The sequence below is a fragment of the Colias eurytheme genome, chromosome 6, assembly GCF_061535395.1.
Source record: "Colias eurytheme isolate Ceu_HAF_F1 chromosome 6, ilColEury1 Martin Lab GWU primary, whole genome shotgun sequence".
NCBI classification, from domain to species: Eukaryota; Metazoa; Arthropoda; class Insecta; order Lepidoptera; family Pieridae; genus Colias; species Colias eurytheme.
This window is the reverse complement of record NC_142985.1, coordinates 8,457,404-8,660,273: the sequence shown is the minus strand read 5'-3', so window position 1 is coordinate 8,660,273 and position 202,870 is coordinate 8,457,404. Positions and strand designations below refer to the sequence as shown.

Below are 202,870 nucleotides of genomic sequence, written 5' to 3'. Positions count from 1 at the left end.
TACACCTGGAAAAGTTCTAGAAGACATAGTAAATACTAAACTTTTGGCCCACATTAAATGTAAAATTGATCAAAACCAGCACGGGTTTCTACCCCGTAAATCAACAAACACAAATCTTGTAGGTTATGTATCTGATATAGCTGAAGCACTTGATAAGAATCTCGAGGTGCATGCCGTGTACACCGATTTCAGAAAGGCGTTCGACTTAGTAAATCATGATCTTCTATTACATAAGCTCTCAAATATGGGGATACACGGATCCTTATTAAGATGGTGCGAGTCATATTTACGCAACCGCTCCCAGCTTGTCTCAATCCGAGGTTTTAAATCTACCCCCTATACTATTCCATCGGGAATACCGCAGGGCTCCCATCTCGGTCCTCTCTTCTTTTTAATATTTATCAACGACCTCCCCCGTGTAATACAATCAAACTATAGAATGTACGCTGATGATTTAAAAGTTTATAGAACGATTAAGGATAAAACAGATGTTAATATACTTCAATCAGACTTAAATAATATACAAAAATGGTGTACAAATAATCAGATGTGCTTAAATATTAACAACGAACACCGAACAACGAACAACACCGAACAACGAACAACGAACAACGAACAACGAACAACGAACAACGAACAACGAACAACGAACAACGAACAACGAACAACGAACAACGAACAACGAACAACGAACAACGAACAACGAACAACGAACAACGAACAACGATCAACGAACACCGAACACCGAACACCGAACACCGAACACCGAACACCGAACACCGAACACCGAACACCGAACACCGAACACCGAACACCGAACACCGAACAACGAACACCGAACAACGAACACCGAACACCGAACACCGAACACCGAACACCGAACACCGAACACCGAACACCGAACAACGAACAACGAACAACGAACAACGAACAACGATCAACGAACACCGAACACCGAACACCGAACACCGAACACCGAACAACGAACAACGAACAACGAACAACGAACAACGAACAACGAACAACGAACAACGAACAACGAACAACGAACAACGAACAACGAACAACGAACAACGAACAACGATCAACGAACACCGAACACCGAACACCGAACACCGAACACCGAACACCGAACACCGAACACCGAACACCGAACACCGAACACCGAACACCGAACACCGAACACCGAACACCGAACACCGAACACCGAACACCGAACACCGAACACCGAACACCGAACACCGAACACCGAACACCGAACAACGAACAACGAACAACGAACAACGATCAACGAACACCGAACACCGAACACCGAACACCGAACACCGAACACCGAACACCGAACACCGAACACCGAACACCGAACACCGAACACCGAACAACGAACAACGAACAACGAACAACGATCAACGAACACCGAACACCGAACACCGAACAACGAACAACACCGAACAACGAACAACGAACAACGAACAACGAACAACGAACAACGAACAACGAACAACGAACAACGAACAACGAACAACGAACAACGAACAACGAACAACGATCAACGAACACCGAACACCGAACACCGAACACCGAACACCGAACACCGAACACCGAACACCGAACACCGAACACCGAACACCGAACACCGAACACCGAACACCGAACACCGAACAACGAACAACGAACAACGAACAACGAACAACGAACAACGAACAACGAACAACGAACAACGAACAACGAACAACGAACAACGAACAACGAACAACGAACAACGAACAACGAACAACGAACAACGAACAACGAACAACGAACAACGAACAACGAACAACGAACAACGAACAACGAACAACGAACAACGAACAACGAACAACGAACAACGAACAACGAACAACGAACAACGAACAACGATCAACGAACACCGAACACCGAACACCGAACACCGAACACCGAACACCGAACACCGAACACCGAACACCGAACACCGAACACCGAACACCGAACACCGAACACCGAACACCGAACACCGAACACCGAACACCGAACACCGAACACCGAACACCGAACACCGAACACCGAACACCGAACACCGAACACCGAACACCGAACACCGAACAACGAACAACGAACAACGAACAACGAACAACGAACAACGAACAACGAACAACGAACAACGAACAACGAACAACGAACAACGAACAACGAACAACGAACAACGAACAACGAACAACGAACAACGAACAACGAACAACGAACAACGAACAACGAACAACGAACAACGAACACCGAACAACGAACACCGAACAACGAACAACGAGCAACGAGCAACGAACAATGAACAACAAATCGATATCTGCGGTTTTGTAACGATAACATTCAAATCAAATGCAATAGGAAATACCATTGCAAGATAGTACATGAAGTAAGGCAACTAGAAAATGTGCGTCACAGACTATCAAAAGAACCCTTACCCCTCTTTTATGTAGACCTGGAACCAAAACCAAACAATAAGGATATATTCAAACTGAAATTCTTAAACCACATGAAAATATCTTTTGAACCACCATATAAAAAAAGAGAAATCCTGCAGTGCAAAGATTTGGACACTCAAAATATCATTGTTATCGACCAATGACCATGAGAAATAAAGCGTGTTCTATTATTATTAGGGATAAACGGATAACGGGAAATGACTTTGTTTAATACTATGTAGTGATAATGTTAAAATGTACTATGTAGTGATAATGTAAACACTGACTTGCCTTTCATATTTTTATTTTTTATGCTTTACCTCTATATTGATCATAATTTTCAGCGTAGTCGTATTTCCACCTAAGCATATCCTTTTCAAGATATGTATAGAATATGTATTGTGATTTGTGAATAATAGGATTTAAGTATACTCTAAAAATAAAGTTATTAAGTCTGGTAAAGTAACATTGAATCTACTATTCGTCAAGCTGAAGAGTTGGCTGGTTTGTTTGGTTGACCACGCTCGCGCTAGTCTCAGTGCACTACGGGCTCGATTGGAAAAAATCTTCTAGTATTAGATAGCCCATATATCGAAGAAGGCTGGACTATACAGGGTTACTTGTAAAACACCAGCAACCTCGCAGGACAAAATAGCTAACATCATTTTGTTCTACGACTTTTGGCATAACACAATAAATTATTTTTAAATGATTTTTTAAGCTTTTATTGTACCTACTCTCTTAACATTTGTAAGTCTATGTTCTAATAAGTAACCCTGTATATTTATGTATAATAGGAGCGGAGCAATGCGGGTAAAACCGCGGGTATAGCTAGTTTTAAAAATGTCAGCATGACGGCAGTTCTACGAATGACTTTATTATCTAGGTGGATATTTCGATAGGTAGGTAGTTGTTTGTGTCTCTAGGTGTAAAGGTAAAGTGTATATATGCATATTAGATGCAAATATTTGTAAGAGATAATAAAATCAAACAGATTAACAAAATGTTGATTGCAGATTATCGAGAATTTTCGTCCTAGCATGCTTTTATTGCATTCGCAAAGTTGCTCAATCTTGCGGTATGCGTTTAATTTAATGTCGTGAATTGTTTGGAAGTTGGAGGTTTGTCGAATCTTGAATGCATACAGAGTACACAGGCTTCACAGTTGTATGTGAGAGGAGGACGCAGAGTTGTGGTTCCGCTAGTGTTCAGCAAAACTTAGGCAGACGCACGCGCCGAGACCGTATAATACACGCTACCGAGTACACCGTGTAATTGCGTTCCGTTTTATAATTTAAATAAAAAACGCCAATATATTTTAGCTGATTATTTTGTGTTTTTTTATATTTATAAATTTTATGCTAACAATGCTTGGGTGTTTTGTGAAGTGATTTATTATTTTTTATAATAAGTAATTGGAAAATAAAACTGTTTTGCAGCGGTGAGTAGGTACTCAAATACTATGTTGTAGAGACACAAATTATCAAAACAATTCGTAAGGTTATAATGTTTAACTTAACTTTTGTTAAATTTTTTGTGATAAAATAAAACAAACAGTTCTCCATTGTTCTATACAAATCAGATATTTTTTAATCGTAAATGACTTATTTCTTAGAAGAGTTTTATGGTTTTTATCAATGAAATAAAAAAGAGAGATAATTTTAGGAATTTCTGATCGTGCTAAATTGTTTTATTGACCTCTAAACGTGAAAGTATTAAGATTTTAGCCTGCTTTCCTATTGTCGTATAGTTTGGCTTTTTGGTTTTGAATGAATATTAGTCAATTATTTACTACAACACATAAGGATTAACATATAAACATTACATACATATTTAACAGTGAAAAATGAGTGTATCTTATGTATGCGATAAGTATGCATAACTCGTATTTTATGACCACATAGAGTCATGGCTTAACCAGATTTTAAGTAGTCTCTCCTTTCACTATATTTCCGTTTATTATGACTTTCAAATACCAAAGAAAATAAAAACACTGTTTGTGTAATTATATTAATAATATGTTTTATGTCAATAATTAAACATAGAGCTAATATTACTATATATTTTATTTGTACATATAGGGTACCTCTTCACCTTGTTCTTAAAAGAACCCAGTTCACGGAATTGATACAATAAACAAATGCTAACATAAAATAAAAAATAGCTCAGTAGAAATGTGTGCTATTCAGTAATATTTGTTTTATTTATGAGATATCATAAATTAAATATACAATCTACCTTCTGTGAAGAATGAGAGACGAGATTGCGAAATGTCGAGAGGTATTTAAAATTGTAAGAATTTTTATCATTATTGCATCTATAACAATTCTTTACCAGTGGAAAATTCTATTTAGATATGTTTATTCATAATGCATATGTGATTGCATGTTGGGTAACAGGGTAGAGCCCATGTATGAAACTTATATTTTGGGATTATAGTAATAATGAATAGGTAATTAATTTTCAGGATATTTATATAACTGACATATTAGATATGGCTAACTATAAACTATTGAAAATACATATAATTATTTATATAGGGAAGCGAACCAATCATACAATGTGGGATGAGAACCGTTGAATTAGGTTTGACTCTACATTATATAATCTTATATATAAAAATGAATCGCAAAATGTGTTGGTAAGCGCATAACTCGAGAACGGGTGAACCGATTTCGATAATTCTTTTTTTATTATATTCCTTGAAGTACGAGGATGGTTTTTATGTAGAGAAAACGTAAATATGTACCACGGGCGAAGCCGGGGCGGACCGCTAGTTTTTTATATTTTTGACTAGCGCGTGCGCGCGCCGGCTTAACCTGTGGTACATCTTATATATAAAAATGAATCGCAAAATGTGTTGGTAAGCGCATAACTCGAGAACGGCTGAACCGATTTCGATAATTCTTTTTTTATTATATTCCTTGAAGTACGAGGATAGTTTTTATGTAGAGAAAATGTAAATATGTACCACGGGCGAAGCCGGGGCGAACTGCTAGTCTTATATATAAAAATGAATCGCAAAATTTGTTGGTAAGCGCATAACTCGAGAACGGCTGAACCGATTTCGATAATTCTTTTTTTATTATATTCCTTGAAGTACGAGGATGGTTCTTATGTAGAGAAAACGTAAACATGTACCACGGGCGAAGCCGGGGCGGACCGCTAGTATGCAATATAATGGTATAGCACTCAGGAATCACGTATCTATTCAATGTTGAAACAATTTTTGAAATTGGTATCGTAGATCCGGAGATTAGCGCGTACAATCAATAAAAAAATCCTTCTTTTTCATAGCTGTGCGCCGCGGTTTTACCCGCATTAATCAGCTTGTATTGATGATATATTAGGTATCGATGATATGATGGTGATCGTGTTGATGATAGCCTTAATCGATAACAGGCTACCTAATACTGAAATATTTTTTTTAAATCAGACTAGTAAGTAGTAAGATGAAATCAGCGAGTTCAAAGTCAAACTCAAACATTCATTTATTCAATTAGACTACTATTTAGTAGCATTTTCGAATCGTCATTACATAAGTACCTACATATATTTTTAGCATTTACCACCGATTCGGAAATCAGTATCTATGGAGAAGAACCGGCAAGAAACTCCATAGTTGCTCTTTTAAAATCATGTCAATATTACATAATATGTAACTTATATCTAACTACATAATATATCATAATATGCCAAAGAACTGTCCTGTGGTTTTTACGCGACAACCCTCCATGGGTTTTTATCGTCCATATATTCCTGAATACTGTAGTACGCTCTCTGAACTAGTACCTACATTTTTTATATAAGTTTTAAATTTAGAACTACTAAACTCTTTAATATTATGAGAAATTCTATTGTAAAAGCGTATACCTTGACCCATAAATGAATTTTTAACTTTAGCTAATTGGAAAAATGGCATTTCAATTCTATTTCTGTTCCTTGTGCCATAACAGTGTCTATCTCCTACTCTTGTGTGTAAGTCGGCGTTTTTGTGTACATGCAAAATATTATTAAATATATACTGTGATGGTACAGTAAGGATACCTGTATTCTTAAAGAGATCTCTTAGTGAGTCCCGAGCACGTAAATTATATGTATATAGAGCGAATGGCTCTTTTCTGTAACATAAATATAGTTTCTATATTATCTGCAGCCCTTTCCCACAGTAGAATTCCATGGGACATAATGCTATGAAAGTAGCTGAAATAAACCAATCTAGCCGTATCTTCATCGGTGAGATGCCTTATTTTTCGGGCTGCATATGCAGCTGAACTGAACTGTAGTTTCTCGTCCAATGTTAACCCTAGAAATACAGTAGACTCAGTAGGATGCAATTCCTCCCCGTTCAAGGTAATATCTCTGTTCAACTTTTTTATGTTAGGAAGTAAAAATTCAACACAAGTGGTTTTTTTGGTTCAAGTATAGATAGACATTAAGAAGGTACTACCTTAAACCTACAATGTAAATTATCGACATTGTGGATGTGATTTTACATTTAAAAATAAAATAAGAAATAGAAGTAGGAAACAATAAACGTCATTATTCACGTTCATCATCTTGTCTTTACGTAAGATCGGATTTTAAGGTCAAAACACGTTTAAAGTTCAAGCTTTTGCCTGTGTGAGAAAATGGTCTATATAAGAAATAATTAGATGAAACGTAAGGTGTACCATGTAACTAGGTACTTACTATTTTTTAAAGTGTTAAAATCTCCAAGATCTCATCGTTACTTACCATTAATTTATTTTATCCAGAAAACACTGATATATAGGTACCTACTTAAAAATGATTTCCTTTCGTTAAAAATATTTTCTTGCAGTTGCACAACAAAGTTATTATCTATTTTAACCATTACTTATGCACCATAATATTAAACATATCAACCATAATATTAACATATCAACAATGACGAGTCGAAGTTAAGGTACCCAGTGATTAAGTGTACCTAAACAGTACTTATTCTGGTTTAGCTTTGTATAAATAAAGGAACATTGTTTTGAAACTGCCATTGTATTCAGGTGGCGTTTCGTGAAAGAGCACAGACGTGTGTATGTTGCGCGTAGCTAGTATGATTAATAATTCCTTTGTAAAAGCCTATTCAAGTATCAAGTAGGTAATCAGGGTAACATAACACATGCATCACCTGAATACATAGTTTAATTGCAATATTAATTAAGTGATACAATAATAACAATTGCGATGGTTTCTAAACATAATCTTACCTGTATCATTGTAATTATCTACCTACCTAAAGACTATATTTGATTTGAGAGAACTGAGAAGGGAACTTAGTCTACGCTCTACCATGTGAAATAAGTTCGACTTATTACCGTCCCACATTTTGCCTATGGAACAAAATAATTTCTTGCATTTAGGTTCCGCCTAATTTCAAGCAAGAATAATATAATTAATTTAAGAAAACCAGATTAAGGTCGGTACCTACTCTAGTAGTAGCTGTACCTACTGTGAGTCAAAAACTAGTCTATATTTTATACCTTTAAAGTATTGCACGCCTCCTATGCGGATCGTTTCAGAGGTAGTGCTCTACTCTCGCCTTACAGAAATCAATAGTTTTTAAAATAAAAATGTTTAAATTTATTTTTTATCGCATTCGTAGAAGTAGAGTTCGAGTAAATCTAAATATTTTTTTAAATTGAATAACCGCTATGAGGCGTGCACTTTTGGATTTTCCAAAACTTTTTCGTATATTTATAATTCAATTTGAGCATTATCAGTATGATGTGATTTTTACCTAAAGGTTTTATTGACAAAATAATGGTATCAACTTTTATTTTCAGGAAGGACAAAATAATATACAATTTCCATGAATCAACTCCATACAAGAGAGGTCTCTCAATTAAAAGGACGAATGACGAATTTTCCAACATAATTTTTAAAGGAATAAACTGAAAACTAAATCAAAATGCAGATGATACGGTCATTCTTTAAAAGGATCCTCGATGATCTAAAGCAGAAGAAACTTCTACCTCTCAAGATATTGTGCTTTGTGCATGCTTCTAGTGAGTACCTAGACAATATTATTTGAAAGCTACTGTAGATTAGCCAATAACATTGCCATTTGCCACTCAACGTGTATTGTGCGTCTGTCAGTTGATTGCAAAATTGCAAAGCATCCATTATGCAACAATACGGAACCATTTAAAGATGTTATGTGATTTTTTATGGTTAACAGGCTAAATGCCTTTTTTTATAAATTCATCAAATTGAGATATTATTATATTATTGATACGAAAACAACAAGTGAATGATTCTATTTTGTGTATAGAATAACCAATTTATTAAGTTTTTTTTCTATTTTCAGCACACGTTGTCTTATATCCATATTTAACGATTCATATGAGAGAATTAGGCATAAGTGTAGAAGAAACAGCAGTTATGTCATCATTAACACCACTTTTTTTGATCATGATACCACCGCTTGCTGGATTATTTGCGGATAAAATTGGCAATTTTAGAGTAAGTAAAAACGGATAATAAGTTAAAATATCACAAAAGATGTTTTTGTGTAAGTATGTGTTTACAGAATTATCTAAAAAATAATATAATCTTTGAGGAAAAACACACATAGGATACGAGTTTTAAAACTGACGGATGAATTTGACCTCTGAATAGCTTAACTAGATTGTTTTTATTTATGAGAACGTAGGTGTGCGAATGTTTTTTTATTGTTCGTGTATCGTGATGTTAAATGCAGGTCGAAAAATTCAATTTAGCTTGTCATGTATGTTGCGGCTTGTTGGTATACCTAACATACATTGTAGTCGACGATAAAAGTCATATCTACGTCGTTTGAAGTTTCTTTACAGTAGGTATTAGGTACAAGCACGTATTTGTTACACTGTTCTTATTTGAGAAACAATAGTTTACTTATATCTAACTACTGTTTCAAATCTACTCCAGTTACCTATCTACTCCGGTAAATCTGGACAGGGTTAGAATTAATGAACAATGAATAACTGTACCTGAGTCCAATTTGGTCATTTTTATTAACGTTATGCTTGTTACAGGAAAATCGTACGACAATAAATTTCGTGCGTCACAAATGACAATAGGGATTGTTTGTAGCGGATGCTCACTGACATTTATATTGAGTAATTGGTATTATCACACGTAACGTACTCCTTATTGTATCGATATCACTGCCTATATGAAGGTCTGAGATGAGAATTTAAATAAATTATGCAACAATAAAATATAACAGCTGGGTAATGAGTTATTTAGTTTTTAATCGACGTTCTCAGGGAACGAAGAAGATTGTCAATTTGTAGATTATGTTTTGTTTTTATGTTCAGTTACTTGTTAACTTGTTAAGTTACAGCGGTCAGCGTTCACGATATTAACAGTAATCATGATTTATTAGACGATGTAATACAAAATTTTAATATCTCAGCACGCAATGGTGGACGTTGGCAATATTTTCACGAGACGATTTTACGGTCTCTGCGCTTAAATCGATGACTCTATTATTCAATGTCATTTTATTGCTGATGGACGTACAATTGAGAGTCAAATGTCGGTAGACTAGTTTCGCTAATAATTCCCTTAAACGTTACATCCTGTGGTTAAAAGTAATAACTAAAGTCCAAAAAATTGTTGACCATTCAAAATTTGACATTTTTTTTGCTTCATAATTCACATATCTTATGTAATAAGGTTGGACAAGATATTTTTAGTGGTATTTAGATGATAACGTATAATCCACATTATTGAAACCATGTGGTTTTATTCAAAGTTTTATTTGGAACAATTTGGGCAGGGATCTAAAAACCATAACACATTATTAATACTTAATTTTTTATTCCATATATTATAGTTATTATTGGCGCTAACATCAGTCTTGGGAGGTCTATCAGCATTGTTAATGCTGACTGTACCAGTAGGAAGATTGATGGTCACCTATCCACCTTCTGTAGAGCTTGTAGCGTCATGCAGCGGCCCAAACTTGCGACTTCAACATGTCAGTCAATATTCTTGCCAACCACTGCATCAGTATGCCCATGAAACTAATCTTACGTAAGTACTTGTCTTTTAATTGTTAATTGTAAAATATTTGCATTATCATCTAAAGTTAATTACAAATTATATTAATGTTATAGATGTAGTAAATATATTAGGTTAAGGTATAATAATCTTAATCTGATGCTTCAGAAAAAAAATCTTATAATTCTTTAGCTAAGAATTCATCATGTAGGATATTATCTATTTTTGATATTGTGTATTGCTATTTATTGATATTACCTATATACCTTCTAATATTATTCCATTATTTTTCCTTTATCTCCCTATATTTTTAACTTTATTTATTAATTGTTTATTTATTTAAGTTTATTTATTTTTCTGCCCTCTAGAGGCTTTGGCAGAATATCAGCGTCGGGGTTTTTCAATCCCGACATTCATGCTGAGCCAAGGCCTGTTTGTAGAACACTGTGCACATTAATTAATGTATCCGTTTCTTTTAATATACCGTGTGTTTTTGTTTCTGTTAATTGATTTTATGTTTTGTGTTTATATTATGTACCTATATTTTTTGTGTTCTATGAATAAACGAGTTATCTATCTATCTATCTATCTATTTATTGAGATAGTGTTTATAACGCAATAATACATACATTATTGGCAGGGTAGAGTCATGCGGATATATTTGCGAGTTACCAAACGCGTCAACTGAAGAAATGGATGCGGTACTTCGAAGTAATTTATACAATGTAAACTTACAGTCCCCGAAACAATCAACGAGACTTTATTACCAAAACATTTACAATTCATTGTCAAGAGATTCCAATCCAGTGAAAGACCAAACGAGAGTTCGAATATTGACTAACGATCCTTATTTTAATTCTACGATGAGAAAAGTTAGCGATAACAAGATATTTTTTCCCGTGCCTCAATTATATAAGATGGAATGTAAATACGAAGTCACGAATGCAACTTGTACTTTAGGAAAATCCGATTTATTACCTCAGACAGAAGCTGGTGCGGAATATGAATTTCGTGCGAGATTATCGCATGACGTAAAAACTGGAAATAATGAAGTTCATGAATATAAAGTTAGATCCATATTAAAAGAGAATGGAACCAAATATGGTGATGACTTTAATGGAGTTGATAGCATTACGTGCATTGATAAATTAAGCCAAGTAAGTGCTTCCTTTATTTTTATGCTTTACGACTTCACAACAAAATCAATATACAATAATTTTCCTTATTATCAATTAAGAGGCGTTCAATTACATAATAATATAATGTGATAGAATTATGAATACACTTTTTAAAGGCCAAGGTTGAATGCTTCGCCTTTCCATATGTAATTTTATCTTCTGCAGTATAGATGTTGCACATTATCAGCAATTATACTTTTAGAAATAGGGATATTAAATACTTTTATATTTTGTATTTGTACAAGATTTTTATTGAAAACTTAACATATGTATACATGCTGCTATTTTTAGGTACATTTTAAATATACATCTATTGTAAATATTCCTTAAAAACATGTTCCTTCATCCTGGGTTGGCCCATATCTAAGTTTAAAATTTGTGTAATAATTTTTTTGGGCACTTTATTCTGTTGACTTGTTCTTTTTCAAGGCCAATATTAGGTTGGGTCAGTTTAGCTATTATCAGTGTATGGTGTATGTGATGGTAATTTGTTTTTGTCTATAGTTTTTTTTACATAATTGTAAATACATATGTGGTTATAGAGTGTAGTTTACGTAGTAACTATTTGGATTCTGTGGTATGGTGCAAACCGCAAAACGTTATACATTCTGCCATAAAACTGCAAATGTGTATGTTTTCAGATAGAGAACGTGGATGATCTTTCAGTCTGGGTGCAAGTTAACTCTAAACGATTCTCAAAATGTTATTCTGCTTGCGCGGCGACCGCTCCAAGGACAAGCCTTTGCGAGAACAGTCAAGAGCAAGTTGAAATCGACCCAGCTCTAACATTTTGGACTTACATGGCTGTATGTAAAAATATACACGATAATTACATAAGCGCTTGCAGATCTTGAACTTAATCCAAACTCGTATTTGATTCAAAAACTACTAAATTAGTAAACATGCTGCGAGTTAATTTTAGATTCAATTAAATTGTAGCGTATATATTCGCAATTTGTTTACTGATTTCTGTAAGTAAAATCAAAATTTAAATGAGAAAATTAAATATTGCATATTAAATGATTTCTTAAAAATAGATGTGCATTAATGAATCATTTCTATTTTGAATGTTACAATATGTAATTGTATTAGTAAAACCTAGATACACTCGAGTCTCGACCCATTGCCTTCATTTCATATCGCTAGTTACCTTTCGTGGTCATATCGGATTCCTTCTAAAGCACACATGATTGATTTCTACAACCGCTTTATTTTATTTTTCGTGTTTTAGTATGTGATATCTTCCATTATGTGTTTGCTAATTTCTCTTGGTACCTAAATAAATTTTATATCAGTATGTACCTACTAAATTAAGTAATTACAATCAATAAAATGATTTTATTTGTTTGCTCTACTTCGAAATCTATAGTTAGGTACCTAATTTATTAAATTAATGAAAATTTGATAACATTGCTATGTTTACTAGATAAATTCAACATCGTATTGAAATAAACATAAATAAATGGAAACACAGCATTCAATAGTGATGAAGAGATTTAATATCTATGATTACATCTAGATCGTATACACTGAAAAGCTTCATCAACGAGATGAACTAGAATTGAAATTGGCTGTAAATATCGTATCTTTTGAATCTACATAGATATATATATATATCTTTGTAAATGATGTCTGACTGAATGTAGCAAACAACTAACAGGCGCTCTTTATTTCGTTACCTCTATATTTATAAACATAAAAGTTTATTTAACGATTAATTCAGGTTCGTGTATTCGTGGGCATCATTGGTGGTACTTCGTTCGCGATGTTCGAAGGCGCCGTGATCGCCATCATCAGGGAACAGAGCGCGGACTACGGGCTGCAGAAAGTCTACGGCAGTTTCGGTGGCATACTATCTTCACCCCTATCTGGATTGCTCATCGATTATGCTAGTAGAGGGAAAGGATACAGAGACTTTAGGTATTGCATAACTTTACAAAAGTGTTAGGAAATATTGCCTTGCAATGTCTATTATCAAATATGGTACTGGTAAAGCTTAGCTAAAGATGTTTCCCCAAACGTAAAGAAAAAAATTGTTAAATATGTGATTTTAACGTTATTTAAGTGCATGATAATATCTATATTCGTATATTCTATAATAAAAATAAAAAGTTCAGGTCAATGATACTCATTCTAAACATAAACAAAATTCCTCCTGCAGTGGATGAGTGTTTCACCTTTGATATTTATAAAACAACACTACCATGACACTACCTGAGTATGCTAATTTTATTTTTTAATATCGTACCTATGTTGATACGAGGAAGTTGATTCATAATATGAAACTTGTTCGTATCGGGACCTCGCTTCCAGGATATGTAAATCGGGTAGTTTTCATCTAAGTCGCAAATGCGAGGAGATGGGATTACCAATAGGCAAATGCGAAAGTATCGATCGATACAGAAAGGAAAAGAATTATTTTAAGTCTGGTCTGAACTTTGAATCGCAGATAAAAAAATTCTTTAATCCTTATTTTCAAGATTGCTACAATTACTCCTATTCAGCATCTTCCTACAAATTTAAAATCCATCCCATATTAGGTTAGAGAAAGTAAATTTTAGGTATACATATTTGTTTTGCTATTTGTATCGTAATCATATCTCCTTCATTGAGCATTAAATCAAACGTTTTTTTTATATTAAAAACCTTAATAATATTTGTACTTGCAGATTTCACATAATGTACCTAATCTTTATCTTGCAGACCGGCATTCTATCTGTATGCAGTACTGAAGGTCCTTTGCGGGGCTCTAATGCTGAGCCTCGACCTCGAGTTCAAGAAACCCGCCAAAACTCTCGTGAAAGATGTTATCACAGTGTTCAAGAGTTTCGAAATTCTTGCCCTTCTTATTGCGTGTGTTGTCATGGGTAAATATTATGTACTCTTCTCGCTATTAAGAAATATAAAAGTTTGTTCTTGGTAATTTGTGTTTAGGAGAAAACATAACCTATTATGAAAAACGACTCAGAAGTATTCTTTATTTTTAAGTTGTCTATTTTTAAGATAGATAAGACCTGCAACACATTTTCGTTCGCTTCAGATTTGAGTGATTCATATTTCAAACAACTTTTCATTTTCAAATAATATGTAGTGTAGAGTAATAATAAATCATTAGGCTAGTCTAGTCTCAACACGCATAATTTTCTGCGAATTTTCTTGTAATAGTTACTTGGAGGGCCATTTAAACTACGACATCTAATTAATTTAATTATTTGCCATGGTATCTTGTCTTGAAAGATTAGACGGTTAAATAAACTGCTAATTAATTTTATACTAGCTTCACTTGCGCTGTCATTAACATACAGTAAAAAAGTAACATTATTATTAGACATGCATATTTTTTTTAGTTAATGAAGAATTCATTTAATTTCTTAATACCACATTGTAAACTGAAACCTTAAAAGTTATTTTCAACCTTCTCCATCTTAAGTTTTCTCGATAAATGGGTATTATACTTATAGGGGCATTTGAAGTAAAAGTTCACAAAGGTTAAGGTGGTATCTACTTCTCTTTGTTTCATGAAAGATTAGAGACTAGTTACATACGTAATTCAGTTTTAGTTGTTATAATGTTTTAAGGGGATATAATTGATATCGAATTTTTATTGATATATATTTATATTGGATCAAAATTAATAAATTAAGTAGGCATGATGATTTAATTTTTTAATTCGTGTCTTTCAGGAACTGCATGGGGCTACTTAGAGAGTTTCCTATTTTGGTTCCTACAGGATTTGGGAGCTTCTCAGTCACTCATGGGGATCACAATCACTGTTGGCGGTGTGGCTGGATTGCCTTTACTCGTTCTCTCTGGCCCTATCATCAGTAAAATTGGACATTCCAATGTGCTTTTCATTGGTTTCGTCTTTTATGCAATCAGGCTTTTTGGTAAGTGATCAATATACATACTACATTAAGTATGTTCTCGTAATAGTAGTTAATAGTTTTGATATTTTTAGTCACTGCTCGTTTGCTGGTTTCTATTGTATAAAAAATTTTGCATTACTTTTGCACAATGGCCAAGCCAATACATAATCGCTAAGGTTAAATAGGGTTAAGCATAATTCTATATTTCCAGGGTACTCATTGATCTACAATCCGTGGCTGAGTTTAATATTCGAGGCCATGGAGTCGGTGACGTTGTCTCTGTCGTTCACGGCCGCTGTCACGTACGCGGCGCTGCTGTCGTCCACAACTACCGACACCTCCGTACAAGGGCTGCTCGGAGGGCTCTATTATGGTGTTGGTGCGTGACTGTTGGCCTCAATTATAGATTTAGTATATTGTTTTTGGGTATGCGATGTTCGTGAGTGTAAGGGAAATGTAGCGTTAATTTTAGAGGGACAATAGATAAGTATAAGTGGGATTCATTTGGGCAAATGGCAACTTTCGAAAAGATTTTCAGCAAAGCAACATCGTTTTCTTATACCTATTTAAAATGGTCCTAGTGTTATTTTAAAGAAAGATAGATAGATTTACTAAGTCCTAAACGCTTACTATCGCCAGGCCTGATTTTGTGTTGCATTGATATCTTAATACATAAGCGGCGTGGCGCTAGATCCCAAAAATCAATTCAAAATTATTATAAATTATGTATTTTAAAATTATTTAAATTACGGTCCACTAGAAATATATTACATCGATAAAATATTATAAGAATTCTTTCCCTTTGATAATCTTATTTTAAAATAATTAAAAAATGTGATTGAATTTTAATATACAGTTTGTTTATTAACAGGTAAAGGTGCAGGAAGCCTATCCGGTGGTTACTTGATGAAATACTTCGGCACAAGAACTACGTATCGACTTTTCGCCGGCGCGACACTCATAACGGGATGCATATACTTCCTCTTCAACAGGTTTTGCATAAGAAAGTTTGTAAAGGATCGAGAGAACAATGCTTGTAAAAAGGCCAACATGTTGGACGTAGAGGGCGTTGAAACGATACGCGGAGACAAAGTAAACACGACAGATGTCGTTAAAGACGCGTCGAAACTTAATGAAATGTCAAACTTGGACCGATTGAAGTTAGTCACGGATAGTACAGATGGCGGTAGTGACTCCGGTGTAGAAAACCCAGCATACACTGAACACGAAGGATCAGCCGTTGAAAACGTGAAACGAGAAGAGAGCAAAGAAAAAGTGTGAACTATAGATATATTTACATAGCATACATTTAAATCGCATGTAAGCTTTAAGTTATTGTTAAGAAGTTTATTTATAATAAATATTGTGAATATAAATAATAATAGTTTTATTGAAAGCGGAGTAAATTATATACCCTTACTTATATCTAAAAAAGTTTTGGTTCTTGTCGTATTATTTAAAAGTTTAAACATTAAAAACAAATTAACATTGTGACATGAAATGAATATATAGATTATTATGTATTTGTTTTTATTATTTATCATGAAACAAGAAAAGTAATAACCAACTTTAAAATAATAGAGCCAATAATAGAGCCCGATGATTTTATTGTAGTTGAGGTAATTATGTAATATGTTAAACGTATTATAATTGTTTAAAAGACAAATCATGAACATAGCTTCATAGAACATCTTTTAGCTTCTTCAACTTTATTAACCTTAAATATAGTCTTCTAGACATTGGCTACAATTCGTGAGGACAAAGAATTCGTATTCGGACCTTAAATGATTTTTAATAATATCTATGTGTAGTAATAGTAATACCTAAAAATGTTCAATTATACCAACGTATTATATTATTTATTTATTTATTTATTTACTCTTTATTGTACAACAGTCTTATAAAATAAAAGTACAACAAAACCATTCAAAATGTACAAATGGCGGCCTTATGGCTCTAAGCCATCTCTGCCAGGCATATTAACATGTTATATATTATCTCATACAAACGCTACGTCGTAAATAGTAATTAAGCATAATAAGTCAGTAACTACTAAATTAACATAACTGTCACATATGAATATAGTATAAGACATAGTGGAAAAAAAAGAAAAAGAAAAGATGTATATAAAATGCCAAACCTATCACAGAATTCTTGCACAAAGATGTAGCTATACTATAGCTCTTCTTCTCTTCTTAAACATTTATGCTCAAACGCAAACATCTAGTTTAAAATTGACGATTACTGCCAGGTGTATGGATCCAAATTATTTCAAATTTGTCTCATCAATGCCAGCTTTTCTGTCTGCTGTTACATTGATCCTCGTTTATGTAATAATATCAGTGAATATGATCCGAAAGAAAATGCTTTATGTGTGTGTAACTTAAAGAGAGTTTAAGTTTTTTAGATTATGTATTAGAAGCGCTTGACTACACGTTCTGCTGTTGCTAAGTTGCTCTATTTACCTATAATATGATGTTCAAATATGTAACACTTTCCATGAAGCTTCAGTTGCGAGTGACATTGATTATCCCGCTAACAAGCTACGGCGTTCGGGTCATCTCATGCTTCAGGCGTTCCACTTACCAAAGTACCGCTAACAATTATCACAGTTTATTTCAGAGTTGACAATTCCTAGTATATTGCATATGAGTACGTTTCATTTTATTGTACATTTACGAATCGATCCTCGAGCTGAGCGCTCGCAGCCGCGAATTTAAATGAAAATTGTAGTTATAATCAGTTGAAATGTTAACTGTAAAGATACTTACGATTTTCTTAGTGTATATTTTAAAAATAAATGTTCATGCTCTAAGTTTTCCCGGCCCTCGAGTCTATGTTGTTACGCCGTCACCACGACCATTCCAAGTGAATAGTGCCAATTCAGCTCCATTCTATTATCATAATTGGATGCGCAGAATGGACTCTGAAGAAAATAACGCAACCACTACTACTATTACTACTACAACAACACCAAAAGTGGAGACGCCTGATTTAATATTTGCGGAATTCGAGTCGGATGGAAGCATGAAGAAATCGATAAAGAAATTATTGGAAAAAGAAAGAATTGCACCATTGACTTCTACAACACAACAGCCAATTTATGTTCCCGATGAAGAAACTGAAAGAGTTACACGAATTGTTAATTATGGATTGCCAGTTACAAAATTAGAAGAAAAGAATGAGACCCCAAAGCCTAAAAATAATAACAATAATTATTTTTCCATGGATGAAAACTTTTACAATGAAGCTTCTGTTCCTGAATATATGCCGACCACAAAAAGACCTATAACTGTGGCGACGACAACATCTACAACCACGACGACATCTTCACCTATAAACGTGGAAAATATCTGGCATATTATAGACAATGAGAAATTTAATCAACATTCTGGCGATTGGGACGAAGTCTTTGTTGATACATCTAATAATGCCAATGAAAATGATCCAAAAAAAAGCGATAATCATAACGAAAAGGAAAGTGACGACAAGAATATTGATAACCATGAAGAAGTGAAAATAGATGACAACTTCGCTTTGCCCGGGTACGTATATTTTGTAATATTCTATATTGATTATAATTGTGTAAATAATTACAGCCAATTTAGTAATTAACATAATATAAATATAATAATATGTCGATTAAAGTTTGATTACTAAATTACAACATTTTTTATTCCTTTTAGATTTGCTACTAATCCTGGAAGCGCAGCTGAAAATGAATCCAGAGCTATCCGTACCGAACAAAACATTCGATTTCCCTACATCAATTTGAAACCATTCCAAATGAAATCTTTGAAGAAGCCAATATTAGATGTATTGTCGAATAGTAAAAAAGGAAATAATTTGTACAGCAACTTAGATAACTTCTTTGATTTGAAAAATCCCGTACGAGGGGAAGCTCAGGACATTGGTTCCGTAACTATGAATCAACCTGTTCCCAGTAATCAACCTGTTGATCGTTACAACCCAGCACAGCCTTATTTTCCAGCTTATGGTAGTAAAGCATCAAAACCAGCACCTCCAGTTTATTCACCCCCAAAAGCCACGGCCAATTTAGTACCTCCTCCACCACCACCACCACCTAAAGGAAATGATTTTCCAACACCAACCAACTATGAGTCTTTTCCACCTTATGCACCTTCTGGGCCTGATTTTGATGCTCCATCACCGCCAGCAAAAATTCCTGCTTCTCCACCAGCACCCGTGCCTTCACTGCCTATTGATACCCAACCAAGCGACTCAATCGATTCATATTCAGGTCCAAGCAGCAATGACGGACCGTCAATGGATCTTGGATACCGTTATAAACCCCCATCTGCACCATCGCCTCCACAATTTTTACCAACTATAGCACCAGAAAGCAAACCATTTAAGGGTTACTCATATGATAGACCACCGATGCCAAGCAACGATGCGCCTATGTCAATGGATGATATGCCAGATTTTCAAGGATATGATTACAGCAAACCTAGTTCAGGACCTCAGGCACCGACTAAAGAATATGATTCACCACCAAGTTATGGTTCTTCTGACTCAGGACCCAGTTACAGCCATGACGATTCTCCACCGGAACATCATGACTCAGATTACCCAGAGTTAATATTCAATAAGCATCACGGACATATGGGGGATGACAGTGGTGGTGATGTTAAAGGTGCTGGTATGATGCCTCCACCAGACATGAAACCGGATTCTTATGGACCACCATCCGACTTTCATGGGTTTCCAAGTGATTTCCCTGGAGATTTCAAATTACATCATGATTTTGATGATCACGATCACGATTACCATCATCATCATCACCATCCAGAACCTACCACTACAGAAATGCCAAGAGTGAACAGATTCAGTTACTACTACTTAGGAAAAAAATTGTACTACTTACCACTGTATTTTAGTGCTTATTTTATTGTGTACGTAGGAGCTTTAGTAATAAAAGCAGTCCTTCGTCATAAAATTGTCTATCCTAACAGTTGGAGACCGAACGACACAACTGCCTCATTCTTCTCGAAGAGATCTGTGGACGAATTTCTTTCTAACGAAAATCTTCATGAAATGGCTGGAAAAGTAACCCACGCGATCGCAACTGCCGCAGAAAAATACATGAATACAAAGAAAAAGCTTGAATAATTTATTTAAAAAAATATTTCCATGTGGGATAATTAAGTGTATATAAAAATATTTAATTTTAGGTTATGAATACAATATGATGTTGCGATCTGGACATATTTAAAACAAAATGATTCTTTTGAATATTTGTTCATTTACTCAACGTCAATAAATAGAGTTTTACATAAATGTTTGTTTTCATTTTATACCTTTATACGAAAATGAAAATGAAATAGATTGTTGATATTTTTATAAATAATTTCACACTCCAATACAACCAAAAATTGTAGTCGAGTGTAAAGCAAGCAAGCTTAAACTCTGTTTCCTGGTTTATACTATACTAGATTTCCGCCCGCGGCTTCGCCCGCGTTTGCAAAGGAAAACCCGCCTAGTTCCCGTTCCCGTGGGATTTCCGGCATAAAAACTATCCTATGTGTTAATCCAAGTTACCCTCTAAATGTGTGCTAAATTTCATTGTAATCGGTTCAGTATTTTTTACGTGAAAGAGTAACAAACATCCATACATCCATACATCCTTACAAACTTTCGCCTTTATAATATATATATTAGAATTAGATATTAGATGTAATGTTAAATTGCCTTATGGCTTATGCTTTTTAAACAAATTCAAGCTTTTGGTAGTTTTCACAACAATCTTTTTAAATTGTAAAATTGGATGTATAAATTTGATTAGTAGGTAAAATAATTTGTTTTTAAAGAATTATTAGAAAATTTAATTATTTGATTAAATGGAAGGTATGGTGTAACACAAATATAGCACCTTTGTGATTATAAAACTCATTTCACCAGATTCCTTTAAATTATTAATATATCGGCATTTTAAATAATTATCAGATTACCTACACATGAACATAAACTTATTTTGTAATAAGACAGATTGGAGCACAAACTGTAGTCCATTCAATTCGTTCATTTCCAGTCTTTGATGGTTTAAATTCTTATACAGATAGGTATATAGTTACCTACTTATAATTAAATCGTTACTAGTGTACATCTTTTAAATGATAAATATAAAAAAAAATAAAATAAAATGTAGAGCAATCAATAAATAAATATTAAATATACATCTTATTATTTACTAGCTTTCCGCCCGCGGCTTCGCCCGCGTTTTCAAAGAAAAACCCGTTCCCGTAGGATTTCCGGGATAAAACCTATCCTATGTCCTTTCTCGGGTATCAAAATATCTCTATACCAAATTTCATGCAAATTGGTTCAGTAGTTAAGGCGTGATTGAGTAACAGACAGACAGACAGAGTTACTTTCGCATTTATAATATTAGTATGGATTTAAATCTTATTTTTTTTAGAGCAGTGGTGGCTCAGTGGTGAGACCTCGGACTTCGAATCGATAAGTCCGGGGTTCGAGACCGGGCGAGCGCGCAGGAAATAAATTGATTTTTCAATTTATCTGCGCATGTTGTAACATCACCACTGCTCGAACGGTGAAGGAAAACATCGTGAGGAATCCGACATGTCGAAGAATCAAAAGTTCGACGATATGTGTCATCCGCCAACCCGCACTTGGCCAGCGTGGTGGATTATGGCCTGTACCCTAATAGGAGGAATGTGTCCCAGGAGTGGGAACATATATGGGCTGATGATGATGATGATGATGATGATTTTAATTCGACTTCGACCTAAACTTCCTGATGAACATTACCACGCGTACTGAAAATACTAATTGTGCATATAAATTAATCTTAGCAATAATCTTTTCATTATTAGAAATTATAAGGAAGCATTGCGTATTCGTGTAGAAACACTGAATAGGAGCATTTCTGGTTGCAGCTCATGTCGATTTCATATGGGTAATGTGACATCGTAAAATAATTATAAAATTAAAATTTTAACAACACATATTTAAGTCTATGGAAGATAAAATTTTGCCACTATTTGTATAATACTTTACTCTGGGTATATAGCATAGTTCATCATTGAGCTTTTATCAAAATTTCAAGAAGGGTTGTATGATTTGTATATTACCGATTAATCTAGAGTACACTGTGACAGTCAGAAGCTATTCCTACTATTATCCTAAAAGTTGATTGATGGTTGATTGCCTCAATAATTGTCGTTAGATTAGCCCAAATTAATAAAAGATGTTCATATCCTGATAGAGCATAAAACACACTATACGAATATCACACTTTTGTATTGTTATGATCCTGCTTAATACCATAGATTTAATGCTACGAGCATATATATAAACTAGTATATGTATGCTCGTATAATTTGATACTGAATTCTTTTAGTAGAATAGGTTCATTTAGGTGTTGTTATACGCATCGAACTTGTGAAAAAAAAAACTAACTACTTCTTCGAAAGGTTCTCATTTAGCCTATTATTGATCCTTGCTGTCTGAATAAATATGGAAACTATATTAGTAATATCATAGACAAATATGGTAATGTATGTATGTATGGTTATGTTTTGTAATACATAACAATAGTGAATATGTGAATAGTAATCGGTAATAGATTTGGCATGATTACCTTAATATCTCATAAAAAGTGTGTAAGAAATACCATTAACTTAAGATTACATATCTGACCTACACCACGCTTAATTAGGTAACTATTTACAGATGATTTAAATAAGGTTTAGTCATTAGTTTAATATAATTATTATATACTGGTAGTACGTACTGCGCCTGAGCTAGTTAGATATCAAAATTGAACCAACAACACTAAAATTGCAAAACTAGAACAAATTTCAAGATTCATTCATAAGATTTGATCCGTTTGTCACAGGTGTGCTATATTAAAAAGTAAAATTGTAGAAACTCAATAATCCGCCCACATAAAGTGATAAGTATCCAGACATAAGAAATTTACCGTCGCCTTGTAAATTATTACAATTAGATCCTGAACGATAACTGAATATCGTGGACTATGGCTAGGTTCGATTGAGCCATTTCTCTATAAAAGTGACCATCGCCTTTTTATAACGTAGTAGAATATATTTTTATTGATATATTTGTTGAACGAAGTAAGCGAGAAACTATCAAAAGCCGCTTTTTCTTTCGAAAAAGCGACAAAAGAATGGAGTATGACTCCATTGCTTTTTAGCGATAAGGTCGTTGCTTGTGTATGCAATCATTAAATCAATTTCCTGTATAAATGAATAACTTAATATTAAATCCACACAAGCAAAGTAAGTACAACATACTAGTCAAAGAAATTTTACTAGACGTTAGGAACACGCAAATTAAATTTACAAGCCACTTGACAGCAACACGACATTGTTTGCTGAATCTATTTCATGCGTGCTCCCTTTGCGTTAAGTGAGATGTATCATTTTCAAGAAGCCAGTCTGTTTGAAATCACCTAGCTGTACACATTGATAGATAATAAATTTGAAATAAAAAAAAGACTATGGCTAAGAATATATTAGTGATGTCCTTCCACGGTTTAGTGTTGGTCGGTGCGATATGTTTCGCGTTTTGGGCGACAGGTGCGAGCGCGCACTACGACACCGCTACGCCCTACACGCCGCCCTACACGAAATACAAGTACATACCCTTGCAGTAAGTTATTTTATTTGGTTATATTTTGAATTTGAAGACTTGGAGTAATACGATCATACAAGTTCATTTTTGGGCTATCATATTACTACAAAATATAATGCTTTTAGTGAGCTTTCGTGTTGTACAGCTACTGTAGATAGCGTGTGAAGTTAACATAAACATACCATAAAAACATTTATTTGTTTTATTTATTTTATTCGGAAATAAATATATTAATTGATCAATTTTAATGTTCGACTACATACCTACTCATTTTAATATGATTCTATTAGGTACCTATGTAGAGTTTTAAAATAAGCTTAATAAATAACTTAATAATTATATTAAAAGCTTATACATTGTGTTAATATACAGTCTTAACAACTAAAGCTTTCGTTCATCGATTCAATACAACTATTTCATTAGGATTATACGTAAATAATTACAGCGGTGACGTCGAGGATGCACCATCAGCGCCAAGTGAAGAACCGGCATCATCAGGGATGCCTCCATCAGAGTTGATACTTACAGCGTTAAGGACAGCCCTGGATATTGTCAGGAATATTAATAAGAAGAAAGCGGAGACCACACAGATTATTGCTAATAATACAAGTTCATCAGTTATTAATAAGGTAAGTCATAAATGAATAAAAGAATGAGAATCGTACCTATTATTAAGCTCCGATGCAAACTTCGATCCGATAGGGTGTATACTGTATAATCTTGTTAGTTTATCTTGTCTATTTATCTCTATGTAGGGCTAAAACAGGTACCTAACTCGATGCATGTGCAGTTTTTAAATGAAAATATTGTGTTTCATAACAATCGGATAGAATAGGCAATAATCGATACGAAGTTGATTAGAATTCATTATTATTAGACCCTTTTGTATGTTTTTAGTGAATATTACAGAAATAAGCCCAGAATCGTCCTAATTATACGATTTTTTTGCATCATTAATCTTTCGGATGTAAAGCTGTAACGTTGATTCATTTTCAAATTCAACTTATTTGTAAACCTATTTAAACCAAACAATTGAAATAGGGACAAACAATTTTATATTATTTAGTAATTTGCCACGTGTCAGTAATGAGCAAAGAAACAATAATAAGTTATTATCAATCATGTCTTGCACATACCATTATTATATTTTTCAAATATTATAATAGGTATAGAATTCTGATAATGATACTATTTATTCAATATGTTCAATAATATAGTGTAACAATAGAATTCGTTAAGTGAAAACCAGGTCATCTTAACGGGACCACTTGAAGTAGGTGACCAGGTGTCTTTGGCGCTAATTGTCCAGTTTAGACATTCCTGTTTGTATAAATAGTTGTGGCACTTTGCAAGATGCTGTTGACTTGTTTGCATTTCGTGCATAGGATTTGTGTTATCTTACAATTTAATGAATTAACTTCTTTGTCCATTTTGTGGTTTGGGAGACTTGAATGTACATAAGTTATTAGTATTCTGAACGCATATTGTAATCCTAAAAACTTTCTTTTTCGAAAAGGAGCATAGTTTTTCCCTTATTCGAGCTGGAAATTTTTTGATAAATGTTTCGACACTTCTGTAAACTCTGTAAAATGCATAGGCAACTTCACAAAGAGTTAGCTCTACTATACACATCTATATACTTTTTTACTCTCTTAATGTGCAGTGGCGGGAGAATTAAAGAACTAACGTTAAACCCGTGTGCCAGAAAATTGTGTAATAACTTTAAAAAAAAGACGGGTTGCACTCCGGGAGTGCTGGCAGAAGTGAAAACGCGCGTAGTAGAGAGGGGATAGCTGTCTACTCTCCATCCGTCTTACGCTTTTTCGATCAGGTCACGTGTCCTGACGCGAGTTTAAGATTTTATACCCATTACTTCAAAATAAATTTTCAGCTCAGACGCAGAAAGCCGAGTAATGGCACGGCTGTCAGTGGAAGAGGCTTTGAGGACTACTACGACGAGCACCATGACCACCATTACCACCACGATATCGAAACGACGACTACGCCGAAACCCATGAAACAGGGCAGATACACCGACCCGTGGGCTGGATACTATGGCTGGATCATCAATGAAGGTTCTTTCAAATTTTGGAGCGTGTTTCAAGTGAGTCGATTGATTTTTTATTATTAATATCTTAAGAAATAGACTTATCAAGTAGTCTTGTAGGCTTTTATGTATTAGTGTTCAACAACCAAGGTGGACAATAGAGATCACATTTGTAAAATTTAATAATGTCATTTTGGAGATAATGCTTTAAACGGGATCCTTTGTCGCAGGCCAAAGTTATTGTTACAAATTGATATGACCTCTAACGCATTGTAGCGCATCGTACCGAAAAATTATTGTTGTTAATTACTGATTGCAAAAACAAAGATCCCGCTGTCCAACCGAAAGTTAGCGACGAACTAAACTCATAACATTGACACACTTCGTGTTGATGGCCTCACGCAACATGAACACATCACACAGGGCGAAATATTGCTTTGCCTAGGGCCTTGTTTGCGCTATTATTGTCTATTTACCTGTTTACTGCGTCTTCGAGACACTTATGACAGAGGACAAAGCAATTGTGACTTCATATTGTCGTTATTACATAGAATTCCCACGTTACATGAATTATAATATGTTATGACGGTGTAGTTATCGAAACACGTCGTCAATTGAGATGTTGTCAGCCATCGTGATATATTATATATTTTCACGGTCATAATTTAAGTGCTTCTTACTTCAATGGTTCCGGATTTTTTGTCTCTTCTTATTGTTGAGTGGATTATAATGGTAATCTTCATGTCTTCCTTTTGGATTTAGTTACAAGAGCACCTGCAGTAGTCATTGTTGTTTATACAACCAAATATTATTTGCATAATCTTTCCTTGAATTTGATTTTTCTTATTCAATACAATAACAATTTCATAATCATACTATTAATATGCTAAAATTATGAAATAATTTTCATGAATATGTTCATAAATTGAGCTGTTCATGTAATTTTTAATTTCACATACCTACCCTACCTAAATGGTATTTATCCACTTTAGATTTTCAAACTATATTCCCAGTTCGTTTTCAATTTCCCATAAAATATATTAAATTATTTGAACTGTTTTATAATTTCAATGCTTTCTAAATATAAAATTCTTCATTACATATTCGTATTAGGATCGACAAATTGCAAAAAAGCTTTTATTGTTTCAAGACGCTGCGTAACCATCACGTCCATATATTATTTCCTTATTATTATTTGTGTGGCGTGCTAACCGCATCTTTATTGAGTTAGAAGTCATAGGAGCTATTATGTTGTACTCCGTGATATTTCGGTGGCAGGCTGCGGCCTGCGAGCGTGCAGGTCGTGCTATTGAACTTCCCATAAAGCCTGTAAACCATCTGTTACTGACAAAAAATAAACACATATAATTCAAGAGTATTATAGTAGGTATATAGTAGTACATTTCCGCTTTGATTGTTAATGAACAATAACGGTAGTTAATGCGAATTGTCGTTAATTAATCGATGTTGCGGTTGTTTGCTTATCAAGTTGTAAACATAGAAAACTGATTGTAAATTTATATTTAATCGATGATTTTTTCTCAAATTTATTCGCAATCGGTTATCGATCCCAACGTTAACTGCTTGGTTGTATTTATATCAAACACTTTATAAATAATGTTACTTATCTCGTAATATAATGAAGTATAGCATACGTACTGATTTATAATCTGTTATTATACAGGTATGGTATATTCCAATGTCCAATTAAGTCAATGTGTGGAATATTTAATAAAACGTGACATGTATTATTAATGAAATCATCAAAAGCATGTATAAATTGCATTCCCGATTCATAAACAATTATTAATTAATTGTATGATCTAACAATTATATTATGTATATTACATTGAATATGTAACATTATTTTAACGCATTGATAAACATGTAGAGTATAATAATAACAATACAATGTTAATTAATACCCATATTACCTAAATAATAATAGTAATTTAATAATTTTCAATTTCAGTTATTTACTGCAGCCCTTCTGTTGTACGCGTGCTTTTCTGCTATTTACTACGCAAAATTCAACCCTATATTGCCTGACTACACCATGGAATACGACGACTATTTCCTGGAGAGAACCGTCGGTAGAAAAGCAAGGAGTGTGGACCCATCAGAGACGCCATCAGGATTAAGTTGGATTAACCCTACTATGTTCCAATTTATTTTGAATGCCATTTCTCAACATTACTTGGAGCAGTAATCTTTAGTCATTTTATAAATTCTTCAATATGAGGAAACGACAGCATCTCTATTTTAAGTTAAGTCAACATAACGCTCTTGTTTCCCTATATTAGAAGTTTTAAAAACGATTTGACAGAACTTAATGTTATAAGTCCTTAAATCGGGTTTAAAGAGTAATTTACATGTAATTTTATAAATCAATTCGCATTATGTATAAGGAATAATTTGCTCAATTTTAGTTCCTAGTGAACAAAGTAATAAATGATATTATTTTAATGATTCGGTCTATTTTATTCTGCGGCTCTAACTCATAAATATCTGCAGAAAGATAGGTCTCTAAAACGACTATTATAGCTCAAGGGTACAATGAACTTATCCTTCATTTATAATCACACAAAAAGTCCACAACAAAAAGTGACCATCAATTTTTATTTGCATCCAAATAACAGGATGGTATTATTGCGCTCGCATAGGTAAGAATAAATGAAAATATTATTAAATTTGTATGTGGCTGTAATTGTATTATGTACGAATGTAATGCAGAAAAAAAAACAGGATAATCGCTGACGTGGCGTATCGTTTTAAACATAAAATTATAAGTGCATTGTACGAGTACGTGTTAGAAGTGCGAAGGCGCGTCGTGTCCCGGGTTCGACGTCCGGTCTCTCGGCCGCAGCTAGGATCGCAGGATGCTATTACTGTTCGAACCTTCAACGGCCATTGTTCCTCACGACTCTGCTTAAATTTTAATTTGAAATCACCATTCGTTTAATGCCATTCGTAACGGTCCGTAATTTAGCGTTTCTTACCTTCGATTGCATAAATCTTCATGTTGTTATTTATACTTATATAAATATTTTTATATTAGATGTCATAAAATTAGGTAATATGGTAGGTATGGTATCTTACTATTGGGATCCAAAATTCTTGCTTGACCGAAGTGCAAATCGGTGGACAGTCGCCAGATAACATTATCGTAGATTGCGATAAATTTTGATTTAACGATTAAGCTATCTCTGTGAGACCACAATTTCCGTACTTTGTGGTCTGTCCATCGCTTGACTCAAGATGACCCCGTTATGTTTAAAGAGGCTGATGTATTTTCTGAGTAGTGCTGGTGTAGTGTGAGCTTGAACTCGGTCGGGTTGTAACGTCGGTAGCGCGCACACCCCAGAGCTCGGCTGCGGCGCTCGGCTGCGCATGCGCATTTAAAAAAATAAAACATTTGAACCGCGGTGTCTCATTGTTGTTTATATTCGAACAGACTAAAGTGAAGTGTTTGTTGACTATTGGAACAGGTTCCCGTTTTGAAGGATGCGTAACGGTAATTTTTCTATATTTATAGTTGATACAAAAGTTTTTTGGATTAATAGAATAGATACCAAATTTAGGTCAAGTCAACAATTATTTATAAGTACGAATTCATATTTTTTCATTATATTTTTATAATATAATCAAAGTAATGCATTTAATATGATTCTAAGTACCTTATACGTATTATAATGTTATACATTAAATGAGTAAATTTAATTGATAAAATAAAAAGATATACGTTTAATTATAGATAGATTGCGATAAACAGATTCAATTAAATCTTATAAAAGTATTAAAGAACTTATCTCTAAAAATACCAATTAAATTAATTAAACTTGCAAGGAAAAGACTTCAACGCACGCCGACATATTAGCATTGATATACGATCATACAAGTTCAAATATAATGAATGATACACGATTTTGTGTGCTATTATATACATTATACATATATGTATATTTATTTATTAATTATACATATATAATTATTTAAGTTTTGTAAGTTAAGAATGAAGAAGAAGTACTATAACAGTAAAAACAAGGAAAGCTTCAAACAGGAATTTGAACTAAAAATTTAAAATGGATAAAAAACTTATTAATATAACTGTTTGAAAAGTCAAAGGTCAAGTAAGGCCAAGAGTTCGTAAATTAATTAGAGAATTAATCGACAGTCACTCCCGTCAACCACTTCTGGATAACCTACCGTAAATTAACTACTTTATAACAAAGTGCTAACTTCTTTATTTACAGGATAATACTTGAAACTGAGAAATTAATTTTTAAATATTATTTGGTATAATGAAATATTTTTTATGGCCCAATAAAATAGTACATTCCTATACAAATGTTATCGTATGAGGATTTTTATCCCTCTATCAAAAATACGAATTTGTCGTAAAATCTATTAATTTGATTGCACAAAACAATGTACCATAATTAGAATAATAACACAAATGATAAATGAACCATTCGCTATTGTGTGATTAATTCTATAAATACAAATAAACGCCGTTACATGACAGCAAAGTTTAAATTTCCGAGGGATTTAATAACATCCGGTGAGTCACGCAGGTTGTATTATGTGATAACTTGCAGCTCTGTAAGCTTTGCATACATTTAATCGATGTCACGACCTAAAGGAACCAAGATCAAGTTTTGATCGGTATAACTATGGGGACTCAGTGGGAATGTAATAAAATAAAAAAAATATAGATCAATGTGTTTTCTGTTAATAAATATTAAAAAAATGTATTTTAGTCAGTCACTCAGATGAACAATAAACTGCACATTTTACCTTTTTAATATATAATGATACGAACGACTTAAATTATTATTAGTTATTATTATTTTAACAAAATAAAACAAAGCACGCTATATTAAATAAGTAAATATTATGTACATAATATGATAATTTAATAATAAGCAACGTTGTGGAACCAAGGAAATGAAGCGTTTTGATACATATGTAGTTGATTTTACTTATGTTACTTAGTTTTTTTGATACAATTAATCCTCACTCTACATAAATCTTTACATATATTTTGATATAACAAAAATGTAACATATTTTTATTTTAAATTTCTTACCTTGTTCCTTATTCACATACCTACGATTTTGAGAGTTGTGAGTACGATTCACATTAACATAATGATAAGCTTGAATAAGATAAAAAATAATATTTTTAACAATAAACTCGGTCATGAGCTCAATATAGTGGGAGGTCACTAATAACTAACATAATATACAAAGTTATTATACAATTATCTAGTAATTTACCTGTTTAAATGATAATTGTTCGTGACAAGAGCCTTTACATTTGTTATCAACATGTTCTTATATTTTTCCTCATCAAACATTTAATCTATATACTTCAATGAAACAAACCTCTACGTGACACATAATTGAATCATGGGAATGAATTTCAGCTAGCTAGTATTCATGTAGAAGTAGACCAAACTACCAATTTCAGTAAATCAAGAATACTTTTATGATTTATCCCTTTAATAAAGTAATAATTCGCCTTCTGTTTACAATAATGTGGTTTTATGCAGAATAAACAAACACGAAATAACAATTTTATACCCAATTATTAAAGTACAGGTAATGTATTTAGGTTAATGTAACAGATTGATAACATTGAAATGTCACATATAATGCAGTGTCACTACGCATGCTGATAATACGTCAATCAACCGATAACATAGGGCTTCACGACACTGTTATCCATTCATCGTCGGTTACCGTTCCCGCTACTACTAATGCAACCACCATGACTTTGCTTTCTGTGACGTCACGGCTATTGTACACCAGCCATACAGTTACTGCACTATGTATTGTACCATATCATCGAAGTAGAATGTCATAAAGAAATAGGCTCGTCGCTCGATACGTAATCTTAAAGCCATTATATTTTTATTCATTGTGACGTTAATATATGAAGATTACTGTTAGCTAAATAGTTCTGTCATGCTACTGCATATCGGAAATTGGAATGTTTATGTTATCAGCTCTAAGGTGATTGTAACAAAGTGCGACGTAAAATTGCAAGTAGCTTTTCTGAGACGATAAAATTCTTTACATAAATCTGCACGGCGTCACTATCATGGCAATATATTATAGAGTATACAGTACTTTATGTATACAAATCAATTGTAAATGTTCTCTAAGCACTAACTTCTTTAACAATTCATTGCAATTTTTTCGACCCCAAAGTAAATAATATATATGTACATATTATGTAAAATGGAGGATCGCAATGAAATTTGTCTTATAGAAAATAATAAGTAATTCTGTTTCTTTACTTATGAGAAATGTGAAGTATTGTAAAAAATATTTACAAGTTTTATGACTACTAAACTTCATAAAATTTGTAACTTTTAATATTTTGAACTCCTGTATGTACCCAACTAATATTGGAATGAAGAATGAAGGAGCTTACGTCACGTGTGTTCTCTGACTCAAGTTATGAATGCCTTATGTATGAACTTACATTATATAAACGCCCATATATATTATGTACGTCTCCAAAAGTTGCCTGCCAATTAACATAAGTTTGTTTACCCTGAGCAGGGTCGAGTTTCGGTGAAATAATTATAACTTTTTAATCTTCATTCCATCTTATTAATTGTGGAATGATTAAATATGAAGAAAGGTGTACGAGGATTCCGATCGTTAATTCAGGGGTTAAATACCTTGAACGAATGTAAAATAAATACTATACAAATTATATTTGTTTTATAGTGTATTCCTTCAATACATTACCATCTTCATATTTTGTACTCATGAAAATATTTGAAATGTAGTTGTATTTTTAAGTTATTGCATAGCTTCTATCGCGGGCCTTGAGCGCGGGGACCGAATCGAGAAATTCCGTAACGAAAAAACCTCACGCTCCCCACTCCGACGGACACGGAGGTGTGGCTTGAAGGCATGCTATGCAATAGCTTTACCGCTGCAATCCCCGAGTGCCACACGACTTTTTTTTAATTTTTATTATTCATCAAATATTAAAACCATCTTCCAAGTTACATCTCATACGTAAGTATATCTTTTATACGATGACAATATGGGTTGATAATCATAAACACACTTACATAGTCGTATTCTAGGGCACATATGAGCAAATAAAACAAATATCATCTTTTTCAGAAATGAAATTTAGCTGTTCGCTTAACATAATGTTTAATGCAGCGCATGTGTTGTATACCGTACACGTCCGAATTCCGAGTCGTTTCGCGTTACTTCACCTACATTCCTATTGCAAATGAAAACACTGGGGATATCTTTAATCCCTTCACACATGACCTACACTTTTAAAAGCATTTGGTTAATGCAAATTATATGCAAATGAAACCAGCAAATTGGCTAATTAACGTAAGCGTGAATTTACTTAATTTTTTGAAAACAAACACATTGAAAACATTTTTTTTATTAAGGACAAATTTAAGACTATTGAGAAATTACCAATATAAATAAGCACATCAAAAGGTACAGATAAAAGTGTATTTTTTCTTGTTTACTCTTAAGAGTTACCTTATCGAACTACAACGATGTATATTTTAGCATCAACAGATAATATAGAAACCCTTCGAAGGTGTGCGAGGGTCAGCTGTCACAGTAATGCAATATCTCATGGTACCTAAGTAAGGTGACATTGACATTGAGAAAAGCATGTCCGAGACCCTACCACAGTATTACCATTATTTCCTACAGTAAGGAATCGCCTTTGATGTCGCGCGATGCCGCCGCCAGCGTAGGTAATGACGCTGCCACACGAAAATACGCTAGGGTTGCAACAAATGGGAAATAAAACAATTGTGATTATTAATATTATGATGAAATCTTTATTCATATGTACATTCAAAATAATTGCGATTATTAAATCTGATGTAATTATTTGTTCATAAATATATAATTACAGATATTGCACTGCTTAATATTATTTACGTGGACACTTTATTTTTGGATGTTCTTAATTGTATATTATAACATTTAACTAAGTAATGCATTCGCATTGGGATGTACAATCTGATTAGAAAATAATGAGGACAACATATATACATAGCTTTGATTTTAATTCAACAGATACAATTATTAATACAATCTTTCTGAAATATTGTTTCCTTCTGGGATTTCAATGTAGATTTACATCCGTAAACCGAACAGTTTGTGCGCGCCATACTAGAATATGTAAGTACCTATGTATAATAAAATTATTACACAAAAAATACGACTGCGACATCCTTTCGCGCTAGGTAAAGCAAACTAAGCGTGTTTGCTTTACGCGGCCCGCGTCGCCCGACCCCCGCCAGTTCCCCTCCGTTTCTCTGCACAAGTACATTCGTCGCACTACTGTAGGAAATAATGGTAATACTGTGACCCTACGGACCACGCGTCAACGAACACAAGCATTGAACTTTGAAGGCCCATTGTTTAGTTGTTTACCCAATGTTAGATTAGATAAATTATATGTAAGGATGAATATTAAGACTTTTTTTTCCAATAAACTTGAAATCCCTTCTTCTTTAATTTTATAGCATTTACAGATCATTGCCGTGGGATGCAGCAAAAATTAAAAAGGCCACCCTTGAAGCAATCTTTTTTTTAAACCTATATGAGAGACGAAATTTCTAAATTATTAAATATCTTAACTTAAATCATAAACTACTGTTTAAAATTTAAATGGAAGCGATTATTTTTTTCGAATAAAGTTTTAAATAGTAGTAAATAAATAGGTAATATCAATCACATCTATAATGCTTTATATCTTCTACCAAGTGTTAAATATTCATTGGAGCTTGTAATGTAATAATACCTATATGATAATACGTTTTGTTATGTACTAATTATTCATTGAACAACTTGACTCATTCATTAGTTAATTGCATATCAATAGTGGCTTTAATTTGCTGATGCGAAGGTCCATTGATAAACAATCAACAATTAGTTCCCACGATGTGAGCTGAGTCAAGTGGACGGGACAAGGTTCCGCTCTGGTTGAGCAAGAAACTAACTGTGCTAAGTGTTTTATTATCTAAGGGCGTTATTTATAGATGTCACTTGCCAGAGATGTGCATTGCGACGATCGCCGAGCGACAACGGCAACGCCTTAAAAGTAAATAGGTTAAGAACTTTGTAATCAATTTAAATGTTGTCTCTATGGTCGTCTCTGATTAGTGGAGTCAGCTTTAAAATGTTCTTAGTATTAGACTTTAACAAATAAACATATAAATCAATCATCCAGGTATAAGATATTACCCTCTATGAAAAGCTCTTAAGCACTACAGAACGAGGAGTAACAAACGTGCGCAGCGTTACGCACAACTCGTGCTAATAAAGAATTTAATTATTATAAGGGTGTTCATTCATTTGAATTCATGAGGAACGTAAGTAAAAAAGTTGCAGTTATACAATAATTTAAGAATTATTTATATTTTCTATTCTACTAATTCATATTATGGGAAATGATTTGTATCTTCGATGTAAGAAATTATTACAAAAACTACTCTATAGATTAAAAAATAAATAAATTAGAAATTTATGTAGCTCTACCGAGTTAAAAGGGCTTTTTATTACCTCAGATCAACCTGAGCGGCGCAAGGGCATTAGCTAGTTGTTATGATACACAAATAAATAACTTTTGTAGTGCAGCAGGCTCTGTCACAGAAGCCTTCTTTTTAGTTACAGCCTAGTGCTCTATTCAGGTTCTGTAATTCACAGGTAAATAAAACTGCCCTGTATGTATTCGTTAATAATATCATCTTATAATTAAATTTGAAAATAATGAGATAATCATAAATCAGTTATTGCGAACATTATATCAAACATAATGAGTAATAATAACATCAAAGTTCAATTAATTTTTGTTTTTTTTTTTTGTTTGTGAACTTTTTGTCAAAACGATTTTGTTATTTCACAAATTCTACTTTGTATGTAGGATTAATAAAGGTATAATTATTTATTAATGTAAAAGATTTAGAATTATAACATAATTTAATCTTTGGCATGCCTTATCAAAAGGAATGATAAATGATCATAAGATATCTTTAATATCTGCGAAGGCATCTAATAGATAGAAAGACTGTCTCTAAATAATTTAGGCTGTTAGACGAAATTTAGTCAACTCGTAATTGTATCAAACTAGCTGCCCCGGCAGACGTCGCGGTCGTTCTGCCCTATTGTCCCTTCTTTGTGTTTTCTCCACATAATACTTAAATATTCTCTACATAATAATTAAAAACGTTCACAAAATTTGTGCCGAATTGGTCGAGCCGTTTTTGGCGATTCATTTTTATAAGAGGTATACCAGGTGAAAGACGTAAGACGTTTGACGAATTTAGACAGGAGCTTCTACTCATGAAACTGAACAACTTTTGTTCTACAACTTTTCTGAATTCGTAGAAAAAAATTACTTAGGACTTTGTATGGAAATCGGTCAGCTGATTAGCGAATTTTCCTTACAAAGTCCAATTTTTTTTTACGAATTCAGCAAAGTTGTAGAACAAAAGTGGATCAGTTTCATGAGTAGAAGCTCCTGTCTAAATTCGTCAAACGTCTTACCTTTCACCCTGTATAGGGATATCAAATTTGATTAATTTTCCTCTTTTCATTACCAAAGTTCAACAATATTCAATATGTAATATATTCTAGTACCGAGTAAAAAATATGATTCAATTTGCGTGCAATAATTTAGAGGATTTAGTTACAATGGTAGTGAGTAGTGATGATATCAGCGTCTTCCTGAAAGCAATTACGATTGAGACCGACACGCTTGGATGTTCTAATAGGATTGTACGCAATTAATAAAAACGCATAGAAAAACTGAAGCACGACTTATAACCGACATTTTATTCAGTATGTTATTCTACTGCTAATTATTGTAATTAACTTACAAGAAATAATTCTATTTTTATACATTACCTATGTGTATAAGTTTGTTTGTCTAGTATCTATTTTTTTGTAATTTTTTTCTAATCAATTTTGTAGTTTAATACTAATTGATAATATTATTCCGTGTATTTATTAGCAAGTTTTCATTTTATCTATACTGATGATGTTAAGAACTATTATATTTTATTGACGTTTTCATTTCACCTATACTGATGTTAAGAACTATTACATTTTATTGAAGCACCATTTTTTTGTACAATTATGCAACCAAAATAGGAGGAGCCACAATGACATGTGGTTAAGTACAGTTAGGTACGTACTAACGAGACATATAATATTCAATAATGTAAGGTGTTTGACCTAACATTTTTCGAAACGCAGTAAAAAAAGCTGTATAATCAATGTCAGAGCTAAGTATGCAGATAAATAAAGTTTGAGACAACCGGATACTGCGTTTCTTTCGAATCGATCCCGTTAGGAATTGAGTAGGTTACGTTGTGTTTAAAATAAAAGTAAACGACTTGTAACATTACATGTGTAGATGTAGCATAGTATATCTACTATTTCAGAATTTGATATAAAATTCATCATAGTTATCCTCCAAGAGTATGGGACATTTCACTGAAGATGTATGGATTTGAGAAAAACCAACAAAAAATGTATGCTAAGAAATCCTATGCAAGATTGGTGTGGCCCGAAATTTTTCAATTATCTCGGTAATGGGCAAAATTAAATTCCTTCGTTTTTGCAGTGTTTCTTGTTAGTAACAGATTGAGAAACAACATCTGACTATTGGGTCACGTTTTCGTTTGATTAATAGTTTTATGATAGAAATAGAGCGAATTTTATTATTTTCGATAATTAATGAATAATTTACGATGATTTGATGAATATTTAAACTTATTTTCGAAATTAGTTTTTTTTATCGCTGGAAAATTAAATTTAAATGCTTCGAAGAATTTTTCGAACTCTTTACTCTCAAGTTTGATTCCCGTCTAAGATAGAATACGGAATGCCTTGTTAATTGACACAACATAACTCAATGTTAAGTTTACGTCTTTGGCACTGCCTTAATTGAAAGCATTCCGAGATTCATATGACATAAATATAGATAGCCTTTCCAATTTAAGCTACAGAATATTCTAAGGTTAATTATAAATTGATTACATAGAGGTTTAAATTAATATTTACATGATTGGTCTATTTAATTTTGATGTAATTGTTATCCACTAAAGAATACCTAGATAGCGTAATGTACATAATGAGGTACACTATGCGTTTATTTTTTAGGTATTTCTTAAGATGGTCCGGGTAAATATTATTTATAGTATCGGGCATTTATATTATTATTTCATATTATACTTCATATAAATATATGGCAATTAGGAAAGCCTTAACAGAAACAAATTCTGAAAATTAACTTATCGATGAATCAGTATTGACGATAGCTTGCAAATGGCGGATATTACTTGGAATATCGATACCTACTTATCAAAATAATATAACTTATACTCAGAGTTATAACTTAATGCAATACCTACTGCATAATAATCTTTCCCGTAACTTCGAGAGCCATTAACAGTGCGCTACATATTTCTTCTATTTGAAAACACGCTCTGATAAACCTAGTTATAGGGCAGCCACCTCATGTAAATTACTAATAATCTCCGTTAACAAGATGGCAATTATAACAGTGCTCACCGCTTGCTGGCTGACGACGTAATACTACGTTTTGTTTGGTTAACTACAACTGTACACACGCTAAGAAATTGGCATAATGTCTTATGTCTCTGACACTCAAATTGTACATATGTAAGACCGTTATCAAATATGTATTTAAAAAAGTATTTATTTTGTTTCAGATAAATATGTGACGTGTAAGGACATGGCATAAGTTCTTGGACTAAGTGTGAACAGCATACAAATCACAATGCATACCATGGATACCTTGGGCTACGGCCATAAGAAGTACAGGCCACCACTTTCACCGACCAGCTTCTACCAACATGATTATTACTCCAGACATACGACGTTACGGCCTCAGGTAAGAACATAATACGAGCTTTTCTTGGAATTTACACGCGTATTTATTCACTGAAATATGAAATTACATATTTACATGGTCGCACTGATAATTTGGTAAATCGATAACATAGCTCGAAGGCGTTCTGTGTGCCGAAAGATTTTGCCAATCATGTTTTATTATTAAGATTTTATCTATGTAGGTACAATGTTATTAGTATTTTTTACGCATCGTACGTAGGTACCTATATCGCAATAATCTATTCTGCTTACATGGAAACTCACTCAGTAAATTTACTGCCAATTTCCATAATACGATAAAATATTTTATGGCAATTTATAATAAACGACATTTATAAGATATCGTTAATAATAATAATCGTAAACTTTTGGATTAGTTTCATTGGTTATTGGTTTTTAATAGGGTATTATTTAATACTAGGTGCCCATAATAAAGTAATCCTAAACCAAAAATAATAATATCATTGCATGAAATGAATCCGGGTGCGACCTTAGGGCCGGTCAGTGGGAAGGTACCGTTAGACGCAACTAGCAACGGTATATAACTTCGATTGCTGAAGAGAATTAAACCATGCGATTCTTGATTTAAAAAGAAGCAAATATATAAGGTAGTTTTATCGGTAATTTGTATTTAGGATTCAATTATGTCATTCGCTAACAATCGCTATTAGTTATTTCATTTTAAGAAAGGTTCTACAAATTAATAGCTTATTTTAAGCCTTTGAGCTTTTAAAGTTTTCGATATAATCATATTATAATACATTATAAATATAATATCATAAAATGAAGATAGTATAACAAAGTTTAGTCTATAAGATAATATCCGTGGACGTAGTTCGGTTGTTAACCTTTGATATAACCGATTAAGGTTGAAGCTGTGAAATTGCTACAATTTCATAATTACTTTAGACGGTTCAGCTCAAATCGGCGGAAGGAATCGGCCAATATTGACCGCCGTAAGCCGTTAGCTACATAATTCGATAATCGATTAACCATAGTGTTTTGATTAGAAGGACATAACTAAGTATCTTGTAAATTCGAAATTGGTTAGAACTTTTCACGAATAACATATTACTATAATTTATTTAACGAAAGTTGTTATGATTCTCAAATGTAAAGCGTATTGTTTAATGTTTATAATTTACGCACATAAGGCGTGATTTTGTTAAACTCGTAAACTGGGGTAACCATTAAACGGTAATGTCATAATGGAACAATAGTACTGTTAACATTAAATATAAAATCATAGACTGTAACTAATAATATACAACGAAATGAATTAAACAGTATCTAATGATGTAATTTGATGCGTCAGCGGCACACAAGCGTAACCCGCACGCGACGCTCCAGCTCGGTCCGCACCTAAAAACCCAGGAAGCCTACCCGAGATGCTGTTAATGAATAATGATGAATAATCTTCCGCATGTTTTATTAATTGCCTTATACACCATACCCGTGCGCGCGCTGTAGCATGCCACGCGACTGACCGTAAACGCTCACAACATATTCTTTAATTACCCGTAATAAAGATTTATTGTGATCTCGATGGGAATTTAATATTTATTGAATACTTCTAACTAACAATTATTTTTATTAATTTTACGATAGCATGTGTTTAAAACGTGAAGACTATAACTGTCAAGTGGAGGAGGAGTGGCTTTTAAAGGATAAGTTTTAAGTTTGGAACCTTACATACTTATCTGAAATATTTTTTAACATTTTTCCATGACCGATTACGCTTTTTTAGTTTAAAAAATAAGTACTACCGGGCTTAAAGTTTAACAAACTAATTAATGGGAAAATGCTAGAGAAACTAGGCACGTTACTTCTCAACCGGGATCCGTAAAATATCATAATTACCAAAGCATTTACTGTTAAATTTTTCTTTTACGACATGCACGTTTTTCTAAGCCCTGTTGAAATATATTAGCGAGGTCAGGTGTCAACTAACGGTAGACCAACAAAGCCAGATTTTATGTTAGCTAAATCTACATTCCCACTAAAATGATTTCTGACCAACGGTTTATCTATGAACTGGTTTTTCTGGACCCAATAAAACTACAGTTACTCAATTATTGTCGATAAACTGGTTTCCAATTTGTCGCGTATACTATAATATGTTAATCAGAAATTATTCATTTCCGTTGCATCTTATTGATAATTGGCTTCGTTATAATAATTGGTGTGGAGATAAAGTTATAGTAAGCTTAAATAATTGTATGCGATAAAAACAGTACAACGACCAATGAAATATAATCAAATAGGTAGCTATAGTATTTACTAAATGTGTTTTTTACACTTCCTTTTTTTAACTAGATTGAATATTTTTTGTTTGATACTCAAACTTTAATCTTGTCAGAGCTTTTAGATTACACCTATCCTTTAACTTACATCTGTGCGTCTACTCTTGTTTCTAGAAGCGATCTTATTCCGTGCGTAACACAATATCTCCAAGTGGGGTTCTTGAATGAAATTCCTATAATAAGGAATTCTATCATTCCTAAACATAACTTTTTGGCTCCGTATAGGTGAGATCCAGAACGTGAGACAACACTTAATTGTTATCTTGTTAGTGTCACATCGAATAATTTAAAGCGAGCTTCGTGGCTGTTTAATTTGCTAACCAGCGGCCAGCCCGACCTTCGAGGATGTCTTGTTTCAGTTTTATTGTGGAACAACACGCACGATCGACTGTATTACCTATATCGCCTTTTTTATGCTGAATTATAAATTAGTGGGACATTGAAGTATCTGCTTAAACTATGTTATATTATTTAGGTAGGAATCTACGTAGTATGATGTTATATTGTTCATAAATATTATATATTTTAGTATAAAGTATAGAGATGAGGAATATAAATAGAGTCCAGAAATTATTTATTTATTTATTTTATTTATTTATTTGTAAAGGTACCTTAACAGCTAATCATACACTAGATATAACATTGACAATTCAATACGCCAATTAAAAGGTACACCAATAACAATCATAATACTGTGTGTGAGCAAATTATTATATAATTATATTATTTTGATATAAAAAACTACAATTATTTTAATTAGTTATTACCAAAAAATATAAATTTTGTATTAGCATACCGCGTCAGTTAAAAATTAATTTTAATGAAATCAGCGGAAAAAATAAAACAATGATGAGAGTTATCATTATTTATGATACCTATGTCATTATCCATTCAAACAATTTATTTATAACAAAAAATATTCCTTCAGCCATCAAAAATAATTATAAAAAGATACTCGTACCTACCTATCCTAAAGATTTTTTTTCGTTTGGCCACAAGATGTTGAGTTCTTAAAAATGTTAAAGTACGCTTTACCAAATATGTATTTTCTTTTAATTTTTGATCTTTTATTGACTAAATTTTTATGGTAAAATTAAAATAATATTTTCTTGGACGTTAAAATAATTGCTCCACACATCTACCTATATGCTTAATCAAACCCATATCCACACATCTTATCGAAGTTGTATATTTTTTTAACAACTAGCGGTCCGCCCCGGCTTCGCCCGTGGTACATATTTAAGTTTTCTCTACATAAAAACCATCCTCGTAGTTCAAGGAATATAATAAAAAAAGAATTATCGAAATCGGTTCAGCCATTCTCGAGTTATGCGCTTACCAACACATTTTGCGATTCATTTTTATATATAAGATTTTTATATATAAGATTATTAGTGATATATGGAGGACTTGTATTCATGTAAATATTAAAACGAATGTCTGTTCACGCTGCGTTGAATATAATACCTCACTAGAAAAACGCGTTGAGACCGCGAACGCAATCAGGCTTACCAACTCTATTTTTATAGACGTTGAAAAATGCAAAAAAGTATAAAATGCGTCCGATAGTCTCGTCATTATCGTAATGTTGTTACGTTGCCGAGAAGTTTGCCTTGCACTTGGCTGATCATCTTCAGTGCAACAACCGACCGTGGCGGAGCAGGTTTGAACAACGCAAGCGGCCGCAGCTGAAATGTCAACTATCATGATGTTAATATTACATTACGCTTGCAATAATATTGTTGTTTCATTATTGTGATTATTATATAACAATGATTGATAAAAAAATATGGCCTTAGTTTTCAAGGAGATTTGTTTTGTGATCATTGTTATGATGAATAATTGTTTTTATTAAACGTAACATACAATGAGAGATTAATACATATTTTAATTATAATAGTAGATAGTTGTCGTAGTAATAAACAATTCAGTCTTAATACAACCACAGATTTTTAAATATGTAGTTATGATAAAACTTTAGTACGAGTAATTTTTTTTTTCTCTTTTGGAAAATGTTGTCTAGAATATTTACTCCAATTTAAGTAATTTTAAAAGAATATTCCATATATGTAAATTGTATTTATTTGTTTTTTGGTCTGATAATTACAAAAAATTAAGTGAGCAATAAGCATTATATTATACTAGCTGCTCCGCGCGGTTTCACCCCCGTGGCTCCACCCCTGTTGGTCGTAGCGTGATGATATATAGCCTATAACCTTCCTCGATATCGGCTATCTAACACCGAAAGAATTTTTCAAATCGGCCCAGCAGTTCCCGAGATTAGCGCGTTCAAACAAACAAACAAACAAACAAACTCTTCAGCTTTATAATATTAGTATAGATAAACGATACTTAAAATAATATACTAATACTTATTAACCTTTAAGTATACATCATCAATACATATAATAAAATTCTAGAAAAGTGGTGTCTGTACAATGAAAATATGTAAAAAAAAATTAGCAGGGGTTATTACTAAATCGATCCCAAACCCAAAACTGTTGTTAAAAAATTTTTTGTCTGTTTGTCTGTTTGTCGGTTTGTCTGTTTGTCTGTATGTTTGAACACGCTAATCTCAGAAACGGCTTATCCGATTTAGATGCGGTTTTCACTAATATATTGTGGTAAGCTTCATTTAACATTTAGTGTTTATTTCATGTCAATCGGTTCATAAATAAAAAAGTTATGACCATTTAAGTAATCACAGCGAACATTTGCTAAGGCATTCTATACATGAATTACTTTATTACGTAAATTATACGCTAAAGTTATTCCTTGACATGTCCAGATGATCATATCGAAAGTCCCCAAGCGTGGGGGGGGGTGGGTGGTTATGCTGAGGGGGTAGTAGGGGGGGGTCAAAGGACATTTATTTAGATTTTTGCTCATAAGTCTAAAACCTGCACAAATAGCATTATGGTTACTTATAGGTAAATTTTCTATATAAAAGGTCTTTGAAGTTATGTCGTAGGTATTATATTTTTAACCCCCGACGCAAAAAGAGGGGTGTTATGTCCGCTATGTGTGTTTGCGTGTCTGTCTGTGCCACCGTAGCTCGCTAACGGGTAATACGAATTAGATGCGTTTTTTTGTTACATTAGTTGTTTATTATATTATATAGGGGTAAGTGGGAATGAAAAAAACGAATGTTAGTTGTTAATGTAGGTTGTTAATATAGGTTATACCCAAGTGATATATCAAATGAAAATAGACGACATGTCAGAAACAATTAGTCAAATTTTATCAAAATCGGTTCATCCATTTATTTGATATAGGGGTAAAAGTGGGAATAAATAAATGAATTTTATGAAATATACTCAAGTGACGTATCTAATGAAAGACATGACGTGTAAAGTACAATAAGACATATTTTATCAAAATTGGTTCATCCATTTATTGGATAAAAGTGGCAATAAAAGTTGTCAAATATACCTAAGTGGCATATCAAATGAAAGGGCATGACCTGACGTGAGAAGTATAATGAGGCATAGGTATTTAATCAAAATCGGTTCATCCATTTATTATATCGAGGGGTAAAAGTGGGAATGAAAAAAACGAATGTTGTCTGTTATACCCAAGTGATATATCAAATGAAAAAAGACGACCTGTCAGAAAAAACAAGTCAAATTATATCAAAATCGGTTCATCAATTTATTTGATATAGGGGTTAAAGTGGGAATAAATAAATAAATTTTATCAAATATACTTAAGTCACGTATCTAATGAAAGACATGACGTGTAAAGTACAATAAGACAATATTTTATCAAAATTGGTTCATCCATTTATTGGTTAAAGGTATAAAAGTGGGAATAAAAGTTGTCAAATAATATACCCAAGTGGCATATCAAATGAAAGGGCATGACCTGACGTGAGAAGTATAATGAGGCATATTTAATCAAAATCGGTTCATCCATTTATTGATTTATAGCGGTAAAAGTGGGAATGAATAATCGAATGTGGTCAAATAATATAATCAAGCGGCATATCAAATGACGAGTGAATTACAATTAGTCATGTTTTATCAAAATTGGTTAATCTGTTTATTACATATAGGGCACCTTAGGGGTGATGGTGGGGATAAATAATCCAAATGGAGTACCAAACGAAAGGATATGACATGTACATAATATATAGGTATGATTAGACATGGTTTAGATCAAAATCGGTTCTGCCATTTACTAGGGGTGAAAGGGAAAAGTTGAAAGTCTGTGAAAGTAGAAGGAATATGGGAGCGGGAGAATAACCACACCCTGGAAATTTTGAACTCTTCTGTACCTAAGTTTTATAGCTCAGTTTAGTAATAAATTTTACTAACAGTTCTTTTGTGTTATTATTTATTTGATTTCTTAACTTTATAATAATGTGTAAGTACTTATAATTTAGTTGTATATGATAGTACGTGTTTCAAGACGTGTTTACTCAATAATTGTGTGTTAAATAGTAACTACTATGCAGTCACTATTCCACGCGGACGAAGTCGCGGGCACAGCTAGTATTATAATAGGTTATTACAATAAACTTCTTTATCCTCATCTTTCAACTCACATCTAACAATTTGAAAAAGCTTTAGAAATTGTACCATGAATTTATTTTATACTAGCGGTCCGCCCCGGCTCCGCCCGTGGAACATATTTACGTTTTCTCTACATAAGAACCATCCTCGTACTTCAAGGAATATAATAGAAAAGAATTATCGAAATCGGTTCAGCCGTTCACACGTGATGCCGTGACAACGCGAAACGGGTGCGGACCCGCCGCCATAGCTCCCGCCGCGAAGCGCGTCGGACGCGGCAACTGATACACAAAAATAATCCTTATGGCATGATTCTGTATTCACGCGCGATGACTTATAGCGTATTTCATGTATAACTTTGGTGTTTCTACACCGATTTACATGATTCTTTTACTATAACCTGCCCAGGAGTATGAAGAATAATTGTGCCAAATTTGGTTAAAATCCGTCGTGTAGTTTCTGTTTCTATAGCGAATATACAGACAGACAGACAGACAGACAGACTTTACTGATTGCATTTTTGGCATCAGTAACGATCCCTTATCACCCCTTCATAGTTTTTTTTTAAATATATTTCATGTACAGAATTGGCCTCTCTACAGATTTATTATAAGTATAGATTCGTTTTCATTTTGAGATCTGTAGCGTTAAAGCGTTATACATGAATACGTTAAATATAAATGCAATATACAAATATTTGGTTAAAGTTTAGACCATTGTGACCAAGGAAAGTGATGACCGCAACTGTGTCAGTGGGCCCTGCCTTTCTCCTGCGATTGAAAACAAAAAAATATTTCAGTTCCACTCGCAAGCAAGACAATACTTATATCATCAATAGCAAATGAAAGTGGCTTAGTTTTGATACAGAGAAATGTATTCGTGCTCCAATTTTTTGTGGTTTTATTTTATTAAATACTAGCGGTCCGCCCCGGCTTCGCCCGTGGTACATATTTCGCAATAAAAGGTAGCCTATGTTCTTTCTCAGGATCTAAAGATTATCTGTGCCAAATTTCATCAAAATCGGTCAAGTAGTTTATGCGTGAAAACCATACATACATACATACATACATACATACAAACTTTTCCTCTTTATAATATTAGTATAGATTTTAATATGATGTCGGTTGCGTTAAGAGCTTTTCCCACAGATATTAATTTTACTCTACTTAATAAAATAAATATATGTACATACATACACGTAAATACATACATACTTACAATGCTTTAGATGCTGTAAAGAGAACAATGAACTGTTAAATCACCTCTATATTTTTATGGTGAACTAAAAGCTATTGCGTTTATAGCGTAATATAAGTAGATACAGTGTGTGTTCTGTTTAATATGTATTTACTTTTTATATACAATTTTATTCTCATTTGGAGTAATACAGGCTAGTACTTATTAGATATCTATGCAATTTTAATGAAACTTTAAAATATAACGATAGAAAAAAACTATATTGACTTCAACACAAGCAGAAGCATCCTATTTCGTTTTACAAACATAGACGGTTGAGTGTAGTCACAATATCGGAGTCTGGCGTTTGGACATAAGAATATCAAAGGACTGCCATAAAATACAAACGATCTTCGGAGTAAGGACGAAACTGTTAGTCGCTCGTAAACTTCAGAAATGAAATGAATAAGAACAAATAAAAGCTGTGAGTAGAAGATCTCGTACTGAGAGGGTTTTGACCTTACTGGGTTCATTGATCGAACGACGCACCTAGTCCGAACTTGCTAATTAAACACTTCGCGAATTTTACACCTGCACATTAGGTCCTGCGTTGTAACGATATTCTAAACATTTTATTATAATATATGAAGCAATTTATAACATTTATGAATACGTTAAGTGTGATTTACTCTCGCGGCTTGTAATAATTGCAAAAACCAAGTAATAGGGCCCGGCTGCCGTGAAAAGTTTACATCATAAATAATTAATGTCTTGTAGTAGGTATGAAGCCCGAAAGCATGTTCCATATTGTCTGATCTTTTTTGTACGATTTTCATACTCATGTTTATATTTTGTAATAGTTCAATATAATCCATACTAATATTATAAATGCGAAAGTAACTGTCTGTCTGTTACTCAATCACGCCTTAACTACTGAACCAATTTGCATGAAATTTGGTATAGAGATATTTTGATACCAGAGAAAGGACATAGGCTACTTCTTACCCCGGGACAAAGGATAGGTTTTATCACGGAAATCCCACGGGAACCGGAACTATGCGGGTTTTTCTTTAACTGCGCGGGCGAAGCCGCGGGCGGAAAGCTAGTGCAAAATAAATATGCATTGTATATGGATAAGTGCGAATAAACAATACTTTATGTATTGATCGGTTCTAATAAGTCATTATTTACAGAACAAAGTAAACTGCATTTATTTACAATGCGTGCCCTTAGCTATGCAGGTGTTTTAGCACAATGCAAAGAATAACAGCTATTATTCCTAAGTTATAATTACAGAGATCATCGGCTATAATTATTTCTGCAGCATAAAATATAGCTTAAGAGGACTTAATAACAAATATGCATACCTACCTATGAATTATAAGGAATAAGAGGTTCTTAAATTAAAACATTATTTGCGTTGAAAAAACAAATATGCTTGTGATTGATTAAAATTGTTCAGTTTTATACCTGAGCGTCGAAATATAGAGTAAATATTTACTTACATTTCTAGTAGTCGGAACGTATGCAGCTCATTTACATTTATTTACCATCCGCTAAATTTATCTTAAATAAATAATAAAGGAGACAGTAATCGTTGATAAAAATAAAACAAAATAAAGTACGATATGAAGCTAATATAACTTAATAAAAAGAGGTAAAAGTGACGTGTTTTCGTGTATCGACATTAAATCATTCCCACCATAATAACGATACACCGATAAGTATATTTATTCCCCATTCATCATTGGGTAATAAATCTTCTTATTATGAAGGATCGCAAATCAAACTTGTTGCTATACCATCTTATACGAAATTTATCATTAACTTTACTTTCGGGCTTCAATATATCGTAATTTCCCATTAGTTAACCCTTAAATTGTCAATGAAATTAATGATATAGTAGATTGAGGTTGGATTTACAAATAAAAGAAAAATACGGTCCCATCAGAAAGAGTAGCCCGTAACTAGGGAGGGTTGCTTGCATTATAATTTCAAAATATGTAGAGTTGTGTCTCGTAAATACAAGAATTCTTAGTTACTTTACGACTCTTGAAACAAAGCGATTATTTAAAAAATCATTTTGTTGAAAAAATACATTATGTTCTTGCATTGTATTGTACCTATATCCATTGATGGGACTTCGCGCAAATACCTTTTTTTTACGTTGGGAAATATACATTTACGCATCCCCCTCTACAGTTTTACTGAACTGAACGAGGGGGGCATGTGGAACTCGCATGAAGCCATACCCACTAAAACCCAACGGTGGCCACCGTTCATCTTCGGCGACAGGGATTAACAGCCAGGCCTTGTACCCCCGAGGCCTTGTAGCCCCGTTCGCGCAAATACCTAGGTGAAAGCTTTACGCCGAAAAGTTAAATGCACGAAGCTTTAACTTTTCTTCGTCTTCTGAAAATTTACTATATCGAAGTGCGAAAATATGTGTTCATAAATAAAATAAATATTTTGTAAGGGGATGCCATACATTCCTATAAAACGAAACTTATATTCGAAGGATGTTGACATATTATCGTACCAAATTTGTTAGTCTAGACTAGACTTTCACATTAGTCTGACCGCAAAAAAAAGTAAACTTTCTCTTGTTTTCATGTTATGTAACAGGAGTCCTCTGTAAAAAGTTTTAAACTTAACTTACTAAATTCGCTTCGTCTTCTGTTTTTTATAAAATAAATTATTAACAATTTCCAAACAAAATCAAAGAAATTAATTTAATTAATAAAGCCCAAAATGCAAATTAGAGTTGAAGAGAATACATACTGGAGTCGATAAAAAATAATTAACTAATGTAGACCATTCGATAACTCAGTAACCTGGTTTGGACCAAAAAGGCAACATGGAATTTAAATGAGACGGGCCAAGGCCACCCCATTACTTTCATTATATCATGCGTGGATATATTTATGTCCATCGATACCATTAAATCTCTTCCAAGATGGGCTCGTAGGCGGCTGGGTGACTGACCGAGTCCTTGACCTATTGGAAAAACCTTGAAATCCTTGTAGACAATTCATTTCAATATATTATACAATATTAACTACCTTATTAAAAGAATAGCTCTAAATATGCCCATAACAAGATATTTAAATTATATATATCAGACATGAAGCCAAATGGAAGCTGTTACAAGTTTTACTTTGATAAATATATTATCATCTACGTGAATAATTAATGTTAACACATTAGCTGCCTCTAATTACAATGTACATAGTATTTTCTTGTACTTGAATATACCTTATATTCTCCAGTCCAGTTTTCTAACTTCGTATCAAACATGAGTATAATGCGTTATATAATTATTAACCCCTTATTGCATGAATTATTAAGGAGATGAAATAAAAATTATTTTTTTGCAAAAACGTGTTTATTAGACCTTACAATATGAGATCAAATTGAGAAAAAAAATTATTTACTTATATTATAGAAAATATGAAACGACGCCATATATGGACTCGTATGCAGTGTTTGTTGTATTTTTTCTGTCATATATGGCTTCGTATGCAATTAGAAAAAAGTAACTAATTAATAAAATAAAAATATATTCCGGACTAATTTCACACACACAGTTGCTAAGCCCCAAACTAAACTTAGGCTTGTATCCTGAATGCTTAAGTCAACTGATATACTACATATATATTACATAAATCCTATCCTACTAATATTATAAATGCGAAAGTTTGTGAGGATGGATGTATGTGAATGTGTTTGTTTGTGACTCTTTCACGCAAATACTACTGAACCGACTTCAATGAAATTTAGCACACATAATTTAGAGGGTAACTTGGCCTAACACATAGGATAGGTTTTATCCCGGAAATCCCACGGGAACGGGAACTATGCGGGGTTTTCTTTGAAAAAGCGGGCGAGGCTGAGGGCGAAATGTTAGTACTTTATATGGATACCTACCTAAATAACACCCAGAATCACAGCCAACTTATACTTCGTGAAATTGCTTAAAACAATTACGTTTGTGATTATAACATAAAAACACGTTATATTTTTCACATAACGTGAAGGAACGAAATTGGAACAATATAGGCATATCTGACGGGTGTTCTTCTTCCAAATTGGGTAATGACTAATCCCATCAGATCGTACAAAAGTGTCGTGATCGTAAAAATCGTCAAAGTGAAAATCTAGATGTCTTGCAGGAGTTTTTCGTAGCTTTTTTGCGGCAATTGGCGAGTCAGGAATACTGAGGAGACTCCAGAGATGCCGATGTTCATAAGTTTTTGAGAGACGACCACGTCTTTTGGTAATAAGAGCTTTCCCTGACTTTCGCATTTGCTCTGAAACGGCTAATTAAAAATCATACAGTGGCATATAGCATGAGTCTGTATTTATTGATGATGATATGATATTTACATGCTTAGCAGTGAGATTAAAGTGTCCAGGATCGATACTGGAACAATCAGTGAAAGTATCCTTGAATGCATACCGAGCCACATATGACATAATATATTTTGGACGGAATGCATACGAAGCCAAATATGACAGATTTGGAAAAGTACAAAAATAATATGATAAAAGCAAAAAAACAACCAAACCAAATGTTTTACCTTATTTTAGAAAGACTAAAGAATGAAGTTATATTTTTTTTCATGGCTTTACTCACCTTTTTGATATTGAAATCTTAATTTGAAAATCACGGTTTTTTCCGCGCACCCAAACCGTCGCACGCGCTAGACTAAATCTATAATATATCTGATGGATAATATTTACACTGTATAAATTAATTACATTCCAATTCTCAATGAAATGCTGTTTAAGATGTATGGTAGTTTTTTTAGATATTGTTTATAGTTAGCCTATAAAAAATTCATGAACTTCGTCGTCCATAGATGGCTTTGTATGCGGTAAGGGGTTAAATACCTCTAACATTGTTAACATATTGTCATAATACCTCGTAACTAATCACATATTTAATAATACTTGGTATTTGTTAACGATTTCTTTATCTATATGGAGATCGTAAACTATAGCCTCTTTGTTCCACGAAGCTTCTAGTAGCTGCGATGCTGATTATAGAAAAACGCACAAACATTAGTAATTCATATAGCCAATGAGGCGATAATTCTGGAGTTTTTAGGTGGAAAATATAACAAAAAATGTAAGCTTAATCAGAGTCAGAGCGTATAGCTTTATCGTTGAGGCGTATCGCACGGCGTGACGTCGGTCCCGTTACTCGACACACTCTGACGAGGCAAGCTTGCGGCAGATACTGCAGCTCTCTCCATGAATACGTTTACGAATATGAGCAACAAATTCCACAAATAAAATCCTATTAAATTGTAGAAATCAATACCTAGCGTTATTCTCGTAGCTCTACATTTATTAAAAAACTATATAAATAGATATTGTAAAAGGTCTAATCCTAATGCTTAATGCTTATGTGTGTTAGAGTTAAAGGCGTGGAAAAGTGCTTTGTCATAATCTTTGTTCGAACTTCGATTTTAATTTCCCACATTCAAACGATAGATTAAGGTGATACAGTTTCTAGAAAATACAATATCTAAGAATGATGTCGTTTGATATTATGTCCATAAAATCAAAATCACGAGCAATCTATTGTGGAATGTGACGAGACATTAAAGTAATCAATGTGATCTTCAATCTCCGATACAACGGTCTGGCTCTGACAGCACTTCTTCGCGGTGCATTCCACTTTTTTGCAAAAACGCATTCTTCAATGCTTACAACAAGGTTAAATATCTCAGTCTTTATGTTGTAGAATTGTTTTTTTTTTTCAAATACATAAAAGGAAAAATAAAAAAAGACTGCTTTGTTTTAAAAATTAAGAAAAAATATCCATATGTCATTTATTATATTCTCCACAATATAAAATAGTTTAAACCTATGTTTAAAAAACACCTACGTTTAAAAAACAACCATAACATGTACCTATTTGTAGTTGCTCTACTTAGCTTTACAATGACAATATCAGTCTTATGAAGGTACATGACGGGTAACAAATATCACAAGTATTTCCGGCATTCTTTTGTTTTACTGTTGTGTTAAATCTGCTCTTGGAATCCTTGGAACCTCAGTGACTAATGATTTTCGTTATACATGTTAAGTTTCGTTTAAATATTTGTGATTGTTGAAGTTAAAGATGAATTATCATATTATTCATAATGTCGGGAGTAATTCCCATTGTCTGTGTGTTACAATTTAACATAAACGCCTATATTTTGATCCTTAGCATCTTGAAATAGGAGAAGCTCGTTTCTGCTCAGAATACAAAACTTTAAAATAATGAATGAAACCTATATAGAATAAGCATATAAATTACGAATATCCATATAAAGAATAAGCATATAAAGTTCGTAAGCAAAGCCATCTGGCTTTGCTTACTATCTTTCTAAATACCTACGCACATGAATTCTGAAAATCTGAGTTACAAGTTCGGTAATGTTATCCATCTTAATCCACTTTATCCTTCAATTTCGCCGAGACGTAAACAAGATCTTCTAGTTATCATATTTTTAGGGAATACCACTTAAAACCGGAAAAATAATTTATCCTGAGAAATACAGAATTACATACATGAAACATATCCACTTAGACTTAACTAGAGGCGGAGATATTCGTAATTACATGGCTTTGGATATAGGTAGAGGTATTACGATTCAGTGCTTCAACAATACATCTTCAACACAATAATTAACCTTGAATCTTGATACAGTTCAAAGCCTCTAACTCATGATATTTTTTACTGTGTCAGGTGTGTGTATGTGGTTTTTTTGTACCATAAATACTTCAAAACTTACCGGTCGCCCCCGTGCTTTGTTTCTATCAATCAAAGTGATGCTAAATTAAATATGAGATCATGGATGAAAAAATACATAACACACCATTGTAACCGACAAATGTAACATGATTTTGTTCTTGGTTGTTTTAATTAAAGACAACACTAGAATAGACAATACTTGAAACTTGAAAGACGATACTATGCGCATAAAGTTTAAAAGATAAACCAAAACTTTCGAAGTAGACCAATTGGTATAAGAATTTACGGAGGTAGATCGGACAACTTGGCAACATTAGCAGAAAGTTTTGATTACACAGCGCTAACTTCTGTTATCAAAATAGAAAAAAAATACACAGCAGGTATTGTGAATTTTAATATAATATTTAAAATTCTTATATATATATGTCAAATTTGATTTTGGTATTTATTGACTTGAATTCAATTCAAGTCAATAAATAATTTGGTGTGTAGGAGTGTAACGAAGTGTGAGCAAATAAAATACACTTATATATTTTTTTTTAGTCTATACTTACTGGTTCGACGAACTCCGTACTGCTTCATCAATTATTTTTATCAAACATTATTTATGATTTTTGCAATGTAATAATAGTTATTCTCCTATATGGGGCGGAGATAAATAATAAAAAGATCTCAATACTGACCAACTGATTTATCATAACTTATACCGTTCCCAACAGTTGGCGGTCTTTTTATTACAATCATGTACCATGAACACGATTTGCATTGTTTGTTGCTTATAGTTTTTTCTGTTACAGTTAACAAAAACTTTATCTTACTGCATTGTATCAAAGATGCAGATTAATGTAATTTGAATGAGTTGCTAAAAAAATATGATAAACTGATGATGGTTATAATGATTTTTTTTATCTTATTTAGTACCCACAGGCTTCTGCCAGAAGCTCTATGCGTTTTCTAAGCCTTTTAGTTAATCCAGATATTAGGAAATTATATTTCGAATTAATTGCTTTAATTATTATCTCAAATAATCGACGACGACGATTATCTCAAAATGAAACAAAACAACGTCATTCATGGAATAACATACAGCTTCTTTTGTTATGAGAATAATAATTATTGTGATACGTAGAGATATTATATAAAAATTGAAGGTTTTGTTACAAAAACTCTTCCTGTCGTGCATGGTAGTATTGTAGTTATAATAATGATTATTACAGGTAATCATTTCAGAAGGCTACTAGATATAACATGTATGTTTATATGTGTGTACAAACATTTATGATGAGCGTATGAATATCACAAACATCGACCATTGAAGTTTAAAGAGACAGATGTTCTAGAAAAAACATGTAATATCTGCTTCGATTGCAAATGAATTTGTACGAAAAGTGTCTTTATATCATATTTATGTTATGCGTGAATGAAACACGGATAAATGATTAATTGCATGTGTTAAACAATACGCAGTAGTGCCGTGACTGATAAGGCAGTAAGCGTGTCCGAAGTGTGCATGCTCAGTGCTCACCCATGACCTTAAAGCCTTGCCCTTTAATTATTATAATAGCAATTATTCATTTTACGAAAGTTATTTTACAACAGCATTTAAAAATAATGATCGATTGACTGATTATACGAAAACAATAATTAGCTAATTAAGAAGATACATACCTATTAATTGTAGAGCATGAACTACAATCATCTACAATCCTGTCTTTTAATATTTTAAATTGACAGTATGGAAATGTGAAAAATGCACCATCTAAATGGGCTACTATAAATACATAATAAGGAATGATGTGGTGCACTTTAGTGTCTCTCAATTAACAGACATCTATGCTCAGTCTCACATGTCAGACGGGTAATAGGATAAACTGAGGGAGGTATTATAGCTGGTACTCATAGATCTCATGAGGTCATGCATCCCACAAGGCCGACCAGTGTGCGCTGTATCACTGTATGCAAGGGCAGCTCCGTGCATCTTGAAGTAGAGACTAACGAACACGTAACTCTTCGTGAGATAACGATAATTACACCTTAGGGGCTATCTTAATGGAGTTCGGATTATTTTTATCGTGTCTGCTATGGACGCATCTCAAAGCCGGTTGTAAATTACAATATGAGTTGGTATGTAATTCAATAAAGTTGAGGTTTATTTGTAAGGCATTATTATCCTATGTATATTTTAGTAATAATAATTCAAAAGCTTAAAAAAAATAAATAACAGGAAAATGAACACTCAATGCATGTAGCAGGTGAAAGTTAACAAGCCGTAAGTTTTCATACAATTGTAAAAATGTAAATAAAGTAAGCTCTAAACACACTGGGAAAAGAAACGTTCCGTAATTCTGTTCCTTCGATTCGATAATGTAGCAGGATGAATAAACTGAATACCAATATTGTCAGCAAAAACCTTATTATTCACATGGGGCTTCAGTGAAGCCCATATAGGGGTTAAATTGCGTAATATGAAATTTGGGTCATCCGGTGTGCCATTCACGGATCGAATCAAATAAAAAGAATCAAGTGGAAAATATCGTTAACAAGCATGCAACAAAATACGTGTCAAACAGTCTAGCTATTTGGTATTCAATCAAATGTATAATGTAACCTACATTAGCGCTAGCGGTGCTTCGCGTTGGCAAATTGCCGAGAGCGTCGTTCTGGATCAGTGACACGCAGATGTACCTATACATAATCTACAAGAGACTTAAATTATTAAGATCTACCATGAAAACGAGATGATAAACATGTCAATGCAGTTTGTACTTAAAGATTCTCACCCTAAAAACATAGTGAACGACAGTTCTATTCAAATTTGATAGGCCGTAAAGACGAAGGAAAGTAGTAAAAGGCGGCAGACTGAAAGATTTGTTTGAATAGATTAACATTAACTCGGAAATCTAGGCCATTCATATAATAAAATCTGAAAATGACATAGAGGTAAGAACTAATTTTTCAAATTAATTATTTTTATTAATTTATATTCTTTGCAAACGTATCTAATTTTGGATTTTCAATTGTTTAAAATAAAGGTTATTTTTTGCTGCTACCAAATTCTGAAAAGAAAATTAAAAATAAAATCACAAGACATTTATTCTAACTTCTTATTATAGTAATGAGCTTTTTGACTAATAATTATCTACTAACACTGAAATAATATGATGTATTTTTTCTGTATAAATATATCTACAATTTAGAATCGGTACATCGCCGGTTCCATGGTGTAATGGTTAGCACTCTGGACTCTGAATCCAGCGATCCGAGTTCAAATCTCGGTGGAACCTGACTTTTGTTCCGATATACTGTTTCTTTCTGTTTCCTTTTTTATTATTTATACCTTAAACTTATAGGTAGGAGTCATTAGATTATTTACTTTGCTACTTCCTTATGTAGGTAATGCAATTTGCAAATAATACATACTATTTTTAACATTTTAGTATCATAGGTAGGTATAATATTTTGTAATTGAACTGCAAACATATATTAGGACAGTAACTGCGAACTAGTAACTAAATAAACACAATGAACAAGTAACTAAATAATATAAAGCATACGTATTACGTCATAATTGTCGCATATATTATAGTATTGTATTACATAATACATATTAACGTTTCTGTATGACGAAATATATTCTATAATGTCGTTTTTACGCTAGCAATAATCATTTAATTTTCATACAATTTATTTAAACACATTCCTATATACCCATTTCTTTGTACATATTATGATCAGGTGATGCCTGATGGTAAGATTCCGAAATGTCGGTAAGACTCAAAAGCCTCATTACTCGAAGGGTAATTTAAATTGGCTCAATTACTCACGAATGTTCGGTACAGTGATAAGTATAAAGTATGCTGTATGTCTGTAATAAATATTTGTTCTTACTCCGGTATCGATGGTCCAACGAGATAGCTCGCCAATGATCCGATAATCACATCAAAATTAGCATAACATCTCGGCTCAGACATTGAATACAAATTTGAAAACATATGAATTTACAGTGACAAAATAAACCAAATATTTCAAAACGGAACTCAAATAAAGAGAGATTGATGTGCATGAAGTTCAAATATGTCACTTTTTCATCTTCAAACACTTTTCAAGCTTCACTAAAATCTTTGCGGTTGATTAAAATGTATCTGACACATTTTCAATATTATTTGGGTTGGGTGGTCTGGATCATCAGTGAATTATTAGTTGATGAAAGTTTCTTTCTGTCAACATTAATGACTGCAGTCACACTTTACCGTATTATTCTTTATTGGATGCGACAGGAAGGTATCTCCACGTCTCAGTTCTTCGTCTTTATAAATGCGATGCTACCTTTTAATGATGCCGCTGCCACGCGGTAATTATTGCTGCAAAAACTCATCAGGCCGAAATATTTGTCTCATCGTAATTCGGAGCTTTTTCTTGAAAGTGATGCATTATATAAGCAAATAGCATAGGGTCCCTGAAATATCTGGGATGTTCTGAATTGTTTTATAAATAAATGAATGTCATAACACGGACAAAGAATTTTTGAACCACCATTATATTTTTAATGTCCATTCCGGGAAATTTTCCGCTGCGACAGCGGGTGCGTTTGTGCCTTAGTAGTTAGTACTGATTGTATAATTTGATATTATGCACATAATTACTTACAAGAAAAGGCTGTAAAAACATTGAAATATGTATGGTAAAACTTGAACAAAATATTGCAATTAATGTTACGTTTTTAAGACAGAGCTATAAAAATGCTTCCAAATTGTAAACGAAACATTTAGGTTAAGCTGAGGTCACATGGTGTATTGGCACTTTGTACAGAGTATTAAGTATAATGAATCAGCTCACATGTATATTACTTTCACTCTTTATTGATTAACTGGAGTTCTGCATCCCTTATATAAAAATATTGGCGAGAATGTAAGTCTAAGAAGTAATTATTTAAAAGCCTATCTCTACATATTATAAGTTTGCATTTCTCCTTCACTTATTGTACTTACACTGATACAAGCAGCAGATGCGATTAACGTTAGAAAAAAGATTGCAACGCCCTGACAATTTGTGAACTAAAAACAAGCTAAATAAGGGCCCGTAGACAAAGTAACAATTAAAAAACGATAACGAAGTTAGAAAAGGAAAAATGTATGGGATTGACATTAGATAGACCACGTGATCTAACGCGGCGTATGTCAATCCCATACATTTTTGCCTTTTCTAACTTCGTTATCGTTTTTTAATTGTTACTTTGTCTAAGGCCCCAGGCCAATGCATGTTAAATCGCTCAAATAGACGTTGAAATGTTGTAGTTAAATATATATCAGATTGATATACAGCCCACCGGCGGCGTTTCCCAGAGAGCTATTAGACCGTTCCCAGCGGCATTGGCACGGTAATCGTTGGTTAAACTGCTTGGCCACATTTCCCGACGTAGATATTTGACGAACCCCAAATATGAGAATACTCATAATTTATTTACATACCAGTAATGTATATTCAATTAAATAACAACTATTTTTGTTTTAGTTATGCTATTTAAGCAATTAATGTTGAAGTTCATGAGCCGGGTCAATGTCGAATTGAAAACCACGCATCACGTATTATTAAATAATAATAATGTTTAGTGTTTAATAACTTTAAGGTTATATTAATCTCCGTATGTGACGTAATAAAAGTAAATGGAAGCTACATTTGTTTGATCTTATTATTGGTGATTATTTGCAGAGTGAATACCGGTTTGCTGGTGGAGGGTACCCGAGAGTGGGCAGCGGGGGAGGTAGTAGGGGAGGTGGTCTCTGCTCTGCGGCGCTGGTGGGGGGAGCCCTACTTGCCGCTGTTGCAGTCCTGGCTGTTGCTGCTCTAGCGTTTTATATGGGAGCATTGAGACCAGACAATGGAGAACGTAAGTTATTCTAATCACTGCGAATTTAGAAAATGTATTGTATTAGGTATGGTTATAAATTTATAATTAATGTAAGTAGGTAACTTTATATAGAGCTTATAATAAACAATTTTAATAAGTTACATCCAAATTTGAACATCCTTATGATGATCGAATGGATATTTTTTATAGTCGCAATTAGCTTCTTCTGAAAGTTCAAATCTAAAAAATTTTCAGAAGTTTTCAAAGAAAAATTGTTGACTAAGTTAAAGAACTATATTTTTAAATTTATTATTATCAATTTTCAGCCATAATGACATTCGAAGGCACGCTAAGAGTGACCCGCGGGGACGTGTACGGCGGGGCTCCCGGGAGTCCCGCGTGGAGGGAGAGAGCGCGTCGGTACGGCGTCTCACTGCGCCAGGTGTTCGCTGCCCCCTCGCCACTACGACAGGCCTTTGCTGGGGCTATCGTAACTGGTTTTGGTGATCGACGCTTAGATGTACATTTCAGACTATATTTAGATAGAAGAAAAATACCGAGGTAAATAAAAAACCTGCAAGTTAAATGAATATTGTATACTTTAATTAATGTATCAATTAAATGGTTTGTATTTTTACAGCTCCGTGTCGAACATTGAAGAAACATTGAAGAATGTAATAATACAAGACATACAATCGAAACATTCTGCTTTTGGGCAAATAAAAATTGATCCAAGCAGTATTATTATAAAAAGAGATTTAGAACATACATATCACTCAGAGCAATATGTAAAGGAAGCTCTTAATGAAAGCTTAGCTACTAGTCACCCCAAAATATCTTCAACTCAAAACGGACAAGATAAACAAAGCAGAGTAGGTGTTGTACGTAAGACAACAGTAAAACCAAATCAAGATAAAAATAAAGATCCAGATGAACCTGAAATTGATACAGAAAATATACCAGTAGTACAAGGATCTTTTGGATCTTTTCAAATTACTAAGACAGAAGCTGATATAACAGAAAATAAACAAACCAAGCACGATGATAAATACAATCGTAAACACACTTCAATTACAAAAGCACCAAGAAACACATCGACTACAACTACGACATTAAAACCTACAACGAAAACTACTGCTAAAACAACTACAACAAGAAAATTTTCAGTCACTACATCTAACCGCCCATTTACAATAAAATCAGCACTAAATATAAAGCCAAAAACGGAAGCGACGATAAAAAAAGAAACTGAAAGAACAACAAGCAAATCACAACCGATTACTAAAACTTCTACTACAACAAGTACAACAACTCCTTCAAGTACTACATTTTTAACTACAACAAATAATGTATCTCAAATATTATTTGACCTACTTACAAATGAAAACCACGATAAAGATCTTCCCAAGATTGATACACTTTTTACGGTGCCGCATGTAATTGATAATGAACCGTGGCGCCCTATCACTAGACCTTACTATGAAACAAGTAGCAAAGTGCCAATTAAAGAAGAAGAAATAAGCGAACAAGGTCCTGAAGAGAGGATTGGTGTTGCAGAAGTAGTGGAAGACATTTCTGTTTTAGAGAGCATGCTTACACCAATACCACCTGCAAAACATAAAGAAAAGCCAGTTGGTAGACCTGGTGGTTTGTATAATGTAGATCCTAATCTAGCCGCAGATATTTACATTCCAAGTCCTGTATATACAAGCTTTACATTACCTACGTATGCGCCTCCTCTTAAAGACATGGAAACCTTAGGTTCTAGTTACCCTAAACCTCACCCTTTGCCTGTAGACAAAATAAGTGGAGTAGTTGAGGATGTATCAGAGTCAAAACACAGTATTGATGATAATGACGGTAAGCCCATTGAGCGCCCGCCTAAAGATAAGACAACTTCAGTCTCTATCAATGTTATGCAATTCGATCGCATTGATAATGATACGGAAAAAATATTTGTTGATGGAACATCTATTGTAAAAAGAAATAATACATCTACATCTACTACGACTACGAGTACAATAACTCCAACAACTATTGAAATTATTAGTACAATTACCAATAATTATAATATAAGTGAAACACCATTGAATGTTTCGACCACAAAAAGAAACGATGAACAACATATTAAAGAACATTCAACGAAACGACCTAATAACAAAGTTTCATTGATTCCTTCCACAAGTGCACCAATTCACACATGGGAATTAGTAAATACTTCTACTAATAATAATAATGATTCGGTGAACAAAACAGCACCTGATAAGTATTACAACGACACATTACAAGCCATTATTACAAAAAATGATGCTTCGTTTCCAAATACTACACCAAAATTTCAAAATAAAATTTCAATCCTTCGAAATTTGACCGATATTATAAAGAAATACACTCAAACTACATCTGAAAAGCCACCGGAACGCAGATTTGATATTGCGAAAGAAGAGACTTCAAAAACGAATCTCTCCAATATAGATGATGATGATTCAATGACTGGGTCTGTTGAGATAGTATCCGACGAAGAACTGGAAATAACTACACCAGCTGTTATTACACTACTACCAGCGAAATCAAATCTTGGTATGAACAGACCATTGAGACCCAGACCCAAAATTGAACCACCAAGATTCAAAGAAAGTGTTCGTGGTTTTTACAGCGACGTCCATGAACCAAACTTAAGAGACCATTTAAATGATTTCAAAGAAGTTATTCCAGAAGCCTCTGAAATAATAACAGTTGCTACAAATATGGACGAAGGTTATGAATATGACGGACAAAGTTATTTGACTAGCGTCAGAGACGCGATAAAAGTTGATGATAGTACACAAAATATTCATAGCAACAATCGATTACCAAAATCGAATGATAATTTCACAAAATTTATTCCTACTGGAACTGATAAGATCAACACAACTTTTGTTCCTCAAGGAACGTATAGAGTTTCTTATCATGTAACAGGAAGCGTTAGCAGTAAACAAGCAAACAAAACTAAAATTTTACCGTCTTATGAATTAGCATTAGATCCTGATGTAGTTTTGGAGATACCCGTAAACCAAACAAGTACACTGACAGTGGATAAGTTAAAACAACTTGCAAGTCTTGCTACAATATCAGATTATAATAATAACAGTTTATTCCGTTCACCTGGAGGGGTTATATCAACGAAAGCTATTCCATCTAGTTATACCCTCAATCAAGCAGGATTTAAAATATTAACAAAAACTTATAATAAAATTCAACCTTCAAAGCAAGACGAAAATAATTTTGATAATTCAGAAAAAAGTAATAGTAAACCTTATTATGAAAAACCCCATAAAGAAAAGGAAAAAGTCGAAAAAGGTAATTAAGGTCCTCATAAACATAAACAAAATATATATTAAACTATTGCATAGCTTTTATCTCAGACTGAGCGCGGCGACCGAATGTAAAAATTCCGTAAGGAAAAATCCTAACACCCCCCACTCCAACCGGCTCAGCGATGCCATGCTATGCAATAGCTTTACCGCGGCAGTCCTCGAGTGCCACAAGTATTTTTTTTTTTATTTTATTTATACAGTATGCGTTTGTATAAAACTCATATGCATTTATTTCAGATGAATGCAATAACGCAACGTCTTTTCGATGTACATCAGGGACATGTTTACCACTAACGTCTAGATGCAATCGACTCATAGATTGCCCGGACGGAGAGGATGAGCGAGCGTGTTCGTGCGCGGACTATTTACGAGCTGAGTTTTCTCAGGCAAAAATATGCGACGGTGTCGTGGACTGCTGGGATTATTCGGATGAGAAAAAATGTGGTAAAATTTATAATGTCATATAAGAAGAGTTTATCTTTAATGCAATGCATAATAAAACTTAAAGCTGCAACCTGCATGACGAAAACTGAATATTTTATGGACAACTAGAACCAATTACTCTGGTTGTTGCTTTACTCGGAAGCAAAGCAACGGTTTATGTTCTTACTCAAATAGGGATAATCTCAACGACGTCATTGATAATAATCTATATACATAAGTACATACTATAATAGTTCATCAAAATTTGTTCACTGGTTTATACCTACTAATAAACTGTACAATACAGAATTATAGATAGATTTACTTTTGTCAAAATAATAATAATAGATACTTATGTGCCGTTATTTTTAAATAATTTCAATTGTATTTTGTTGTGCAGAATGGTGTGGTGAAGGCCAGTTTGTTTGTGCGAACGCTCAACAGTGCGTGGAAATGAATAAAGTTTGTGACGGTAACCCTGATTGTCCTCTGGGCGATGATGAAAAAAGCTGCGTCGCCCTAGGGGACGAAATGACAGAAGATAATGAAGTTATACCGTATAATGAAGAAGGTATATTTATTTTCCATTTCCACCATTTTTAAAGACGTAAAATAACCACTTAAATCACATCAACAACATAACAATACATCATTACATCATTTAACTTGCTTTTTCAGGCTTCGTGATGGTCAGAAAACGTGGTGTTTGGGGACGCCTTTGTGTTGAAAGCTTTGAAGACGTTGTGAACGAAGCTCATAGCTCTTTGAAGTTACCTGATCTCGGTCGAGCAGTCTGCCGAGCTATGACATTCCAGTAAGATACAATTAATAAATCTCTACCTAATTATATTCATACTATACCTTAATCCTTAATGATTAATAAGTATGTACTGGTTTATTCGCTTGCCTTTAAAAATATTCATTTCATATTTATCGCAATAACATTTGTTTAGGTTAGTATTCAAAAATATTTAGCTATATTATAAGACTAAGTACAAGTATGAATAATGTCGTTTGTTTATAGGGATGCCCCCTTAGTACGTGAAGCCAGGGAAGGCAGGAAAGTCAGTTCAGTCGGGTACTGGGAGGTGTGGCATAACGCAAACGCACGAGCTGCTGACACAAGACTGACGTTCAAGCGAGCCACGTGCGCGAGACACCGGGCTCTGCGCGTGCGCTGCAAGGACTTGGACTGCGGTATACGACCTCATGCTGATGCGCAGCAACCAAGGTAAGCTTTATTTAACATATTAATACTAATTTTAAATATTGAAAATATTGAAAATTGAATTTTAATTTTAAAAATATCACATAATACGAAAGCAAGAAGGAATAAGACCATAAAAGCCACTTCACAATCAGGCGGCCCATCTGCTTCTTTGCTTGCTCTATCATAAAAACGAATATCAAAATTCTATCATAAGTTCTAACCAGTGATATCGCTGAAGGTCACTGATTACAAAGCTATAGCGAGTTAGTCAGTATCGGCAGCTGGTATGTGTTGGTTAGGGATGTTAATCGCCATCGGTGGGGCAGGGTGGTCGGCGGTGGCGGCGCGGCGGCCGGCGCGTGGCCGTGGCAGGCCGCGCTGTATCGAGATGGGGACTTCCAGTGTGGAGCCACGCTTATATCGGCGGAATGGCTGCTGTCTGCTAGCCATTGTTTCTACCAGTGAGTTTTTGAACATCATCAACTTACATTATTTTCCTACCAGGACCTTCTTACATTTCTTTTCCTACCAGGTTGCCTGGTAGAGATTGCTGTTCAGCAATAAGGCCGCCTTTTGTACAAATGATGCCTTTGAAATTTTGTTCTTTTTTTTCTGCTTTGTCCATTCATGTTTGTACAATGAAGCATTATAAATAAATCTTATATATAAAAATGAATCGCAAAATGTGTTGGTAAGCGCATAACTCGAGAACGGCTGAACCGATTTCGATAATTCTTTTTTTATTATATTCCTTGAAGTACCAGGATGGTTCTTACGTAGAGAAAACATAAATATGTACCACGGGCGAAGCCGGGCCGGACCGCTAGTAAATAAATAAATATTTTGTGTAGTGTTTGATGAAAGCGAGGTTCATTTAATTAATACCTTTTAAAGAGCATCTTACTATGAGAGCAACTATTTCTATCAAGCATCCATTGAAAACGCTGGATGCTGGATGATATGTAACTTTATTTTATGTGATTTAATATTTTACTCTGTCAAATAATACGCAAAAAAATGACTGAACTATCAATTAAGAATGGCGTGGTTTGAGTAATTCGTAATATTTCTTATTTTCAGAGCAACCGAAGCTCACTGGGTAGCAAGACTTGGCGCTCTCCGTCGAGGTGCATGGCCACGTGGGCCTTGGGAGCGAATCGCTCGAGTCCGCCAAGTGGTCCTACACCCGAGATATGCGCCACGTGGTTTCCGAAACGATATAGCTCTGTTACGAGTGGACCCGCTCCCGTTGCACGCGAGATTGCGGCCCGCGTGCTTGCCCCCGCCACGTGCGCAACCGCCCGCAGGACAACACTGCACTGTTGTGGGTTGGGGACAGCTGTATGAACATGAACGGGTGTTTCGTACGTATTTTTATTACATTTTCAGGAGATTTTTTATTACATTGTCCCTAAATTTAACTGGATTTTTGGAAATAACTTCTAATGCAATTTCTATTCGTTCAGCTTCTACGGAACGGAAAATATATTTCGTTTTGGAAAACTAAAAAAATGTAGAATGATTGCCATTGCATTTGAATCTTAATTATACAGTTACATGTTTATAATTATTCCATTCCAAGTTCGGCCACCCATTTTCCGATAAAGCCACTTATCTAATACAGTTAGTGATTTTAACTCCCAGCATGTTTATAATTGAAATTTCGTCTCCAAATAATAAATAACATTATTCCAACAGCGGACACGCTCCAAGAGGTAGAACTGCCAGTGATATCAACAGCAGAATGCCGTCGTCGCACGCGCCTATTGCCGCTATACCGTGTGACAGAAGACATGTTCTGCGCGGGCTACGAGCGGGGCGGTCGAGATGCGTGTCTTGGGGACTCGGGCGGACCGCTTATGTGTCAGGTTGGTGTTAATATTACTAAGTTGATGAGTGATTAGATTCTAATATAACACTCAATACCTATTTTACTTCATAATAATGAACGTGAAAAGGCTTTGTGCAAATTGTAATCTATTATTTATAACAAAAATTTAAAGACAATAAATTGTTTTAAAACAAAGCATTCACTATAAATTACTTTAATTCATGTTTTCAGGAATCAGAACGGTGGTTCATTTATGGCGTTACGAGCAATGGTTACGGATGCGCCAGAGCGAATCGTCCCGGAGTGTACACTAAAGTTTCCAACTACATTGATTGGATCGATAGCGTCATGGATATGTACACACCCAAAAAGAACGAAACGACATTTTCAAGCAACGAAACGGAATCCGATGATGATTTCTACGCTGATTTGGAAACTGCCGAGAACAAAAGGCCTAAAGTTACGAAGACGTTTGATACTTGTAGAGGATTTAGATGTCCTCTTGGAGAATGTCTTCCAGCGTCCAGCGTGTGTAACGGCTTTCTGGAATGTTCCGACGGCAGTGACGAGTGGCAGTGTAGCCAATTAGAACTTAACTCCACTAGATTTAATCCAGATTGAGAGTTTATAAGCCAGTAATGATAGATTAAAATCGACTTCGACTGATATTTTATAAGTAGATTAAGTGAACTAGATACGTAATTATTTTGAGCCGAATCTCATAATACTTGTATTCTATATTTACCTTTGGGCTTTGTACATATAGCTGTAATATTATACTTTCGCCCGATTATACTTTGTAGTGCTTCGAGATATTATTTATTGCGTTATCATGGATAACCTTTTCCGTTTGAACTAGCGTATTTTATTATTTTCAAATGGACGATGTGAGCCATGAATAAAATCCGACTCTACACGATTTGTTGTTTTATTTTTACCGATGATAATGATGAGGATCATAAATGATGAAAATATTTTTGGCAAACTTAAAAAAAAATAATAGCATTTCTTTTTCCCTATCTTCCACTTCATAACTCCTTTCCAAGTTTACGAGTACAGTCATTAATTTTTGCGATTAAGTTTTAACCAAGGATTGATATATGTATAACAGTATAGTCGATAGACAACACTGTTTATGTATAACTAGCGGTCCGCCCCGGCTTCGCCCGTGGTACATATTTACGTTTTCTCTACATAAAAACCATTCTCGTACTTCAAGGAATATAATAAAAAAAGAATTATCGAAATCGGTTCAGCCGTTCTCGAGTTATGCGCTTACCAACACATTTTGCGATTCATTTTTATATATAAGAAGATATAATACAAAATAACTATCAAAGTGGTGGTGTATAATACTCCTCGATATCCTTTAAAAAATATCTTATAGTTATAGTTATAGTTATAGTTATAGGGTGAGAAGCACATTCTTAAGATGTATGATCAGGTCACCAAAATAAAACGCGCGTTTCTTAAAAAGTATTTTAATCTCTTGACAAATAAATTATAATATTTCAAAATAATGATGGCATAATAAATAATTACAGTTCTTAGAGACGTAGTGATCGTTATATCGAATCTCAAAAACACAAATTATACTGATTCATATTATTCAATTATAATACTTTAACACAATACAAATTACTTATTACAAACATCGATTTAAAATACAATATGTCCTAGATTAAAATGTTTATTGAGAAACCGTCACAAGATATAATTACAGATTATGTAGTACGTAATACAGTTAGAAAAGCCCTTATATGGTTCACGCTCGCCGGGGTTTGAGTCGATACGAATCCTTATGTTAATTTCGAGACATTCACACTCCTTAAACTAAACTAAGCCTACACTCCGTACACAGCGGTACTCAAGCAATATGGGCTATCCGTCCAACGTCAAAAATCAAAACACCAATTTAAGGAACATTACACATGAAGGCCAGTAAATATTGAAGTTATCTACGTCATATTAGATTTATACCTTAACACTAGTATCGAGCGAAATGAGCAAGAAACGAAGGTTAGTTCGTAGCTCGCGGGCAGATGGCGACCCGGAGCCAGCGTCCTTACAGTAACGTTTGTGCATTGAACTAGTTCGGGACGTCCGTGAACTAATTGAACTAGACCGTGCAAAATATGCATATAATGACTAATTTAAACGATAATCTCGTCCCGAGCTTGTTAGTAGAGCTATAAAGATAGAAAATGAGATGTATGTATCCCGTAGCCAAATAGGGCTATTACTTTACGAGCTTACGACGACGTATTTCCGCAAGCTTGTGAAAATCAATATAATAACAAAAAAACTAATTTAAATCAAAATGTTTCATTAAAATAGTTCGATCAAGAAAAGCATACAATTAGTATGTAACAAAAACTTGTCATGAAAATACCCATTCCTTTGGCACCCGATTACTACAAAACAAAAAAAAATTAATAAAATAATAATATAAGCTTGCAGAGATACCTAGCAGTTGCTCTATATGAATGTTATTTAACCCTTGTTCTCGACTGGAGTTGTGATGAGGCCTGAGGGCTTGTTCAGAACCGTCTTGTATTGCTCGGGGATCGGGTGCTCCGTCTGAAAATAATTAATCAATATATAGTACAAGATAGTTGGAAATGTAACCTGTACTGATGTAATGTTGAGAGGATATGTAGCAAAAAGGGTAATTTAAGGAACTTAAATTAAGGTAAGAAACCACGACTAGAATGATGACTATGATCTTTAATAGTGATTTTGTTCCATCTATATCTGTTGTTAATATTGAGAAAAATAATCAATTATTAATAGATTTATACAAGTCTGTTTAATTCAAGAAAGAACCACTCCACTGCTAACACGTAATTTATAAAATTTCTTTCAGTCATAGTACATAAAGTCACCTATTCGAGAAATCCTACAGAAAGTTTAAATGAAGTCCATTATAACATAATATGTATTTTAATAAAAACAACATTAATAATTATTAATGACAAGGCACGAATATTTAGTCCTCTTACTACAGTTATCCTTAATCGAATTTTCCGGGCTTCTTAAGCTGAACGATTAACATTAAGTGTCAATAATGGATTGTAATTAAAAATAACGATATTGATGGCAACATTAGTTAAGTGTTACGACGATGACTTTTAAAACGTTATAACGGGAGAGAATAACAGTACTTTCTCGTTTATATAACACTATAGTATTTGTGTAGATCAATACATAACTATACTTTAGTATAATTTATTACAATACAATAAACTGTATAAAACGACGAAACAACAAATTAACTTTATTATTTTCCTTTGACTAAAATAACACTGACAAAGGAAAATATAATAAAGACAATTTGTATAAATTGTCTTTACATTACACAATTTTAATTGTAATAAAGGACGACAAAAATATAAAATGACGATATTGAAATTTGAATAAAATTCCATCTCGATTATATCACGCAATTCTCTCGCCTATTAATTACAAAGTTTTAATATTATTCATATCGGTTCTTTGACACGTTATCAACTTTCATTCATTGTATATTCTGTGTCCCAGTTACCTTGTGGGCGTGAAACCATAGGATCATGGGTTCTATTCCCAGTGGGCTTTTACAAAAAGTCTCTGTGTTTCTAAGACAAAAGGAAAGAATTTTAAATTAAACCCAAAAATCTTTTGTCTGTTAATAAAATTGATCAGTGATCAGTATATAACGCAACTGCTACATACACCAAAAGACGACGATACGACTTGTAACACACATAATTAAAAAAAATTGGTTGTCTGTAAAGTCGGTTTACTGACGATAGTTGAACGTGACAACGGCCTGTGCGTGTGCAACGGCGGTGTGCTTCTTTGTCGCTCGTTCCGCGCTCTCGCTTGCACTTTACATGGAACGCCTCAGAGCGAGGTAACGCCGCATGAGTCATGTTTTTTCGTGCGTGCAGCCGGCTCTATCGAATTGTAAGACGTTGTCACGTCAAAAAATAATAAAACAATTTCTACATACATAATCTCCATTCCCCTTGGGCACGAGCACGTTCATCTCGGACGACTTGGAGCTGACGATCTCCACCTCGAGCGACTCGGGCGACAGGTAGATCTGGCAGCCGTCCGTCTTGTCGATCGATATGGTCGGCACTTTGCCTAGTACCTGGGTAATTGTGTTTTGTTTTAGTAAAAAGTCATTTAATTATACAGGGTGTACCAAAAAGTAGTGATGAACGGAAGCTGAGAGGTAGAGGACCTAGAGGGCTATCCGAATCACCCCCATGTATGTTATGCGATTTTTCGTATTTTCGGAGTTATGACGTTTTTTTCAATTTTTCACCTATCGCCGAGTACGATGATATTTTCACTCATGCTGACGTCAATGATTGCGGAAGATGCTTGATTTTTTTTTGTGTGCTAAGCTGAAAGATAGGCCAATTCAGTATGGTAACATTTACTATCGTTAGATCTTTGAATGGAATAAAAAAAAGAATTAAATGGCAAGAAAGATAAAATTACCCAGTATGTTCACCACTTCAAGGGCCCGTAAAAAAATAAAATCACATAAAAAAAGTTTTCCGTTTGACTTTTAAAAACTTGCTCTATCTATCAGATAGCTACCCTGAAAATTTCATTTTATTATTCAGAAGGCTTCAATCGAAAAATTTAAATCTAAATGTGGTAAGTGCAAAAATTGAATTAACATTATGATCATTAAAACCAATAAATAGGTGTTTAATTACCAGAAATTTTTAAAATAACCCCGCTGTTGCTCAATGCAAGTGCGACATCACCGTAAAAAGTTGTCTTTTAAATGTCTGAATGCCCTTTTATCATTTTTAATGGTTTCTTCTGCTACTATGAATTTCCGGGTTATTTCGTCCAAATTGTGGCAGTCTCTCGCCTTGTAGTATACCCACGGAAAAAAATCAATAGGGTTTATGTCCGGAGACCGTGCAGGCCAGGCTAAAGGGCAAAGATACCCTGAAAGATGGATTGATCGTTGCAGCCTGCGCATGCGCCGGTGACGCCTGCCTTAAAGCCTGGCCTCTACGGTCCCTCGACCTAAACCCCATTGATTTGTTTCAATGGGAATACTAAAAAGACCTCGGCTACTTGAGAGAATGCCACAATTTGGACGAAATAACCCGGAAATTCATAGTAGCAGAAGAAACCATTAAAAATGATAAAAGGGCATTCAGACATTTAAAAGACAACTTTTTACGGTGATGTCGCACTTGCATTGAGCAACAGCGGGGTTATTTTAAAAATTTCTGGTAATTAAACACCTATTTATTGGTTTTAATGATCATAATGTTAATTCAATTTTTGCACTTACCACATTTAGATTTAAATTTTTCGATTGAAGCCTTCTGAATAATAAAATGAAATTTTCAGGGTAGCTATCTGATAGATAGAGCAAGTTTTTAAAAATCAAACGGAAAACTTTTTTTATGTGATTTTATTTTTTTACGGGCCCTTGAAGTGATGAACATACGGGGTAATTTTATCTTTCTTGCCATTTAATTCTTTTTTTTATTCCATTCAAAGATCTAACGATAGTAAATGTTGCCATACTGAATTGGCCTATCTTTCAGCTTAGCACACAAAAAAAATCAAGCATCTTGCGCAATCATTGACGTCAGCATGAGTGAAAATATCATCGTACTCGGCGATAGGTGAAAAATTGAAAAAAACGTCATAACTCCGAAAATACGAAAAATCGCATAACATACATGGGGGTGATTCGGATAGCCCTCTAGGTCCTCTACCTCTCAGCTTCCGTTCATCACTACTTTTTGGTACACCCTGTATATTAGTACATATCTATACACATCAAAAGGAATCGCCAAATATATTGCGAAATCACTAAGACATCAAAGTCAAAAAATTCGGCAATTTTTTTTTACGTTTTTGTTGGTCCTTCAAGGAAGAAAAGAGCAATGGAGCAGTACAACAAAAAAGTAAGAATGTGTTGTACAAGGAGTAGAGTTCACCCACAGAACAGTAAAGTAGATAGAAGTGTGATGTGGGCGTGGCCCACGTGTCACTTGTAAGGTAAGATCACCTAACTTGCTCTCAGTTGTGCGCAGAAAAATATTCGAGTCGGTTGTCAGCTGTCAAACCTTTTTTCCGTATTTATTCATTAATTAGGACGTGTTGTTCGGTATTAGAGTGCAAAAATGATAGCAGACGAAATAATATCAGCAATGGAGGCATTTCATACCATCGGTAAGTCTTATTTTTATTTATTTTACATATAATATTTTATGTTATATCTTCGCTTGTAATTTGTCAAAATTGTATACAAATATCTAGTCAAAATGAACCTTAATCCGTAAGAAATTAGTACTATTATAGATTGAACAGCAAACAAGAATTTCTGGAATATAATTGCAATAAACAAACGAATGTCGCTTTAGTGATGCTTGTGGCGCATATCGACAGTATCGATACTTTAGAAAAGACAAACATTATAAATATTAAATTTTATTTTATTTTTCCTTAGCTTTCATTTGTCCAATTTATTTACAGATTTCCCAAAGAGGCTAATTTAAAAGAGAAATGGATAAATGCAACGTGACGAGTTAACTGAATGCCGAACAGCATTAAGCAGTCTAACAAAGGCCACCGATACAGCAAACCTACGGCAGTTCCAAGATTTAAAATAATGCATATTTTCTGTTTGTATTTTGTAAATATAGATTAATACTATTCTATTCCGTTTTTTATTTAATAATAATAATATAAAAGACGTACTTAGTAGTAATAAACATACTCCAAAATGTGACACATTATACTATACTCGTATAATAGAAAGAAAAAAAATACACAAAAAATATTTATTTGTGAATTATCGATATCTCGATATCGATAACAAGGCTGACATCCCTCAGGGCATAGCATCAGATAAATATCAAGTTAATGTCATTAATGTTGAGTGACACAAATTTCAACCTTATCTCTATGTGTTGAGGTTCAAAGTTATATCTATTGAAAACTAACGCCCTCTGTTGTGGAGTAGCTGAATGTTTTTCGAATTTGGAATTTCTGTGCAATGAGAAACAAAACAGCTAATATACCTAGAGATGTTTTACTAAAATAAACCGTAACATGGTGCGTTAGGGTACATATTGAAATGCTGAATTTATAACCTAAGTCAGTTTTTACTCAAATTAAGCAGTCCAATCAAAGGCATAGTTTACTTGTAGTGTACTGTATAACTATCGGTTTAAATGTGTGGGTTTGGCGACACTGGTTTTCATACTAATTATGGCATTAAAGCACTTCTATTTGTTTTTATTGTTCTGTGAGTTCACCTAATAACAAAAAATGACATCCAAATCTCAGAGTTTAACCTAATAACAAAAAATGACATCCAAATCTCAGAGTTTTACCTAATAACAAAAACCGGCCAAGTGCGAGTCGGGCTCGCGCACAAAGGGTTCCGTAGCAGCAAATATAATAAATTACAGTTAAATCAACCTATCTCAAAAACTATAAGAGATACTTTGATCAAACCAAAAATCGTTGAAAGAGTTAATTAGCATGCATCACCTCTATTTTTTTTAGAATTTTATACCCCGTAGTTATAAAAATAGAGGGGGGGGGACATACTTTTTACGACTTTGAGAGCTGATATCTCAAAAACCGTTCACTTTAAGAAAAATGTTTTTTAGAAAACTTTATATCATTTTAAAAGACCTTTCCATTGATACCCCACACGGGTATGTACATCGAAAAAAAAAATTTCATCCCTCAGTTACATGTATGGGGGGCCCCACCCCCAATTCTTTTTTTTACTATTTAGTGTCATATTTTTGTAGCGGTTCATACAACACATATTCCCATCAAATTTCATCACTGTAGTACTTATAGTTTCCGAGTAAATCGGCTGTGACAGACGGACAGACGGACAGACGGACAGACGGACATGACGAAACTATAAGGGTTCCGTTTTTGCCATTTTGGCTACGGAACCCTAAAAATGACATCCAAATACTTTATAAATTCCTTTGAACTCCCCCACGCAATACCTATTGTTATTGTTCTTGTCTTTTACGTAGCAAATAATACAGCGCAAAATTAAACCCGTACTCAACTGTAGTCTGTTACACAAAGCGTATGTAGAATTTCGGTTTCATGTTTGGACTAAGTTGAATTCCTTTAATAAGCCCTAAAGCCATTTGCATAGCAGATGCTACATTCCTATTTATGTTTGTGTTGGGGACTTACACATGAAAATACAGAAGTATTCAATAAATACTTAGTATTTTCATTTAAAGAACAATAATTAGGTGATTTTTTATAAAACCTTGTTAAATGTAACTAGAACTTTACAGATATATAAAGAAAATTCTCATGCGATATATTAAGATTACATTTTAAAACCTCAATACCGTTAAAAGCAGGATATAAAATATGCATACAGCATAAAGCTGTTTGTCACAGGATACACCGTAAAACTAGAATAGTATCAATGTCGGTTAGATAAACCAATTTAACGCATCGTTGAGTTCCATTGGGATATTTGAGCACGAGGTTTTAGCTTTATTTGACCGCTATCTGAACATATTCGTATGTTGTATGTAAATTGTAAATATTGTTTTAATGAAAATAGTCTTAGCCTATTATCCAAATATTTCACATTATCATAATTTTACATTCATAAAGTATGTGACTTATTTATTGTGAAATATTATTTTACATAAATGTTATATTAAATTCTCTTTACCGCTATCAACATTTAAACAAAGAATTTTGTTGACAGAGGATAATTCAGATGTCACAACCACTATCATGCATATGTCATGTTCTTATTAATTTTTGATAATATTTTAATTAATGATTATTTTCTTAGATATACATTTTTCGCCACACCTACTGAAGAATAGATAACGATTGCTGCTTAAGAATGATAAATGAAAAAGATTCGATTGTGCTCAAGGAAGAATTTACAAACGGAGAAACGATACACTTTGATAAATATTGGGAAATCATAATAAACAAATACGGGATACCATTTGGACAATATATTATAAGCATTTGTTACGCAATATATGCACGATTTACTCTATTTAATGTGGTAAGCAAACTACAGTAACGTACGTAATTTGGCCTATTAATAATGAAACTAGTGATTACCTCTGGTTCTCTATGATAATGCGAAATTATTTCCAGATAATGTTTTTAATTAAGTGCGTCCCGACAGGAATCTATATGCACAAATTCATTAAAAGTATTTACACAACTTCAAGGGAGCGTTTAAAACAGAAACAAAGCGAGCTTGAAGACCTTCAATTGCAGGTTCAATAAGCGTTTTCCAAGAATATTACTTAGTAAATACCTAAATCATTCCTTAGTTGGATTAAAATATTATTTTTACTTAGCATGATTATAGAATTTATAAGTTAGATTTCCGTTATTAGGTTCAAATAGTAACAACAAAACTAAGCGTACGAGATGCAGAATTTGCGGAAAGAGTAGAACAATTAAGGAGGAGTGTCGAACGACTGAGGAGAGTGCGTGCGCGAGTGCGACAAGTTATTGCTGCGGACGAAGACTTGCGCCGCAACATCAATAGTAATAATAACTGGGACGACGACTCGGATATCAACGTGCACTGCACCCCCGAAGAAGGTATCGTTTGTATCATACGTAACAATACAAAGGAATAGTTAGGCTGACATAAAAACGGGAAAATAAATCGCTCGATTAACATCCTTAGTGCTTATAATGCACGTTATGTCTCATAGAAACGTTTTCAGAAAGCGAATTCATAGTGGAATTACTAAAGGAGCTGAAGTGCGACCAGATTGCAGAGTGGGAGCCGAAGAAGATGTGTGGAGAAGATTCGGGGGAGCCGTTGAGCCAAGAGAACAGCGTGTACTCCTCGATAAGCAACAGCGACAATAAGGAGTGTCACGTGAAGATCGTCCGAGTTACCAATGTGTACAAGGTCGCATATCTTAAGCATTACATTAAACAGAAACGCTTACGACGCGCTAATAAACAAGCATTGTTAAAGAAAAAGGTAACGATTAGAACGTTCCAATATATTCAGTGTATGAAGTTCATTAAATTCTATTGTAAACTTTGTTTCGTTCTTTCAGATGGACAGCATTAAAAAATTACTGGACGATTGGCAAAAGACGCTGAACATGGCCATAAATAGCAAGCTATCGTTGTTAAACATGAACCCTCAATATATAGAAATGACGCCTCAAGAGGCGATGGGTGACTCTAATTCCAATTGTCGAGATTTCTCGGATTCAGACAGTGATTTCAGAAATAGTGTTGATAACGGTCCAGACGAGTACAGTTTGAGTTGGACTCAAAACTCTTATAATATGCAACAACAAAATATGTGCATCTGCAACTTCGACGTAAGTAAAAGTTCGTAAAATGATAAAATATATTGTGCTTGCATAAAATTCAAATTTTACCAATTTCAGGATTATGAAACGGCTGTCTCCAAGGAGCTATACGATCATCCAGTTATTTTTAACGATAAATATCCTTCTCTAAAACCTTGTGACTGTAACGGAAAGCAACTTAGTAATCTAGTTGTAGTTCCCGAAGAAACTACGAGTCAGATGGCGATAGAGGAGTTGGGGAGCGAGGCGAGCGGAGACGGCGACTGTCGTGATCTCGTGGCAATGTGACTCTTATAGCTATGTAGATTATGAATTAAAATGTTTTAAATCTAAACGTTTTGTCTTTGTTTCACTTCTAGTTCGTTATAAATTTGCATGAAATAAACTGTAAACTTCAATCATATCATTAGATCATTTAGTACAGTTTTCATATAAGTAGGTACTTACTAAAAAGCAAGAATGAATTACGAATGAATAATAATAATTATAATTTCATAAATAATTATGAATTAATTATTCTTACGCCTATGAAGAAGTAATATACTTACTAAATTAAAATTTTATACTAGAGTATTTTAATAAAAGATTTTAGTTTCACGAATGTTTTTTTTTTATGTATTCAAACCAAATGAATGTGAAATTTTGTTCCTTATCAGTACATTATATAATAGAAGTTTAGTTTTCATCATAATACCGGCGGTTAATATACGAAGCCATTAAGCAAGTAAATTGACCCGTTCTACGATAAAATAATGTTCATTTTGTTAGAGCTCACCTTTAACGGTAGGAGATTTCATTTTATGGGAAAACATTACTTTGTTTGCTCTAATACGACCTTATATTGAACTGTTTGTCGGCACTCTCAAGAATGTATGAAAGTGCTGCGAATATTACATGGAATATTATATTTTCCTTCATTCAATTACTGTAATACGGTGCACGGATCATTGGATACATTGCCTCGTTAAATAATTTCTGATTGAATTTGATAGGAGAGTTCGGCATCAATGCTTCACTTTGATTTGAGATATCATCATGACATTTTTTTTAATCATAAATTCTTTGGAAATAATAACCTTGATGTTGCTTAAAACGTTCAATAAAACACTTAAAATCTACACCTTCAAACTTTCCTCAGTTAGAGTGTACACATTGAAAATTCATACCTAAAAAATAAATACAAACTACTTATATTGCCTGGAAGAGATTGCTTTTAAGCAATAAGGCCGCCTATTGTACACTTTCCAATTTTATGTATTCATTTATTTTAAATTCCTGTTATATGTACATTGTACAATAAAGTGTCATAAATAAATAAAATAAATAAATATATTATAAAGTCTTACCTGCATCTGCACAGACTGGCAGTTCACAAATTCAATGCTGGACACCAGGTTGTCGAACACCACGGCGCATTTGGTGCAAGAGTCGAGAATCACGCCGTTTACCTTTGAAGAAAAAACATTTATTTTGTAAAATATAATTATTTCATAGGTGATTTATAACATGGTATTTAAAAAGTAAGCCTTATAGAAAAAGTAATAATATAATTAGACGACGAAAGATTTTATTGGGCACGTAACAAAACAATTGTATTCGAACAAATAAAGAAAGGAGTAAGATTTTGTTTTGCAAATTTAACTTTGTGATCAATATTGACAAAAATAAACATTAAAATTTATGAAAAAAAAAAATTACCTTCCCACGGACTGTGAGCGCAGAGTCGCGGCATTTGTACATGTACACCATGTTGTTCATGTCTGCATTCTCGACCACTAGATTTGTGTTGCCTTTTTGGTATTCCTGACAAATAAAAAGTCAATAAAAACTTGGCCCTATTCTTCATAGTTAATTCTTAATTAAAAAGAGTAGCTAAAATCGATCGTTGTTCGTTAGGTAATAAACAACTTTAATTTGACAAGGCCTTTTTAGGTCTTCCTATCGTAAACAACAGCCAAGGACAAATAAACTAATTTACGAAAACATTCCAATTACATTTTACGTCGCATGGCTAAATTGAACTTGGAATAGAGTTCATTCTAGTTCTGCAATTCATAAAACGAGCTTCCAACAAAAGTCGTCCTCAAAATACAGCAGTCTGTAAATATTTCGTTGTCGGCTTTGACCAACAACCTCTTTTACCGCTGCGAATATTAAAATCCTGCATTTTCGAGCATCGCCCTGCGTCCGTACACCGCAGAATAATTCGCAAACAACGACAAAAGCAATACGGTTTAACAAATGATTCAATTTAAAACTTGTTCAACGTTAAGCCGAAATTAAGAGGAAATATTTGACTTTAATTTTATATTCTCTTTATTGAATGCCGTATAATAGAATAAAATATTCGTTCTTAAAAAGATCACAAACCCTCCGTCACTTTGGTAATTTAGGACATCTGTCTACAGAGAGAAACAATTTTCTCAAGCGCATGAATTAAAATTTATGCTGGATAATTTATTTACCAAGTTGTATTCTATTTACGTTTGAAATAAAGTAAAAGAAGCCTTAATTAAAGTTTAATCAAGGCGGAAACTACGGGACCCATTTGTTACGAAACTGTCTCCGGAGCATTATGAATAAATGATACTTTCGAAGTATTGACTTCTTAAATTGTACCCCATATTCTTATTGACCTGTTTGTCTAGCAAACTATTCTGCAAAACAAATGCTTCCCCTTATGTTATAAAATATATTATTATGAAGAATATTATACCATGTTTTCTATCATTATTTTAGTCAAAGAAGGAAAGAAAGGCAACAATCTCATTATACATATTATTTGCCTAGTGAATGTTATGTTTGTTCATGCTTTGATCTTGCGATATCAAATAAAAAGGGAATTCGTCGAGGGATAGAATTTTGTACTTAATTGATTATTATATATCGCTTTTCATCATGATATTGAGAAAATGTTAAATTATATTTGTCCGGAAGAAGATCAAGGGATACACCCTCTTTTTTATAATTTGATAGAATGGATGTAAAATATTTGTTTTTTTGTTGTATGAATACTCTAATAATAAAAAGGCAATTAATAGAATACAATAACAAATAATTATTATACTACAATTTCTATCGACCTTGAAATTAAGACAAACTTTCCTCACAACAAAGATGCCATTATAGCTTCATTTAATAAAGAAACTTCTTAATTGGTTATTTGATACATTGGATAAATAACGTCAAAGCTTGGGATTCAAAGGGGCATGGAAGGTAGGCGGCAGGTAAGCTTTAGGAAGGCAGTCGGGCGAATAATTTATAATTGCACCTGCCAGCGATTCCGTAGACATCTGTGTCACAACAATATAAAGCTTTGCGATTAGATATTTCGTCGACGACTGAGTGGTCAGTGGTTATCGTAATGAGTATGTATACTGGAATATTTTTTAATTACGCTTCCTACTCCAGAGTTGCTTTTATAACGTCGAGTGCTGTTTTTTAATTCCCCGCTTTTATCTGAAAATTTCTCGATTATTACGTCGTTAAACGAATGCTAGCGAGCGAAAATTGTCCGGTCTTTTTATAGATTACCATGTTCCTGTGAAACTGAGATAGTAATTATATTCTTTTTTTATTGACTTTAAATTAAGCTTTGTCAACCAATTTTCCGTTCACAAACAATGTTTTGTGTCAACAAAGTAAATTATTTTATAACCACAAAGCTCATTGACCAATATAAATTTAATATCTGAAATTCAGTTGTGAACGACCCTCTTTGTTTGCAATCACATTCAAGTTATGAATTAACAATAAAGGAACAATATTATGTCCTGAGGGACATAATATTGTTCATTTATTGTTATAAAGGGGAGAATATTACGATTGTCCACTCGTTCTCTATGAATAAAAATATAACGTAAAACGGTTGAATTGAAAGGCTATAGAGCACAATATATACGCTCTTATCCCCGTCCCGAGCTGACAAAAGCTTATCCGAGACGATGTTGCTACATTTTTGCATAAAATGAGCGATTTTACTGGGTCGGCGTTTTAACGATGCCATCTTGTGTGTTGTTTCGGTTAAGATCACCACTTTAAACGTGTTAAAAGCTTCAAAAATATCTTAAGTGGTACACTGAACGGCATAATAAGTAACGAAATTTAAATATAGTTGTTCATTTTATCTCTGAAAACTCTGACGAATTTCCTACCACGTAAAAGCTATATAATGTATTCGTATCACAGAACAGTAAAAACATATAGAAGTGCTGTAATGTCTAATTAGTATGAAAACCAGTGTCGCCAAACCCACACATTTAAACCGATAGTTATACAGTACACTACAAGTAAACTATGCCTTTGATTGGACAGCCTAATTTGAGTAAAAACTGACTTAGGTTATAAATTCAGCATTTCAATATGTACCCTAACGCACCATGTTACGGTTTATTTTAGTATAACATCCCTAGGTATATTAGCTGTTTTGTTTCTCATTGCACAGAAATTCCAAATTCGAAAACATTCAGCTACTCCACAACAGAGGGCGTTAGTTTTCGATAGATATAAATTTGAAACGCAACACATAGAGATAAGGTTGAAATTTGTGTCACTCAACATTAATGACATTAACTTGATATTTATCTGATGCTATGCTCTGAGGGATGTCAGCCTTGTTATCGATAATTCACAAATAAATATTTTTTGTGTATTTTTTTTTCTTTCTTTTATATGAGTATAGTATAATGCGTCACATTTTGGAGTATGTTTATTACTACTAAGTACGTCTTTTTATATTATTATTATTAAATAAAAAACGGAATAGAATAGTATAAATCTATATTTACAAAATACAAACAGAAAATATGCATTATTTTAAATCTTGGAACTGCTGTAGGTTTGATGTATCGGTGGCCTTTGTTAGACCGCTTAGTACTGTTCGGCATCCAGTTAACTCGTCACGTTGCATTTATCCATTTCTCTTTTAAATTAGCCTCTTTGGGAAATCTATAAATAAATTAGACAAATGAAAGCTAAGGAAAAATAAAATAAAATTTAATATTTATAATGTTTGTCTTTTCTAAAGTATCGATACTGTCGATATGCACCACAAGCATCACTAAAGCGAAATTCGTTTGTTTATTGCAATAATATTCCAGAAAGTCTTGTTTGCTGTTCAATCTATAATAGTACTAATTTCTTATGGATTAAGGTTCATTTTGACTAGATATTTGTATACAATTTTGACAAATTACGACAAGCGAAGTTATAACATAAAATATAATTAAAATAAATTAAAATAAGACTTACCGACGGTATGAAACGCCTTCATTGCTGATATTATTTCGTCTGCTATCATTTTTGCACTCTTTATACCGAACAACACGTCCTAATTAATGAATAAATATGGAAAAAAGGTTTGACAGCTGACAACCGACTCGAATATTTTTCTGCGCACAACTGAGAGCAAGTTAGGTGATCTAAACTTATCATTGACACGTGGGCCACGCCCACATCACACTTCTATCTACTTTACTGTTCTGTGATTCGTATATATTTAAATTTCCTTGTAAATGTAGCGAAACATGTTTAAACTGTGTGCACACTGATGCATTTTTGATGTTTCACTTTGCAGCGGTAAATCGAAATGGTTTATTCAACTACGTGCAGCGGCGGTATACTAAAGTCACATTTTAGTTCTTTTTAGTTCAAGGTAATATAGCATGTTCCATGACCTTGCTGAAAAATCACTTGTAGCTATAGTTTAATATGAGTTTCTGGGTATATCAAATACATAAAATATTTAAATGGCGGTATTTTGGCGTTTGTAATGTTCATTCAGTTTATTTGAGTGGGAGTATATTGCTCGCTCACCACCGTTCATTGACAATAATTAGACTAAAAGCAAGCTATGAATGAAAGGAACTTCGCGTGAACGTTGAGGGTTTGTTTTCCTTTTCCCTCTTTGTATTTTCAGGTCTGAAAAGGTTCAATGTATTTTTAGCTAAGATTGTATGCACTGAAGTTTTTGACACGTAAGTATGCGTGAATAAGGGGGTCTACTGACTACTCACGATGCACCATTACAGTCACCTCACCAGTATGAGTAATGCATAGTAGGTATATGTACAACACTAACACACTGCAGGCACGTAACCACCGGCAGTTGATGTATAGTTTGCGTTTAGAAGATAAGAATAAACAGCGGCTAAATTGTTGTCCCACAGAATGCGTGTGTAAGGGTGCGTAATCACGCCAACCACTTCTTGCCATTCCGCGCAAACCACATCTTACGTAACACATATTAAACCCATTCATAAAGCAGTATACTCACAATCAGCCACTTTTTGCCATCCCGCGCGAACACGGGCGGCTTGTCCTGTGCCCCAGCGCCGGGTGTCGGCAGAGGCTTGGCGGGCGCGCGAGATGTAGCCGCTTTGAACGGCGCGGGGCCCTGCCGCAGTTGAGGGTTCTTGTGCGTCTGCATGTCGGACGTCACTTTGCGCAGGTCTATAGGATATGGATACAATTTGATGATACGGACCTTTGATGACAAGATAAAACTTTAGAATGCACATACTACAGCATGTAGATTGTTGATTGACGTACAATAAGCAACTATGGAATACAAGTATGTATTACAATTTGTTGAACCACTGAACAATAAACAACTAGACTCAGAATCACGCTCAAAAATTGTCCAAAGCAAAACTCTACCTATGCGTTATAAAACTCTGCCTAATAGTTTTATAATCAGTTCATACAGCGCCGCGGCCGCTCGGACATTTTTTGACAACGAATAAGAATAGGCGAGTGTGAGTCTAGTTGCTATTAAAGATGAATGAACAGTACAATTTATTGACGAACTTATTAAACATAAAGATATAATATAAAAATTATTCTATTTGATTAGAATTCATGGAGTTATCGAACATTATTACAAAATTTGTTGTAGTTACGGTAAGATCACAAATGCAAATATGTAATTAGGCATGCAATTTTTTTCAGCTGATATAGAACTGGAGCTGACGTTTTGTCTGTCTGAATCTGTTCAATCATTTGTCTTATTTATTAATTTATTTATTTTTCAAAATCAGATATTATTTATCATATTTGTTGTGAAATGAATAATTTTTATACTTTATCTAATTTCAAATACAAAGCACGTACAAACATGCAACAAGGTTATTATTGAGTTGTGATCAATATTTTCCATGATGAAATCCCTTAAGTCATCAAGAGTTGGGCAGTAATCCCACGGCTCCAAGACTTAATTTAACTTCAAGGAGAAATTACAATTAAGTACAATGTACTTAACATTGTACGCACAAAGGATTACGTAGGACATTGGACTACCAAGAGTTCAAACTGTCTAATAAAATATTACTTACCTGCTGTATTCGGAAATACTCGACAAATAGGAACATGTATTGTCTTTCTTCAGAACTGACAAATAGGCCTATACGATAGGTATCTTCATGACGAATACGCTCACGTACGACATGTTAATCGATAGGCTGATATGCCTCGTTAAAATTGAGCTCGGAGGGCCCGAACAATTTTCATTATGATTATTGTATTTGGATTATACGGGGATGAATCTACTTAGTAAAAATATTAAATGAAACACCATGCATTATATTTTATGGGTACGGCTAATTAAAAGTTTTCAACTAGTTACTAGACAAAGGCTTTCTAGAATTTTAACGAGCAAACAAACAATATTTGTTTTAAACTCATTGCGCTCCTATTGCCGTGAAGGGCATTGTATCTACAATCTTCTGTAGATATTTCACACAATGCATAAAGTTTGCGTGTTTTATTCACACAGGATTGTTGGAACCGCAATCTCATAGATTATGCTCTATTCATATACATTTCAAGATAAATATAAAGTTATTAATTCTGTTGAGTCGCATTATTGAAACAGTAAGGTATAATAAAGTAGTGGTATTGTATTTACGATCCAGCTGAGACCAGCTCTATTTTATTTTTTTGTAATATCTCTGAGTGGAATTTAAAAATTCATTTTGGTGACACTGAGAAGACACGAAAAATGTTTGTATTTTTCGTGAACGTGGTAATAATCTTAGAGATCGTAATCCATTTTGTGCCGGAGTATGTGTATTAGAGAAAGAAATTTGATAATGTCTTTGATATTTCTTGCAAATGATGTCAAGGGTCATATTAACGAAGAAATCTAATGCGCCAATAACGCTAACTCAACCACAAAAGTTGCTGCGGTTTATGACTAGCGGTTCTTCTATTTCCGAAAATAAACCCAGGTCAAACAGTGTTATTCTAAGCATGTGCAATTCCTGCGCAAAATTACCACCAAGCTAAAGTTTTTAAAACCATGGCAATTTTTTGTCACATAAATAAAGATATCCTAATAACCAATAACTATAGCGTGCATCTTCGCTTTAGACTATGTACTTCTATCGTATTATTATTGAAATAAATAACTGTTTTCACAACAATCACCTCTGAGCTCCTACGCACCTATTTTCTACACTTTTAACATCAAAATTGAACTAGAACTATTCTCAGCCAATAGTGCCATCTGAATCCTGAAACATGTCCTTATACCACAACTCCTGTAACTACTCTTACCACCACCACTATAATAAAAGAGCGTGTGTGCGAGCACACGTGTCAGAAGTGAAACTTCTTTAGCAAGATTCAAGGATACCAAAACCGCGGCTTTACTCGACTTTACGTGACGGTATTGTCATGACGTGACAGTATTGTCATGACGTGACAGTATTGTCATGACGTGACAGTATTGTCATGACGTGACGGTATTGTCATAACATGACGGTATTGCCATGACGTGACGGTTTTGCCATGACGTGACCTTAAAATTTTACTCTCAACGGGCCTAAAGACGTTTCACTTCAAAAAGCATGCACCAAACACCAAACAAATAGCGAACATACTGCTAGTGATGCCCTCGCCCTGGTTGATCTCAGCGAACAGCGCGCTGCGGTCGTCCACGGACAGGTTCGCGAAGTCCACGTCGGGCAGCGCGGGGGGCGGCGGGGGGAGCCCGCCGGGGGGCGGAGGGGGGGCGCCGCCCTTGCCTATGTGCCCCGTATTATATACACACGTGTCTACGTAGTGCACGGTAGCATACTTGGGCAAAAATAATGGCCACCACTGTGTTATTGGCATTTGCCAACTAGTTTATCCTTCCCAATGTAAGCAATGAAATTGTTTAATTTAAAATGGTCAATTTTCAACGTGAAATCTAATACAAGGGAACATCCTGGTGGCCGTTATTTTCTTTCAAGTAATTACTTGTAGTCCATTGAATAAAAAGTTCTAGAGTGCGTGAGTTAGTAACGTAAGATGTTTCTTCGGAAAAATGTCAAGAGTCCCTAGGTAATAAACATACTAAAACCCCGGGCCACTAGGAGGAGCCCCGGAGTGGGGGGAGGGGGGAAATGGGTCCATTTTTTCATTTTTCGCTTAAATCTCAAAAACGGTACATGTTAGAGAAAAACTTTCAAGGAAAAGTTGAAAGGCCATAAAATTATCTACAAGTTGTCCCTGAATCATTTTTTCCTATATCCTACCGTTTCTGAGTTATACGCAGTGAAACATGCTTTTGGCTCAAACAATTTCCACATCAATCGATCAAAAAATATTTCTTTCTTCCAAAAAACTAAAATGTGCAACTTGTGACCGGTACTGATAGATTGCTCTTAATTAGGTCTATAATTGGTAAAATAAACACATTCCTCCATGGAAGCCTTTAGGAGGAATCGATTGTCAAAATATTATATTATGGTAGTTTGAGTTACTGAACTTGATCTTTTTATTTTTTTTCTTCCAAAAAACTCAAAAGTGCAACTTGTGACCAGTACAGATAGATTGCTCATAATTGGGTATATCATTGATAAAAATACCAGATTCCACCACGGAGGCGTTTACGGGGAATTGAATTTTATTAGGGTAGTTACGATACTTGAACTTTTTATTTTTTTTCTCCAAAAAAACTCAAAAGTGCAACTTGTAACCGATACTGATAGATTGCTCTTAATTAGGTCTATAATTGGTAAAATAAACACATTCCTCCATGGAAGCCTTTAGGAGGAATCGATTGTCAAAATACTATATTAGGGTAGTTTGAGTTACTGAACTTTATCTTTTTATTTTTTTCTTCCAAAAAACTCAAAAGTGCAACTTGTGACCGGTACTGATAGATTGCTCTTAATTAGGTCTATAATTGGTAAAATAAACACATTCCTCCATGGAAGCCTTTAGGAGGAATCGATTGTCAAAATATTATATTATGGTAGTTTGAGTTACTGAACTTGATCTTTTTATTTTTTTTCTTCCAAAAAACTCAAAAGTGCAACTTGTGACCAGTACAGATAGATTGCTCATAATTGGGTATATCATTGATAAAAATACCAGATTCCACCACGGAGGCGTTTACGGGGAATTGAATTTTATTAGGGTAGTTACGATACTTGAACTTTTTATTTTTTTTCTCCAAAAAAACTCAAAAGTGCAACTTGTAACCGATACTGATAGATTGCTCTTAATTAGGTCTATAATTGGTAAAATAAACACATTCCTCCATGGAAGCCTTTAGGAGGAATCGATTGTCAAAATACTATATTAGGGTAGTTTGAGTTACTGAACTTTATCTTTTTATTTTTTTCTTCCAAAAAACTCAAAAGTGCAACTTGTGACCGGTACTGATAGATTGCTCTTAATTAGGTCTATAATTGGTAAAATAAACACATTCCTCCATGGAAGCCTTTAGGAGGAATCGATTGTCAAAATATTATATTAGGGTAGTTTGAGTTACTGAACTTGATCTTTTTATTTTTTTTTCTTCCAAAAAACTCAAAAGTGCAACTTGTGACCGGTACAGATAGATTGCTCATAATAAGGTCTATCATTGATAAAAATACTAGATTCCACCACGGAGGCGTTTACGGGGAATTGAATTTTATTAGGGTAGATACGATACTTGAACTTTTTATTTTTTTCTTCCAAAAAAACTCAAAAGTGCAACTTGTGACCGGTACCGATAGATTGCTCATAATTAGGTCTATCATTGATAAAAAAACCAGATTCCACCATGGAGGCGTTTAGGAGGTATTGAATTTTATTAGGGTAGTTACGATACATGAACTTTTTAACTAACTACCCTAATAAAATTCAATTCCCCGTAAACGCCTCCATGGTGGAATCTGGTATTTTTATCAATGATAGACCTAATTATGAGCAATCTATTTGTACCGGTCACAAGTTGCACTTTTGAGCTTTTTGGAAGAAAAAAAATAAAAAGTTCATGTATCGTAACTACCCTGATAAAATTCAATTCCCCGTAAACGCCTCCGTGGTGGAATCTGGTATTTTTAGCAATGATAGACTTAATTATGAGCAATCTATCTGTACCGGTCACAAGTTGCACTTTTGAGTTTTTTGGAAGAAAAAAATAAAAAGATCAAGTTCAGTAACTCAAACTGCCCTAATATAATATTTTGACAATCGATTCCTCCTAAAGGCTTCCATGGAGGAATGTGTTTATTTCACCAATTATAGAACTAATTAAGAGCAATCTATCAGTACTGGTCACAAGTTGCACATTTGAGTTTTTTGGAAGAAAGAAATATTTTTTGATCGATTGATGTGGAAATTGTTTGAGCCAAAAGCATGTTTCACTGCGTATAACTCAGAAACGGTAGGATATAGGAAAAAATGATTCAGGGACAACTTGTAGATAATTTTATGGCCTTTCAACTTTTCCTTGAAAGTTTTTCTCTAACATGTACCGTTTTTGAGATTTAAGCGAAAAATGAAAAAATGGACCCATTTCCCCCCTCCCCCCACTCCGGGGCTCCTCCTAGTGGCCCGGGGTTTTAGTATGTGTATTACCTAAGGACTCTTGACATGTTTCCGAAGAAACATCTTACGTTACTAACTCACGCACTCTAGACCCCCCTTGGAGGGACTCATTCAATGGACTATTGGTGCATGAATCTTATTTATGATAGATAGTGCGTAGGGGTAAGTGCGAATGTGGGGTAATTGTTTTAATAACGAAATGTGTATTTAGTTCAGAAGACCGTCTTACTTATTATAAGAAACGGGTCGTGTGCACGGTTAATTATATATTTTTCAAAACTACATATAATTTCTTTATTATTAGTATTACCCCACCATACGCTACTACCCCAAAGCACCTAATAGCCACCTTAGCACGATTCCAAATAATTAGAACAATGAAGCTTCAAACTCAGCGAAACTTTTGTTGTGCGAAATAGACAATAGTAATGGAAATTGAGAATTTGGAACAGATTCACGATTCATTCATTATATTCGTTCGAAATAACTTTTTACGCTTCATACTTGAATTGTTTTAAGGGAAATTATTTCCCTCGTAAATATCGAAACAGGTGAAATACAATTTTAACCAAATAAGTTTCTCACTCTGGAGATCGAAGCCAATGAAATGAAATCGAACCCATGTCTAGAGCGATGGACAGGAAAAATAATTAGAATTTTTTCCTGTCCTTATGTAGGTTAATAACCTAATTAATTAAGGGCCATGTAATCAATCAGTTATGAAAAGCATTCCCTTTTCTCTGCGTCAATCATAAAGAAAGAAGCCCAGGGAAAATCTTAAACGTAACTAGTAAACAAATCCATCAATCATGATCCTTGTCTTTATATTTATTTTTACAAGCACTTTATTACACAGTTTTATGGTTATTTTATCACCATTTATAAGAAAAGTTCGTTTATATACGATTTACAGCCACTTTCCTCGATATTCATGAAAAGATCAATACCTTGAATAGTCTGACAAATTGAGGACAGCTTGGATCCGACTAAAGCCATTTCTATTATTTATTTACTTGGTAAATATCATGAGACATGTGAATATTGGATAATCTATTTGAAATGGTACGGATGCTCATTGCTTATGTCAAACCCACATCTTATGTCTGTAGCTGTTATTATTTAGGCCAGTAGAAATCGACACTAAAAAACCCTAAATTCGCAAAGCACGATGTAGATTTGAATTTTTGGTATGTTGTTTGGATCAGTTAGGGTGATGTAAATCCCAATTTGCAACTTCGAAAAAGTTGTGCTCGCTGCGCACCACGTGATAAACTGCGAAAATTTTGGACACAATATCTGAAAAACAAAAAGAAGGTAGAAATAGATTTTTAAAGAATTGAAACTGAGGGCATATAAAATCATAAAAAGGATAATACTTTTTCATTTGCAGTATAGGTAATTAACAAAATTACAAAGATAATTAAATTTGCAACAATTTAAGCCTAACCGCAGCTCTCTAAACCTTATAACAACTAAGCTGTGGCCTTTCAAAGATAGTCAGTTTTTCCCGAAATTTTCAAATTTTTAGTTTTGCTCCCGTTTGAACCAAAATATTGGCAAAACCGCTCGTTCTATGAGAAGGTCATAAAATAAAGTTGTAGAAAATTTAATTTTGTTTATTACCTATCCTGCAAATGAAAAAGTATTATCCTTTTTATGATTTTATATGCCCTCAGTTTCAATTCTTTAAAAATCTATTTCTACCTTCTTTTTGTTTTTCAGATATTGTGTGTGAAATATTTGTCTCACAGACTTGGTTCTATGCTCTTATGAAAGAAAATTAAATGCACTACAACTTTATTATACGAACTTCTCATAGAACGAGCGGTTTTTGCTTATATTTTGCTTTAAACGGGAGCAAAACTAAAAATTTCAATATTTCGGGAAAAATGAACCATCTTCGAATGGCCACAGTTTAGTCGTTATAAGGTTTAGAGAGCTGCGGTTAGGCTTAAATTGTTGCAAATTTAATAACCTTAATTTATGTACTGAATCATACTTGTCGGAAACGCATAGTTTATGACTTTTAGAGCAAAAAGTGAAAAAAGTCCAAAATTTTCGCAGTTTATCACGTGGTGCGCAGCGAGCACAACTTTTTCGAAGTTGCAAATTGGGATTTACATCACCCTAACTGATCCAAACAACATACCAAAAATTCAAATCTACATCGTGCTTTGCGAATTTAATGTTAATTTCCACTGGCCTATATTATACAGTAAACTATCTTATTAGGTTTTAGTGAAATAAGAGGAATATTTGTTCATAATATCAGTCATAAAGCTTATGCCTATAGTACAAACAGAAATTATTAAACAACTTGAATATCTCTCTAATTTAAAAGACGAGTAAATTTTATCATTTGTGGTTCGTTAGGTCGTGAATTAATCTTTTTGCAATTTATATGAATTCTCATTATAATGATGTTTGTTGAAACCGCATCACGTAGCTCTTTAACGCGAGCGCCATAAATAACAATATCAAGTAACGATACGTTAAACAAAATTTACTTTGTACCGTTTCAAAGTAATATACCGCTCTTGAAACAAGTTAACGGTTGGTGCGTTCTTAATTAATTTTTTCTTTGTCATTCTCTTGCTAATTGCAATTTCTTGAAAACTTATTCGCAAGATGATATTACAATTTTTTGAGAATAATAAAATTAGATTTAATTTGTAACGCCACTTTTGTTACAGAAAGAAAATTTTCTTTAAAATTACCTCTACTATGAGCCTCCATTTTATCCAGGAAAAATTGTACCCTAGCTTTATCTAATCCTAATTAGCAATACTTTAAACCCATTTCTAGCTTATACAAATTCTCAAACATTTGTCTACTTACCAGACCAAACCAGACCAGTAGTGTGATACTGTTTGACGTACGCCTGCAGATCGGATAAAAGCTGCACCCAAGTGCGGCACCACTCTATATGAGTCTTGTCCTTTTCCTTCCAGTCTTTCAGCACTCTGTTCGTATAAAACTGGCCGGCGTCATTCATTTCCTTGACATACGGAGCTGGTGTGGGTGATACAGCAACCCAGCCCAAAGCGGGAATGCTCTCAGATATCGCAGACAAGTGGTTGAAGTACGGAGACGCCCTGTTCTTTTCACGGAACTGCTGAATAGCGGATATCTTTTCACTTGTGGGCGCTAACAGTTGCATCTCTTCGGGTTGGGACGGCTTGCTCCTGGCCGCGGCTAGTTGTATGTAGCCGTATTGAGCCCTATTAAACAAGAAAATCCAGGATTAATCAAATGTTTTTCTTAAATTACTATATTTATTTTGTAGAGGTTGGGAAATAAACTTGAGTACGTATACTCAAGATGGAAAATTTTGCAAAGTGGTAATTAGCAGAACTGCAATGTTGCAGGGACTTCAGAAACTTGAATATAAACTAAGAAATTGCATAAGTTAAAATTGTGTTAATTAGCTGTTTATTTATTCGTCAAAGGAAACTTACTGAAAGGCTTCGTTGACGAGGTTCGCCTGTGTAGCGACATCGCCGCCGATTTGTTTTGACAGCTCCAAGTATGTTCGCAGGGGACCCTGTACAGAACATTTTACTTTTAATATTCTTTATGGATGAAAACAAAATTATAACATTATCTATAATGAATGTAAATCAAGTACGTGTCTAAACAGTATGGAGTTTGTCAATACTTTCTAAACATAAGGAACGCAAGCTACGATTATACTTAATTAAAGGGTGTATCTGAAAATCGAAATTCATCTTATCTTCCCTTAATTGGGTTAAAAATGGTTCATTTATTACATCCGTGGCATATTGTGAGAACGCCGACAGAGCTATTTGAAACAGCCTCGTTAGTACCAACTTCGTTAATCAAGTTATAATGAAAGGGGACTTAATAACTGCGAGTTCTATTCGGCTGATGTTTCAATTAAGTATAACATGAATTCGATGGAATGTAACAAATGAAAAATAAAAAAGATGTCTATTTTGTAACCTATTTAATTTTGAGAAGCACAATGTATTGAAGTCAAGTGCAATGTAGCTTGTTAGGGTAAACAAACAAATAAATAATTGATGAACATCCAAAACAATCTAGTCTTTTGGAAATTGATAAATCAAAAAGCTTATTATCATCGTGGTATCTATTTTGCTTCGGTTTCTCAATCAACTACAACGTAACAATCGTAATACCCCAAATTGCCGCCAAACCGCGGCTTATCAACATCAATGACACGCAATAGAGTCACATTGTTTAGACAAGGGTAACGGGGTAATTGATTGGCGAGCTACACCCTGCAAACGAGGGGCGTCACGCTGTGACAGTATTGCCACGTATCAAGCCGATGGACGCGAACTTTATTGTTGAGTAATTTCGTATTATGAGCTCTAAAGCGACTATTTATATGACACCATAAATACTCTTGAAATAGCTCTTACGTATGTCAATTCGTCTTCTAATTATATACGCGGAATCAACGCGGCATTCATATAAACACTTATATTATTTAAGATTATGCATTTGGAAATAGGTAAATATATATAGGCACATACAGGTTAAGACAGAACAATATATTGTTTGCGTACCGTACCTACCAACATAGAACGTCTTATATTGTTAGACAATTGGCATACATTTTGAATAACAATGAATAGATATCAAATGCTATGGTCGATACCCAATATTTAAATACAACGCAATGTTGACTATGATCAAATTTCGTAGTTCTATCCGCTCCGCAATCAAACCGACCACTCTTAAACCTTCTTTCTTCAAAGCTACCTACAATAAAGCTGCATAAAAATACGAACCTGCATAAGATCCTGGTACCCGTTGACACTCATATTGTCAGTCGGCACGAACTCCTGCGGCGGGGTTACAAAGCACACGGGCGACGGAACGGGCGAGTTGGGCGGGGTGGGGGTGCGTCCGCGCAGGCACGGCAGGCGTTCCAGCCGGCACGTCACACGCTCCAAACGGTCTAGTAGCGCTTCTAGATCAGCTGCTGGCTTGTTCGCCGCTGCTGCTGATTCTGCTTCACTGCCTGCGGACAAGGTTTTATAAATTAGCTAAATATTACAATACCTATAGGAGATTTCCCTTCGCCATATTTAACGTATCTACATTGTTTTATGTTTACATTTTATCAATTTGTAATATTTACGTTTCTATATTGTGTTGATTTATGTATAGAATATCCAATTCAGCAATGTTAACGTATGCCGATTTCATAGAACGTACTAACTAATCGATGATATTGTTTGTGTATTTTATATGGCACTGCATTTTATCAATCTGTTCTCGGTAATAAAATTAATAAAACCTACATGTTAGTCATTATCAGTGTTACGTATTTGGTGGAAACTAGAAATCTTTAATTATGTAAATAGTCAATTAACTATATTATGTATGTTGTATGGTATAATAAAATAAATAATATATAATAAAAGATCCCTAATTATTTAGATTTATGAATTTTTCATGTAAAACTTGGTAAATTTAATCAAGAGACTAAAATCTGAAGGCAAATTACACCCTGCGGCGACTTCCAAAGAATATTAAGCAGGTAACACATTTTAATGTCAAAGAACCTGACCGTAATATTTCTTTTCATAAAAACATCTAAACTTTAGTGCGGGACAATAAAGGATTTTATTATTTCATAAATAAAACAATGTATAGCATTGTTTGTACTTGAAGAGCCATACCATGTGAACATTTATCACCTTCATTCTCTGGAGTATTCTCTAGCAGAACGTCATTAACCGCACCCTCCGCGGTCTCAGCCATTTTCCTTCGAGCCTCAAACATTTTTATTAAATTTCTCATATTTTTACTAGCATTTTCTTGCTCCATCATAAAGTATACTTTTTAAATAAAAAATAAAAAATCACTTGTAAAGAACTATTATATTGTATTTCACAATCACTTATTAAATAAAAAACCAACCTTCCGGTTGAGTACTATCAAACGACTAAGTCTGAAGATATCGCGCGATAATGAGTTCTGTAGAAATACAAAAGTGATGATAATGCAATCAGCAAAAATATGATACCATAACATGACGTATCTTCAATGTATGAGACATTTATTTTTGTGAAATGCAAAGAAGTTATAAATGGAAAATATTGTAAATAAGTAAAGTTATAATGGGTTTTCTTGTTACGCACATTTGATGTTGTTTCATGAAGGTTCATGTTTTAGCCTATTATTATGTCGAGAGATGAACGTTTTTTATTTGATTGTTCATTTATTATTTGCTATTTTTCGTACTCCTCGTCGCTTTTGACGCACATACTTGCTATGAGATTTATAAAGGATAATAAACGCGTATTTTGAAGGAGTACCATAACCACAACTTTTCCTCGCTTTGCCAAAATATTTTCAAAACACAGCCATATATTTAGATAACTTGGCATTTTGTCAAGACATCGATTGTCTATTCTTGAGGTCATGGATGAATGAACGTTCCAGAATTTACTGACTATTGGGGTACAAGAAAACTTTTATTTTTTATGGTAAATGACTATGTAGCCTGTATAATTTATAGCGTAAGAATAGGTAAATAATATTTGAAACAAAAAAGATTTTATTTTTCAACAAGGGTTCTATAAATAATGTAATAAAATTACAAGTCAATGACACATTGGCGAGCTGACAAATGATAAACGCAGCTTAAGTGTTGATAAGCGGAAACTGTATTAATTGTATAATTAAATGTATGAACACAACAACAAATAATAGGAAATATAGCTCAGAATAACAACTAAAATTAACTAATTGTGTCATGTTGTATGGAAAATCAATAAGACTTTTTAAAATGAATATTTTTTTTATAAGCTTCAGAAACGGTTTTGCTCTAGAATCTAAATTCTATTTTAATGATTCTATTTATGTATAACTATAATAACAGCAAATAAAAATCTCCAACACGTAAAACACCTAGTCAACAAATATAATACTAAATTACTCATGCAAAATTAAATTCCATGTTCTCGAAAGTTGAAATATTTTTTTTATTACCATTTATACACTCTTAATGAAAATCTAATTTTCCTTCAAGGCACATGGTAAAAATTACACATTGTACTCACATTTATTTTAGTAACGCTGCATGGCCAAGGCCAACTCTAAATGACTAACGGAGTTACGTAACTTTGCTCGTCTTTATCCAGCATTCCAGTATCATTTTATCGATGTACACTTTATCAAAACATCAATATACATATACGCGTATGAGATGGAAAATCTTACAAGCATCGATTCACGATCAACCATGTGTATCGAGTGATACTGAAATAATAGATAAGTAATCTAATTGCAGAACTGTATTTCGAGTAGTGTGATGGTTCGTGTTCAAATATTTATGATTTTAATTATGTACGGCATGTCATCATCATCAGCCCAGTTACGTTCCCACTGGACACCTGCTTCCTATAGTTTTAGAATTTTCGACATACCGGTTTCTTCTCAATGTTTTCCTTCGCTGTTTCGAGATAATGTTTTTCACATTAGCAGATAAATTGAAAATTATCAAATCAATTTATTTCCTGCACGCTCGCTTGGTCTCGAACTCCCGACTATCGGCACGCGCATATAGCATTACTGAATAAACAATTATATCGGTGTGTTGTAGAGCCCTAGCTCTATTGAAGATAAATGATACCCTCCCCACATGAGTGAGTAAATAAACCCGCGAGATGAAGACGCTCTTAGTGAGGATAGTTACCTTCCTAAGAGTATTAGTATTAAGAGCTGAATAGAGACCGTCATATTAAATCAGATTTTAAAACAGTTACATTGACATCATTATAACCTATAACTATACTAAGAATCTGTTTGAAATATAAACCACAATTCAACCGCAAATTTGAAGTTAAGACAACGAATTTGATAGTGGTAAGATCCTTCCTCGCAACTTTAAACCAAGTTTGAAATGCGGTTGCGTGAAGATATATAATACAGATAATGTTATTCTATAATGATTATGACTCATTTATTGTAATTTGATCATTATTTACGAGCGAACTTATCTTAATTGAAATCTCATTAGCTAATTTGGTATACAAAACAGATAAAATTGTATGAATAGGTAAATAAAAGAGGAACCACTCAAATTCTACTAATTAATAATAATTACTTCTGTATTTTTTACTTTCTATGTTTAGACAATTATCACAGCTACCTACGCAGTGTAATTAATGATTCACCAAAAATACTTTTCAAATTAGCCATGGAAATGCTTCACTTAAATCTACGTGCAATAAATAAAATAAATAGCAGGTACTTATTGGCCATCTGTTGCTTGAAGTTTCACATCATGTTCTCGAATCTTCCATAATAGGAATCTAACAATGCTGCTCCGATAGTACCGATACCATTATGTGTGTCACGCTCGAGCTGCTCTCTCGACCAATTAGGGCATTAAAAGGCCATGTAGACCCGACTAGAGACAGACTGTCAAATTATACCACAACTTGTGTTATAAATTTATTATGTGTTTTAAGTTACAAGTAAATACTTTTGTACCAGTTTTACAGTTTATTAAAAGACATAGAGCCTCAGTAGAGCCAGAGATGTAATAGTGAGAGTATTCGAGAATAAGAAACATGAGACTGAGAATGAAATACATACTTTAAGCGTTAAATTATAGTACTACGTTTTTATCTATATATATAAAACTCAAAGGTGACTGATATAGTGATCTATCAACGCACAGCCCAAACCACTGGACGTATCGGGCTGAAATGTGGCATGCAGGTAGATTTCATAACGCAGGCGTCCCCTAAGAAAGGATTTTGGAAAATTCATCCCCTAAAGGGGTAAAATAGGGGATGAAAACTTATACCATGAAAATTTATCTTTTTCACGCAAGCGAAGCTGCGGGCAACAGCTAGTTAAGAATATAATTTAAATAAAGACCTAAAAGAAAAAAAAAAATAATTGAGCAGTATAAAATATTTTGTGTTTAATATAAAATATCGGCAGTTAAGCTGTTGGGGATTAAAAACATCGAGGCAGGTTATACAAGAGCACTTAACATTTGCCCTACTTATACTAAATGATCCTTTCGCTTTTTAAAAGTACTTACATTTTTATGAACCTCTATGCCTTTATTAAAAATGATTTTCACCGCACCTGCATAATTATGAAACTTCTAATAGTGTACTTGACATTTAATCATACTAAAAGTTTGAAGTAAACATGACCTAGAAATATATGTTGCATTCGTCAATGAAAGCTCTCTCGAAGTTATTACGAGAAGTGTTAGGAACTGTTGGCTTTACAGTAATATTCTCTGTTCTAAATTTATATAATGTATTAGATGGGAGAATTGCCAGCCAGGTCAGACCTAACATGAATTTGGAGCAGAAAATAGTTTTCTTAAACTGAATAAAACATTATTAACATAGAATCTATTCATGTATGTTTGTAGAATACAAAACAGAATCATTTGGCTGATTTGGGATAGCTGAATACTATCGGGAGTTTCACAGACCAGTGAAGTTATAAACAATGCGTGTTTAATATACCGTATCATCCGTAACATCCTGTACACTATGAGAATTAGTTTATATTGGCAGTCTATTGTTGTTTCGTCGCGAAATAATTATTGAGTACCGGGTGATTGCTTCCGATAACAGCTGTAGCGTCTGTTTTGATGCTCAAATCGTACGAAAGATTTACATGTGAAATAAATTGAATAAAACGGACTTTATTTTTAATTATAAAATATAAAGAAAAACACATAATTAATGTTGTTGTATTTTAGTAACAGGATAACGTGTTTACACAGTTATACCTTTTATGGTCGGTAAAGTTTTATACGAATGTAACTCGCGAACATAATTAAAGAGATATCACTACTTGAATAAAGTTGAATGACATCAAAACAGCAGACATATAACACTGCTTTAACACATGCACTTTTTTCAATAGAGGTGTTTTAATCCGTGACATAGGTATGTGAATAGGAAACGACGAAAATAACACGATGGTATAATAATAAATATAATCCATAAAATTTAAAATTGAACGCTTAGTCACATTTACATAAATATTACAATGTATGCTTCTTATCACTAAACGTCAACACTGAAGAACTGTTATGCAATTAATTTTAAAGGATATAATGACTATAATAGATATAAATTTTATAGAGAACATAGATAAACTCACCGTTAATAACAAAAGTTTTGCAAATAATCCAAAGAATTCACTAAATCAAAAAACCGTTCTTTCATGCACTGATAAAATGAGCACATAAGCGTAAAGCCGAGCGCTTGCGCCGATCACCACTTGCCACTAGCGGCGAGGACGGATGTTACTGTGACTCAAACCAACCGGCTGTTCACTGTTCAGTCTCTACCGCGATCGAGACTCCGTAGTCCGTAGTCTGTACACATAAGTCGGTGACTCACGAGCGAGCCGTGCCGTCACCCGCTATGACGCAGAACTTTATATTTCTGCATGAAAAACTGCTAGGAGACTAAACATTTGGGCACTTACAACATAATGAAGCATTGTATCATAATATGCCTTCAATTTGTAGCACATGTGCGCGTATCAGCGGCTTGGTACATTTATAAATTGCTTTTCAAATGGTCAACTCAGTATATTTAGAATAATTAAGAAGACTAATGAGATTAGTTTAAATTTTAGATACAAATTAAAGAAAAAATTTTGATCAAAAAAGGTAACAGTAATCGAATTCCCCATTTACTAAACGATGAAATGTAATTTTACAAGTTCACAAGAAAAGATCTCTCAGAAACAGAAGAAGCAATTAATGTCCATTAACCAGAGTAAGTTAGAAATACAATGATAATTTTGAGTTACCTTTGAGAGCTTTTGTGAGTACAAAACTGTGAACGAGTGTTCAGAAGTTATTGTGTTAGTGTTATAAGAACATGTCATTTTATACGCTTCAGGTATAACTCATGATATGTAATTTGTTTAACATTTTATCGAGCCAAAAACCTTCGGAGACCGACTTAACGCTTAAGATAAAGTTCGTAGCGAAAAAGATAAACATACTTAAAATATTATGCATATACTTTGTCCAGTAAATGGGTACATTTTTGGGTCACCACACGCGTTTTTTAATACCGTTAAATCTTAATTCACTAAGCGACATTTTTGTGCTATTTCATGACAATGTTCCCACTGTTTCTCTAGTCAAAAAAAAATCTCACTGAGCATCCTCTCAATGGGATTTATTTTTAAATTTAAGTTAAGTAAGTATTTTATTTTTATATACATTAAAATGTCCTACATGGTAAAATCATTCTGAAGCCGTCGGTCACAGTCACAAACCGTTATACTCGGTAGTCAATATGATTAATGACGATGATTTTGTTTTAATAATTAGTTCAATATATTAAAATAAAAACAAAATGTAAAACATAAAACACTCTTATAAAGAAATAAAAGTTCTAAAGTTTTGTCGCAAGGAAAAAGTTTGAGTGTAATAACGTTACAAGTTAAAGTTTTCTAGATTCCAACTACATTACATATAGAAATTAAAGACTTTTTAACGGATTTTAAACGCGATTTATTCGTTCAGTCTCCCCGTGACCACGCTCGCTGTAAAGTGTTCGAAACGTCGGGAAAATAATAGAATGAATAAATCGCGTTTAAAATCCGTTAAAAAGTCTTTAATTTCTAAATGTATAATACTCGCGTAAAATCAAACATCAGAAAATACTACATTACATATGTATACATTTTATATGTACTTGTTCAAAAGCGACGTCATTTATTTTATACATTCTAATAATAACTGAAAAAGAAAATACTATTTCGGGTTTCGTAAAATCCCAAGGGACAGGCGGCAAGGCTCCATAAAATACCTTTTAAACTAATAATGTTACAATTTATCGCAACAGTAATATACTTTTCATATATACCGTAAAAGTACAAGTTCGTATTCATGGTAATATTTTATACAATTTAGTATGCGGTTATGTAATTGTATTGAACGAAACTTTTTATCATATGACCTCAATAAAATTAGGTTTTAAATTTAAACATTAATGTATTTATTTCAGTTGTAGTGAAATTAACAAGTTATAAAGCGAGCGGCCACTTGGGTTGAGGCCAAGTGCATTGATTTTTGCTATTGTACGCAACTAGTTATGCATTTACGTGAATTTATTTTACTAGAAAACTTCACGAAATAATTTGTAAGTTCAATGAACCTATGCGTTTTTGTTCATTGCTTTAATTGTTCATAAAGAGCGATTGGGATCGACATGGACGAAGCTGAATCTGACGTGGTGTGGTATTAAAATATGTGATTAATGATCCAAAGAAATAAATCGAGTCGCCAATATCACCCATAAAGTGCGATAACTTACCTGATTCTGCTACAACTGGTCCTAGAGGATCAAATCTTACACGATGCTCTACCGCAGCTCTAGCGGCACAAACAAGATCTGAGAAGAATCTGTGTCTACGTAGAGCAAGCTCATCACGACCGACAGGAGTAGCGGGTGGTACTCTAGGACCTTCCATGTCAATAACAGATGCGTCTTTTTCGAAAACATCGTCATCATCCGAGCAAGAATCTTTTGTAGTTACAGGAATTTCTGTACTACTTGTCGTAGATTTTAATATTCCCGTTGATTTACGTCTGGTAGGCCGAATATCGAAGTTAGTCCGAGCCAATTCCTGTTCAAGGTTAGCTAATTCCTGTAAAGTAGCAGCGTTTCGACTGCAATCTACAGAATACCGCTTAAAATCTAATCTGGTTTTCTTATAATCAACGGAGAATCGCTTTTTGACTATATCTGGCTTGCGAAAAACGTCATCTACGCTATCTTCATCAACTTCTTCGCCCTCACCATCTTCTACCTCTTCCGGTTTTGGTTGGTCACACTCTTCGTTGTTTTCGTTGTCTTTTACACACGCAGCCTCATCAGACATCGTGTCAGGTTCCAAGTCAGTATTTTTCATCACAGTATCAAGTTTCGATGTATTTGAATCGATTTTAGTTAAATTATCGGGTTGATTAACTTTCTCAGATTTTTCTTGGGTACACAAATCTTTTTCGGATTTTTCTACACATTCGTCAGCTTTCAAGTTGTTCAAGGAATCCATACTATTAGATTTTGTTTTGTTTTTGTTACTCTTTTTGTTTGGTCGCGCACAGCAACTTTTGAACATAATTATTAGGTGAGGAAACTAAACAGCATACGTGCCTTCGTGTTTAACATACGATAAACTTTGTAACAATCCAACATCAATAATGAGAACCTTAATAAATAGTTTCTGTCAACAACTATCAAATATTTGTGTTATTTTAATTCATTGCCGTCATTTACTTGTGAAGCATATTGAGCTGCTGAGGGTTGTCGGCGGCCGGCCGGGCGCACGGCGGCGGGCGACTGGCGGCACTGACGCAGGGCGGATGCGCCGCCCGCCCGGCGCATCCTTAACCATCCGCTCCCCGCGCTCAAAGCTCTCAACGGCCCACAAATCTTTGTGTACACACGGTGCATTAATATTTAAGTCACAAAGTAATATTTAGGGCACGTAATAGAATTTATAAGTTGATTGAAGATCGGAAACAAACTTAATCATCAATGAAAAATACAATATTAAGTACACATGATTTTAAATAGTTTTACGGATGTTAAAGTAAAACTAGCCAGAATAAAGAAAGTCGAAAATGTTTTGTATATTATTATGATTTTGTCGACTAAGAGATTCACAGGACCATTATATTCATTTCATATTGAAGATTTAAAAAGGGAAATAATATGATGAGGGAATAAAAAAACTAAGCGACTGACTCTTTTAATAACTTGAGCGTTATGTAGCGTATGAGTACGCGAAAAATTAACTAAACTAACGACGAATATTGGTTTATAATAAATTGTACGAACGACCGTACTTAAAGTGGGTTGTAATTAACCCATTTCACGTTATAAAGTTAAAAAATTCAAACAGTGCGTGTAAATTAGGTGAGCGTCTAGAAATAAAAATTTCCTCGATTGAGATAAAAATTTCACTTTAAGAGAGGTCTTGTTGGCTGCTTTTATACTGATTATTGTTTTTTTTTTTAATTACAGATTGTTTTATGTTTCGAAGTATTCGTAGGATGATTATTTTGTTTTTTTTTGTGAATATATTGTTTCTTTTAATTATTACCTATTCTTAAACTCAAACTCAAACATTTATTTATTCAATTAGACTTTTTTTAGAAGCACTTTCGAATCGGCATTACATATTTTTAACATTTACCACCTTTAAATAATAAAATCTGTTTGCTAGAATAATTTTAGTGTTAATTTTATAAGAAAATAATAATAAAAATGTGAATTCAGAGTACTCTGCCCATTATAATTAGTATTTTTCAAAACAGTATATACATATATCTAAAAACTTCTTCTATTCGAAATACTTCATCTGTATATATAAAAATGAAACCCGTTTCGCGTTGTCACGCCATCACGTGTGAACGGCTGAACCGATTTCGTTAATTCTTTTTTTATTATATTCCTTGAAGAACGAGGATGGTTCTTATGTAGAGAAAACGTAAATATGTACCACGGGCGAAGCCGGGGCGGACCGCTAGTAAAGGTTAAAATGTCTCAGTATAAATAAATCATTTGCCAAATAATGAAAAAAATGCAGGACATAAAGTTCACACTCAAAAAAATATTAGATGGCTCAAACATTATGAAACTTCTCGTTTTGTGTTTTATTAAACTCTAACTAATGTTTGTAAGTTGCTTAGTTTTTGGCTCATCACTCGCTGTATGTCGCTCACTTAGTACTACTATAACTGAAATTACTTTTCTCACTTATAACTTTATTTAACAGTCTCTGTATACAAGAGAACCCATTTAAAATTGCAACATCAACAAAGAAATTAATTTAATGTAGGTATAAAAAAATGATTGAATGTATGATTTGTGAACTTAATTTTTTCATTAACAACTGAATTATATTATAATTAAGTTATTTAATTAGATAGATTTAAAAAGTATAGTATGAATAATTATGTAAGTAATAAACAGTCAGACTATAAGGGGAGCATCCGACAAATTCAATACTCCAATATTACTCTGCAAAACGATTGCCGGAATACCGCAGGTCAAATTAATGTTTAAAAATCACAGCTTTATGTTGGGTTAACTTTAAAAAAGAGTCATCAACATTTAATATTATGTATTTGTAGTTTCTTGTAGATTATATGACTAACAAGATAATTTATTAGTCATCTTTCTACAATATCAGACAAAGATTTTATGGTTATATTGTGTTTTTGATATGTATGATCTGATTTTGTTTCAAATGTTTTGGTTTAAAGATAGATTGGGTAGCAATAGAAGCCATTGTTTGCAAGTTAAGCTGTTACTTGTTTAAAATTTATGCTGTCTTTAGTTATGATAATTGTCATTTATTATTTTTATGGCTCTTTTTATAAGTGTAATATTATAAAATAAAATAAATAATTAAATATTATAGGACATTATTACACAAATCGACCTAGTCCCACAGTAAGCTCAATTAAGGCTTGTGTTGTGGGTACTAGGTGACGATAAATATAATATTTAATAAATACATATATAGATAATAACACCCAGACCCAAGAACAAATAATTGAGTTCATCACAAAAATATTTGCCCTGACAGGGGATCAAACCCGGGACCGTCGGCTCAGTAAGCAGTTACTTTACCACTGCGCCAACCGTGTCGTCAAAAAAGACATGGTATTGTAAAATTTGTAAATTACTACTTTAATATTAATTGTTTGACCCTACCTGATGTGAAGTAAATGTGTCTAGAAGAATGGATAACTTATGTCTGCTTCTAATACACAATGTTATTTGGTCTGGCTACTTTGAAATTAAAGACTTTTTAACAAATTTAAAATGTGATGTATTCATTATATTTAACTTGACGTTTTGAAATCATTACAGCAAATGGTACAAAAATTATTTCACTGTTAGATAAGCACCTGATCCCTGTATCTATATGCATCACAGGTAAAGCTAAATAAACACAAAACCACTAATTAAACATGCAATCAAAGATAAATCAGTCCAAAAACTATAAAAAAGTACTGTTTATTAAGTTATACTGCTCATGAATTTTTCACTATTCATTCAAAATTTTATATTTAAACTTTTGGGGCCGTTCATAAAATACGTTCGCATACAAGGGGGGGAGGGGTTTTCGCGAGTGTGACAAGATGTGACAAGGGGGGACAGGGGCTACTATCTATGGCATTCGCCGTCCATTAAAAATTTCTATATAGTAACTATTCGTTCTCTCGACTTTTTTTTTTCAATTTTGTATTAGTAAATATACAGATATTTAAATGTATATTATTACAATAAATTGTAATTTGATATATTTATTTTTTTCAACATGTGCGCTAATATTTAAATTTTATTATATAAATAAAAAAAAATATTTTCTAATATCAAAATTTGTGTATTATCAATCATTATTTATCATGTTTAGGGGGGTCTTAGTTTTTGTGACGAAATATTTCCAGGGGGGTCACAGAAAGTGTGACACAGCGTGACAACTGGGGGGGAGGGGGTCAAAAAAGTAAATTTTAGTGTGACGTATTTTATGAACGGCCCCTTTAATAAAAATGCCTCTTCAAAATATTTTTAGATTTAAATACAGCAACTCCATTCAGAACAACAGTCCCGGCTTATTAAATTTACAAGTGAAACTGAATTAAGTTCATCCCTGGTGCATTATAAATTTCAATGCAAATACTGCATTTTCAATAATAATGTTAGCCTTTTATTAAATTTTAACACATCCACTTCGTATGTATCGTATACTAAATTATCGTATTATAATTATTATATTTATTCGTGCCGACATCAACACCCTCTAATATTATAATCTCCCGCAGTGATTAATTTAGCCTACATTTTAATTGAATTAGGATGGATTATGAACAATACCAGGACAAAGTACATATGTATAGACTGAATTAAGCTATAATTTTCTCCATTGATTAACATAAAAACCCGGTTTCCATGAAAAAAATAGATACGGGCGTAATAGCTAACAATAAAAATATACGGACAAGATAGACATGACATAATGATTCTTATCACTTACCGGTGAAATTTTATCACTGTATTCACAAAACTAATCTACATAGACTTTGATACTACTGTTCATAAATCCAAAAAATGTATAAAAATCAGTCTTGTTTAAAGTTTAGTAGGTTAGCTCATAACTGTCAGCTGTCATTGTATAGCGTCAAGCCGTCAGCCCATCAAACGCTAAACTTTTAATTAATTTTAAATGATCTGGATACTACACTTTTGGAACCGATGTTTCGATTTTGCATTTTCATCCGATACATTTGTTTCTAAATGAATTTTGTGTTGTGTACCTTAAATAATCATGCACAACTCATAATATATATTCAAATCTTTTGCACCTCTGCAAGCATAAAAATAAAAAAGTCCGTCAGGAAATTTTGTCTGTGGTCTATTTCATTTAACAAAAAAACATCGTATACGTACTATAAAAACATTATAACAATAATATAAAAAACAAACTTCTGAAACTTCTTTAGGCGCGTTGAGTAAAATTTCAAGGTCGCGTCATGGCAATACCGTCACGTCATGGTGTAAGGTGACCAAGAAGGTGACGATTTTGGTATTTTTTAATCTTGCCAAAGAAGTTTCACTTCTGACACGTGTGCTCGGCACACACGCTCTTTTTTTTAAGTGTATAATTATTTTTGAAATTAATGTTATAATAATTTATTAATATGTTAGAGCTAGCGCGCACGAGCAACTTTGACTCCGCAACTATTTTGTCTCTCCCATCAATTTGCGTCCCTACGTGCGCGCACTTTCATACTAGCCCATAGGTGGGAGAGACAAAATAGTTGCGGAGACAAAGTTGCTCGTGCGCGCACTGTCTAACAGAAATCATTTCTTAGATATGGCACGTTCCGAAATCTTGGTCAACATAATATGTATTTTAAATATATTTCAATGAATGCAATGCAATTTTTTATTATCACCGGGGGAGAAATTTATATCATAGGGGGAGAATTCAAAAATAATGGTATAATAATAGTATAATACTCGATAGATAGCGTATGTTAAAATAAAACAAAATATTATAAAAAATCATTTTTATTACCACATCCACATCAATCTACCTGCTACAAGCACAAAGCTACGGAACCCATCACAACATCAAAACTATCCTAAAATATGTGCTGATTATGCTGCATTAAAGGCACAAGTATATTCTTCAACAGCCCAGTGCTCTTTGTGACTTACAAATACTTTGTTTTAAAATATAATAAAATAGTGTAATATGCATAATTTACAAAATAGGCATATAATCTTTGGATGTCCAACACTCAACTTTTCATAAAAATTTCAACGGATAACAATTTTTTCATTTAATTTACATTACAAACTAAACATTTTACAAAATATGTCATAAATATACATATATACATACTAGTTTCTGATTGTTCTGTAGTAAGTATAACATTATTTAACCCAAATATATTTCTTTAAATTATTCCTTATATACAACCAACTAGGCCATTATAATTTGGTCTTATCAACCTCCTTTTAACCTCTCATTAGAAAACCATATACACAAATCCTTGGAAAAAATAACTGGAATTATAAATTCAAATCTACAGCCACGATTTTTTATATCTACTTATAGTTTCGTTCTTGATCACAACATTAAGAATTGGAGCTATTAAGCTAGATCACGACTAAAAGCAAATAATACAACTATTCTTATATTCTATTATCTATATTATGACTAATGAAACGAGATAAAGAATTTAAATAATCTTTTGACGGTTTAAAATATTTTATATCTTACTTTACAATACAAAAGTATAACTAAGTATAAGTATAACTGTCAGTTAAACCAACCAGAAACTGTAACTGTGGGTAGAAATTATTGTTCTGAACCTATCACCTCAAAAACAATTACAATACAAATGAACTTGTTCAGAAAATTAAAGCGACCGCGACGTCAGTTTTCTACCCACTTTCCTGTACCAATTTACGCAACAACAGGAGTTCATAAGCTTTACGACATCAATGCGTATGAAAGAATAATAGAATATAACAAACGTTACTATTGCAATGTAACTTGGTATTGATCAATCCGACCGTATATATGTAAGTACGTTTTTTATTTCGTCTCCTTGGCCTTACAATAATTGTCCGTATTTAAGCAAAAAGGAACCACCCAGCAAAAACGCACTTCTGAGATATCAAAGGATTTACAAACACATTTGCAGCTCTGTTAGATGAAGTAAAATTAAAATTTATTTTATTTAAATTCATTGATAAATTACTTATTTAATTATGTGTATATAAATTTGCTCTGAATATTCTTAAACTTTCTAGATAATTAAGAAAATGTGCATGTGGTTCCTTTTAACATTTATCAATTGATAGGTTTTCTCTTATACAAAAAGGAACCACATCCCAGGGATTTAATGATATAAATGAAACTATGTATTTATAATATCGTAATTAAAGCTTTAATTAATAAAATATATAAAATAATACTTATATAGGACGTTTATTCGACGTTATCATCAAATTGGATTTCGAAATCCACCGTGTCTAGTCCATCTATGTGGTATTCTATTACATCATCACTAATGAGACCGTTATAAAAACTGTGCATCTTGTGGAATGAGATGTAATATGGACTGAAAGGTGAAGAAAGCTTCTCCAGAGGCAGCGACGTATAAGGTTCTTCGTTATCTTCTGTAATAAAAAGAAAAAAGCTTTAAATCAAAATAATAAAGCCGCGTGGCTTTTATACGTAGGTAGGTATATGGCGACAGCAAAATATTATTAGTTCTTATAAAGCCGTGTCCCTACTAGACGACTAAGTATGTTGTATGTACATGCGCTATGTACAAAAAACTGGCTAAGTGCGAGTCGGACTCGCGCAAAGAAGAGTTCCGTACCATTATCTATAAAAACGCCAAAAAAATCACGGCTTATTGTATGGGAGATTCTTAAATATTTATTAAGCTATTGCATAGCTTCTATCGCGGGCCTTGAGCGCGGGGACCGAATCGAGAAATTCCGTTACGAAAAAACCTCACGCTCTCCACTCCGACGGGCTCGGAGGTGTGGCTTGAAGGCATGCTATGCAATAGCTTTACCGTGGCAGTCCCCGAATGCCAGACGTCTTTTTTTATTCTGTTTTTTAGTATTTGTTGTCACAGCGGCATCAGAAATACATCATATGAAATTTCGACTATCTAACTGTCACGGTTCATGAGACAGAGGGATAGACAGACGGACAGCGGAGTCTTAGTAATAGGGTCTCGTTTTACCCTTTGGGTACGGAACCCTAAAAATCATACGCAACAGTGGCAACCCTAGCAAAAAATTAAATAAACTTGTTAAAATTTTGAATTTCGCAGGCTAGGGCCTTGTTCCGGTCAAAACAGTAGCCGCGCGAGTTTTAAAATCAAACAAATAATTATATGCGCTGAATGATGTGGCTGAATGTACTGTACTGAATCTGAATCTAAACGTATTTTACCAAAATAGTAGGTACTTAGGTACCTAGATCATCGACAGTTTTTTTTAAACAGGGTTTAGACTTTAGTAGTTTCATCTCACAATGACAGATGAATCGTAACAAAATGATCTCTTAATTCGACTCGCCGCGCCTTCGTGAACAACGACATTGTCGTTAAAATACGTAAATCCACAGAGGATTCCTCTTGTACTTACTTAATGAACTATCTTCTTAAAATCACACCACAATCGGGAATGAATCAAAAGTGGATAAAGCGTACCTGCATCTCAGATTCAATAAGTACTTAAATGCATTAAATAAAACTACTTACCCGTTGTATCTTCATTATTATCTTCGGTGTTCGTCTCCAATGCTTTTCTTACCAATTGCTTGCTTATTTATTTATTACTAAACATTTTCACATTTAATTTTAAAGGTAATTAACAAAAACAATCGAACTTACTTTGCGGAGGAAAAAAACACCGTCACGTATTCGAACTACTTCGCTGAATGTCACCTATATTGACAGATGTTCGACGTTTTACTTAAAAAATTGGAGTTTTGCACTTAAGTAATGAAATACGTTGTTTAAAGATGAGAAGCATTGTAACAAGTCAAGGCATTTGGTTCCATATAGCGATGATGGGTTTCAGAATGTTTTACAATATTTATTTATGCATAATAGAACCGAATGCTTGTGGTTTTATTTTGCAATAAAAAAATTACAATTAAATTATGTATTTATTTTACGCATAACCACACCACAGAAACCTGGTTCCATTTTGTGTATTAAAAATAATTGTTATTAATAGAAATATGTGTAATGTATAATGGTACCAAGTAGGTGTGGATCTGTTTTGTATAAAATGACATGATAGTAATATCGTTTATTTGTTTGAACAAAGCAGTCCCGTGGTGCTGTGGTTCGGTTTTGCTTAATATGGTATTATTCGTTGTTGCTGGTGGTTCCTTTCTGCTTTTAGTATACCTTGTTTCCAACGTAAAAATCATGTGGTTCTTGTTTGTATAAGAATTTAGACCACTTTTGAATGAGTATTCTTCAATAAAAGTGAAAAACGAAATTTGTCGAGTGGTTCCATTTTGCATAAATACGGACAATTAGTTTTCATGTTTATTATATAAACAAAAATACACTTATTCTAATTCCATATCCTAGTATGTACTGTTTACAATAATGTAAAAAAATGATACAAATACATCTGAACATTATCAGACATTAAAATGTCTGTCTAGGTTTCCTTTAATTATAAAATTTTATTCCATAAAGGAACAAAGTCATTGGTATGAGTGTTTCTAAAAGCTCTTTATTCCAAGAACAGCGATGGCCAAAACACTTAAAAGTTGACTAAAAAGATTAGAATTTAGATAACACCCTTGGTTCCTTATATCATTACATAGTTAATAGTGTTAATTTTATTAAAAAATGGTTCAAAAAGATGTCTGCCTAATATTTTTATTCGGTTAGTTAGTAGATCACCCTAGAAAAGATTAATAAAAAAATGACCATGTTCCTTTATGGAAGAAGCTTAAAAATATGGAGGAATATCTAAATAATATTAATTTATATATTAGGTCTTTTTTCTATACATACATGATTAAGTTACAAAAATAATATAATAAATGTACCATTATAATGTAATATCAAGAAAACGATTTCAAATGTGCGTAATAGTTAAGGTAGAGTGTAATTTTTTTTTATTCTTCTGAAACATACATATAAGATACATAGGAGTTTATGCATTTAAGAGGTGTTAAGAAGAACCTGATGGAATACTTCCTCGTTTTACAAAAATACATGTTTGGTAGCCATAATAAATTTCAGTATAACCTTTACGACATTCGCATTTTTTTTATGCGTAATACATTCAAAATGTGAAGATAGCTCAATATCATGGTATGTACAATAACTATGTTTCCTACAGTTTTAGGAATTCCAAATATACAAAAAAAGTTTTATTTTGGATATTCATCTCAAATTATTATATTTTTATCTTCACCATTACAGTCGTAGGATGAATAACAAAAGTTCATATACATTTGAAACACACATTTTTAAGTCTTTGACTGAACATTTTGAGCGAGATGGTAAAATCTTTACCCAAAACATTATAATATGAAAATCATTCTGCAATTCTATTACATATCTTATTTATATTATGTATTTATTATTTTACCTACAGACGTAAATGCTATTTAGTCATATGTTTTATTACCTACTTAAATAAATGTTGACCTAATTAAAATGTTGTAATTAACAAAATATTAGATACATATTACAAAATATATAATATTATAGATTTTGCTATTGGCCCACGGATAAACAAAGGCAAGACTAGCTGTAGCTATATCAGAAAAAAATTATAAAATTGTCTCCTTTATATTCCTTATAAACTCGGTATATTTGGATAAGAGTATTTTACTTTGATTTTAACTTTTCTTTTTGTTATACCTTATTTCTATTCATGTAAAAACTCTACACTTGAAGGCATTATAAAATTAATAAATCGATAATACAATTAAAATATACATATATTATATTATGTACTTATACGATAAAATCTTATTGAACAATATTGCCGTTTTAAGTTATGATTAACTTCAATGTTTTGTTAAAATGTAAAATCAGCCATATATATAAAAATAAAAGGCTGGTTATTGCTTGTATATGGTAAAAATATATTCAATTGACGTGAGTCAATGAGTTGTGTCAAAAATATTGTAAGCCCCGTGTTTTGGGGAATTTCAGGATAATTCACCGATTGGTGCGTTCTGAAGCCACAAATCGTGTATGAAATTGTAGAGATCATCACTTACTGCAACCTGTAAAAAATATTTTGTCTAAAATTCTACTGAAAAAAAGGCGATGGTTCTGTATTTAAATATTATCATATTCCCAGCCATATATATCACTAGCCGATGGACAAGACTTTACGCAAATTTTAATAAAATATGTAAGTAATGATGATTCAAAAGTACTTCTAGAAGAAGTCTAATTGAATAAATAAATGTTTGAGTTTGAAACTTCAACCAATAAAATAACAATTGTCAAAATAATATAAAGCCTTTTTTATCTCCGCTATCATGCAACGAAAGCTCTATAAAAATAAGTAGCGATTGAATAATAATTCTTCTCAGACAAATAGATATGACAAAAAACCAACAACTTTTCTAACATGAAAAATATTTTGGACAACACATTTTTTTTACAAATGACGCAAAAATAAGTATTCGATGAAATAAAAAGTATACCTTATATGGTGTGGGGTTTAAATTCCTCTTAATATCCTGCCTCAGTGTCCTGAGGGAAGCCTGCACTCTTTCCCGCACCTCTGACAATGGTTTTGGTGGGTATGTAATTTGACCATCTTTCCAATATACCTGTAAGTATAATATTTTACTTTTTAAGTGTACATTTTCTGGATTTCCGTAGTTAGCTGAACTGAACTAGTAAAAAATAAGTATCAGAAAAATTCTGCATCAATATAACCTTGTTATGTTGTTTGTTTTAGTTAAAATCCTATGGAAAACAAAAATAAGTTAAAATAAGTAGTTACTTTGTCCGAATGCAGGCAGGTGAGGCCAGATTATTATATTTTAAGTTTATTGCAAGCATTTTAAGATAAACATTAAATAAAATGTTAACTAAACTGCCGAGGTCAAATGGAACTGGGCTGGACATGTTTGCCGAATGTCCGAAGAGTTGTGGGCAAAAATCACCACTATGTGGATCCCCGACAATGGAAAATGGCTGCGTATAAGGCCCAAAATCAGATGTCGCGGAAGAATTCTAACCAATTTCCCCGGCCCCATCATTAAAGCGGCTCGACGGAACACAGTGGGGTTTTAGTGGGTAAGAATCCGACATAACCCACGGCTCCTTCCTTTTGGAAGATTTACCCACTATATAAAAAAAGGCTCAAAATCAGATGGCGAAACGAACTGGACTCTCGTTGCAAGGAATGGACTAAAGTGACTAAGGAAGACGTGGACGGAGGGATGAGAGGCCTTTGCCCAGCAGTGGGACAGCCATGGCTGAATAATAAAAAAAGACGGGATGCACTCCGGGAGTGCCGTTTTATTACGCTTTTTCGATCAGGTCACGTGTCCTGACGCGAGTTTAAGATTTTATACCCAACGCCGCTAAAGAAGTTTTCACTTCAAAAAAATAACTGAATGTCGCAAATACATTCAAAATGGATTGTAGGTAGTATTAAAAAAATCACTACTTATAAATTAACATACCTTATAAAGATGTTCCACTTTGCTAGGAATAACATAAGCCCTTTTGGATTCTTGGAACGGATGTCTACAGAGCACTTTCTGTCCGACTTCTGGTGCGGGTTCCGAAGACCGCTGTAATAAGTCTATTAACGCGTGACCATCGGCACCAAATAACCGATATGCCTGGAAAAATAGAAGAAATAAGATACATAAATAAATAATTTTAGCATACAATGATTTTATACAGAATTGGCACGATAAAATAATTATTTATTAAGTACTTTCATTGAAACAGCAAACATTGCACTCAACACTAATACTAATATTATTAAGAAATTATAGTAGAGCTATTTTAATAGGAAACATTACATATTGGTTTAGATATATGGCATTTTTTTAATGTGTGAACAGAATAAGGGGATATACTTTTCAAATAAACGTTAAAAATCACAGAAAAAATAAATTCATGTCTTCCGAGTTTGCCATTAAAAACGAATATATATATGTTCGGATAGCAACACTATTTAAAAGGAACCCGTAAATTTTCAAACACTGCAACTTATAACACGTTATGTTTACATATTTATCTGTACAGCCTTATCGTATCATAACGTGCTCATTTGTATAATCTTTAAGTACGAGTCTCGGTGGAAAAATTACTGCATCGTAAAGTCGTAAATTATGAAAGATAAGCATTCGCAAATAGGAAGTGTACGATAAATATAAATTGCTTGTAGTGAAGAGGCAACATAAAACATGTTTGTCAATAATGAATTAATGTTATGCAGGCCTATTAATACTTATGTGGTTCTTCACTTTCAGGATACAATGTATAATATAAAATGGGTTTGACGCACTTGGTGCACTTCTCAACTTGTACACCATGCTCAAATGGTGAACTTAGCAACTTGTACACTTCTCAAATGGTACACTTCGCGACTGGTACACGTCTCAAATGGTGCACTTCGCAAATGGTGCACTTTTTAAGATTAGTTGAGATTTGGAAAAATTGTGTAAAAATGAAAGAATTTTTAGTTTTGGATGTTTAATTTTTATAATTATGTCAACACAATAATAATAATTAAACTATACAGAATCACCTTAAACACTATAACATTTTGGGTCATTTTTATTTTTTCAAAAATAAAAATGTGACTCAGATATAATAAAAATAATATAATTATGTCAAAAAAAACTAGATTTACAGTAAAAAAATATCATAATAAAGATATGATATAATATCATATTATATCAATAACCTTTGTAATATTATTATTTAACTTTTAACTATTACTAATTAAATAAAAGCTTTAAATTAAATCATAACCTGTTTCTTAAAAACAAATTATATAAATATAACTTTTACTTATTATTACTTTTACTAATTATATATAAATATATACTAATAAAAGTTAAATAAAGTTGCCGAAGGTAGTGGATCAAGATGTTGATGCCAAAACAAAACCGTGTGGCTATTTATGAGTACCTCTTCAAAGAGGGTGTTATGGTAGCCAAAAAGGACTACCATGCTCCCAAACACCCCGACCTGGAGAAAATCCCTAACCTTCAAGTTATCAAAGCTATGCAGTCACTGAAATCAAGAGGTTATGTTAAGGAACAGTTCGCCTGGAGGCATTTCTATTGGTACCTAACTAACGAGGGCATCGAGTACCTGAGGATATTCCTTCACTTGCCCCCTGAAATTGTGCCCGCGACACTGAAACGCTCAGTGAGAACAGAGACAGTCCGCCGCGGGGCTGTCGGCCGCCCGGACGCGCCCGCACGTTCAGCCGAAGACCGGTCAGCTTACCGTCGCGCTCCGACCACACCTGGTGCACCTCACGACAAGAAGGCTGACGTTGGACCTGGATCAGCTGATGTTGAATTCAGAGGTGGATATGGACGTGGCAGGCCTGCTCCCTAACTTAGGTTTAATAAAATAAAAAAATATAAAAATATGATATTATATCATATCTTTATTATGATATTTTTTTACTGTAAATCTACTTTTTTTTGACATAATTATATTATTTTTATTATATCCGAGTCACATTTTTATTTTTGAAAAAATAAAAATGACCCAAAATGTTATAGTGTTTAAGGTGATTCTGTATAATTTAATTATTATTATTGTGTTGACATAATTATAAAAATTAAACATCCAAAACTAAAAATTCTTTCATTTTTACACAATTTTTCCAAATCTCAACTAATCTTAAAAAGTGCACCATTTGCGAAGTGCACCATTTGAGACGTGTACCAGTCGCGAAGTGTACCATTTGAGAAGTGTACAAGTTGCTAAGTTCACCATTTGAGCATGGTGTACAAGTTGAGAAGTGCACCAAGTGCGTCAAACCCTGTATATGTATAATCACTACTGTATCTCACAGATAAAGAAATATACATTTATAGAACTTAATTAAGCCATTATTTAGTGAGCCTTTTGAGTATTAAATTTAAATTATAATTGAAAAATTCTCATATAAGTTATATGACGTTTAATAATACTGAACTGGTAAAAAATAGATACTATCATTAACAAATCTTAAGTTTCAACATAAAACAATAAAGATTTTTAGAAACATTATTTTTCACATTAGGTACTTCAAATTTTTATATAATATAGGTATACATTTTACGTGCACGTTTCGTAAAATTATTATTTTTAGAAATTATATTTTGGACTTATAGAAGCTCTTTTTGTAAATATTACGAAAACAAGAACTGAGGAAAAAAATATGTAAGTAATTTTGTTTTTAAATAGAAAACTGCGACTTGTACACTTCAACGTTATACGCATGTGGCATGGCCACAATATTGTGATAATGAACATTATTAAAGATATGAGTTATATAAGTGATAGTATGTGAAGATGTATTTCATGTTGACGTCATGACCTTCAGTTATCTTGTTTTATTATAAAATGTTAAACCGGTACTGTCTAACGTTAATTTAGGTCACCAGCAGTAATTAGCACTCGTAAGATTTTATGATTTATTTTAAACTTTGTCCTTGCATATTTTTCCAAATAATATGGAACACGAAACAAAACAATTTAACTAGTAAATCCAGATTTACCCAGATAGTACCTACATCTCACAAGTATAAACTATCCTACTGTACTTTTCTGGATAGTGCAACCACTAATTGAGATCAAAGAATCACCAACTTTAATAGTTAGGTAGTAATGCTTAAATAATAATAATATGTAGTAAGGTATATGTACCTCTTTATGCCCTGGAATTGTCACTTTGCCGACATCTTGACTGAGTTTGATCCGTGGTTGTCCGTTTATTTCCACTAATTTATATACGCAGCCAAGAGCGGGTTGTTTTTGACACGTAACTGTAATAGAAGGAAACAATTATAGAGTTATCTTTAGAATACATGCCTAAAATGTTTATTAAATTTAACAACATTTTAACACTCTAGACAACTTAACAGTATTTTGTACCCTCTTTATGTTTATATTTCTTGTTTTGTACCTCTTCCTATGTATCTTTAATTTAATATGAAATTTCCGTAATATTATATCTCACCCAAGTGCGTTCCAATGCCGAAGCAGTCGATAGCATGTCCTTGTTCGTGTAGGCTCAATATTGTTTCTTCGTTAATGTCATTAGAGGCCACAATAGTCAGTTTAGCGAACCATGGCAAATGGAACATTTCGGCTATTTGCTTGAAGGTGTCTCTCGCCAGAACTGATAGATATGCCAAGTCCCCACTATCTATGCGAATTCCCACAGCTCTATAGCCGCAGTCGTTGAGCGCTAGCGCCACTGCACTAAAGTTTAGTAGCCCGCTCCTATGGGACAATACTTGTGTCTTAGATTAAGATATAGAAAATGTTGCTTTTTAATATTTCATTGACGTATAAACATCTAGGCTCAAGCGTAAAAGGTAGTTAAAAATGCTCAAGCCGCGTTCGTTGCAAACGTTCATTAAAATTCACACCTTATTGTGTGGCAGTAGTGTTCTCTATCTAATATACGCGTTGTAGATTTTTCCGTCGGATAAATTTTAAGCACGACAGTGAGTTTAGTTGTTTATTGTATGTCTGGATTAAATGATGGATTAAAAATAGGGGTTGGACTGGATTTAATTTAATTTGATATTATTTACACAGGCTGATTATAACAGACAGACAAAGAAAGAAGTAATATTTCGTCTGAAAAATTATTACTTGAATTTGACATGAACTTACTAATTTATATACATGAAATCCTACATTAAATAAAATAAAAATAATATAGTCTGGAAGATATGTCATTAGTAGTATTACTGGTTTATACTAGTTTGATGTAGATGTGTATTTGTATTCATTATGAACAATTGAGAGCTAGATAACTCACTTGTGTAAATTTAATAAAAAGCAATAAAATTTCAATCATAAAATGTTAAGCGGGCGTGCCGCCATTATCTCTAATTATTGATATGAATGCTCTGATAATATTGTTTACGCTGCAATATCTTACAAAGAAAGCGTAAGATATATCTTTATTAAAGAAATGATGTCATATATGTAACAAACTGAGAGCATTCCGTGAATAAATTGAGTTCAATAAAAGAATTCTGTCATTGAACAAGTTTTGGTTCATAAGGTTATGTGTACTAAATAGGTACGGGAAAGATAACGACTCATATCTTAATACTACGAGGTATTAAGCGTTAATATAAAGGCAGTATGAGCATTGTGTTTTTTATATCTATTATGGTTGATAAGATAATTTTCATAATTAGAAACAGAAAATACATTAGGTTTTTGTCAATATATCTCATATGTAATTAGAAAATGTATGCGCATTGATGTAAAATTTTTTAATGAAAAAAATAATCAGTTACTTTAATGTATCCGTTATAACAGGTATTTCATTGGTTCGAATATATTACATCATATTATGTCATAATTAATGATATTGTGTGTGATAACAATAAAAAGTGAAAATAATAACAATTCACATGCAAATGTGGAATTCGATAAAATGCTGACCCGCTTTATTTTTTTTCCAACACTATACATAATAATCAACACTAATCAAGATTGTTTATAATAATTGTAAAAAGTTTTTTATTTCATGTTATGACTATGTTTTTATCATACTTTTTATTTTTTAATTCTCAACTTGATACGACGTGATTCAGAAAAAGAAGTCCAAAGTATATTATAATTAGTGAAAGAGTATTTTTATCAATACCTGCATATTTATCATTTTTGGCTCTTAGAGCGTAGTCGCACTATGCGGGTAGCCGCATTGCGGGTAGCCGTCCGGCTGACCGCAATCACAATTTTGTACGTAATATTCATTTCTATGCGCACTGTGCGGTCTGCGGTAGCCGCATCGCAGTGCGCATAGAAATGAATATTACGTACATAATTGTGATTGCGGTCAGCCGGACGGCTACCCGCAATGCGGCTACCCGCATAGTGCGTATACGCTCTTAATCTTCCAATAATTAATTTATCATGGAAATTTGATCTTCATTTGATGATATTATGGTTAAATTTGCAATTAATTATTACCTACTATTCTTTTCAATATGGATAGCGAAACGTATAGATTTGTTGTAGATAATTTATGAATTGGTTAATAATTAAATACGTGCATTAAAAATAAACTCAGTATTATACGGAGTGCAATAAAAATGTAATAAAAAAATAATAATGAAAAGTGCAATCCCTATACAATGCAACTGTGCCCAATGATCCGTCGTCCCTTCAACATTACATAAGGACAATACGCCACACTGAAGCAAAATGAAGTCCGCACGGACCGGTGCCCTGTATAATGTATATATACATGTAACGTCACCGAGCGCCGTCTGTTCGCACTTGTGACGAGCTACGATACCCCAGAAGTGTGCCGTATCCAAGAAGCATATATCTAATACACTGGAGATTGCACTATGACTATTAACTTGTAACAAGAAAATATGACCTTGAATGACGCCTGTATGTTTTTTTATCCCTTTCACACCAACTTGCCAAGTTAGGTGTGAAAGGGATAAAAAAACATACAGGCGTCATTCAACGTCATATTTTCTTGTTACAAGTTAATGTTCATACTGAAATCTCCAGTGTATTAGATATAAGCTTCTTGGCCGTATCTGAAACATGCCCTCAATGAATGTATGAAGTGACAGCCGAGCCCTGAACTGAATGAGATGACGGCGTTCTCCATTTACCTCAGTGTGCGTTCGAGCGGGCTAGATCCACTACGGAAAGTCGGGTCAGTTCGGCCATTGGTGCCACAGTTGCGATTGGCGGGGCTAAGGTACCTCTTCACATCGTACGTGTCGACGAGCGCGAGGAAGCCAGTGGGGAAGGCGATGGCGTAGGATATGAGGGCGGCCAGTTCCCCGTCGCTGGCTTGTTCCGCGAGTATGGGCGCCAGGCGAGTCCGCCAGGACAAAGATAGCTGCAGCAGGTCGCACTGCGTCTGTGTCGTGGCGTGACGCAACGTGACGCGCTGGATGTCGTCCAGCGAACTGAATGACGTCACGAAAGAGTGCGCGTGCGTGCCCTTAACGGGGATGTTGAACATCTTGCCGGCTAGCACGTTGCTTGTGCCGTCAAAGCCGCCTGGAATGCGATTAGGTAGAACATAACTATTTCACGCATGAGTTGAACTGTTTAGTTAGATGCTTTTGACATAATTAATTATCTTGGACTGTAACCAAATGTTCAACTTTAATAAAAATGGAAAAGATGTGTTGAATTAATCCGAATTTTAATAAAGAATTTTGTGTTGCCTGTCTTCATATTTCGTGAATGAGGCATAATTTAAAGTTTTTGATAATTCACAGAATAATTTACTCCAATATTTAAAACATTACTGAAATATTTCGCCAAAAGAAATGTGAACAGCATGAAAACTATTTACATTATACGATTTTATCGTCACTAAAGGCAGACAAAACTTATGATAAGTATTCCAAATGGGTCATATTCAAAGTCAAGGATTGCGCTTGCATGATTAGAACGAATTAAAGAAACTTCTATTCGTTATTCGAAACTTTTATGAATGGATAACTCATTCGATCGCGGTATAGAAGTTACGGCGACCCCGTGCCTGGTACGATTTAGTTTCACAGCAACATAAGCCGCAGGTAAACGCTAATATAATCAATAATACGGACAAGATAATTTCTTTTATATCATGACTCATACCATCACCTTAGTTAACCTTCCCTCGAATACAAACTTTAATTTAATATTGATCTTATCGTAAACGAGCACGTTGTACTTACCGATGTAAGCATATTTTGAAGCTGATAAACCCCCATCGGGGCCTTGGGCTCTTCTTAAGCCAAATTCGAGTAAAGATATATTCTTTCCAGCGAACATTCTATATCGAGCTGCATTTGTTGCCATTAAACTAAAAAATATATTTTTAGTAATTAAAAAACGGTTAGTGCACTCTTATTTCTAATAACAGATTTCTTAATTGATATTATAAAGATTTGTGGTAATAATGTGATCATTTCTTGGATTTCGGCATGGTTATGTTGAGGTTAGTGGGTCAATTATAAAACTATGATAAGTTAATGATTCAAAGCAAATTGCTACTGTGAAAAAAAAACAAAGTTAACAGCTACATGTTGTATTAAACATTTATTATTACATACATTGCAATCAAGTTGGTTAGCCAAGCCTATCTGATAAGCATTATCTAACTAAACACGAATAGCTCAGCTTATTGCCATATAATATATAAAGCTTAAATATTTAATCATGTCTATATCGTAGTCATTTCATGGGATTTAAATAGCAGTATTGGGTTTGTTATCTTCTATACAAATATTATAAAGAGGAAAGGTTTGATTTTTTGTTTGTTTGTTTGTATGAATTGAATAGGCTCCGAAACTACTTGGCAGATTTGAAAAATTCTTTCACTGTTGGAAAGCTACATCATTTCTGAGTGACATAGGCTAGGTTTTATCCCGGAAATCCCACGGGAACGGGAACTATGCGGGTTTTTTTTTTGAAAACGCGGGCGAAGCCGCAGGCGGATTGCTAGTCTACAATATTTATTTAACTAGATCATTGTATTTGTCGTAATACATACTATGTAATAATGATTAAATGGTTATTGATCTCTTGGCCTGGCCAAGTTGAAAAAAATTCAAACCTCAATTGCCTAAAGCACGAGTCTTTGGAGAATCAACACCTACGTAAACCTAACTAGGAAAAGATAAAAAAAATGAAATTTTTTATAGACTTTTCTACCAGCCAGCGATTACCTATAACATGCTAACAATTAACCTAACAAGACAAATTCCTCAACATAATCATTTCCGGAAATGCAGAGCTTTCAAATTTTGCACGATGTGTAAAAAACAATTTGAAGGTATTGTAACCATCAAAATAAACAAATATTGTAGCAATAGCGAATTTCCAATAAACAAAAAATTTAAAATGTCGATATTTGACAATAACGCCCATTTCCTTTTACGAGTGAAATATAATATACTTTATTTCATTTCAAGTAATACAATAATTAATTTCGAGGAAAAAACTTACCCACGTATGTTTAAATAATTATTGTTTAGTATAATTAATAGGTGAATAAAAAAAATAACTTATTATTTTGTACATTTAAGGTTTTATTGAAATGAGATATTTAATGTAGGTACCTAATGAAGACAAAATGAATGTTGTTTTAGTGGCTTACCTTGCAAAATTAACCAGGGTCAATAACGTCGTCTCTAATAACTGAGCGATAATCAAAGGTCCTTCTACTCGCAGTAAGGGAACTCTGAAAGAAAAAACCATATGAAAATAACAATTTTAATGCTTATTCGATAACTAGCTTTTGTATCGCGGATTCGTCCTCATAATTCAAACTCAAACATTTCAAAAATGAAATGAAAAGTGTTGCGGCGTGAACGATAGACAAAATAAAACACTATCGCATTTACAATATTAGTTAATAAAAATGATTTTAATATTATAAAAAATCTCTCTCGTAATCGCTTTCGTCGCTTATACTTATATTTTGTAGTAACTAGTTAGATAGTTATAAATATTACATTATTTTTAATAGTTTTTCGACTTCAGTTTAAATGGGCCAAAGCAATAAAGGATTTTGTTTCTATACTCCATATGACATTACTATATAGACTAGCAGTTGACCATATAGGTCGTAGGCAGAGTGAGTAAAGCCTCCCATAGTATAACATAAGTGGGTTTTTGGTAAGGTAGGTAAGAACATTGGTTAGGAACTCAATATAATTTATAAAATATGTGTTATCTTTAAATATAGATGGATACTGATATCTTATATTATAGCCACTTAATTAGCTCTTTATGATGAGCTACACACTTTGGAAGATATAATCTGATAAGAGGTTACGAAGTTCGCTTAACACAAAATATAATTTTTATAAAAGACGACAGTCATACGGAAGCTATATTATATCATCGTGATTTTAAATACATCATGATAAACGAGTAAATAATGAAAGACTCAATAGCCTGAGAAGTAGGCGTTTGAATAAATTATGTATTTACGTTTGTAATTTGTACATATGTACGATGTAGTACGGCGATACTCGATAGACAACTGACTCATACGTCGACATGCCATGCATTACATCGTGTTATTTTCATTGCATGACGAGATCATCGATGCTGCATCTAATTCAATACGTTTATTTTTATTGATGCAATGAAATACAATACGCAATAATCGATACACGATATCAGCGATATTGTGGTCGTTTACCTTCATGAGTAGACAGAGAATGAAAAATTTTACTCTTTAAACTTTAAATACAACTTGGTGCGGTAAAGAAGTTTCTGATATTATAATTTGGTTTGTTAATACTTCGTGACAAAAATGAACAAGCGTAATATGATACTTAAATGTGTCGCGTAAGGAAAATTCGTATTGAAAACGTAATTTTACATAGGTTTAACAAAATATAACCGACACCGCGGGCGATAGGCTAGTATTAGTAATCTAATAGATCATATATCAATAAACTGTTGTAAATAATATGATGAAGCAAAACCTCGGCGGAAATCATTATTGCAGTTAATAATACCATTTGATGTATGACATACATTACTTCATAATAGTAATTTTCAAAGAGAGTTCCCACAGCATTAGAATAAAGTATGACAACATAATATCTACTAAAAATATTATGCAGTCTCGTTCATCTTATAAATAAAACTAGATTTCCGCCCGCGTTTTCAAAGGAAAACCCGCATAGTTCCCGTTCCCGTGGGATTTCCGGGATAAAACCTATGTGTTAATCCAAGTTACCCTCTATATGTGTGCTAAATTTCATTGTAATCGGTTCAGTCGTTTTTACGTGAAAGAGTAACAAAAATCCATACAAACTTTCGCCTTTATAATAGTATTAAGATGGTTTCTTTTTGCTTATTTTCAAAAAAGTCATTTGCAAAATTAAAGAACCAAATACAAAAATTGTAAGACTTATGAACTTATGAAATTTTCAAATTAAAAGACCAAATAAATTTTAAGTGAGGTGTACTACAAACTTAGCTAAATCATTGGATGTATATTAGAAGAATTATTTAAATCCAAAAAGAAAATTTTTGGAGACTCATTTCTTGTGTGGTGCTCTTGAACATGTGATAGGAATGGTAATTAGGTGTTGCACCTAATTAATTATCAATTAAATTAAATTGGCTTAAACTTTTTACACATAATACATTTATTTGGCTGTTTTTTAAATATTATTGATTGTATCTAATATTATGGTGCATTGTTACTTAGAAAATTGTTAATCGTTAAAATATTGTTAATCAATAATTCTTAATGTACCAATAAGAAATATTTATATGTACTTATTAGAAAAAACTTAAAAAATAAACATACTTAATATATTGCAAATAGCAGACATTCATAAATATTCTTTGAATATTAAAAAAAAAAAGAAATATCTTTACTTTGCATTAAAGAAAATCTATATAATAAAAGAATTATATTACCTTGGGAAAACCACAGATCCTTCTTCTATTGCACTCAATTTAATATCCTTGCAAGTTAAATCCTTGAGATAATCGAAAAATTCACATTCAATGGTCGAAGGTAGTGTTTGTCTTAAGTAATCAATATCTAGAAAAATATCATGAGGAAGAAAACATTCAATTAGAAACATGCAAATGACCATAAAAGTAAATTGATTATAAAAAATGTAGGTTACTTACAAAGCATTTCTAAGATATTGGTTCATAACTCTATATAATATAGTTTTAAATATAAAATCAAATATTACTCACCACTATCTGAATAATTAAAATTCTGTAAAAACTTCAAACATTCTTCGAGTCCAGCGAATATGGTAAATTCTCCTTGAAAGGGATTTGTACGGAAAAATAAATCAAACACTGCAACATCATTCACTTTACCAGATTTCCAATATGCATATGCCATTGTAATTTGATATAAATCTGAAAATAAAGATAAAATTTTTTTTTGTTTGTATAAACATTTCAAAATTAATATATGTATACAGTAAATAATTTATTATTTCCTTATTTGTAGCAATATGCAATATTTATACAAAAATAATCATGGTAATATTTTAAATTAAGTACAAACTTTGTTCAACAAACAAATATTAATTCAATAATTTTAATGAAATATAGATATTGCATTATTAGTTAATTTACTTTCGAGTCTAAAATTATAAAATAAATCCAATTGGGTAATTAATGTATACATAACTTGAATTAAACCTCAATAAATATTACAATGGAATTTGGAACTGAGTAAATGATGGAAGCCTTAATTATATTCAAAATAAGAACTCTTTTTTTTTTAAACTTACCTGTAAGTAAAGGTTGAACCACTCCGTTTTGTCTTGCCATTGTTTTATCATAACAAAATTGTCTACTAGACATCTTCGTTGTAAGAAAGATTCAATATTACGTACGGTAGGTCGTCAACGGCGTGAGAAATGTATGATATCTGTCGGGCGACTAATAAAAGAAACAATTTCATCGTGATCAAACGACCTAGACTTATCAGCCCGCCAAACACTGTTTGATTTGACGGGAATTTACGCAAGCGCAGTGCCGAGTTTCAGAAATTGAATCTTATAAATATTTCATAGCAATGCGATGTAAATATTAAATGAAATAAGGGCAGATATGCGACCAGTTTTAAATGTAATAGATGATTTAAAGTACAAATCATATAATTTTTAATCAAACTTGCCTGTTGACTTTTGACAAGGAAAATCTGACATATGCTATTGTCTTTTTTGACAAATAAATGTCATTTAATTTGACAATGTATATTCGTTCTAAAATATTATAAGAGTATCTTTCTTTAAAAATATATTGTGAGAAATAGATAAAAATCTGTATTGTATGCAAATTCTCCACCACACATTACTTCACTTTGTACAAAAATACATTTAAAGACTTAATTTTTTCCTTCACTATTTATATAAATATTATATTTTAGAAATAATTATAAAGGAGAATGGGCATTTTACTATGGAAGTTGGGCCTGAACCCTTGAGTTGGACCAATACACATGAGATATTGTTTTTATAATAGATCATAACCCATACATAAAGGGAAAAATATATATAAAAAAATAATCAACCGGGTTTTTGTACAGTCACATCAAGTTTTATTTCTTTGTGTATAATATTTTTTGCAATAAATAACTGTTATAAGACAATGACAATATCTTTATGTTACTCCAATTCACTTTCACTTACAAATACGTACTAATCTTAAGCCTTCTAATAACCGAAATACACTAATATTATGTTTTGTAACATGTACCTATACCGTGTTTATTATAATTCAACGTAGTTAGACGTTTTTTTGTGGTTAAACTCAGTCACTCCAGTGATATTTAGATTTATATTTACTTCACTCGAATTAAAAACACCGTTATTGTGCGCAAAATAAGAGCCAAATAAATAAAACTTTTTGCCTTGACTGTACAAGAACCCGGTTGATTTATTTTTTTATTTTATTTTTTTCGTAAGGTATGTGTAATGATCTATCACAAAAACAATATTTCGTGTGTATTGGTCTTAGCCCAAGTTTCAGGCCCAATTTGCCCATTCTCCTTTATTGTGATTTTATCAGACATCTCAGCAAATACTTTTAACTAAAATGGTCCGAATGAGAGACTTTTTCATTCCAACTGGACAAGAGACAACTCTTTCTAACTAGGTGACCATGGCTCAACAAAATAAGGGACAAATTGCTTGAAAAGCGAACAGGTCACATAATATAGTGATGTTAAGCTAGGTACCTAATTTAATGTTTGTAAAAATAAACTAATATGTAGTATACTTAGTATATTGTACGGTAAAAGTGTTTAAAAACACCGTAAGTCATAATTTTCATTCATAGCTGAATAATAAAATTTTATCGTAGCCTCCGTATCTCCGTATTTTACCGATAGATGTTGCAAAGTCAAACAAAATTCATGGTCACCCTAACTACCATTTCTCCAAACATCAATGATTGGTTCAGTGGTCAAAAAGTTAGACAAGGACCATTTACCGTTGGGAGATACAAGTAACTAGTCCACAACTAGCACAGATCTTGTACCAGCTAGATCGATAGACTAATCTGTTCTGTGGTCTTTGACAGACTTAGTATATTGTTATCTGTGGACAGATTGCACGAACCCGCGAAATGTGCGCGAAATCGTAAGTCCAATTTGAATTATTGGTAAAACACTGCCTGTCGAGTAAGTTACTTTTTAGTTGTAGTGAATAAATTATGACTGAGCTCAATAATTGCTTAAACTTAATCAGTATTTATAATTGTGTGTTATTTAGATGCTTTCCAATAAATAATGGCTTTTTTAAACTATAGCTTAGCTTACAATTCAGTATACTTATGTAGAGTCATAAACGTGTGTAAATTATAAACGCTGACATAAAATAATTGTATAATTTATGGATTAAGAATTTATTTAATTATTATATTGTGCAACAAAAAAGGTAAGTAACTCATGCAATTCAATTATTGAAGTAATTAAAAAGTAACAGGCCTAGTATTAGACTAGGTACTTACTTATTAAAACTAAGTAGAACATGATTTTCTATCGGCAGAAATGAAATAACATGTTTGTAATTTTCATCATTTTAATTGAACATTTTTAGAAAACAAGCCTAGAGGACGATCTTTGCCTGGATGATATTTTTCATAGTGTAGATAAAGACCTCTTCTAGTTACAAACTTCTCTGTGCAATGGATACAATGAAATGGTTTTATTCCAGTGTGTTTATACATATGGTACTGAAAGAAAACATTTAAATTACATTACATTATTTATCATGAATGAAAATTTATGCATGACTGAATGAAAATTTTATTTGAGATTTGTTTACAGAATGAGAACACAGGAAAAAAACATTATGAGTATATTCTAATATAATTTTATGATTATCATAAGTGAATATTTTTTGTTTGATTTGAACTTAAACTGGAAAAAATTAAGCAAAAGATGACCGGGTGCATTGGAAGATAGGGTGCATTGGGTGCAATTCTGAATGTTGTGGTAAATCTAATGTTGAGAAATTAATAAAGAAATTTGTACTAAAAAATTCCGTTATGAAACTTGCATATTTAAATACAATACCTTCACAATCACAATAACTACTTCCAATAAAACAATTTTCTCAAGTAGTACCTACTCATAATTTTAACAAACACTTTGAAGTGATATTTGAAATTACCCAACATTTGCACAAGCACATTACAAAATTTATAATATATTTTGTAAAACTTACTGTGAAATTATCCTTTTTATTAAAAGTATGTGAGCACAACTGGCATTGGTATTTAAATGGACCATTTGTAGTTTTGTCTGTCTTTTCCTTCGGTGCAATGGGTCTAAGATACAAAGATTCAGAAAATTCTGAAACTTCAGTTTGCTTCTTCCTGTTTTTGCTACTTTCTTGTACTGTTGCAGTTGGATGCATTCTAGATTTATGAGCATAGCAATTACCAGAACTGGCAAAGCCTTTATTACAGACAGGACACTTAAAGGGTTTGGCCCCTGTGTGTTTGTTCATGTGGAACTGAAATGAAAATGTATAAAAAATATTGATTGTAAATGCTGCTATCATGTATCATTCTAGCTGAAATGTTCGCTTACATTCTAAGATAGAAAGATTTGATCTTTATCCACTTCAAAATGGAAGTCATCCTTAGCTCAGTAAAAAAAATTATAATATATTCATTAAGTACAAAGTGAACTTAATAAAAAAAAGTATGTACCTATACATAATATAAATAGTTACTCTGAATTATTTATTTAGATAAAAAAAGTTTCATACCCTCAGTTCCTGAAATCTCTTGAAACTCTTCTTACACATAGTGCAATGGTGTGGTCTTTCATTACTGTGTGATATATTATGGTTTCTAAAAGTACTTCTTGTTGCATAAGATCGACCACACTTGTTACACGTGTAAAGTTTTTTGTTGGAGAAATGAATTGCCATATGTGCATTTAGATTTTTCTCCGACCTAAATCTACAATAAAAGTTTGTTATAAATTATAATAGTTCTTATAGCAGCTACTTTAGACAACTCAAAATGTATATAGTATAATTTTTTTTGATTCCTACTTACGATCGCTTGCACATGGCGCATTTACGGGTACCATTGTGTTGCTTAATATGTGTCATGAACTCAGCCCCCCTAGTCAAGTGGCTTTCTGTTAGCGTAGCGTTCAATAGAATAGACTACGAATGTATGAGATTGACGTAGGCTGTAGATAAACGTATCTATAGGTTACGTCAATCTCATACATTCGTAGTCTATTCTTTTGAACGCTACGCTAACAGAAAGCCACTTGACTAGGGGGGCAGTTTTGAATTCGAAAGCTTTGTCGCAAATTGTGCAGGTGTATAGTTTGCCAGCTTCTCCAGGAGATAAATGGGACCACATATGATTTTTTAGCGCTATCTCTGAAAGGAATTTTCTGTGGCATGATTTGCAAGGAAACGGTTTCTGTGCATCTGTGTTTTCGTCGTCAACTTTGAGGGTGGGATTGTTATATAGTCTCGTTAAGGTTACATTTTCCCCGTCAGCACTATTCAAATACGTAATTCCTGTGCTGTCTTCTTTTTCTATTACTACATTAGTTTGTTTTGTGCTAATTCTAGTCGTGTCCGGATTTGTTTGTGAAATTGAAATATTTTCATTAGTACAGTCATATAATTCCAAGCTCAGTTTTAGAAGTGTTTCTTGTGCATTCCTAGCCAAATCTATAAAGTCACAAACGTTTTGTAATTGTCTGCAACACTCGATACAAATACTTTTTGGTAAGTTGTCATCGCGCTCGATCTGAAAAGTGAAATTTAAATATGACTTAAGTGGGGTTGCGGTCTTAATACCACATAAACATTAATTACTCTACACTGAACTGAACTTTTGGATGACAAAAAACACTAAACTTTTTGTGTTTTTTGTCCTCCAAAATTACATTCATATTTTGATGTAATGTAGTGACGATTTCTAGCAATTCAATTAATACAAAGATGAATCAAATTTGTCGTGTATGTCTAGATGGTACGTGATAGGTATCTACTTAATATTTTAAAGCTGGAGTTTGTTTGTTTGTACGCGCTAATCTCAGGAACTACTGGGCCGATTTAAAAAAAATATTTCTGTGTTAGATAACCCATTCATCGAGGAAGGCTATAGGTGTAGGCTATATTATATCATCACGCTAAACAGGAGCAGGGCCACGCGGGTTAAACCGCGGAGCGTAGCTAGTGTGAAATAAATTGGAAATTAGTTCTTTTAGTTCATTTGGTAACAAATTGAAACTGAAATATAGATATTGTTTCTCGGAATATTGTATTTGCGTTCGTTACAAGTCGATAAAGGACTATCTTTTTAATAATTAGAAGTCAACAAAAACTTATTAAAAACATCTTCAGAAAACGTATATCTTTTGAAATATAAACTAGGTAGTTATGAGTATTTTATTCTAAATAAGTAGGTACCTACGCACTTAATTAATAATTGAAAACATAAAACGCACCTCGATTAACAAATATTTGTTCAATTTATTTTGGAGTTGCATTGAAGCAGCTTCTGCGCCAAATATCATTATTGTTGTTTCCTTTTCCTTAGCACAAAGTCTGCAACATCTATCACCCATTTTTACCTTTTAAAAATCACTGATGAACTATTTAAAATTGTTTGAATCGCAAAATTATCCTAAAAACACTGTAAAATAACTATTACGCGAACATTTTCCGTGCAGATGCGATATCGCGCATGCGCGCGTTCATTTGCTTTGTATACTTGAACATTATTGATATTATGATTGCAAAGTAGCAATGCGCAAACTCCATCGAACCAACAATTTTAGCTTTAGCGCACTAATTTTAGGGTACAAAGTGGAGGCTATATTTGTTAATACTTCTCTAATTTGCCAGTATTTAATGTACAACCGTAATCTAACAATCTTATTATACCTAGGTACCAAGTCTACGTAACTTGCCTCAAACAAGATAATACTTTTGTGATTTCTTAATACATTGGTTATACAATCGTAGTTATTGAGGAGTCTAAAATTTGGGTATAGGTACTTTTTACTGATAATAAAATCCAAAGTATATCCAAATTTAGTTGATAATCAAAGAAATCTATTTAATACCCAGGTTCTTACGTCCTATCAATACTTACCTATCAATACTTACCTATCAATTTTATAGTTCAGCTTATACCTTATAGGAAATTCATTTGCGGAGGCATAACTGGTAGCATTCACCATCAGGTGACCCAACAGCTCCTTTACAAAATATAAAAATATAAGGATTTACAAAGCACTGTAGTGTACAGTCACTTCAGGTTAATTAACTTTGTAGCTTCCTATGTAAATCCTTTTTTATGGTTAAATACAATTTATCATACAGTTTCAGCATTAGATAATAATTTAAATTGGAATATTTAGTATATACCTACCTACCTAGATTTGCTAGTCGTAATCTACCTACTATGCATCAGTAAGGACTGTACTATTAAAAAGAGCGTAGTGCCTTGTATGATTTAAATCCTTCCCAGCATGAAGAGCTTAATGAAGAAACCATTATAATGCACAGGTTTTTTTGTTACGGGTTCCGCTGACATATGCGAATGTAATAAGGATAAGTAATCGAGTTTACATGATCATTATAAACATCCAATAACTTTAATTTACACCTAAATTAAATGATGTAATTGTGTTGATCTAGCCGATGCGTACTAATTATTTGTAAGATACGTTACATTAGTTAGTAACTAATCAATTTAAAGGGGATCAAAAAAAAATGTACCCAATGTAGGTATCGATTATAATTATTATGACTAATAATACGGAATACCTATGGTTTTCAAAAAAAAATGTATCCGTGTAGTAGTGTACCTACCTACACACGTAAGAAGTGAAACTTCTTTATGGCCTTATTTTTCAAAAAATAATTTACCTACTATATGCAACTTTACAGAAATACTTAATACGTCGAATCACGCGTGGTAGGGATAAAAAAAAGATGGCTCGTAACGGAAAAATGTCACGCGTAACGAAAAAATGTTACACAATTTTTTTTTCCAACCCTGATAAAGTTTCACTTCAATATATAAATTAAATATATTTCTGAGTAAATTGAAGCCACAATAAAGTACTTATATTAAATTCATCGTATTAAGTGAACTACGGAATCCTAAAAAACATTGTCCTCGTCATTTTAAATACTTAAAAAAAAAGTTTGTAGTTATTGGCATGTCCACCTGTTATAAAACGTCACAGGTACGTTGTGGGAACGGACGTTGATTTAGAGGGTTTAATGGGGTTATGCTGGTAGCATTGTTCAGAAGGAGCAATGAAGGATAGACGTTAAGTAGGTACAGGTATGGGAGCAGGCGGGTTGAGGGGCATCGTTCTTGAAGACCGGTCCTCGCGGGAGGAGCGGCGCGGGTGCGCGTGGGCAGGGAGAACGCGAGGTGCGGGCGGGGCGTCCGTCACTCGGCAGTCGCGCACCGAGCGCTATACTACGAATACGTCGGGTGGCGCCGCGCCAACCCGTCGCGTGATAGTGTTGTGTCACAGCGGTGGGCCAGGTCGGTTTCGAGATTTCTTCGTTCCGACGTAACCATGGCTCTCAATTCGGACGGTGAACAGAAATCGAACCTGGTCCTCCGCGTGGATCAGGATTCTGACTCGGTTCTGCAATCGTTGTTCGACACAGTGCTCAAGCCGGACTCGAAACGACCGCTACAGGTGCCTCTGCGAATGCGACAGCTTCCAAAGTCGTTCTTTAACCCGCCGTCGACCGGTTCTAAGTCGCCATCTGTGTCTCATTCGCGAGAAAACTCGGCTGACTCCGCGTTCGGATCGTCATCCGCGACGGGCTCCGTGCCGGTGTCTCACTCTCGGGCGCACTCCTCACCTGCGAGCTTACAGCAGACGTATGCCGCGGGACAGCAGACCCAGCAACCGCCCCTTCACCACCAACACAGTAAACAGAGATCATATGATGTGGGAACTCATATACCAGATGAGCTCGGCCCACTTCCAGCTGGTTGGGAACAAGCACGGACACCAGAAGGACAGATATACTATCTTAAGTAAGTCTATATAATATCTTCTTTTATAAAGTAGCCACTCCCGGCCTCTTTTTATTTTTTCTACTCACCAAAAAAATCATAAAAATAAATAGATGATAATCTTGAATGGATCAGTCTCCATAAACTTGTTTTGAAATTAGAAACTGACTCAAATGAACATCAGGCGGATCTTGTTTACTCAGACAAGTTCTTTTGTGTTACTATTTTATTTACACATTCAATTTTTGTTATCTACCTTGTAGCTTTGACACTATTCTTTATACCGCCTGAGATTGGGTAATATGTCCACAAAAAAGGTAGGTCCTACTTTCATACTGGCTGAGAGCATAACATCATCTATATATAGGTAATTTGATCATATATAATAATAATAAATAATTACAATATACCTAGGTACAAGGATATAATTAAACTATTCATATACATATATATACCACATTTATACTAAATATTTAGAATGGATTTGATCTCTATTAATAATAATAAAGCTCATCAAAAAAGTTAATCGTTATGTAAAAGATGACAAATATTAATTAATTACTTGTGTTTCATAATGGATCCCATCTATATCGTAGTCCATCTATGATATTATGGGCAGTGGTTATATATTTTGATATTTAAATATAAATCTATTTAGGCGATACTTGCTAATCATCATGATCATCAAAATTATCTTCGGCAATACTTGGACTATATTATTAAATATAATTTGGAAAATCCAAAAGTGCACGCCTCATAATTTTTTTTTAATAAATATTTATTAATTATTATTTTTGTTTATTTAATAACAATTAAACCACATCGAATCAGACCCTGAAAAATGAAAGGGTTCTATTCCTGAGCATACTCAAGCGTAAGAGAAAAAAAAAGACTCGATTAGTAAAGTATTTCGGTCGCTATCGTGTTAACAAGAAAAAGGATCCGCACATACAGACACACGGACGTCCAAGACAGAACTTTTTTAAACTGTTTTTTAACTAGTTTAAATAACAAAAATGACATCAAAAATATCATGAACGTTAAAAATAGTGTTTTTTCTTAATATGTGTGTGTATGTATTATCTTACAAGTGCAATGTATGATACATAAAGACATTTTAAGTTTGAAAAATCAGATGTTTTGCGCGAAGTGACAGTAGTACCCACCTCAACGCTTCGCTTATGAGGCGTGCAAAACGTACCAAAGCGAATAATCACGTTAAATAACAAAATAGATTTAAGGTTGTAAGGTTTATAGGTTACGGTGACTTATTAAAAGTCTTCACCTTGCAAAATTGCTATCTAAGTCTCGTAAGTGTTGTTAGGAATTATACCTATTTTAAAATTTAATCGTACTTACCGAATGATTTTAGATTCAGACAGCATTATGAAAATTGACAGATATTTGAAATTATATATAAAAATCCTTAAAATCATATTATAATTAACGACATCATTTAAAAAATCTAGGAACATGATTGTACCTGTATTTCGCCTTGAAATGCAACAAAAGCTAAAACTTCAGCTAAATAACATAAAAATTTGTGCGGGTAAGAACCTAAGACCAAAATAAATTAAATTAAATATAGATAACCTAACGTAACATAAATAAATTTCAATTATCTTGTCAACATGCGCATTATTCTTAAAAAAATAGTAGTTCAGTACTTTTACTTTATTAATATTTTTGGGTACAGTATCCTCCTTGCATCACAAGAATAAATTACGTATCGTACCTATGTATTTTTCTTACTTTATCACAACAAAAAATATAAACAGTAAGTAATTATTTTCGATGGACAACCTGACTTTCTTGTATTATTTTTTCTTGAATTATCTATCAATCAATGAATAATAGTTTAATGATAACGATGAAAAAACTGAATTCCAAGAAATAATTTATTTTGATATTTTAAGAGTTAGATGAAAGAGTAAAGCGCATCACACACGGTGAAGATACTATAATATTTTATGTTAAGATTCTCTAATATAAAATATTACAGTATCTTAAGGTATCGGGTATCAGCGTTCTGATCATCATTATTCTTTTTGTCATTGCGTACTAAGACCCCTGTAGAACCGCCATCCATTTACAAATGACCCGAAATTTTGTGTCAGTGTTAATTGTCATAAATTGTCATGAAATATTATAGTATCTTCACCGTGTGTGATGCGCTTAATACTTAATTTTGTAAAGATACTTATGAGTGGCTACTGCTATAATGTTACAAATGCAGAATAGAAACAGCGACTGATAAACTATCAAGGTATTATATCGTATAGAGGCGCCAACCAAAAATAATAAAAATGTTTCTAAATTACAGCAAGAGTACGGTTAATGCTTATCATTAGGTATCAAATGCTTCATGTTGAAAACATATTGTCGTCACAAGTTATCTTATCGCGATCGTATACCTTTCGTCAATGCTCAACAATGAAGTATGATAAACTTGGGAAAATGATTCATGATGTAAACAGAACAACGTCGAATATAGGTTGCTGCTTATTAATTTCTTTCCTTGTCTTGTGTTCAAAGTAAAATTCATAATACATATATCTAATCACGGTTATTATCCTTTTGGTGTACTCAACTATGTGATCATGCTAATAATACACGGAAGTACTTATCTTTTGTAATTGAATTTCAACGTAAAACATCCTGTAGTTTTTACATAATATTTTCTTTAGATTGTACTGTAAATAGAAAAATCGTTGGGATAATACAGTTGTTACATAATCAATGATTACTACATTATATTATATAGATTACTAGCTTACCGCCCGCGGCTTCGCCCGCGTTTTCAAAGAAAAACCCGTTCCCGTAGGATTTCCGGGATAAAACCTATCCTATGTCCTTTCTCGGGTATCAAAATATCTCTATACCAAATTTCACGCAAAGTGGTTCAGTAGTTAAGGCGTGATTGAGTAACAGACAGACAGACAGAGTTACTTTCGCATTTATAATATTAGTATGGATGATCGATACCTACCTACATTAAAATATTATGTTCTTTATATAGGGATATATAAGTCTTTAAGAACGGCCGCAACTTGTAAAATAAATAAATAATTTGGAAAATCCAAAAGTGCACGCCTCATAATTTTTTTTAATAAATATTTATTAATTATTATTTTTGTTTATTTAATAACAATTAAACCACATCGAATCAGACCCTGAAAAATGAAAGGGTTCTATTCCTGAGCATACTCAAGCGTAAGAGAGAAAAAAAGACTCGATTAGTAAAGTATTTCGGTCGCTATCGTGTTAACAAGAAAAAGGATCCGCACATACAGACACACGGACGTCCAAGACAGAACTTTTTTAAACTGTTTTTTAACTAGTTTAAATAACAAAAATGACATCAAAAATATCATGAACGTTAAAAATAGTGTTTTTTCTTAATATGTGTGTGTATGTATTATCTTACAAGTGCAATGTATGATACATAAAGACATTTTAAGTTTGAAAAATCAGATGTTTTGCGCGAAGTGACAGTAGTACCCACCTCAACGCTTCGCTTATGAGGCGTGCAATAAACAGAAACACCACACGTGATCTATTCGGCTGAAATAATCGTATCGATAATATTCTGTAATGGCTGCGAGCCTGGCGCCGTTGCCATTATTGTTAATTTTGCTTACGTAGCCTAGGATCAAATCTAAATACGTAGTTGAATAAATTAGTGTATAGAATGTTCATTTACGAACACAAGTAAAAATCTATACTAGAACAAAAATTCGAAAAAACGTTAATTACTTTAAATATTCCCCTGTTAAACAATTTATCCAAAATAGAAAATATCAATGCCAATCAACATCCAACGAAAATTGAGAACTAGAAAATTCGAAAAAAAAATAACTTTCTGAAATATAGCTCGTGTTAGACTTTGGGTTATTGAATAACATAATTAGATGCAAAAGCAAAATTATATAACATGTTGTGCATCAATTTACTGTACTTTGTTGCTTATAATAAGTTGTTTGCTAACAAAGTTAGTTACCGTGTCGGATCTCAACACCGCACCGTTCGTCTCAGACGTGGAAGACAGCCAATACGACATCAAAGCTTCAGTCACATCATAAATAAACTTAACCGACATAATATTCATCAAACTTATTCAATAATGCTGTTTAGTTTTAACTATTATATTATTTATAAAGTACCTACTGTAAAATTGATAAACTTATTTCGTATTCAATTGTTATAAATTTATCACGAATTTGGGTTATGAATCATCCAGGATCTAAATAAAAGATTAAAAATGAATGAGTAATATTCTCTTATGATAAATACGTTAGGGGTAACTTTATTGCTCTTTTTAATTCCTTATTTTCGTGTTTGCGTGTTTTCTCAATATATGTTTCGCGTCTTGTTTCAGAACAACTAGGAAGTCGTGTTTAATTGTCGTGCAATAGAAATCGTTTAGATAAATCTTCTATTAATATTGCGAGAGCAAGCTTATCATTCATGAATTCTGTGTGAAATAATGTTATTTCGATACCAAAAGCATTAATTTAAACAGTCGGTCGCTTGGCTCCGGCGTATGAAACGTCGGCTGCACGAAGAACAGCGCGATGGACCATTGCAAGCGGTGCGTCTCTTCCGTGTCGGTAAATAGACGTGCGCATCGTTTCTTAATTGCTAGCTGGACCGATGTTTTATAATCTCCATAACGTCCAGCGAACGTCTTGCTAGCAAAATGTTTGCTTTAATTATTATTGGAATGGAGGGTAATTCTCTGTGGTTTTGTTCGGCTAGACTTGGCGATGTTCCGAAATGGGTAGCGATGCAAATTACCTTGGCGAACGCCCAACACGGCGCTATCGGCCGGTAGCTAGCGTAACACCTTATTGGTAATAGCCACTGCTTAGTGTTTACCTGTTCGAGTGTTCTTTAATATTATCCAATTCTATAATATCATAGTTACAGGGATAAAAAAATCTGAAATTAGTTTTGAATATCTGTATAAGATTGTACTAGTTTTAACGATCGTGTGTAATTTTATATAAAGCTATATTATGTAGCTATATAAGTTACTTGTACTTAGTTAGAGGTAGATACTCTTGAAATGTATGCAAAGTGATTACGCATTTAAAAATATTTCCTTTTAAGCTTCGTCCCTTGAATTCTAAATCAACCAAACTTGTCACACAGAATACAAAGAATCATAAACTTCTTATTTAAGTCCGTTGAACTTTGTATTTAAAAAGGTTTTCCTAATTTTCGAACAAAGTCATGATAAATCTTGATATTCTGGTACACAATTAGATTAACTAGATATTATAAAAATTTGTATATAGAGTTTAATTAATTCAAAATTCCTTTCGATTATTATTAGCCTACTTTCAAATTAAATAAAACATGATTTTTCTCATAGCAATCTCCTTGACACAAGAATAATATGTAATTTATCACATAGATACATAAGTATTTTATTTAATACACTAAACTTCTTTAAGAAGAGCTTGAAATCTACCTACAATAGGTATATAGTATGTACCAACTACTATAGATATATTGTTCTAAAAATCCGCAAGCTTTATATTGCAAGACAAGATGTCACTGGTACATTATCTAGTAAAGAGCAATAACTATTGATTTTATGATACCTTTCAAAACTCCACAACTAGGTGGCTAATTGGTTATACCTTCACGATATCTTTTAAGAAGTTTACTGAACCAGTCACATACACAAGTGAAGTTATCGCAGTGTATTCAAAGCGATAACATTTGAAATACAGCTCACTATCGTCTTCTAAGAACTCGGTCGCAGCAGACGCTACAGGTACCTGCCTAACGGAACTTTACCCAGAATATGATTTTGTAGGGACAAAGGCACTTCAATAGAAACGTATTACGTAAATGCGGTTAACTGCGATTGGTAAAACCATTTATAGCTTGTACCTACTTTGTTTGTTGTTTGTATCCGTATATTTTTATTTTTACGGTAAAGTTAATAAAGTACAATCCAAGTTGGTAGTTTCATAAATTAATTATAAAGACATTGATTAAAAGGATCGTATTAAAAATATATTTTAGGGTAGGTACTACTAGATATAAGGAAACGGGCCATATTAATTTATTGTGACAGGAAAGATTTGCTTTTTATTCAAATTTAATATTTATCATAAAAACCTCTCTGGACAGCTATATAATTATAATATTTTAAAACGAAGTCCTAACTTCTAACTGTCCAACATCGATGGGTATTTCCAACATCAAAATATTTTCTCACAGGTATATTAAGTACCACTTAATTTAATCTTTCTCGAGCGGGTCGTTAAAACTTAAAAACCTCAGCGCTCACTTCTTGTTTACCCACACATAATAAACAAAATAACACTGTGACATAATTTCCTTTTATGTTTAGAACAGCGCTAAGTGTTACCTATATCAATAAATGAAAGGTTTATACAAAACTAAGCCTTAACATACAGATTTTACACCAGTCTATTGTGTGCGGCTTCGTTAGGAAAAACAAAGTACTCAGTTTCCACGCTCTGATTATTGGATGTTGGCTCTAGACATCGTCTTTATCGGAATTGATCAGAAACTTTAGTAAGAAAATCTCATATCAAAGTGGGGTCTTATACTTAATAAAACCGGAAAACAACGACCTCAAACGCGCGCTGATAGTTTGCAACAGTTGATTTTTTATTTTTCGTCTCCAGTATGATTTACATTTTAGATTATGTACACATAAGATAATAACATACTTAAAGAATAACGTAGGTGCATATCGTAGGTGCTTACCCATATGTTTAACAGTAGATACCTACAGTAGATATGTAGGCTGGGAATCAATACCTACACAACGTGGTACCTACTTACAATGTTTTTATGTCATTTATCGCTGCCTACTACTAGGTACCTACAAATCAACTCTAAAATATTATATTGCTCCACTTTCATTTATGAATTCAAGAATTAGGTACGTTTTCCATAATATTCCTTTCAACTAGCCTAGCGCGACATCGATAAATATTTATTTTATTTATCTAAATCGACACGTGTTCCCATGTTCAATTAAATTGTTTTTTTTTTAATGTTAAAATAGGAAAAGAAAATCGGACAGCCAATGTACAATAAGGTACCGATTTCTTTAATCCTATCTTTTTTTGCATTTTGAAAGCTGGTAAATTTTGCAAAACAAAATCAAGAGGCTATTTTAATGATTTCGCTTGTACCACATTTTTTTATTTGCTTTTTAATTCAACCTGTCATTTTCATCCTGGTATCAGTACCTACCTATATAATTCTTAAAACTAATTTAAGAACGTTGCGACTTGCGATGTCATCTACATAATATGTTAGTGAATATAATCATTATTTTGTTTCGATGAAAGAAGTTTACTAATCGGCGTAAATAAACAGTGTGAAAATAAATGTAATTCAATATTTTATATGCCCGGTACAATATTATATTCATAATGAATACTTAAAATGGTTGCACTTGGCAGTGAGTGCATCAAGTTTACTTTTCTTCTACCTCTACAATTGACACAGCGGCTTGTCAAGGGTAAGCCTTTGTTCGCGGTGCGTCACATTATCTAGTCTGTGGATACAGATGGTTTTCATCTTGGTTGTGTCATCGGTATTAATATCCTCCATAATTTGTTATACTTATATCAACAATGCTGACTATTGTGATAATAACAGAGGTACGTGTATTCAGCGAGACCACACCGAGAGTCGATAAAAAGAGATTGCTGGAATCAAACTGCTTTTAAATATGACGAACAAAAACAGCTAGCTTTCTTTTATATTAAGTAGTTAAATGACTATAATATGTTTAAAGATTTATTAAGCAGTAAGAATGAAGACTAACTGTTCTTTGAGAGTATCGTCAGGCCTAATTGTAGGATCAAAAGGGGTCAAGTGTGTACATCGACAGGCGCCTTAGGGCCCACGTCATGCTGGGTTGCCGAGGCAGTTTTAACAATGACAACATACTACAATTGGACATTTATTTTTGATATTTATGGTATGGTGGTTTAATGTTCAAGTAGGCACTCAGCCTGATTTTATAGATTTCGAGATTTTTGAAGGAAATAAATAAGAAGATAATGTTTACTTTAATAGAAATTATAAAATCTTGTAGTGTAGCACAGACATAGGAAATCCTAAAGTCATGATTGTACTCAATGTTTTCCAGTTCAAGTAAGTGATTGTTAACGGAAGGTACTCGCTATACGTATTGGCAATTACTCATTTAAAACCACAGCTTGACGCGGCGATAGATTGTTGGAAACACAAGTATTACCGTGTATGCCTTTATAGAATGTTAATTAGTTACCTACTTAATTTATACATTAAATGCAGATTTTGTTTCTTTTAAGAAAACAAACAAAGTGTACCTACAAAGAAAGCCCATCAGCCAAACAGGTTAGGTGTAAACAGCGCTAATAGTAATATCTAACATTGAGCGAAAGTTTAAGTAAAGATGGCGCAGATGGAAAAGCTAGATAAATCTATATATTATGTAAAGATTTTATAGTTGAAAGAGTTCTTCTTTATTAAATTTAAATACACAATTTGGTTGGATAAAAGTTTAATTGACCTTTCTAAAAAATTCATGCACAATAATTTGGTAAACGAATGTAATTTGAAAATTTAAATATTTGTGGCATGTTACACGAAACATGAGATCACCAGTATGACATTCGTTGCAGTTTATAATAACCCTGTTTTACATAATCAAATTATTTTTGGGATTGGGAGATGTTAATGGTGTTATTATAATAGAGATGAAATGATAGTGATGTATTGAATGGAAATTGTTGCAGTGAAATTTGTAGTATGAGATAATTCTTGTCTAGTTGATTTATGAACGATACTTACGTCAGTAAAATGTGCGGACGTAATATTATAAAAGAGATAAAATCGCGATTGGTCTGCAAGTAGTAACTAAGTGATTACGGGCATGTTTTAAGTAAATATTAGAATAGGCTTTCCAAACATCGAAGGTAGTAAAGATAGTGGCGCTGAGAGTGGTAAGAACAGATTACGTCGTGTCGTTGCCGACAGCGGCGGCGCCTCGTTTCTCGTCTTGTTTACGTCTAATTTTGGCGCGTGAGCGCCGCGTCGCCCGCCCCCGCGCCTCCCGCGCTCTTCCATTGAACACTACGCATGCGGTTATTTCGGCATGGCAAATAATAATGAAAACACGATTTTTACTAATAAATGTCATTTAGATACACAAGGCGCTACTTAACTACATAATATTTTAATAGAGTTATGGTAGCTGGTGCATTTTTACTGTGTCTGTGTGACGTAAAAAATTTCACCGGACTTTAGAATCGGTGAAATTTTTACAGATTAATCCATCTTCAATGTCTGACAATATTTTTCCAATTTTCAAAACAAAACATCGATACATTAATCATTGTTCAACGAAGGAGATGGGCGTCGTAGTTTAAAATTTAATTGTGTGCTCTCAAAGTGTATCCGCCGTGAATTCGTTTTTCTCCTCGTGCCGGAGTTAACGAGATCTTGTTGTGTGATGTTGCCGCAGCCTCAGGAGTCCGATACAGCTTCTCGGAATCGGCCGTACACTGGACCCGCGCCCCTCCATATTATTCCTGCATTCAACAGGATTTGCTTTGTGTTCTTTAAATTAAGTTGACCAAAACCTATTTCGTCGATGCGATTCGTTATAAATTTATAATGTATCTATAAAATTATTCTATTAGAGCGGTTTCTTCGTAATTACTTACTCTTTTTTTAAATTTTTTTGCTGTTTTAATAAAAGTATCAGATTCATATTACTTATATATGAATATATAATTGCTTCTAAAGCCAACTCAATTTCAGTAAAGAAAGAATGACTTATCGAGTTATCGTAGACGTGTTCAGTAATAATTTAATACTTTGTATCGATAGATCCTTTCGTAAAAGCCTATCCGATGCTGTTGGTTTCTTTTTTTTTGTACACCTGAGTTGTTACTAACAAAGGGCTTACTTTTTTCTTTAACTCCTCCCCGGGTTTTTGAACGTCATGGTGCATTCTTAGAAAGCGCCTTCATTTTCAATATGTAATACATAATTTAATTTTTTTGTTAAGTTTTTAAAAATTAAGGTCAATTTAAAACATTTTTAAATATAGCCTACCTATGTACTTAAAATGTAGAAAATATATCATTGACGTTATAGCTTGGCTCTATTATCGAACTTTTGTATTACCAAACGATTGCCACCTCTTGCACTTCGAATGATATTTAAAACTGAATGTGACATTTTAAATCTTGGGACATAGGCCACGGCCCGCCTACTACTTACTCAATCAAGGTTTGATAATTATTGTTGTTGAGTAAAACACTATTATAATATGTATATGCAAATAGTTGTTTATTATGAGTATTTAAATAATTTCAAATTGTCACCTGCAAGTTCGCCCAAATATTATTTTATATACCTACGTGTTTTATTTAAGAAGTTTCCCTTAGAATAATAATTAAAACGACAAAGAAGAGTGTCAAAAGTTCATTATCTTTACGGGCATTGCAATTTGCATCTCCTTAGTATGATCAACAAGTATTTTTGTTGTTTTTCCTGTTACAGCAAAGTAGACGTTGGCTACGCCTGTCTTAAAATATATTTGTACCGGATAATAGTAAGTACACTATAGTTGCAATGAGATACCCAAGTAGATAGACACTCACATGTACATAAACACCTTTGAATAATTTACCATCGAAGGAAGATTATAATGTAGCTCCTTGAGACAGGTTGTCGGTGACGGCAAAAAGTACACCGACATCGAAACGAATATGCGGCGAGGTAATGATGATGGTGCGGGAGGAGGACCGAGCGGGACAAAGCTTTTACCCACAGGAGAGAACGAGACGTGCATACAAACACTCGGGTCTAAAGTCCGTGGTCGCTATAGGACAGTAGCCTCGCTGTAACATGTATTGCGATATACTTGAATGGCTTTAAACCAGTTGCTTCTTGGTACCAATGGTCCTGCCATCATAGAATATAACGCGTTTGGAATACTTAAATCTAATACCGTTGCTGATACTATTTGCATTGTTCCAAAATGGTTCACCCTGTGAAAGCTATATTATTGCCCAGATATTAAAAAAAATCATAGAGAATCACAACCTTCAAGATACAGAATATTTGCTAAAGTAAAAGCTCCGTTAGTGACGCATTAAAATAATAAATCGCCGAGTATCGCATTGAAAAAGGTTGTTCTCGTGTGATAACTGTTTAGTTCCTGGCCAATTGTGAATCCGGTGCAATAGCAACGGGCAAGTGGTCGCAACTCGCAGCTATTAGAACTTCCTGTGCACTTGCTTCACAGTGAATGGGCGTTCTATCAACCTGACTAGTGGAAGCCATATGAATGAGTAGCGCGTAATGCACAATGAATTATTCGTGCCAGACCGGCTTCCGTTGGCGCCGGACACATGCTCCGTGTTCTGCCTTTTTCTGATTAACGTCTAATTATAGGGCACAGCTCTCCACATGATTCCCTATGACTCAGGCAGACGCAATAACAGCACAATACCGGTTGACTTATGAGTATTTATATATGGTTTTGCACTATTTTGGACACAGTGCTGTGGGTGTAAGTTTATGATTACAACTGTTATAACGGTTAAATGACGTAAATACTTACAACAGAATAAAATGCAAGTTTAGAGAGTAGACGTCAATAATGTATTGGCTATGATAAGAACGTCCCTATGTTCCATTTAAGTATCAAGTAGATACATACCTTCCACTATACACAATAGATAAATCTAGTTATATAGTGCTTTAGAAACCTGTCTTTAAATAGGTAGATTATAAACTAAAATACAGAAAACACTGAGATGGATTAATAAATAAATTATAACCAACATTAAAATAATTATAACGTTGTAATTGGGAAACATGTATAAGTGTTTAACAAATGTTGTCAAAATTGTAAACAAAGCTATTAACATGATTTTTCGCTCACCTATAGTTACACGTACTAATTACAAAGTAAAACTAATAATGATCGTGAATAACAGGAACCGTAGAAAAATATTGAGTTTGAATTATAGCCATTTACGTACAATGACAACCACTAAACGACCTCTAAACCGGTCTATAGTCTTTATTACATTGATCTCAGACAAAAATCTTCGTTCTGTGAATCGCTTGTCAATTTGGATTTGATATGCGACGACCCGGATGCAGTCGATAGTTGCCTGACACAAAGATACACAGTGAAGGCACTATTATTAAATTTTAGTAAGCTAGAAATAAAAGGAAGAATAATTCTCTCATGAATACTGTTAACTATAAATAAATAGTTACCAACAAGTTGTATTAAACCTTTCACCACAATTATGATTCCAACAGTTCCTTATATCTCGCAGGATAAATTTTAACAATACTGATTAATTTGTAAGTTCCTTACACTATATTTTCGTTGCTTGTGTAATCAGTGTTTAAATTTTAGTTAGGATTGAAAGTCATAATTTCGTCACGATAAGGCGGGCGTTATCTCCGTACTTTCTAAAGTTAGATGAAAAAAACATGTTGTTAACCTCTGGCAGCGAGCGGCAGACCACCTAGCCGCAAGGCCGACTGCTTCGTTCGCTCTTACCATTGCGCGTTGGTCTATACACACGAACAGCTTTTACACTATCAATAATAAAACAATCTCGATTGCTTTATTATTTATACGACTATTGATATGTTTTTGTGATTGTAAGTAATATCTTCACCTTAACTTTTATGTGTTAAGATGAGGAACATAAATGACTTTTTAATAAAAAAAAACGGAAACTTGTAAAACGACTTTTACTTGTGCTTAATAATTTACTTGCTACTTTCCTGCTCGTAATTGGGACTATAACTCATTGATTATAAAATCATCTTACGTAGATATCTACTTATTGCAGCGATGCTTGTCACTGGCTATTTGTTAAGGTACCTTTACATTTATAATGAGGTCATTATATATAGCTATTATAATAATTAGCGTACTAAATATGCAATAATATACACATAAAGTTGTTCTAATGAAAAATGAACGTCAGCTCAGATGAAACAGTAGATCCCATAATAAAATCATCGGCCGGAAGTCGATGCGTCATTCGGACGTTTTCGTCCAATTCTGTTTGTGTAGTTGTAAGCGTGCAAATGTGTAGGTAGACAATATATACACAAATAGTTTTTGTTGCCCATTTTCAATTTCTAAATACCGTTACTGTGCTAAAGTCATGAGTATCAGGTTGTATTACTTTTCACTATACTCGTGAACGTAAGTTAATGACGAAGTCCTCATTATAATATAGTTTCTTGTGTACATAGCTTCATATAGGGTTACTGATTACATATGTGTGCGTTTATTTACGTACGCGAGCGCCGACTCGTCCGAGATTCAAATTTAGAACGCCGACTCCGCCATGTTGTTCTCGGTGAAAAACCTATGATCCATCTTACTTTTAAGCTGTGGAAGTGACAAAAATGATTTCACATTAAATAATTATTAAAAGACGTCTCGAAAATTTAATACTGATGAGTTTACTAAAATGGAGAACAGGTACTTGACAAAAATGCCATTTAGGTAAGCATATTGATTGTTCATACATAAGTCTAGGACAATAAAAGCATGTGTTTATATAAGCCGGACTAAATTTAAATTTCGGTTAACAGAAGTATATTTAGTTGATCTGTTATGCGTATTCGTCTGAATGAATGAGTCATAGTCAGAATTGGCTCATTTAACAAAACAGATTGTTTTGGGCAATACCATTTCAATTGAAGTATTTTTGCGATAATTTGCAAATGCAGTCAGTTGTAGGTAAATAACAATAAGAATAATTAAAGAAAATAATCAATGTAACGATACTGCAAAAGCACTTTTTAAAAGTTTCATGTGACTAATTCATTAAATTGATATTCCTTCTCTTTTTCAATGCCACTTTCGATAAATTGTATTAGTAATTCTATTTTTTTATCATCCACAACAAACACACCAAATGACTATACTGTTATAAAATAGTCAATAGTTTTGTCGAAGATTTCATACAATTTTGACAAATTTATTGGCAAATATCATTTAACAATGTGAAGTTGCAATATTGCATATGCAACTACGAGGACTTTTGCAACTTTAAATGATATCCGCAGATATGACTTGATCATATAAATTTGCATACTAAAGCCTATCAGAGTTCGCTTGTATTATGTTTATCATAACCGTTAACGTCATTTTATAAAGCCATTACTTAACTGCTTCTTGTCCTGATTAGTTTGTTTTCCGGGGTCCGTATTAACGTACAACGGCACTCACGCAATTCAAACGATTACGTAATCAATCTCAAAGAGTTAATGCTTTGTTTCGAGGTTACTGCTGTACAATACATCTCGTCTGTAGTGTTCATACGAGTGTAAAAGCAGGAAAATTATATCGTGCTCAACGAGGATGTGCGTCCGACATGACGTGCATCCGCCGCCTGCCAGTGCCATCTTAGGAGAGATCCGTACCAGATCTGGTGCACTTTTTTCTACCCATTCGCTTCCTTGCACTTGAAATGCCTTCTTCAATTGCAAGTCTAAATCACAGGTGCTATAAGGCTCAGCTTAGTAAATTGAAATTGATTTTTAATCGGTTTTAATTTCAATAGAGTCGATAAGTTTCAGGTTTTTGGTTTTATTGGAATTCGGAGAGAGATAATTCATTGTGAAATAATCAAGAAATAATAAGTTTAATAGTACCTATGATAGGACTAATAATTAACATATTGTAAGTACATAATCATTTTGAACATTATATATCTAAACACAAAAGCTAGACGCACTAAGCCGCTAGTGACTCTACTTACTCGTATCTGTGTTATCGAGAAAATGCAACAGTATGTTGTGTAAGAGTGGAAGGCCTTCGCAAGAGAAAGATATTCTGTTTCTCAATGCTCGTTGTCATCTAGTGATTGTTCACTGTGCCTATTTATATTTAAATATTCGCCTGCGTAGTATGCAATAAGTAGCTTTTGTGCTTGTCATTTTAAGTATGATACATAAGATAGACCTTGGATAGGCCTAATTATTCAGTTTCTTCGAATCTTAATGTCATGTCATTCACATCTATACTATTTTTAGGGAAAAAATCATATTAAAAACCATTTACTGCCTGTTTGTTTTATTGTATTAACTCGAGTTTAGCATCAGTAATTGACAGGCTTAATCACTTCACTAATCCGAGTGCGTTTTTATTCGATTGTTGACTCGAGTACAATACTACGAAGATAATGACGTGTACATGGGGTGTTGATGAATAATGTGATTGTGTACAAACATGATGCGCGGGTGCGCATGTATAACAGTTCGGTGTTATGCAACTTGAGTCGCTTTGCCGGCAACTGCAGGCTGAGGTGTAATTACATGCCAACGCGCCCCGCGCCACCCTTCACACCGCCACCCGCGCTACCCGTCACGTGACTACATAATATTTGCTGAATGTACTGACTACTTTCGTGTTAATTATACTTTTTGAAACAGTAAAGTTTCAAGAGATGTTCCTAAAAGGAAGGTTGCCAATTTGTTGTGTATTTTATTTTATTTTTGTGCGTCCGATTTTAGAAAAATAGCCTTTTGTGAGGGTAGCTGGCGAACAGGCGTTCTGTAACTGATCGCGAAGGAAACACCGACTTTGTTATTAGTTAATGCATTTATTATTTTTTATGATAATTTAATTACTATGAGTAATCTTTAATGTAATGAAGAAATATTATGGTTTCTTTGCACATTAATATTTAATTCATTGTTTGAGTAGTAGGTATGTAGTGTTTATCCAAAATGCTGGTCTCATAAGACGAATTCTCAAATTTTAAAATAACTTTTTCATAAATAAAAGTCTTCCATTAGAAGATCTCTTAGAGAAAGTTCCTAAAAATTAGTAAAATTGTGTCGCAGATTAGCAGAAACAAATAGAAATAACACAAAAACTTTAATAATTCATTTGCACAAAAACATCTGTATTATTTTTTTCCTTACCTTAAAGATTACATGATATGCATGTATTAATAAAAATAAAATTGTTTCGTTTTGTTAGAATATTTTTTATACACTAAAAAGAGTAGGTGTTATTTTTTATTAATGTAGGTATGTTTAATATATTTCTCTGCAATTGACAGCCTCGTTCACAAGTTTACCTTTGGCAATAAAAACCGAATTAATCGTACCCTTATTGACACACCTGTTTGGTTTTACAATTACTGCTCGAATTACAATGTCGAATATCAACTTTTAGATATTGCCTAAAGTTGCTGTAATGGCCACCATCTGGGCAACTCGTCTGGTAGAATGCATGAAAATATGTAACTTGCAAGGCTGGTTCAGTATCTGCTGAACGAATATAACTTTAATATAAATATTATTATCACCAAAATATAGGTACGTAAATATAAGTTCCTGAATATCTGGGCTGGAATGGTACGTTAACCCGTATTTAAAGTGCGAGTAAATGGTCCCTTGATAGGAACACACACACATTCGTCCAGTGCGGTCTATGAAAAGGGTTCGTCGTAAAAAGTAGATGAGTACAGCAGGTGCGCAGCCACAGGTAGCGACAACAGCAGCTGATAGCTAGGCCAAGTTCATTACCGTTCCGTGCAAATCGATTTATTGTGGTCATGCTCCATCAGCTTTCCAATATGCCTTTTCCTTATCTTTCATTTTTCTAAGCGTCTATTTCTTTCTTATCGCTGCACCACAAACATTATATCGTTGTATAATACTTCCTTTAGAACATTCTTTGTGTATTCCAAAAACGATTGTCGATTAAGTGTTTTAATTAAAACTCAATTATGAATGAATGATTATTGTTTCGTTTGAATTATATTCATTTTTACAACTATGGAACTAAATAGTAATTTGATGAGTAAAAGTTACGAACAAAACTTGTTTGTATTAACAAAATTATAAAATGCTTGCCTACTTAACTAGCTACCATAACGAAACCATTTCTCATTAAATTATATTCATAAAAAAATATTAACATGAGATTTAATACATTAAATTAAAATATATATATATGGTCAATGAAACTACTGCTTGCTTGCTGTCTACCAAGATAATTGTAAAAATCAACAAGGTGACCAATCACTTTTGAATAATTAACGTAGAATACCTGTGTACCTGTATAATAATACGCTTAGTGCGTGTATTTCTAACGAAAATATATAAAAACTCTTTTATCGCCAAGACTCGCTAAGTGATTTATCATTTAAGTATAAAGAAAGTAAAAGAGCCATTCATCGAGTGTAGAGACTGCTTATTCACTAGGTCGCACACGTCGCACGTCCGGTTTCCTACAAATTGGTCACATCGACCGCTAAGTAGGAAGATTCGACTCATACGAGGTGTGTCCGAGGTCTGTTGCCTGTCTCTTACCAACTGCGATTATTTATTCCGCGGTTTCGAGACCTTGCAAGTGCACTTTTAAATGACAGTTTGCTTTTCGAAGATTTTTAATGAGTTACGAACTACTTGACGTAAAAGTAAAAGTTGCGCTCGCAATGATTTCTTTTTACAGCAGTTGTTTTACAATTAAGTTTAATTCCGATTTCGCTACCGTGATTTACTTCTGGGAATTTTGCAATTTTGCAGTAATACAAGATCCCATCCCCCTTACAATTCTTTCGCTCTGACTTATTTAAACGTTCGTCCATAAAATAAAAATAAAATATTAGACACGCATGTTGCTATTGATCGTGGCGTGATTGCAACAACTAATTATATGTCATAAAGTTATTAACTTTACAATGAATTGTTTACAGTCACATAACAAAGACGACAACATGGGAGGACCCGCGCAAGACCCTTGCAGCACAAACAGTGGCTGGCGGAGTGCAGCATCAGAGCGCCGAGGCTTTACTCACACAATCGGCAGCAGCACAGACCCTAGCAACTGCCACAGCAGGTACTAAAAATGATTTAACGCAATTTTAGTACATGGATTGTAGTTCACAATTATTCCGGTGTATGGCAATTTGCCTATGTAGAAGAAAAAAAACAATGTAACTTTCTCCTCTCATTGTGTTATACCTAATTTATCACTTTTTTTTTAATTTATTATGTGTTAATGATTCTGTCTCGCGGCCTTAGTGATAAAAGCGAAAAGATAACTAATCGGTTATTGCCTACCGAGCAAGCGAGCTTCTTTTGATTTCATCTCCACGTGATCTAATTGGCTTCGGAACAGTGTTTAAAATTATCATGGAACTAAAATAAAAACAAGTAAATAACCCAAATTCTAAAACTGATTTTATGACGGGAATTAACGCGTTGTTTCCGTCGGTCGATGCGAGACGAGCGTTGAAAGGTGCTCAGAGAATACATTGGTGTTTCGGCGCCGGCGGCCCTGGCGCCCGCCGAGCCGCCTTGCGACATCCGCGCGGAGACTGATCTGTGCTTTGCGTTACCTTACTCAAAGGTTACAAGTTAATAGAGGATCTATCAGATATATTATCACCCTGAATACAGTTGAGCAATGTTAATAAATGGAATGACGAGAAGCAAATAGGTACTTGCAGCGGTATGTCTTCTCTCCGCGTGTTGACAGACTATAGATTCTAGTCAAATTTATAAAATTTGTTGCGAAAATAATGTAGAGCAATAAAATTACGCACTTCAACTAAATAAAGTCGACTATGACATGTTTTAGAATCAAATGGTAGACTTGCAATGCATCTTTAATGTTTTTAACATGTGCAGACATTAAAGGCACTTTTTCTTAAAAAATATTCTAAAATAAATTTTAACAAATTATTTATTTTAGCAACTCCCGGACACGCATATACCTACATATAAATAGACAGTACTTTTAAGTATCTTTAAATTTGTACGAATTCTGTAAATAAAACTGTAAGTTTATTTTTGTATTGATAGAGTCCTTCGTTAGCGTTGATATACGAGTGTTTATGCGAAGACCAACTCGACCAGTGTCACGTCGGATTTATTTACGCTTTGTGTTTCGATAGATTTCTTCAATACGTGCCCTTCTCACGTTCTCGGCTTCTGCCATCTCCCTTGTTATTTAACATAAATCAGAGCAAGTGTCAGGCTTGTAGACAAATCACGCTTATCGTCGTCTCATTGCAGACGCAAACAAATATTAGCCATGCAGCGTACGTAGATTACCTGACATACGAATAATGTTTTTATAGCGCATTCCTTGTTTTAATCTGATGTCGCGATAACATATTACCTTTCATATAAAATAGCTATCTCATGAACCATTGCATATTTGTATCATGAGCTATTTTGTAAAGAATCCTATCAAATTACCCGTAAATACATTGATAAATCCATTGTTTCATGAATGTCACCAATTCATTGAAATAGGTTTGTTATTTTTATATGTTAATGTATAAATCATTCAAATATTGAATATTAATTAGTTAGCGATAACCTGCAAATAATATATAATTGATAATGGCCTCTAAATTGCGTAATTAGTTTAGTGCAATGTTAGTTAACAATTAGCATTGTAATAAAATTCGATATTATGTGCTTCTTTATTACGCTATAATAGATATATTTAATTTATAAATAAAGAAATGTGTTTTATTATATGAGGTATGTACTTAAAAGATTTTTGGTCATATAAGTCTAGTAGGTGCCTACTTACCTATGCTCTATGATTTTAAATTGACGTCAATTAGCTACAATAATAATTATTTATTACAAAATTTAGAGGAAGGCAAAATAATTAATTATATATGTAGTTAACAACGCGTATTTCCCCTTGCGACAAAAGTGGATAGGTATACATACGAATATAGGTAGTTCCATTGCATTTATATCACTTATGACGTAATTAAACATATGTATTTTAAAATAATCACAATTGTTTCGTCATCATAAATATTAGTACGTATTAATGATAATTTATGTAATTAAATATGAATTTCTTCCTAATAGATTTCCTAATAAATAATCAAAACTAAACAAAATTATTTAAGTATAGTTACTCAATTAATAAATGAAAATACTAAATCTTTATAAAAATTTATTGTATATTGATAGAATTAAATACTGACTTGTTTGGTAAAATTAAAAATCAATAAAGAACACATTAATGGCGCTTTGTTAAATACTTCATAATCGTATTTTCTCGATGCGCCAATACTGTCGAGTCATGTTGATTACAATTAATAGCAACGTTATTGTTGTATAGCGTTCGCTGTTCATGAATGACCACTTTTTGTTACGCGTGATGTACCTACATATATAAAATCTGAAAGAAAGATGAATGTATGAGCGGGTGTGAGGCAAGGCGCATCTGCTACTAGCGGTGATTCATGTTAGCTCTCTGTATAAACGAGGCGGAGCAGGCGTAGAGCAGAATCGAATGAACAAAACTGAGCGATGTTTATACACATCTAACATAAAGCACAAACCGACATGGCGTGGCGTATTGGCATGTATTCAATAGATCATGTAAACTACCCGAAACTTCGCCTTTCGTTGAGCAATATTGTCTCCTATACCTACACTTTCCGAGGAAATGATATTAGCATGTCGATGCCGCTGGCGTGTGTTTTGCGCCGTAATTTTCTTGGAACGAGCATGATGACCTTCCCAATCCCAACTTGATTCAGAATCACGTGTGCGAACATTCAATTCATAATTTACTGCTGGCTTGCAACTAGTCGCTGTTGAGAAATTCAAACGTCGTAGCTGAAACTGTTTATTCTATATTCGGAAACTTTACTAACTTGAGGCATTTGATGATTTCAGCAGCGAAGAGTACAAGTAGCACCGCCACAACCGACCCTCTAGGACCGCTGCCGGACGGTTGGGAGCAAGCGACGACGCCGGAGGGAGAGATATATTTTATAAATCACGCCGCTCGCACAACGTCTTGGTTCGATCCTAGAATACGTAAGTTGATCAACTTACATCTTTTAGGTAAATTTTGTGATATATTTGAGCCGGTGTTGATATTTTTTTCGTTGTTATTTCAGCACAACATTTGCAGCGCACGCCGGCGGCGAACGCTGGAGCGGCGGGCGGCGGGTGGGCGAACGCATCGGTGCAAGCTTGCCAACAGAAACTGCGTCTGCAGTCATTACAGCTCGAGCGTGAACGGCTGAAACAACGCCAGCAGGAGATACGGCTCCAGGTTTGCACTTTCCTCACATTTACTTTGAAGATGTTGCGAATAGTTTTAAGAAATCACAAGTGTCAGAAAATTGTTTCTTGAAACGCTTACTGATATTGAGCATTGGTATTTTTTTAATATTATATAGATAATAAATTATAATAATATGTAATATGATTTTGTACATCAAAACTTTTTCGTTTGAAATGTGGATTTGAAATTCAAATCGATATTTTCTGGTCACGGTTCTAATGCAAAGTATATTAAAATTTCAATAGTGCAATAAGTTTCTCCATTCTTTTAGTGACAATTTTGTTGTTAGGTAGCATTCAAAATTGCAAACCAACTTCGCACTATTCCATCAACTATTTGTCCATCTATATTTTGTATTAACCACGAGAACATATCACTTCCAGCAAGAACTAATGGCGCGGCAGTCATCCTCTATAGTGTCTTCGCTCGCCAACAGCACTGGAGCGGCCACTACTGACCTATCCCTGGATCCCTTCCTGCCCGGTCTGAACGACCACCAGCGCCAGGAGTCAGCGGACAGTGGGCTGGGCATGGCAGTCTCGCAGTCGTACTCGATGCCGCATACTCCCGAGGGCTTCCTGGGCATGGACGACCGCATGGACTGCACCAGCGAGGCCGGAGCCAATCTTGATACTGCGGACATAACACTAGGCGATACTGATGACCTGGTAAGCCATTTGTATTAAATTGTTAGAATTTGTATAAAATTTATCACGAAGTTTTCATTTGCTATCTTTAGGTACTTACGTTATTTACGAGTGCAGAATTAAAGATGTTTAAAAGTTTTCGCAATAAGTGAGTCACTTACCAGAAAAAAATTATGGCGCCACATAAGCACCAGAAAGCAAGATTTTGTTTATATTAACAAAAAATTCAAAGCTCAAATTAATGCTCCCTTACTATATCTTATTGTTTGGACCATTGTTGACCAACGAATATTAACCTCAAATACTTATTCGATATTTTGTTAAACCCATAAAATATTCACATATGAGTTAAGAATACGATATATTATTAAGTCCAGGTTGTAGTCCAGTCCAAGTTATAATTATTATATTACACACCATAAATACTATATCTAACTATAAACCATTTGATTTCAGTTGGGGGAATTTACAAATGATATATTATTAGACGACGTGCAGTCCTTGATCAACTCGACACCAAACAAACCGGACAACGTGCTGACTTGGCTGTAGACAGTCTATCGACTAAACGTACAATGCTCACAAACTTATTGCGTATAGCGTACTTAGCTACCGACGAATAGTATTCATGGCAATTACCAAGCAATCAATCAGAAGTGACAATCAGTTTATTGGGTTGGTTTCGTGTGATTAATTCGTAATACATTAATTGAATATCTTTAATGACTTGCCGTTCGTGTGTTAGAACTCTTAGTGCACAAAATATGGTATCGGTTAGGTAACAATATCTGTTAACGTCATTAAAATCCGTTTCTATGCTTATGAAACTCATGTTTTACCAATTGTTTCTTTTAAAATTCTACTTAATATTTCAAACCACTTTCGTGAAATTACAGATAATCGTCTCAGCTGTTAAATCTCTGCATTTATTGGAAAGAGATGGAATCTTCTAATACATAATACCTATTACTTAATGTATTCAAATAATGTATTACGAAATAGTTATAATGAATTGTGTATCAGATACAAGTAATTTCAGATATAAGATATGATACCATTTTAAAGGCTCATAATAGGCCTTATTAATAATAAAGAATTGCGTTGCGTATCAGAAATGAAAAAATTCATATCAGTCCATTGTAAACATTATCTTGGAGTTGCATGTTTGTTCTGAATTATAAGACTAAGAATATAGTATTAAAGTATTTTAGCCACTACTATATTGGATGGCTAGTCATTTGTAAATACTAATTGAGGTACTCCTCTATGCCAACATAAATCAAAATGAAGCGGTCGTTGCATTACCTTCTTTCCTCGCCGAAAGGAGCCATATTGCATTATATAATCTCGCAAGCTAGGTTTCCTTTATTCTTCCCGATCGAGACTATCGGAAATCCTATCCTTCGAATAGACTAATGTGTAGTTGTGTCAATATTGACGATTATACAATATAACTTTATCGATGAAACTTTGATTGTGATAACATCTCGACGTAACAGTGCCTTATTGTGCCTTTATAAAATGTATTTATTGTGTTATTATTAAGGTAATAATAAAGATATATTTCTACAAATGTTTACCGAACGATCTACATCGATTCATGTATTGTTTGGACAGAATAAAACTACTTATGTACCGTATGTGTTGTAGTAACGTTTTTTTGTCTACTTACACCGTCCTTGTGTATTTTTCGAGATTATGATTTAGATTAGTTTATCGTGACGTAGTTAGATATTTTGGCAACTATTAAGTTAAGAAATAATGTTTAGTTCGCAGTGGACTACGTATTCGTATCTTTCTTGTGTGTGAGAGGGTGCCGCTAGGTTACTATGACGTAGAGATCGTCCGCCGAACGTGCCCGCAGTCGGCCGAGCACGTGCTTCTGCCTTGGTTAAAGCCGAAACGTTTGCATACTTCTATGAAAGTGCAATATCGAAGTAGGTCAATTTTATTTACGACTATTCACTGGCTATTTTTGTGGCTACGTAGTCGACTCACTTTATTTAAAAATAACTCATTGGCTTAACAAAACTCTTCAAAATTACGTTTAGCCCACCTAGTCTCTAGAGTTTGTATGAATTCAGTAATATTAAAATTAGGTCTTTATTTTAAAAATGCTACATTGAAAACTTTGCCATATTAGTAAATGTACTTTATTCTTGTAAGACTTAAATGTAATCTTCATTTATGATAAAATAGTGTTTAAATAGCAACTGTGTAACTATTATAATTAGTTGTAACGGTGCTGGGTTTATTATACATTTTATTTTGTACTCTGTAGATTTCTTCGTTGTACTTTATTTTGTATTTGTTGTGTATTAATTTTTATATCTCGTAAGTAATGATGCTTCTCATATTGTTCGGTTCATTATTCTGTACTTTTGCTTCTTTCCTCGTACCTAGGGTTTTAGATTGTAATGAAGTGACTTCAGTGTCGTTGAATGTTTATAGCTATGGCTGCGTTATAACTTATTTTTTAAGAGACAAAACAATACACTACAGTGTGTAGCCAATAGCGAAAACTTAGTAGGAATGTATGCGTAGGGGAGTATTAATCTCGTTTAAGTTAACAACTTTAAAATTGTCACGTATTTCTGTAAATGTGCATGTGGTGTAATATATAACAGTGCGCACAAAACTTCTCTTTCATATCTTACTTATGTACTAATATTATTTTTTTGGAAAATATGTATTTCATTGCAAAGCTGCAGTTTTCTTTGTACAGCTACCGCCAACCGAATAAAAAGAAGTTTGCTTAAAGGTTATTAGTCCTACTAGGTCGTCGCTACTTCGACAAAACTAAAAGAAACATTCCATGTTGCTTACCGTCTGTGCGTCGCCGGTGCCGCGTCATATAGCGTGTTTCTGGCTTTTAAAAGAATAATATTCGGAACAATATTTCAAGTGAACTATATGATTTATTTCTAAGTATAGTCTTTAATTATTTTACAAACATATCTTTTCAGTCTGACAACACATGCAAGTTTTCTCTGTAGTGTATTATGTATATAACATTACGTATATCAGTGTTATAACAATGAAATTATATCTAATATCATTCGCTAACCACTTTCAATAATTTCATTGTATATAATTTGAAATTCTGATATGAATTAAATAAATATTTGTTTAAATATATCCATTGTTATTTTTATTTCTTCCAACTCATAGTTCCATTTTTAGACGAGTCTGAAAAAATGAACTCTTTTTAAATTCACTTAGATTTATGCGTAAGTAGTTAAAAAAACGCAGAAAGGCTATGTCAGCAATGCTACTCAATATTTTGTAAATAAATGTTCTATTATTCCATGCAATTAAATAATAAAATAATTTGAAAGCGTATTATTTGCAGTGGATCACTAGGATAGGCTAGATACACAATTTTTGGCACTCAAAGGCATACCTACATATAATATACGTAAAATTAAATTATAAACCATAACCAAACCTATACGTATTAAACACGGACATATAGTATTTTCATATGTGTAGTAAATACATACCAAGAGCGTTTAAACTAAAATAACTAAACTATTATTATTTATTGGAATATACTTACTGAAAAAAAATTATTTTAATAGATTGGCATCAAATTACCATTCAATTTTAGTGTAAATTATGTAGGTTGTTACATTGTATACAGTTGATCTTTGATAATATGCTGTCCTATGTTCTCGTAATAAATGTTAGAATGTGCCAAATATTTAAATTTAAACCAAATGTGCGTGTATTTTGGAGGCAGTGTTATAAAAGTTAAGTAATAACAGTTTTTGATCTGTAAGTTGTAATCTATGTACTTAGTAATAATCATTGTAACTAGTGATCAACTAAAATGTTGTACAATACAAAAATAATCAATATACAGAAAATATTCAATAGAAGGTAGGTATGCCAAGAAGGAAAAGGTTTAGACTTAGAGCAGGTTTAGGGGTTATGCGAAAATATAAGGAAAATATAAACTCAGATGTTATGAAATAAATTTAATAAATATGTATTCTGCAGGATTTTTTTTATAATACAATGTAGCAATAAGCATTATTCACCATTGCAGAAAAGTTAGTACCGCCTCCTCATCTGTTGAAAGCAAATAAAAAGTTATTTAACAGTTACGAAGCAGTTCTGATGTGCAATAACTAAATTCTTTTTGATAATGGACGTGATTATGTTTAGACTGATTATAACCATCTTTGAAAATCACGTCCATTACTAAAATATATTTATTAATAGAAGATAAAAAACTTTTACCATGACATCTAATAGCAGTATTATTTCCAGTATGGGAAAGAGATGGCGTTAGACGATCTTTATATCGCTGTCATTTTTGTTTCTGTTTCTTTAAATAGGTACTTATATTACATTCTCTTCCTAAGTAGCAGCTGTATGCATGCAATTTGTATCAATTATAAAATAAAATACGTACTGAGGGTTCCTTGAAGCGATCATCTTGAGGCAACTCTCGGTTAGCGATGAGCTTCTTGTAATATTCTACTGACAGTTTTGGAGTACGGGGTCTGTTAGGGTCAGTGATATCTACGTGGTAAAAGCCAAAGCGTTCTCTGTGAAACAAAAATGACAAAAATTGCAATTTTAATAAAATTAACTAAATTCAACAATCTGAAGCATTTTTTCGTGAATTATAAAAATGTATCAGTTTGGCGATGAAACTGAAAACAATTCGTGAAGCAATGATTCTCCCAAATCATTTTGCAGGTGTTTCAGTTACCCTTTATTGAGTTAGGAATAAGTCGATTTTCTTTAATACTGATATAAAGAGAAAAGATAAAAGATACAGTTGTAAAAACATTGGAAATATAAATTACTAATTATATTTTACATACAAGAATCCAGCTCTCCATTCAAAGTTATCCATAAGAGTCCAAGCTGTGTAGCCGAGAACTTTCACGCCGTCGTCGTTGATCACATTTAAAATTTCGCTTAAGTGATCCTGAAATGAATAATAATGTAAATGTAACTAAGTTCTAGAATAGTACTTATTAAACAAAAGTAAATTTCGGAAAAAATATTTCCCATTCTCTTCATTTAAATACATAATATACGTTATATTCTTGAACATATTGTATTAAGCGATACTAGTTTGAGTACTATTTTCATAAAGGATCTATTTCTTGTGAGTAATGATGGTGCTCGTGACTTACACGAATTTTTCATTAGATATGCAAACAGCTAATGGCACCTGTTCTATAACTTATGAAGTCTCTTTATTTATTTAAATTTTAATAAACAAAGCAGTACTCACATTAAAATATTTGATACGACCGTAATCTTCCAAGGTTCCGCGATCAGAGTAGCCGTTCTCAGTAATGTAAATTGGAGGATCATTGTAAGTGCTCTTGCACCAACGCAGTAAGTTTGCGAATCCTGTAGGCACCACCTGAAGAAAATCTTGTATAAGTATATCTTGTAACCTCAAAATAAGTGTACAAGACCACTTATAATAAAATACATATGCTTACTCTGAACCATTCAGAAGCAGTTGACTCTCCAACTTGCAAGGAAGTAACGGCACCAATGTCCTTCAACCAAGAAGGTGACTTTGCAGTGGGATCAACACCTGGGCCAGTGATTAAGTGAGTAGTATAATGGTTAATGCCAAGGAAGTCTGATGTGCCCTTAATACGGTTAAGCCAGTAGTCATCGAATTGTTCTAAACGCGATTTACGCAAACCCTCCGCTTGGCTCTGTTGAGCAACGTTTTCCACCATCACTGATGGGTATCCACCTTCTTCTGTGAATATTGGGTGAGCAAACCAACCGAACTGAAATAAAGATTAATATAAAGATGGCGTCGTATACTGAGACATTAAGTAACTCCTTTAAGACTGTTAATATGTATAATAAATATGAAAAGACATAGTATATGGTACCTTGAACTGATTGGCGACTTCAGCTAAAGCGACTTGTTCAGGATCATTGGGATCACTAGGTTCGTACCAAATAGAGTTGATCGAGATCATTATCCTACCGTCTTGCTTGGGTCTGTAAGTTTCGTTATATAAATGATACGCTTCAGCGTGAGATTTCAAAAGGTTGTCACTGCACAAGTAGTTTCCAACTCCGTGACTGTCAACGGCCGGTGCTTTCTTCACATCACCGTAGGCATCTTCGCATATTTCATAAGGCTCGTTGAAAGTGATCCACGATTTAATTTTGTCACCGTATTCACGGAAGCAGAAATCAGCATAGTCGTAGAAATAGTCAACCATTTTAGGATTTGCCCAGCCTCCTAGGTCTTGAAGAGTTTGCGGTAAGTCCCAGTGAAATAATGTAACCTAAAACAGAAGACAATATTAAATTATACAGATTTATTTAACAACTATTTAATTCTTTAAATGCACAGTCGAAAGGATTATTACCAAAGGTTCAATATTTTTCTCAGCGAGTGCATCCAGAAGGTCGTGGTAATAACGAACTCCATCGGGGTTAATTTCATCAATGCGGCCAGTAGGTAACAGTCTTGCCCAAGAAAAGGAAAATCGGTAGAAATCTACTCCGAGATAGGCCAATTCTTCAACGTCCTCTTTGTATCGGTTGTAGGAGTCGCACGCGATATCTCCATTAGTGCCATCAGCCACCATCCAAGGTTGCGTGTGCGTTAAACGGTCCCATACGTTTTCAGACTTTCCTGTTTGCAAAGAAATATTATAATATCATTGTATTTCATTAAAATTTAAAAGGACACTGGAACGAGATTTAGTTTTCCTGTATTCGGTGAAGGCCATAGTATAAACATATAATGTGTCTAGAACTAGTGCGTAGCTAGATTAAGCAATATATCTTATGCATAATGCATTTTTTGCTTTGCGTTACTTTTAATGGCTTTCATATTACATATTATTTTTTTTATTTACATCATCGTGGCATTTTTCCTGTGTCGTCTCTCGTCATATGACTTTTTAAGAATCAATAATAAAACTATGGTTAAGGTCACCGATAACGATTTGATCGACAGCACTCAGCGCACGAGATAATACTAAAGCTTCTTTGATATATGACAGAACAACAAAACAAATTATGTAACCTACGGAATTCATATAATAAATATATCTTTTCTATGTCCTATTTCTATTTTAAGAACGGATGTCGTTGCCCATTTGAAAAGACGACAGTTGCAAACTTGTATTGTTGAGAATTATTAAGGGCATAAACTGTAACATTGAACATGCTAGTTTTTTTACTATACGTCAGATTTTAAAAGATATTATCTCCATGCCACTACTAAAAATTATAAAGACACAACATACGGAGTTGAAAGCATGGTTACTAAAGTTATTTATCAAACTACATACCTATGTAGGTAACTTAAAACTCTATTACTTATTTCATTTATATTAGCTCTACCTAATTAATTTGAAGAATTATAATAGAGTAATATACGTTACGTTTATTTGTTATCACGAAACATTGCCTTTTAATGGAATAAAACTTTAGTAAACTAAAGTTCTTTAGGATTATTAAAAACTTAATAGGCTTTTGGCTTTATTATGATGGAATTCAATTTTGAGTTCCAACCAAGTTACTTACCGCTAACATTCCACGCTCCTTCGATCTGGTGAGCAGCTGTGGCTACACCGAAAGTGAACCCTTCTGGGAACTTTGTGTATTCAGCATAACTCCTAAAACATATATATATATGTATTATGTTCAAAGCAATTTCGATTAAAATTAGCTTTGTCTCTCAGGGTAATAAGAGGAAAAAGATGAACTAAGAATCGTCGCGTCGAATCTCTGGGAACGATCTTTTTTCCCGAACTCTACATACAAAAAACTACCAATTAAATATTGCACATTTTAGTCAACTATTACGAACTTTGATCTTAAGAATTTAGAAATTAATTATTTGTGTTTTAATTTGAAATTTTAATTTCGATATTCGCAACATCATTAATTGGAAACATTATTGATAAATATGTAGGTATGCAAGATATATAAAGTAGTTTGGTAAAATATCATTAGTACATTAATGGGAATAGATCCAGTTATTTTAATAAGCAAAATAGACTTTATTTGAATACGCTGCAAGGTCTGTTTTATATCATCGTGTTTGTTTAATGTTGGAGTGTGTTGATACAATGATTTGCAAATAACGAGCTGCTATCGATGGAAGGCTAGGCTATGTAGAGTCAACCTGAGGTTATAGACTATAGACCAGTATCCATGAATCATGACATGTTTTGAATAATAAATGTAAATTTATTTTTTTATCTATACACTGAGGTATCAATCAATGTGACCTCTTGTTCAAAGATAACCTTAAATACATAATTTTGTATTTTGGAACAGGATGAGAGTATTGGTAATAAATAAATCATAGTTTTATTACATATCAGATATAGAATATATATACCTAAAGATTTATTACTTTTATTTTGTAAATGCAAATTAACTGTCAACTCTGTTCTGTTTTTGAATAAAACAAATGAAAAACGTTCGTGAGAAAGTTAACTAGAGTTCAATTTGATGTGAGAATTTGTTTTTTATGCGTAAGGGGCACGATAAAATGGTATTAAAATTAAATTTGAACAATGCTATACACTTACCCACAGGCTAAAGCCAAAACAACAAAAACAGTCAAACTCGCCATCGTGTGATGACGGCGCTTCTCTCCACCGCACTGTAGCGCGCCTATATTGTTTTATTTCTTTTTAAACATGGCGGTCTCTTGATAGCTCGAGAGGTTCTCATTTCAGATAGTGTCAATTTGTACAGAGATAATCCTTACCTGTAAGTATTTGTGAAATGTACTTCGCCCACCTACCTTTTGATTTTTAGAAGCATGTAATCAGTATACAGAATATGTACCTAACTTAGTTTCATGATAATATTGATAAAAATCTATTTATCTATTTTTCTCATTCTAGGGGATAAATTACGCAATTTTAGATCGCACATCATCTTATCGGGGTTTTATTGCTGTTGCTAAGTAAATTTTTCAAATGAGATTTTTTACACAATGCATTATTTTTTTAAATACTGAATTAAATTGATTAGATATTAGTTGTTTTGTGGGGGTCTATTTAAATAAGTTTATGATTTTATTTACCTTGATCTACAATTAACGTAAAAATGGAATGTCTTCATTATCTGTACCAATAATAAAATTGGAGTGTCTGTTTGTCATAATAAAAAACTAGGATAAAACAATACAGAATTTAGCCTTGGCAAAGTCTACGACTTTAATAGTTCATTGTTATACTAACATAGTATTGATCCTTGAGATTGTACTGGCCGAACGATTTTCCTGTAAAAACTTCTACTTATTTCCTTGATGGGATCTTTTGTGGTTTTATTTAGGCTTCATCAAGGAGACCTTGCATGACACACAAATAGTCCACAGATGTAGCGAGAGAATGTGCTAGAAGAATGCCTCTCGTAAGAACTTCCCGAACTTTCCATACATCCATAGCGTTACAGGGTCGGAAGGCGCAGGAGAGACCTCGCTTTACAATTCTTATTGGTTGGAATCTCCATGGCTGATCTAGCCACCAGCTGAAAAATTTATGTGCGTTTTATAGAGGGAAAGCAGCGATACTTTAGATATGACGAAAGTACGTCGTTCATATAGTCAGATTTATAACATCGATTTCAATTCTTATCCATTCTCATGATTCTTTTCTTATGCGAATATGATATCTTATAATATGTATTTTAAATGCAAAGGTAAGACTAACAGTGAAACTACATACTGAGCGCGTTGAAAGGCTTATAAACAAACTCGAATATATTTACCTTAAAAAAAGGCTCTCATAAGTAAAATAAGTCAGGGCGAAAATGAAGAACGGGTATATGAGAGGCATTATCACAACGAGGCACAGCAGGAGGGTCCCAATGAGTTTGAGGAAGGTTGGGAACGGCGCGCCATACCGCCAGAGAGCTCTGATGTCACCGCAGAACTCCTTCAGAAGAACTCTAGCGCGACCGAATCCAGATGCGGAGCGAAGCTACTGAAACGTGTTTTATATTATTTAATTGGAAATGGTTTTCTGTGTGCGTACCTATACGAACCATAGAGTAATAAACCATAGAGCAGGGTGAGTGTTAAGAAAATTAAACTTTAGTAATCTATACATATAATAAATCTGTAGAAGGGTCAATTCTGTACATTGAAAATATTGAAAAAATGAATAGCAGGGGGTGTTACTGGATCGATACCAAACCCAAATATGTGATTAAAAAAATTTTTGTCTGTCTGTCTGTATGTGAAGACATCACGTGAAAACTAACGGTTCGATTTCGATGAAACTTGGTATAATTATACCTTATTATCCTGGGCGTAAAATAGGATACTTTTTATCCTGAAAAAATACGAAGAAAAAAAATAATCTTAATTTTTCAGTTTTATCCATAGACGTTGTTCTGTAGAACAGCGAACACACGTTGGGTATTATTATAGGCCTAGCCGTATTTGAGTCCAATAGATATTTGTAAGATGTTACTGTCAGAGTTACTCAAAATGGAGAAATAAACCATCCACGCGAAGACCGACATCCGCGCGGACGGAGTCGCGGGCGGAAGCTAGTTTAAATTAATAAACTGGATTTAAACTGAAAATTGACTTAACAGTTAAATAGGGTAGTCTTTCGTCATATTACAATGTATTCAGAGCGTACAATCAAAAAGCATATCGAAGTGCGCCATACACCTACCTATGTTTTATGTACTGTTGGTTTTCCACATAGTAGGGGGAACCCCCTACTTTAGAAAAAGAAAACCCTTTGGGACAAGCTTGGCAAATTCGAATCATAAAATTAATGTTCATAGAAAAGCTGAATTTGGAGAGTCTCAGAAGAAGAGGGTCGCTTGTATGGTGTCGAAGTGGCCATGTGAATTTCATTAAGATATGTTTACACAGCCTACCTCTTCTTATGTTTCACATTACAAAATTGATCGAACTTATCAGTTAGGCTAATAGGGTATGATTAACATGATGAACAAGATATAATTCCTCATACCATTCAAATAAAAAAATAAAGATTTTTATTTTATATTTGTATTTGATTCAAAATATTTAACTAATATATCCAAGAAAAACTATTTTTTATCTATTGATGTATAATCTATGAATAAAATTTAAATAATAGCACGCCATAAAATATCTTATATTTACGATTAAAAAGCCCTGAATTTACGCTCCTATGTGTGTACATGGCAAATAAATAATTATTATTATTCAAAAGTAAACATAGATTGACCGCCTGAAAACTATATACCTAATATTATGCCATAAATATTAATTTACCTTTTAAATACTGACATGTTGAGATAATTTGTTTGTACATAATTAATGGCAAAGTAGGATTTTGGATAATTTATCGACAAGAAATAAAATAAAAAATAGTTAAGCCCCCCCTTATTTCCATGAAGCCACAGAACGTAGCAAACAAATCCATTATAGGTAATGGGATAAAAGGAGAAATTAAGCCTTTATTTTGATGACTTTGTCCTTGCGTCATCCGAATCGTGTTGCCTATCATTGTCCAAATTTATTTTGCTAGAGTCGTCGTTATTAAATGGGGCCGGGTTAAAAGACATTTTTGTTCCCACGAGTATGGGGGATATAAAAAGTCCATCCGGGCGGTGCCCCCTGCACCCGGATAACCCTTATACACCATGGAGGTCGGGCGGTGTCCATGGGAGGCCACAGCTAAAGCTCACGCACTCCCGAGCCAAACTGTCCAAAAGGGACAGGAAATCCACGCCGCTGGACTGAAACGCAGATTTGAGGGTTTTTGATGAGGTGTCCTTCCTCTCGAACCAGCCGGTTAAGGCAAGCCCCCTGGTCCGTCGTAGCTGCTAGACGTGACAACAACACTACGACGGGTAACAGGTTGCCCGACGGGAGGCCGAAGCCCCTAACCAGACGTCAGAAAACCTGCCGCCCAGCCCGCCGCGCCGCGATTGTAGCAACCGCCATCCACCGCTGCAGAGCAGCCCCTCGCCCAGTAGGACTAAAAACGTCCGCAACCACTGGTTACCATACGTCGCCGCCAACAGCAGCACTGTTCGAACTCGAACCCAGCAACTGCACAGGGAAGCTCCCTGCAGAGCAGAAATTGCGACGAAGGCATGTAGCCCTCGAGTTCCTCCAAGCTGGTTTTGGTCCGCGCCGGCAATACCACCGGTCCCCCCCATATCTGGGAGGCCTCCCCCTATCCGCCACCTGGGGACGCGCCCGATAGGAGACCAGAAACTCCACACGGGGAGAAATGACTCTATTACAATTATGACCAACTCACGCATTTTAGCACTAGTCATGAGTAGAAAAATTGTTGTAGATATAGGTAGTTACTAATCTATACTAATATTATAAAGAGGAAAGGTTTGTATGTATGTATGGTTTTCACGCATAAACTACTGGACCGATTTTGATGAAATTTGGCACAGATAATCTTTAGACCCTGAAAAAGAACATAGGCTACCTTTTATTGCGAAATATGTACCACGGGCGAAGCCGGGGCGGACCGCTAGTATTTAATATTGAGCAAAAAAAATACGAAAATAACACGTTTATTTTATGTAGGTATATTAAAAAAATATTAAGGTGGGTACCTTAATATATACATTTCTTTTATTAATTTTAAGTATTTGTTGTTTTAGCGGCAATGGAAATATGTAAGTAGGTATATCATTTGTGAAAATTTCAGCTGTCTAGCAATCGCGGTTTAAAAGATACAACTTGGAGACATACAGACAGCGGAGGCTTAGTAATAGGGTCCTGATTTACCCTTTGGGTATGAAACCCTAAAAAGATATTCAATATGAAAAATAAACAATTAAATCACTTTACAGCCTCTACCACTATTAAAGTATCATCCGCGATAATTTACATTGAATAGTTAACAAAACACTTGACAGATGTGAAACTTGATTGAACCGGACTTACTATAATTAATACCGCTATTCAATATAGTATCGAATTCCATTGTCCCAGCCATAGAAATCTAAATAACAAGACACATAGAAGGGCTATAATGTCATAATTCGTATGAAAACCGCTGTCGCCAAAATCAACACATTCAAACCGAAAGCTAAACAGTACACACAAGTAAACTATGCCTTTTATTGGACAGCTTGATTTTAGTGAAAACTAACTTATCTATTAAATTAAGCTTTTGAATGTGTATCCTAACGCACGAATTTACGGTTTATTTTAGAATAACATCCCTAAGTATATGAGACTTTTTGCTCCAATACGAACAAACGTGATAATAAGAATGGTCGACTGTGTCATTCATTGTTATTTCGATTACTATGGTGACACTCGTAATACTTGTAAATATTCTATAATTTTAAGGAAAAACGGCATTATTTCTAAAAAAAAATATTTTCCGATGAAATATTATTCCTTTATAAGTATAACTACAACTTGTGGAAGAATTTCCACAATGGGAATTGCTGAAACACACCATGTATACACTCATACGTCTCCAGAGCAACTGAACAGTGACGAATGCACTTGTGATGTGCAAATCACCTGAGTGGCGACAAGGTCACGCACGCTTACGACTTCTAGTGTCTTGTTATTTAGATTTCTATGGTCCCAGCATACTAATCCATACTAATATTATAAATGCGAAAGTAACACTGTCTGTCTGTCTGTTACTCAATCACGCCTAAACTACTGAACCAATTTGCATGAAATTTGGTATGGAGATATTTTGATACCCGAGAAAGGACATAGGCTACCTTTTATTGCGAAATATGTACCACGGGCGAAGCCAGGGCGGACCACTAGTTCCTAATATAAATAAAAATAAAACATAAAAATTGTTGCCCTTGCCTCGATTTTTATAAATATACCTAGCAAATATTGGTACAATGTTAGTGATAATTCTCTCAAATCAAAAATTTATTTACTTTGAGTGCAAAAGTCGACCTGCATGGGTCTTATAATCAAAAAAGATGAAACCTACACGTGCTTCTTTGTGAACCGCTTCAAAATATAACTACCTACGAACACCCACTCGTTATGAGGAAAATAGTATATTTATGCTAAATACATTTTTTAAGTTCAGATTACAATAAAATGATTCAGATGTGTATTTTCGCGCCTTTGTTCATTTTTTGTTTGTTTCAGAAAATATGTAGATACTATGAAGACGTGTGAAATATATAGATATAAATTTACAATTAAATGACAATTTAAAGCAAATTTGCCAACAAATATATACGAGTAATACCATCCAAATTTATAAAATTAAGTACTTCCCGATGGCTTACAACCTTCCTGCACGCATTTGCTAAGATACCTATTTATATATTCTAATTATTAAAAAATGTAAAATATATGCATTTTAACTAAAATACGAAATAATAATCATCATTTTAACGTTATGAATAATTATTTTATGTAAAAACAAAAAAATGTGCGTAAATTTGTGAGTAGGCCTTAATTATTAAATATGCAAGTATGTAACACGGTCTACGAATATAAGTATGGCTGGTAAGTTTATATTTATTTTAATTGTAACAGGTCAGGTTAAGTTTATTTTTTTATTTTTGTCTTCATCCTTAAGAACTGGGTAATTTTTCGAACTTATAGCAGGTAGATACGAAGTTATAAGAGTAGCTGCCTACTGACAAAGAATACATAATTATTAAGTAATAATAATTAAGAATTGAGTTATTATGAGGAAAATATTATTATCTTAAGTAAAGAATAATAACCTTGAGTAGATGAATTCTTCTATTATTTGCAAATTGCATTTAAAAAAAACAATGTAAATTCCTGATCTCTTTGTTCTTATTAATTAAAATACGTAAATGTTAGATAATATTTTCGTATTTTTAAACGAAACAAAAATTAGTTGTTTAATCCAAAAAAAGGACTTAAATATAACCAGTTATGGATTAAGAATTAAAGAACAGCTATAACATCAAACATACTTGCACCATAAAAGCTTTATTTGTTCTTCGATAGGGCTTCATTATTGTAAATATCTGCTTCGTTACTGAATTCTATAAGAGATTTCATCTGAATTTATCGTTACATTAGCACTGAAATAATTTTGTTATGCATTTTATTACTTTTCTGTTAAAAATATATGGTGTGACAGTGACACATAATTTTTTTATTATTTTATGTGAAGCTGTGGGTGTGATAATATTTGACGTTACAATAAATTTATATAAAATGCTTGTAAAATTTCACAAAGGGCTTCCACTAGCCCATACAAAAGTACACAAACGTACTAGTGCTAGTGGCGTCGGGCTTTCGCGGCCTGTGATGAAACTTGGATATTTTAAAAGAGCAGTACCTATTTTCCGTATATATAAGCGTTCCTTTTAATTCGAATTCTTAAATAAATAAAGGAGAAACCTAAAAAAACTAAGAAAAATCTTATAATAAATCATCTAGATTCTATAGGTAAATGAATAATACAAAACCAAATATGTATCTCTTTTCCTAATACGTTTCGAGTTTTTTGTCCATAATAACTTTTGCTCACAATATATTGTTCTTTTAAAATATCCAAGTTTCATCCATTGGCCGCGAATATTCATCACGACGCGGACGCCAACTTTACCCAAACCGTTTTGGCGTAGAATGTAGATGTAGAGTGTAGACATACTATAACACACATATATCACTTTTAACATCTCATATGAATAATTATAAATTGTAACACATTTATTGATAAGCATATTACCTACGACATTACACGAAAAAACTTTCTTTTCCCACCAGTCCGCCATCTTGAAAGTATTTTATTAGAATGAACACACAATCTTTTGATTCTAACGCTTATTCTTTTCTTACAAACTATTTCGAATTAAAACATTATACATATTCATTAATTTATGTTTTCACGGTGATATCTATTATATTAAATTTATGCAAGAATTTATGCGTGAGGCCTAATGAAATAATAATTCATTCTGTAATTTTTAATCACCTTGTTAAAACATTAAAATTTGCACAGCAGTTCCATATATTGATTAACACATTTCGTTGTTATACTGATTCTTGATGATACTTCATTGATTTAACTTTGAAATGTTTATAAGTACTTAACAAAAACTTTTTAGCTTCCACCGGAAAACTAATCGACCCCTTCAGGTTAAAAGCTCGTGAGCTTAATAAGGTAACACTGTACCAAAAGATAGCCCAATATCAAAGCTAATTTTTGGTAATGAATTTTTATTTTGCTATCTCTACATAGCTACAACCCGAATCTACAACAAATAAGTTTTTGACAGCAATATCCGTTTCACTTGGTTTATATACTTATGGCCTGGAATGAAAACATAATTACAAGGACATCCCTGAACAGTGAACAGAAAACTTTTTTGCCAGTGCAAGAATTTTCATGATCGCCTCTTTCGCCACGAGGGCTCCTGGCTTTGCTTCCCATCCGCGCTTGGAAACAAATCCAGGGCCCCTCTGTCCTAAATTAAATAAATTAACAAAATAAAAGTATACTATTACAATTCTGCATATTCAGCAATACAATATGAAAAAAAAGAACACAACAAGCCCGCAAAATATGGCTATTAAGCGCCATCTTCACCTAATTATAAAAAAGATACCGTGTATTTAATTATTTTAAAATGTGAGTTGTGACCTATTTTATACAATTAAAGTTGAGAGCCTTCAACCGCCAACAAGTCTACAACCTTATTTAAAATCGCAGTACTACATGTACTTGTGACATGAACTTTTAAAGCCTATAGCAAAAATAAATATTCAACATGCTTATTAGGAATTCATTGTATGTTTTACTCAAAAAGTAATCCGGTTTCTCAACAGAAAGAGCTGTCTAAAAACCGAAGGTAAATCAAAAATAATTAGACACGTATAAATAAACTTGATATTTACAATCAAGTGGAGAAGGCTCTGTAAATTGGTAGACTGAAGGTTTCATACCATAATACATGTGTATCGTTGTTATATTTGTGTATATTAATGTTAATATACACAAATATAACAATTTTCATTAAATTAGTTACGTACATATATGTATTTTAAAATTAATTTATCAGGTAGAGTTAGAAATAGATAGTGTCCTTTCATAAACTGTAATTTAAGTAAGCATACGTCACTGGTTAAGCATCTGCAGCCCTCCTGTGCTAAGCAACAAGACTCGACTAAAAAAAAGAGAAAAAGGGAATAAACAAATAAGTTACTAATCTAAAATTAGCTCTATAAAATAATAAAAATAGAAAAACAAAAGCTTTACAATTATTGTTAAAACACCAATACCATAATAACTACTTCAAACGAAGTTACTTTAGATCAATTTTAATTTTACGTTCTAATACTAATTAACATATTTTTATGTAAATATGTGTAAAGCCTGTGCTATTTTATTGGTGTTAATACTATCATTGGAAGGTGTAGTGCGTCCGGCTTTTCTTGAATTAGTATATTGTTTGAATAATTAAATTTGAATTCGCGAAACTAAACTTATATAAGTATAACAGTTTTATACGTGATGCGGTCAGTCTATGGTTGATTTTAAGATATAAGGAAAACAGAAGTTTATTTTTATGAATAATAGTGAATTTATTATTTCTTTTATTGACTAGTTTAAAAAATGTTGTGGTTTCTTTTAGTTTTATTATTTATTTTATGTTTTTTCGAAAGACTTTTAAGTTCTAAGACATTTGAATCTATACCAGGTCCGAAAGGGCTATATTTATTACATAATGCACTGGATTTTACGATGGCTCCTGGTAAAGTATCCCTATTTATAACAAAATGCATATATTTTTAGCTTTACCTATAAGAATGCTTAAGTAAAGTAAAGCTTGTTTTAAAATGAATAGTTCTATTTTCAAGTCTAAGCCGTTACTATATGTCAATATTATTTTCATTAAAATAAAAAATAATGTACAGATTACCGATATTGATACCTTATTGATACATGTCATGTCATGTATTCTAGATGAGCCGTTATAATAATTCTAATTGTGTTACTAATCGTTGTTCTAAAGTATTTACCTATGGTTTATTTTTATTTTCAGCCAAGCTATTTTATCATTTCAGAGGCTTATCAAACACATATAAACGTCTATATAAATTACGCTTGGGTCCTGTAAAACTGATTATAGTCCACCATCCAGAGGATGTGGAGGTATGCTGAACTTAAACAATTATTTTAACGTCTAAAAGCGGCTACCTATAGTTTATTACCTAAAATTTACATCATCAAGAAATTAATCATTTTTTAAAATAAAGATAAGTTTTAACTAACTATATCTGTAGACATATTAAAATTTCAAAATATTTTTTCTAATTATATTTATTGCAAATCACATAATGACGAATTGTTACATACCGACATCATAATCATGAATTATTTTTCAATTTTAAGAGGAGGCTCCCAAAATTTCACTGTTTTTAATTTAAATATTAATTTACTTAATATTTTATGTTTGTCAAGCTTTTCAAGCTTTTCAAACTTTCCAAGAATGGTATTTTGAAAGGATGAGTGTACCTACTTGTTTGTTTTAAAAAAATCATTTCGCTAGTATAAAAGTGCTAATTTTATATAATTTATTAGTTTATAACTAAACGTTTTAAATATTATTGCAGGCGGTTATACAGGGAACAAAATATAATTCGAAAGGTTATTTATACAGTTTTATAGAGCCTTGGTTAAAAGATGGCCTACTGCTTAGCAAAGGTAAATTTATTCATTTATTCAAGTTTGATTTAATTATAATTTAAATTATATAATTTTATATTTTATGATATTGTTACATAATTTCTTAACACTTAGCAATCTGATAACCGAAAGAAACAAAAAAAGCATTTTTTATTTGATAGGCATTCTTTATTAATTTTTATTATCATTTTTATAGACTTGTAACTTTACTAACTCATTATAATGGTTTTCTATATTTTAATTCAGGTAAAAAGTGGCACATACGCAGAAAAATGATGACGCCTGCATTTCATTTTAACATTTTGAATAACTTCAAGCCAGTCATAGAAAGGAATGCGGAAAATCTATTAAAAGACATTCAAAATGAAATCAATAAGCCTGAAACGGATATATCGCCTCTTATTAATAATTTTGCTCTAAACTCAATTTGTGGTAAGTATTCACTAATGAATAATGATGCTAAATAAGTATGTACTCGTTTACACAATCTAGATGTAAATGGTCATACCTTAGCTGTAATCAAAGCTAAATATATATTAAATATATTTAAAAAAAATGTCGTTCATCTGCCCTACATAATCATTTGAACAACGTTTCCTAAATCGGATCATATTTACCCAACAAATACCTATTCACACTTGTTTTTTTATCTAGATAACAATGATTATGGGAAAAATTGAATGCAAAACAAATAATCATGTAAAAATAAAAGTGTCAATTATTTCATTAAAGTCACACTTATTTTAATTTCTTCATTATGATAAATTGTTATATGCTACTTAAAATTATTTTTTAGAAACAGCCATGGGTACCGCATTAGATGAAGAAAGTAATAGCTTCTCCAAAAAATATAAAGAGAGCATTTACAAGTTAGGCCAATATGCCGTATACAGAGCACAGAGAATTTGGATGTATCCAGATTTTATATTTAACTTAACTCGCATTGGTCGAAAACAACAGGAAATATTAAAAATTCTTACATCATTTCGGAGTAAAGTTGTCGAAAAAAGAAGAGAATATGGTATTAAACTTCAAATAGAACAGGATCAAATATTAGACGATGATAGTTATAATGTCGAAGGAAAGAGGAGAATGGTATTACTAGATATACTTTTACAAGCAGAAAAGGATGGGTTCATTGACGATAAAGGTGTTGGTGAAGAGGTCGACACATTTATGTTTGGAGTAAGTACATTTTCTTACAATTAACTATTGCTTTAAATTAAATATTGTTTAAGGAAATATCGGATGGATATTTATTATCGATAGATTTGCGTATGGTATAAAAAAGTTGTCCGTGAATTTGCTGCCAATAGGCAGGCAAGTAAAATCAGCGCCGGTAAATTGACAACTGTATAACTGGTATTAATTAATTATCTATACTTGGGCCCTCTTCACAACAGGCAGCGTTGGGCGAGTAGAGGTAATCAAGATAATGTAGAGTGCCTAAATCTTTATAATCGGCCGTCTATTCATAATCAAATGGCGGTATCAATGGTAATGGCGGTAAACATCGACGATCAATATAATTGTTTGTCCAATGCTGCCCATTGTGAAGAGAGCCCACTAGATTATTATTCGTAGTGTATATCGATTATAATGCGTGGGTTCTTTTGTTACCCTTCTAAAATCGATATAAATAAAGGTTGAATTTTTTCATCAGGGTCATGATACAACTGCAATTGCTTTGAAATTTACACTGATGTTACTTGCTAATCATCAAGAAGCCCAGGTGAGTGAACTTCCTATATTCATGAGCTTTTTTAAAATATTTTTATTTTTAGATAAAAAAAACTGTTATTTTTTTTCGAGGCTGTATGTAGTATTCGATCTGAGAAAACGTGTTCTTATGATGTAATGTCACCAAGAATTTAAATCTTATCTTATACAGGGTTACAGGTTAAGTCGACCTATTCCTGTTAAGAGCGTGTAGTAGGGGTCAAAACAAACTGATTTGATCATATAATACCATATCCAAAAGTTAGCCGTTGAAGAGTTATTGCAATTTTAATTTTTTTCTTGAAAATGCCACTTTATCTTCGCATTTAGCGTTTAATTTTTTATTTTACTTATTTGGTCTGGGGTTTTTTGAGTTTTTATGTAAAGGTTGAGTTAAACAATAATTCTCAGCAATAAAAATCCATATCGCTGCAAACAATTCAAAGAAATGGCTTTTAAACTAAAAATAATAACATTAAAGTAATTAAGTTAACTCGTTTTAAACAAAAACATTGAAAAAAATCTCTATGAAAATGTGCCTGCAGATGTTTTTAAAAACATGTGCATGTTCTAAGCTATGTAAAAAGGTATGATAACCTCAGGTAGCATTCGTAGATTCCAAGAAATCGGGGATAAACATGGGACAGTGTTAGTAAAGTACAACATCAGAATAAATTTTGTCATAATTTATTTTTCTTAAAAACTTTACAGTTCCTGCTCAGCATGTCTTCCTCTATTGCGAACACATATTCGAAACCTTTTCCGCAGAAAACTCTTGACTACCCCAGTTGTTAATTGGTTCCTCATCTTATTGGCTGCATCGATAATTTTTTGTCGTAAAATATCAACAGATGGAATCGGGTTCGGCTCATTGTACACCAGACTCTTCATATGCCCCCTACGTAAAAGTCCATGGGGGTTAGGTCTGGACTTCTAGCCGGCCATGGTATGGGCCCACCTCTTCCGATCTATCTGTTTGGATAGTTGATGTCTAACCATTCTCTAACACTTCTTCTGTAATGTGCAGGGCAGCCATCATGTTGGAACCACATGTCTCTTAACAAAGTCAGGGGTATGTCTTCAAGTAGGTCGCTTAAATGTTGGCGCAGAAAGGTCTCATAATTTTCACCATTTAGGTTGTCCGGAAGGAAGTATGGTCCAATTAATTTATTTGAAATTATCCCCATCCACACATTAAGACTGAATCGTCTTTGTGATTTTTTTGGATTCTTCTTGTTAGGATTGCCACGTGCTTTCGGAGCCCAATAGTGAGCGTTATGGTAGTTTTTGATACCGTCTTGATCAAATTTGGACTCATCTGTCCATAAAATTTTTTTGAAAAACGAGGGGTTTTCCAGATCCGCATTCAACATGAATCTACAAAAATCTAGTCTTCTTAAAGGATCTCCTTCTTCCATCACGTGCACGGGCGTGTAGTGATATGGGTAATATCCTGAAGTGTTCATTGTGAACCATACTTTCCACTGAGACAGACCAAGTTCTCGGGAAACAATGTTTGTTGATGTCGTGGGATCCATTTGAAAAAATCGCTTAATTTCATTTTCCTCTTCGTCTTCCTCATCCCGGACAGATGGCCGACCAACGTCTGTTCGTCATCTTAGAATCGAACCAGTTTCTCTAAGGCGACGATAAGTCCCTTCGAAGACACTAACATCTGGTGCACGACGGTCAGGATAGCGGGTCATGTATTCCGCACGAGCATGTGCAGATACACCTTGACAAAACCCGTAACACATCAAAATGTCTCCAGTAGGTGGAAGCGAGATAGTTGCAGCGTGTGAGTGAGACATCATAATCACGCGGCACAACCCTTTATTGTTCGCATAGGCAGATAATAACTAGACCGATGTTAATGAGCTATTCTAAGAATTATTTCCCCATACCAAGTTTATTCCCGATTTCTTGGAATCTACGAATGCTACCTGAGGTTATCATACCTTTTTACATAGCTAAGAACATGCACATGTTTTTAAAAACATCTGCAGACACATTTTCATAGAGATTTTTTTCAATATCTTTGTTTAAAACGAGTTAACTTAATTATTTTAATGTTATTATTTTTAGTTTAAAAGCCATTTCTGTGAATTGTTTGCAGCGATATGGATTTTTATTGCTGAGAATTATTGTTTAACTCAACCTTTACTTAAAAACTCAAAAAAACCCAGACCAAATAAGTAAAATAAAAAATTAAACGCTAAATGCGAAGATAAAGTGGCATTTTCAAGAAAAAAATTAAAATTGCAATAACTCTTCAACGGCTAACTTTTGGATATGGTATTATATGATCAAATCAGTTTGTTTTGACCCCTACTACACGCTCTTAACAGGAATAGGTCGACTTAACCTGTAACCCTGTATATAAAAATGAATCGCAAAATGTGTTGGTAAGCGCATAACTCGAGAACGGCTGAACCGATTTCGATAATTCTTTTTTTATTATATTCCTTGAAGTACGAGGATGGTTTTTATGTAGAGAAAACGTAAACATGTACCACGGGCGAAGCCGGGGCGGACCGCTAGTATTATATAAAAGATTTCAAACAGATTTTGATCAGGACAATATTATTTCTTCTTTTCAAGTACCTGGAATAAGTGTAGGTACTGTTTATTTATTTGCAGGACAAAATCATAGAAGAATACAAATCAATACTAAATTCGATGAGTTGCCCTGTAACGATAGGGGATTTATCACAAATGAAATATTTGGAATGCTGTATAAAAGAGAGTCTACGATTATATCCGCCCCTTCCAACCATCACGAGAAATATTGACCAAACATTGAAATTAAGTAAGTACATAATATATAGGTACATTGAATATTTTTCCTTAATAATTATCAGACATAAACTGCCAATAATTACACTAATTTTGTGGACATCTACTATAGATAATGTAATGTCATTATTTATAGTAGATGTTGTTTTAAAAATTATTCATCTCAACAATGTTAATATTTTTATTTTAATCCGCAAACCTACAGTTCATTTAATCGCATATTTAAGGATAATTCAACACATAATTCATGCAAAATGCGTAAGAGCCTAAAATTATACATGGAATTCAAAATGATTAAAACTAGTTTGCCTTGATTAATTTCTGAATTTTAATAAATTGCCAGGTAATTACGAGGTGCCGTCTGGAACGGAATGCGTTATTCTTATTTACGACCTGCACAGGCGGACTGATCAATTCGATGAACCCCTAGAATTCAGACCTGAAAGATTTCAAAAGGAACCCACCTGGCACCCTTATGCTTACATACCATTCAGTGCTGGACCAAGGAATTGTATAGGTGATGTTTTGTAACTACTAGTCGTACCTTTATAAATACAATTTGCAAGTAGAGAACGATGCTTATGAACCATCCTCGTACTTCAAGGAATATTATACAAAAATACATAGTGAAATCAGTTCATCTGCTCTCGAGTGTTGCGCTCGAAATTATAATCTGGCCAGGAAACCTTTGTAACTTAATTTGGTCAGTAGGTACATTATGCTTCATTATATATCAAATTTGTCATCCTTTATTTATTCGCTATAGAAATAGAAACATAATTATCGATAAATATTGAACAGAATATAGTCCAATGTCTTATTATTAATATACCTAATCGTAACGGAGTAAATAAAGATAATGTGACTCTTAATTGACATGATAATGATTAATATGTACAATCTAAAGTAAAGGTACAGTTGATTTAAATAATGTAAAGTTATAAATTGGACTTTACCATAGTGAGAATCGTCTAGATAAGGAGACATTCTGGTCAAAGGTTTCGAGGTCAAAAACGTGATCCTGAAATTGTCTTCTACAGATGTAGTCGGTATGGATAAAAATAGAGTCACTGGAATAAATTGTTAAAATGTAAACATCTATTCATAATGTTCACGAGGAAATGATGACAGATGAACGTATCCATACTAATATTATAAATGCGAAAGTAACTTTGTCTGTCTGTCTGTTACTCAATCACGCCTATAACTACTGAACCAATTTGCATGAAATTTGGTATAGAGATATTTTGATACCCGAGAAAGGACATAGGATAGGTTTTATCCCGAAACGGGAACGGGTTTTTCTTTGAAAACGCGGGCGAAGCCGCGGGCGTAAAGCTAGTTCATTATAAAAATATAGATATAACCATTCACCTTTGATATAACTTACATCCTTCTTACCTCATTACTTTTATGTCATCGCACATGCGATATATTCACAGATATTATTGAGAAAAAAAAATAAACTCTACTAAACAGTAGAGTTTATTTTTTTTTTTTGCATATTTATACTTAAAACATTTTATATTTTGATAATAATGCGTGTTGCATTCTCTAAGTAATACGCGGCAAATTAAGTAAAGAAAATGGAAAATCTGTTTGATTTACAAATTGTAAATTTCATCCCTCGATTCTTGCTTATTTACGATCAGCATTCATTGGTTATCAGTTTTTATAACTTTATAACATTTCGGTGTTTTCCTTGTCGTCTATACTGATCACAATTTATTTTTGATTGCAGGGCAGAAATTTGCTATGATGGAATTAAAATTGGCGCTACTCTCCATACTCCGTCGCTTCCGAATTCTCCCAGTGACGACCCCACGTGATATTATTTTAATTACGGATTATGTACTGCGTGTTAAACAACCAATTTATGTTAAATTCGAAGAAAGATTCCGTGAAAATATTCAATAAATATAGCTCATTAAAAACCGTACTTTTATTTTAACATAAGTCTTAATTATTTGTGTATTTTCAATCTATTGGAGTCAAATGTGCAAGGCAGGGCCAACTGTTGATGATAATACAGTCGGATCTCGTCAAGTTAAATTCCAAGGGAAACGGAATGTTTTGAATTATAGAGGTTTTTATTTATCAAGGGTCTTAGAGTCATGGGCCTAAGATGAGTCAATAATTTAAAAATTATACGCGAATGCAAGGGTGGTGCAAAGTGTTCATGCTTTTCGGAGATAATGACAATAATTGACATTGAGATAAATCGTTATCATAATAAGTAAATATTAAATAATGTATTAAAAATATTCCTATATGAGTACACTAAGTGAGTTACACATAGCATTGAAATATAATGGTCGACTGTAAGACCTTGGCCAAATCATAAAAGCTGAAAGAAGCTGAAGTGTAGCTGTGCTATCAATAATCCCGGGGTATAAAAAATCTGTCAAAATCTGCTACTCTGCCGAAGCCACCGCTAACCAAGTTTCATAAACTGCAGTTGTTATCTTACTGTATACTGGGCATACACAGAGAAATTGACAAAGACCTGGCCTTCGCAAGCTCCTGCTCTATGAATAAAATTATGATTATGAGTTTATGACTATTAATATCTACTACTACTTCTCTTATATTATGATAATAAATCAGTATTCGACTTGTACAACTATTGGATAGGTAGGTATACAGCTGATAGCAGCGCTCGGTGAACTTTAAAATTATTTAATTATTGAGTCAGTGTTGATATAATCCTCGATGCAACTAGGTATTTGTTCATGGAAAGAGTATTCTTGTTTCAGTTCAGAAACAATGTAATCCATTAATAACACCCGAAGAGCAAAGGTCTGCGAGCGATACATGTGTTTTAATCATCTATAATTATTATTTATAGTATTTCAACCTAATCATTATCATATAGACTTCTCATTTGTAGGGAGTGTTGAAAAAAAAAAGATTATTAAGCATAACTCCTATGATACGTTAAAATTTTTCCTAACCATTAAATAAAAAGCAGTGCAATGATTTCGTTATTAGTGTGGTTGTTTTTTATTGTAGTTTTATTAATAGTCTTACATAGGCTCCCTAAAAATAAGTTATTTGAAAAGATACCGGGGCCACACGGTTTGTTTTTGTTGGAAAATACTTTGGACTTTCTCATGGACTCTGGTGTGTATTTTACTATCTTTATCTTAGTTTTCATATATAAGTTTGTAAATATTATGTACTTTTAAATTAGTAATACTTTTTTGGGTTATTTTTTAAAGCTTTTTATTTAGATACCTACTTATTGATTATTGCTGGATTGTTTTTACGTAATTTTGATAAAAACGATTGCATTATATTTTTAGTTTATGTTCTGAATGTGATAATGTTTTTAGTTGAAACTTGTAAAAAGAAGTCATCAAAAAATTATGTTTCAGAGAGAACTTTTCGATACTTTACCTTCCTATCTAATAAATACAAGAGACTATTTAAGCTAAGAGTAGGTCCTAAGAAAATAGTTATTTTATATAACCCAGAGGACGTTGAAGTAAGTGTTTATGTACTTGTATATGTTATATTATTAGTTGACTTTTATTTAACCTCTAAAAAGTAGAGAGTTAATTTCTAATTTTACTAGTAAAAAAAGTAAAGTAAAAAATTATTTATTCTTTAAGACACGTACATCAGTCATAATACATACATTATTACATAGTGCTTAATACAGTTTCTTAAAGAAATACGTTAAAATACAGGAAATAAAATCATTGGTTCCCGCACTAGGCAATGCCTGTCCTGCGGGACCGTGAAATGTTTAACATTAGAATTTTATAAACAGAGCGGCGTTTATGTTATGGTAAATATTTAAAATTCAGATTTAAATTTAATACATAAACATTACTATTTATTAAGTTACTGTGGCATAGGTTTGAAAGGAATCTAAAAAAAATTTACCTTTTTTATAAATTCGAGTATTTTGAATAAAAAGAGTATGAGTAAATTTCCGATTCAAAAGTGAGTAGACTCAGCAATGTAGAGCTCATAGGCATCGCCTGAAATCTGTGACATATTTGGTAGAGATGTGGCTAACACACGATATTTTAGTGTATGTATTTTATCATACGTATATATTACACACAACAAGTATTTAAATATTTTATTTCATATTTATATTCGTATTTAATTATAACACTAAACATTCATTACACAAAACACAAAAAATACAGACATGCATTACACTCATACAAAATAATTATAATATTTATTATTTTATGACGGAGTCGCGGTATTCGCGTAGTATGCGTGCCGCGACGAAATTATCACGGTCCCAGCGGGTAGATCGGAATATTTCTTCAAGTTTCTACATAATTGTAAAATTAACAGTTCGATCTTAGTTACCGAATGCGCATCTAGTCAGTGTCTTTTTTGTTCTTGTATTTTCATGCCCAAAGTGTTGCTTGTATCTGATAATTGTCTCTCTCCTTCTGTGCGGAGATAATAAACGTTAAAACTGTGAGTGTGTGGTTATTTGTGCATCACCCAAAGGTACTGTACCTAGTGTAATTAATATCCATTATCACGCACCCCACAAATTGGTGACCCCTCTGAACACTATATATATAAAAACTATGTCCAGTGCAAGTGATTCTGAAAACGCTGATCGAGTTAATACTCAAGCGCGAAGGTGCGTCAAAATGGCGGAACGACCGCCGCACGTGTCGCCCGCCCAGCAACCATCCGTTAATTTACGGATCCCACCTTTCTGGCCTGAAAAACCTGCAATATGGTTTGCACAAGTCGAAGGACAATTCGCTATAATGAACATAACTGACAATACTACCAAATTTTATCACATATTGGCCACATTAGATCGACAGTATGCGGCCGAGGTCGAAGACATTCTTACCGGCCCTGCTGATTATAATAAATTGAAATCAGAGTTAATAAAAAGACTATCCGTGTCTAGAGATAATAAAGTGAAACAGCTGTTGATGCACGAGCAGCTGGGATTACGCAAGCCGTCACAATTCCTGCGGCATTTGCAGCATCTAGCTGGTCCCGAAATTCCAGAAGATTTCTTAAAGACAATCTGGACCAGCCGATTACCTGCTGGATTGCAGCCGATCGTTGCGTCACAACCTACGCTGTCCCTGGACGCCCTGGCTGAGCTGGCTGACCGCGTGTACGAGATCGCGGCTCCCACTACTCATGTTGCAGCGACTTCTTCATCGTCATCTTCGGCAATGGACGACTTGGCACGCCAGGTGGTGGAGCTGACGCGCCAGGCGAGCGCGCTATCCACCCAAGTAAGCAGTTCCCGACCCGGTCCCCGTGTGCGCAGAGATCCCTCTCCCCATCGTCGTCAACGGTCTTCTTCTCGACGGTCCCACTCTAATTACCGGCGTTACCCTATCTGCTGGTATCATAATAAACATGGCACAAAGGCTAACAGATGCATTAAGCCATGCGACTTCAAGGCATCGCACGACACGAAACGCGTACGACACTCAGTGATGGCGACTAACGCCTGCCCCATTTCCCCCGGTCGTCTTTTCATAACAGACCCCACTCTTAATGTTGAATATCTAATAGATACCGGTAGTGATATTTGTGTTTTCCCTATAACTGCTGTGTCTGAAAAACGATGTAAAACTAATTACCAACTGTGTGCTGCCAATGGTTCTGTCATCGATACTTACGGTTACATTCAATTAAACCTTAACTTAGGCTTACGTCGCGTATTTCCATGGCGTTTTGTTGTAGCTGACGTCACTAAAGCTATTATTGGTGTAGATTTTCTTTCACACTACCAAATTATTGTTGACGTAAGTAAAAAACAATTGATCGATGGCTTAACCAATGTCAGCAGCTCAGCAATAAATTGTAATATGATTAATTGTAATATTTCTAGTGTTAAGGTTGTAACTGGTGGTGATAGTAATTATCATAAAATTTTAGCGCAATACCCAGAACTAACACGCCCCGCTGGTACTCCAGGTATTGTCAAACACAACACTACACACCACATTCGCACAACTCCTGGCCCTCCTGTTTCCTGTTCCCCTAGACGCTTGGCTCCCGACAAACTTAAAATTGCAAAGCAGGAATTCGAGGCTATGATATCAAACGGAACAGCCCGCCCATCTGACAGCCCGTGGTCGTCTCCGCTTCACCTCGCATCGAAGAAGGACAATGGATGGCGTCCATGCGGTGACTACAGACTGCTCAACGCAAGAACGATACCAGATAAGTATCCAATCAGGCACATACAGGACTTCTCACACTGTCTGTCTGGTTGTACTATCTTCTCTGTCATAGATTTAGTTAAGGCCTACAACCAGATTCCTGTTTTTGAAGGCGATATCCCGAAGACAGCAATCACCACACCCTTCGGTTTGTACGAATTTCCATTTATGACCTTCGGACTTCGCAACGCAGGTCAAACTTTTCAGAGATTTGTCGATGAGTTGACGCGAGGCCTAGATTTCTGTTATCCTTATCTTGATGACTTCCTGATATTCAGCAGATCAGCACAAGAGCACGAAGACCACCTGCGCCAACTCTTTACCCGTATGAGAGATTATGGTGTTCTTATTAACACAGCCAAGTGTGTCTTCGGCGCTCCTAAGGTAACATTTCTAGGCTACGAAATCTCTGAAAAGGGAACCAAACCTTTGTACAGCAAGGTGCAAGCCATCGCTGATTTTCCTGTCCCAAGAACTGTTCGAGAGCTACGAAGATTCTTGGGCATGGTTAATTTCTATCGACGTTTCTTGCCCAATGCTGCCCAAATTCAAGCACCATTAAATGCTTTGCTTGTAGGTTCTGTCAAAGGTTCTCATCCCGTGGTCATAGAAGGAAATTCGCTGCAGTCATTCCAGGACTGTAAGAAAAGCCTTTGCGAAGCAGCCCTACTCGCTCATCCTGCCAGTGAAGCTAAATTAGGACTCGTCACTGACGCTTCAGATACAGCGATAGGTGGAGTCCTACAACAGCTTAAGGATGATGATTGGCAGCCGCTCGCATTCTTCTCGCGCAAGTTGAGCCCGTCACAGGTAAAATACTCACCATACGATCGAGAGCTCCTTGCCATCTACGAGAGCATACGGTATTTCCGACACATGCTAGAGGCCAACCACTTCACGATCTATACTGACCACAAGCCGTTATGTTACGCTTTCCACGAGAGGAAAAGTAACTGCACGCCGCGTCAGTATAGACACCTCGACTACATCTCACAGTTCACAACCGACATACAGCACATATCCGGTGCAAACAATGTCGTCGCCGATACTTTATCGCGCGTATGTGAACTGCAGAGACCTGTCGACTTAGAAGAGATGGCAAGGTTGCAAGCTACAGATCCTGAGCTCACTGCGCATCTCACAGGTGAATCATCTCTTCGCCTAAAACGGATGAATTTACCTGGAAGTCGCACTCAACTGTACTGCGACGTCAGTACACCGACTCCCAGACCCTTCGTCCCTACACAACTGCGTCAGCAGGTTTTCAATTGTCTGCACTCATTGAGTCACCCAGGCGCAAATTCATCAGCCAAGCTCGTTGCACAGAGGTTTGTCTGGCCTTTAATGCGAAAGGACTGCCGCGAATGGTCTAAGGCATGTTTGACCTGTCAGCGCTCGAAGGTGAACAGGCATGTCGCGTCACCTATTGGTACGCTCGCTTTACCTTCAGCGCGATTCAAACATGTCCATATAGACCTAATCGGCCCTTTACCACCTTGCGGTGATTATCGGTATTGCTTAACAGCCGTCGATCGCTTCACGCGATGGCCGGAAGCTGTACCACTTACCGACATCACCGCAGAAACTGTCGCAAAAGCTTTTGTGTCCTGCTGGGTAGCCCGTTATGGTTGTCCAACCGACGTCGTTACCGACCGCGGTGCACAATTTCAATCGGCCCTATTCCAGCAGCTCGCTAAGTCTATCGGTTTCGATCACCGTAAGACAACCGCATATCACCCGCAGTGCAACGGCTTGGTGGAGCGCTTCCACAGACAATTGAAAGCTGCAATTACCTGTCACGCTGACGCAAACTGGGTAGAAACACTACCTCTCGTGCTTCTCGGCATAAGAAGTGCTGTGAAAGAGGATCTGCACTCCTCCTCAGCTGAGCTGGTTTTCGGTGAACCACTTCGCCTACCAGGTGAATTTTTTGGTCACGACACTTCGTCTTACACTACTGATATCACCGACTTATCAGCTCGGTTGACGAATTTCGCCAGGAATATTCGACCAGTACCAACTCAACATCACGGTAAGAAAAACATATTCATCTACAAAGATTTAGCCTCATGTGGTCACGTATTCCTTAGGGAAGATGCACTGCGCGGCTCTTTACAACCCGCATACACAGGGCCACATGAGGTCATTTCAAGAGATCACAAATTTTTCAAAATTAAATTAAAAGGAAAGTCAACGACAGTTAGCATAGACCGCCTAAAGCCAGCCTACTTACTCTCGTCTCCTACTGAAATCCTTCCTTCTCCCGCTCTTCCACCTCCCGATCCTCCCCTACCTCTTCCCAGTGCTCCTGTGGCATATACCACTCGCTCTGGGAGGAGAGTTCACTTTCCAGACTTTTATCGCCCTTAACCCGGTCTCTGGAGGGGAGTGATGTGGCTAACACACGATATTTTAGTGTATGTATTTTATCATACGTATATATTACACACAACAAGTATTTAAATATTTTATTTCATATTTATATTCGTATTTAATTATAACACTAAACATTCATTACACAAAACACAAAAAATACAGACATGCATTACACTCATACAAAATAATTATAATATTTATTATTTTATGACGGAGTCGCGGTATTCGCGTAGTATGCGTGCCGCGACGAAATTATCACGGTCCCAGCGGGTAGATCGGAATATTTCTTCAAGTTTCTACATAATTGTAAAATTAACAGTTCGATCTTAGTTACCGAATGCGCATCTAGTCAGTGTCTTTTTTGTTCTTGTATTTTCATGCCCAAAGTGTTGCTTGTATCTGATAATTGTCTCTCTCCTTCTGTGCGGAGATAATAAACGTTAAAACTGTGAGTGTGTGGTTATTTGTGCATCACCCAAAGGTACTGTACCTAGTGTAATTAATATCCATTATCACGCACCCCACAGAGAAATAAAATCAGAATAAATTGTAATACTGTTTTTGTATTGATTTTAATACTTCGGTAACATGAAATGTTCGGTAACATGAGTTTAAATTTCTAGGCTCTCATATCTGGAATGAAATATAATGACAAAGGGTTTTTATATGGATTTATACAGCCATGGCTTAAGGGAGGCTTGCTGCTCAGTAACGGTTAGTACAAATGTGAAGTTAGAATATATTCTTAGGATTCATTATTTTTACTTTATAATAAGTTCATCATAATCAGCCCAGATTTACCACTGCAGAGACACGGTCATAATCTACCACGCTGGCCAAATAGGGGTGGGCAGATGTCACACGCCGTCGTCGAACTTTTAATACTTCGACTTCGACGTGGTTTCCTCATGATATAGTTTCTTTCGTTTTAAACTTAGATGTAGGGTAACAATTACTGTTTTGGGTAGATAGAAGGAGGACCTTCTACAAAGCTTATGTTTTTCATCATTTCAATCATTATTATTTATAACTATATTTGATATGTCCATCCATCGTTTTCAATCTAGTCAAATGTATTTTTTCTATTGGTCATAATTATTTAATTATTTTAGGAGAAAAATGGCATCAACGTAGGAAGATATTGACGCCAACGTTTCATTTCAATATACTACGCAATTTTAATATAATTCTAATGGAAAATGCCGCGAAACTATTGCTACAAATAGAAGAAGAGACTAACAAGCCAAAGTCAGATATAATGGATATAGTTACAGATTTTACTTTAAAATCTATTTGTGGTAAGACTCGAGTGATATCATAAATAAATTAAAGAAGTCTTTTTATACGTACTTACATAAAATAGTATATAAGAGCTAACGGAAATGCATGTTTTTAGAAACTGCTATGGGAACGAAACTAGACCAAGAAATTTCTGAATTTGGTAAAAAATACAAAAACGCCATCCACGAGTTGGGTAAAATAGTAGTACACCGAGCACAACGGGTATGGATTTACCCGAGTTTATTCTTTAATTTGACTCAAGTTGGTAAAAGCCAGGAAAAATTCCTGAAGATGATTAGCTCCTTCCGAGATAAAGTAGTTAAACAGCGCAGAGAAAGCTGCAACTTCGAAAAAGACATTCATTTAGTAACAACTGATGGGAACAATGACGAATATGTTATTTACGGGAAGAAAAGGTTGGCAATGCTTGACTTGTTATTGGAGGCGGAAAAGAAAGGTATTATAAATGAGGCCGGGATAAATGAAGAGGTTGACACGTTTATGTTTGAGGTATTTCTTACATTATAATATAAATAATAAAGTGCTGATCAAAATTATGAATGTTGGTATAAAATGTTTATAACCTGTACCTAAGGACAAGTTTAACTGAAAAGCTTTGAAAATCCTCAGGGACACGACACTACAGCGTCTGCCCTTCAGTTTGCTTTTATGATTTTGGCGAACCATCAACATATTCAGGTAAAACAGAGCACAGACTTATAATGTACATGTTTTAATTACTATGCAGTCTAAGATTATTTTGATCTTTGATCTCCATTATAATGATACAGAAACCAAATCAATTAATATACAATGTAAAAATAGCCTTGAAATACCGCTCGTAATATTTAAAAAATAATTGCTTTTCAGGATAAAATTGTTGAAGAAATCAATCAAGTATTAGATCCTGTGGTAGAAATTCCTACAATGAATGATCTGACACACATGAAATACTTGGAATGTTGCATAAAAGAGAGCTTAAGAATGTACCCACCAGTTTTCTTTATATCTAGAAGAAGCGAGCACCCTATTAAATTAAGTACGTACACTTATATTTTTTAATAAAGTAAAACAATATAAAAAAAATCACTACGATTATTGAAATACTATTCGATGTTGATTTCAAGTTATCTTTTTTAAATTCGGAAATCTTGCATAAGATAACCACGACACAAGGTCCTTGGATAAGAAGCCAAAGGTTAAGTGAGATTCGGACTATGTCTTACATACTACACATCCCGCCCATCAGTTGCCCTACGCCCTCCGCTCAATGCCCTTTCATAGAATACTTATGTATTTTTTCTTACAGTGGAGATTTTTTTATTGTTAAAGGTAACTACGACTGCCCGCCTGGAACAGACTTTACAATATTCATCCGTGAATTACATCTGAACGGTGATCAATTTGTGGAACCTTTAGTGTACAGACCCGAAAGGTTTATGGAAGAACCGACCTGGCATCAATATGGTTACATACCGTTTAGTGCTGGACCCAGAAATTGTATAGGTACCTATATGTTTTAAAATTAGTATGAAGGAAATTAGAAATGGAAATGAAACTCCACTTTACAAATGTTACGAGCGTTGCTTTACTTCGCACAGTAATTATAATATTCAAATGAATTAAGCTAAGGAAGTTTGTCCCATTACTTAGGCTTAAATTATTACAGGTTTATCGTAAATTAATTATGAAACATAACACTTTTATTATATTTAATATTATATTTAATTATATTTTATAAATTTTCAGGGCAAAAATTCGCAATGATGGAGATGAAATTAGCTCTATCAACAGTGCTACGACGCTACAGGGTTTTGCCTGTAACAAAGCCGCAGGATATATCATTTATCACCGATTTTATTTTACGTCCAAAGGATCTCATCTATGTCAAGTTCGAGAAAAGAATCTAATGTACCTATTAGTCATTTATTACATGTAAGAAAGAAATAAAATATTATAGAAATCAAAGTGTTTTATTGGCAGGTGTAGTTAAGTCAAATAAAGTCGAAGATATCAATTCAAATAGGTAATTATTATCTATTGAAAAACATTTTTAAAGCAAAAAATTCACGAAACTTTTGTTTTAATTTATTTCACAAGAATAAATGTCGACTATCGACAATGAAAACTCTTATTAGGTACCTGGGTACCTACATAATATTATGTAAATAATACCTTCCACATATTATAAAGCAATTATGTACTTAAAAAAATAGTCATATCTAGTTATTGTGTGTTGAAAATATATTTTCTGGTGGTATATAATTGTCGTGTATAATATAGGTGGTATTTTAAAATGAGGTATATAATTAAAATAAAAATAGGTAATAGATACATTGTAGATACAGGTAGTTAATGCCATTCAGAACCATTAATCGGCTTTATACCTAGTATAGTTATAAATGGCCTTCATTATTTATATCCATTTATATGAAACGCTCCAATATTATTACGTATCACTTATCTTAGCAGATATTATCTTGTTTCTACTATGTGCAGCAGAACTAATAACAAACTTGATACATTAGCACGCATTTAAAAACACGGACATTAAAAATGTTATTCCTCTATTTAGTGCTATTTATTCTTATTTTATATTTTGTTGATTATAAACTAAATCATGATGGGATTGCTCAAATTATTAAAATAATACCCGGTCCCAAGGATACTTTCTTTCTGGGTAACGCATCTGCTCTAGATATATCGCCAGGTAATTAATATTTTTAGTTACTAAAATTAATTATTTAAGTTCGAGTAACTAATTAACTAGTAATTACCTAAACGAAAAATATTTTAGTGAAGTTATTCAAATTGGGAAGGACGTGGGCAGCGCAGTTTAACGGAATTTACAGATTTTACGCTTTTAAACTTGCCGCAGTCTCAATTTATAATCCTGAGGATGTTGAGGTGAGTATTCACTAAAATATTTAAACGTTAAAAATAATTGTTTATCTTCTATAAAATATAATTGACACTTTACAGATTATAACATGTAGTATAAAGCACCATGAAAAGAGTGTTATTTATAAATTTTTAAAGCCCTGGCTTAAAGATGGTTTACTGGTAAGTAAAGGTTAGTACATATTGAAAAAGCCTTATTACCATGATTTTCTTTAATCATATAATTAATATTGAATGTGAATGAACTTTTTAGGGGCGAAATGGCAGGAACGTAGGAAAATTTTAACCACAGCGTTTCATTTTAACGTGCTACGTAAATACTTTCCTATTCTTGAACATAACAGTCGGAAACTCATCGCAACTTTGGAAAAAACTGAAGGAAAGTCTATAGACGCAGTTCCTCTGATTTCAGAATATACCCTAGAATCGATTTGCGGTAAGTAATTTCTCTGTACTTTTCTGTATTTATAATTTATATCCCTAACATTGAACTTTAATGTTCATCCTTGGTGTTTCACAGAAACCGCTATGGGAGTTCAGCTTGATAAAGACGAACCCGAGGTTGGCAGTAAATACAAAAATGCAGTTTATGATACTATAAAATTGTTAGTAAAACGTTTTGTATCACTTTATCTTTACTCCGATATTATTTTTAATTTAACTCCAGATGGATTGAAACAAAAGCGTTATATATCGACAATACACAACTTCACTAAAAACGTCATTAATATCCGAAAGGAAAACATAAAGAATAAAGAAATCGAAGAAGATAGTGATAATGAAGACACCGTAGATGTATTTTCCTACAAGAAAAAGAAAAAGGCAGTGTAGTGTATGTGAGTGAAAGAGAGGGAAGTATTATGTCATCTCTTGCGCACGTGCAACGGTGACACCGCTCACACAGCTCAGTTGGCTGCAGGCGGTCGGAGTGAGAGGTCGTGTGCGTCTAAGAGCCGATAATAGGGAAGGACATACACTACATTTTTGGCGACGAGGTAAATCGGGAATAAATGTAAGTAATTTTTTTGATAATAAAAAAAAATTACAAAACAAAAAAAGGGAGGAAATAGGTGTGCTGTGATAACTATTGAACTAATTATATCCACAGTCGAGTTACATCGAAGGGAATATTAAAGTTAATAATAATATACACACATACCTATTTTCATTATGATATTTTGTGCCGCTTACAAAAAAAAAAATATCCGCACAAAGTAGATAAATAATATGTGCGTGCCTTTCGAGAGGCCTCCGCGCCGTAGAAAACGAAGGTTTCGTTTACATAAAGATTTAGCAAAACCTCTTAAATAATTGTAGCCAGAAGGATAAAGTAGGTGTTGTAAATTGTTTCTCGTATACATAACTACACTGATACCAATGCATACGCGGGCTGTCTTTATTGCTCGAGCGTATGGTGCCTGTTTGATAAATACACTGTACAGTGTACGGGTATACAGCTAGCGTCGTCCAGTATATGTACTCACGTAGTCATGCATAGGACTGTAACTGCGTTATGCGAGACTAAATGTGATATTTTGTTTAGTCGAGGCTGTAGATTATTATTTTGGGACATTTGTTTACATATAAATTTATTGATACTGATATGTAAAAAACCTGCTTAAAGGATTGGTTAAACATGATTAAATGAGCTAAGAAGGTTCGATTCCCGATCAGCTCAGAATAGATTTGTCTGGTTACAAAAATATAATTATACCAAATACCCACTTATATCTTATTTAATTACTCGATGTGAAGTTGCATGAGTATTATTTAAGATTATTCATTATTGCATAAAGAATTAATTAATGGTTATCATGCAAGGAACGTAAGTTTCCTGGACAGGCTAATATAGTAACATTATGGAAGTTCATGTATGTTGATGTATGTGTTTCGATGGTGATATGGACCACGACAAGGGATTTCTAAAGTTGTTGTTGTTAAGCTATAATGTTACAAGATGAAGCCTGACAAAAAAATGTTGTGTGGTTTTATGAAACCACGGTAAAAGTGAAACTGTTCGAACGGTTCCGAACACTGCTTTATACCTACTCGGCAGCCGACCGTCACGCGACATGCGCTACACAGACCAAAAAGTTTGAGACGATGTAATAAAAGTTTCACTTTAAAAGGGTAACGCCCGTGTACGTAATTTGAAATGTGTTAGCAGATGATGCCTGGTAGTACAGGAAAAAAAAAACGGGTGATGCCTGTGTGTACTTTGTACTGTGTTACCAGATAATGCCTGGTGGTCAAGAAAAATCGGGTGACGCCCGTGTGTATTTTATAATGTTATACCAGATGATGCCTGGTGGTACAAAAACAAAATCGGGTGACGCCCGTGTGTATTTTGTAATGTTATACCAGATGATGATGCCTGGTAGTGCAAAATCAAAAATCGGGTGACGCCCGTGTGTACTTTGTAATTTTATACCAAATGATGCCTGGTAGTCGTAATATAATTACAATACCGGTGATGCCTGTAGTGATGTGATACGGGTGATGCTCGTATAAAATGTTTATATTTTGGGTGATGCCCATATTGCGAATTCATGCACTTAAATATACTTACGCGATCTTAAAAAAAAAAAAAAAAAGTGATAGTTCGTCACCATTTCACAGTGAAGTATTGTTCGTAAGATAGATTGTATATTCGAAATTACTTACGGTTAGTATTGATATCCAAATAAAAAATGGAATAATACAATTTTTAAGAGTATACAGTAAATACTAAAATATTTACAGTAGCTTTTATTATTCTTATCTAAAAGTGACTTAATATTTTCATAATTTCATAGCAGATTTTGTTAAACAACGAAAGAATAATCATAATGATAACAATACCTAAAATATCTGCGATAGGTATTGCACATTTAACTGACAACTATAAAGTTAGACAGGTTAAGTGATAATATAATAATCATAAACAGGGTAAGGTAATAAAACAATGAATATTCGAAAACAAAAATAAATGGAATGAGAGACATACAGAGTAGTCTCAATATTCATTATTTCAAACTACCCACCTGGCAGACGTTGTAATGCTCTTTCGCCTTTTATCGGTTCGTTAAACGAATTGGAACATGAATATTATCCGAATTGGTCGAGCCGATACGCCGCGCGCCGAGGTTTGAGTTTTACACTTAGAAACATATTTGGCTATTCATTTTTATTGTATATGTGGCGTTGTAGGTGAGGTGGAAACAAAAAAATAATAATAAGAACTAGATACTCACCATACAGTCGACAATTAATTTAGTTAATTAATAAAATAAAATACAAATATCAGTAACAATAAGGGTCGTGGTGTGCCTAGGTCCAAACCCTCCGGTAGGGCTCTTACTGATATAGGTGGACGTAAGATGGAGTGCGCGTCTCGTTGCGAAGGCTAGGCGGTAGGGTGTCTTTAGGGTTGGTCGCTGAATTCCTTCAACAGGAATTAAGGAGCCAAAGCAAGCAAGACGTAGAAGGATTTCCTCAGCGGCAATCGTAGCAATGTCGTACTACTACTGAAGATGGGTCTTAAGCGGTATGTAGCAGCGTATGAGGTTCCTTATCGGAACGTGGCAAGGACGCGACAATTCCCTGCGCGGGAACGTTGCGGGTATGTAGAAGCTTTCTAAACGGAACGTAGCAGTAGCATAACACCACTCTCTCAGCGGAAATGTAGCACCCCGGTTTGGGGTTAGGTTATAACACACTGTTAATCATTACATGTGGAACGTTGAAAACGACTTTTACGTAATTTATACAATAATATACCGTGAAAGACAATAGTTGGACAATAGACAGTTGGCATAAAATATGAATCGTTAATTAATTGTTAATAACTAGCAAACCTGGCGAAGTCCGTTTCGCACCAGAGACACCTTTTCCTTGTTATAAACCTCACGGAGCCCGAGACCTTTCCAACGAGTGCAAAGCCGTGGAAATCGGTTCGTGCGTTCTGGAGTTGTAGCGTCAGGAAGGAAAACCCGACTTATTTTTATATAGTAGATTACTTTGATAGATAGTGTATAGTGACAAACAACCTGTCAAATATACACTTAAAATTTTTAGATAGATTCAAGACGAACATTTAATGTAAAATAAAAAATGGATCATAACCACATCATACTGCAAATATTGGTATATGCAAGGTATATGTAAGAACCATGGTAAAATCATACACCATGTGCATCTAGTTATTACTATATTAATAAAGACTGTTTTTAATTTAAAAACACCAATTTTATAATAGACGAGAGATTCAGCAACACAAACATCACCGTGAATAGTATTATAAAAGTCAATACACTAATAATTTTATTTACAAGTTTAAAAAGTTATTAAGAATTTAATAAGATTTACAACGTAGTAATTCATATAAAATCCAAGTTTTAATGGTGGTTTGTAAGACTGGTCTGATTTCATATTCATAAAGTAGGTACTTACGTAATACATCTTTTAAGAGCTCATCTTTTGAACATTGAATATCGCACCTAATGCATTAACACCGCTGCGAAAAAATAATGGATATCGTACTAGATTGAATAAAAGATTATCAATTAAGAAATACGTTAAAGATTTCTTGTCAAAGCAAAAAAAAATGTATTATCGCGAAAAGGTCACCATTCGTGCCTTAGTCAGAATATAAATTCCAAGTATTAATCTCTACAATATTGAGGTGGTATAGTGGTATTGATTTCGAAATGCAAAATTGAATATTGTAAATTCAAGTTAATTACATAATTTATGCAAATACTTATATAGTTATAGGTAACAAAGTTTTTATTGATTGTTACAGTTAAATTTGTATTACTGATTGTTACAGTTAAATTTGTATTACTGATTGTTACAGTTAAATTTGTATTACTGATTGTTACAGTTAACATTGTACAGTTAAAAAAAAATATGTATCCAACTACTTATTTTCAGACCATTAATGTATGATTAATGTCTAGCCATTATTATTGTCATTAAGTTATCTTTTCCTTTTTCAAGTGGCTATTAAGTTGTCAGTAATACAAATACAAATGTTATCATAAGTAACAAATAAAAAAAGTCATCAACAAAATGATACATTTTGATTCGTTTAGGGTTCGTTACATTAACCCCATTAATTGAATTCTAAATACCTATGTGTTATTAATGTAATAATCATACAATGAACAACACCGCGTGTGTGTTGAGGTTACAATAAGAAGTATAAAAAAAAAGTAATACATCATTAATCACGCTTTACTAAATATTCATTATTGTATTGTCAATAAATTGTTGTAATATTGTCACTAAAGTTAAATCTGAACGGTTTGGGTAGGTCATAAGCGAATCGAAAAGAATCGGTTGCATACAGTCATACGGACATACAGGTGAAGCTAAAAGCGGTTCAATAGCTGAAGTCAATGGCACAGTATAGTATGATATTGTGCTGTTGCAGAGTAAGCTCCACTAAGACTATAATTCTGTCAGAGTGGTTTATACCCGAAAGTTGGTATTTAAATAATTGATAATTATGAACCTTAACATTGTAATACTATGTATCTGTATGAATTAAATATTTTTAATGCGCTATAAAAAAGGCTGCCACTTTCTAGCCTCTAAACTATCACCCAAAAATATATCATAAATCGCTTTATTGCGATATGAAAGAGAGACGGACAAACGAATAAATAAACAAATCTTCCTTGTGCCTAAGGATCATAATATGATAAGTTGTTGTTGCTTAAATATGAATAAATAATGAACCAATTAATGTTTGGTTAAAATTTTGCCGTATAATATTTATTATATTATTTAGGGTACAGATATATACATATCATATTACATTCCGATTTTATTAGGTATATTGAATTAAAATCGGAACATATATTGTTTTAGTAACGAAGTACATGTACAGAATATAGATATTAAATAATAACCGAGCATTTAAGTATGTACCCAGTCTATAGGCATTTCACTTGGTAATAATTCGGTTTGCAGCTATCGTTTATTAATAATTTTAATATGTGGGAAAACAGTGGTTACTTAGATGGTGCAGATGCCGGTGCAGGTAAAGTGAATTAAGTTATGCGTCAGAAGAAGCAGCATTCACCTCTTCTAAATGACCTGGAGTGCAGGTCATGATAAATAGTGAGTGAAACATATCAACAAGGTAGTGCAATAGTCATGTAAGGAAAAAATAAAACAGGTTAAGTACAGTACACGTACAGTACAGGTTAAACATAGTTTAAACATTATACCTTACATATACATTAAGTTACTGAAAACGATTTCGTCCCATTGGTTAATAAATAAATAATGACTTAATAAACTTATATATAAGTATACAACTTATTCATGATAGATTGTAAGTATACTTAAATAAATTGTCATTATTGTTATTATAAATACCTATGTAAGATGTTACATTTCTATGATTTTGAAGGAGCGACTATATGCCTATATATATTCTTGCCGGCTCTTCTCTGTTGAGGCGGCTTTCCGAACCAGTGGTAAATTCATATTTTGTCCTTATACTGACGAAACGTTTTAAACGTTTCTGGACGAGGTCTGGTTGATGAATGAAGGTTTGAGTTTGAAAAATTATTAATTAATATCGATTTGAATACATATATTGTAAAAATTATTATAATTTTGAATATACATATACTTAATGGAAAAAAAAAGAGAAAAAAAAAAGAAAAGGAGAGATGTTGCATATAGATAGAATTATATTACTAGGCCAGGTGACACATTCTACTCTATCGCTGGTATGGAGCGGACGTGTCCCTGAGTTGTGTTTACTAACTGATACTGGTGCTTAGGTATAGACTAGAATAGAAGCATACATATAACATACCCGAATAGAACATAATATTTTATTTAATAAAATTAATTGAAAAAATTAAAAATTTCTAAAATAAAGGAGGGATGTAGTGTATGTGAGTGAAAGAGAGGGAAGTATTATGTCATCTCTTGCGCACGTGCAACGGTGACACCGCTCACACAGCTCAGTTGGCTGCAGGCGGTCGGAGTGAGAGGTCGTGTGCGTCTAAGAGCCGATAATAGGGAAGGACATACACTACATTTTTGGCGACGAGGTAAATCGGGAATAAATGTAAGTAATTTTTTTGATAATAAAAAAAAATTACAAAACAAAAAAAGGGAGGAAATAGGTGTGCTGTGATAACTATTGAACTAATTATATCCACAGTCGAGTTACATCGAAGGGAATATTAAAGTTAATAATAATATACACACATACCTATTTTCATTATGATATTTTGTGCCGCTTACAAAAAAAAAATATCCGCACAAAGTAGATAAATAATATGTGCGTGCCTTTCGAGAGGCCTCCGCGCCGTAGAAAACGAAGGTTTCGTTTACATAAAGATTTAGCAAAACCTCTTAAATAATTGTAGCCAGAAGGATAAAGTAGGTGTTGTAAATTGTTTCTCGTATACATAACTACACTGATACCAATGCATACGCGGGCTGTCTTTATTGCTCGAGCGTATGGTGCCTGTTTGATAAATACACTGTACAGTGTACGGGTATACAGCTAGCGTCGTCCAGTATATGTACTCACGTAGTCATGCATAGGACTGTAACTGCGTTATGCGAGACTAAATGTGATATTTTGTTTAGTCGAGGCTGTAGATTATTATTTTGGGACATTTGTTTACATATAAATTTATTGATACTGATATGTAAAAAACCTGCTTAAAGGATTGGTTAAACATGATTAAATGAGCTAAGAAGGTTCGATTCCCGATCAGCTCAGAATAGATTTGTCTGGTTACAAAAATATAATTATACCAAATACCCACTTATATCTTATTTAATTACTCGATGTGAAGTTGCATGAGTATTATTTAAGATTATTCATTATTGCATAAAGAATTAATTAATGGTTATCATGCAAGGAACGTAAGTTTCCTGGACAGGCTAATATAGTAACATTATGGAAGTTCATGTATGTTGATGTATGTGTTTCGATGGTGATATGGACCACGACAAGGGATTTCTAAAGTTGTTGTTGTTAAGCTATAATGTTACAAGATGAAGCCTGACAAAAAAATTTGATAATAAAAAAAAAAATTACAAAACAAAAAAAAGGGAGGAAATAGGTGTGCTGTGATAACTATTGAACTAATTATATCCACAGTCAAGTTACATCGAAGGGAATATTAAAGTTAATAATAATAGACACACATACTTATTTTAATTATGATATTTTGTGCCGCTTACATAAAAAAAAAATACCCGCACAAAGCAATAACATGTGCGTGCCTCCGCGCCGTAGAAAACGAAGGTTTCGTTTACATAAAGATTTAGCAAAACCTCTTAAATAATTGTAGCCAGACTATGATATATAAAAAGCTAGATACGTTACCCGCTCTCTATTTTGGCAAGAAAAAACTCAGCTAAGTGCCCGAGTTTCACTTAGTCACGCACCATTCAGCGTCGTGGCTGGACGTTCTTTTATATTTTAATCGGCAGTTGTTATTACGAAGTACATGAGTGAGACATGTATTATGTCTCGTGCGTGAGAGTAAAAGAGAGAACAACTGTATTGGTGATAATGCGTTAGTAAGTAGGTATGTATTAATAACGCTGTTTTTGTAGCCAGAAGGATAAAGTAGGTGTTGTAAAATGTTTCTCGTATACATAACTTCACTGATACCAAATACCAATGCATACGCGGGCTGTCTTTATTGCTCGAGCGTATGGTGCCTGTATGATAAATACACTGTACAGTGTACGGGTATACAGCTAGCGTCGTCCAGTATGTACTCACGTAGTCATTCATAGGACTGTAACTGCGTTAAGCGAGATTAATTTATGTGATATTTTGTTTAGTCGAGGCTGTAGATTATTATTTTGGGACATTTGATTACATATAAATTTATTAATACTGATATGTAAAAACCTGCTTAGAGGATTGGTTAAACATGATTAAATGAGCTAAGAAGGTTCGATTCCCGATCAGCTCAGAATAGATTTGTCTGGTTACAAAAAATATAATTATACCAAATACCCACTTATATCTTATTTTAATTACTCGATGTGAAGTTGCATGAGTATTATTTAAGATTATTCATTATTGCATAAAGAAGTAATTAATGGTTATCATCATGGTTATATCAGGAACGTAAGTTTCCTGGACAGGCTAATATAGTAACATTATGGAAGTTCTGATGTATGTGTTTCGATGGTGATGTGGACCACGACAAGGGATTTCTAAAGTTGTTGTTGTTAAGCTATAATTTTACAAGATGAAGCCTGACAAAAAAAGGGTAACGTCCGTGTACGTACTTTGAAATGTGTTACCAGATGATGCCTGGTAGTACAGGAAAAAAACGGGTGATGCCCGTGTGTACTTTGTACTGTGTTACCAGATAACGCCTGGTGGTCAAGAAAAATCGGGTGACGCCCGTGTGTATTTTGTAATGTTATACAAGATGATGATGCCTGGTAGTGGAAAAAACAAAAATCGGGTGACGCCCGTATGTACTTTGTAATTTTATACCAGAGATGCCTGGTAGTCGTAATATAATTACAATACAGGTGATGCCTGTAGTGATGTGATACGGGTGATGCTCGTATAAAATGTTTATATTTTGGGTGATGCCGATATTGCGAATTCATGCACTTACATACGCGATTTTAAAAAAGATGTGATAGTTAGTCATCATTTCATAGTGTTTCTTCTAATATGGATTGTATCTTCGAAAATACTTACGGTTAGTATTGTTATCCAAATTAAAAATGGAATAACACAATTTTAAGAGTATAAATAATAAATGCTAAAATATTTACAGTAGGTAGTTTTTATTATTCATAATATCTAAAGGTGACTTAATATTTTCGTAAATTCATAGCAGATTTTGTTAAACAACGAAAGAATAATCATAATGATAACAAATGCCTAAAATATCTGCGGTAGGTATTGCACATATTTTAACCGACAACTATAAAGTTAGTCAGGTTAAGTGATTGTATAATAATCATAAACAGAGTAAGGTAATAAAACAATGAATATTCGAAAACAAAAATAAATGGAATGAGAGACATACAGAGTAGTCTCAATATTCATTATTTCAAACTAGCCACCTGGCAGACGTTGTTATGCTCTTTCGCCATTTATCGGTTCGTTAAACGAATTGGAATATGAATATTATCCGGATTGGTTAAGCCGATACGCGCCGCGCGCCGAGGTTTGAGTTTTACACTTGGCAACATATTTGGCTATTCATTTTTATTGTATATACATACTATGTGGCGTTGTAGGTGAGGTGGAAACAAAAAAAAAAATAATAAGAACTGCTCACCATACAGTCGACAATTAATTTAGTTAATTAATAAAATAAAATACAAATATCAGTAACAATAAGAGCCGTGGTGTGCCTAGGTCCAAACCCTCCGGTAGGGCTCTTACTGATATAGGTGGACGTAAGATGGAGTGCGCGTCTCGTTGCGAAGGCTAGGCGGTAGGGTGTCGTTAGGGTTGGTCGCTGAATCCCTTCAACAGGAATTAAGGAGCCGAAGCAAGCAAGACGTAGAAGGATTTCCTCAGCGGCAATCGTAGCAATGTCGTACTACTACTGAAGATGGGTCTTAAGCGGTATGTAGCAGCGTATGAGGTTCCTTATCGGAACGTGGCAAGGACGCGACAATTCCCTGCGCGGGAACGTTGCGGGTATGTAGAAGCTTTCTAAACGGAACGTAGCAGTAGTATAACACTACTCCCTCAGCGGAAATGTAGCACCCCGGTTTGGGGTTAGGTATAACACACTGTTAATCATTACATGTTGGAACGTTGAAAACGACTTTTACGTAATTTATACAATAATATACCGTGAAAGACAATAGTTGGACAATAGACAGTTGGCATAAAATATGAATCGTTAATTGTTAATAACTAGCAAACCTGGCGAAGTCCGTTTCGCACCAGAGACACCTTTTCCTTGTTATAAACCTCACGGAGCCCGAGACCTTTCCAACGAGTGCAAAGCCGTGGAAATCGGTTCGTGCGTTCTGGAGTTGTAGCGTCAGGAAGGAAAACCCGACTTATTTTTATATAGTAGATTACTTTGATACTTAGATAGTGTATAGTGACAAACAACCTGTCAAATATACACTTAAAATTTTTAGATAGATAATAAAGGTCAATTTCAAGACGAACATTTAATGTAAAATAAAAAATGGATCATAACCACATCATACCGCAAATATTGGTACCTATATGCAAGGTATATGTAAGAACCATGGTAAAATCATACACCATGTGTATCTAGTTATTACTATATTAATAACGACTGTTTTTAATTTAAAAACACCAATTTTATAATAGACGAGAAAATCAGCAACACAAACATCAACGTGAATAGTATTATAAAAGTCAATACACTAATAATTTTATTTACAAGTTTAAAAGTTATTAAGAATTTAATAAGATTTACAACGTAGTAATTCATATAAAATCCAAGTTTTAATGGTGGTTTGTAAGACTGGTCTGATTTCATATTCATAAAGTAGGTACTTACGACGTAATACATCTTTTAAGAGCTCATCTTTTGAACATTCAATATCGCACCTAATGCATTAACACCGCTGCGAAAAAATAATGGATATCGTACTAGAATGAATAAAAGATTATCAATTAAGAAATACGTTAAAGATTTCTTATCAAAGCAAAAAAAAAAAAATGTATTATCGCGAAAAGGTCACCATTCGTGCCTTAGTCAGAATATAAATTCCAAGTATTAATCTCTACAATATTGAGGTGGTATAGTGGTATTGATTTCGAAATGCAAAATTGAATATTGTAAATTCAAGTTAATTAATTTTTATTGATTGTTACAGTTAAATTTGTATTACTGATTGTTACAGTTAACATTGTACAGTTAAAAAAAAATAATATGTATCCAACTAAGTACTTATTTTCAGACCATTAATGTGTGATTAATGTCTAGCCACTATTATTGTCATTAAGTTATCTTTATCTTTTTCAAGTGGCTATTAAGTTGTCAGTAATACAAATACAAATGTTATCATAAGTAACAAATAAAAAAAAGTCATCAACAAAATGATACATTTTGATTCGTTTTAGGTTCGTTACATTTATTGAATTTTAAATACCTATGTGTTATTAATGTAATAACCATACAATGAACAACACCGCGTGTGTGTTGAGGTTACAATAAGAAGTATAAAAAAAGAAATACATTATTAATCACGCTTTACTAAAT

At 33.6% G+C, this 202,870-nt stretch overlaps 15 protein-coding genes, 1 long non-coding RNA gene and 1 other non-coding gene across 28 annotated transcripts; 12 read left to right on the top strand and 5 right to left on the bottom strand.

Annotated features, from left to right (window-relative positions):
* The first annotated feature begins 3,646 nt into the window (after positions 1-3,646).
* Positions 3,647-16,877, top strand: LOC149907859 (uncharacterized). Of its 4 annotated transcripts, none has more exons than XM_090102976.1 (11): positions 3,647-3,900; positions 8,261-8,482; positions 8,785-8,939; positions 10,297-10,496; positions 11,104-11,620; positions 12,283-12,447; positions 13,365-13,561; positions 14,345-14,508; positions 15,325-15,528; positions 15,719-15,886; positions 16,379-16,877. In XM_090102976.1, the coding sequence occupies exons 2-11, from the start codon at positions 8,386-8,388 to the stop codon at positions 16,786-16,788; spliced, it is 2,277 nt and encodes a 758-aa protein (XP_089959102.1). In that variant the 5' UTR covers positions 3,647-3,900; positions 8,261-8,385; the 3' UTR covers positions 16,789-16,877. The 4 variants fall into 4 exon arrangements, with proteins under 4 accessions (XP_089959102.1, XP_089959103.1, XP_089959104.1 ...); XM_090102977.1 differs by having other exon boundaries at positions 3,652-3,730; XM_090102978.1 differs by lacking the exon at positions 3,647-3,900 and adding an exon at positions 7,514-7,575.
* A 1,324-nt stretch (positions 16,878-18,201) lies between these two features.
* On the top strand, positions 18,202-20,808 carry LOC149907858 (uncharacterized). The gene is made up of 2 exons (XM_090103413.1): positions 18,202-19,052; positions 19,194-20,808. Exons 1-2 carry the CDS (start codon positions 18,256-18,258, stop codon positions 20,638-20,640), a joined length of 2,244 nt encoding a protein of 747 aa, XP_089959539.1. The 5' UTR covers positions 18,202-18,255; the 3' UTR covers positions 20,641-20,808.
* A 3,151-nt stretch (positions 20,809-23,959) lies between these two features.
* On the top strand, positions 23,960-28,663 carry LOC149907857 (uncharacterized). Of its 2 annotated transcripts, none has more exons than XM_090102975.1 (4): positions 23,960-24,150; positions 24,593-24,776; positions 26,039-26,251; positions 28,167-28,663. In XM_090102975.1, the coding sequence occupies exons 1-4, from the start codon at positions 24,014-24,016 to the stop codon at positions 28,401-28,403; spliced, it is 771 nt and encodes a 256-aa protein (XP_089959101.1). In that variant the 5' UTR covers positions 23,960-24,013; the 3' UTR covers positions 28,404-28,663. The 2 variants fall into 2 exon arrangements, with proteins under 2 accessions (XP_089959101.1, XP_089959100.1); XM_090102974.1 differs by having other exon boundaries at positions 23,960-24,165.
* An 821-nt stretch (positions 28,664-29,484) lies between these two features.
* On the top strand, positions 29,485-67,460 carry LOC149907855 (uncharacterized). Of its 2 annotated transcripts, none has more exons than XM_090102969.1 (13): positions 29,485-29,708; positions 38,949-39,130; positions 59,583-59,760; positions 60,048-60,282; positions 60,362-63,060; positions 63,315-63,521; positions 63,901-64,071; positions 64,179-64,314; positions 64,525-64,731; positions 65,037-65,171; positions 65,791-66,074; positions 66,409-66,578; positions 66,773-67,460. In XM_090102969.1, exons 2-13 carry the CDS (start codon positions 39,017-39,019, stop codon positions 67,160-67,162), a joined length of 4,926 nt encoding a protein of 1,641 aa, XP_089959095.1. In that variant the 5' UTR covers positions 29,485-29,708; positions 38,949-39,016; the 3' UTR covers positions 67,163-67,460. The 2 variants fall into 2 exon arrangements, with proteins under 2 accessions (XP_089959095.1, XP_089959094.1); XM_090102968.1 differs by having other exon boundaries at positions 65,010-65,171.
* Positions 57,086-57,157, top strand: TRNAQ-CUG (transfer RNA glutamine (anticodon CUG)). Its single transcript has one exon. It is a non-coding gene; the product is annotated as a tRNA-Gln (tRNA).
* Positions 67,461-68,006: 546 nt separating the features above from the next.
* On the bottom strand, positions 68,007-105,916 carry capt (adenylyl cyclase-associated protein 1). Of its 3 annotated transcripts, none has more exons than XM_090102971.1 (10): positions 105,766-105,916; positions 93,477-93,709; positions 92,157-92,242; positions 91,537-91,919; positions 85,770-85,913; positions 83,165-83,340; positions 78,589-78,693; positions 78,237-78,338; positions 70,533-70,676; positions 68,007-69,121 (listed from the first exon to the last, which is right to left on the bottom strand). In XM_090102971.1, the coding sequence occupies exons 2-10, from the start codon at positions 93,507-93,509 to the stop codon at positions 69,035-69,037; spliced, it is 1,260 nt and encodes a 419-aa protein (XP_089959097.1). In that variant the 5' UTR covers positions 93,510-93,709; positions 105,766-105,916; the 3' UTR covers positions 68,007-69,034. The 3 variants fall into 3 exon arrangements, with proteins under 3 accessions (XP_089959097.1, XP_089959098.1, XP_089959096.1); XM_090102972.1 differs by lacking the exon at positions 105,766-105,916 and adding an exon at positions 101,025-101,847; XM_090102970.1 differs by lacking the exon at positions 105,766-105,916 and adding an exon at positions 98,845-99,027.
* Positions 72,514-73,233, top strand: LOC149907854 (uncharacterized). The gene is made up of 2 exons (XR_016456806.1): positions 72,514-72,745; positions 73,049-73,233. It is a non-coding gene; the product is annotated as an uncharacterized LOC149907854 (long non-coding RNA).
* LOC149907853 (uncharacterized) lies at positions 75,429-77,178 on the top strand. Its single transcript, XM_090102712.1, has 6 exons — positions 75,429-75,599; positions 75,695-75,820; positions 75,943-76,153; positions 76,282-76,547; positions 76,627-76,899; positions 76,969-77,178. The coding sequence occupies exons 1-6, from the start codon at positions 75,429-75,431 to the stop codon at positions 77,176-77,178; spliced, it is 1,257 nt and encodes a 418-aa protein (XP_089958838.1).
* A 5,602-nt stretch (positions 105,917-111,518) lies between the features above and the next one.
* On the bottom strand, positions 111,519-125,633 carry Naprt (nicotinate phosphoribosyltransferase). Of its 2 annotated transcripts, none has more exons than XM_090102983.1 (11): positions 125,245-125,633; positions 124,694-124,864; positions 124,403-124,529; positions 122,112-122,195; positions 120,688-120,815; positions 119,623-120,019; positions 116,979-117,244; positions 116,666-116,784; positions 113,461-113,622; positions 112,468-112,596; positions 111,519-112,038 (listed from the first exon to the last, which is right to left on the bottom strand). In XM_090102983.1, exons 1-11 carry the CDS (start codon positions 125,315-125,317, stop codon positions 111,961-111,963), a joined length of 1,734 nt encoding a protein of 577 aa, XP_089959109.1. In that variant the 5' UTR covers positions 125,318-125,633; the 3' UTR covers positions 111,519-111,960. The 2 variants fall into 2 exon arrangements, with proteins under 2 accessions (XP_089959109.1, XP_089959110.1); XM_090102984.1 differs by having other exon boundaries at positions 111,521-112,038; positions 119,716-120,019.
* LOC149907851 (small ribosomal subunit protein eS10) lies at positions 114,864-115,395 on the top strand. The gene has a single exon (XM_090103412.1). It carries the CDS (start codon positions 114,884-114,886, stop codon positions 115,361-115,363), a length of 480 nt encoding a protein of 159 aa, XP_089959538.1. The 5' UTR covers positions 114,864-114,883; the 3' UTR covers positions 115,364-115,395.
* Positions 125,634-127,531: 1,898 nt separating the features above from the next.
* Positions 127,532-130,705, bottom strand: LOC149907849 (uncharacterized). The gene is made up of 6 exons (XM_090102586.1): positions 130,452-130,705; positions 129,255-129,748; positions 129,032-129,100; positions 128,737-128,932; positions 128,188-128,478; positions 127,532-127,693 (listed from the first exon to the last, which is right to left on the bottom strand). The coding sequence occupies exons 1-6, from the start codon at positions 130,569-130,571 to the stop codon at positions 127,535-127,537; spliced, it is 1,329 nt and encodes a 442-aa protein (XP_089958712.1). The 5' UTR covers positions 130,572-130,705; the 3' UTR covers positions 127,532-127,534.
* Positions 130,706-132,404: 1,699 nt separating this feature from the next.
* On the top strand, positions 132,405-157,912 carry yki (Transcriptional coactivator yki). Of its 3 annotated transcripts, none has more exons than XM_090102966.1 (6): positions 132,406-133,021; positions 150,766-150,908; positions 153,734-153,874; positions 153,958-154,115; positions 154,511-154,795; positions 155,231-157,912. In XM_090102966.1, the coding sequence occupies exons 1-6, from the start codon at positions 132,549-132,551 to the stop codon at positions 155,324-155,326; spliced, it is 1,296 nt and encodes a 431-aa protein (XP_089959092.1). In that variant the 5' UTR covers positions 132,406-132,548; the 3' UTR covers positions 155,327-157,912. The 3 variants fall into 3 exon arrangements, with proteins under 3 accessions (XP_089959093.1, XP_089959092.1, XP_089959091.1); XM_090102965.1 differs by having other exon boundaries at positions 132,407-133,021; positions 153,731-153,874; XM_090102967.1 differs by lacking the exon at positions 153,734-153,874 and having other exon boundaries at positions 132,405-133,021.
* Positions 157,673-163,473, bottom strand: LOC149907847 (myrosinase 1-like). 2 transcript variants are annotated; one of them, XM_090102963.1, is made up of 9 exons: positions 163,333-163,473; positions 162,317-162,408; positions 161,149-161,417; positions 160,660-161,064; positions 160,249-160,551; positions 160,032-160,166; positions 159,613-159,719; positions 159,195-159,330; positions 157,673-157,963 (listed from the first exon to the last, which is right to left on the bottom strand). In XM_090102963.1, exons 1-9 carry the CDS (start codon positions 163,374-163,376, stop codon positions 157,940-157,942), a joined length of 1,515 nt encoding a protein of 504 aa, XP_089959089.1. In that variant the 5' UTR covers positions 163,377-163,473; the 3' UTR covers positions 157,673-157,939. The 2 variants fall into 2 exon arrangements, with proteins under 2 accessions (XP_089959089.1, XP_089959090.1); XM_090102964.1 differs by lacking the exon at positions 157,673-157,963 and adding an exon at positions 158,730-158,848.
* Positions 163,474-164,028: 555 nt separating this feature from the next.
* On the bottom strand, positions 164,029-166,924 carry LOC149907846 (uncharacterized). Its single transcript, XM_090102585.1, has 3 exons — positions 166,655-166,924; positions 164,522-164,733; positions 164,029-164,281 (listed from the first exon to the last, which is right to left on the bottom strand). Exons 1-3 carry the CDS (start codon positions 166,922-166,924, stop codon positions 164,083-164,085), a joined length of 681 nt encoding a protein of 226 aa, XP_089958711.1. The 3' UTR covers positions 164,029-164,082.
* Positions 166,925-172,164: 5,240 nt separating this feature from the next.
* Positions 172,165-179,835, top strand: LOC149907845 (cytochrome P450 4C1-like). Its single transcript, XM_090102961.1, has 9 exons — positions 172,165-172,468; positions 172,760-172,869; positions 173,331-173,421; positions 173,650-173,835; positions 174,200-174,588; positions 175,067-175,135; positions 177,763-177,931; positions 178,262-178,435; positions 179,660-179,835. Exons 1-9 carry the CDS (start codon positions 172,330-172,332, stop codon positions 179,833-179,835), a joined length of 1,503 nt encoding a protein of 500 aa, XP_089959087.1. The 5' UTR covers positions 172,165-172,329.
* Positions 179,836-180,692: 857 nt separating this feature from the next.
* Positions 180,693-189,695, top strand: LOC149907844 (cytochrome P450 4C1-like). Its single transcript, XM_090102959.1, has 9 exons — positions 180,693-181,041; positions 181,296-181,405; positions 187,100-187,190; positions 187,589-187,774; positions 187,873-188,267; positions 188,388-188,456; positions 188,628-188,796; positions 189,090-189,263; positions 189,507-189,695. The coding sequence occupies exons 1-9, from the start codon at positions 180,894-180,896 to the stop codon at positions 189,665-189,667; spliced, it is 1,503 nt and encodes a 500-aa protein (XP_089959085.1). The 5' UTR covers positions 180,693-180,893; the 3' UTR covers positions 189,668-189,695.
* Positions 189,696-190,256: 561 nt separating this feature from the next.
* On the top strand, positions 190,257-191,489 carry LOC149907843 (cytochrome P450 4C1-like). The gene is made up of 5 exons (XM_090102566.1): positions 190,257-190,467; positions 190,555-190,664; positions 190,740-190,830; positions 190,912-191,094; positions 191,179-191,489. Exons 1-5 carry the CDS (start codon positions 190,314-190,316, stop codon positions 191,487-191,489), a joined length of 849 nt encoding a protein of 282 aa, XP_089958692.1. The 5' UTR covers positions 190,257-190,313.
* The last annotated feature ends 11,381 nt before the right edge of the window (positions 191,490-202,870 follow it).

Bases quoted from the DNA above. Each gene is read 5' to 3' on its own strand.
- LOC149907845 (XM_090102961.1), top strand. From the start codon at position 172,330: ATGTTGTGGTTTCTTTTAGTTTTATTATTTATTTTATGTTTTTTCGAA. The intron at 172,870-173,330 runs GTATGCTGAACT...ATATTATTGCAG, and splicing joins ACCATCCAGAGGATGTGGAG to GCGGTTATACAGGGAACAAA. The intron at 175,136-177,762 runs GTGAGTGAACTT...ATTTATTTGCAG, and splicing joins CTAATCATCAAGAAGCCCAG to GACAAAATCATAGAAGAATA.
- LOC149907843 (XM_090102566.1), top strand. From the start codon at position 190,314: ATGTTATTCCTCTATTTAGTGCTATTTATTCTTATTTTATATTTTGTT. The intron at 190,665-190,739 runs GTGAGTATTCAC...GACACTTTACAG, and splicing joins ATAATCCTGAGGATGTTGAG to ATTATAACATGTAGTATAAA. The intron at 191,095-191,178 runs GTAAGTAATTTC...GGTGTTTCACAG, and splicing joins TACCCTAGAATCGATTTGCG to AAACCGCTATGGGAGTTCAG.
- Naprt (XM_090102983.1), bottom strand. From the start codon at position 125,317: ATGTCTAGTAGACAATTTTGTTATGATAAAACAATGGCAAGACAAAAC. The intron at 120,816-122,111 runs GTAAGCCACTAA...TATATTTTTTAG, and splicing joins ACCCTGGTTAATTTTGCAAG to TTTAATGGCAACAAATGCAG. The intron at 113,623-116,665 runs GTACATATACCT...CTATTTTTCCAG, and splicing joins CAATTCCAGGGCATAAAGAG to GCATATCGGTTATTTGGTGC.
- capt (XM_090102972.1), bottom strand. From the start codon at position 101,832: ATGTTCAAAAGTTGCTGTGCGCGACCAAACAAAAAGAGTAACAAAAAC. The intron at 93,710-101,024 runs GTAAGTTATCGC...CCTTGTCCGCAG, and splicing joins ACCAGTTGTAGCAGAATCAG to GCAGTGAAGCAGAATCAGCA. The intron at 91,920-92,156 runs GTAAGTTTCCTT...CTTGTTTAATAG, and splicing joins CTCGTCAACGAAGCCTTTCA to GGCTCAATACGGCTACATAC.
- LOC149907857 (XM_090102974.1), top strand. From the start codon at position 24,014: ATGGCTAAGAATATATTAGTGATGTCCTTCCACGGTTTAGTGTTGGTC. The intron at 24,166-24,592 runs GTAAGTTATTTT...AAATAATTACAG, and splicing joins TACAAGTACATACCCTTGCA to CGGTGACGTCGAGGATGCAC. The intron at 26,252-28,166 runs GTGAGTCGATTG...TTTCAATTTCAG, and splicing joins AATTTTGGAGCGTGTTTCAA to TTATTTACTGCAGCCCTTCT.
- yki (XM_090102965.1), top strand. From the start codon at position 132,549: ATGGCTCTCAATTCGGACGGTGAACAGAAATCGAACCTGGTCCTCCGC. The intron at 150,909-153,730 runs GTACTAAAAATG...TGATGATTTCAG, and splicing joins CCTAGCAACTGCCACAGCAG to CAGCGAAGAGTACAAGTAGC. The intron at 154,116-154,510 runs GTTTGCACTTTC...TATCACTTCCAG, and splicing joins AGCAGGAGATACGGCTCCAG to CAAGAACTAATGGCGCGGCA.
- LOC149907858 (XM_090103413.1), top strand. From the start codon at position 18,256: ATGTTAACTGTAAAGATACTTACGATTTTCTTAGTGTATATTTTAAAA. The intron at 19,053-19,193 runs GTACGTATATTT...TATTCCTTTTAG, and splicing joins GACAACTTCGCTTTGCCCGG to ATTTGCTACTAATCCTGGAA.
- LOC149907859 (XM_090102976.1), top strand. From the start codon at position 8,386: ATGCAGATGATACGGTCATTCTTTAAAAGGATCCTCGATGATCTAAAG. The intron at 8,940-10,296 runs GTAAGTAAAAAC...CATATATTATAG, and splicing joins ATAAAATTGGCAATTTTAGA to TTATTATTGGCGCTAACATC. The intron at 12,448-13,364 runs GTATGTAAAAAT...CGATTAATTCAG, and splicing joins CATTTTGGACTTACATGGCT to GTTCGTGTATTCGTGGGCAT.
- LOC149907851 (XM_090103412.1), top strand. From the start codon at position 114,884: ATGTTGATGCCAAAACAAAACCGTGTGGCTATTTATGAGTACCTCTTC.
- LOC149907847 (XM_090102963.1), bottom strand. From the start codon at position 163,376: ATGGCGAGTTTGACTGTTTTTGTTGTTTTGGCTTTAGCCTGTGG. The intron at 161,418-162,316 runs GTAAGTAACTTG...CTTTGCAAACAG, and splicing joins AGGAGCGTGGAATGTTAGCG to GAAAGTCTGAAAACGTATGG. The intron at 160,552-160,659 runs GTACCATATACT...TCTTTATTTCAG, and splicing joins AAGTCGCCAATCAGTTCAAG to TTCGGTTGGTTTGCTCACCC.
- LOC149907846 (XM_090102585.1), bottom strand. From the start codon at position 166,924: ATGGGGGGGACCGGTGGTATTGCCGGCGCGGACCAAAACCAGCTTGGA. The intron at 164,734-166,654 runs GTCTGGTTAGGG...ACGTTTCAGTAG, and splicing joins TGGGCGGCAGGTTTTCTGAC to CTTCGCTCCGCATCTGGATT. The intron at 164,282-164,521 runs GTAAATATATTC...TAAATTTTTCAG, and splicing joins TATGAGAGCCTTTTTTTAAG to CTGGTGGCTAGATCAGCCAT.
- LOC149907844 (XM_090102959.1), top strand. From the start codon at position 180,894: ATGATTTCGTTATTAGTGTGGTTGTTTTTTATTGTAGTTTTATTAATA. The intron at 187,191-187,588 runs GTTAGTACAAAT...TAATTATTTTAG, and splicing joins AGGCTTGCTGCTCAGTAACG to GAGAAAAATGGCATCAACGT. The intron at 188,457-188,627 runs GTAAAACAGAGC...ATTGCTTTTCAG, and splicing joins CGAACCATCAACATATTCAG to GATAAAATTGTTGAAGAAAT.
- LOC149907853 (XM_090102712.1), top strand. From the start codon at position 75,429: ATGATAAATGAAAAAGATTCGATTGTGCTCAAGGAAGAATTTACAAAC. The intron at 76,154-76,281 runs GTATCGTTTGTA...AAACGTTTTCAG, and splicing joins GCACTGCACCCCCGAAGAAG to AAAGCGAATTCATAGTGGAA. The intron at 76,900-76,968 runs GTAAGTAAAAGT...TACCAATTTCAG, and splicing joins TGTGCATCTGCAACTTCGAC to GATTATGAAACGGCTGTCTC.
- LOC149907855 (XM_090102968.1), top strand. From the start codon at position 39,017: ATGCATACCATGGATACCTTGGGCTACGGCCATAAGAAGTACAGGCCA. The intron at 59,761-60,047 runs GTAAGTTATTCT...ATCAATTTTCAG, and splicing joins GAGACCAGACAATGGAGAAC to CCATAATGACATTCGAAGGC. The intron at 60,283-60,361 runs GTAAATAAAAAA...GTATTTTTACAG, and splicing joins GATAGAAGAAAAATACCGAG to CTCCGTGTCGAACATTGAAG.
- LOC149907849 (XM_090102586.1), bottom strand. From the start codon at position 130,571: ATGGGTGATAGATGTTGCAGACTTTGTGCTAAGGAAAAGGAAACAACA. The intron at 129,749-130,451 runs GTGCGTTTTATG...TTCACTTTTCAG, and splicing joins ACAAATATTTGTTAATCGAG to ATCGAGCGCGATGACAACTT. The intron at 128,933-129,031 runs GTAAGTAGGAAT...CTTTTATTGTAG, and splicing joins TGCGCCATGTGCAAGCGATC to ATTTAGGTCGGAGAAAAATC.